General features: G+C 44.4%; 3 protein-coding genes and 1 non-coding gene across 5 annotated transcripts in view; 2 read left to right on the forward strand and 2 right to left on the reverse strand.

Moving 5' to 3' along the window:
• Nucleotides 1-3263: 3263 nt before the first annotated feature.
• On the reverse strand, nt 3264-23308 carry Il17d (interleukin 17D). The gene is made up of 3 exons (XM_052733106.1): nt 21331-23308; nt 20657-20952; nt 3264-4360 (listed from the first exon to the last, which is right to left on the reverse strand). Exons 1-3 carry the CDS (start codon nt 21343-21345, stop codon nt 4042-4044), a joined length of 630 nt encoding a protein of 209 aa, XP_052589066.1. The 5' UTR covers nt 21346-23308; the 3' UTR covers nt 3264-4041.
• A 2265-nt stretch (nt 23309-25573) lies between these two features.
• Nucleotides 25574-135505, reverse strand: Ift88 (intraflagellar transport 88). Of its 2 annotated transcripts, XM_052733105.1 has the most exons (26): nt 135374-135505; nt 128788-128883; nt 124803-124865; nt 122014-122070; nt 120750-120803; nt 119552-119615; nt 118701-118770; nt 114636-114726; nt 111634-111738; nt 110034-110136; nt 108709-108823; nt 106560-106791; nt 104114-104184; nt 101407-101493; nt 87549-87648; nt 84094-84180; nt 82367-82553; nt 79874-79982; nt 77359-77509; nt 76825-76940; nt 71303-71355; nt 69674-69739; nt 57295-57401; nt 45991-46057; nt 29009-29119; nt 25574-28777 (listed from the first exon to the last, which is right to left on the reverse strand). In XM_052733105.1, the coding sequence occupies exons 2-26, from the start codon at nt 128875-128877 to the stop codon at nt 28656-28658; spliced, it is 2478 nt and encodes an 825-aa protein (XP_052589065.1). In that variant the 5' UTR covers nt 128878-128883; nt 135374-135505; the 3' UTR covers nt 25574-28655. The 2 variants fall into 2 exon arrangements, with proteins under 2 accessions (XP_052589065.1, XP_052589064.1); XM_052733104.1 differs by lacking the exon at nt 29009-29119 and having other exon boundaries at nt 135374-135477.
• Nucleotides 135506-162659: 27154 nt separating this feature from the next.
• Cryl1 (crystallin lambda 1) overlaps nt 162660-232661 on the forward strand; it is a 121245-nt gene continuing 51243 nt past the window's right edge. The window contains exons 1-3 of the mRNA XM_052733108.1: nt 162660-162787; nt 174375-174482; nt 187766-187892. Of these exons, the coding sequence (XP_052589068.1) occupies nt 162747-162787; nt 174375-174482; nt 187766-187892 (276 nt within the window). The 5' untranslated portion in view covers nt 162660-162746. The remainder of the gene's footprint in view (nt 162788-174374; nt 174483-187765; nt 187893-232661) is intronic.
• LOC128108094 (small nucleolar RNA SNORA26) lies at nt 220259-220370 on the forward strand. Its single transcript, XR_008217308.1, has one exon. It is a non-coding gene; the product is annotated as a small nucleolar RNA SNORA26 (small nucleolar RNA).

Here is a 232661-nt window from a genome sequence, read left to right on the forward strand (position 1 = left end):
TAATATTCTGACCCGCCCCTTGGGGCCACCCTGTGTCCCGATGTAGAAGCCTATTCTTAAGGGAAAACTCCGTTCCTTCTCTCTCTTCTGCTTTCCTCCCACGAGGGTGCGCACCCCTGGAACCCCTTGCTCTTCTGTCTCTCTCTCTCTCTGTCTCCCTCCCTCCCTCTTTCTCTCCCCCATCTCTTCCCTCCACCAAATAAAACTCTTCACTGAGCTCTGTCTGCATGGCATCTCTTCCTATCACCCGCCGTGGGGCACCTTGGCTCTACCCGCCAGGACCTGCCACATACAGTGTCATAACACCCCATTTAAAAATATACGAAATAGGGTCTCTTCATTTTGCCTGTTAACTAGACTAAAATGATCCTCCTGCCTCAGTTTCCCAAGTAGCTGTGACGGGGGGGGGGGGGCGTGCCACCACACTGACTTAAAGGCATTATGTTTTCCCTCCAGTTTTTTGAGACACTGTTTCTCTATAAGCCAATCTGGCCTCAAACTCACAGCAGTCCTCTTGCCTCAGCTTGCTGCATGGTGGAATTATAGCTGTATGTGCCACCACATTACCTTCAGGGCCATTATTAAGTAAAATAAAGTCACTTGAATACAAGTAGTGTGACATCATGACAGGTGACCTGAGAAAACAAGATCTTTTATCACGAAGTGACTCACAAATGGGTAGCATATACAGAACGGAAACACTGGGCAGATGGATGACTCACATCCTAGCAAGACGCAGCATTTCAGATTTCATCAATGTGGAGAATGATGAGCAATTCCAAACCTAAGAATTACTTCTGGAGTTTTTCATTTACTATTTTTAGCTCTCTGTTGACCATAACCAACACAAAGGGCAAAGAGGAACTGCTGTCCCACCAGATGGTTATAAAACGATCTTCGGGCCGGACGGTGGTGGCGCACGCCTTTAATCCCAGCATTCGGGAGGCAGAGGCAGGCGGATCTTTGTGAGTTTGGGGCCAGCCTGGTCTACATAGCGAGATCCAGGAAAGGCACAAAGCTACATAGAGAAACCCTGTCTCGAAAAACAAAACAAAACAAAACAAAAAGATGAAAACGATCTTCGGTGACCTGCAGAATACCTCCATGCCAAGCAGTGCCACAGAGTCCTCAAGACAGTAGCACCTCTTTGGTGGAAACATGCACCGGGGACATTTTCTGGGGCCAGAGGAGGCAGGGATGGTGTTTACAGTCTCAGGCACTGCTCTACCACAAAGCCTAGGAGCAAACCTCCCTGGCAGACCTGTGCAGCCATGTTCACTGGGGGCAGTAAGGCGCAGAGTGGAACTGAGAGGAAGAAAGGCCACTGGACTCCAGCTGCTGTGCATCCCCTATTTGAACAATTGTCAAAACAATTCCTATAGTGGGTGGGTGGTTGTGCACCGCCCCAGTGAGGCAGCAGGTAGCTGCTAGACGCCTGACCCTTGGGCGTGGCCTCGAGGGACCCTTAAGACCTGGGATGCATGTACATGTGCTCTCTTCTCTTCACTACCTTGCGATCTTGGATGCTGGTGTGGATCAAAGCAGAGCTCTCTTGAGAACGGCGTTGGACCTGCCCCACCCCTCCACGATTCTGTGACCAACTCCTTCATTCTGGTTGTGAGTTAACCTCAAATAAATTCCTTTGACCATCAAATAGACTCCATGGATTTATCCCACTAAATTCCCATCTCCAGCTCATTCCCACTCCCAGTTAGTTTGACAAGAAAACAAAATTCCATCATTACTCACTGAAACATCATGACCCATCTGGGCAGTGGTGGTGCACACCTTTAATCCCAGCACTCGGGAGGCAGAGGCGGGTAGATCTCTGTGAGTTCAAGGCCAGCCTAGTCTACAGAGTGAGTTCCAGGACAGGAAGGGCTACATAGAGAAACTTTATCTTGAAAAGTTAAAAGAAAAAAAAAAGAAAGAAAAGAAAAGAAAAGAAACATCAGGCTGGAGAGATGGCTCAGCAGTTAAGAGCTCTGACTGCTCTTCCAGAGGACCCTGGTTTAATTCCCAGCACCCACATGGCAGCTCACAACTGTCTGAATACAGGTCCAGGAGATCTGTACATGAAGGCAAAAACATGAATGCATATAAAATAAAAATAAAAATTTTTTTTAAAAAAGGAGCAAATACTGAAGAAGAAGAAGAAGAAGAAGAAGAAGAAGAAGAAGAAGAAGAAGAAGAAGAAGAAGAAGAAGAAGAAGAAGAAGAAGAAAAGGAAAAGAAACATCATGTCCCCAGGTCACCTTGCTGTCTAATCAGTGGTACCCGGTGAAAGTCATTTCATTTAAAGTTACACAGAAAGTAAAGCCACTTTGGACAAACACCTGCTAAAGGAGGCTTACCGTGGTGCTTCTTTCAAACGTGGGTTCCAGGTGGTCAGGGCCAATGTGGAGCTACCGCTAGGGCGCGCTGCTGCTGAATGCCCGCCCCAAGCCTGGGCCAGTGTGTTTTAACGCTGGGACCCTTGCTGGGTACTTTACAAATAGTGTTTAGTCCTCACAGTAACTGTGAGGCGGTTGCTTGTTATGGTTTGGATCGTGACTGTGTCCCCAAAGCCTGTGTGTGAAAAGCTTGGTCTCTGTGGGATGCTGCTATTAGGAGATGGTGGACCTGAGGAGGGGCCGGTGGGAGGGAGGGAGACACCAGGGGCATGCCTTTGAAGAGGATTTGGAGACTCTGCCCCCCCCCCCCCGCCCCCCATCTCTGTCTGCTTCCAGGTCACCATGAGGTGAGCCCCTCTGTTCCACCTGCTTGCAGCCATGGCGTCCCTTGCCAGAGGCCCACAACAACAGGGCCCAGCAAACCCTAGGCTGACGTTGAAGCCCTGAGCTCGTTTTGCTGAGGTATTTTAACACAGTGACAGAATGATAGCTCACACGATGCTGTAACATTTCCCAGATGAGGAAAGCACCCCAAAAGAGACCTGCCGCGGCAGCCCAGTTCCCCTCTGGCAGCTCGAGATTGTGCTTTGTCCACAGGGGCTGAGCATGTGCTGGAGAGACACTGTGTTAGCTTCCTATTGCTGTAGCACAGTGCCTGAGATCATTAGTAGGGAAAAGGTGTCCTCAGGCCCACAGTTCTGAAGGTTCCAACTTAAGGCCTATTTTCTTCTAAAAGTGAGTCAGAGAGGGTGTGGCTCACTGGTTGAGATCCTATTTAGAATATTCAAGGACCTGGGCTTCCTCCCAACATTCTAAACAAGTTCACCTAAGCAAAATCTGGAAAGAAATGAAACGCACAGAGCCAGCAGATCCGTCAGCTACCATTGTTTTAGTGATTGAAAAAGAACCTTTACAAATGTGTTCAGGGGCAGACTTCATACTCAGACATAATACCCAGAGGGAGGCCCCCACACTCTGGAGACCCGGCCCTCCTTCCTCCGCAGGCTTGGCTGATCCAAAAGCCCATAAAACTAAGCCCATGTGTACTTGGAGCTCCCTGAGAACTGGCTAAGAAGCCACATTCCACCTCCTGCCATAAATTGAGGCCAGTGGCTTTTAAAAGTGGAAGAAAAACACCAAAAAAAACTAAGTTGTCATAAAGTTGAGGCCATCCATATGCTAAAGAACAAAAGAGAGTTTGGTTTCCGGAACCCGGAGCCCCTCAAATCCCTCTCTCTCCGTGGACCTGAGAGGCCTCGGGGCACAGATTCGGAGCATCTGTGTGATGCTCTCTTTCTTGGTGAGCTCAGGGAGAGGACACAGTGTCAGCTAACAGAAGTTCATCTGAGCACCACAATTATGCGCTCAAGAATCCTATTAGAGGAAAACGGATGTTTATAATTTGCTTGTATGTCAAGGAAGTTTTAAAAATAACATGCTTGCTCTAAATTACTAATACGAAAATAGTTTCTGCCTCTATTCAAAATAGCCTTAGGTATGTAGTGTCTACTTTGAAAAATACAAATATATTTAAAGCTTATGTAGTTGTCCCTTCGGAAAAAGTGGGCAGCGGCGGGGGTGGGGTAGGGCCTGGGTTGGGGAAACAGATGCACGAAGGAAGCTGGGTGGTGGCGGCCAGTCCCTGGCATCAGTGCCCTGCTGGCCTGTCGCCGGGTCCGAGCAGCAGCCTGGCTCCTGGCTTGTCCATGCTGGAGTTGGCGTTGTCCGAGGCCTTGTCGGGCTCGGGCACGCAGGTGCAGCCCACCGGGATGGTGACGTAGTGTTCAGCGTACACTGAGCGGCCGCCCGCGCAGGCCGCGGTGCGGCGGAGCACTACGGCCGGGGAGTAGACAGGAGCGCTGCGGAAGCGGAAGTCCTCCTCACCAAAGAGCCCGGTCAGGCAGCCACGGCACAGGCAGTAGGCCTCAGGCAGGTACCTCGGGAAGCGAGCTGGGTCGTAGGAAATCCTGCCAACAGAGCGAGTGAGTGAGGGCTGCGGCAGGAGCATCACTGCCAGTTCAAGGCCAGCTTGGGCTACACAGCAAGCTAGGCCAAATGAGGAAGACCTGAGCGAGGCCGGGCCCGAGGATGCATCCACAGTTAGCACCCTGGTAGGGCCTACCTGGAGCAGACAGTTACACCACTATGCGGTGAGCCCCGACCTGGAAGAGTGCTCTACCATGGCATTTGACCTCTATCATATTTGGGATGCTGGATGCAGCATGGACCACTATCCTTGAGTGCCTATAAAACTACCCTGTGTTGGGGCTAGAGAGAGAGCTCAGCAGTTAAGAGCACTGACTGCTCTTCCAGAGGTCCTGGGTTCAATTCCCAGCACCCACATGGTGGCTGACAACTGTCTGTAACTCCAGTTCCAGGGGACCCGACACCTTGACACCCTCATCCAGACATATGACACCTTGACACCCTCATCCAGACATATCCCCAGGTAAAACATCATGCAGGTGGTGGTGGTGGTGGTGGTTCATGCCTTGAGGTACAGGAAGATCTCTGTGAAGCTAGCCTGGTCTACAGAGTGAGTTCCAAGCCAGCCACACAAAGAAACTCTGTCTTAAAAAAGCAAACATACAACTCCCCCCAAAAACCCAAACCACTAATTATATAAAAATAAATTATTTTTAAAAACAAACAAACAAAACAAAAACCCCTACCCTTCGTCAAGGTCACTGGCACCACACGCGGGTGGTCACTGTACCAGGACAAACCATCCTCCCGGGCTGCCCTGTCAACCCTGAGGAGCCATCTTTGTGATTCCAAGCCCAGGCCTGCCAAGCTCTGCAGCTTTGGGGAGGTAGGCTGATAGCAATTCCTACAGATAGCCACGCCTGTGCAGAAGGCCATGTGTGCGTTCTCTAAGGGGCTAAAGCAGCAGCAGACACAGCAGGGTGGCAGGGTGGCAGGAGGGCTGGCCGGCCAGGGGTACTTGAAAAGTGAAAATAATCTTGAATTCCATCACTTTGATTTACCTCCAAGTCTTCCAAGTTTCAATTCAGATGCCAAATGTAAAGCCCTCTAGGACAGCCTGTGGCCAAATCCTAGGGGAGGCTATAGGTCAGCTACAACAGGTGACTGACTCACTTGGAGACAAAGCAACCCCAGGACAGAGCCTGCTCTCACAGCGGCCACCTACACAGCTGCAGAAACCCAGAGGGCTATGGGAAGGAACCCAGAACCCTTCTTGAATGTCCCCTTGCTGAAGGAAGCATTACCCCATTGCTCATGAGACTTCTGTGTGCCTACATCATGTCCATCTATCTGTGCATCTAGAACACTGGCAATCCCTTATGGGTCTGCTCTTTCTAGAGACACTCAAATTGATCATCTATGAGCCTTAACCTTACTAACCTGTCCAGCAGTGGACACATCTGAAGATCTACTATGTGCCCGCATGGGAAGCACCAAACAGTAACCTGAATCTAGTGAAGAAAACAGAGGAGAGATGGAGAGAGGGAGAGGGATGGACTTGGAGATCTTTCTGTTCCTTGGGGGGTGGGAGATGGGCATTGGCCACACCATCTCTGCAGAGTATGGTGCCAATCCAAGGCAATGCTTTCTCCTTCATCCTTAATACTAATGAGGACACTTGCCAACAAAAATACCCCCCTTTGAAAGTACATTCAGAGCACCCATGCCAGGAGGGACCTGGTCTGCAGAGAGAAGGTCCTGGAAATGATGGTGCTGGCTGAGGAGTGGGGTCTAGGGTCAGGAAGGCCTCCGGGCATGGAACCTTTCAACTCCCTTCTCACACTGTTCCAGGGACCAGAGATGTGGCCTGGGGGAAAGCTCCTAACTTGGGTCGAGGGATCAATGCAGATACCTCTAAAACAATCCCACACTGATTTTGCCTATTTGTGCTTCCCACCAACACAAAGTAGGTGAACAATCTGCTTTTAAAGTTTGTTTCAGGGCTGGAGAGATGGCTCAGTAGTTAAGAGCCCTGACTGCTCTTCCAGAGGACCTGGATTCAATTCCTAATACCCACATGGCAGTTCACAACTGTCTGCAACTCCAAGATTTGACACCCTCACACAGCCATACCCACAGGCAGAACACCAATGCACAACAAAAGTCTATTGTCACTGTTTGCTCAGTTCTGCCCCCAGGGCTTTGGGAGCAGAATGGATCCATCTCCTGCCCTCCTGACATTCCCTTTCACTGAACATTTTTGAAGGGAAAGGAAGTCCTAAATAGCTAGATGCATAATGTCTCCAGTCTTTTTTTCAACATTTAACTAACTCCTATCTGAGTCCTGTGTCAGGCAGTTGGGATTCGGGCAGAACACCTCTGTACACCAAAGACATGCACTGGGAAAGAGCACAAATGCACAGGAGCACGTACCCAGAGCAAGAGGGTCCAAGTCAGAACCGGGGAGTGTGTCACAGGAGGAAAGTACAAGGTGAGAGGCCACAGAGTGGAGAGAGATGCCCCAACACCCCAACTTCATAGTAGAAGCCTGCCTGGGACAAAGGGGGAGATCTTGGTCCAGGATGGGGACTGCATTTTGGGATCTGGTTTGTATTAAATGTGACAGTTCATGGAAGTGTGTGGAGGAGATTGGCAGCAGCAGGGGACCCTGAAGTCTGAGGATAGACTGGGTCCGCAGGCTGAGGAAGGCACAGCCTAGAGATCGGGCTGCTCAAAAGCTTCAGTGGGGATGGGCCAGCTCATCAGACATACAGACATAGAAGATGTTTCAGTCTACCTGCTGCAGCTACAACATACTACTCGAGACTGGGTAATTTATAAAGACTAGACATTTACTTGGGTATGGTGGTACTTCTCAGCACTGGGGACGCTGAGGCAGGAAGATCATGAGTTCAAGGCCAGAGCGGACTACATAGAATGACCTGGTTTCAGCCACTCTCCAAAAAAGAGATTTATCTGGCATTTAGCTCAGTTGATTCCGGAGTCTGGGAAGCTCGAGAGCAAGGCCTTCTCGAAGCATCTCGCATGGTGGCGCATATCAAACGGCAAGACAGACTGGTCTTCCCAGCTCAAATCTCTCATTATAAAGCCATTCATGCCAGCATAGAGGTGCCATGACCTACTCACTTCCCAAGGTCCACCTCTGAACACCACCAACACACCAGCATCCTGGGTGTCCTTCAGGAACAGCTGGCACTCAGGTGCCACTCTGGTTAGTTTTGTTGGTGAAAGATGTTAGGATCCTGCTCTCCCCCTGGTACCAGGGAAGTTTGGGGTCTAGTGTCTTACGTCATCGGGGGGGGGGGGGTGCCGCTGGCGACTACCTACCCGCCATACCCGCCTTAAAAAGCCAGACACGACTCCCATGCTCTCTCTCTGCGCTCTCTCCCTGCTTTCTCTCTGCTCCCTCCATCTTCCTTTCTGTCCAGGCCTGGCTTCTTTCTAATAAAGCTCTTTGTAACTCTGGTAGTTGTGGCCATGGCCCCTGACTTTTCACCCGTAACCAGCGCCACCCACTAGTGCCATTTTACTATCAAAAGTGTTACTGCTTGGGTGCCTGATGGCTAAAGTCTCATTCAACTAAAAATATTCATCCCAGCACTCCAGTTGGTCCCAGACCAAACGTTTCCACTTCACTTGAACCCTTTGGACTAGGTTGGTGACAAGACACCCGTATGCCCCACCTCTACCTGCCACCTGGGGTAGAATGAAGGAATGAACATGGGGTCTTTCAAAAAGTGTCTTTGAGACTTGGATTGTTCCCGTGCTCCACATGGAGACCAGATGTGCCATCCATGGCAGTGGCACACACTCAGAGTAACCAGCACCTCAGAATCACAACCACAAGTGGATGCCCAGTTTGTGGATGCCCAGCTTCTTGCCTAATCTGTAGAAATCACCAGTTTCATGGGAAAGGAAGAGCGAGGCCTCCATAGGGACCCCTTCTCTTCCAAACATGGAAATGTAGCCCAGCAGAAACCCTGCCTGGCCTCCCTGGCCAGTCCCCCGCTGTCTCTGCTGAACGCTGCTCTGTGCGAACTTGGCGCGGGACCTGCTTGAAACTCAACAAGTTTTCCCCACTGACGAATCTCAGGAGCGGCCCTGGCCCTGTGTGAAGTTTGGCTAGGGTGAGTGACAGCTGGTGGGGCTTAATCCAAGAACAAAGGACAAGTCCTCCAGGGATGATTAGAGGTGATGGAAGCTGAGCTCTCGGAGGCATGTAAGTGACAGCAGAGACAGAAAAAGAGCTCTGTCCCGGGGCTTGGACACGTAGGAAACAATTCTAAGCGGTTCCGGAGGCAGGGCTCAGGGAACAATGAACGCATTCTCTGGAGGAATCTGCCACCTGATGTGTGCATCTGATAGCTGGGCAGCCACCAGCATAGTTTGCCACTTTACAAAACATATTTCCATTTCAAAGCAGCAGGGCCCAAGGATGACTGATTCTCCCCAGGGCAACCCAAACATCCCCAACCCCAGGCACCAAGCTAAGGGGTCCTGGGAAGTCCAGGGACAAAATGGCCTCAGCAGCCTGAGTCAGCAGCACTGAGGGCCAGTGAGTTCAGCCCAGCAGACTTTCTAGAAAAGGCAGGGAACTGTCTATATCTATGGGTCCTGGAAAGAAAACGTTGGTCCAGTCTAGTGTCCAACCAGTGACCCAGAGCAGATCATTACTGCTGCCAGTTGAATAAGGTTTGACAGGAAGGCCACTTCGCCAGCTTCCTGAGGCCTTTAGACCAGACTTGAGTTTTGGAAAGGTCTTGGAAAATTCCCTCAAGCAAGTGTAATTCTTTTAGTCTATAACATCAGCACATCTCTAACCAAAATCCCAGCTTAGAACTTGGCAAACGGATCCTATAACTCACAGGGAAGGAGAGGCCCAGGAACTGTCAGGACACATTCCAGGGAGAAGAAGGGGGTGGACGCTCCACCAGACTGGAAGTGATTAAAAGACAATGAGAAGGCCAAGATGGTGGCTAATCCCCAGGGACCTCTAGGGATAAGCAGCTTCCCTCAGGAAAAGCTGAGGCTCCTCGGAGAAGGCCCTGTCGTCAGAACCAAGTGTGGCTCTTGTTTAAAATGAAGGTTCTGGCAGAATGTGGTGTATGACACACACATGTCAGTGTAGCACTCAGAAGGCTGAGGCGGGAGGACTGTAAGCTGCAGGCCAGCCTGGGCTACACCAAGTATAGGACCCTGTTTCCTGAGAGACGCGCCGCCGATCACCCTGACTTGTTCATTATATAATGCACTCATGTATTGAAACCTTACATGGTGCCTCATGAATCTGCATAATCATTATGCTAATAAAAATTAACATATCTTAGAAGAACAGAATTATAATTTCCAGTCTTCTTGTCTGTTGTGGAATATGACTTTAACTATGTAAAGGTGTGTTACGTTTGCTTATGGTGCATTTGTTTAACGATGTAAAGGTGTGTTGCTTTGCCTGCCTTAGGCACCTGATTAGTCTAATGAAAGGCTGAAGGGCCACTAGCTAGCTAGTACAGGGATATGCGGGGCTGGCAGACAGAGACAATGAGTAGGAGGAGGAATCTAGGCTCAGGACAGCAGAGAAGGAAAGAACAGGGACCGAGGGAGGGAGACGCCTGAGGCCAGCCAACCAGGCAGCTGCCAGCCAGTCCGACACGGAGTAGGACATACAGAAAGAAAGAAAGATACAAAGTCCTGAGGCCAAACATAGATGAAAAGAAACAGGTTAACTTAAGTTATAAGAGCTAGTGGGACAAGCATGAGATAAAGCCGAGCATTCATAATTAATATTTGGGGGCTGGTGGTCCAAGAAAGCCCGACACATTTGTCCACGTTCTGAGCATGCAGCTCTATGCTCACTCGAAGTCCAACGATCTGCTCTGCTCACTTAAACCGGGCAGCTTGAAGATGAGTCCACTTAAATACGGCTGCACCGAGCAGCAGTGTCTGGCCACAGCTGCACTGGATGGCTAGCCATTGTTACCACGGACATAGTGATAGCAGCTGGCAGCCAACAACTAGATGACACATTTTCCCAGTGCCTTTTCTGTATGACCAAACCAGCCCCAGACTACCCTCCATGCTAACAGTAGTTCATACAGAAGGTCATTATAACCCAAGAGTTGGCACTACCATGGAATGGCAATGGGACTTAGTTGTGCTTCTCTGGAGGTACATAAGTGAGATTTTTAAAAATAGTAATGCTCTTTCCTCACCCCTAGAGATTCTGAATTAATTGCTCTGGAATGGGGCCAAGATGTTGCTATTTTTTAAAGAGCTTCCCATATAATTCTCACAATAGCCCTGTTCAGGCTCTTTGGTCTCCACATTTAAGAAAAGTAACGAAGCCAGACCTGATGACACACACTTGTAATCCTAGCATTTGGGAGGCTGAGGCAGGAGGATTGCCCCAATTCTGAGGGCAGCCTGGGCTATGTAACAAGACTCTGCCTTAAAACAAAAAGAAGTTGGGCTGGAGAGATGGCTCGGTGGTTAAGAGCATTGGCTGCTCTTCCAGAGGACCCGGGTTCAATTCTTAGCACCCACATGGCAGTTCACAACTGTCTGTAACTCAAGTTCCAGTGGATCCGACTCCCTCACAAGGACATACAGGTCAAACACCAATTCATATATTTAAAAAAAAAAAAAAGAAGAAGAAGAAGAAGAAATAATGAGTCAATGAGGGTTTGAGGTCTGGGTGCCTCACCATGGCACAGTGACGACCTCATATGAGAGAAGCTTTAGGCTCCATTCCCAGCATTGGGGGTTTAAAAAAGGGGGAATTTGTAACCTTCTAATCTTCTGCTTCCCTTTGGAGCTAGCTCTCCCTGCAGCTGGAGTGGGCAGGAGTCACCACACTATAGGAAAAATCTCCCTGTCTATAAACTACTGTCCAGGGCTCCAGGACCTGAAACAGTGGGCTCCGCGGGGTAAGAGGGGGTAACTGGGGACACTGGAGGCTACAAGCAGCTTCCCTCTCGGGGGAGCTGTGGTCAGCAGGCCCATCAGCTCCACCCTCCTTCCATTTGCTAAGGCTCCCGGGAGCCAAAGGGCTGCGGTGTCCGTTGCCAAGAAGCACTGAAAAACCCTTCTCTGGCCCCTGGGAGAAAACACTGTGCATTTCTCATGAAAGAGCACATGGAAAGTTCGGCGGCGGCGGCGGCGATTGCAGCAGTCCTGACCAGGACAGAGATCCCCATGGGCTTCACCTGGTCAAGGACAGTTAGAGGTCCGTCCTGCTCTAGCGGCTGCCATCTGAACTTGGCAGAGCCGAGGCCGAGCCTGAGGCAGCTCCAGGGCAAATGTGGCTCTTCTGCCAGTAAGCAAACTCAGGGCTCCTGGCAGCCGGAAGGCTCACCTGCCCACTTTCCCTCCCTCATTCGGGGAAATGGAGGTACTGGCACCTGGCCACCTTCCCTCTCACACGCATGGGGAAAGGGCAGCGTGGTCTGTGGATACTTAGCATCCAGTCCCACACCTGCACATAGTGATGTTCCAACCTGGGGATCCATTTATTCTGCATAAAACCTATTCACGTGGCCAAGCGCGAGGACAGAGCACTAGGAAAGAATTTGGAAGATCATGGTGGTGGCGGTGGGTCACGCACAAGAAGGTGGAAATGGATGAGAATGACGGCCCAGATTTCTCGAAGGCTTTCATTCTTTTGTCATGGCAAATGTGACACTCGGAGCAGCTGGGTAGCATCTCTTCAAAGGAAAAACTCACTCATGCCCACAGGACTGCTCGGCTCTCCAGGGGAAGCTGTAGAATGTGGGTCCAGAGCCATCTTTGATGTTCCCGACCTTGGAACAATGCGGGAGGCGTCTGGGTGTGCGAGGGAGGAGCCCACCTGGTCCAGCCAGCCAGCTGTCACCATGGACGGGCAGTTCACATACACTAGCCTGGCCTCTTCAACTCTGAGAGTTCCTGGTATTCTCTCCTTGACAACTTAGTGATTTGGGGAGATGTGTCCTCTCTCTATCACCTTCTCTGTGGAGGACAGAGATCAGAAGGAATGTCACTTCGTGGCCTGTGTGGGACTGCCTGTATTTGCCCAAATCCTTCTGTTGGCACGGGCACACACATTTTATTCAGGTGAAGAGCGTTGAAAGAGGTGTCCAGAGAGTGAAATATTGTCATCCATCCTGGCAGCACTCTGCATGCTAAAGTAAAGCCCCAGCCCTGGGGAGCAACCAACCATCAAAGCTGATGGTAATCCGGGAACAATGCTCCATGACAATGATTTTATTTTTATTCCTTGACAGGTGATATCTGGCTGTATTCTGAGAAGCCCACTGGGGGGAAGTCAGCTTTGTACTTGAGCAAAGTCAAGGTTACTTGTCTATGTATTGTGTACGTATATATATGGAAAACACCAACATCTCTTAGTTAAACTGCTTGGGAAGAACAAAAATGTGTGCCTCCTTTTCTACAGTGACCGGTAGGGATGGACAATATAGTGGAGACTCCCAGCCAGACCACAGCATTCTTTCTGCTCGGGCGTCTGTCCCTTTCCCCAAACCACCCCCTTTTTTCTTAACAGAACATTATCCTGATAAGGTAGTCTGGAAAGGTCATAGTGCCTGTGCTACTGTGTCTCATCCAGTACATTAGATAAAGCAATCCAGAGTTTGTGATGTTGCTGTTAGGTCATCTGGAGTAACCCACAGGTATGAGGAAGACATAGGAAAGAGCAAACTTCCTAAGGAAAAACTTAATTAGGAAAGGACCGCCACCCCAAATTCCAAAGAGATGAGAGTCCCTGGGTCACCATCAGGCAGGATGCTTGCCCTGTGCTGCCCCCTGTTGGCCAGAGTCGCCTCTGCAAGGAAGGATGGGTCCCTGCGCCTGAGACTCGGACAGTCTGCAGAACTCTTTGTACCGGAGCCTTGGCACAAATTTGAAAGTGCATAAAGGTGGGAGGGTGTGTTTTTAAAAGGCAAATAGGAATGTTTTTAAAGGATAACTGTTGTGGGCATGGATTCCTCTAACATTAAACTGTAGACTCTCTCCTAACCCTTATCCAGTAGATACCTTCCTAGAAATTGTGCCTCTCCATGTCTGAAACTTCAGATAGCATATTGCTTATAAATTGAAGTTTAATTTATAAATTTGGTACTCAGCTGGGTGGTGGTGGCACACACCTTTAATTCCAGCACTCAGGAGGCAGAGGTAGGTGGGGCTATGCAAGTCCAAGGCCAGCCTGGTCTACGTAGTGAGTTCTAGGACAGCCAAGGAAGGCTACACAGAGAAACCCTGTCTCGGAAAAACAAACAAACAAAACAACAATAACAAAATAAACGAACAAAAAGGATAAGTTTGGTACTCTAGCTAATACTATGATAAGAGTTATGGGAATCTCAAAACCTCATACCACCCTTCTCATGAGATGATCCACCGTCTACATGAGAGGGAATGAGCAAGGTGGCATGCATGGCATGTCACTGGGTGATTATGCAGGGCCACCCGCACACAGCATGGCGGTACCGCATGTCGCTATGATAATCAAGATGGCCAGTGAGTGGCTGCTGAGAGGGCAGCGTACACAGTGTGGATATGCTGAGCAAAAGGGCAGTTCATGTCTCAGCGAGGACAAGGCTTCATGACACTACTGAGAGTGTCTGCATTTTAAAACTTATCCGTTTCTGGAATTTTCCACTTACTATTTTCAATTCACTTTGGGTAACTGAAGTCACTGAAAAGGAAGTCAGGTATAAGGGAGGTGAAGGCAACGCTGTTCTTGATTTCTTTACCTTTCTCTAATGTTCATTTATTTGATATTTGAGACAGGGTAATGCTATGTAGTCCAAGAGCCTCAAAAACAAGAGCCTCCTGCCTCAGCCTCCTGAATGCTGGGGATGGCAGGTGTGTGCCACACCACCTTGCTGCCTCTGAGTTTCAATTTTTTTTTTTTTAAAGATTTGCTGGGCAGAACTTGGTGTGAATGGTACTTGTGCTCACAGCAGCACTCAGGGCCAGTGGCTCCCCTTGTTCCTGTGTGGGCTCTGTAAAGCTCTTGTTAATATTGATGATGTAAATATGACCTTAGGTTGTCATTTGGGGAAGATGGAATAACTGATGGACATCTCAGAGGGCAAAAGGTTGCTTAGATGAGCCATCCTTTCTATTAATCTGGCTTTTTCTCCTAAGCCTTCATAAATGCAGCACCCACAGAGAGCAGGCCACAGTTTGTCAGAGCCTAAGATCACTCTGAATGCCCAGGCCATCACTGGGCAGGGGTAGCCTTGTCTGCTCACTAGTATAATAATTGGAGACCACATGAGCTGCACTGGTACATTTAGAGAGTAGAAGGTTCTCCATACACTGAGACTATGCCACACATCTGTGGGTAGATGCTGAGGTGGTCCCTTAATCAAACATCCTGGTGGCCTGTGGGTCTGGTTTTGTTTGTTTGTTTGTTTGTTTTTGTTTTTGTTTGAGACAGGGTTTCTCTATGTACTGGAACTCAATCTGTAGAGTAGGCTGGTCTTGAACTCAGAGATCCACCTGCCTCTGCCTCCCAAGAACTAGGATTAAAGGCGTGCGCCACCACCGCCCGGCCCTGTGTGTCTGTTTTAAAGTCACGTCTCATCCCCAACCTTTGCTCTCAGTCCTGTTCCACCAGGATGTTTGAAGAGGTGGCAAGGCCACCCCCAGCAGGCTGGCATGGGGCAGCGAGGGTACCAGGACAGGGTGGGCTATGGAGAGTCCTCACAGCACAGGTGCTGGCTGAAGTAAGTGAGATTTCTTCCTGTGGAGACCTCTGGAGGGCAGAACTATGAACTTGAAGTTGCCTTAGGAAAAGGGAAAATCAAGGACATATGGACTCGCCCCGGGAGGTTGTCAGAAAGGCGCACAGACGACAGAACATTAGAAAGGGATTAAAGGGCCGCCTCAGCATTGGCCCACAGGCCTGGGGGACACTCACGTGCTGTTGGTCACAAGAGCCAACAAATCTTTGCTGTGAAATAAATTTAGCTGTTGGCTCTTAGAGTCTCTGGGGAAAAGTTATACAAAAAAACAAAAAACAAATAAAGCCTAAAAATAAACTATTTTGCATTATTCATATCCTAGAGAAATTTTTTTTTTTTTTTTTAGCCTACTACTAGAAAAATAAACCAGCTAAAATTGCTTAGAGCACTGGCAGGTGTTTATCTTTGGGGTGTCATCAGACAAGCTGGTGTGTCTTTAAACTGTAATAAACCCCAATGTCGCAGCAGTAGATTTCTGAATATATTGATCTGCTGTTTAAACATCTTCCTGAGCAATCAAGTTGATTTATTTTTGGCATTTTGTTTTTTAAGCAAAGGAAAACCAAACCTATAACGTCACAAGGTAAGTGAGAAAATATTTTTATGCTCTGCGAGACGAATGCTGCTTTCCTAAGGACACACTGGATCCTGACGATGAAGTCAGTGGTGTCCAGTATCCTGGGTCTAATGTTTTGGGTTTGTCACCTAGCAACAATCTCTTAATGTCCAAGCTGTGACGTCTTCAGAGCTCAGCCTGGCCATGGAGTCACGGGCTCTGAAAACCCTACCTCAATGTCCACAGCACTCCTTCCGTGAGCCCCCAGACTTTACGAGCAAATAAGCCCCCCCCCCCCCCCCCCCCCCCCCCCCCCCCCCGCCAAGGCTCTGTGTGTGTCTCAGAAGCCATCTGCAGCTTCTGCCTTTTCCTCATGGTTGGGAGACTTCCTTTCTCTCCATTTAACAAAGAAAACATCTTCAGCAGGCACAGTAGCACAGGTCTGTTGTCCCAGAAAGCTGAGAAGCTGAGGCAGGAGGATCACTTGAGCTCAAAAGTTTGAGACCAGTCTGAACAATATAGTGAGACCCATCTCTTAAAAAAAAATGTAGCTAGGTGTGGTCATATGAACCTTTAGTTCCAGCATTTTATGAGTTCCAGGCCAGCTGGGGCTGCATACTGAGACCCTGACTCAAAGAAAGAAGGACAAAGTCTCATTATGTATGGATTATGTCAATTTCTCTTTCCACACAAAGGTGACTGCATGCTACTTGTACCTTTTCCCTTAAGGAACGCCCATGGATCTACTTATGTGATCTAACCCTCTTCATAGCTCTGCTCTATGCAACTCCCTGTCTATTGGTGGACACTGTGAGGCCTTCCAACCCTTGTTGCTACAGCAACGACTAATATCCTTACTCAACAGTCATTTGGTATGTGGATACATGGGTCTGCAGGAGAAATACTGATAAGTCGAATCATTGGGTCAAGTGTATATAAAGTTTGATACTGAGACAGGCACAGGTGTGCACCTGCAACCACTGATGAGGTAGAGGCAGGAGGTCACTTGAGCCTAGAGCTTGAAGTCAGCATGGGTAGCAGCAGCAAGACTCCCTCTGATGACATCTTTTTGATAATCACAATCACCATTTCCTCCTTTCCCAGGATCCGAATGCCTCCACTGTACCAGATCGGCTTCCGCCTTCCCCCGCCTTTATCAAGGCGGCCTGAGGACGGTTGCAAAAACCAAGTTTCTCACTATGGTTTCTACATGTGTTTTGCTCCCTTGATTGCAGTATTCAGCTCTTCACGTAGGGAGAGCTGGATCATGTGGTTTCCCTTCCCTGCACATGCTCTGACCTTGGCCCATCTTCTCTTGATGGTGTGTGGCAGCTCTTTGGGAAAGGAGCCCTTTGTGACATGGGTTGCCAATATTTCTCCCCCTGGCTTGCCCTGTACTCCAGCCTATTTGCCAAGACGACACAGCATGTAATTATATAACTGAATTTCTTAATCTCATCTTTTATGATGTCTGGGGCTGTGAGCTGCTAAACAAGCCTCCTCCACACCAAGATTATAAATAAAATTGCTCGTGTTTTTCTTCCTCTTTGTGGCCTTATTTTTTTACACTTAAATCTTCGGATCATCTGGAATTTGTTGTCACACAGGAGTGAGATCCAACCATATTTTCTTCCAGCTGGAGACCCAGCTGTCCTGAAACCATGATCGTCATTCCCCAGACACAGGAGCCTGCTGAGAGTTCAGTGCCTGCTTGGAAACCTGCATGCCACCTACAGTGATCCTCCCTGGGCTGTGGTATTTCTAACTCTGTTTTCCTACCCATCTTCCTTAGCATTCTGCTTTGCCTATAGCAGCATGGTCATTTCAGTCCTGATCCCCTAGAGAAGAGCTCTGGGAATGGAGGAGAAAAGCACGCTCCCCAGACACTCAGATCCCATAGATACAATGATGTCGAATTTGCATAGAACCTACGCATCCTCTCCTGTAGACTTCAGCCATCTCTACGTGCCTAACACAGTGATGCTCTGTACACTGCGGCTTAGGGAGTAACACTGAGGAAGACTGCATGCATATTCGGCACAGACGCAAGCTCTCTCGCATCCTCTTGATCTGCAACTGGCTGGCTCTGTGGATGTGGCATCTGCAGATCTGAGGAAGGTTGAGTGCGCCACTCCTGCACCTGAGCTGGTGGGATTTAGGGGGTATTTCCATTCAGGCCACCAGAGCTCTCAGAAGTCCCTTCCCAGTCCTCTCACAGGTGAGGTTCTGTACTTCCTGGATTGCACTTTTTCTGTCCTCCTCCTTAGCTCAGGGGGTGGTGACAATGGAGGAGTACCCAGAGAGGCAAGGGAAGAGGGCCAGCGTCAACTGTCCGCACCTGAGACAATGGCTCCACATGGTCCCCTAAAGCCTAGCTTCCTTCAGGGTAAGCTGCCCAAAGGGTGGATGGGATGACTACAAGGACAGTTCATCGGTGTGCTAGATACTGTGGAAGAGGGGAACCAGGAGCCTGAAGCTATCTGACCTGGCCAGTGGCAGAGGGGAGAGCCCCACCAGACCCAGTCACTCCAAGTATGGGGGCTCACCAACCAGTTCCCTCCCTGCCCTTTCCTGCTTTCCGATGTGGTCACAGAAGACACAAGTGTAGGCCCGCAGCAGGAACAGCATAGCCTGACTTTCCATGGAGAATGCCAGAGTGGAGAACTCCCAACTGGCCCTCCAGCTTTGCTCTTTCCTGTCCCTGTCATCTCAAGGCAGTAACACTCAACAGGCACAAGATCTGACTCCACGCTTCCTCTTCAAGCACTTATTAAGACTATGCCCTGCAGCCTTGGCCAGAGCCACAGGAGACGTGACTACAGAGGACTTGAGACTTGCTGTGTGTTACCCGTGTGTGTTTGAGCTTGGAGTGGCCTCTAGGCCTGCCTCGACTCCAGCATGGTTTCCCCGAAGAGCTAGGATGTGTCACAGAGGATGCCCCCGTGTGGGCCCACTTCCACATGGGTGGAGCTGTGAAAAGGGATGGACCACGAGTGAACATAGCCTGAAGAGCAGCCAAGTCAAGGGAGGGTCTAAACTTCACACTAGGGCACCTGAGGGGCGGGGTAACTGGGAGGCGGGTGCAGTTCAAGAGAACGGACAAATCAGCCCCAGGTGACCCAGGACACAGTCCTCCTCCTTCTCTACTACTCCTCAAGCACATGCCCACCCAGCTCTTTCTTTTCATTAGCATCTTTCCTGATCCCTCTCTTCCACTGCGCTGCCTCAGCTGAGGCCTTCCCTGTCAGCCACTGCAGCGCGCCTGCCGGGCACCACACCGCTCACTGGAACCCGCTACAGTGTGCACCTTAAGTGTCCTCCCCCTGGCAGAGGCTAGCTCCTCAGGGTGCCGCCATGGTGGGGCCCTGCCGGAGGCCTTGAGGTCACTCAAGTGTGCTCCTGAAGGACTGTGGGGCTCTGATCCCTTCCCTTTTCTAAACTCTTTTGCTGCCTAGTAATGGGGTTTTCCTCTGCCACGTGCCCCTGAACCACTGCCATCTGGAACCCGACTAGAGCCTAAAAGCAATAGGTCTGCCTGATCACAGACTGAAACCTCTAAAACTGAGCCAACTCTTTTTTCTTTTAAGTTCATTATCTCAGGTATTTGTTTGTTTTTATTTACTTATTTTGTGTATGATGTGGTAATCTTGTATATGGAGGCCAGGGGACGTTTGCTGGGGTCTAGTCTCTCTTTCTGCTGTGTGGGTTCTGGGGATCAAACTGGGGTCCTTAGGCTTGTCCGAAAGCACCTTAATCTGCTGAGCCAACTTGTCGGCCCAGGGATTTGTTACAGGAAGGGCAAACTGACTAATAATATCCTCGCTGGAATACAAGAGTGGGTGGCCATATAGTCTTCGTAATCAAGAAACATGTAATTCCAGCATTCAGGAGGATCTTCGTGAGTTTGAGACCAGCCTGGTCTATGAAGAGAGCTCCGGGACAGCCAGGGCTACATAGAGAACAGAACAAAACCATGAGACTGGGATGGGGTGCAGCCCAGTGGCGGGACGCTTTCCCACCTCCAGCATGACAAGGCAAACACATATAAAAGCCTTGCTGGTAGTTTTCTGTAGGTGCCACATTCTTTCTCTCTCCTGGCCACAACTGTCCTTCCCTAGAGTCCAGCCCACCCTCAACAGGCTCTCGTCTATTATAAAACCTTTCTCATCTTCAGGGTAGTGTGAGGGCTCCCTCCTCTGCTTTCTGACACGAGCTCAAGGAACAGTTACCACTGTCTGCCCAGGTCACTGTGGCCACGCTTCTCGCTGTACAGCCACACTTCCCTTTGACCTGCTCTTCTTTTGACACAGTCCCTGGATTAGGCCATCCTCAGAATCTTGTCTATCCTCCATGCGTCTTGAATCGCTTTCACTCTCAAAAAGATGTTCTCTCCCTCCCTCAACTTCAAGCTACCACACACTGGAAGCTTTGCTTGTCACCTCATGTTCTGTCCCCACATCACAGTTTTTCCCCAGACATCCTCTCAGAGGGTGTGTCTCCTAGCTCTCAGTGCCCAGCACCTCCAGCTCACACTCTCACAGGCCTTCTGTGCAAAATCCCTTAAGAATTAATAAAGGGTCATTTGGCTTGGTCCCTCGTGATGTTATCTGGTGAAGAAGAGGTGCTCAATTGGTATTTATTGCCTAACAAATGCAGGAAGATCGGGCAAGAGGGAACAGCATTTCTTCAAAGAACGTGACAGACCTCTGTAGAAACCAATCGCTCCCAATTTAGTTTTCTCATCTGCCTCTCCGGGCTCCTCCCGGAGCCCACCGACCAGCGGACACCCGCCCTACCTGGCCTGCTTCCGCGGCTCATCCCAGTAGTCCCACCCTGCCCCACCCATCAGGTCCGCCCCGCCCACCTGTCCCTCAGACCCCGCCCCTCAGGCTCCAGACGGCCCCGCCCCATCCCGCTAGTCCCACCCGGCCCCCGCCAGGCCCCGCCCCCAGCGACTCCACCCTGCCCCACCCACCTGTCCTGCAGGCCCCGCCCCGCCCCTCCGGCCCGCTCACCTGTACGCCCAGGGCGAGACGCTGCGCAGGTTGGTGGGCGGCCGGAAGCGGCGGTCGGCGGGCCTGCCCCCGGCCGGGCAGCTGGCGTTGCGCGCCTGCTCGCGCGGCCCGAGCTGCAGCGTGTGGTGGAAGGCGCTGAGCACCCCGGCCGCCAGCCGCCCGTACAGCTGCTCCAGGAGCTCCTCGGGTCGGTCGGCGCAGTCCCGCGGCCGCGCCGGACGCCTCCCGGTCCTCAGCGCGCCCGCCGCGCGGCCCGGCGCCAGGGCCAGCAGGAAGCCGACCGCGAGCATCCAGACCTGCGGGACAGGCCGCGCTCAGCGTCGCGGGACCCGCCCGCCGCTCCGCACACCGTGAGGCCCTACCCGAGCATGGGCGCCGCGCGGGCCGGCCCCCGAGCGCCGTCCCCGCCCGCCCGCCGCCCTCGCGGCCCCCGGGGCCCGGCCCGCCGCCGGCCCGCACGCCCCCGGCCCCCGCCGCCGCCGCCGCCCAGAGCCGGAGCCTGCGCGGGGGGCGGGTGCGGGGCGCGCGTGCACGTGTGCGTGTGCCTGCCGGGCTGCTGCGCGGCGGGCTGCGAGTGCCCGTGAGACGGCCTCTCCCGGCCGGTCCCCTCCCCTGTCCCTCAGCCCCAGCCCGGCCTCTGCCATGCCCTCGCCGGTACCCCCGAGGGCGCTCACCAGTGTCCCCAACATCGCGTCACCGAAATGCTTTCCAGACTTGTTAGGAGGGGGGCTGATGGCTCTTGAGCGAAGTAAATAAAGGCGCCGCACGCGCGGGGCGTGTGGCCTGCGGGCTGGGTGTCGCCCCCACAGAAGTGGACTGGCGCGGTCCGCCTGGCTGGAGGAGGAGGAGGAGGAGGTGGTGACTGGCCTCGACGTCTCGGCACCGACCAGTGGGGCGGCGGGGATGCAGTCGGGAGGCCGACTTTGGCTCAGAGGAAGCGGATTTCTCTAGGTCTTAAAGCGGTCCAGGAGCTGGACGGGCCACTTGGAAATGAATGAACTCAAACCTAGAAGGACTCTCTCCTCCTTGGGACCACGTCTTCTGGGATTTCATAGTTCGAAGAATTATATTAGAGATTAAAAAAAACCAAAGTTATGTTCTGTGAGGCGAGAGGAAACTGTTTTCCCCTAAATACTCATAAAATGACTCCGTGCCTCTTATTCAGCTAAAGGCAGAGTAATAAATACCCTCCCCCACCTGACACATGGCTGTAAGTGGGCATCTCTCTAGTTTTACAGTGTTGGAGAACTCAACCATGATATTAATTGTGTGAGCAGACATGTAAAATGAGCCTAAAGTTCTGTGAATTAATTAAGGGAAATCAGCTCAAATGAAGGACTATATTGTATCTCAAGATCTCAAGAGAGCTTGCTCACTTACTTGTTCATTCTACAAATATGTCTTGCTTGCCAGGCATCCAGCTAATGAATACGATTCCTTTTGAGCACTTACGCTTTGAAAATAAAAACAAATGGTTGAGACAAGCTGAAAGCTTTTTGAAAGTGTGCAAAATAATTTTTGATTCCTTAAAATGGCTTGCAGCTTTGGGTTTTAACCAAATTGTAAACCAGTGGTTAAACTGCATTTCAGTTTTGCTGTGCAATAAAACACTTGCCTTCGATGTTTTAAAACCAAAATGCTTTGTAACTGCTTTACTGCTGAAAGTTCCTCCAAACCTTACAGCTTAAACAACTTCCAGTTCTTAGTAAACACATCTGGGTTTATGAAACACTTTCCGACAGCACATAAATTGTTAACATTGTCTCCTTTCTAGTAAAATGGGAATAAAGGCAGCGCTCAATACTGCTTATTTTCTGTTTGAAAAACAGTGTAGGAGTATTTCCTGGGTGAGCTTGCCATTACCAGCGTTCCATGGAACTACTCACCACGTTCTGTGCAGCATCCTTTCATGCCCATAGTGGCACAGGGCCAGTGTCTCGCCACTGGACAACTTCTCATCTCTTCCAGATCAACTTTAACAGTTTTCAGTTTGTGGAAGGTCCCAGATGCCGAAAACATTAAATAGTGGAGCAAAGCTTACCAACAGGTGCAGATGAAAACAAGAAGAGTTCTTCCCAGATCTCAGCGTTTTGTGAGGAGACATGTTAATAATTAGTCCAGACTTGGGCTGAGGAGATGGCTCAGTGGGTAAATGGGCTTACCGTGCAACACTGGTGTGCCAAGGTCTATCCCTGGAACTCAAACTCCACAAAGCTGTCCTCTGCCACCTCATACACATCATTTCACACGCACAGTAATTTCAAAAATATTTTAAAGACTAATCCAGTTAAGAGCACTGTCTGCTTTTGCAGAGGACTTGTGTTTGGTTCCTACCCAAATGTGGCTCACAGCCATCTGCAACTCCAATTCCATGGGATTGACACCCTCTCCTGACCTCTGAGGACACCTGGTGTACACACGATGATGCACAGACACACAGGCAGACAAAATATACATAAACATGAAAATAGGGCTGGAGAGATGGCTCAGCAGTTAAGAGCACTGGCTGTTCTTCTAGAGGACCTGGGTTCAATTCCCAGCACCCACATGGCAGCTCACAACTGTCTGTAACTCCAGCTACAGGGGATCCAACACCCATACACAGACACACATGCAGACAAGACACCAATGCCCATAAAATAAAAATAAATCTTAAAAATAAACATGAAAATAAATAAAAATTAAAAAATTTAAGTCTAGATTTAATATATGCTGTGATGGGGTTAGAGGTGCAAACTATAGTTTTGTTTTTTGGTTTTCCGAGACAGGGTTTCTCTGTGTACTTTTGCACCTTTCCTGGATCTCGCTCTGTAGACCAGGCTGGCCTCGAACTCACAGAGATCCACCTGCCTCTGTGAGAGAGACAATTAGGAAGCTGTTTTTAGCTCCGTTTTAGAATCTTTTTTTTTTTTTTTAGGTTTTAGGTGGAAACTCTTGCCCCACGTTGGACGCCATTTGTTGCTAGAGTTTTTCTGCCTGGCCCACAGTCAGGGCAAATCTCTCTCACCCGCCAGTCCCAAGCCGCTCAAACCTCTTGAAATTGCTTCTCCTACCCACGTATCATCATGCTCATGAGCTTCAACACTAACCGTGTCTCTAATCCAATCTTCCAAAGGTGCAGATCTTGCCTTTAACGGCCTGATTATTGTTTTGCATGCTGCATTCGCATTCTCAAAGGCCAAAGACTCAATTATTATCTTACTAGCTTCTGAATCCGGGACCATTCTCTTTACTGCTGAAGCCAGTCTTTGTAAAAAATCTGTGAAAGATTCTTTTGGGCCTAGTACAACCTTTGTAAATGACTCAGTTTTTTTTCCTGGTTCCTCAACTCTGTCCCATGCATTCAAGGCTGCAGTTCAAAGCAATAGGCTCAAGCTAATATAAAAAAATAAGCCACGTAAAGATGGCTACCACACAGAGAATCTGGATTATGTTCTCTTTGATATTCGTAACTGAAGAAAAACTTTTGATTACAAAAGCTGTTGAGTTATGCCAAAATGTATATTTTAAAGGTACCTTGACTTCAAAATTTAGATATAAGGATATGTTACTTTGGAAAGGAGACTCTGCTTTTGTTTCCACAGAAAGCCAGAGGCTATGGATTTGTTCCAGATTAAGATACATCAGGTTTGACCAGCCAAGACCACCTGAAAGGTCTCCGATGACACCATGGCCCAGATGATCCAACATCCAGAACCGTTTCAAGGCAACTGGCTCAGATGATACAGCCTCACGGACTACTCCATGATCCTAAAATTTTCTTTGTTTCCCCAGAAGATACAGCGCCCCCCTCCAGCAGGAAGTAGTAAGAGAAGCTACGCCCAAATTCCCAAATATACCAAGCTGACTTTGGAGATGTGTAAAGGTTAAAACCTTCCTTTTTAAGAAAAGAAAAGGGGAGGTGCTGTGGGATGGTCTGTATGTCAAATGTGTTGCTGATTGGTCAATGAATAAATCATTGATTGGCAGTGGCCAGGCAGGAAGTATAGGCGGGACTAACAGAGAGGAAAATTGAGAGAACAGGAAGCTGGGTGAGGGAGACACTGCCAGCCGCCATCAGGACAAGGAAGATGTAAAGTACCGGTAAGCCACAAGCCACGTGGCAAGGTATAGATTAATAGAAATGGATTAATTTAAGCTGTAAGAACAGTTAGCAAGAAGCCTGCCACGGCCATACAGTTTGTAACCAATATAAGTCTCTGTGTTTACTTGATCGGGTTTGAGCGGCTTGGGACTGGCGGGTGAGAGAGATTTGCCCTGACTGTGGGCCAGGCAGAAAAACTCTAGCAACACCTCTGCCTCCCGAGTGCTGGGATTAAAGGCGTGCGTCACCACCGCCCGGCCGGGGTGCAAACTATAGTTAATCTCACTTTACCCTCAGGTAATGTTGCATGTTTGGCATGCTGTACTGACTATGTCTCTACTAGTGTAGTTGTGTGGACTTAGTCTGATATTTTCCCTTTCATCCCTTGCTTCACTCAGCTGTCCCAAGTCCAGCAAAGCACCAAGACAGCAAGGACCAACCTTGAGGTACCCACAGAGGCTAGAAGAGAGAGCATCATGTCTCCTGGAACTGGTGTCACAGGTGGGTTGTAGTGGCCTAATATGGGTGCTGGGAACTGAACCTTGATCCTCAGCAAGAATGGTGGACACTGTTAAGTGCTGGGAGAGAGTTATTATTTGGCACTGTAACTTCCAAAGTCAATGTGTGATTGGCTACTTCCATGCTGACCTTGGATTCTGAGTAAGGTGCATATACAAAAGTATTCTCTTCTCAGATGCTGCCTCAGGGAGCTCCTCCTTTTATTCACGGGTGAATCAAGCACCTGGATCTTGCATTGTTTTTGCTGCTCAATCCTGCACCATCAGCCTGCACAATAAGACCTGGTCCTGAGTGCCCATTTCAATTTTTGTCTCCTTCACCCTCCACCCCCACCCCGGCTTTGTCTGATCTCAGGCTATCAAATTGTGTGGCCGTATCCAAGGTCTCCTCCTCAGGAATGGCTGACCACATCCCAATGTCTGATTCCAGCACCCATGTATGTTCTGTTCTGCACTTCTCAGACTTATCTGTCTTCAGATCATGGTATTCAATGACAGTTCACTCTTTAATCCCTATTTCTCTTGTCTAGCCCAGCTTCCTAGCTCATCTTTATCATCACATTCTTACAATCCCTTGGTGTGCTTTTCTTCTGCAGTACTTGTCTGCACTAATCCAACTCTTAAAATTGCCGGGTGGTGGCACATGCCTTTAATCCTAGCACTGGGAAGGCAGAGGCAGGCAAATCTCTATGTGTTTGAGGTCAGCCTGGTCTACAGAGCGAGTTCCAGGATAGCCAAAGCAACTTTAGGGGAGTTTTGGCTCAGTTTGAGAGAGTACAATCCATGACAGGAAAGGCATGGTGGCGGGAGGTTCTGTGATGGCAGGCGTGTGGCAGGCAGCTGCTTGCTCAGAGCTCAGTGGACCAGGAGATAAAGCAGCGTAATCATCAGTGACTCACTTCCTCCCACAAGGTGACACCTCCCTAAACATCACCAGCTGGGGACCGGATGTTCAGACACATGAGCCAGTGCCAAACACATTGACAATAACACTGACTAACACAGCAGTCAATACAAATATCCTATTAAGTTTTCTGCCTCCATTCCCTTTTCCAAGGTCACTGATGTAGATCTGTTCTCACCAGATCTCTCATTTTCTTCCATAGACACGTATGAGAGCAGCTGCCACCGCCAGACCAACACTGACTCGCTTGCATTCAAGCTTATACACGCTGGATCTTCCGTGATGCATGCTATGAGCCTTCTTGACCCCAGACATTAACTAGCCACCATCTCTTCTCTGCTTTGACAGCAGCAAAGTGCTCGGGCTTGTCTTTGTTCTCTGGTTCTAAAAGTCTCACTTCCTGTTTGCTCAATGTACTCCAGCTGAGAACTCTTCCCACTAGTTCATTGCAATGACTTTGACAAGGTCAGAAGATGATATAATAATAATGCATAATATATAATTATTGCCAAAGTCAAATATTGTTATGAGGTTTTCTGTGTAAAAGGTTGACTTCTCCTTTATTCCTTTGGTTGGATTGAGCTTTTCCTACCTTTCTGTTTCAACATATCTATACACTCATATATATATATATATTTTTTTTTTAATTTTTTGAGAACTTCATACATCTATATCACCTTCCTTCTTCCCCTCCCTCATCCCATGTCCCCCTCTCAAATTCATGATCTCTTTATTATTGCTGTATGTATATACTTAATATATTAAGCATGTAAATACACACATGTATACATAACCTACTGAGTCCATTTAATTTTGTTTATATGTACATGTCCAGCCAGGGCTCACTTGTGGGACTGGATAACCTATGCAGGAAGAGTTTATCCCTGGAGGAGACTGATTCTCCCTCTCAGAGGCCATTGTAGCTTCTCATCTAGAGGTGGGACCCTGTGGAATCGACCCTGTTCACAATGGCATGTCAGCCAGTGATGTCCTTGTGCTACTCTTGTTCAGGTGGCTATGTTTTTGAGATTGTTGAGAACTCACATGTGATCTTTCTCCATCTTGTATAGGAGATCCTCCCTCACAGCAGATGTTCTAGTCTTCTGGCTCTTACACTCATCCCCCCCTCCATGATTTTCCCTGAACCTTGGGTGCAGGGATTGCATTGGGAATATATTAGTCAGTGTTGGGCACCCCACAATATCTTCATATTTTAAAATGTTTCTGGGTGACATTTGCTTACAGTCTTAGCTACTCAAGAGCCTGAGGCAGGATCATTTGAGCCCACAAGTTCAGTACCAACCACTCTGGACAAGTAAGGTGGAGCAGCCAGTTCTTCAGACAGTCTAGCCCCTCATAGACATGTCTAAAGGAACACACAAGCCATCCTGCCCCAGACGCGTGCTCTAAGCAAGGAGTGGGCCAACCAGTCTTGAGACATTGCTTCACTGTGCACACGGCAGTGGGAACCATTAAAAAGAGCAAGGTTACAGTTTGTTGTTTTCTCTATTTCTGTTGTTATGCTGCCTTCAAAAGAGAACTGTCCTAATAGCGAGACAAGCTTTCCAAAGACTCCAGTCAAGCAGCTTGAATAAAGATCACACATGTATCTTAGTAATTTTAAAGCTCTCTACTGGAACTTTATATATAGTAATAAAGGTAAATTTTGTCACTATATACACAAGCTTTCTTGTGAGTGGGCAGATACTGTGTTGTTCTAAAACACCGACTTCTCACTGTGGGTTGGTGTTACTAGAAAGGCAAGGAAGTCATTGGCCTAAGGTAGTAGAGTAGCTTCATGGGTTTTATTCCATAAAAATGACAGCACAGATCCATCTTCAGAGAACAGAATACACTCTTTTTTTTTTTTTTTTTTGGTTTTTTCGAGACAGGGTTTCTCTGTGTAGCTTTGCGCCTTTCCTGGAACTCGCTTTGGAGACCAGGCTGGCCTCGAACTCACAGAGATCCGCCTGGCTCTGCCTCCCGAGTGCTGGGATTAAAGGCGTGCGCCACCACCGCCCGGCCAGAATACACTCTTTAAAGTTTCAACAGTGTACAAAGTTAAAGTTTGGATGTCTGATCTCAGGGTTAACAAGAGTATTATCTTATAAGGCAATTTCTTCCCTTCAGTCAATGACTTACGGGGACAGGGAGAGCACAGTGGGAAAGTGCTTGCCACACAAGCCCGAGGACCTGAGTTCAGACCCCAGAGCCCCTTTACAGAAAGCTGGGTGTGGTGGCAAGTGCTTATAACCGCAGCACCAGGGAAGAGGGAGTGGAGACAGGCAGGATCCCTGGAGGTTGCTGGCCACTGCCCACACGGCATGTTCAGGCCAGATAGGGACCCTGTCACAAAAATGGTGGATGGACGGATGGTGCCTGGGGAACAGCATCCAAGGCTGTCTTCTGTCTTACACACATGTACACACACACACACACACACACACACACACACACACACACACACACACACACACAGTATTAAAGTTTGTATTATTCTGGAAGCAAGTCATCTCCTAACTCTTCATCAGCAAAATCATCCTCGTCGATTCTCTTTTTGGCTGCAGTTTTTGGTCTTTCTATTTGAGGGCCCAGTGGATCCACATAGGAGGCATCTAGGTTTCAAAAGAGATTGTGCCATTAAAACAATAGAAAAAATAAGAAACATGAAAACAATCTAGACTCAGTCCAAACCCAATGACTCTGAGTGAACAGAAAGGCTCTTCCAAGTCTGTGACCAGTCTGCACATGCCAAATTCTCAGCAGTTCCCCAGGACACACTCGCCACCTCGGGCTCTTCTGTAGCCCAGCTGTGCTGGAGGAGCTGGGCGGGGACCAGCACTTGCCTATTTCTTTGTTACCGCTACTTTCATAAGGTTCATCTGTCCCAGGCAAAGCTCTGAGCTTGGCACTCAGTCGTTCACTTTTACTACTGGCACTATTGTTCTGGCCACTGTCTGAAAACAAAAATAAAAATGCATTTGTTTAATAAGCTGAGGAATCATGACATCACATTGCACATCTCAAATCATATGTGTTTGCCAAGAAATACGTAGTCTGTTTCATCAGAAGCCGACTTCTGGGGAATGGAATTCATGTTTGAAAGAAACCTCTTGTTGGAAATCCGAACACATAAAATACTACTTGAGCATCTGCGACCTGCAAATGTGTGCTTACTTACAGGTTTCCGTTTTATTTTTACATGTATTTATTGTGTATGTGTCTGTGTGCACTTGCCAGGCAGACATGTGGAGGTCAGAAGACAACTTGTGGGAGCAGGTTCTCTCCTACTGGACTTTGGGGATTGTTGAACTCAGGTCATCAGGCTTGGTGACAAGTGCTTTTCTGTAGTGGGTGGTTGTTTATACCCTTCCCTGAGGCCCGGCCCCAGTGAAGCAGCAGGTAGCTGCTAGGTACCTGCCCCTTGGGTGTGGCCGCCAGGAACCCTTAAGACCTGGGATGCACTTAGGTGTTCTCTCCACCTCATGGAGTTTGGATGCTGAGACGGACCAGGGCAGAACTCACTAGAGAACAGCTTGGCCCTTGCCTCACCCTTCCAGGATCCTGCTACAGTCCCTTATTTCTGTCTTGTGAGTTAACCCCCAAGTGAATCCCTTTGCTCACTAAGCTGATTCGTGGACTGATAGTGATTTAATTGCATTCCCTTTCCCTCCCTGCGCCACCTTGCTGCCCCTAGGTTTCAGTTTTAGAGAAGCCATAAGAAGCTGACTGGTTGCCCTGAAGATTACTCCTGGGAAGAAAGTATCTGAAGGAAGGACAAACAGACGGTGCAAAGCAGCCTCATCTCCAGGCTGGCGAGGTGCCTTGAAGGGCAGCACTAGGCTGTTGTTCACTTTGTTTCTGAGACAGGATCTCATGTATCCTGGGCTCAGGCTGCCCTTGAACTCACTCAGTAGCTGAGAGGTTTACCTTCAGTTTCTTATCTTCCTGTCCTCACCTCCCAGGTGCTGGGACTGTGTGTGCATGCCACCACACTGGCTTGTTAGCATCTGGAAACTACTGCAGGCTGCCATCTGAAGCCAGGGTGGGCAAGAAGACCTGTGCCATACAAGCACAGTCTTCAAACATCTGAAGAGGGGTGATTTCCTCTGGGTAGTGAGAAAGATTTTAGCTCACCACCAGGCAAAACTTATAAAGAATTGTGGCTGCCAAAAGACAGCACCTATTTGGTGAAAACACTATGTCAGTCAAGATTTTCAGAGACATCAGGCAGTGGTGGTGCATACCTTTAATCCCAGGACTCCAGAGGCAGAGACAGGCAGATCTCTAAATTTGAGGCCGGCCTGGTCTATAGAGTGATACACAGAGCTACACAGAGAAACACTGTCTGCGGGCTGTGGGCAGATTTTCCGAGAGTCTTAATACTAACAGTGGGAGGAAATATCTGTATTTTTTTCTTTTTACCCCCCCTTCCCTTCCTCCCTCCTTTCTTTCTTCTTTCTTTCTTTTCTTTCTTTCTTTCTTTCTTTCTTTCTTTCTTTCTTTCTTTCTTTCTTTCTTTCTTTCTTTCTTTCTTTCTTTCTTTCTTTCTTTCTTTCTTTCTTCTCTCTCTCTCTCTCTTTCTTTCTTTCTTTCTTTCTTTTTCTTTCTTTCTTTCTTTCTTTCTTTCTTCCTTTCTTCCTTTCTTCCTTTCTTTTCCTTCCTTCCTTCCTTCCTTCCTTCCTTCCTTCCTTCCTTCCTTCCTTCCTTCCTTCCTTCCTTCCTTTCTTTCTTCCTTTTCCCCCAAGACAGAATTTCTCTGTGTAGCCCTGGAATGCTCTATAGACCAGGCTGGCTTCAAACTCGGATCGCCTGCCTCTGCCTCGAGTGCTGGGATTAAAGGCGTGCGCTCCAACATATTCGCCTTGCTCTAGGCAGTTTTGTTTTGTTTTTGTTTTGAGACAGGGACTCATAGCATGACCCTGACTGGCCTAAACTCATTTTTCATCAAGGCTGTCCTTGAACTCACAGAGGTCTTCCTGCCTCTGGGAGAGAGTATTGGGATCAAAGGTAATTCCTAATCATAGAAGATTCAAATCCTGTGAAGAAAAGAAACCTTGAAGGAAATGAAACCTCAGCTGGGTGTAGTGGTACATGCCTAAAGTTCCAGCTAGGAGTTGAAGATCATACTCAGCTACATAATGAGTTCAAGGTCAGCTTGGACACATGAAACCTTGTCTCAAAAACAAAAAATTACTAACCAAGCAATCAAACCCTTGACATCCTTTGATAAACTTAATTTGTCCATTTGAAAATGTGGCTGGTGTGGTGGTGCCCCCGTCACTGCCAGCACTCCACAGGCAAAGGCAGGTAGATCTGCGTGAGGTCCAGGCTAGACAGAGTTACCCAGTGAGACACTGTCTCAAACAAACAAACACATAAATAAATAAACGTCACTGCCAGCACTCCATAGTCAGAGGCAGGTTGATCTGCGTGAGGTCCATGAGTTACACAGTGAGACACTGTCTCAAATAAATAAATAAATAACAAAAAGGAAAAATGACATAAGTCTCACTGTATTGCTTGGAGTAGTCTCACACTTCTTCTTCTTTTTTTTTTTTTTTGGTTTCTCGAAACAGGGTTTCTCTGTGTAGTTTTGGAGCCTGTCCTGGATCTCACTCTGTAGATCAGGCTGGCCTCGAATTCAGAGATCCGCCTGCCTCTGCCTCCTGAGTGCTGGGATTAAAGGCGTGCGCCACCACCGCCCGGCTGGTCTCACACTTCTGTGGGGTCAAATTAACCCCCTGCTTCAGCCTCCTGAGTAGCTTGGGCTAGGGCAGATCACCATGCTTGGCTCATTCTACAGTCAGAGGGTATGCTATGAATACCATGGGGTGCAAATAGATTACTAAGCATGAATAAGTCTGGGTGGCTTTTGTGCTTAAATAATGAAAGCGGAGGAGATGGCGGCTCAGTTGGTAAAGTTGTTGGCATTCAGGCATCTGTTCTGGCCTGCCCTTAGGGTCCTGACAGGATACACCCTCAGCTGCAGCCACCAAGAGCAGCCCCTGTGTGCATCTGTTCCCTTATAAAAGGCGGACCCTGCCTGGCTCTGTCTCTTTCTCTTCTCTTCACTCTCATCCCCAGGGACTGGTCTCTGCCCCCTCCTCTCCACTCCCTCAATAAACCTCGAACGTGGGCCTGTTGTACGGTGTGACTCCTTCCTGCCGTTTTTAAAACACAACAAAAGTGCTTGCCATGTAGTCATGAGTGCTGACTCCATTCCCTAGAATCCACATTTAAAAAGCCATGGTGTGGTCTCACATGTCTTTAGTCTCAGCAGTGGGGAGACAGAGGCAGGCGGATCTCTGAGTTTGAGGCCAGCCTGGTCTACAGAGTGAGTTCTAGGACAGCCAGGGCTATACAGAGAGACCCTGTCTCTAAAATTAAAAAAAAAAATGAAGAAAAAAGAAAGAAAAGAAAAGAAAAGCCAATAGTTAGTAGGCCCAGGCCTGTGATCCCAGCAGTGGGGAGGCAGGGGCAGAAGGATCTCTGGGGCTCAAGGGCAGCCAGCCTCGCCTAGTTGGCAGACTCCAGGCCGATGAAAGATCATGTCTCAAAAACCAAGATGGATAGCTTCTGAAGACAATGCCTAAACTGGAGCTCTGGTCTCTGCATATGTGTACACACAGAGGTGTACATACATGCATGCACACAAATAATAAAATTAAATCACTTGCAATTATATACTCATTTCACTATATCAAAAACCAGTAACTAGTATTTCTGAGGGAAATTATAAGTTCAGGAAGCAGCCCTTCCTTTCTGTGGCCATGGCTGGAGAGGCAGAACCTCTGGACGGAAGATAGATGCAACACTCTCACCTTACCCCTAACACCAGATCCTCCACCAACCTGTCGTCTGACTACCTGGCTTGTGCATGGGACCAACAGGCAGAGAACCTCTGACATCTGTCCCATTGTTCACCCCGTCAGTCCTGCACCTTGCTTCCATGGCCTCCACGGTCCTGCGTGTCCACTTTTGCAGTTGACCTAAACTTGCGTTTTGTTTCTGCAGAGGAAGAGTTTCGGGAAGCTTCTCCAACAGGGTTCTTTATCTACCCTGCCTCTCCCCACAGACTCTTTGCATCTCTACAGCCTTCTGCCTCTGTCTCTAGGAAAGCCTCTCTGAACTCTGTTGTAACCTCCTTAACTCTTTTGTGGTCATCCTGTAACCTACATATACATACATGTAGACATGATTACTGTGTGACATGCAACTGTGACCTGAGAGTTAATGTTAGTGCGTCCATCTATGTTTCTTTCATAGTGTACCCATGAGAGTAACTCCGAAATCCAGGCTTCCTGCATGCCACCCCCGGATTCATGCAGCATATAGTAATAGCTGTCTGGCTGAGAGAAGGGTACAGCATGGCACGTGGACCTTCTTTATATGCACATCCCCAGCTTCTGCAGTTCCAGCTCAATAGTCTGCTGGACTCTACAAAACGTGGCTGTCTCGGTAACAGTAGCTGAGCATTTGGACAAACTAAACATGCTGCAAAATGTGGCTGTCTCAGTGACAGGAGCTGAACATATGGACAAACTAAACATGCACACTCTTTCTCCGAACTCAACCCAGCTCCAACTCTGGAACAGCACTGGCTTCCTGGCCCTTACGGGCAAGGCTACTGTCTTGGGAATGCTCACAGAAGCTCACAGCAGTTCTTGGTACGGACTCCATCCTGTCCTGGTGACCAATTGTAACATTTTAATGTTATTGTTTTTACATATGCACTCTTTTTTCCCCGTGACAAGGTGATCCTTAAAACCATTTCTTAGATTATTTAATATTAGGCACATGAGTGTTTTGCCTGTGTGTATGTATGTGCACTTCATGAATGCCTGATGTCTGTGAAGTGCTGTGGGATGTCCTGTATGCTGTGAATATATGTTGCTATGATTGATTGATAAATAAAATGCTGATTGGCCAGTAGCCAGGCAGGAGGGATAGTGTAGGCAGGACAAGCAGAGAGGAGAAGGCTGGGTGAAAGAAGGCTGAGTGAGGAGACGCTGCTAGCGCCCCAATGAGGAACAGGATGTAAGCCACGAGCCACGTGGTAAGGTACAGATTTATAGAAATGGGTTAATTTAAGATATAAGAACAGAGAGCAAGAAGCCTGCCATGGCCATACAAATCGGGTAAGAGAGATTTGTCCTGACTGTGGGCCAGGCAGGACCAGGAAAACTCTAGCAACAGTGAAGGTCAGTAGAAGGCATCTGATCTCCTGAAACCGGAGTTACAGATGGTTGTGAACCACCATGTGGGAGCTGGGAATTGAACCTGGATCCTCTGCAAGAACAAGTGTTTTTAACTCCTGAGGAATCTCTCTAGTACCCATGACAAAGTGATCTTTTCAATATAAGGTCTACTCACTAAACCAAGTAAGGTTAAGAGGCCTAACTATATAGACTTCCACCACATGTTTTCTTCAAATAAAAAATGAATTCAATTCCCAACAAGTCAGTCTTTGCTTATTTAGAAAGAGTATGCTTCCTAATAAGGCAGGCAATCATAGAGAATAGCTTGGGCTGTGCATATAACCATCTCTGAACAATGTACCTAGCAACCTGTTAGCAACCTAGGACCCTAACCTTCACAGAGCTGTATATAGACTCACGCTAAACAAGAATAATAAATTACTCTCCTGAGCAGCCCTTTGATACTCCTTGGTTTCAAGTGAACATATCCTAGAGTACCATCTGGGAACTACAGGCAATGGGCCAATCCGCCCTAGACTGGTTTTGGGGACATGTGCAAGTAGGCAAACTGTGTCCTCAAAGTGAACTTTTAAAGAAAATTCTCTACTTCCATCTTATGCCTGTGTATAATTTGGGCATACGTAATTTGGGCATACCTATGATTAAAATCAGATGCATTGTGGGAAGGGACATGCACAGTGAGCAAGGGCTGATGTAAATCCACACCTTCCAGGCAGAAGAGAGAACCACCTAAATTGCACCCATACGAACCAAACTCCCTCTACAGTTAAACTCTGGAAAAGGAAGCCCCAAAGCAATCATTGGAGCCAGCCCTGAGTACCCTCAGTTGGGTGGCCTGTTCTTAGTCTGGACAGTGTTCATCTCCAGTTCTAGTTCTTGGCTTTGATAAGGTTCCTTGCTATTCTGCAATCTACACGGGCTTTAATTTCATTCTTAAGTAAGAGGCCAAGAACCTAGAACACCTGGCCCAGTCCCTGCCCACTGACAACACAGAATGAAAATTATTTATAGTGGTTGATAAACTCAAAGCAGGAAAAAAAAATTGGTAAAGAGAACATGCAATGTATGTGATTCATTTTTGTTAATTTTCTAAATGGTTAGAATAAGATAAAGGTTGTTTTGCTGTTGCTTTTGAGATAGGGTTTCTCTGTGTCACCCTGGCTGTCCTGGAACCCACTCTGTACACCAGGCTGGACTTGAACTCATAGAGATCTTCCTGCCTCTGCCTCCTAAATGCTGGGGTTAAAGGCGTATGTTTCCCGACAAGGTTGCGGTTTTAAAATCAGATTCAAATGCAATGATTTGCCCAAACTGAGTACATATTACCTTTATATGAGTAATGAAAACAAGAACAACTCCTGGACATCCTTCTTCAGTACCAGTGATGGTTTGGAATTTTGTGAGTATTAACGACTCTGATGCACTTTCATCAAGAGGAAAGGATACAGCACTTTCACTGGGCACCTGATAGCCTGAAGGTGGCTTTTATCTTAAATATTTCCATGAAATCACATCCATAAAACACTTTAAACAACCAATAACATTCCTTGCATTTTTCTCATTTTATTGATTTCTGGGCACTTTCTAGTGAACATTAATACTGTACTCTGGCTGCACCCCTGGAAATTGTGATATTAAGGCATCCAAGTCTTAGGGCTCCGAAAGGCAAAATCCTCTCTCTTAAATAGAGCTAGGAAGCCTGCTAGCAGATTCTGTCCAGGGTAGGTAGCAGGGGCCTGCAGGAACTGTCACAGGCCAAAGCAGAGAAGAATTATATTTGGGGCTATATCTAGTTCACACTTCATTTATCCTTAGTGTTTTCTACCACAAATAATGTGATAAATGTGTGTGTGTGTGTGTGTGTGTGTGTGTGTGTGTGTGTGTGTGTGTGTGTAACTCTGTCTGCATCTGGGTCTCTGTCTTTGTGTGTGTGCTTTGTGTGCACGCATGTGCGTGTAGATATGCGTGGGGACATGTGCACATTTGCACGGAGGCCAGAGGATGACCTCAGATGTCATTCTTTATCATGTGCCTTGGACCTTGTTTTTTTTTTTTTTTTAAGAAACAATCTCTTACTGGCCTGGTAGTCACTGATTAGCACAGGCTAGCCCACTGGCACAGCTTCAGGGAGGGAGCCTTCTGTCTCCACCTCCCCAGTACTGAGATCACAAGCAGGTGCCACTACACACAGCTCTTTATGTGGGTTCTGGGGATCAGATCTGAGACCTCTTGTGCTTGCATGGTAGGTACTTTACAGACTGAGCTATTATCTCTCCAGCCCTGATTATCTTTTAAGAAATAAGACCCCCAAATTTAGTTGAATAGGAATTCTACTTCTATTTTTATAGTGGCAGTATTTTGCCCATGGTGGTGAGAAAGATAAAAAAAACAGGAAAAAGAAACCATTTGTTATTGACTTGAAGACAGATTGGTGGAAAGGGGTGGAAATCACAATTCTCCCCCGCCCCCCCATACAGGGTTTCTCTGTGTAACAGCTCTCTCTGGCTGCCCTGGAACTCACTTTGCAGACCAGGCTGTCCTTGATCTCACGGAGATCCACCTGCCTCTGCCTCTCAAGTGCTAGGATTAAAGGCATACACCACCACTGCCTGGCCCTGATTATCTTTTAAAAATAAGTTCCATTAAGGACATGGACATTTGATTTATTATTTTATGCATATGGATGTTTTGCCTGCACGTATATCTATGCACCACCTGTATGCCTGGTACCTACAGAGAGACCAGAAGAGAGCACTGGATCCCTTGGAACTGGAGTTATAAATGGTTGTGAGCTGCCACGAAAGTGCTGGGAATTGAACCCGGGTCCTCTGCAAGAGCAGCCAGTGCTCTTTACTGAGCCACTTCTCCAGCCCTGAGGGGCACAGGCCTTTTAAGGTCTTGGTGAACATTCCCAACCATCCCCAGCAGGGTGGAACACTTTAGACAGCAGGTCTTCAGTTCATAAAGACTTCACGTCTTGATGGGCACAGTGTCATAGACCTACAACCCCAGTGCTGGTGAGGCAGAGGCTGGAGGATTGCTGGAAGTTTAGACCAAATTTGGGCCACATAGCAAGTTCTATGATAGGCAGGGCATGGTACACAGGGAGACATTGTCTCAAGAAAGCAAACAAAAATAAACCCACTCAGCAGAAACAAAGCCAAGGAAACCAAACCCCTGCCCATCTCACTGCAGCTGGATGCCCTTTTTAAGACAGTGCTGATTTTCTGAGTTAGCTGGCCTGTCCTCCGTGTCCAGTGAGGCTGCATGTGTCACTCCCATGCACATGAGGACAGTGTTTCTTCTCTCCCTGCAACCCACTGACTCCTTGGATCACTAGGCGTTGTCACTGCCTGAAACTGCTCTCTCCAGGGCTCTACTGGCCCTTCAGTTATCAAGGACCAACCGATCCATCCATACCCAGTAATTCTTCAACCTTCCTTTCTCTGAAGCTAAGAAACCCTTCAAATGTCACCTATCAGCTTCCTGATTTTGAAAGAAAGTACCTCCTAAAACAAAGCTTTTCAAAATAACAAAAAAGCCCACCATTTATCAGAATATGTCATCAGCACAGTGGCTATGATCCTTCCAAATGTGTTATTCAAGGATTTGCCTTTGTGAGCTATAACTCTGGTTTCCTAATTCATTAAGCATTTTAAAAGTTATTTTTGGTCTTTCTTCCACCCCCCAAGATGATACTGATATAAAAGTAACTGAGAAGACACAGTCTCACAGTGTGAGGAACTATTGGTATCTAGAAATGCTGAGAAAAACGGACACTCATCTTTACACATCTTTACATAGCTGTCTAGCTATGGTTCCCACCATCTCTCCGCTGTGATCTAAACACACTGTACACAATCAGCTGACACAGGGAGACTTTGGAGAAGCTGACCCTGCCAGCCATAGTCACTTGATTCCTCATGAGAGGAGAGGGAGCCTATGCAGGGATTCAATAAAGACACAAGCAAAGAAACACTGATTTAATATTTTGTCTTTTTGTTTGTTTGTTTTCGAGACAGGGTTTCTCTGTGTAGCTTTGGAGCCTGTCCTGGAACTCACTTTGTAGACCAGGCTGGCTTCGAACTCACAGAGATCCGCCTGCCTCTCCTCCCAAGTGCTGGGATTAAAGGCATGTGACACCACTGCCTGGGGATTTAATATATTTTTAAATCATATTTTGAATTTTAAATGCTTAAATAGCTGACATGTAAAGTGAATCGGGAGGGAAAGGCAGAAAGACAGTGGCATTTACTGAGTACCTACTATGTTAGGAACTGGATATGACTTATTTGTTGGTAGAGAGGTGCACTGGGGCATGGTGGGACACACCAGAAACCCCAGCACTTGGGAGGCTGAGGCAGGAGGACTGAACACTGAAGGACAGCTTGGATTACATAGCAAGGTCTTTTCTTTCTCTTCTCCCTCCCTTCCTTCCTCCCTCCCTCCCTCCTTTCTTCCTTTCTGTCTCTGTCTCTGTCTCTTTCTTGAGACAGCGTTTCTCTGTGTAGTCCTGGAACTTGCTCTGTAGACTAGGATGGCCTTGAATCCCCCTGCCTCTGCCTCCTGAGTACTGGGACTAAAGGCGTGCACCACCACACCTGGCTCAAGAAGACCTATTTCAAAACAGAAAGAAAAATGAAGCGAGGAAGATCAGAAGGAAAACAAGGGAATAACAGATAAAATAAGTTTGTGTGTTGCTGGGCAGTGGTGGCATATGCCTTTAATCCTAGCATTTGGGAGACAGAGGCAGAGGGATCTCTGTGAGTTTGAGGCCAGCCTGGTCTGTAGACCAAGTTCCAAGATAGCCAAGGCTACACAGAGAAACCTTGTCTTGAAAAACCAAAATAAGTTTGTGTGTATGCATATGCATACAATAGATATACATAAAATTCACATGTGAGGCTGGGAAGATGGCTCAGCAGGTGGATGCTTGCCACTAAGCCTAACAACCCGAGTTTGATCCCTGGGACCTATGTGGTGGAAGGTGAGAACTGACCTCCACAAGCACAGCATGTCCATTCATGTATGCCACCCACAAATAAATAAATGTGATAATAAAAATGAAAATGAAATACACATAAATAAATGTGTGTGTATATATTTATATCTGTAAATTAAAAATACTATTGTGTATGTGGGCACACACACCACAGCATGTGTGTGGAGGTCACAGACAACTGTGGAGTCGGTTCTCTCCTACCTTTACCTGGGTCCTGGTGATTGAAGTCAGGTCACCTGATGTTCATGGCAAGTGCCTTTACTCTCTGAGTTACCTTACCAGCTGTGACAGTTAACTGTTAACTCAACACCTGGGAGGCAAGTCTCTGGGTACCCCTGTGAGAAGCTGTCTAGATTAAGGTTAGCTTCTGAGAATGTGTTAAGGGACCGAGTTCGAGTTCCAGAATCCACGGAAAGTATAAGAGAGAACCAACTCTACCAAGTTGTCCTGTGGCCGCCACACACATTTTACAACACAGGTGTGCCCTTCTGTCATACGTAAGCACACACAGTAAAGAAACAACAGAAAAGAATATGGATGCAGTACTAGGGCGGACAGCAGCATCTCCAGTTCTGCTGAGTGAGGTCTGGGCACCACTGGCCCTTACCCAGGGTATGCCCTTACCCAGGGTATGCCCTTACCCAGGGGATACCCATGCCCAGGGGATACCCACTACCCAGGGGATGCCCATGCCCAGTGGATGTCCACTACCCAGTGGATGCCCTTACTCAGTGGATGCCCACTACCCAGTGGGTGCCCTTACTCAGTGGATGCCTTTACCCAGGGGATGCCCACATCAGACATTATTTTAAAAGCTCTCCCTGTGTGAACTCACTTCTTCCTCTTGGCAGCTCCATGCAGGGGTCCTAGTCTCCTCTCATGTTACTGACAGGGAGCTATGACAAAGAGCTTGATTTGACAAAGGGGTTCATAGACACCGAGTGAGTTCAGGGGACTAACCATAGTGATCTTAAACTCAGCACAAGCTAAGGGCCGGAGGAAAGGCATATGTTCTCCTGAAAACCAGAAGTGGGCCACAAAACCACACAGCTGTTAAGGAGCTGAGGCATAACTAACATCTTAGGAGAAGGGCATGAACACAGAATCTCACAGCCCAGGAAGTATATTTGCTCAGATCACTGTAAACTGGCACTTAGACCACAAGGACAGTACTACCTGTCACGACCATCATGGCCAGCTTAGCCTTAGCCTGCGCAGGGTCTGGCACACTACAGACCTGAGTCTTTTCGTACGTACAGCAAGCTAAGGAAAGGTTACACATTTTCAGTGGTTACAAAAGGCAAAGAAGAATATATTGGAACATTTAAATATCATGGTCTTCAAATCCTTATGTCTGATAATTTAGTCTGATGCCCATTCATTTATATAAGGTGTGTAGATGCTTTCATAATTCAATGGCAGAATGGAATCATATCACTGACATGTGGTCTGTAATCCTAGATTATCCATGCATGGTCTGGTTTGGTTTACAGATTACTAAACCAAATGGAACACCCCACAGAGCAGCTTAACAGTGGGAACTAACATGTGCAGAGTTCTGGATTCTAACACTGAGGAGTTTTGGCACGGCATGTCCCTCCATCCTCCAATGCTTATCCCTAAGAAGGCATACGTGCTGCAGAGTGGTCAGAAACTAGGGTGTCCAGCAAAACCATCACCTTGATCTCTGGAGTGAAGGGCTGCTCTAGGTGCAATTGTCATGTCAGACATGACAGTCCCCAGCCTGGCCTTCAGGGCTTGCTTCTCCACAAGAGTGGGCCACTCCCTCCCTCCAGGTGACTCAGGTATGGTACCTCCACTCCAGGACACAGTCTGGGAGTCTCTCCTGGAGGCATAGGAGTGTGGCCTTTTCACTCTCTGCTTGCAATACCACAAAACCCCAGAAAAACTATGGAAAGGGGTTTTCTAAACAAAAACAAAAACAACAAAAAACTGCCTGCTTTGGGACTATAATCTCCAAATCAAATTTGGACTTTTACAAAACTAAAATGTCCTTCAGAAAGTTGACTGAAAAGTGAATTTCTGTTCACTGAGCCATAGTGCTTTTCATTATAAAATCAGTTGGAGCATAAAACAGATATATTTTCACTGGAGGAGTTCACAACCAGAACATGGTCAAAATCACATGAGAAACACAGCAAGCCACTAAAATTCCACAGAGCAAATGAAAAAGAGCAATTTAAAACAAAACCGTAATAACAAAGCACTCAGACGAATCCACGAAGCCATGGTGGGGCAGTGAATGCTTTACCAGGAAGCATCCTTGAGACTAGAGGACAGGCACACAGGAGAAGGACAGGCAGACATGTGCAGATGGTTCCCTGGCTCTTCAATGGAGCCAGCACACCAGGTGAGAACAGGAATGCTGGGACTACTCTGAAACTGTGAGTATGTGCTTCTGATTTTGATGATGCTGACATTCTTGATGTAGTGTTTTTGCATGTCTACCAATCGATGCTAAACCTCGCCCCCAACCTCTGCTTAAAATGCATTTTTACCTCAAGCAGTTACAAATATTTAAGCTCACTTAACTTTAGTTAATTCTGTAAAAATAAAGTTCTGAAAACTCTGGGCATGCCTGTGGCCTCATACATGGGAGCTGAAGCAGGAGTACGGCTGGGAGTTTCAAGGGAAACCTGGGCCACCACAGCAAGTGTGTCTCCTTGTGAGACACCTACAGCAATTGGTATATACTGGAGGATAAATGTGTCCCAGGCAGTGTGGAGGCCAGCTCCACGGTTGTGCACATAATTCCTACACCATGGGAAGGAGCACCTCAGGGTGACACCTTGTAGTGACAGGGACAGGGTGAGACCTGAGGCAGATGAGCACACTGGCACGCCCTGGGGACTGACTGTGGTAACAGCAGGAATGACCTTTCCTGTAACTGTGTCACACTCAGTTTGGGCATTAACTCAGAGTGAAGCCGTGGTTCTTCCAGCACGGGCTGGGGTGCCACAGCGGGGCAGCAGGGCCGGGAGCTCCTCAGACTCGGTAGTGAAACCCTGCGAGTAGCTTCAGCAGTCTGACAAGCCTTCTCGATGACTCTGAGTCTGCAGCTACTGTGGGGAAGGAGGGACCATCTAGTGTGATCCATAAGCACAAACCAGAGCTCTCAGAGGTGAACCCTGCAGACAGCTACGCTGTACAACTGGTAACCCTGACACATCCAAGTTCCTTGTACTCTTCTCCTAGACAAGACTTCAAAGCCAGCTGAGGCCCTGCATCTTTGTTTGCTTTGTTTTGACACAGGGTCTCACTACACAGCCCTGACTATCCCAGAACTCACTCTGTAGCCCAGGCTGGCCTCAAACTAACAGAGACCTGCCTGCCTCTGCCTCCCAAGTGCTGGGACTAAAGGCGTGCACCAGGCCTGGCTCCTGCATTTGTTTTTAACATATTGTACTTGCTTAAGGCAGGCTTTGTGCAGATCCCTATTGAAAGCCTTTCTTTCCCATCTGATCCATGGATGTATGGAAGCTGAGTTCTGCCATGCTGCAAAGACCGCCAGGAATCCCAGGTTCGCCATGGAGGTGTGGAGAAGGGGCTCTTTTGTCCGGGGGTAGGGGCAGGACCTCCCAAGTCAAGACAGAAGGCGGCAGCCACAGCCTGGTTATTCTGACTGCAGGGTGGGTGCTGACAGAGGTGCTCACATCCAACAGCAGGATGAAGGGAGGACGTCGGGAATGACGTGTGTGAGGTGTCAGAAAAGAAGGGACAAAAAGGCCAGTGCTAGGAGAAGCCGCAGCCCCCGGGGAAGGTCCTGGGGAGCCCTTTAAACTGGTGCCAAGCAAACCAAGTGACATGAGGCCCTGCTTGGAAAGTGCCACCAGGGCCAAGTTTCTCCTTGGAACAGCTTTTTGTGAGCATAAAGCTCACTTGTGTGTTAGCAGTATTTGTTTTGGCCTGAAGTGGACTGGATGGGAAAAAGCAAACCTGATTAAAACTGGCAGTGGAGCAGTGGGAGGCAGGGCTGGGGCAGCCTCCCCTGACACACAGAGTGCCTTCTCTCACTCAGCCCTGGCTGTGCAGGAGGAGTTCAGGGCAGTTTGGAAGAGCTGCTGGGGGCTGGGCAGTCTTCCCGTAGACTTGTAGACTTTCCCAACTACCTCTCAGCTCTCCCTTTGGCTGCAGCATCCTTCACAGACCTGGGGGCTCTAAGGCAGGCTTTCAGAGTGGAAACCCAGGAGGCTCAGGCTTCCAGAGGGATTTCACAGGCTTCCAAATGAACAAGCAGCTCTGAACACTGAGTGTAGGCTGGTTAGCATTAGGAACAGGCTAGTCTTTATTCTGAAAACTCAAGGTTTTCAGAGGTGCTGTCCCCAGGGCTACTAGAATGTCTTCTTTTTCTTTCTTTCTTTCTTTCTTTCTTTCTTTCTTTCTTTCTTTCTTTCTTTCTTTCTTTCTTTCTTTCTTTCTTTCTTTCTTTCTTTCTTTCTTTTCCTTCCTTCCTTCCTTCCTTCCTTCCTTCCTTCCTTCCTTCCTTCCTTCCTTCCTTCCTTCCTTCCTTCCTTCCTCTCTTTCGTTTAGTTTTTTGAGACAGGGTCTCCTTCTGTAGCCCGGGCAGACCTGGAACCCACTATTTAGCACAAGCTAGCTTCAAATGTGTGGTGGCAATCCTCCTGTGTCAGCCTCCCAGGTGTGGGGCTTACAGGGGGAACCATCTCACCCAGTTTGGTCCTAGAATTTTAATGCACGATGACTACTCTCCTAAAGGTTAGCTATGAAAGGGATACTCGATTTTAAAAGAGCCTAGGTCACAGATCTTCCCAATGCTATAATCAAGCACTATCAGTTTCGTCTGGGGAACCTTCTAAGCTTCTTTTGTTGGGGGGAAGGCGGGGATGATAGGGTCTTGGTTTGTAGCCCACACTGGCCTGGAACTCCAGCTCCTCTTCCCAGGGCTGAGGTCACAGGTGGGCACCATCTGGCCTGGCTCAGGAATTTCTTTTAATGGGTGCATAGTACTTGCCACCCAATACTTGGCTAATACCATCTTTTGATAGAGATCCTCAGTCTCTCACCTCCAGTTAAAAAATCCACAAGCTGTGAAGGCCAGCTCTCCAGGTGGCCATATGTGAACTTTCTGGATATAAAACATGGTTAGAGGCCTTATTCTCTTTAGAGGGGCTATTCATATGTGACACTGGATGAAGAACACCATGCTTGACTGTGAAGTGTTACACACAGCTTTCAGGAGACGTGATTAATACTCCACACTAACTTCTGGGTTCACAACCTGCTCAGCTCAGAACTTCTGGACAGGGGCATATAGACTTTATAGTTGCCTCCAGCTAATGAAGGAGTGGTGGCCTAGATCTTTCAGACTCAAGACTCAGTTCAGTCTCCCTGAAGGTCAAGTGGATTCTATGAAGTAGGAGGTGGGGAGGTGTCCGGGAGATGGGGACAATAAGAAGACAGTGGTGTCCATCAGGCCCGTGGGATGCTGACAGGAAGGACCACTGCTTTGACACAGCACACATCTTTGATACTCCTGAGACTTAGGCTCAACACTGCTCCTCTGTACTTCTCAAACTGTGTCATGGCTCCTGTGGCCTAAGGAGAAACAGGCCAGGAGGTAGAGGTCTAGCTAAGAACACATGCCACCAATAACAACAACTGCCTAAACATAGCAAAATAGAGCTCCGGATTCATGGTAGAATCTGTCTCAGCTGCAGTTTTCAATCCACAGGAAAGTCAGAAACCCATGTGCTTCTCTCCCCAAGCAGCCCCGGCAGTGGCCCCGAAGCCTGTCTTTCTAACTAGATGTCAAGAGCCTCGCCTGCAGGGACCACATCCTGTTCACCTCCTCTTCTCACCGCTGTGCTCCTGGATTAGAACACTACAGGGCAACACTGTTGGTTCGTTAGCCAGAGCAAGGTCGTGTGTAGGACAGTGCTGAGTGGGGAATGAAAGAATGTAGGAAAAGCCAAACCTCAATCTTAATTTAGCATTTTAAAAGTTAGCTTCTTTAAAATGACCACATTTCTACTGTCACTACCACTACCTGACAGAAGCTGAGACAAAAGAATAGAAAATGTACTATAATGTTTTATCAACAAATGATGCCACAAGGAGCCAAGATGAAGGAATTGAAAACATGTCAAGAACTTCAAAAGCATGTCAAGTATTTATGGCTGACTCACAAGCAGAAGTACGCTGTCAAGATCAAGATGGTGACCCCTATCTCCTTGTCAGACTGGTGCTGCCACCGAGGTCAGACTAAAGACCTGGGCTGTCAGCATCCCCAAGACCACACTACTACTCATGCTGAGTTCTTTAAATGGGAATTCTGAAATTTTAACAGCAAACCTCATTCATGGGCAATAGCATATGCCCATCTATGCTCTTCCCTGACCAGTGGGCAGAAACAGGCATGCAATTTGAGAACTAAAATATGGTAACATTTACAAACACTCACATACCTAGCAGAACCACTTGCCAAGTCAGAATAAGGGAGGTATCACTGTGTACATAAATCAACAGACGAAGAACATAAAACATAGAGAGGACCTTTCTGGATGACTTCAGTGTTTCTAGAAACCCATCGAAGCCAGCGTTCTAGAGCACAGGAGACACTCACCACTGCCAGAACTCCCCTCTCGTTTGCTGCGAGAGCCTCCGCCGCTGTCTCTGCCCGATTTTATGCGCTAAAGCAATGGGAAGACAAGTAGAGAAGAATTAGTGACATTCTTTCGGAACCACACACAGTGAAAGAGTGAGTATAAAACTAGCATTAGCACATGACCCTCAGGACTAATTCATCACCACCCAAGAGCCGAGTCTACAGGAAAAAGAATCTTTTGTTTTGCTTTTTCAAGACAGGGTTTTATTGTGTAGCCTTGGCTGTCCTGGAACTCGATCTGTAGATCAGGCTGGCCTCGAACTCACCTGGATCTGCCTGCCTTTGCTGAGACTAAACACATGTACCATCACACCTGGCTGGACAGAATCCATTTGAAAGTAAAGTCTGACCTCCCAGGATCTACAGAGTAAACCAATGGCATTTTTACTCAACAACAACCTTTGCACAGCAAAGCAATTAAAAAATTAAACAGCATTTTCTTGATGAGAAGATTTAGGACTCAAACATAGTAACAGTTTGAGAAAAAAGTGGAAGAGGAGAAAAACATGTATCAAAGGCCATTTACTACCCTATTCCTAAACTGTAACAGTTGACCCAGTTCATTGGAGAGTTAAAAAAAAAAAAGCATCCTGGCTGCTGTGGGATGTTCTGTATGGCAAATGTGTTGCTGATTAGTCAATAAATAAAACACTGATTGGCCATTGGCTAGGCACAAAGTATAGGCGGGACAAGGAGGAGAATAAAGCTGGGAACTGGAAGGCTGAGTCGGAGAGACACTGCCAGCCGCCACGATGAGAAACAGCATGAGAAGATTCCAGTAAGCCACGAGCCACGTGGCAAGGTATAGACTTATAGAAATGGTTAATTTAAGCTGTAAGAACAGTTAGCAAGAAGCCTGCCACGGCCATACAGATTGTAACCAATATAAGTCTCTTGTGTTTACTTGGTTGGGTCTGAGAGGCTGTGGGACTGGCAGGTGAGAGAGATTTGTCCTGACTGTGGGCCAGGCAGGAAAACTCAAGCTACACCTGGCTTTTGACATTAAACTTCTAAATAAAAGCATTATTAAAATCTCACATATAGTTATGGTTTGTCCAACAGTTACTTGTTTGAATCCTCAGAAGCATTTAAATAGGCATCCTTGGGCTGTGATAGTGCCATGTGAGCAAGTGAGTGTATATGTGTATGTTTGTGGTACGCATGTGCACATGTATTGAGAGGTCTGAGGTTGATGGTGAATGTCTTTTTAGCTCTTTATCTTAATTTTTGAGACAGGCTCTCCAAACCTGGAAGTCAGGGATTTGGCTACACTGGCTAGCTGGCAAGTTCCAGGGATCCTCTTGTCTCTGTTCTTCTGTGCTGAGATTACAGATGTGTGCCATGCTCAGCCTTTTATATGGGTACTGGGTATCAAACTCAGGTCCTCCAGTTTGCTTGGAAAGCTGTGATAGTCTTTAAATTTCCTTCCATAATATATGGTTGTTTTGTGTTTTGTCTAAGTGTCAAGCTTTTTATTTAGAGCTGGTTTTTTTTTTGTTTTGTTTTGTTTTGTTTTGTTTTTTTGAGACAGGGTTTCTCTGGGTAATTTTGGTGCCTGTCCTTGAACTTGCTCTGTAGACCAGGCTGGCCTCTGACTCATAGAGGTATGCCTGCCTCTGCCTCCTGAGTGCTGGGATTAAAGGTGTGCATCACTACCACCCAGTTAGAGCTGTTTTTTAATTAAGTATTTTATTTAATATTCATACATGCATAAAATGTATTAGTGCCCAACCCAACAATTCATCAAAAAATGTAATAATTGTAAATGTTGGAGTTCCTGGTTTCATAAAAATAAACATAGGAAGGTCAGGTAGGTCCTGAAACAATAATAATAACTGACTTCAGCATTCCATTTTTCTCTTAGATGGGTCATCCATGCTAAAAAATTCAATAAACTGCAGAGTTCAATTACACTATAGATTAAATAGACTTAACATATCTACAGAATATTCCATCCAATGGATATGGGATACACATTCTTCTCAGCAGCCCATGGAATAGTCTCTAAAATAGGTTACATGCTAGGCTACAAAGCAAATCTTAACAGCAACAAACAAAATAATGCCTTACACCTTATCAGCTAGCAGTTGAATAAAACTAGAAGTCAACAGCAGGAAGAAACAGAAAATACAGAGTTGGAGACTGAACAATACACTTTGAGTGACCAGCAGGTTGTTAAAGAAATCAGGAGAAATTTAAAAATTCCTAGGATCAGATGAGATCACTCTTCATCAGAACCTTTGGAATATAGCTGAGGCAGTTGTAGGAGGAAAGTTGATGGCTATGAGCATGCACATTAAACATTAAAGGCCAGTGGGATAGCTCAGGGGGTGAAAGTACTTGCCCAGCAAGTCTCGTGACCTGAACTTGATCCCCAGAACCCACTCTAAAGGTGGAAGAAGAGAACCAAGTCTACAGAGTTGTCCCCTGACTTCCACATGTGCACTGTTGCAGGCATGCCCCACCCCAATCACGCACACACTCGCAATAATACTGTTTTTAGTTTAAGAAAGCTGAAATAAATAACCTAATGATGCACCTCAAGGTCTTAGAAAAACAAAACTAGGATGAATTCCAAAATAGTAGATGGCAACAAATAATACAATCCATTAGTGAAATGGAGGCTAAGAGGACAACACATTCTATTCAACCAAGGGTTGGTTCTTTGAAAAACACAAAGATTGAAAATCCCTAGCCAATTTAACCAAACTGAGGAGAAAAAAGATTCATATTAATAATATTAGAGATGAAAAAGTGAGATTACTACAGAGTCCAGTGAAATCCAGAGGTTACTACAGAATACTCTGAAAACTTACATTTCAAAAGACTGGAAAATTTAGAAGAAATAGATAAATTCCTAGACACATACAAATGACCAGAATTGAATCAAGAAGATAAAAATAACTTAAACAGATCTATAACTAGCAATGACGTTGAAAGTGTAATAAAGAGTCTAACAATGCCCAGGACCGGCTGGATTCACTGTCAAACTCCACCATTCATTGGAAGAGCTAACACCACTGTTCCTCAAATTGTTCTATAAAACAGAAGGAGAAAGAACACTATTCCAAATTCATCCTATAAATCTGGCATACCTAATACCAAAACTGGGTAAGGACAGGACAAAAAAATTGAGAACACTCTGAAACAATTTCACTGATAAACAAAGGCATAAAAATTATCAGTAAGATATTTGCCCAAGAACACATTAAAAAGGCCCATACATCCTAACCACAATGACTCCAGTACAAGGCTGTAGAACAGTTTCACAGATGCAGATTAACAAAGGGAATACAGCGCACAGGCAGACCTAAGTACAGAAATCATGATGACCTCCATGCACGCAGAAAAGGCCATCAACAATGTTCAACATCTCCACGATAAAAGCCTTGAAGACCCTATGAACAGAGCTAAAGATTCCAAGTAGTCAAAGCCATCCTACACAGAAAGAGCAGCGCTGCAAGTGTCCTAACACCCAGCTTCAGAGCCACCCATCAAATGTGAAGACGGCTCCTGCATCCTGCCCAGGTGGCCCTAGGTGGGAACAGGACACTTAGGAAGGTAAGCTGAGCTTCCACAGCCACCAACTTAGTTTATCCACCATGCTGCCCCGCCCTCAGCTACAACCTTCTACCCCGTTTGATCCCTGGTTCCCTAACAACCATTTAAACCTCTGCGTTCTGTCCATCCAGACCCCTGGCCCACCTTGGTCAGCCCTGTCTGACTCATTTCTCTGGCTCACTCACCAAGAGAAACATAAGCCTTGGCTGCTTCTGTGACTCGCCTCTTTCCCAGGACACTGGGAAATGGCTAAGCATGCCAATGGACACCACAGGGCACCAACGGTATACTCAGCATCTCAACCCATGCCCATAAAACTCCATTCTCTCTCCTCTTCACCTGTGGCTAGTAAGGTCCTGCCTGCTGTATGGACTAGAGGTGAGAGCACCCCATTAGTCCTCTAAGTCTTCCTCCAGCTCTTCTACTCAGAGATGCCCTGTGTGTCCCTGGTGGCTTCCCTCTTGTCTCTGCTGGCTCAAGGTTTTCGCAAACATCCTGTGTGTGTAGAACGGTATTTATCCTTACTTCCAGCTCAACATCCATGTGCACTCAAATCCAACAAATAACGGCCATGCGGCTCAGTGGGAAAAAGCATTTGCTGTGCAAGCCTGATCACTGAGTTCTACCCCTGAACACACAGTGGAAACAATGAGCCAACTCTTGACAGTTGTCTTCTGACCTTCACTCTGTGACACACGCAAGTTCTGTATCTCTTCATAGCTCTCTCTCTCTTTCTCTCTTCTCACATACATATTAAATTTACAAAATTAAAAAAAAATCAACAAGTCCCACCGGGAGGGAATTTAACGGGCCAACCACTGTTAACAGCCATGACAAAGATTTTGTACAGACGTCACCAAGATGACACTGGGGTTCAAAGAATAGGAACCGTGAAGCAGTAATCAGCCGTTCACTTCCGACACCACGTACACGGGAGAAGTCTGACCAACAGTACCTCAGGCGATGGCATGCTTCCTCAGCAGATGCAGAGGAAAACCCCTAGGGACAGAGCCATGCCAACAGCAATCCCAGCAGGCCATGGGTCTGACTCTTGCATGCTCTCCAGGGATTCCAGAACTCGCTGGAAGTTGGTCTTGCCCTGTCAGTGTGGAGTGAGAGGTAAAGAAGCCTAGGCAGAGGCAAGAAGAAATAGAAGGAACTCAGGAGGGCCAGCTACAGAGCTACCTAACAGCTCCTGCTAGGCGAGGCATGGGAAGAAAGTCCCAGGCACAGGGCATAACACAAATGGGGTAGCCAGCAGGGTGAGTGGACAGAGCTGAGGCACCCATGATGAGAAAATAAAGGCCAAGGGCGTAGTGTATTAAGATAATGATGGAATGGATCTAGAATTTGTAATCAGACGCTGAGATTGGAGAAGGCTTCTGGGCGAGCATTAACTATGAAAATCATAGAGGTACAAACATACAATTCATGCATGAAGGGTAAATGCAAACGGGAGGCTGCAGCTAAGTTTTGTGGCTCCACAGTGCCAGCCTGGCCATGGGGTCCTGTGTAGCTCCCCGGGTTCCATTCTTAGACTGATATATCTGATCCATCCAAGGACCAGGTCCATTTCAGGGATACAGCAGCGGCTTGTTAACAGCATCAGGCTGATGTTCTCGCCACATGGGAGATGCAGGTTTTGTTACTAAAACTCACAGGGTCCCACTCATTTCAGGTGGGGGGGGGGGATGCAGACACAGAAGGAGGCATTGGTGCCACGCCAACGACGGCTCTCAGTTCCTCAGTGCTTAAGTGAGAAACAGCCGTGTAACGGAATAAAGAGCAAAAACATTGGCTGGCAATGCCAGCTGCCCATGTTATTGGCTAAGTAGAAGTTAAAAGTTGTACGGTAGTGTTTTTGTAAAAGTCACTCCCTTTAAGAATATACGTACGCCTTTACCCCAGCACTCGGTAGGCAGAGGCAAATAGATCACTGAGTTCAAGGCCAGCCTGGTCTACAGAGCGAGTTCCAGGACAGCCAGAGCTACACAGAGAAACCCTCCCTTGAAAAACTAACAAAAGAAAAAAAAAGAATATACATATTATGCATGTTTATATACATTTGTGAAAATGCCTGGGAGCATAACATGTTGATAAATCTCCACTAGTGGCATGAGTGATATCACCTTTTTCTTCATACATTTTATTTGAATAAAAGTTATTTAGATTGGGTCACAGTGGCCATGACTACAGTGTCAGCAGTTGGAACTCAGAGGCAGGAGGACTTTGAGCTTGAGATCACCTTGGGAAACTTTTGAGACCCTTTCTCAGTAAACCAAACTTATTTACAAAAGGAATCTGCCTGAATTTTCCCCCATGGTACTGGGATTGAACATAGGGCTACGTATATACCATGCAAGTGCTCAACAGTGAGTTTTATCTCTAGTCCTCTTTTAATTATTGGAGACACGTCTTGCTGAGTTGCTCAGGTTGGCCACAGATTTGCCAATCTTCTGCCTCAGCCTTCTGAGCAGCTAGGACTAGCCCCCAGGTCCAGCTCCGAATTTTTAAAAGAATATTTATTGTTTGAAACAGGAAAAAGAGACAGCACTCTTATTTTGAAAAAAAAAAAAAGCCAATCCCACTTAGTACGGGGGGGGGGGGGGGGGGGGAGGAGAGGAGAAGGGAGTGAGAAAGCGAGCGAGCTCGAGCACATGACCTGGAACAAGTTCTGTAACCGCTGTGGGTCTATGCTTTCTCATCCAAGAAATGTCAATAGTGACCCTTCTCCAGCATCACAAGATCAGTGAGATCGGTTGATGGTTAACCCAGGTTAAGTGCTTAGACAGTGTCTGCCTCTAGAATACATTCGATAAATATAAGCTGTTTTTGTTTCTTTTCATCTGCAGTGCTAGGGATGGAACCCAGGCTGTCCCACACACTCAGCAGGCACTTCAGCTCTGAGCTACACCCCCAGTCTCCATGGGTATAATTAATGTCTAGTGAAGTTAATGTACTAAAGTTAATTAAAGGGAAAGCTGCTACTAGAAACATGGAGAAGACTGCTAGGGTCACTCAAGAGCAGGTCACTCAAGCTCTTTGATTTGGCTCTCCTTCCTGTTGCCAACCCCTGTGTTACAGAAGGAAGATGAATGGTCCCTCCTTCCTCCTTCCCTTTCTGAGCACAGGGTTAGTTAGTTCTGGATTCTCCAGCAGTTCCAGGTAAAAGCTAGGTGTGATCAAAGTAGTCTTGATTTCAATCACATGGCCATTGCACAGAATGTCTCTGGTCAACTTCTCTTGCAGGAAGAGCTCACAAATAAAATTATAGGGGCCAAGAACTACAGCAAAAACAAACAAACAAAAAAAAAACCAAAAACAAACAAGCAAACAAAACCCTGAAAATCTGACTGGTCATAGAACATTGTCAGTATTAAAAAGACATTTGAGGGCTGGAGAAATGGCTCAGTGGTTAAGAGCAATCACTGCTCTTCCAGAGGTTCCAGGTTCAATTCCCAGCATCCACATTGCAGCTCACAACTGTCTGTAACTCCAGTTCCAGGGTTTCTGACACCCTCACACAGACATACATGCAGGTAAAACACCAATGAACATTTTAAAAAAAGACATTTGAGTACATAGCAATGTGGAAATGTTTCAATAAATCAAAATATGCCGGGCGGTGGTGGCGCACGCCTTTAATCCCAGCACTCGGGAGGCAGAGCCAGGCGGATCTCTGTGAGTTCGAGGCCAGCCTGGTCTACAAAGCGAGTTCCAGGAGAGGCGCAAAACTACACAGAGAAACCCTGTCTCAAAAAACCAAAAAAAAAAAAATCAAAATATATCTATATAGGCGTTAACAATGATGTCTCTGAAGAAATTTAAATTACATAGGAAAAACCCCTAAGGACTGATTCTAAACAAGAAATGCAGAGATAACAAGCTTCAAATTCAACATTAGAAGAGAACATCCTTAACTCAGAAGTTTATTATATTTTCTTGCATAACTAATAATGCCAGGAAACAGAGACCTGCCCCATAGGCTTACACTCTAAGAACAACCAACTGAAATGGGACCCCCAACAATTACGAGAAGCTTTTGGCCTTTACTCCTACAACCTTCCTCTGACATTGATCCTCTCCACTCCATGTTGATAAGCCAAACTTAGGTGAGAACACCCGGAAAATGTTTCTTTGATGTATGATGCAAAGAGAAAAACTGAAGAACAAAGAAAACAATGTTTGTTGGTTTGTTTGTTTGTTTTTGGTGTTTTCAAGACAGGGCTTCTCTGTGTAGCCCTGGATGTCCTGGAACTCGTTCTGTAGGTAGACCAGGCTGGCCCGGAACTCACAGAGATCTATCTGCCTCCTGAGTGCTGGGATTAAAGGCAGGGGCCAAAACAGGATGCTCTTATGCAAATAGCATCATGGGTAGAGGGGAGAAAAGAAAACCAGCCAGGGAGCACAGAGCCTGTGGAAGCCGAAGGTTCTGAGGAACCTGAAGGTGTGAAGTGTTCTTTTGACACTTCACGGATGTGGATATAAAGACTTTAGATATCAAGAGACCGAGGTGTGTCAATGGCAGAGTATGAACTAAAGGCAAAGCTGTAATGACAGAAGATGTCTAAGTGACAGTGGGCTTCACAGGTGACACTGAGGCCAGTGATGAAGTATCTGAAGAGGCCCTGAAAGGGCACGAAGCTGTTGATGTGGGTGATGAATGAGAAGAACATGGGAGAGTCTGAGTGAGCCACCCAGGCATAAGAATTAACTGCAGATAAAAAATCGATTATTTGTTAAAAAGATTTCTCTAATCCCTTAGGGTTCCTGACAAATGGTTTGTTCCTCTGATGTTCAAGTATTCTTCCTGATGTACAGTTGACATGATCAGGTGCATCCTTCCAATGACAACAAGGCTTGTCAAATACTGGTCTAATCCCCTTCAAGATACATCCTCAGAAGAAACCATTCATTTTCACCATAAAAAGGTAGCTTTATTTTGTCAAAGTACAATGAGTATGAAATAGCATGAAGAAGCCTGTGGAAGAAACAAGTAAAAGCTACTCAATAAACATACAAATATTTTGACGCAGAGGAATGAAAAGGCTGAGCGGTAACTGGAAGGCAGAGCAGTTTCAGTGATGTTACTCTAGTCATTTAAATTTAGTAAAGTTCTTTAGTCCTTGTGACTGTTAGTCCAAAGATGTCAGCCAGATTTTAAGAAGGGTCCCACTACTGTTGAGACTGCAAGAAGGCAAAGAGGGCAAGAGAAGATACAAGGGCCGAGGGTGGCAGAGAGCAGAGGCAACGTGATTCTCAGAGAAATGAAGAGTGAACGGTAACTACATTGATTCAACCCAGTTCAGAGTTAAGATGGGAGTAAATTAGCGGCAAACTGAAAATACTGTGAGAAAAGTAATTCTAAGTATACTTAATTCCTAAATTACATTGCCCAGGAATTCTTTGTAATCAATGTTTCCTAAAGCTTATGCTTGGAATTATACCTATAACTCCAGCAGGCCGAGGAAAAAGGACTGCCATCAGTTTGAGGCTAACTTGAGCTGCACAGAGAATTCCATGTAACCTATAAGGATGGGTTACATAGTGAGACCCTGTCTCCAAAACAAAACAAAAGTTGCTTATGAATTACCCGCAAGTTCTAAGAAGCCAAGAGGCTACTCTTCCTAGAAGTCTAGGAAGCCAGGCCCCAGAGCCAGAGGCTACAGAATTGACTGTAGAAACTTGGGCTCATTGCAAACTATAAACTCGGAACTGAGGCACACGCTTGTTTAGTATATGTACCCATGGTTCTGTATGAGGGGCCCCAGCAATGAATTCAATTCCCAACTGTGCTTCATTTAAATGCATACTTTGATTCTTATTAACTACATAATTACAATCACAATCATTTGAACTTCTACTTAAAGCAGTTCATGTGTCACAAGCTATCATGCAGTTATCTAATTTTATTAGTATTTGGTACAGTGCATAGATTGGACATTACCACACATTTTATGGTGCCGCCTAGCTTGGCAAATAAATATCAACTTGATGTTTTATAGGACTTTTAAAGCAAAACTAGTTTGCTCATAATATTTTTATAAGAGATTAGATCACATCTAAGAAGTGAAGACAGTCAGCCACATTCTGCAAGCATGTGAGAATTAGATCCTCTCTACAGGCAGGATAATTGCATAAACATCATTTGCCACTACATTATTCCTCACTTAGAATTTTATTTCTAGGGCTGGAGAGATGGCTCAATGGTTAAGAGCACTGGCTGCTCTTCCAGAGGACCCAGGTTCAATTCCCAGCACCCACATGGCAGCTCAAAACTGTCTTTAACTATAGTACCATGGGAGCCAATGAACTCTTCTAGTGTACAGACATAGAAGCGGACAAATCGCCCATACACAATAAATAAATAAATCTTTAAAAAAAGAATTTTATTTCTAGCTGGATGTACTGGTGCACACCTTTAAACCCAGCACTAGGAAGGCAGAGGCAGGAGGATCTCTGTGAGTTCGAGGCCAGCCTGGTCCACATAGTGAGTTCCAGGACAGTCAGCCCTACACAGTAAACTCAAACAAACAAACAAAAGGAGAGTTTTAATTTTAATATATCAGCGTTAGCTTGAAGACCGTATTTATTCTTGGTAAAAGGCAACTATTCAAAACTCACACACAACCTAAGTGTTCTAGGCTCAAATGTAGGAGAGGAAGTGGAGGTGGGAACCCCGCCATTCCATCTGCTGCAGAAATGCATTAACAATGGTATTCTAGGTACTACACTCTGCCACACAGGGACACCTCGGGAACAAAGTACTGATGCCACAGCAAGTGACAGGCTTTCATGGGACACAGATCTGTCTCACCAATAAAAATCAAGTTTCCAAATTAATCTCTGTTACTTCATCTTCTGGAACACCAAAATTATTTATCTATTAGTATAGTAGCTCTCTACTAAGGACTCCATAGAAGCCACTGGGATTCCTCACGTAGAGGCTGCTCTACTCAGATCAGATTCAGTCCCAGACTGGGATTGAAGTGACAGTTCCTAGTCCAGTCGAGCAGAAAAAGCAGTTCAACTTGGCCTCTTCGTTCCTTGCTCAACTCTGCTCCAAACATTGTTTTTCATTTTTGCATTATTTTCTAGGGGGAACAGCTATCATTTAAACACTAAACATGCAATGGTTTCAATGGGAATGTCTGCTCAAGTGACTGCAAATGTACACGCCATTCTCAGATTGTAGTAGGCCAAGTAAAGTTAGTTCTGTATTGACTTCTAAGATCTTTCTCCTTTTCTCGTTTTGAAAATTGGCATACACAGTAGAGAATCATCACAGCATTTTGAGCAGGATGGGTTTTAGTAGATTCTCCTTCCCATCAACTCTCCCACCCCCTGCCACCCTTGGTCCTCCTCTCGTGCCCCCCTTTCCTCTTTCATGTTTCATGTGTCCTTATGCTCACTCATCCTTACACACCACACACACACACACACACACACACACATACACACTCGCGTTGGGATGCATATATGAAAGAGAACACGTGGTTTCTGTCTTACTGAGCTTGAGTTTCCTCACTTAATATTGTACTTTCCAGATCCATTCATTTTCCAGAAAATTTCATTTTTTGTTACCATTGAGTAAAATTCCAGCTCTCCTCTGAGGCAAGCTCCTAGCCCCGTGCATTTCTGCTACAGCAGGCTGACATTTTGAAAATTAACAGACAGTAGTTTTCGGCCCATATGAGATACCTGTTCCCTCATTTCTTTCATTTTTTCCAACCTCTTGAGTTTTGTGGCATATTCTTGAACTTCTTTTAATCCAATATCTGTGCAGAGACGAACCAAGAAACGCAAACCTAAATTAAAACAAAACGAAACAAAACAAGAAATATTTAGGAAAGGAAAGATGTACAGAGCAGTTTCAACCCAACAATGAAAGCCTGACCTTTTGGCAGAGGCTGGATGCAGACAGCATTCTATTTTCTCTTAAAACATAATTATAGCCTGGCAGTGGTGGTGCACGCCTTTAATCCCAGCACAAGGAAGGCAGAGGCATGTGGATCTCTGTGAGTTAGAGGCCAGCCTGTTCTACAGAGTTCTACAGAGGGAGTTCCAGGACAGCCAGGGCTACATGTGAGAGCTTGTCTCACGCGCCCCCCCCCCCCCCCCCCCCCCCCCCCCCCCCCCCCCCCCCCCGCAAACTCATTACACCTTGCAATCTCAGACCTGGGAGAACTGACTTCCTTGTTGGTGACCTGCCATGTCCTCATGTCACCAGATCACAGAAAGAGCACAGCACAAGGGACTCAATGGATGAGAACTCAGAGCTGCAATATCTGTTAATGTGCCAATGACAGATACACACACATAAAGATTCGTAAGGGAGACTGGGCTACAAAATGGAGAGTGTACAGAGGAGGAGGAGGAGGAGGAGGAGGAGGAGGAGGAGGAGGAGGAGGAGGAGGAGGAGGAGGAGGAGGAGGAGGAGGAGGAGATTACCGGTAAATGTTCTTTTTACTGTTGGTAAATTCATTCTTTTAATCAACATTATTTGCATTAACAGAAACATACACTTTATAGTTGGGTTTGAAGCCAACATCAAATATGTATAATTACAAGAGAGGGTGGATGTGTACACTTGAGTTGATACCCAGGTGAGGAACTAGAGTAGGTCTACACTCTGCCTCTGCCTATCCCCATCCATCCCACACTTCCACTCCTGGAATGTCTGTGTGTATGGTCATCATGTCACTGCATAAAACAGTACTAAATACTTAAATACATCACTTAAATACATTTCACTCAACATATTTAGTTGGGCTTACACAAATGATTTGTTTATTTAGAGACAAGGTCCATGTACTCTAGGCTGGCCTCAAACTTTCTAGGCAGCTGAGAATGACCTTCAACCCACATCTGTCCTGCCAGCAAGATGTGCTGGGGCAATGGTGGCTCAGAGCTTGTGGGAGTGGCCAACCAATGACTGGTCTAACTTGAGGCCCACTCCATGAGAGGGAGCCCATGCTTGACATTGCCTGGATGACCAGGAACCAGAAGCTGGACAGCCCAGAGACCTAGGGTAGAACCAAATATGACTGACAAAAAAAAAAAGTCAATGAAACGATTCCTAATGATATTCTGTTATACTCACAGATCAGTGCCTAGAACAACAGCCATCAGAGAGGCTTCCTCTGGCAACTGATGGGAGCAGATGCAGACACCCACAGCCAAACATTAGGCAGAGCTCAGGGAAACTCAAGGAACGGAAGTGGGGGGGGGAGATTGTAGGAGCCAGAGGGGTGGAAGACACCAGGAGAACACACTGATAGAATCCACTAAGCAGCGCCCACAGGGGCTCAGAGACTGAAGTGACAATCAAGAGCAGCCAGCATGGGTCTGCACCAGGTCCTCTGTATATATGCTGAGGTTGTTTAGCTTGGGGTTTCTGTTGGAGTTGGGGTGACTCTGACTCTTTTTGCCTGCTCTCGGGACTGTTTTCCTCCTACTGGGTGGCCTTGTCAAGCCTTGATATGAAAGTTTGTGCCTAGTCTTATCGTGTCTTGTTATAGTGTGTTCGAATGATGTCCCTGGAAGGCCTGCTCTGAAAGGAAACAGAGGAGCCGGGGGTCTGGGGGAGAGGGTATGCGAGTGTGGAACTGGGAGGAGTGGAGTGGAGAGGCTGTGGTTGAGATGTATTGTATAAGAGAAGAATAAATAAAAAGAAAAATGAAAAAAATAACCAGCTAGTTGTGGGGTTTTTTTGTTTTTGTTTTTTGTTTTTTGTTTTTGGAGACAGGGTGTCATGCATGTGGACCAGAGTGGCCTACAACTAATTATGTAGCTGGAGCTAGCCTATGACTTCTAACCCTTCTGTCTCTTACCTCCCAGACAAGCAACACCATACCAAGCTTCAGCAACACTGGGGATCAAACTTAGGGCTCCTGGGTTACTGAGTAAGTGCTCTACCAACTACATTATATTTTAACCCCTAAAAATAAGTTTCTAATACCTGAAAAATATTTATGATGTGCTGAAATTGTATTGATTTAATTGAAAAAGTAGTTCCAAAATGTGTATTTCCAAAGCAGAAGACCCCACAAATCCAAACTTCCAAACACTCAGAGGCTCATGAGAGCTAACTCCTCCAGCTTCCAGGGAGCCTGTACTGGCTTCCACTGGCAGGGCACATGGGTTTCTGAGTCATTTCTGTAGGAGCGGGGCGCTGCTCACACAGTAGGTGTGCTGGTACTGCAATGTCTAACAGAATCAGCTCGGCACTCTTCTCCTGCTCTCACTGTGCTGCCCAGGCTGTTTGCCTAGCTTCCTGCAGTACTGCTGGGCGGCAGGCACCTACCATCTGGCCAGGCTTAAACCATACTTCTTAACGGCCTTAGAGTAAGGAGGCATACAGCATAATCCACAACTATCATCAAAATTATACTTTATAATTGCTAGCTAGATGTTAAAAACTAGTTTCTTTTCTTTCTTTCCTTTTTTTTTTTGTTTTTTGCTTTTTGTTTTTCTGAGACAGGATTTCTCTGTGTAACAGCTCCAGCTGTTCTGGAACTCACTCTGTAGGCCAGGCTGGCCTCAAATCCACAGAGATCCACCTGCCTCTGTCTCCCTCCCAAGTGCTGGGATTAAAAGCGTGCACCACAACTGCCTGGCTTAGTTTCTATCCTCACTTGATTGAACAAAGGAAAAAAAAAAACAAAACCCGTTTGGGCTCTAAAGTTTGCCTCAGCTTTCTAGTGAACTTCCAAATTAAGTTTCAAGCCAGGCTTTTACTTCTCCAGGAAGTGAGATGAGCACAGTTGCTAGGCCAAGTTTCTAAGACTATGGCTCTGCCGTGTGCACGGCACTGCTGACAACCACCTGGTCTGGCTCTCTTTGCAGATGAGGAGATGGGTTCTTTTTCTGTTCTGGAATGTTTTCTTCTACTATATCTCTGATTTCTGCTTTCATTACCATTATCCATAGTCTTTGGCAACACCTTCAATCCTGAGATTGTCTCTCTTGCTTGTCTTTTTTGTCTCAATTGAACATTTGTACTTAACTTTAAAATTATTATTATTATTGTGTGTGTTGAGAGTCAGTTTTCTCTTTTCACCGTGTGTTAGGGTGCAGGGGGTGGGATGGGTAAACTCAGGTCATCAGGCTCAGGCGTTACCCTCTGAGCCTTCTCTTCAGCCCTCTCTTGTCTTCTTTATCAAATTCTTTCTTCTCTTACTTTGGTTTTCTCTGTAAAAACCTCCCAGTTTTCCAAACACTTGACTTTAATTCTACCACATGCTTTCAGTTTCCCAAAGAGCCTTCTCTGTGAGCACACCTGCCAACACACTTCTTCTGTGTTGTCCTCTGGTCTTTTTATTTTGGTCTATAACTTTCTGTTTCTGAGACTGAAGGGGCTAAATATTTCTCTACATTCTCTTCTGGTTCCTATAACAATTTTAATAAATTATTATGAAAACAATAAGTTAATAAATTATCAATAAATTAATAATACCACTTTATTATTAATGATTACTAATATGCTATATTAGCAATATAACTATTAACTTATATTGTGATCAAATTCTAAAAAGTTGTTTATATTTCCTGGTAAATTGTACTTCCCATCATTCCAAGCTGGCTTTCTCCCCTTTCTGTGGCTCAGACGAGGAGAGCTTTATCCAGACTCCGTATTTGCCAACAGAGAAGAGTGCAGCCTTCTCTTGGTCCTGGTCCTTCTCTACAAGCACTCTGGCACGATGTCCTCTTTGTTCAGACAGTTGACTCCTCTCTTCCATATGCAGTGTTCCAGTACTTCTCAGGATTAACCCATCCACTCTCCACGGATGACTCCATCCCACAGTCGTCCCTGTTCCAGTACTTCTCAGGATTAACCCATCCACTCTCCACGGATGACTCCATCCCACAGACGTCCTTGTTCCAGTGCTTCTCAGGATTAACCCATCCACTCTCCACGGATGACTCCATCCCACAGACGTCCTTGTTCCAGTGCTTCTCAGGATTAACCCATCCACTCTCCACGGATGACTCCATCCCACAGTTGTCCTTGCTCCAGTACTTCTCAGGATTAACCCATCCACTCTCCACGGATGACTCCATCCCACAGTTGTCCTTGCTCCAGTGCTTCTCAGGATTAACCCATCCACTCTCTACGGATGACTCCATCCCACAGACGTCCTTCCTCATTGCTATGCTCCCTGGCACTTCAGTTTCTCCTTTTCTACTCCCCTGTTACCTGCAGCCAACAAATGGCCACTCTTCATCCTTACGGAGAAGCTTCCCTAGACCACTCCTTATGCCCACCTCTCATTTCACACCCGATGCTCTTCTGTTTCTGCCTCTACTTCCCCAATGACTTTCCAAAATCAGGGGCTTCGGGTCGCTAACGTCTACGATTTTTTCTCAGTGCTGCATATGAAATCCAGGGCATCCGGATATAATGCAAGCGCTGCCACTGAGTGACAGTCGCAGCCCCGAGCTTCACAAGCCATTGTGTCTTCCTCAAGTCCATCTCCCTGTCTTCGGGGCACCGTTCTTGCTTGCTCTTCTGACCTCCCTTCTCTACCCATGTTTCCTCTACTTCCTTCTATCCATGTTTCGTCTACTTGGACGTCACTGCTCTGCAGGTCCACTCCAGCCTATTAATTTATGATCCGTCCTGGGGTGTCTCACCCCTTTATCAGCCTCAGCCAAGCTACATTTTAATAATTAAAGATGCACATTCCTCCTCAGTGTTTACCACAGTCTACATATCACTGTGACTTTGGCAGAGGAGTTCGGATAGCTCAACCAAATCATAAGACCCAAGAACACCTGCCCCACGCTGACATCACCACCCCCAACTCTTCCTCCTACGTTTTCTCTACATAAATACTTGAGTTATGCTTCTCTGTCGCCTCTGTCGCCTACTTTCACAATTACTCATTTTGACTGTTAAATATCTTGTTTGAGTATGTGCATGTGATATATGCATGTGTACATGTTCATGTGTGTATGAGTGTGCATGTATTTATGTGGGTGTCAGGTGTGATGTATACATGCTCACATGTTCACATGTATATGAATGTGCATGTATTTATGTAGGTGCCATGTGTGATGTATGCATGTGTACACGTTCGTGTATATGGGTGTACCAGTATTTATGTGGGTGCCAGGTGTGATATATGGATGTGTACATGTTCACGTGTGTATAGGGTGCATGTATTTATGTGGGTGCCAGATGTTCCTCAATTGCTCTCCACTTTGTTTTTTGAGACAGGGTCTCTCAGTGGACCTGGAGCTTGCTGATTTGGCTAGACTGGCTGGTCAGCGAGCTCCAGGGATCTTGCAACATCTGCTGCACCAGACTAGGGTCACAAGCTTGTGCCACCATGTTAGGCTTTTTCCATGGGTGGTGGGGATCCAAACGCAGGTGCTTTCGCTTGTAGGGAAGGCACTCTACTGAGTCATCTCCCAGCTCTGACTCTGTTAAATATGTTTTAAAAAATATTGTTATTTTATGCGTATGGGTGCTTTGCCTGCCATGTCTGTCTGCAGACAGTTGTGAGACCATGTGGATGCTAGGAAGAGCAGCCACCCTCTCCTCACCCTGATCCATCTCCCCAGCACCTCTGTCAAATACCTTTTAAGTGTTTCTCTCACGTTCCCTGGCAGCCTCATCTCATTCTGCCTGGACTCCAGGGGGATGTGGAACCCTGTCACTCCTCCACATACTCACGGCCAGCACCCCCTCCCTCTCCTGATGCCTCTGGTCCTGGGGTTCACTGGGGCAGTGTCATAAACAGCTTTGCTTTTATTGGCTGCTCTGCTACCTATGCCCCCCACGAGTTTTGTCTAAAATGATAAAAGTAAACTATATCTTTGTCCTTGTAGGGTCATGATTTTTAGATAGCCATTTTTTTGTCTCTGTGTAAGAAAACATATGTTCCTCCTTCTATATATACTTGTTTCAGAATAGTTCTATTTGAAATAGAGTGTGTCCCTGCATTCCTGTTCTTTTGGATGCTGCTCTACTGCCTGGATACCTGGTTTCGCCTTCCCTGTCTGGTAGAGCTGTGCTGCCTCCCTCGTGGGCCACAACCAGTGTCATTCCCGGCAGTTCAGAGCTCTCTCCTTTCACAGCACTTTGAACATTTAAAGCAGTATCACTTACTATACTGTATCAGTAGACTGATTACTAGAGTCTCAGAAAAAAACACTGTTGTATCTTCCAGCACACAGGAAACAGTTGATAAAAGTTCTGCAAATGTGTTAGGAATGAGCAATTAGCATTAAGCTAACAAACACCTAATTAAAAATTATTTGTAATACATATTCTAACAGAAGAAAACAAACATGCATTGAGATAAATTTATATGTTAGTGATCCCCAACTTTTCTGTGCACAATGAACACAGCCTCTTAGATACCCAGAGGAAGACATCACAAGCAAGTTGGATCCTCTTCTCTACTTTTCTTTCCAGTTTCCCATATCTCAGAGAGCAGTGAGTGCTCAATCCTTCTGGATGGATCCACTTCAATCTATTTCATATCCAAACTCACATAGACTGTCACTAATGCACTCCAAATGTATTCAGAATTACCGTCACCATTTCTACTCCTATCACTCAAGTCCATGCTGGCACTGTTACTGTTACAAGTCCTTTGCCTGTCTCTGTTACTTTCCAGAGAACGGTGAGCTTTTAGAAATACTTATTGGGGTGTGTGTGTCTGTGCGTGTGCTCACGTGCCATGCTGGCTCTCTCCTTCCACCTTTCTGTGGATTCTGAGCATTGAACTCATTTTGACAGGCTTGTGTGGCAAGTGCTTTACCTACAGAGCCATGTTGCAGGTGGACTGCAGTTACAGAAGTGTGAGTATACCTTATTCTGGTAGTGTTCTGAAAATGTGTGTCAAATCTTATTCTTTGCTTAAAATCCTCCAGTGGCTCGGCCTCATCTCTGTGAAGCGCCCTGTGAAGCCTTGCTCCAAGGTCCTGAGTCTGAGCTGCAGGACTTCTTGGCCCCCTGCCCTCCAGGTCTCACATCACATGGTCACTGTGCCTGACTGACTGACTCCATGTCTTCATCACTGTTTTCCTCGATTCTTCCAGGTACCTGTTTAAATGCCACCTCAAAGGCCCAGCACCGGTGGCCTAAGGCCCCAGTCCCTCCACGCTCTCAACATCAAACTTGCTACTACTGATACGCGCTGCACTTGTTACTAACTTTCTCTTCCTTGTAGGATATCAGATCCACAACACCCAGGATTTGGGTCTATGCTACATTCAGTGTTGAATGGTGTCTGGGATATAGTCATCATTCATAAAAATGTGTACAAAAATAGCTAGTTTCTGATCAGTAAAACACTGAAAATTTTAGCAGTCCTAAAATAATTTGAAGTGTCATAATTACTATATAAGTCTTCTATGTACACATTTATCTTAGTAATCCACAATGAAAAGGGAGTTTATGCTCTGGGAGTAATAGACCATTGTTTCTCTCTTTTGCCTTCCCTCAGAAGAGCAGCTTAGCGGCCATTTATAGAAGATAAAAATGACTAGTTCCAAGGCCAACCTGAGTTACACAGTAAGTTCTCACCTCACATGGGCTACATGAGACCCTACTTAGATAAACAAACCCTAAACCATTTTGGCAGCTGTTCTATGAAATGTAGAGTATCCTTTGTAAGGGTGTAAAATGGGCCAATTTTTAAACTTAAGTTTTCTGGTGCGTATGGGTGTTTTGCCTGCATAAATGTCTCTCCACCACATGCATGCCGTTCCCACAGAATCTTGATGGGTTCACCAGAAAATGATCCTGCTTCAGATAACATTCCACAAATTTCCCCACTACAGCTCCAGTTATTATAGTCAATTGATTACACTTGTTTTGAAAATTATGTAGGCCCAAGTCATCTTAGATATTCCTTATAGTGTACACAATCATTCATGTACTTTTTAGGGTAACTCTTAAAACACTCTATAAAGGAAAAAAATGTGGCCTTGCTGGCCCTGCACCAAGGCATTGTGGCTACTCCAGTGGTTTTCATTAGGAAGCAATTTTTACCCTCTAAGGGACATTTTGCCAAGCCTGGAGACTTCAGGTTTCAGCAAATGGGGCAGGGGTGGGGGTGGGAGGGAGTGCCATTAACATCTAATAGGTGGAGGCTGAGGATGCTGCTTACAAACCTGCTGGATGGCCCACATATTCTAGGATCAACTACTGGGGGCCCAAAGACCAGCACCCACAGACCAGCAGGGAAACTAGGAATGGGAGACGCAACGGGTTATCTTCTCAGTGGTCCTGTTTTCCTGCCCAGAAGGCTGGGAGTGGATTTTGTTAATGACCTGGTGACCTCTTTGTACCTGTAGAGAAAGAAAGTGGGTGTGGCAGACCTCACCCACCTTTTGCTATAGAGACAGACTTCACACAAATTCCCCAGAATGATTATCTACACTCCTCTTTCCCCTAGACTGTTATGGAGTCACATCTTAAGCTTTATTGTGCACCCGGAATTGGACTGATTGCAGTCTGGAAAGATTTTCCCAAACTGTACTGTTTTAAATATGCTGACAATGAATAGCCTGGCATTAGACTCCCAGAAGTCTTTGATCCTGGTTGATGAAGTCAATCTGCACCAGGTTTTTCTTCTCGTCTCTTTCTCGATACCTGCAGGGACCCCTCAATCACCTAACCCCAGGTGCAGGCAGGCAGGTTCCACTTACATACATCATCATCCCTGGACCTCTAGCTCCGGAATGGTCTCTAATGTGACTGAGACTAAGAACCACACAGAAAGTTTCTTTTTAAAAAGAAACAGAGAAAATAGATGCCTGGGTCTACTGCGAACCTAAACAGCCTCTGAAGGAAGAGCTACAAGTGACGCCCTGTAGACCGTTTCCTCACTGGTGTCTGTACTGTGGCTGTGAGGCGATGGACCTGCTTCTTGGTCCTGGACTTCTCAGCCCTCCGCAGCAACTCCAGGAGCCAGGCCGAGACTCTACCTACTCCTTGGATCAGGCTGCATCGTCAGAACCTGGGCTCAGGAGAGATGTGTTTTTACTGTAATGTGTCACGTGGTTACTGTTTTTAAGAACAAAATGAAAAAGACTTTTCAAAGACGTTCTCTTCGCTGCCGCGCTGTTGTCAACACCTCCCACACCTCTCAATGACTATCCTTACCATGAATGAGGAGATTTCTTCTCAAGCAATTGCTTTTTGTTTGTTAACAAAAATGGTAAAAATTCTAAACTGACTTTGACTTTTTTCTTTTTGTTTTTTTGAGACAGGGTTTCTCTGTGTAGCCCTAGCTGTCCTGGAACTTGCTCTGTAGTACAGGCTGACCTTGAACTCAGAGATCCACCTGTCTCTGCTTCCTGAGTGCTAGGATTAAAGGTGCAAGCACCACCGCCCAGCTAACTTTCCTCTTTGACTACAAGGACAAAATTGACAGGTTAGTGGCAATATGCAGTGAATGAAGGTGGTTATTTTCTGTTTTTCTCAGAGCAGATTTTGCGGTTCCTGCTGTAATACTTTTCCTTATCACTATGAAAGGCTTCAAATCCACAGTGCAACAAGAGAGGCAGTACATGGGTGCTTCTGCAAAGCTCACCTCACAATGTACAAGCAAGTACCATCTCAAGACAGCATTTTAAAACTCGGGGTGGGAACGATCAGTCAGTAAAGCGCTCGCTGTGCAGACACTAAGGTCTGAGTTTGGGTCCCCGGAACACACACTGGAACACTAGGCACGATGGCACAGAGCTTCAGTCTCAGTGCTGGGAAGACAGGGACAGGCGGGTCTCTGGAGCTCAATGGTAAACCAGTCTAGCCAAACTGGCAAGCTCCAGGACAGTGAGAGACCCTACCTCAAAAAATAAGGTGGAGAGCAACTGAGGAAGACACCGGATATTGACCTCTAGCAGACATATGTATGTCTCTGTACATAGTAACCACACACACACACAAACACATTAAAGTCCCACTAAAAAAATTACCTGCAATATTATTCATGTTTTGTTTTCAAAAATAGTAAAAGTATCTTTTTTTTCAACCTGAATACATTATACACTAAAATGGACAGTTAAAAATGCTTCTCCCAGGACTAAAGAAATGGCTCAGTGGTTAAAAGCGCTTGCTGCTCTTGTAGAGGACATGGGTTTAATTCCTAGTACCTACCTCAGGCAGCTCCCAACTACTTGTGACTCCAGTTTCAGGGAACCTGACACCCTCTGGCCTTTGTGGTCCCCAACACACATGTGGTGCATATGAATTCACACAGGCACACACACATAAACATTAAAAGAATATTAAAAACAAGCTGGTCTTTTTGTCTTTCACATCATGCATCCCAATGCCACCCATCTCCTGTCCCCTCGAATATGCCCTCTGCCCCTGCAACCTCCCCTCCAATAAAACAAAATAAAATTCAAGATAAAAAAGGAAAAAAAGGAAGAAAGGGAAAATCTCGTCGTGGAAGCTGCAGTGTGACACAGTGAGTCTTGCAGCAAACCCCTTTATCCACACATCTTTACATGCAGGCGTTCGTCGCAAAGAATCATTGGTTTGTTGCAGGCCCCAGGTTTCTGCTACACTACTGACACTGAGCCCTCATTGGGACTCTCCCTGGACATCCTGTTGCTGCCCTGTGTCGTAGAGATCCTGTAGCCCTGGGCCCGCAGAAACCCCCCTCCCCATCTGTGCTCCCCCAGGTCACAGGTGGGGTGGAAGTTGGGGTGGGCCAATACTTAACCCTGGTTCTGGGCCTGGGAAGTTGGTCAGCCAGCCCACCTGCTCTCCCTTGCCCTCACCACCAACACTGCCCTGGTTAGTTCACCTCTTGTAGCCATGAGCAAGGGGCGGGGCCTTCCTCCTGCTTTCCTGTCCTCAGGGTTGGTTCTCCCACACCTATCTCTCCCTACCCCATGCTGTCACATGACACATGAGGAATGCGGACAGAGAGCTCTCCCACCTGCCTCAGGTGTCAATGGGGAGAAATCTCTCCCCTACCCATGCCAGTGGTACATGTCTTTAATCACAGCACTCAGGAGGCAGAGGCAGGCAGATATCTGAGCTCGAGGCCAGCCTGGTCTACAAGTGGAGTTCCAGGACAGCCAGGCCTACACAGAGAAACACTGTCTTGAGAAAATAAAATAAAACAAAACCTTAAAAAAAAAAAAAAAAAAAGAGTTAAAAAGTGCTTCTCTTGGACTGGCAAGATGGTTCATCAGGTAAAGGCAGTTTCCATGCAAACCTTGTAACTTAAATTCAATCCCCAAAACCCATGTAAAAGTGGACAGAGAGAACCTACCCCACAAAGTTGTCCTCTGGTCTACACAGGCACACTGGGGCACACATGTGTACCTACCCACACATTACATATACACACACTGGGGCACACGTGTCCCTACCCACACATTACATATACACACACTCCAATACAAATCCTACAAACGCCTGTCCTATAAAACATCACTGTTTAATGAACTCGTGTAACTGAGGATAACCTTAACTCTGGGCCTCTAACCCTCCTGCCTTCACCTCCACAGCACTGGACCACATCTGGATCTAGCTGGTGTGGGGACCAAAGCAGGACTTTGTTCATGTCAGGCAAGCATTCTACCAACAGTGCTACAGCTGCTTTCCCCAAAATTTGTTCTTAAACTTTTTCATAAAAGCTTGAGATGCAGATTTGTTTAATTATAAGTAGAATGTGGTATTATACTTAAACCTATCAACAACTAAGTTCTATAAAAATGCATACTTATGGAGTCAAATTTTATTATTGCATAAAAACGCATTTATTTATTTATTTATTCATTCATTTATTTATTTATTTATTTATTTTTGGTTTTTCCGAGACAGGGTTTCTCTGTGTTGTTTTGGTGCCTGTCCTAGATCTCGTTCTTTAGACCAGGCTGGCCTTGAACTCACAGACATCTGCCTGGCTCTGCCTCCCAAGTGCTGGGATTAAAGGCATGTGCCACCACCGCCCGGCTTGCATAAAAACTTTTAAAGCTATGTACCACAATTGAGGCTTCATTTATGCATATTATTACTGCAGCAAATTTAACTATCTATTAGAACACAGAATATGGTGTCTTTGCCTTTAAAGTTATAAAATACAAGGTCACTTACATTCAACATTCTCTGGAAATTTCCTGTGGATCTCTTTGTAAGTATCTAATGCCTTTTGGTAGTTACCTGTAAGTAAAGAGAGAGGAAAATGTAATAATAGCTAGCTATATAAAGTTATAGAAATCTTACCAAATTTAATAAAAATTTTGATTGTAATCCAAAGCATTGGCATACTTTAATGGTTTAGTAGAAAACATTCATGTTTGCACAAGCAAATATGTATTATTCTTGAGTAATTTCTGGGAAGAAAATATATATATATATAATGTGGGTGTGGTGTTTCATGCCTGTACCCTCAGCACTCTGGAAGCAGAGGAAGGGACCACTGTTGAGTAGAGACCAGCCCGACTACACAAAGAGTTTCAGGCCACACAGTAAGACTGGGCTTCAAAAACAAAACAAAAACTAAATGAATAAACAAAATTGAAAAAAGGTTAGAGTGGAAGGAAATGGTTGAAATTCAGTTTTCACTTCTCAGCAGAAATAATTCAGTGGCTAATGTTTAGATCCACTCAGAGCTTGGGGTGTGACTTGTGGTCTGTGCAAATGAATGTGCACCTCTCAGTCAAACTGTCCATTTGACAGGGCCACGGTAGTGGTAAAGAGTGAGCCCTCCAGTAGTTTAGGACCAGACTAAGTTTGTAATGTATGTCCCAGCCATTCTGAAGACACTGACAGCTATCAGGAAACCTCCCATTCAAGCAGGTGAACACGGACCACCTCAGCTTGTGCTTCTTGTGGGGTCAGGACTGTCTTTTCCTGGGCATTTTATGGTCTAAGGAGGGTTTATAAACTTGTTAATGTAGTGGGTAGCCATTCCAGCTTTGATCTGGAAGTTCTAACCCCCATTGAGGCTTCGGCAACTGTCATGCCTACAAGGCAGGGCCAAGGGAGGCGCCAGGAGACCCGAGATCTGGATGAACAGCTCTCTCTGTTCCTGGACCCTGGACAGTGGAGGTGGACCAAGCAGAGTTCCAGAGAACACTGCTGGACTGCGATACACCTTCCCCATACCCCGAGACCTACCTATCCCTTCATTTGTAAGTTACCCACTAAATAAATCTTCCTTTTAACTATGTGGAGTAGCCTTAATAATTTCATCAATATGTTAACACTGACCTCCTAGGTGACTCACCAGCAGTTAAGCTGCAGGCACTCCTTAGGACAGAAGTGCACATCTCTCTACCTAGTAACCTTTGTTGTAAATAATATGGTTCCCAGTGTCACAGTTTTGAATTAAGAATCACTCGGGCAAAATATGGAAATAGAAACTAATATAAAAAGAATTTTTTGTGGTTAACATGTAATGATTTCATGTCAACTTTGAGAAACAACCCGTTTTTAGGAGAGTTACTGGAATATCTTGCAGGCTAGGGTGTACTCAGCAGTGGAGTGTTTGCTCTTAAATTCAAAGCCAGTGCTAAACCCCCGCCCTTGCCTCAAACAAAAACAAAACACCTCTGCTTGGTAAGCATGACCTTTTCTGCATGTAGTAATTATTATGTTTTTTAGATGATATGCTTCAATTATGTGTAGTTATTTAGAAAGCCAATGTTTAATAAACACTCAACTGGAGCACATTTATATGCATAACTACTAAATAAGAATGAATAAAGTCCAAACATTTACCGCTTCTTCTAAAACAGCTAGCTACCATCAGCTGCCATTTCACTTGTGTGGGTCTAGAAAAGAAAGAAATTAGAGACGAAACAAAAATAATGAGACAGTGAAATGGATTCATTAAGCTTTCTACCTCTATTTCCTTTTAAGACCTCAGACCTTTTGTTTATTTAACCTTTATTAGCAATATACAGGCTCACAAATTTAGAACACAAAAATATTTGATCTTGTGTTAGAACAAGCAGGCTTTAATCAAAAGAGAAGGAAAGAGAACTCTATTTACGCCCCTCACCTTTAACAAGAAATCACATTCTTTTCTAAAGTAATAATCATAACCAAGACCTCTAGAGACTAACCCTGCAAACATCCAAGACACGGGGTGCATGCTTGTACTCTCAGCATGCACAGGAGGCTGAGGCAGGATTGCTGATTTTGAAGCCACCCTTGGCTATGTAGTGAGTTCTGGGCTGGTCTGGGTCACAGTGGGAAAACCTGTCTCCACCCCCAGATCTGAGTCAGGAACAGCCCAGGGAACTGTTTAATGCTCCCTGCCCTCAAATCTCCCGTGCGCTTCTTCCCCAGGGGCTTCCAGACGGCCTTCCAACTCTAAGCTAGTTTGATGGCAAGCCTACCAGCTCTGGGGTTGGACACATCTGGGCTTCGATCTCAGCACTGCTATGTGTCCAGTTCTTAATTTTAAGCCCACTGCCATACACCTACCTGCTGCAATCTAAATAAAATACATAGTTAACTGTATTACTTTCCCCCTGGAAACCAGTCACCGACTCCACCCACATGTTACACTCAGGGTCCTAACCCAGTTTACCCACCGTCCAGTCCCTGTCTGCCTCTCCAGTCCTCTTCGACAGGCCTTGTTGAGGCTTCAGCTTCAGCAATCCAGGCAGGAGCATGGCTCCACGGCTAGACTCCAGGTCACATGCACGCCCTCTGTGAGAAGGCCCAGGCCAGCCTCTGCCATCCTATACAACCGCAGTCTACTGTTGTGAGAAGGCCCAGGCCAGCCTCTGCCATCCTACACAACCGCAGTCTACTGTTGTGTGCCAGCTCCTGGCACCGCTCTCTCAGCACTGCACTACCAGGGTTGCTGCTTTTGTCTCTGAATACCACTGTCACCCTCCTCTTCACACGTGACCACTACCCGACTTCCCAGGCTGTTAGCTGAAGGGATAGGATACGGCCCACTTTCACTCCTCTCCACGCCTGTCTAGGAGCAGCGCTGCTGGGTCCTACGGTGACTCTAAGTGTCCCTTTTTGATGATGAACTGCAAACCATGCACACAAGACAGCACTGTATTTTCTCACTAGCAATGTGCAAAAGCTCCTGTTTTCCACATCCTCCTCAACACTTGGTTATCCAACCCCCAAGTTATACTTTGCCTTTTTGATTTACTTTTTTGTTTTTCAGCCCAGCCTAAAAAATTATTTTTAAAAATTTATTCTTTGAGCCAGGCATGGTGGCATACATCTTTAATCCCAACACCAGGGAGGCAGAGGCTGGCAGATCTCTGATTTTGAGGCCAGCCTGGTCTACATTCTGAGTTTCAGGACAGCCAGGGCAACATAGTAAGACTATCTTTTTATTCTTTGAGAATTTCATACATGTATACCATGAAATATGATGATACTGACCCCCAATTTCCCCCTCCACTGTCCCAGGGCACCCCTTTAACAATCCCACTCCTAGTTCCTATCTTCTTCTTTCAAATAACTCACGAAGTCCAATTCTGCTGCCCATGTGTGCATGTGTGCGACTCGCTCTCCCCAACGCCGGATGTGGCCAAGCATGTGTTTATCAGTAGTCCACACCATCTTAAAAATAATGTGCTCAAAATCTTCGCTCATTTTTGTTACTGTCAAGTTGCAGTGGCTCTTTATACATTTTCAGTAATGACCTACTCTGAGGCTTCCTTCTGTACTCTTCTGTGTTAAGCAGAAGACTGAAAACTTGATTAAGTCTAATTGTCTATTTCGGTGTTCTGGTGTCATTTCTAAGAGGTTTTGCCACATTCAATGGTATGAACAATTTCCACCAAGGGTTTTTATGAGTGTTTTTTTATTTTTTATTTTATGTACATTGGTGTTTTGCCTGCATGTATGTCTGTGTGAGGGTATAGGATCCCCTGGAACAGGAGGTACAGACAGTTGTGAGCTGCCATGTGGGTTCGGGGAATTGAACTTGGTTTCTCTGGAAGAGCAGTCAGTGCTCTTAACTGCTAAGCCATCTCTCCAGCCCTCTCTTGTGGGTGTTTTATAGTTTTTAGTCTTACATTTATTTGGGTCTTTAATCCACTTTAAGTGAATTTTTGTATATGGGGTAAACTAAGGGTTCAATTTTCTGTGGTGGTTGTTTTTGAGATGGAGGACTGATTTGTAACCCAGATTGTCCTTGAACTCTCAATCTTCCTGCCTTAGCTACAGAGTAACTGGGATTACTGGTGTGTACCATCGGTTGGTTTCAAAGTTTATTTTTCTGCCATGTAAATATCTAGTTTGTCAAACAGTTTTAGTTGAAGACTGTCCTTCCTCCATTGAATGGTTTTGTTACCTTTGTAGGAAATCAACCTCCATGTATGAGAAGGGTTACTCTGGGGTGCTAGCGGCTGTTCTCACATCTGTCTTCCTAGCCCCTTTTAGTGCCACACTATTTTGATTATTATGTAAGCACATTCTGAAAATAGGAGTTCTGAATTTTCCAACTTCATTCCTTTTTGGGTAGAGATTCTATATGATTATTAGGTGGATTTTCTATGTCTGTAAAAAATACGATGGAGATTTTGATAGGGAGAGCCTTGACCTTAAGGTCACTCTGCTTGGTACTGCTAACAACCCTAGTCTTCTAATCCATGTACTTGGTGTCTTTCCATTTGTTTATGTACTTAATCTCTTTCAGGAGTGAGTCATGGCTTTAAGCACATGCTTTTTAGCTAATACAATTAAATGAATTCTTAGTTACCTTATTCTTTTTAATGCTGTTATAAATGATACTTTTTTTATTAATTTCATAGTTATCCTTTTTGGATTGTTTATTGCAAGTCTACATAAATACAAAAAGATTTTATGTGACTTTACATCCTGCAATTTTACTAAATTCTTTTATTATATTTCAATTTTGTGCATATATTCCTCAGAGATTTTGGTTATCTTTACAATCAGAGATTTCAGGACTTTATATATACCATCTACTTACTGTCTTCTGGACTTCAAGGTTTCTGCTGAGGACTCTGCTTAATCTTATCCAGCACCCCTTGTATGTGAGGACACTTCCTTTTGATGCTCTAAAGACTTTCTCAACAGTGTGGCTAAAGTGTCTCATGGGGTCCCTTGGGTTTTTCCCACTTGGAGTTCACTGAGCTCTGCAGACTCACAGATCTACAACCTTCCTCAACTGTGGGAAATGCTGGCCACAGTGAGTTTCAGCAGTTTCTCTGCTCCGTTCTCTTCCTCTCCTGGAGCTCCCACAGTGCATACACTGGTCCTCAGATGGCGTTTTATGATAGTAATCATAATGAACATATTAAATAACATTCTCCAAAACTGCTAAACAATAGAAGTGCATTGAATAATGGACCAATAGGAGTAGAATTTCTTTTCTTTTCCTTTTTCCTTCATTCCTTCTCTTTCTTTCCTTTTTTGAAACAGGTTTTCACACTGTATCCCAAGAGGTTGGCTTTGAACTTGTGGAAAATCTCCTGCCTCAGCTCTCAAGCACTGGGATTACAGATGTGAGTGACTATAATCAGTTGGGGCTAGTATTTCTTAATACTTTAAGATGTAATTTATAGATATACAGAAAATATAAAACAAAAGTATAGGCTTAAACAAGTAAGAAACACTAGATCACTAAGAACCACAAAAATATAGGTGATACAACCAGGAGAGACGTTTCCATCATAGGTGTCACAAGAAGAAATTAAATTGAATTAAACCATTTGCCAGTTCTCTGTAATATATAAGCAGTTATATGACAGAAGAATGAACATTCCCACTCCTTAAGAGCTTATGTTCTTATGATAGAGGCAGACTTTATACAGCAATAAACTTGGCACATAGTATCTTCAATAATTATGTATCAGTTGAAAATAAGGGTTTTTTTTGTTTTGGTATTTTTGAGACAGGGTTTCTCTGTGTAGCCTTGGCTGTCCTGGAACTCGCTTTGTAGACCAGGCTGGCCTCGAACTCAGAGATCCACCTGCCTCTGCCTCCTGAGTGCTTGGATTAAAGGCCTGTGCCATAAGGCCTGGCAAAAATAAAAATGTATTTTAGAGCAGGGCGTTGGTGGCGCACGCCTTTAATCCCAGAATTTGGGAGGCAGAGCCAGGCAGATCTCTGTGAGTTCGAAGCCAGCCTGGACTACGGAGTGAGTTCCAGGAAAGGTGCAAAAGCTACACAGAGAAACCCTGTCTCGAAAAACCAAAAAAAAAAAAAAAAAAAAGTATTTTAAAAATGATTTAACATACCAGAAAAGAAATTACAGTGTACAGTACAGTGAATACATGATAAAAAATATAGAGGAAATGTAATTAATGTATACTGAATGCCTCTGCCACTAAAAACACATAAGACCAGAAGCAAATGAAGGTAGAGAGAGAAAAGCAGGGAGAGAAGTGCAGAGGGACTTCACATGAAAGACACCCATTTTCAGGGAAACTCAAGTGTAAAACAAGGAGAGGAGCTGAAGAGCCTGAGAAGGCTGAGGAGACAAGGAAGCACTGGAGACTAAGGAGCAGTGCTGGTCTGACAGACTTATATGACAGCATCCATTTACCAGGTCACATCGTTTAAACATCTGCACAGCTGTTCCCAATAAATGGCTGCATTAACCCAAGAACAAAACTTTGGGAGAGCAGACGGGCCAGCAAAACAAGAGAGAAAATGGAACTGAGGAACCAGCAAGAAACGGAATAGATATGACCAAGCAGGCATTCCAGAAAGGCCATGATCAGAACTGAAGCCAGGAGGAGGCTGAGATGAAAAGAGAGAAAACGAGTAAGGTTCAATATACAGCAACTGTAAACTGAAACCAATACGACTTCCTTCTGTGAAGACTCTTCCAGCAATAAAATTGTCCTAAGACTTAGAAAGTCAGCCGGGCAGTGGTGGCGCACGCCTTTAATTCCAGCACTCGGGAGGCAGAGCCAAGCGGATCTCTGTGAGTTCGAGGCCAGCCTGGGCTACCAAGTGAGTTCCAGGAAAAAGGCGCAAAGCTACACAGAGAAACCCTGTCTCGAAAAACCAAAAAAAAAAAAAAAAAAGACTTAGAAAGTCACTTTCTGATTTGTAAAGGTTCAGGTGAGGAAAACAAAGTACATCATAAAAGGTATTTAAAGTTCTCATGCAAAGGAAAATATATCTGTCACAATAGAGACAAAGTAAAATGAAAAAAATATAAGAAAATGAAAACAACTCATCAAAATATTTTCATGAATTTATTAGGCTTATCAAATACTAATTTTTTAGGGATAAAAAAGTCTCAATGCAAGACATTAACTAAATATAAAACAGTTACTTACTGTATAAGAGATGCTCTTTCAAAGTACTGAATAGCTTTTTCACAGAACTGGGTATCAATGTAATAAGCTCCAAGCCACTCAATGACCTCAATATTAGAAGGGAAATACCTGTATGACTAGAGAAAACACAGAAGGTGACAACATAACTTCAGCAGCAATACAGAATACACCTGATTACTTTACCTGTTGAATGGATTTATTTATAAAAAGTATGAAGTATCAAGATAACTTTGCAAGTTCTCAAACGATACAAGACCTAGAAAATGTAGGTATACTTGACAGTTTTCAGTTATATATGATCTGAGTTATATTAAATATTTAAAAGAATCAGGAGATGCAAATTATGGTTTAAGAAAAATGAGTTAGTATTTTTCATTTTAATTAAAATGAATCAAAACTATAGCTTAATAATGTTTTATTTTAACAAATCATTATTAGATTTAAACCAATAAGCCTTTCTAGAATTCTAGGGCCTGTTTCCTTGAAATCCACAAACGGTCAGGAACTAGAAGGAGACTGAGACCGCACACCCACCTCGTAGTAATACTGGAACGCTTGGGACTTGTCCCCCTCACTGTCGTACAGTTCTCCCAGTTTAGACAGAGCTTGGGAGTCAGTCGGCACCACGCTGATCAACTGCATCAGCCACTCAATGGCTTGATTGGGATCTTCCATTAGCTCGTATCTTGGGCAATGTTAGTTAAGATTCAGTCACCGATAAGCAAACTTGGAAATATTATAATGATAATGCTTCCTCAGGAACACGTTGTCTGCACTGTAATTCTAGCCCTCTCCAGGAGGAGGGAAATGGGGCAGTGCTGCCCATGTACACCTGGATTCTCTCTAGTCTACTCCCCTTTAGCTTTTCTTCAGCTGTCTCCCCCCCACTCAGACAAGCAGACATGTGTTAATGTTTTAATGCTCCTCACTGTATTGGAAAAGAAGCACCTTGACTTCTCTCATTTTAATAAACGTTGACTACAACATTGGAGGAGAGCTAAAGTGTAGGTAGGTTTTCATATACTGTCACCTTGATATGTTCCATGTCAATGTTTAGGAAAAGGATAGGTATACCATTAATAACTTGAAGTACTATCTATTCTAGATGCAGATTTAAATTTTTTTCCACAAAATTTTGGAGCAGAAAGCAGCATAGTTATTTTATATATTTATTATTACAATGTTTTTGCAGAGCTGGAAATGGAACCAGGACCAAATGTCTAGCAGAATCACTCAAAGCACTGCCCAGGATGCCAGAACATTTGCTCAGTGACCCCAGCTCTCTTAAACTCAGCACAGTAAAGAAACTGGCTTCCTGCATTTTTCTTATGTGTTTTCCCTAATTATAGTACAAGCTGAAGGACAGGGCACTTTCCCTCTGTAGTTTCCTGTAGTACCTAGTAAGTCCTCTGCATATACAGAAGCACTCTGTTTGTATCAACATTTGTTGACTATTACCTACTTATAGCTGATGTGGAATGGAATGAACATCCCCCAAGCCCAGGTCTGCTTAGCAAGAAGTCGCCTGTGCTTTTTAGTTTGGTTTGTGCTTTTGGTGGTTGTTTGTGAGATGAGGTCAGCTGCACTGTTGCCAAGCAGGCCTTGCTCTCCAGATGCTCCTGCCTCAGCCTCCCAGTAGCTAGGGTTATGGGTATTGCTACCACTCAGCTTGGTGCCTTGCTTTGAGTATGACAAAGCAAATGTGATACCACAAGAAAGAAAACAAGGAAGTTTATGAGTCTCAAATTCATCAACTAACTACTGCCCAGTCACTAACTAGGCACCAGCAGAGTCATGCTGTTTAGTTTCAGGAAAAATGGATAAAATTATACCTTCTGGGGTGCAGCTCAATAATAGAGCATTTACCCAGCAAGAGCAAGGCCCCATGTTCCATCTTCAGCACTGCTTGAAACACAATAATAAACACAAAGAATAAAAGGAATAACTATAATGCTATCAGCTCTAAAAATTTATGAAAAAAATTAAGATATACCTATCCAAAGGAGATTGGATAGTACTTAGTTTAATAACATGCCTCACCTTTCTCTAACTATATTACCTGAAACATATCAGGGTAACAGTATATGAAAACCTAAACATTAGCTCTTCCCAATGGTGTGGTCAAAGTTCATCAAAATGAGAGAAGTCAAAGTACTTTCCAATCAGTGAGAGGCATTAAAACATTCACAGGTCTGCTTTTCTAACCGTGAGAAGGAAAACAAAGGGACCTCAGTGTCGCAGAAGCTGACATGGCAGCAATACCTTATAGTGCTGCATGCAGAGATCCAAACACAGGATCTAACCCTGCACACACAGCACACACCAGCATATGCAGAGATCCAAACACAGGATCTAACCCTGCACACACAGCACACACCAGCATGAGTGCTGATGAGTGCTGCATGCAGAGATCCAAACACAAGATCTAACCCTGCACACACAGCACACACCAGCATGAGTGCTGCATGCAGAGATCCAAACACAGGATCTAACCCTGCACACACAGCACACACCAGCATGAGTGCTGATGAGTGCTGCATGCAGAGATCCAAACACAGGATCTAACCCTGCACACACAGCACACACCGGCATGGGCGCTGATGAACAAGGCCACACAGTACTGAAGACTTCTGAGGATTACAGTTTTCAGAAAGCTAGCTTCACTCTATCTACACACCAGCTAAAATCAATTCATTACCTAAACTCAACAGTACTAATTAGTCACACATTTTCAATATCCTACATGAACTTTCTAAACAAAATCAGAATTAGTAGAATGATCTAAAGTATCTAACTTTCACTCAAAGATTATGTGTATTCAAAATATCCTCAATCCTTCAATTAGTTTTTTTAAAATAAAAATTAACAACTATTTTAAACTAATTCTTCTTAGGATGCAAATGATCTTTTACCAACTGAACTATTTTCACCAGGTTAATCTGTTATATTATCCTCATCAATTATCTCCATGGTTAATATTATTTAATAATTAACATTCAATTTCCAATTGAGGGGATTAATAATGTTCTTAAGTTTTTAAGTGAGATACACATTTGCTATCTGGCAAAGAACTTGAGCGCTGTTCCGAAGGATTGCATGCAGTTTCAGGAAGGAGTCCAAGGCTTCATCCAGACGGTTTAGCTTCTTATAGGTGAGGCCTTGAGAAGAAAGAAAGTGCATCACAGGCATCATTGTACTAAAGGCAATGGATAACTATTTAAATCTATGTGAAATCATCCAGAGAAGAAAATGACAATGAACTGAGCAGTTTTAAAAAACAATAGGGGCTGGGATTTCTCCAAGCAGACATTAGACATGCTACAGACAGCTCCAGTGATTTTTAAAGTGTGTGATTTTTACAGTGTGTGTGTGTGTGGGGGGGGGGCAGGACGTCAAGGACAGCAGACAGAAACCAACAAATAGACTCAAAGGATGGGATAAACACTTCAGATATGGATCCAGCTGTAAAATTTAATAGACATTTAAAGTCAGTGGAGATGAAGGGATAAATGTGATGAACTGTGCTGGGACTGCTTGATTGTACATGCAAGGGACAAGGGTAGTTCCTTAGTTCATCATAAAACATTCAGAGGACAGGAGTGGAAGGGGGTCAGCAGGAGTGTGGACACAAGAGGGCAATGGGCAGAGGAAGTAAACATGATAAAAATACATTATGTTCATGCAAATGTCACAATAAAACCCATTATTATGTATGATTAATACTTGCTAATAAAATGTTTTAAAAATTCAAAATTCACTTTTAAATTACAGAGGAAAAATAAAGCGGTAAGAGTCTGAAAAAAATCTCAAATTTATAGAGTAAAAAAAGCCTCTAAGTAGGCGATTAAGCTACCCTAGGACGGACTGTGCCCTTCTCTTCCCTATGCTATAAAACCCTTTCCAGATCTTAAACGTCACATCCTCAGTCCCTTCCTGCCATTTCTCAGTGACTTGCCTCAACCCCCTACCTCTTAGTCCCACACCTCATCTCCAGGGTTGGCAGTGAGTCTTTCTCCTTTTATCAGGCAGACAACTGACTGACAGGCCAGTCTTAACTAAACAGACCAGGCCAGATTGGCTGCTTATGTAAAGCACAGGTCACCATTCTCACTAACGAACACAGATCCTATTAATCTTTTCCTTGTTCTGTGATATGTACATGTATGTGTGCATGCACATGCGTACACATACATGTTGAGGCCAGAGATCCATGCTGGGTATCTTCCTCAAGTACTCTCTACCTTATTTTTTTGAGGCAGGGTCTCCTACTGAACCTGGAACTCACCAATACATCTAGACTAGTTGGCCAGACAATCCCCAGGTCATCTGCCTTTCTTTGCCTACCAAGCGATGGGATTACAGGCATGTGTTGCCTTGCCTGGCTTTTTAAGTGAGTGCTGTGGATCAAAACTCAGGTTCTCTTGCTTGTGTGGCAAGGACTTTACCAACAGCCATCTCCTCAGCCCTCCAACTCAACTTTTATCTGCAACTTGCTAAACACCAGGAAATAGTCTAAGAGCATCAGACAGGCAAGGAAAGGGAAACAATGAGAAAAAGACACGACAAGAAACCCAAAAATACAAACAAAATTCATAATCAAACAACACATGCAAAGAGAAGCATATTTTAAAAGAAACATCAATAACCAAAGAAACCAGCCCCAGTATTAAAGACATGTATGTGTTTTGCAACACCTTGGAAGCAACAGTGCCCATATCAGGCAACCTGTGAGGATAGGAAGGGGATGAGATGGTGATGAGCCTTCATGTTTTATAACAGTACAAATAATACAACCAAAATCTGAGGGGCTGGAGAGATGGCTCTGTGGTCAGGAGCACTGGCTGCTCTTTCGGATGACCTAGGTTTGGATCCTAGTACCCACATGGTGGCCACAACCACCTGTAACTCCAGTTCCAAGGGATCTGACACCCTGTTCTGGTCTCTGTGTGTTCCAGCCACATAAGGGTTGCACAGATAGGCATGCAGGCAAAACACCCACACACATAAAATAAAAATAGAAAATATTAAAATTTCTGAAGCATATTTGGCAAAACATTAAAATGTGTCAAACTGTGGCACTAAACACCCTCTAAGTACTTTTTGTATATTTGACACTTTTCATAATTAAAAAGGAAAATCAGTGTTTTTTTTCCTATTTGGGAAACATTTAAAAATATCATCTCATGTCATCAAACACTTGGGGACACAGTCTTTTAACTGTGGTAGATACAGATATTAGAAAAGTCGAGCAACATAACAATGCTGATCCAAATTTTATATAGCATGGCTTTTGAATCATTAACTCCACTAAGAATAACTGGTTATTCATTAATTTTTCTTTTAGGTTTTTTGAGACAGGGTTACTCTGTGCAGCTTTTGGAACTTACTCTGTAGGCCAGGCTGGCCTTGAACTTACAAAGATCCACCTGCCTCTGCCTCCCAAGTGCTGAGATTAAAGGCATGCACCACCACTGCCCAGTAATTGGTTATTTTTTTAAAGATGTCGACAATTCCTTAATGTAATTTGCCGTGTTGAACTTACCAATGTTATAAAGTGCTTCAGTACAAGAAGAATCATTTCTTAGGGCCTCTTTATAGAATTCAGCTGCCTTCTCATAATCACCATTTGCAAAAACCGTGTTCCCTTTATTAGTGAGAGCTGATGGGTTGTATCTATCCGAGTTCACAGCTAAGTCTGCATAGCTGCTGGCCTGGGCAAATTCATTTTCCTACAGTATGAAAGATACACAAACTTCAAGTCTAAATTTCGAGTCTCTTCAGAGTGTTCTGAGATTACAGAAACGATAAACAGACTTCCTGAGATTATACACGAAGATGAACAGAGACAAATAGTTTACATTTCTTGGTTTTGACAGGCTATTTGTAGCTGTCAAGCTCAAGCAGCCAAGTTCCTATGGCTGGCTCCTCTCGTCTCCTGGCTTGATAACAAGAGTATTTGTACGTAGGCGGTTCCACGTTCACCGCCCAGGCCCCGTGTCCTCATTTGCTGTGCGCTGCCACCTTCCCACCTGAAGCACGGAAATAGCTGGAGGGCCTCAGCCGTCCCCTGCTCTGCACCTGGCTGCGGCACTCACGAGGCGTTGGCACTGCTGCCCGTGTACTGCTTTCTCTTCCTCTCTCAGCCAATGTGAACAGGCCATGTGAACAGGCCCTTGTCATCGTTCACATGAGGCCCGTGGACCCCTTTATTTCATTGGGTCAGGCCAGCTCAGTGAGACTGAGAACCCTGTAAAATGCCCAACTCAGTGGCAAACATTCCACGATTGCCCCATTCCAGGGTACTTTTCTTCCCTCAACAGAAGCCCCGTGCCCATCAGCAGCCACGCTCTACCTTCTCTTCTCTCAGTCTCTGGAAACCTGTATTCTACTTTCTATTTCCCTTCCTAGTCTGGACACTGGATATTAAGCGGGACCTTTGTGTCTGGCTTCCTGCTCTTGGGGTTTGTAAGGTCTCTGTACCATGTATCAGTGGTCTGTGCTTTCAATGGCTGACTAACGTCCACGTATGGACACCACCCAGGTTAATCCCTGTGTCGCCGACACATATTTATGCTGCTTTCATTCACCTTTTGGTTGGTATGAATAATGCTGCTGTGAGCATCCATGTGCGAGTCTTTGTGTGAACTCTGAACTACAGCTTATATAAAAACTGGTCCCAAGAAGTGGAGAGCAGCTGTGAAGAGCTAACACGTGGACAACAAACAGAACTTAGGAAAGCTGTGAGGCTGCTTTGGAGGACTGCACAGGAGGGAACTCCGTGGAACCTGCAGAGGTGGGAGGGAGCTGCTCTCTGCGGCTGACGAAAGGGCAAATCAAGTTTGTAGTTGGAAGGCAACTGGCATAAGTGGCGCCCACCTACTTCCAGGAGTCCCAGTGATTGGCACCTAGTAGGCACTCAATGCATGCTTGTTACAGATGGTGCTCTGCAACCCCGTCTAAGTCATTTCACCTGAGATACCACTTTCTCCATCACTAACACGATGGGTTAAAGGGCTGGCTCAGCATGGTCTTGCAGCTGTCAGTCCAGAATTCTGTTTTCCTCCCTCACCTCTTAGAGCCAGGCTTCTTACTCACATCTGCAAACTCAGCCCTGGCAGCACCGGTCGCAGTCGGTCCTCAGCGTACTGCATTCCACTTACACCGTGCACCAGTCTTCTCTGGAGCCTTTCCTTAGCTGCGTGCTTAGGCAGAAATTTGGCAATGCAAAACTATCCCATAAACAACTCAGTGTAAAAAAGCAAAACCTACCAGGTAATACAGGAAGGAGAGGTTGGTTGCAGCTGCACTTTTCACTCTACTGTCCTTCTTTTCAAACATTTTCAAGGTGTCTACAGCCTAGAAACAGAATGTCTGAAATGACTACCACTGCCATACAGCAGTATCCAAAGGTATGAGTGGGGAAGGGGCTGTGTGGAGCGGGAGACCGAGGGTACAGGACGGAGCAGCTGTAAGTTCAAGACGACAGTTGGCAGGATGAGAATTTCATTCAAGAAAAGAATTCATCAAACAGAAAAAGACAAGCATGACAAATAAGACATAACAACTGAATTTAAGAGCATATAGAGGGATTTAAAAGTTGATAGGACAGAGCTGAAGAAGGACTGAGGCCCCAGCAAGGGTCACTGTGAATGCCGAGCCTCGTGAGTCAGAGAAGCATCCTCTTCACCCTGCATCATGCTGGGACAAGGACCTCAAAACTTTTCCCCAACTCAGTCCAACTTCTTCTTGACAGAATGTTCTAGGGCTTCTGGTTACAGCTATTTCAGACTAATCTATGGGCCATTTTCCAACAGAGAACAACCCGAAAAGTTATATAAACGCTATAACAACTTGGAAGGCACTGGAGAGCTACTGAGGTAACCAGAACTTGAAGACCAAGATCTCACAAAAGGTTCTGAATAAAGTACTGAAAAAGGATGAATATATTTTAAGAAAAATGTTCTTTAAAGAGGACACAAGACAGAGGCAAGCACAGGAAAAGGGCTTTTATAAATGTAACTGGGATGCTCAGAGGAGGAGGAAAGTGGATGGCCAAACAGTTCGAAATCAATCATAGAAAACAATTCTGGGAATGTTACCAAAATATTATCTAAAGTAGGTAAATATAACCCCATCTTCAAGTCCTGAAATATGGAAGTACATGTTTAGCCACCTGCCAAGTCTGATATAATGCTATCTAAACAGTATATAGAACAGTTAGACACCCTATATGAACAGTGCATGGTTATCCAACCTAGAAATTATTTGATAGGAGAAGGAAAGGTGAAAAGGGATAGTGGGGTTTATTTTCTTCCTTTTTAAAAAAATACATTTATGCTTGACATCTTGGTGTCTCAACTTTATGGCATCACTTGTGTCCAAGGAAAAATCCACCATCTGCTAAACCGACTGCAACTAACCAGAGGAATGTACTACACGAGGCTGGAGTCCAAGGTCGTACCAGCAAGCCTGATGATCAGTTTGGTTAGAATGAGAGTTTTTAAAATACTGGATTCCAAGGCTACCGGTGTGGCCCAGAGGTACAGTGCCTATCTAGAATGTATAAAGGCTTGGTTTGATGTCTCACATCACAAAACAAACACACTAAATCTCGAAATGTTGGTTCCCATATAAGTATGCTAGTACCCTTTTAAAGGGTTTTCAATGACCTTAAAAAACTGTTGGTAATTTCTAGGATAGTCTAACACCAAAAAAGAAACATCCTAACACCACATCTTGCCTTTTCAAACTGAGGAAGGAGAATCCACAGTGAGTTCGAGGCCAGAGTGGGCTTCACAGCAACACTGTCTCAAAAACAAAGCAACCACACACACACACCAAACAAACAACCCTCCCCACTCAAACCAAACCAAAAAACAACAAAAAACAAGCAAGCAAGCAAACAAACAAACAGGAAAAAAAAAGGAGATAACAAGATCTGGGCTAATTTTAACCAAAAAAGTTAAGAGTCTCTTAACTGCTGAGTCAGCTCTCCAGCACCAAGAGTGCTTAGTTTTGGATGGACAGTTCTAAAACATGAACTATGGGAATGCACTATTAACCTGTTCTTAAAAAAAAACAACGGCCGGGCAGTGGTGGCGCACACCTTTAATCCCAGCACTCGGGAGGCAGAGCCAGGCGGATCTCTGTGAGTTCGAGGCCAGCCTGGGCTACAGAGTGAGTTCCAGGAGAGGCGCAAAGCTACACAGAGAAACCCTGTCTCGAAAAACCAAAAAAAAAAAAAAAAAAACAACTTAGAGATAAATAAAATTTTCTCCACTGTGTCATCTATAACAGTATACTTAAATATTCATAAATTATTTTTCAGGTCCCAAGATCACTTCAGCAAGGTAACAGAGACCAGTTTGTGTCACATCATATGATTCTACTGCAACGGGGGTTGCAGTGGTTGTTTGTTTGATACAGGGTCTCATGGCACTCAGTTGACCTCAGACTTACCAATAGCTGAGGATGACCTTGAACTTCTGATCCTCCTGTCTCCACCTCCCCAGTGCTGGGATTATAGGCATGAGCCACTGAGGCTGACAGTGGCATTAAAAAAAAGACCTATTTTGATTATTTTTCTAATTTTGTGTATGTGTGTCCTTGTGTGGTTATGCACATCTGAGTGCAGGTGGCCTAGGAGTCCAGAGGAGAGTCAGGTCCCCAGGAGCTGGATTTACGGGCAGCTGTGAGCCTCCAGATGTGGGTGCTGGGAGCCGAACTCAGAACTTCTGCAGAAGTATGTGCTCTTACCCTCTGAGCTGTCTCTCCAGACCCCGGTGTGACGATAAAGTGACAGGACAGATGTGAGGACTCTCAGTAAGTCTTCAGTGCTTTGTAAACACTAAGAGACTTAAGGATGGCGAATGGATCCACACAATTAGCCACCTCCTGGTACTGCAGCCTATCGACTATTTAACTACTACATGAACACAGGATTGCTTCACTCTGTTCTCATGCTCTGAGGGAAGGGTGTTCTCCCCAGTCTCTGCAGTTACTCCTTTCTCCTGTCTTCCAGACAAGAGGAGGGTCCTTCAGTGAGGAAGAAAAGAGGAAGCACAGGCTTGGACAGTGTGGAAAAGACGCTGTGGCTTCCCCTGAACCTTGCTGTCTGGATCGAATGAAGTTTTGAGTTGCAGGTACATAGGACACCCATCATCAGCTTATGAACTAGGAAACCATGGCCATTCTGCCTGCTCTCTTTTGGTATCCCCTCTTCTTCTTAAAACTCTGCAATCCTCTGCTTCTGTCTCAGCTCTGCTCTACTTGAGCGAGCACCGAAAGGAACAAAATACTCCACCCCACCCCTAGACAACAAGATAGCAGCCTGCCAGTGAGGGAAGCCAGGGTTCCAAGCCAGTGTCTATCACAGGGAAACACTCGAAACAGCCTCTAAGAAAGCTGCTCAGAGAGGACAAGACAAGACCATCAGACTGCTATTTGGGCTCCCTGCACACACCAGCTTCTACATGCCTTAGCTCTCTGCAGAGCAGTCTGGGAATTTCAAGGCTTCAACCAGCACAAGGTTTGGTAATTTAAGAATATGCTATATATGGAAAGTATTTACATTTTAAGAAACAGAACCAACATATTAAAAACTTGTCAGAGTTTATGGGTGGGGGTAGAGCTCAAGGGTAGGGTACTTCAATAACATTCTAGAAAGGAGTTTCCCTGTATTCACTGCCTGGACCAATGGACCTGAGAAATGCCACTGCACTTACTTGGTTAAAGTCCTTTTGTCTCAAGTATGTAATTGCTTTGTTAATCTCCAGATCGTTGGCCAGCTCCACGTACTGAGAAGCCTTCACCACTTCCACACACCTATGAGAAAGGTGAAACAAAGAGGGACTTGCTTTCATTTCACTATCAATGTTGTTGACCCCGCTCCTCTCTCTCCAAGTGTGTGTGTGTGTGTGTGTGTGTGTGTGTGTGTGTGTGTGTGCGCACAATGTATGCACCCATCTGTTGGGTGCACACATGTACATGTGTGTGCGCACATATGGAGACCGGAGGTCAAGGTCAGCTGCCATCCTCCATCATTCTCCACCATGACCTTGGCAACTCTTACGAGAGAAAGCATTTAACTGGGGCCTGGCTTACAGCTTCAGAGACGCAGTCCATTATCATCATGGCAGGCTGGTTGGCAGCAGGCACGGCAGGCGTGGTGCTGGAGAAGTAGGTGAGAGCTACATCCTGTTCTGCAGGCAGAGAGAGCCTGGGCCTGGCATGGGCTTTTGAAACCTCAAAGCCCACCCCCAGTGACACACCTCCTCCAATAAGGCCACATTTTTCCTATTCTTTCTAATAGTGCCACTCCATGGTGACTAAACATTCAAATATAAGAGCCTATGAGGCCATTCTTATTCAAACAAAAACACTTGTCAATTTAAAAAAAGAATTAGCTGGGCACTTTTAATCTCAGCACTCAGGAGACAGAGGCACGTGGATTTCTATGAGTTCGAGAGCAGCCTGGTCTACAGAGCAAGATTCAGGACAGCCAGGGCCACAGAGAGAAACCCTGTCTCAAAAAATAAAATAAATAAAACAATTAGCCAGGCAGTGGTGGCATACACCTTTAATCCTAGCACTAGGGAGGCAGAGGCAGGTGGATTTCTGTGAGTTCAAGCCCAGCTTGGCCTACAAAGTAAGTTCCAGGATAGCAAATGCTGTTACACAGAGAAACCCTGTTTTGAAAAACAAAACAAAACAAACAAACAAACAAACAAAAACCCAAAAAGAAGAAAAACAACACAGGAAACAGATTGTTTCATTACACCTGCTTCAGTGAATAAAGCAAAAGAGCCAGGCGAGGTGGCGCATGCCTTTAATCCCAGCACTCAAGAGGCAGAGCCAAGCAGATCTCTGTGAGTTTGAGGCTAGCCTGGTCTACAGAGTGAGTTCCAGGATAGGCACCAAAACTATATAGAGAAACCCTGTTTTGAAAAACCAAATAAAATAAAGCAAAATAATATTTGTCATTAAGGGTATGGTTCAGTGGCCTAGACCATAATTCAAAACAAGGAATCCCTTTCTTTCATAGAACCTTTTCCTGAAAAGCCTCATATATAAAAGAGTCTGTCTGCCTGAAACAGGGACAGAGGACTTGAGGCCCTTTCTGCACTATACCCCATCTGGAGACAAGGCTCATGAAATTTGAGTTCCAAAAGAATAATCTGGAAACCCAGGTATACACAGCAAATATTTATTAAAATTCTACTACACGTCAGACATTATTTTTGGTACAGGGGCTGCAAGAGTGAAGACAATACTGTCCCTCCCCTGTGAGGAAAGAACAGTAAAGCAAGCTCTGTACAAAGGAATTCCACAGATACTGCAGCTCCGTTTGGAGGACAAACAAGCATGAATGACTTGAGAAAAGAAAAGGTATCCTAGGATGGATAAACAACACATCTAAAGATGGAGAGGACCAGCAAGCCGGACCTACTGAAGAGACTCAATTGCTACATGGGGCAGAAAGCACTCAGGAAGTGGAAAGAGAGATGGCCTGAGAAGCAGGTGGAAGCCACATCCTTCAGAGCCTCTGGAGAACGAGACAAGAATGCTCACTGTACTCTCAAAGTCCCAGACAAGGATTGAGGACAGTAAGAAATTGAGTGTCGGTGCAAGTTCTACACTCAGAAAAATTACTCTAACCGTCAGATGATAGGTAGACAGGATGAATGCATTCTGAACAAAGAGGTTTGAACTTATACAGCACATAGAAGAGGATACAGGTCATTCCGAGAGAAAAGGAGGCAGAATTGATGTGTGGCTGCTGAGATAAAGGCCATGGAGCTAAGTTTAGATTTCTGGCTTAGACAGTTGGTTAATTAGTGGTATCATTGCCTCAGATGGACAATTCAGGATGGGACATGTAAATACACGTTAACATAGGTTAAAAGAGAAGATATGCTTGGGACTACAAAGTCTGAACTATACAGAACATTGAGAAGACAGGCTGAGCTGGCAGCTGATCAAGTGAGCCTGCAACACAACACTGAGTTTTAGAAAAAGTTTTTGGGATTTGACAGCTATAAGGGACAGTAAGAGGTAGAAATGCTGAACCGAAAACTTTTCTACTCACATGTCCAACACAGACTGTCTAGAGGCTTCTACACAAAGCAAGTTTCTGTTTCTCTTAGCACAAAAACTAGCTGTCTTACATTTAACTCAATCCTGTGACCGACTTGATGGGCACAAAGCTGTCGGACATTTCAGACTCTGTTGTGAGGCGTGTCCAGGTTCACACTGCACCCTGAATGCAGCAGCAGGGAGGAGGCTCTCTCAAGCTCCTCGGGTCCCACTACTTGCTGTCACAGCACACAGAATTGGACCAGCTCATCACAAAGAACAGTCTGAAGGACACAGATAAAGAATGTGGCGATGGCTCAGTGAGATGGCTCAGTGGTTAAAGCTCTTGCTGCACGAGCCCGACAACCTGAGTCTGACTTCGAGACCCAACCTAAAGGAAGGGGAACGGACTTCACAAAGTGTCCTCCGACTTCTCTGTGCACACCATGACACCCACACCCACACACAATGGGTGAGATCAAAAGGGTCCTCAGCTAACTGGAGGAGTCTGGGGTCTTCCACTTTAAGATCGAAGTATTTTGAGCTATATATGTGTGAAGGGCTGCAGGCATCTGGAACACTGAGACTACTCTTGCTTCTCCTTAGAATTTTCTCCTTCCCTCCACATCTATCTGTACTAATTCTTCAGTTCTCAACCCAGATATCAATACAAGATTTCTGTGGCCCCAGTTTATAAATTAGGCACTCCGACTAAGTTCGAGCAGAGTGCCCTAGAAAGTGTTACTTTATGTCAGGGCAATAATCACTTAGATTTCTTTGTTATAATTGGTGTAATTATTTGTCAACTTAGTTCAACTGTAAACTTCTTGAATGAAAGAAACTGAAAAAATTTTGACTTATCACTAGCCTCAATAAACAAGTATTTGTTTTTGTTGTGGCTGTTGGCTTTCTAAGTATGATACTAAATCATAAATGACAAGGAAGACTGATTAAACTCTTCCTAGAAAATAATTTATAGCAATTCCTTGTTAGAGTAAAACTTTTTCAGAATGAAGACACCTGACAGAAATAACACCAAGGGTAAGAGGTTAGAGACAATCAGTCATGGTTTTGTTGATCACTATTACCGACGAAGCTGTCATGGGAACCACCTGTATTGTACCCCTAAGTGAGCATCATGTTTTCCCCGTGTGGTTTTGCAGCATGTGACAGGCAATTCCATTAGTGTGATATATGTATGGAACTTTAAAAGCAGACCCTAGAGCCAGGAATTGACCTCATTCTTTACTATCTGCTTAACTGAAACCAGTTACAACCCGGCTTCAAAGAAGGTACTTTTGTCTTGACCATTTTATAAATTCCAAATTTCTCACTCAAATCATGCGATTTTGCAACCACCTCAGACCATGCTTCTCTCAGGAAGTACACCATCCCCGGAAAGGGTACTCTGTGCAATCCTTGAAGATCTGTTGGTCTCTCTTGGTCTTACAGTATACTGGACCCAGTTCTCTTGTACTGGGGTCAGGTTGTTTGGGATACATATACATACAGTCAAATGGTGTAGGTGAGGGTGTCAAAACCAGCAGTTTCTCAACCAACAGTGTCGGGAACACTAGCACTTTACAAACAAAACAATGAGGCTGGGTCCAACCTTGACTTAATTCAGTTACGAAAGTTAACTTAAAAGTGATCAAAGACCTAACTGTAAGACCTAAAACCACATAACTCTTGGAAAAAAACATAAGGCAAAAGTCTTAAGACAGGGCTGGTGAGACGGCTCTGCAGGTAAAGGCATGTGCTGCCAAGCCTCCCAACCTGAGTTCTATCCTGGGAATCCACATGGTGGAAAGAGAAAACTGACTCCCACAAGTCTGACCCCCACGTGCACACTGTGGCATGCTCATGCCCCTCCCCTCAAATAAATATGAAAAAAAATCAAGACATTTGGCTGGCAATTATATCTTGGATATGCCACCAGAAGCACAGTCAATAAAAGAAAAAACAGATAAATTAGAGCTTGTGCAAAAATGCAATCCACAAAATGTGAGAAACTATTTGTGAATCACAGCTGGTATTAATATCTAGATCCAGAGAATTCCTAAAACTCAACAACAACATGACAACACGATTCTAAAATAGCAAGACTTGAAGAGACAGGTCTCTAAAGAAGACATACAATGTCTGATAGGCTCATAAAAATATGCTGAACAATACAAGCCATTAGTGATTATCTCAAAACGACAACGAGGTAATATGCCCCCACCTATTAGGATGGCATACTGTTGAAAGCTTTACCCTCTGAGACCAGAAACAAGACAAAAGCATCTACATCACCACTTCTCCTCACCACTGAAATGGATGGATGCCCTTCTAGGACAAAGAAGCTCTGCCGAGCATGGTGGCAGAGGCAGGAGGACTGTAAGTTTGAGGCCAGCCTAGGATACACGGGAAAACTGTCTCAAAAACCAACAAACAGAGCAGGGAGATGATGGCACAGTGGGTAAAGTGCTTGCCACCAAAACATGAGTTCAAATCCCTAGAAGCCAGAAGGGCAGTGCGAGCATCTGCGACTCCAGCACCCCTCTGAGAACACCGGAGGAAGACACAAGAGAGGACCAGCTAACCCGACAAACGCAGTGGGGAGGAAAACAAGAGAGACCCTGTCTCAAACAGGTTCAGAGGGTGAGGTCCAACATCCAAGGTTGTCTCCTGACTCCTGCAGTACACACACACACATACACACACACACACACATACACACACACACACACACACACACACACACACACACACACACACACACACATACACACACATCCCCCACAAGCAAAGCATAAAGGTCAACAAGAAAAATGAAACAGTGATTATCTGTAGATGGCATAAGTGTAGATATTCAAAGAGCATTTAGAGATAGCTACTCAAGTTAATAAACTAATTGTTGGGGGCTGGACAGATAGCTCAGGGGTTAAGAGAATATACTACTTTTTCAGAGGACCTGAGTTCTATTCCCAGCACACATATTGGGCAGTTTACAGCCCTTAACTCTAGCTCCAGGGAATTCTGGCCTCCATGGGCAGCAGCACCAGCATGTGCATATACACACATATACATGCACATACTTCTTAAAAACAGTGAAAAAGAGCTGGGCAGTGGTGGTGCACACCTTTAATCCCAGCACTTGGAGGCAGAGCCAGGCAGATCTCTGTGAATTTGAGTCCAGCCTGGTCTACAGAGCGAGATCCAGGACAGGCACCAAAACTACATGGAAAAACCCTGTCTTGAAACAAAACAAAACAAAACAAAACAACCCAAAAAACAAAAAAACAAACAAACAAACAAAAAAACCCAAAAAAGTAAGATAATTTGTTAAGGTCAATGGGTAAAAGAAAAATACATTAAAAATTGTATGACTATGTATCAGCAAAACAAGTAAAAAATTCAATTTAAAAACTGAGATATTTACAACAAAAATAATACCAAATGGGACAAATGTAATAAATGATATACTAGACTTAAAACTAAAATGTGTTACTGAAAGAAATTTAAATAAATGGAGGCATATATCATGTTCATGGGTTGGAATGCTCACAATACAAGGGTGTTGCCTCTCCCTCTCCTCATCTGCTGACTGCAGTGGCATTCTAAGCACATCCCCTCCCAGGTCAAAAGAGTGAGAAGAAAATCTACAGAGTGAGAAAAAATAGTTGGGAAGCACTTACTTGATACAGGACTAAAACAAAAAATATGTAAAGGACTCCTGAAACCAAACAATAATAAACAAAACCCATAAAACTGGCCTGGACAGGATGGTGTGCTCCTGAAACCCTAGGATGCAGAAGGAGGCAGGAGGACTCAAAGTTCCAGGGTAGCCTGGGCTACATAGTGGGTTCGAGACCAGCCTGAATCACACGGGGACTCAAAGAAAAAAAAAAGAGAAAATCCAAGGGCTGGTGATGGCTCATTTAACCTGCATAAGGTCCTGGGCTCCATCCCCAGTACAGCCAATAAATAATTATAAAAGTGAAATTTAGCAAAGAACTGATCATATAAAATGACCACTGAGCAAATAAGAAAGCCTTAGAAAAGATGCTTGATTTCACTAGGAAATTACAAATTACAGTGCCAGTGAGATACTACTCCACATGGAGTGGAAAAGACAACACTCAAGACACCACCACCAAACTCTGGCAAGGCTGTAGAGCAACACTGCTCGGGGGAATTCAGAGTAGTGCAGATGCTCTGGAAGACAGTGGGCAGTGCCTGACAACATGACCTGGATGTCACATTCCTTGGTGTTTACTCAAGAGTTGAAAACTTATGTTCAAACAGAAACCTACTCATGGATGTTTTTAACAGTGTTATTCACAGCTGCCAAAATTTAGAAGCAACCAAGGTGTCCTTGAATGGTCAACGAGTAGATACTTAAAATGAAACATTACTAAGAATTAAAATATAGCAAACCTCAAAAATACGTGGAAGAAACTTACAGACATGCTAGCTACTACATGTCAGAGCTAACACGAGAAAGCTACATAATATATGAATTCAACACTATGACAGTCAGGAAAAGAAAAAATTGTGGAAGCAAAATACAGTTCCAGGTAGCCAAGGTTGTGAGTTGATGGAGGAATGAACAGGGGAGATACTCTGGTGATACATCAAAGACACACACGTCATGTTTCATAGCACAAAGGGAAGTCTGAACCACAGGCCTGGGGTAATGACGGTGTGTCTATATAGGCTTATCAACACAATACAGTATGGAATGTTGTTGGTAAGGGAGTCTTCATTGTGCACCTGGAATTGCAATGACTGTAGCCTGGGAACTCTTTTCCAAATTGTACTGTGTTTAAATAGGCCTACAATAAATCTCCTGGCATCAGATTCCCGAAGTTTGATCTAGCCTGACCAAGTTGAACTAAACCAAGTTTACTTCACATGGATCACTTCCCTGTCAGCAGGAGAGCTTGCAGGGATCCCCCTTGCTTAGTTCCACATCCGCATAGTTCAGATTTCAATGGGCTAAAATGTTTCACAGCAAAACTAGTTAACCACTTAAAAACCACTTAAAATACAACCCCATGGCTACCATTGAAAAATCTTTTAAGTGGAAATGAGCTTCAGAAAGCTGGTTTGAATGAACCTCAAAACTGCTTCCCTTTAACTGAATAATTTTAAACATACAAACACAGAACTGCCCAAGAAGCTAAATTAAATGGAAGACTTGATTGGCATCTTTCTTAGGAATGTCAGTTTAAAATGATATATAAACAGAACAGATATCAAATAGCTTAATTGAAATGTTTTATTTAATTCCAAGTCTTCAAAGTTCTCCAAACACTGAACAGCTGTCATGTCTTGAAAAGACTGTGGCTTAATCATAGCAGTTAGTGAGGAGCAGGAAAGGAGCAAAAGGCAGAAAGCCTAACACTGACGGTCATGTGGAATGTTTCCCCGCATACACATGACTCAGAGTCCCGCCTGTTTGCAGCCTTACTTCACTCTCACCCACCCCTCAGCCCCCGTGGTAATTCCCACTTGCCCTTTCTCTCTCGTTCCATTTCTTTATATTAAGTGTACAAATAATGTCGTCGTTGGATACCCCACCTCTCCTCTTTCACATGTGAAGTAGGAACCTTTTCTGCCTCTAGCCACTTTAAGGATGCAGACATGGTCTACTGTTCTGAGCAGGAGTACAGGTTAGGAAAGGGTTCCAATGCATGTGCTCAAATCTGGCCACTTTGCCCTGAGTCACCGCAGTAGAATCTCCATAGGTTTTCTTGGGCAAACCATCTTCTTCCCAAAGTAGGAGATAATTTCCCCCAAATTCTTCCTTTAATTCTCTTATGCTTTACACATCTCACTCACCTCCTGGACCCAGGTATTTTCTAGAAGGCTGTGGACTAAGACTTCTGATATATTTCACAGCCCAAATTCACACTCCAACTTGGAGAACAACTTAGGTTTGGCTATGCAGTGCCCCAAGGACACCAGACTGTGTGGTCATTCTGCATCACACCCCTCAGAGGGTCCTCAAAGACTAACTAGCTCCATCTCTGCCTCCTGGATACCCAGTGATCTCCCTGTGGTTCTCTTCACAACAGCATATCACAGGGTGACAGAGGATGCTCAGAGCCTCCCAGACTTCCTGAATTCAGATGGAATATGGCAACAGATCCCAAGATGGTGGGAAAATGGCAGGTTCAGAGACAGAGGCCTGAGATAGTCTTTATCTCAATCATAAACTCTAAGGTTGTTTCCAAAGAGTAATGCCCACTAAGTTCTCTCTATCTGCAAGTATATTTATGTACATATAAAAGCCGTATGGACAAATATAGCTTATATGTGTATATTATAACATGGATATAAGATATTCACCTATAAACACACACACACACACACACACACACACACACACACATACACACACACACACACACACACACACATATATGTACATGTCAATCACTGCCAAATCCTGCAAGGTTTGAGTCCTGGAACCCTGACTGTAGGTGGTGAGGACAGGAAAGACAGACACACATTTATGAGGTACAGTACAGCATATGGGGTTGGCTAGTCTTGGTAGGAAGTCTCTGTGGGTGATCAGTCTCAGGCAGTAAGCACTGGAGAAGGAAATTGCAGTTGCTTGTCTTTGCACACGCTGACCAATCACTTAGACTCCCCAGGAAAGCTTTGCCACCCCCCTTCAGCCTGGCCCATAGAGGCTGTTACCAACAGGACAATATGTCAACAGTCCCCTAGGTCGAAGGCCTTGGAGTCCTCAGTATGTGCCCAGGTGAACAATGCACATTCCTCCAGGTCTTCCTTTGCTCCCTACAAATTATAATTTTTAAAGATTATATAAGGTAATTTTATGAATCTATATATATATATATTTTCAAGCTACTAAAATCAAATTTGCACTTGACTTTCCTGTTATCTGAGAACTAGCAAAAAAAAAAAAAAAAAAAAGGGTGGGGGAAGCTTTTGGCTTTTGAGATAGGGTCTCATGTAGCCCAGACTGGCCACAAACTTGGTATATAGTTAAGGATGGCCTTGAATTCCTGATCTCCACCTCCCATATTCTGGGATTATAGGTAGAATTTTTGGTTTTTCAAGACAGGATTTCTCTGTGTAGCCCTGGCTATCCTGGAACTTGCTCTGTAGACCAGGCTGGCCTTGAACTAAGAGATTCACCTGTCTCTGTCTCCTGAGTGCTGGGATTAAAGGACTGAGCCACCACCTCCCAGCATTTTTGTTTTGTTTTGTTTTTCGAGACAGGGTTTCTCTGTCTAGTTTTGGTGTCTGTCCTTGAACTTGCTCTGTAGACCAGGCTGGCCTCAAACTCACAGAGATCTGCCTGTCTCTGCCTCCTGAGTGCTGGGATTAAAGGCGTGTGCCATCGCTGCCTGGCGCATTTTTTTTTTTTAATCAGAAGGTCTCATATAAAGGAATGGGTGCCTATCTAGATAACAAATAGGAAAATAAGACACATTTTAGGTTGCAAAGGAAATCTTGAAAGTTCCTTCATGATAAGAACTATAGTAAGGGACTGATGGCTCTGGTTAAAAGCACTCCTTAACCTCTTAAGAGAACCTGGGTTTGATTCTCAACAACTACATGGTGGCTCAGTTATGTAACTCCAGATTTAGGGGATCTGATGTCCTCTTCTGGCCTCTGAGAGCACCAGGCACACACATAGTGCACAGACATACACGCAGGCAAAACACCATATATATAAAATAAAATAATAATTAAAAAATTTAAGAAAGAAAAATAGTAGGAGACTATGCTCTTTGATTAAAACAAACTAACATTCATATTTAAAAATGTTAAGTCAAGATTAAAAACTCCATGAGGGTGAATCTGGAGCTCACATGACAGGACTTGTTGACTAAATGCTCTGCCTCGATCCCTCCTATTAGGTCAGTCTACAGCACACATGGACGGAGGTGAATCTCTGGATGGACTCCATTTCTTATGTCACAGCTATCTGACAACATGGCCTAAGCAAGCCTATCTTTCTGTTAAACGGAAGGCTACCATTTCACCACAGAAATACACTCAAGCAAGAATATTCACCGTGGCCTAAAGCAAGGTGAAAGGAACACCTGGCTTGAGTGATTTGGAAGATTAGAGATGACACATGGGAGTGGGATACACGTCCCCTATGTTTGTGATCCTAGCACTTGGGAGGCTGAGGTAGAAGGAGCAAGTGAGTTCCAGGCTGGACCACTGTGACGTTCTCCTGCTTGTCAACTTGACAAGCCCACGATGAACTAAAACACAAGCTGCTGGGCATGACTATGGGAGAGTTGCTTGACTGGATTATTTGAGATGGGAAGACTCCCACTAAATCTGGGCCACACCTTCTAGTGGCAGCCCACATTAAAGGACCAGGGAGAAGGAAGCTTTTGCTTTTTGCCTGATTTGCCCTCACTCTCTCTGGCAAATTCATCTCTGAAGCAATGCTGCGCCTGTATTAGAAGTAACTTTGAGATCCCAACGTATACTGAAGATCAGCAGCTCTGCAGAAATCCTCAGGATTCTAATGTCTGTGGTGGTATTGTGTTCCCCAAAATATTGTGTACCTTAATAAACTTATCTGGGGTCAGAGAACAGAAAAGCCACAAGATACTTAGGCTAGAAAATGTTAGCACACACCTTTAATCCTAGCATTCCAGAGACAGAAATCCCTCTGGATCTCTGTGAGTTCAAGGCCGCATTGGAAACAGCCAGGCATGGTGACTCACGCCTTTAATCCCAGAAAGCAGCCTTTAATTCCAGGGAGTGGTGGTAGAAAGCAGAAAGGTTTATAAGGCGTGAGGACCAGAAACTAGAAGTATTTTGGCTGGTTAAGCATTTGGCCTGGTTAAGCATTTTGGCTGGTTAAGCATTCAGGCTTCTAGCAGCAGTTCAACTGAGAGTCATTGGAATGAGGACACAGAAGCTTCCAGTCTGAGGAAACAGGACCAGCTGAGGAATTGGCAAGGTGCGATAGCTGTGGCTTGTTCTGGTACTCTGACCTTCCAGCATTTACCCCAATAACTGGCCTCAGGTTGGATTTTATTAATAAGAACTGTTAAGATTCATGCTACAAATGTCAGATTGGGACTGTGAGATATCCAGCCCTGTAGACCGAACAACTACTGAATTCTCATCTTTCAGACCTGAGACAGCCATTGTTGACGACTCGACCACAGCCTGTAAGTCACTCTAATAAAGCCCCTCCATATATATATATATACACACACACACACACACACACACACACACACACACACACACACATATACACATACACACATATACTTTTTGTGTATAGATGTGTGTATACATATTTTAAAGATTTATTTATCTGTATTATTTTATCTTATTATTATTATTTTTTTAGCTTTCCTTTGGGGAAGGTATTACAAGAGGGAGAAGTGAATATGGGGGGTGGGGTACTGGGAGATGAGTAGGTTGGGGTGAATGATGTAAAATTCCCAAAGAATCAATTAAAAAAAAAAAAGTAAAATCTGAAACTTTCATTTAGAGGAAAATTTCAGACACACTAGTTGTGAGCTTCATAAATCTTCAGTATGTCACTTGTAAACTAGCAGCAAAAATGCTAAGACAACTACTATAATAATCTTCTAAAAAGATAAAATACTGAAGATTGCTCCTCATCCTCCATAATCCACCCCCATCCCGGTCAAAACAAAAACAAAAAGAAAAGAACAACAATAACAAAAAACAACAGAAAAATGGTGCTCTTGGAAAAATAAAAGCACATAAAAAAATGAAGTTTGGGTGAGAAATCCAAGGAAGTCTCAGAAATCAAAGAAACATGAGAGCTAGGAAATACCAAATCAGAGAAGGAAAGTAACATAGAAGTCTAAAGTCTGATGGAAATCAATAACAAGATGTGAAGGGAGCAAATCATCAAAGAATTTATATGTCTCCCTAAGTTGAGCAGAAACAAGACTAAAAATAAAAAGACAAATTTAAACACATGGTTATAGAATTTCAGAGAAATAAAACTGAAACCTTTAGAAAAAAATGCAAGTCACCTACAGATAACAGACAAGTAGCAATAGCCTTCTAGTCACCAGCAAAGCCAGTCAGCAAGGGACACAAGTGCCCGGAGCTCAGACCAAAGGGACAGCCTAGGACCTTAAACCTGACACAGTGACCAGTCAACGTTGGACACACGAGGGCCCACCTGTGGTCCCACCACTCAGGAAACCGAGGGAGCTCAGAGGCCAACCGAGGCAACACTCTTGAGAACCCTGCCTCAAACAGTGAGAAAGAATGAGGATATCTCAGGGAGACCCACACAGACAGATATTAAGATATAATCAAGAGAAAAATGAAGCTACTGCTTGTTAAACAAAAGGGTTCAAACTGGGAAAGAAGTCCAAGCAAACCCCAAGATGGCCTTCAGCCCCAGGTCACAACAGTAACCTTTCCAGAAACAGAAGCAAAGACAGAGGGATTCAGTGAAGGAGGGTGAGGAAAGCTGAACCACAAAGGAATAAAGATGCCAGGTCAGAGCCAGGCAGGGCGGCTCTGCAATCCCTGCTGAGGGAGGATGCTGTGAGTTCACTAGACCTGTCTAAAGAAAGGAAGGAAAGGAGAATGGAAGAGAGGGAGGAAGAAAGGAAGGACAAACAGACAGAAAGAAAGGTAAGCAGGCAACCGGAAAACACAAAAACAAAAAAAACGTCATGGGCCAAACTGAAGCCTCCAGCACAAATTTAAAAGTTGACTCCTAGCGCTAACCACACTGAAAGACTTTCAATAAGAGGCTACTTGTTCTTTCTCACAGTAAGAAATGAGAAACGATCGGAAAATCAAGCCTGGGATGCGTCCAGGCTTCCTTTACCTTTTAGAAACCATGTGTGTACTTCAGGTTTTAAAGATTCTGGTAAGGTGCTATGTTTGTTTAAAAGTTCAAAATAAGAATTCTATAAAAGTCAGATCTGTATTCAATACAAGAAAGAATTTTTAACTCCTTACAGATATTTAAACAAAATCAAGTCAATAAAAAGTAGATTCTGAGCAGGAACTAAATGATCTCCTATCAGAGACACTATCAGAGAGAACCCCATGCTGGGTGTAAGAACAGGAAACAATTCAATCCCTGCTCATGTAACAAATGTTCTGGGATTTACCTATCCTAAAATGCTTTACTTCTTTCTAGGAAACAGAGTATATATGGAGACAATGGCCTCTTTAGAGCCATTACTCAGGATAGAAAGTTTAATACTAATGCCAAAACTAAGGCAGAAAAAAAGGAGAAAAGAGAAAAATTTAAAAAAAGCACAGATTGGAATTTCTACAACAAAAGAACATAACAGTGGCAGCACACTGGCCTTAACCACATGAGCAATAAGAAAACTACCCTACGAGAACTTTCACAATGGTCAACATTAACCTTAACATATAAGATAATTGGCATGGAAAGCACACACAGGTCCTAACCAACCTGTATTCACTTTTCTGATGCCAATACAAATGACGAAAACAGCACACTCACAGAGTGTTACTGACTCCCCTTACCAGTTGTAACCCACAGCAAAGGATGCTTCGATCACAGGAGCGATGAGTTTTGCAGCTGTCATGATGTATTTTTCTGCCATGGCTTTCCTATACACACAAACAAAAAGTTATATTTAGATGTGACATGAAAGTAATTTATATTTAGTTCTCAAGATACAAGTATAAAGATTATCTATCAAAACTAACATACCACAGAAGCTTACTAGAGGACAGACAGCCACATAAGAAATGTGTTTCTAAAGCCTAGGAGTGAGCAGGCAAGCCTCCTGCCACCTACGAGGCAAATAAAGGCAGGTGGATCTCTGAGTTCAAGACTAGGCCTGGTCTACATAGCACGTTCCAGGACAGTCTGAACTATATTGAGAGACCACACCTCTAAAAACAAAAACAATAACAAAAAGCACCCCAAAACAAAAACTAAAATGAAACAAATTACTCATGTAATTTTTCCATCTGGAAAATGCCTTAACAAAAAAAGGCTAGGAGTGGCTGTATATCTAATTCTAGCACAAGGGAGGTAGAGGCAGGAGGATCATGAGTTTGAGGCCAGCCAGTCACAAGCTACTCTGGATTACACATTAATACCCTGTCCCCCAAAACAAGGGTTTGAGATCAGCTCAAGTGTTACAGCGCTGGCCCAGCATGACTAAGTCTGGTTCAGTCCCAGCACTGCCACTCCCAGTACAGAGAAACATGTTTGTAAGTCTGACTAAAAACGACTAGCAAACATGACTAGCAATGTGAGTGCCTCCTGATACCAGTGGGTCTTTCTTTTCCTGCCTGATGATGCCTTCTGACAAGGTAAAGAAATAATGAAACACAGACAAAGCTCTGCAGCTAAATTACATAACCTCCCTACAGACAGGAAAGTGAGGCCTAAACAGTCATTAAAGAAATGGCGTGTGGGATTGGGAAGACGCCTTATGGGTTCCCTAGCACTCATGTAAGAAGCCAGGTGCATGTGCCTGTAATCTCAGCACTGGGATGCAGAGAGATGAGGACCCTGGGGTTCACTGAACAGTCACTCCAGCCACTGGTTGAGCTCCAGGTTCCGTGAGCAAAGGTGGAGAGTGATAGAGAAGGAAATGCAACATTGACCTCTGGCCTCTACACTTGTACATCCAGGCACACACATGCACACGCAGACACATAAACCACACATGCATACAACCCACGAAAAGCAACTGTGTGTTATTAAAACAGAGTCATAACATATTGCCTGTGTTGGTTTTTGAGACAGGGTTTCACTCTGCAGTCCTAGCTGGCCTGGAACTTGCTCTGTACACCAGGCTGATCTCAGTCTCACAGAGATCCACGTGCAGATGTGGACTGGGTCACCATGCCCAGGTGTATGTTACTTTTGAAAGTATGTAAGTATGTGTATATATGCACCATATTTATGTACTACAAAACGCCCACTGTCACCATCTGGAAAATGCCGTTGTATTCCAAAGTGGATACACCAATTTACAGTGATAGATTACATTTATCTTTGTTTATCTTCCTTGGATTTATAAACATAGCAGTTTTAAAAATGGACTCAAGGGGCGAGAGAAGTGGCTGAGTGGTTAAAGAACACTAGTTGCCTTCCAGAGGACTTGGGTTCAATTCCCAGCACCTACATGGTGGCTCATTACTGCCTGTAACTCCAGTTCCAGGGGATCCGATGCTCTTTTCTGACATCCATTGGCACGGGGCATGCATGTGGTATACACATATGCATGTAGGTAAACACTGATCCACATAAAATAAAAATAAATCTTAAAAAGAAAACCAGCATATAATTCCATTTATATAAGGCAAATTACAGAGTCTAAGGAGAGTTGGTAAAAACCTGTCTCATAGGAAGTCAGAACAGAAGGCCTCTGCTTATGGCTCTGGATTGTACTGGGGGATGAAGAGGCTGTGGGACTGAGCCCTTAACCTGTGGGGTCTGCATCAAAAGTGAACTGCTGGACACCTACTTGATGTCCAGAGAGCTGAACAATCATGGTGTGGAAAAGTCCCATATATTTGGTGTTAGAAGTAGAAATGGTACACACACACACACACACACACACACACACACACACACACACACACATTACATGATAGTGGGGGGGGTTAATATAATCAAAATTCATTAAACACATTGAAAAATAAAAATAAAGGAGAGAAAACAACTGTGGTCCATATTAGAGAGAGGAAATAATAAAATAAATATGTATTTTTCTTCAGGCTTGATATTTAATTGGCAGTTAAGACAAACATACATAAGACAATTAAAAAAAATAAAGGTAACTAAATTGCAATATAGTACCAAATGTGGGAAAAGGGAATTACAGAGAAATGGTTAAGAATTGCTGAATAAGACCAGGCCTGGTAAAGTAGGCTTCTAATCCCAGTTTGAGACAAGAGGATCACAAATTCAAAGCCAGCCTGGGTGACTGAGTAAACTCAGGGTAGGCCAGGTAACTTAGTGAGCCTGCCTCAAAATAAAAAGCAAGGAAAGGGCTAGAGACACAGGCAGTGGTGGAGCAGGGGCCTGGCCATAGCCCCAGCCCCAGTTAGACACACACCCTAATAGAGAAGACTAGGTCAGCAGGGGGACCGGGAATGAGGAGGAGAAAGCATCCTTAAGGAGAGGATGCTGTGACCGCTCAGCTTGGGAAACAGGCACAACTGACAAGTTCTGTAAGGATCAACGAGAAGGCAGTCGTTTTGTTACCTTTCACGTTCCATCTGCCTGAGATGGTCATTTTTTATAGCCTCAATCAGTAAGTTAGTATGGGGATCATCCTAGGAAAAGAAATTGAAAAGAAGTCAGAAATAAAAATTAAAAACTTAAGATTTCTAACCCAAACTCCAGCAACTAGTTTTATAAAATGGTGCGTAAATTAATCTAATCTACTTACATTGAGCAGAACTTGGTTTTGTTTTGTTTTTATGATTGCCTATCACTCTCCATGGAACTAATATATATTCTAAGCAGCAGATAAAGGGTTAAGACAGAAAGAATAAAACCGAATACACAAAAGCTATGGTTGCTTGTAGAAATATGTGATACTCTAGACTGTAAACTCAAATCCAAATGTGTTCATGGTTATCCACTGCCTATTGCAATCCACGTAACTCCTGTTGAGAACGCAGACAAGGCTGGGCTGAGACAGTGACACGGTACCAACCTGAGCATGGAAGGCTTGGCTTTAATTGCCAGCACCACCGAAACAAACACCGATTTATTTTAAAACAACACACACCATTTTTCTCAGTAAGTAATGTATAATAATCCATATTTATCCAGCACTGTGTTCCAAGTCTACTTTCAACAGTTTACATACATTGATCATTTAACCCTCACAATCTTGTAAGGCAGGTTATTGTAACTGTCCCATTTTATATATAAAGGAACTGAGCTGCGAGAGGAGTAAGTCATGAGTGGCAGGCCAGGCATCAGGCTCCATAGCCCAAACTCTCTCTTTACTAGGATCAATAATACCCTTACATTCTATCAAGAAAAATCTACTGCCAGGAAAGAGGGAGGGAAAGACAGACAGACAGACCAAAAGACAGAGAGAGACAGAGGCAGACAGGTATGCACACACACACATACACACAGAGATAGAGATGAGAGAGAGGGGGAGGGGGAGGGGGAGGGGAGAGAAAGAGAGAGAATGAATATGAAAATTCTGTTGAATATGGTGAGCTATGCTTGCAATCCCAGCACTGGAGAGGTTGAGGCAGGAGGATTCAGAGTTTTGAGGCTAGCCTGGGTTACTGGATGAGTTCCAGGCCAGCCAGATTTAAGAGATCCTCTAAAAACAAACAATGAAGTTCAACTCTATTAAGCTAAAAAAAATACCACTTTGATCTATGAAAATAGATCTACCTATCTAAATATAGGCAATTTCATATAGTTTGACTTAATGTATCAGAATGCTAATAATTTATGCATAAAAATATGGGAAATGTTTTCAAAACATTAAGAAAGAAGAATAAGAGGAGCAAGAGGAGGAAAAAACAACATTAACTGCCCAGAAACTGCTGTTTCTATTTTGATATATTTTCTCCCAGTTTTTCATGTGTAAAATATGAACCTATACCTCTTTACTTAACATTATATAATATCTCCTCAGGTCTTTAAAAATAAGACTTTTCAGAGGATGTAGAGGATGTAGCTCAGTTGGTGGAATGTTTGTCTGTGATCCATGAAGGCCTGAGTTCAATCCCAGGGCTGTAAGACTGGGTACAGTGGCACATGCCTGGAATCCCAGCATTCAGGAGGTAAAGGCAGGAGCTCCAGAAGTTCAAAATCATCCTTAGCTACATAGCAAATTTGAGGCCAGCCTGGGCTAGTGAGATCCTATGTCAAACAAAACAAAAACAAGACAGAATTTAGGTTCCACGGTAGATGGACAGGGGTATAGCCCAGTGGTGGAGCCCAGTGGTAGAGCATGTGCAAGCCTTAGGTTCAATCCTCAGTACTACTGTTCCAGTTTGTTTCTTACTGCTCTGACTAAACCAGCTTATGGTAAGGGAAGCTCTATTTAGCTTGCAGGTTTCATCATCGAGGGGTGGACTGGCCACAGTGATCTGAGTCTTCCACACCAAACCTTAATCAAGAAAATGCCCCACAGACCCAGCCACAGGCCAAGCTGATGGAAGCAATTCCTTAGTTGAGGGTCCTTCTTCCCAGGTGTCCCTAGTTGTGTCAAGGTGACAAAAACTAACCAGAAAAAAAAAGTTCCACGGTCACATGGTCAAGGTACAGTCAAATCTTACTTTTAATGATTCCTTTTTTAAAGCTTTGACTACAACTGTGCAGTCTAGTTTTTTGTTTGTTTGTTTGTTTGTTTTTTAGAGACAGGGTTTCTCTGTGTAGTTTTGGTGCCTGTCCTGGAACTCATTCTGTAGCCCAGGCTGGCTCAAACTCAGAGATCCGCCTGCCTCTGCCTCCCGAGTGCTGGGATTAAAGGCGTGCGCCACCATTGCAGTCTGTTTTAACCATAATCTCTAACCCCAGGTCAAGAGATCCATACTCAACTCAGTTTAAATAGCAAATGAAATGTATCAATTGCCTGTTGAGAAATTCAAGAAATTACAATTTGCTCATTTCCAGAAATAGAAAGACAGACAAGCAGGAGACGCCACATAACTGTCATTTTCATACTCACACTTGGGGAGATATATTTATCATCTTCATCAATTTCTAACGGAACAGCAATTAATTTCTGGAATGCCTTCTTCATTTTCTCTCGATCTCCAATGGCAAAACAACTGAGAATGAGGTTGAAGCCTGCCTTCAGATTCGGGGCCATACTCATGATGTGCTCGAATGAGTTAATGGCATCTGAATATTGACCAGTTTTTATAAATGTAATTCCAATGTTCTGCATTATTTTAATCCTAAACAAAGAGAAACAGGTTAGCCTGAAAAGTCTGAACTCCTAATATGACATTCAAGTTGCTGCACTTTCCTTTCTCATTTTACTTCCTAAGTTTAAGTTTTAATAGTACAACAGACAGGTCACAACATTTAATGTTACTGCCATATTTACACTCGTGGGACAGTACCCACATATTTAAGTCATTTCTATTACCTGAAGAGGAAACCTGTGCCTATTAACAGTTGTTCCCCATCCTCACAGTCACTACAGAGCCATTAATCTACTTTCTGTCTCTCTGCCTTTTCTAGTTATTGTCTATAAATAAAACTATGAAATGTCAGGCTCCACCCCCTTGACACAATCCTGAGGTTCCTCTACACTGTGGTATCAATGCCTCATCCCTTAAAAAAATCACTACATAGTATTCTATGGCATAGATATATTATATTACATTATTTTATTTTTTTGAGACAGAGTCTCACTGTGCAGCTCTGGCTGGCTTGGTGGATTGGAACTTTCTACATATACCAGGCTGGCCTCAAACTCAAAGAGATCTGCCTGCCTCTGCTTCCAGAGTACTGGGATTAAAGATGTGTGCCACAACACCTGGCCTTGCCATACTTTCTAATCTACTGCCTACTTGCTGGAAATTTGGGTTACTTCCACTTTTTTGATACTATGATTAATGCTACTATGAACATTCACATACAAGTCTTTGAAATAATGTAAATTTTCATTTCTTCTAGGTATATACCGAGGAATAGAATTGTTGGCCATATGGTAAATGTTTACCTTTTAAGACACTGCCTGTCTTGAAAGTAGCTGTAGTATTTCACATACACAATGCATGAGATTTCTAATGTAACAGCATCTGTGTCAATACCTGTCACTGTCAGTCCTTTTCAGCCATTCTAGTGGATATGATTCTGCCTCATTTCCAAGTATATCTGAACATGATCCCAGTGTTTATTCATAACTAGCTGGCTGGATCAGGATCATTCATTCTATGATGTTCTTTTTGTCTACAATGTAACCTACCTCAAGTCCTTGGTAGCTACTGCCTCGGCTAAATTACTATAGTACCCACTGCCTCAGTTATTATTAAGCATGTAATATATGCCCCTAAATTAAATTTTCCAGAAATGCTCAAATTCTTTGTTTTACCTGCGTTAAAGATGCTCCTAGAGCAGCAGTTCTCAACACGTGAGTTGTGACCCCTACAGGAATCACATATCAGATATCCTGCATATCAGATATTTACATTATGATTCATAAGAGCAAAATCATAGCTATAAAGTATCAACTAAATAATTTAATAGTTGGGGGTCACCACAACATGAGAAACTATATTAAAGGGTTGCAGCATTAGGAAGGTTGAGAACCACTGTTGTATTCTGTAAGTTATGTGACACTTGATAAAAAGTAGCATCTACAAATAAGGGACCATAACATATGATTTCATATGGTCCCTATGCCTAGGGACCATTAAGCCCATAAATATACTATTTCTGTTCTTGAATATTGGAGGAGTAGAAGATACCCTGCCTTCTCCCCTCTTCTATTCCACAGTAATCTCTTTTAGCCTTACTTTCAAAACAGTAGAGCGTGCACTGTAGTCTGCTCTGCTGTCACGACTGCTGTATGGCTGTGCTGGCATTAAGCTGTATGATGTTACGAACAGCCTACATGCTCAGCTTAGTTTTATTTTTATTTTTTGATCATATACTATTCCTTTAACCTTTATTTTGCCAATATGTGATATATATTACATATATATGTTACAAGTAAACAGAGCAAAACACCACATCTGAAACATGAATCTAATACCTCCCATCTACAAACACTTCAAAATGTTCAGCCCAATGACAGCAAACCACAAGTCATCTTGTTTCTGAAAAGACACTTAAACTTTATAGTCACCAGGTTCCACACTTACCTCATTTCTTTATGGACACTCGGGATCTGATCTAAGGCCATTCGGTAGAACTTAATGGCTTTGGAATAATTCCTCTGCTTTAAATAAATATTTCCCATATTCACTTTCAGTCTTCCTAATTAAAAAGATGAGTGTAAAACATTCTCATGTTTGTACTTTTCCTATGATATCTTAGATAATCTTAGTTTATATTCTCTAAAGCTTATTTTTCAAGTTAGGAGCTTTAAATGTTTTAAATTTTTATCGTGTGTGTATGCGTACAGGTACAAGTGCCACGGCACACATGTGAGGTCAGAGGAAAACTCATGGGAGTTGGTTCTCTCCTGCCACTTTCTAAGATCTGGATACGAAACTCAGGTCAGTAGCCATAGGTACAAGTGTGTGGACCCTTTGATCAATTACACTGGCCCAGTTACAAGTTTTAGACCTAAAATTCTAACATCAAAACAGTACACCATTGTCATATGGTCACACACTTCTCTATGGAGAAATGGAACTTCTTGAAAATATGGCTAGACAACTGTTTTTATTACAAAACTGAAGTGCATTATGCTAAGAAAAACAGGAGACAATGGTAAAAGTTCTTGCTGTGCAAGTCTGAGGAGCCGATTCCCTCTTGGAATGTGTAGTGGAAGAAAAGAACAGAATCCTGAGAGCTGTCCTCTGGCTCCACACATACACCATAACATTCATGCATTTACATTTATACACATACATATACACACACCATATACATTTAAAAAAGGGATATAAGACATTTGTAAATTACTCCATAATGGTACATAATTTTAATATTATTAAAGGAAACAATACTCACTATAATAAATCTTAATATTACAACAAAAACTATGTAATATAAATATACATTTCTCTCTTGGGAACACAGTCACATAATGAAAGAAATGTTCCATATGGTTGGCATGGCTCCTTCTTCCTATGATGAAATAATACTTTTTTTTTTTTTTGAGACAGAGTCTCACTATGTAGTCCTGGCTGTTCTGGAGCTCCCTATGTAGACCAGGTGGCCTTGAACTCAAGAGATCCACCTGCCTTGTGTCCAGTACTGGGATTAAAAGCATGCATCACCTCGCCCAACTTGGAATATATCTTCTGTTTGGTATTAGGCAGTTTATTTCATGCCAACTGCATTTATTCCTATATATGTATTTTTTTCACACACAGTATGTTTAAGCAGGACACCACATCATAAATATAAATTCACTTAAAGCATAGATCATTTTAATATAAGAAAACAAAGTGAGGAAATATAATTAACAAAACAAAAGAACTACATATCTGCGTGAATATTCATTATATACACCTACCTGCATTGCTAAACATCTTATTTTTCACTATAACTTGGTATGTATTTAGTGCTTCTGCATACATTTCATTAGCTGAATACTGACTGGCCAAGTTGAAGAGAACCTAGGAAAGAAACATTATAAGAAGCCACATAATAACCACTCTAGGCCCCATTCACTTGCAGTCATTCTGGAGGTTAAAACGCTTGAACAACGCTATGTCTCAAGATAGCCAGCCAATCATGCAAACCTACCTTGCATTACAAGTGAATAGAGTGCAGATGATGGAGGGCTGTCCTCTAAACTTCACTTAATTTTCTTTGTATTCTTTTTTTAATTTGAGTACTACGTAAGGAATTTTAGGAAGACTCACAAAGAATAAATGTGCTTTGCTAATGCTATTGGTAGAAAAATAAGAAAAGGACTATTGAGTTCTCCTTACAAGTGGAAATGAAATATTATATAGAAATATCTTAAACCATAAAGCATATCAGAGAAGGCTTTGTATAACAACAGCTTTTTCTGAGACAAGGTCTCACTATGTAGCCCAGGCTGGCCTGGAACTCTCTATGTAGACCAGGCTGGTCTCCAGCTCACAGAGATCTGCCTGCCTCTGCCTCCTGAGTGCTGGGATTAAAGGTGTGCGCCACCACTGCTCTGCCATATTTGCATTCTTGGTCCACAAATGGTGGAATTGTTTAGGAAGGATTTGGAGGTGTGGCTTTGTTGAAGGAGGTGTGTCACTGGGGTGGGTTTTGAGGTTTAAAAAGCTCACATCATTCAGTCAGCTTGTTCTCTCTGTGCCTTATGGTTTGCTGCCCCAAACTTGCAGCGACTTCTCCAGCTCCATGCCTACCTGTCTGTTGCCAAGCTCCCTGTCACGATGGTCATGAACTCACCCTCTGAAACTGCGAGCCCTCAGTTAAATGCTTTCTCTTATAAGCTGCCTTGGTCATGGTGTTTTGCCATGGCAATAGAAAAGTAAGATAGTATCCCATAAGTCTGAACAAACTTTATGATTTGGTGAAAAAATCTTTTCCTAAATGCTACAAGAGGGCTAGGGATGTATGTGACAGAGTACTTCACTGGCATATACAACGTCCTGGGTTTGATCCTTATCACTGGAGAAAGAAATGAAAACCAAAACAGACAAAAATGGAGAGCCTTGGGATGGAGAGGTGCTGGCAAGCACCCAGTACTCATCAGGTGTAGCTAGAGTTTTCCTGCCTGGCCCACAGTCAGGGCAAATCTCTCTCACCTGCCAGTCCCACAGCCACTCAGACCCGACCAAGTAAACACAGAGACTTATATTGGTTACAAACTGTATGGCCGTGGCAGGCTTCTTGCTAACTGTTCTTACAGCTTAAATTAATCCATTTCCATTAATCTATACCTTGCCACATGGCTCGTGGCTTACCGGCATCTTCACATGCTGTTTGTCATCATGGCGGCTGGCAGTGTCTCTCTGCCTCAGCCTTCCACTTCCTAGCTTTATTCTCCTCCTTGTCCTGCCTACACTTCCTGCCTAGCCAATGGCCAATCAGTGTTTTATTTATTGACTAATCAGCAACACATTTGCCATACAGAACATCCCACAGCAATCAGGCACAGCAACACTTACGGAGTACGTTAAGTCCAAGTTGATATTTTCTGGAGTCGTAACTTGCTCTCGCTGTCTCACCAGGACTCTCTCTTTTCTTCCTGCATCTTTTGCCTTTTCTAAGGCCTGAAATCAGATTTATACTTGGTTAAGACAGGCTCAAGCATTCCCCAATATTTATGCATCTCTATGATGTGTGACTGAATTAGTCTTCCACCTCAGATTTCTCTGAATGCCCCTTTGCAGGCTCATACAAAATTCCCAGAATATTGTTAAAATGGTGCTCTGTAATAAACAACTGTTTTCCTGGAAACGGGTGTATTTACTGCAAGTTAACATTGTACCACCCTTCCTGCCACCTTTTGGATTTGATTATGTGCTGTCGAATAATTCTTCTGTACACTGTGAATATATATTGATCTCATTAATTAATAAAAAGCTGACAGGCCCATAGCCAGGCAGGAAGTATAGGCGGGACAGCCAGACACAGAGGACACTGGGAAGAGAAAGGGAGGAGTCAAAGGAGTCACCAGCCAGACACAGAGGGAGCAGGAGACCAATGTAGCATGCTGAGAAAGGTACCACCACATGGCCAAGCGTGAATAAAGAATATGGGTTAACTTAAAATATAAGAGCTTGTTAGTAATAAGCCTGAGCTAACAGCCAAGCATTTATAAGTAATATTAAGTCTCCAAGTGATTATTTGGAAGTGGCTGCAGGTTGGGGCAAGACACAGAAACTCCATTTACAATTATGCTTATGTTATCTTTTTTCCTCCCAATTCCTAAGTATTTGATTATTTTAATTCAATCTTAAAAGGTAGGATTTAGATGGATTTTGTTTGGCTTTGAGGATACTCAAAATTCAATAAGCTAAAAGATAACAATTGTCTAATATTACGAGAAATGTTTAGCTTGGGCCCTAGAATACTCAAATATCATGGATCTTTTGTTGATTTCTACAAAAAAGCATAATAAGAGACTTAGCTTTTTAAGTCATGAAAAGTTGTAATTGCAAGGACTGAGAACTAAAGTAATATAACAAACCAAACTGAAAGTAAAGATTTAGCAGCCAGGTGGTATGACCTTTAATCACAATACTACAGAGGCAGAGGCTGGAAGATCTCTGTGAGTTTGAGGCCAGCCTGATCTACATAGTGAGTTCCAAAACAGCTAGGGCCATGTAGAGAGACCCTGACTAAAAAATCCAAAACCAAACAACAACAACAAAAAAGAAGCAGAAGCAGAAGCAGCAAGCAAGAAAAGAGCTAGGCCTGGTGGCATCACAGCTGTGTGGGAGGCTGAAGCAGGAAGATTACAAGTTCAAGGCCAACCTAGGTAACTAAGACTGTCTCAAAATAAAGAATGCTGTGGATATAGCTCCATGGTAGAGGGCTTACCTAACATGCACAAGGCCCAGGAAGGAAGGAAGGAAGGAAGGAGGGAGGGAGGGAGGGAGGAAGGGAGGAAGGAAGGAAGGAAGGAAGGAAGGAAGGAAGGAAGGAAGGAAGGGAAAATTTTATGTTAAAATGTGGTGATGCAATATTCTGAAAATATCCCTTACAGCCTAAGAGACTGGAACTTTTGCTGGACCTCACAGCCAGAGTTAATGATACACCTTGAAGTCATTTAAGACTTGAAACTGCTATCCTACTGTGTGCTCAAACTGCTTGTTGAAGAACCTGCCTTTAAGAGAACAATATAACAACCAACCTTTCTTGCCTTGGGCTTCCCATGTCATCAACTTTTACAACCTAAGCTAATGCATAGCTGCAATCTTAAATTATGTTCTCTTCCATGCCCCTGAACCAGATAATGCATGTGTATCATGTGCTGAAAGGAACAAATATGGAAATTGAAAGCAACTTCCTAAAATCTATAATAAGGTTGAAAGCAATCATTATGGACACTGGTTGATAAACAATGGTATTTATATTATGTTGTTGTCTGGGTCAGTTAGGATCATTTGCAGCCAGTGACTTAATCCTGTAAAAAACTCTGCTAAAGATTTCTGTAAGAATTCCATGCCTTCCCCAGGTGATGCTTTCTGTGCTGTCCAGTACACACAGAGTGAACCCTTTGTGAGGGACGGACACACAGACGGACACACAGGGACAGCCATGAATACAGATGCAGGCACAGATTCAGACTCATGCAGCAGACAGAGGACATGGACAAAGACACAGGGAGTATGAAGCAGAGAATTCCATCTGAACTCGCTCTTGGTTAAATGACTCTAGGGGGAAGTGATTTTATTTCTTTCCTTAATGCATGATTGGCAACTTGGGAGTTAATCACTAACGCATTACATGTGCGCATTAAAAAGCAGAGTTGAAATCCTGAAAGGCCAGTGAGGTTTCGATGAGGAAACAGAACTTAGGAAGCTGGGCATGGTAGCACATGCCTATTGCCCCAGCATGCAGAGGGTGAAAACGTACAGGCAGGAGGAGCATGATTCCCAGGCCACTCTCAGCTATAGTAAGACCCTGGCTCAGTAAAAAGGGAAAATAGTGCTCTATAGCACAGTGTGCTTCATGAGTCATGGTGCTGGGTTTTGGAAATACTACACGGAATTGTTTCCATATTAAAAAGACCAGTGTTAATGTTGGGCCTAGAAAGATGGCTCAGGGGTTAAGAATACTTGCTGCTCTTGCAGAGGACTAGGGTTTGGTTCCCAGCAACCACAGGGCAGCTCAAACGGTCTGTAACTCGTGTTCCAGGGGATCCAACACCCTTTTCTGGCCTCCATAGGCACATGTGATTTACATACACACATATAGGCAAAACATTCATACACACAAAATACACATAAATCTTTGGAAAAAAAACAATGTCAAAAATTGTAAGATTGCCCAATTGTGGTATCAGAATTTGTAAAGCAAAATTCTCAAAATAATTGTCTTAGTCAAAGCCTAAGGCCAGACAACAGCAGAAGAAAATGTGCACATGTATGTGTATGTTTAAAAGTAGATACAGACATCAACACACATCTCAGAATCTGATTTTCCATGTTTATGAACTTACCAGCTTTAAGTCTCCACAGCTGTTGGCAATACAGCTTTCTTCTACCAATTCGTTTACTTTCTTCTCCAACTGTCTGATCTTTTCCTCTGGACTGTTGAAAAACCAGTGGGTGTAGATTAAATCACTCAACCATGAAAATCTATACCACCAGTTACTTTGGGATATTGCCTATTAAATGCCATTAAGCTTTAAAATTAGATTTCAAATGAGGATATACATGGAATTGCAAAACAAAACAACCACTACTGTGCTTAATAATTACATTAGTCATATATTAATAAACATTAGTGAATTAGTCATAATAAATAAACATTAAAATAAAATGAATATTTATTTAGAGCCAAGTGTAATAATCACACACTGAACAGAATGTGCCACCCTAACAACTTCAATTACTTCTCATAAAACACTTGACGTGAGAACTGTAACTGCATTTTAATGAAAACTAAACAGGTTTAGAAAGTTTTGCCCAGGATCACAAAGCTAGCAAGGGAGAGAGCAGGATCTAGACCAGGCAGGCACACTGGGCCCCTGCAACTGGAGTCACTACTCCAGCAAGGTTTGGCTGGTTTTTAAATCTATGAAAAATGAAAACTTCCCCTATGGCTAGGAAAACTAAAGCTCATAAAAGAGATTTAAAGTTACTTATGAACACAAGAATGTTATAAAGAAAATTTCTAACGAGAGTAAACAGTTTAAAAATCTTGGCTCTTGCCGGGCGGTGGTGGCGCACGCCTTTAATCCCAGCACTCGGGAGGCAGAGCCAGGCGGATCTCTGTGAGTTCGAGGCCAGCCTGGGCTACCAAGTGAGTCCCAGGACAGGCACAAAGCTACACAGAGAAACCCTGTCTCGAAAAACCAAAAAAAAAAAAAAAAAAAAAAAAAGGTATTAAGTTGTTGAAAGGTGGTTTAGGAGTGTATCTAAGAGGAACTGGTGGAGGAGTGAGGAAGTACATATGATCAGAATACACTGTATGCATGTATAAAATTCAGAAAGAATAAAAATACTGTATGAATTAAAAAAAACTTCGACTTTTTTTTTTTTTTTTTTTTTTTTTGGTTTTTCGAGACAGGGTTTCTCTGTGTAGCTTTGCGCCTTTCCTGGAACTTACTCTGTAGCCCAGGCTGGCCTCAAACTCACAGAGATCTGCCTGGCTCTACCTCCTGAAATTAATCCCTGGGATTAATCTGTAACTTTAAATCTCTTTTATGAGCTTTAGTTTTCCTAGCCATAGGGGATTAAAGGATTAAAGGCGTGTGCCACCACCGCCCAGCCTAAAAAAAAAAACAAAAAAAAAACTTTGACTTTATTAAGAGCAAATTATCCTGGACCTGTAGATACAGCTCAGTTGTAGAACAATTGCTGGGCATATGCAAGGCCCTATTCAATTTCTAGCAACACACACACACAAATTAATAAACAATTGCCAAAGCAGTCACATTTGAAAATAATGTTAATGTTGATTTGCTACCACTTTCTTCCAGGAAAATAGTGTAACTCTCTATATATGCACTGATTCCTTAAGAAAATCCCAATGAAGTTACGTCTAAGTATTGTGAGATATTTGATTACACTGTGTAAAGATATGTCACTGATCAGTTTAATAAAAAGCTAAATGGCGAATAGCTAGGCAGGAGGTATAGCAGGGACTTCTGGGAAGAAGAAAGGCAGAATCACCAGCCAGACACAGAGGGGGCAAGACATGCAGGAGGAGAGGTAAAAGCCATGAGTCACATGGCAACATGTAGATGAATAGTAATGGGTTAATTTAAGTTTTCAGATCTAGTGGGACAAGCCTAAGCTATAGGTTGAGCTTTTATAATTAATAATAAGTCTCTGTGTCATTTTTTTTGTGAGCTGGTGGCCCAAAGAAAAATCTACCTACATCCAAGTAGATAGCTCTCTTAATTCACTACAAACGTACTTTTTAAAAGAATTCAGGAATAAATATACAGTAGTTTTATCTATAACCTCTTATTCTATGGGAGACTAAAAATATGTATTCTAGTGGTCAATAAAGAGCTTTAAAATTCAAACTGAGCAATGGCATAACAAATGGAAATTTTTATTTAAAAAAAGTGTTTGGAGAGATGGTTCAGTGGTTAAGAGTACTAACTGCTCTTCCAGAAGACCAGGATTCAATTCCCAGCAGCCACATGGTGGCTTACAACCATCTGTAATTCCAGTTCTAGGGGATCTGATGTCCTTATATGGTCTCTGTGGGTACCAGGCATGCATGTGATACACAGACATATATGTAGACAAAACACTCATATACATAAAATAAAATAAACAGAAATTTAAAATTTTATAGTGAAGTTTAAATATACTCAACTTGCCAGTTCAAGCTGGCCTCGAACTCAAAGATCCACCTGCCTCTGCCTCCTGAGTGCTGGAATTAAAGGTGTGGCTACTACCATCCAGCTTCAATAAAAGTCTTTAAATGTTACTTACAGATTGCTAGTAAACCAAAAACATTAATATAAAATATATATATACATAATGCCCTAATCAATTCCAATAAGATAAAATTGGTCTGCAGACACTGCTAGGTGTCTGACAAGAGCCTGCTAGCCAGTGCAGACACCAAGCTGGAGTAGAGCACCTCACTCTCCTCTCAGCAGTGGACTCGGCCCTAAGCCTCTGATGCATTCGAGGTCAATGAGAAATAAGGGCACATGGGTTTGTGGTAGAGAGAGCTGCAAAGGTCTCTGCTTTGTTGAAAGGGACTGGAATCCTGGAGCTTTCAGCCACTCAACTCTTCAGTTACATGTTATTCTGAACTCTCACCACTCTCTGGGCACCAAAAGGGTAGAGGAGAAGCCAAACAAGGGCTGATGCTATTGAGCAGTAAAATCAGCCACACCAGAACTGCCCTTCCTTCAGAACTCACGCTGTGTAACACAATAAATGCTCTAATTATGTGTGCATGTTTCCAGATTTCTCTTCTTCGTGAGCAGTAAAAAGAACCTAAATTACATTAATACTTAAATAACACCCTTCCCCCCACTAGCTTGGGTACAAAATAAACTGGTCATCTATAGAGGTTCCTTGTTAGTCAAAAGGGAACTTATATAATATACATAATAGCCCCAAGTACTGTGATTAAGAATTACAATTTTAAACATAGGAGGGACTGGGGATGCAGTGTAGTAGTACAGTGCTTGCTGGCATGTATCAGGCTCTGGGTATCACAAAACCAACCAATCAGCCAAACCCCCCCCCCCCACACACACACTCTCACTTGCACACTCGCGCACACTCGCACACACAGTACCTAACAACATGCAGCCTGGAACTTGCCAAACTGAGTTTGCATCTCAGCCACGCCCTTTATCAGCCTCAGCAAGTGAAGTCCCTGGGCTTCCTTCCATTCCTTCTCTCAACTGGTGATAGTAATAGCTCCATTTTCATGTGTAAAGCTCTTAAGTGCCTGCACTCAGGAAACTCACTAACTGCCAGCTAGCTGCTCTTTATGTACAATGTGTGCACCAAGGGCCATAGGCAGCCTGAATGCACACAGCTGTGAACCCTGAAGCTTTTAGGTTTATGTCTAGACAACTGTAAAGAGTTAATTCTCTAGAAAATGAATTGCTCAGGCTAAGGCTGTAGCTTGGTGATAAAGTATATATATGTATAGCAAATTCAAGGTCCTGGGTTGAACCCAGCACCACACACACACACACACACACACACACACACACACACACACACACACACACACAATTAAACTGGTCAATAAATAATATGGCAAACTAACTTGCTATTTTTCTCTTAAACTTTTTCTTTGAAAAACACCCTTTTAAAATAACATACCATTTATAATCCTGTTTGGCCTTCTAGAGAATTCCTACTCATGAAACTTAGCCCACAACTGCAGTCAACTTACAGTCCAATGAGATGGCACAACTTCACATGACTATTCCTAGATTTTTTTTTCTTCACTAAGTTCAAGAATGGGGATGAAGTTTCATCAGCATGCTGCTCACACAGCTTAACTTATCTATCTAGAGAAAAAAAAATCATGCAGCAGCAGCAACACAGCAGCGTAAGGCCTTGCGTACCTATCTTCGTTTTTGGCTTCCAAAGGAGGAGCAGGGCCCTTGGACTGGCCGAGGGGGTCAAACGCAGAGCCTGAGACACAATTTAAGACTTTAAGTTTATGATCCAGCAAAGTTGAAGAGAACTTTGTACATAAGTACATACATAAGTTACCATTTATAATATGGTGTAAGTTCAATAGGCAAAACACTATCACACATAAGTATTTCATGGAAATTGTTAAGATTTTTAACACACATGAAACTATAAACAAAACTTACAGACTAACAAATAAAAACAAAAATAAATTATTCCCTAAGTATTTACTTTTTTCCTTCATAGGTCTGTATTTCTAGTTTGAACTCTAAGTTATCAAACATGTAAGGTATAACCTGGGATTAGCTTTCTAATTTTTCTTATTGGTATAATAAACAATTTTTTATTTTTAATAATTTAACTTATGTATTTAAAGAATATTTTCACCTTTCATTTTAAAGATCAAATTCTAACTTATACAAACAACATTTCACATTTCAGGTGCGTACTTGAACACATTTCCACAAACTCCACACTGGTGTGACTACCGCCCCAAGTGAGTTACAGCACAGTCTCACCAGCCTCTCCTTCCCTCTTACTCTCCATTTGAGCAGGCTCTCCATATGGAGCCTGCTAGAAAACATGTGGCACAACTTTCTCAGCCTCCCCAGTGCTGGGGTTACAGGTACGAACCACCAGAGCCAGCTTACCCCGTTCCTTTCTTAATGGTACCTAAAATCATGGTGCATCTTGTAATCAATGGCTGGTTTGATTTTATTTTAAATGGAAATGATACGCACATACAACAATGGGGGTGGGTGCTAGGGAATGAACCCACCTCGTAAAGCTGCCTTGGAAAAGCCAGCTGCTCTCACTGCTGTCATGGGTCGAGCAACTCCATCCTTCAAAGAACAAGAATCATTTAAAACTTATTCTTGAATAAGAACTATACCTATTGACAATTCTGCACATAACACACATCCTACTTTAGTCCTGATTTTTTAAAAACGATTTACTAATTTTATTTTTTTCTGTAAATTGTTGCTTTGCTTACACATATATCTGTGTGAGGGTGTTGGATCCCCTGGAACTGAAGTTACAGACATTTGTGAGCTGCCCTCTGGGTGCTGGGAATTGAATCTGGGTCCTCTGGAAGAGCGTCTAGTGCTCTTACCCACTAAGCCATCTCTCCAGCCCATTTAGCCCTGATTTTTAATAGCCATTTCCTCATGCCTTACTTCTTCATCCTCATGCAGCAACCCTGTCTCTCTTTCCCCTCTAAAATTTAAATGCCTTGATCCAACTCTTCTTTTCTTGGTTATAAAAGAACAAACTAGTGCTGTGGAACAATCTTTGTACACTGTAAATATGTATTGCTCTCATTGTTAACAAAAAGCTCATTGGCCAATGGCTAGGCAGGATTTTGGGGGCAGAGAGAATGCTGGAAGGAGGGCAGAGTCAGAGAAGTCACCAGCCAGATGGAAAGGAAGCAGGAGGGGTAAAAGCCATAAGCCTCAGGGAAGCACATAGATTAATAGAAATGGGTTAATTTAAGTTGTAAGAGCTAGTTAGTAATAAGCCTGAGCTATTGGCCCAGCATTTATAATTAATAATAAGTCTCTGAATGGTTATTGAATGGTTATTTGAGAGCTGGCGGTCTTAACAAAAAACTCTGCCTACAAACCAGCTTATTTGTCAGCTACTCCTGGCTGGTCTCCCATATGCTACAAGAGAATCCACAGAAACTGCTATAAAAAGTAGCACAGGAGAATGAGTTCCAGCTACTTCAGAAGAACAAAGCATCAGTCTATGTCAGTTCCAACAGGATCTCACTTGAGACTGGAGCATACAAATCCAAAGAAAGCATGCTTCTGAAGATTCAAAGCAGCCCAAATGTTACCCCACAAGGTAAAGGTGTTACTATACAAGTAATATCTTTGTTAGAATTGTTAAAGTATGAGAAGAGGAAAACCTTTGGTAATAAAGTCTAAAGCTACTAAAGATAGTCTAAAGATAAACCACAGGAGCAGACATACCTGGATAGTCCCTGTCATTGGTCTTCCCATTGATGACGTCAGGGATGTCTTAGACTAATAAGCAGAAAAGCAAGTTAAACCAATTCCTAAAACAGCTGCCTGTAACTTTACAAATCAAACTATAGGCACTTCTCCTAATTTTTCTTCACTCTATCTACCCATAACAAACAAATTTTTTCATTCGTCACTTAATAGTGTGGGATCAATTTGCAAACCTATTAAACAGGGGTCAGCACACACCACCATCTGCGCTGTAAGTATGGTTTGCTGGACTACAGCAAAACCCCACCCATTTACACCCCGCCTGTGGCTGCTTTTGTATTACAAACACCACTGCATAGATACTTGTAACAAAGACCATTTGATCTGCAAAACTGAAAATCTCTGTCCCTTCACCTCCTCTTACTGTGAAGCAAGACCAAACGTAAATCCATCCTCAGGCTTCCTGTAGGAGGCTATTCTCCTTACTCATGTAAAGGACTGCTGTAAAGGCTAATGCTCTGGGCCTCTGGGCTGTGAAGCCATTTTGCTGGCCCTAGAGTACATGATCATAAAGATGAAAAAAAGCTACTCCACTTCAGTCTTCTATTTTTCTACCATTCTTTCTTATTTTATGTAAGCCAAAAATACTTATGTAAGTTAAGTAAAAGGATTATTACTCCTAGGGAATTTAGAGACTATTTCCCCCAAAGGGTAGATAAGATAAAACCCAGACATACATCTCTGAAACATTTTCTTCAATTTCATATTTTCACTGGTTAAGTTCTTATAAACACAATTGTGCTTATGTAACATCTAACTTCATGTGGAACTCATGAATGGAATGCACACAAGAGTTGGTTATATTAGGCAGGAAACAGAAATCAATCAGCAAACAAGAAGGTCTTCAAATAGAAAAGGATAATAAAATATAGTTGTGCATAAATCAAACTTACTAAAATGTTCAAAGCTATTACTCAAATTAGACTTTTTAATACCTATAACTATATATCTGGGTCATGACTTGACAAAGCCTAAATTATTTAGAACTGCCTTATATGAACTTACACATATTTTAAGAAACATCTTAATATTTTCCACTTAATAGAACTTACCCCAGCCGGGACACCTTTAATCCCAGCATGCAGGAGGCAGAGGCAGGAGGATCTCTGTGAGTTCGAGGCCAGCCTGGGCTACAGAGTGAGTTCCAGGAAAGGCGCAAAGCTACACAGAGAAACCCTGTCTTGAAAAAACCAACACCCCCCACCCCCAAAACAGAACTTACCCCGTATCCAGTGGCTATGGGTCTGCTGACTGCTGTGCTTGGTATTTTAGCTGTTACCTTGGGAAGGAAAAGGAGCATAGTTAGCAATATTCAGATCAGGCTAAAAAACAGAAAATGCAGAGAGACTCAATGGTGAAGAAATGTTGTATTTGGTGGTCCTGCCCAGGGAAGAGCACACCAATTGGTTGTCTGATGCCAAATTGTTATACATGCAAATAACATTATACAGACTGAGCAAGCTATATTTAGGAATGTGTGTGTGTGTGTGTGTGTGTGTGTGTGTGTGTGTGTGTGTGTGTGTGTGTGTGTGTGTGTACATACATGCATGCAATAACAATGAAAAAAAGATCCCATGAATTTGAAGGAGAGTGAGGAGGGGTAAATGGAAAGGTTTGAAGGGAAGGGAAGAGAGAAATGTTGTGATTATATTATAATCTCAAAAAGGGGGAAATGTCATACTTAGAATGATTGCTTAAATACTAGGGAGTTCAGTTATTGAAAGTGCTGAGAAGAAGCCTCAGTTTGAAATTGATTTTAAAGGAAAGGGACTTGGGAATGATCTTAGACCCTAATAAGCCCAGGTTTTATGCTTGCATCCACCATTTATTCAACACATGCTGCATCCTTGGTGCTACAGCCACAGACCCCACAAACAGAAACAGCTTTGGAGGCTACGGGATTTGAATCCCAGTTCTCCCTCAACGATATTTAATATCTTTGAGTCCAAATTTCTTCAACTTTTAAGTAAAAAGGATTCTGAGTGCAAAGGATACAAAGAACACATCATACAATTGGAGCTAGACTCAAAAGGGACCATGTGAAAGTGACCTCACATGCTAGCTGCTGGGAATAACTGAGTATCATTCAAAAAGGAATTCTTCTTGCTATACTGGACTGTTTTACCACTACTAAAAAGGCTGACACAAAAATGTTTGTTAAAAAACAAGTTTGGAATGGGTAGTGGTGGCACACACCTTTAATCCCAGCACTCAGGAGGCAGAGGCAGGTGAACCTCTGAATTCGAGGCCAGCTTGATCTACAGAGAGTTTCAGGACACCCAGGGCTACACAGAGAAACCCAGTCTTGAAAACCAAACCAAACCAAACCAAAAATCCAGTCTGGGTTGGTCAGATGGCCCATTGTATAAAAGCACTTGTCAGGCAAACCATCAGACTTGGTTTGGTGTAAGGAGAAAACCAACTCCAAAAAGTTGTCCTCTGACCAAATGATACACACACACTGTACCCACACACACTCAGATATCACACACACACACACACACACACACACACACACACACACACACACTCTCTAAAAATCTGTTTGAATGCACTGTAGAACTACTAAAGTAAGACATAAAGTCTTAAGATAGGAAGAAAAGGAGTCTTCGCTGGGGCAGGTTTTTGTTTTTCTTTTTTTATCCATTTATTTTTATTTTATGTGCACCAGTATTTTGCCTACATGCATGTCTGTGTGAGGGTGTCAGATCACGTAGAATTAGAGTTACAGACAGTTGTGAACTGCCATGGGAGTGTTAGGAATTGACCTGGATCCTCTGGAAGAGCAGTCATCTCTCCAGCCCCAGGAAAGTTTTCTGTCCTCAAGGCATCTTTCCATTCCACAGGCAAGGCTGAGAAGCTGAGCAAAGCCCTGACATTCAAACTGAGGTAATATGTGCTGGAAGAGAGGGTCTGCCAGGGAGACAGCCCTGGTAATCACTCAGGCTTTAGTGGGTCATCTCAAAGGGCTCTACACTGAGGCCAGAAGGCAAGCAGAGAGACAAACAAATAGAGAGCTATCCAGAAGGCACACATACAGTGCAAACACCAGACACGCACCGCCACGCTGAGTGAGTGCCAGGAGTCAGGTCACAAGGCCAGCAGTTTCAGCAGAAAACTGAGAACAGTGAAAAAGGAATGAGCCAACGTGGTGCTGCACACCTGCGATCCTGCGAATACAGGAGCAAGTTCAAAGCCAGGCTGGCCTACATGGTGAGACTCTGTCTCCAAAAGAAAACCAAAAAACAGGAATAGATGGCAATTACAGTTCCGAAAACAATGCAAAATTCTGCTGTTGTTAGGAACTGGGAAAACTATTTATGTGAGCATTCATAAATTAAAATAGACCAAGAAAGAAAGAATGCCTTTTCAACATTCAAAAGGAAGAAGTTGACTTTTTATCTTACACCACTCACATAAAATTAATTCAAAATATATTAAAGACCAAAAACTACAAATTTCCTGAGAGAAAATAGTAGCAGAAAGGCTCACAGCCTTAGCCTTAGCAATGATTTCTAGGACACACCACCAAAAGAATAAGCAGTAAGACAGACAAACAGGACTGCATCGATCCAAAAACTTTTGTGTACCAGAGACTATAATCAAGAACATGAAAGTAGCCCACAGAATGGGAGGAAAGCCTTTGCAAACCACGGCTCTGAAAGAGGACAACAAAGATTATAACGATGGACTAGAGAACATGTACTAAGTAAAATGAAGGGCTGGCTGGACCCAACACGCAAATACTGCAGGATTCCACCATGTGAGAGGTCTCGTAGTCAAAGGTGCAGAAATGGAAATCTGGGCGGTAGCTACTGGAGTGTTGGGGAAGGAAAAGCTGGGGGAGGGGCTGGTATTTAATGGGCAAGAGTTTTCAATCTGCAAGAGGAGGTCACTCTGAAGCTCTGCTTCACAACAATGTACTTAGCACTACTGGGTTGGACACCTAAACATGACTATGATGGCAAATTTTATCAATGATTCCTACAATTTCATTTTCAATTTGCTTACCGGAGGTCTTCTGCCATGACTGGTTCTCACCGCTTGCTGAAAACCTGTGTCATTCTCCAACTCCTAAAATAAAAAGGCAAAATTAACATTCAAATGTGAATAAATGTGACAAACTTTAAACTCTCCTGGTTCATATTCAAGACCTTCTATAATTCATCTTACCCTAAAGACAGACTCCTGTCTTCAAGTTCTACACCCCTGATCCCCCAAATATCAAGGCTCCTTCTACCCCCTGGAATCTTGGGAAACATCTTTTTGCAAAGAGCTTGGCCAAAGTAGAAGAATAATTAATTATGCTGGTGGGTGCCATTGACTGCACATGTCCCAGGAAAGTCCTCAGTGTTTATGACTGAGAACTGTGTACTTACTCACCATTTAAAATAACCAAAACCCCTAGAAGAGGGTGGAGCCATCACCTGGCTAACTGTCAAATACTCAGACACGTCCTTTCCTCCTCCTCCCTCCATGGTGGCTGGAGGAATGAGATTCAAATCTTTCTCCTTCCCTCTCTCCTCTTCCCCTTTTCTCTTCATCCTCCCCTTCCCCTCCTTCCTCACCCTTCCCCTCTCCTGTCTCTTCCTCTTATATTCCAGGATCACACTACAGTCCCTACCTAAGGAAACTGCAGGATGGAAAGGGCCATATTCTCTACAAGCAAGAAGGCAAATAATTTCTCTTGTTCCTTTTCTGTGTGTCCATGTGACAAGTGGAAACCTGCACTGCAGGTGGGAACCAATGTCTCCACTGAAATAAACTTTCTGACTCTTGACCTGTACTTAATTTCCCCAAGGAAGTCTGAGGAAAGGCCTGTGGGGTATACATGTTCCTGAGTTATGTGGAATCCTGTCTTACCAAGTGCCCGTCTTCTGAACGGCTCTCACTTCCTACTTCTGGACTAACTTCAGATACACTGAACACAACCTCACACCTGCCTTTGATGTACTTTGGGCTGCTTCCTAAAAAGCACACTTGGTGCTGTAGTTTGGATGTGGCTTCTGCCTCCAGGGATTAAGGATAGAGGCTCAGCCCTCAATGTGGTGGTGTAGACAGTGTGGCTCTTCACGAGGTTGGGCCAAGCAGTGAGATTATTGCAGCTGCTGAGCTAAGACATGACTAATACCGTTCCTGAGCGAATGGGGTGTTGTAAGGTAAGATGCCCCTCTCCACTATGGCTGTCTGTCTCACCTGTGATCTGTCTTTCCTGTAGACACTTCATCATGATGCCACTTACCATACTAATGGTAATACAGCCAAGTAATATTTATATTACTAAGAATGGTAATTAAATGTGATACTGACGAGGATGAATTGATACAACTGTCCCATCTTGAATGTTCAGCCTCAAAACTGTGGCTTAAGTGTTTTGCTTTTCTACATGGTTCCCAGACTCAGGTATTTTGTTATAAAACACTTGAAAAATAAATATAGCCAATGCCTGTAAAATAGTCACTATCAATTAACTAGGGAAAAAAAACTCTAAATGGATAATCAAAACTGAATATCTACATAACCATGATGTTAGTCAAATAAATTTTAAAACATGATTTTTATCACATACAAGTTATATGTGATAATAGTATATATACATACAACATACATATACATCACATACATATATATCACACACAATATATATGCTTCATACTTATAACTTCATATCAAACTTACAAAATTAAATGTATACACAACTCTTAGTCATAAAAACTAGGAACTTTTATGTGAGTCTAAAATCAAAGGCAGCCACCACCATAACTGATATCTTTACTTTGGCAGATCTTTGACAAAAAGATGTCTCTTAAGATCTATCTCTAAACTAGTAGTAAAAATTGGGCAATGGCCGAGCGGTGGTGGTGCACGCCTTTAATCCCAGCACTTGGGAGGCAGAGCCAGGCAGATCTCTGTGAGTTCGAGGCCAGCATGGTCTACAGAGTGAGATCCAGGAAAGGCACAGAGCTACACAGAGAAACCCTGTCTCAAAAAACCAAAAAAACAAAACAAACAAAACAAAATTGGGCAACTTAACTAACAACAAGTTTAAAAAGATGGCCAATCAACGCTTCAATTACAAACAATAAATGCCACTCTTAACTTTTTTTCTGTACCTTAATTATCAACTTGCACATGAACATCTTAAGCAAATTTCAAATGATTCAGTTATCTACTGAAATATTTCTCCTTTTTTTTTTTTTTTTGGTTTTGGTTTTTTGAGAAGCCCTGGCTGTCCTGGAACTCACTCTGCAGACCAGGCTGTCCTGGAACTCACAAAGATCCACCTGCCTCTGCCTCCTGAGTGCTGAATCTGTTCTTTTATTATTTATAACTATTTTACTGCTATTTGTTAGATTTTTATTATTAATTTTCTCCAATTCTCTAAATTTTGCTGCTTTTCTGTGGAGTGCTCAGGTTACAGGCATGTGCTGCCACCCCCAGTTGCTGTCCTCACGTTCTGTAATGATCAGTAAGTACCACACAGATTTCCACCATCCCTATTTCCCTTCTTGCTTCCTCTCTACAAGTCACATTCACACAGAGCCACTTTACTCCAAAGTAAAACCTCCAGAAAGCCGTGTGAAAAATTCTAGAACAGAATGAGAATGTCTAAAGTCCACATGCACTAGTATTTTATTCTTATACATTTGCAAATAAATTAACAAGCACATCTTTCTTGTCTTTTCTTTTTTTTTTTTGAGACGGAGTCTCACTATGCAGCTCTTGCTGGTTTGGAGCCCACTACAAAAACCAGGCTAGACTCAAACTCATGGAGCTCTGCCTGCTTCTGCCTCTCAGGTGTTGGCATTAAAGGTGTGTGCACCACTATGCCAGATGCTTTCATTCTTTTACCCATACTCGGTTAAGATAACTTTTATAAGGTTTTCTGTTTTGTTTTGTTGTTACAAAATTCTGAAACTGTAACTTTTATAAGAGATGTAAATAGGTGAAAATATCCAAATTCGTCTTAGTAGTAATTTCATCTTTGTAATTATTATAAAATTAAATATTAAACAAACAGATTAACTGACATAAAGGAATACCAATACACAGCATGATCCCATATTATCAAAACATATATAGATACACATTATGTTGGCATAAGGAAAAATCTGGTAAGATAAGCCCTGTAAGTTAGTCTGCAGAGTAACAGTTTCTATGTCTGTAATTTCTCCTCTATATTCATTTTGATTTGTTAATTTCTCTATAAAATACATACATAACAAGAGAAAATCACTACATGGCATTGAGAAACTAGAGCACCACAAAGGTGGTCTCTACTCTAAGGTTCTTGAGGATGATGCTGGAGACTGAACCCAGGACCTTGTGCATGCAGGAAAGCACTCTATCCTCTGAGCTGCATTCCCAGCCTACGATCCCTGGGGACCATAACAGGATCTCATATGTCAACACATCCCAAATTAGAAGAGAGTGGAGACTGGAAAAGCCAAACAAACTGAGGCTGGAGAGATGGCTCAGGGATTAAGAGCACTTGCTGCTTTTGTAGAGGACCTGGGTTTGCTTCCTAGAACCGTGGCTCACAACTGTCTATAGCTCCAGTTCCAGAGGATCTGATGCCCTCTTCTGACCTTTGTAAGCACCAGGCATACACACGGTGCACATAAATACATGCAGGCAAAATACTCATACACATAAAACAAAAAATTTTAAATCTTTAAAGAACTTTTTAAATAAACAAAACCCAAACTAATCGTAGGTATCTCCAGGTTATCCAAGCCTTTACTTATGTCGACAGCTAAAGCGGAAGAGTATAAGTGCACAGCTATCCTGGTTCAGTCACATGAGCTTCCTCATGATCCTCCCTTCTGCTGTGGCCACTGTCACTGGTAGAAATGAGGTTCTTCATTAAGTACTTGCCTACTTTTTAATACTGCACTTGATCTGAAGCACATAAAAAGCAAAGCACAATTAAACCCAAAGTCTTCATAAATCAGCTGAACTGGTTAACAAAAGAACAATGTAAAAATGTTTTTACCTCAGTATCATAGGCTGGATTGTAGTCATTAAAACCAGAATAAAGATCGTCTTCATCTGTTTCTGGTGCCAGGTGCACATTTTCCATCATTTGTACCTATTAAAAAATCAGCAACATAAAAATGTTCCTGGTATAAGAATTCATTTTTCTGATGCTAGAAACTGAACCCAGAGCCTCATGCATGCTAAGCATGCTGCAAGCCACATCCAGAACTACGAAATAATTCTTAGTTCAAACAAGTAACAGTGACATTCATTCATATTTTCCAAATTCCCCAAACTGTCAAAACACACCTCCACTACCCTCACTTCGTGTTTGCTCCACATCTTCTACATAAGTGGCAGGCAATGAGAGGGGAAGTTGATTACCCTGATTTTCACAGAGGTTAATATTAAGTACAGAAAAAATGCAATAATCAATTAAAATGTAAGGCAAAAACCATTATACCCCTGGCATTAGTGCTAATTATAAAGAGCAACAACTCACAAGGTCAGCAAGGACAGAGGGCAACCAGAATACCTAGCTATCATTAGTGAGAGCATAAAATGTTACAACTGCAAAAAATCTGCTGCTTCATACTATTAGCCTTTTATGACCTAGAATTCTACTCTAGAGTATTTTTGTAACAGAAATGAAAACATATGTGTACCAAAATATTAATGCAAGAACATTTATAGCAATGCTATTCCCAACAGCCCCAAATGGTCAGACCAGGTTCCCTACAACAGAACGGATGAGCATAACATGGCATACTTATGCAGGGAGTACTAGTCACAACTAGAAAATGCACAGCGACAAGTAACATGGAGTAGACACTGTGCAGAAAGAGGCCTTACAGAAAATAACACACTGGGCATTGTTTTACTTCTGTAAGTTCTAGAACAGACAAAACAAATCTGGAGGAGAAAATAGTCAGGACAATGGCTACTTCTTGGGGCTGGGTAGTGGAGAGTGAATAAAAAGAGGCATGAGAGAATTTTCTGGAATGACGATAAACGTTCTCTATTTTGACAAGGATTTGGGTCACACTGGCATACAACGTGAAAACTCAGCAAAGGGACTGGGAGTGTAACACCATGGTAGAGCATTTGCCTAGAAAATCCAGCAAACATGTTCTTAGTTCAGTTCTTTGCAAATTTTACATCAAAAGAAAAAAATCTATATAAATGTCCAAACGTAAGCCACATATGGTGTATTCAGGGGGAAATTTACTTTGAAAAGTACAAAAAGAATATATATAGATAGATAGATAGAGAGGTGGATATATAATAAGGAAGTATAGAAAATGATGGGAGGCACCAGGTAGCAAGCAGAGTCACTGTAAAAAAGCTGCACAGTTGGAAGTCTTCCTAATAAATGCTGAGAAAGATGGAAGGTAGGCAGAAAACCATGGCAATACAAAGTGGCCTTGAAGGAGAGCTGTGTGGTTACTGCGCTCGTACACTCTAACTGTACTAACTACATGAGCATCTGGGAAGGGCCCAAAATTCGGCTGAAATCAAGTCAGTATTTTAGGAAGACTGGGAGTGGTGTTGAGGAAGGTAGTCAAGAAATATAGCACTGAACTGCAATATCTAGCTAACTTGTGTCTTAGGTGTGCTAGTAAATGCCAAAGAAAATTCCATATACTCTCTATTGTGTGGCACACTACCAAGTTTATGTGGCTTCTTAGAACTTTTTGAATACTAAAATACTCTTTTGGGATTCATATACTATGAATCCCCCCACCCCATTTTAAACCGTATTTGCTTTCACTTTCTGCAGATTTCTCCTGTCTGTAAGTTTCTGTTTCATTGGTTTCTCCTGGGATCTTTCTCCAGTGGAGTTTCCTCTGCTAGCCGAGGAATAGCCTGTTTCTTTTTAGTGAAGATCACCTCAATGTGGCAGGGGAGCTTAGGCATGGGTTAACCCAACCATGAACTCCAAAAGTGCAGCAATGCACCTTGGGGGCTTACTTGTAGATGTTCAATAACCAGAGAATCTATATTTACATGCTTCAGTTCAGAGGCCAGAAAAATGGCTTAGCAGATAAAGGTGCTTGCTAGAGAAGCATGGAGACCTGAGTTCCATCCCCAGAACCCACATCAAGGTAAATAGGGAACAGACTTCATATAACTGTCCTCTGACCACCACAGGTGGACTTGGCATGTACTCATCCTTCACCCTCATCATGCACACATAATAATAAACAAACCAACCTTTGGTTCCTTATTATTTGCATTCTTTAACATATGAACCAAAACTTCAGCCCTCGTTTTGGGCCACTGACCTTGGGCCAAGCCCACTGTTTTGCCTAGGCACACCTACCAACTCCACCACTATATCCCCAGAGTGGTGCGAACTGTTTCTTTACACTGACATCTTTCAAATACTTGTGGCTTTTGTTTGATATGCCTACCTTTGATGACCTGGCCAGTTTCCCAAGTGTTTTTTGTTTTACTGTATTGTTTGTTGGGGGGGGGGGGGGGGGCGGCGCGGCGTTGGTGGGTTTCTGTTTGTTTTGTTTTGTTTTTTTGAGACAGAACCCTGGCTGGCCTAGAACTAATTATATATACCAGGCTGGCCTCAAACTCAAGATCTGCCTGGTTCTGCCTCTCAAGTGCTATGATTAAAGATGTGTCACCACGCCCAATAGAACACTCAAATGTGAACTTCTTGGTTTGCATGGTTGTGTAGCATTTTTTGGAGCAATGTAATAGTGAACCATGTTCACTCTTTACTTCAGCTCTCTTAAAAGATCAGGACTCTCCCTTTTAGACTACCACGAAGGGCATGGTGGCAGTCTAAGGAAGTAGATGCTGAAGGCTCACAAATTCAAGGTCAGCCTCAGCTACACAGCAAGTTAGAGGCCAGCTTAGATCTCAATAAATAAAGTATACTACTCATTGGGTTTCAGTATATTTGAAAGATGTACAACCATCACTGCTATCCAATTCCAGAACATTTTCTTTATTGCATAAAAACAAAAACCTGAGGCTCTTAGGCAATTATTTCCCATCCTTCCTTTTCCCCCAGGTCCTGAAAGTCACTAAACAACTTCCTATCCTTATAGATGAGCCAATTCCAGACATTTCATATGCATGAAACCACAGCATGTAGCATTTATGTCTAGCTCCTTTCATTTAGCATGTTTTCAGGGTTCATGATGCAGTTTCATTCTTTTTCATGGCTCAGTAATAATTACAACATTTGGCTTCTCTAGTCATTAGTAAAAGAACATTGGGTTAGCTCTGCTTTGGAGCTTTTATGAATAACCCTGTTATGAATGTTTATATACAAATTTTACATGAATATGCCTTCTTTTTTAAATGTATGTGTCTGTGTTGGGAGTTGGCCAACATGGGTGCTGGAAACTGAATTCAAGTCCTCTGGAAAAGCAACAAGTGCGTATAACTACTGAGCTATCTCTCTAGCAGTGTATGCTCAATTCTACTGGGCATATACTAAGGTATGGGATTGCTGGGCCATACAGGAAGCTTCTGGAATAGCTGCCCATTTTCTGAGCAGAGTAATAAAATATTACACCACCCTAATCACTGCCACTTGGGATTTAATCATTCCCTTTCCATTGTATACACACTGTATAGGCTACCTGCTCATTAGTCACATAGCAGCTATCTCAGTTACCAGGTTAATTGTTCTGGTATTGCAGTCCTTGTTATTTTCCTTACCATTGGTCCCAAAGCACAAGATCAGAGGTGTTGGCAATTCAAACATGCCAAAGAGAAGTTGGAAAGTATTTTCTATTTAAGTACCAACTCACTTTATTAAAGAAAGTGAATATAGAACAGCAAAAAACAAAAAGAGAGAGAAAAACAGAACATATTATTGCTGTTAATCTCTTACAGTGCCTAATTTTTTTTTTCTGGGCTTTGATCAGAAGGACTTGGGCTCCCCATGAGCAGCGCCGGGGAGTGGGTCTTCAGTACACCACATTTCCCACGACGCGCCACGCAGCGGGGATTCGGTGCTGGGCTCTTTACAGTGCCTAATTTATAATTTAAATTTTATCACAGGTATATATGTATATGAAAAAACAAAAACAGCAAGGCCAGGCATGGTGGCACACAACTTTGATCCCAGCATTCAGAAGGCAAAGGCAGTGGATCTCTGTGAGTTCAAGGCCAGCCTGGTCTATAAAGCAAGTTCCAGGACAGCCAGGGCTACACAGACAAACCTTATCCTGACCCTTCACCCCCCCAAAACTGTATGAAGGGTTCAGTGTGATATGAGGGTCTTTGATTGTATGCCCTACAGATAAGATGGAACACTATGCTAAACCAGTGGCTCTCAAACCTGAGCATGCATCATAAGCTTAAAGGTTTGTTCATTTCAGACAGCTGCTCCCCAGCCATCTATGCTTCTGATTCAGGAAATCTTCAGTGAAGGAGATACTTTGATCTCTCAGAACGTAAATTTATAGGAATTTCTTTGGAGGGGGTATGTTTTTGTCTCCGAGACAGGGTCTTATGTAGCCTAGGCTGGCCTTGAACTCATTACATAGCCAAACTAGCCTTGAACTCTGCTTCTACCTCCCAAGATCTGGGGTGGGAGATATGAGTCATTCTGCCCAGCCAGAATGTGAATTTCTTTGTGTGGGTATGGTTGCTCCTGCATGTGTGTAGACACATTGTATGCATATGTATGTGGAGGCGAGAGGTCACACTGGGGTGTCATTCTGTTTAGGCACTGCCTACCTTGTTTTTGAGACAAGATCTCTCACTGGGACCTGGAACTCAGATTCAGCCAAGCTAGCCGACCAGTGAGCAGCACAAATCCCTTGACTTCACTTCTGCGAAGTTGAGAGTACAAGTGTGTACCAGCCACTACACTCTATTTTTTAAGGGCATGCTGGGGATCAAGGTTCTCAGGCTTTTGCAGCAAGCACTTTACCCACTGAGCCATCTCCCCAACCCTAGATTCCAAACAAGTTCCCAAGCGTGGTTCCAGGGACCACACTTTCAGAATCACATGCTGAAGAACTTCCTGATTACAAACCTTTCTGATGTCAATTTAATTTATCCATAAGGTATTAAAACAATGAGCTTTTAAAACTAGACCTCCTTCCTTCCGGGTTACAACCAGATTTAAACACACACACACACACACACACACACACACACACACACACACACACACCCCTGGGAAACATCATAGATAGCTGAGCAGACCAATAGTGGAATACACTAATTTTAAAGATGTGGAAAGCAAGGATAGCGAAGATTAAGTGATTAACTATCCTTACTAACAGCCACAAGTGGCTAACAAATAGTACAACCCAGGGCTTCTGGATTCTCAAAGGTGTTTCGAAAATAATTTGGGATACTGTCAGCTCAATATTGCCCCCAAAAACCATTTTGCATGGGAAAGTTCTATATACTTCTACTATGATACAGTTCACACTCAAAATGTCAGTGGTAGTTTCTCCAAAGCTCATAACCAGAATAAAGAATAAAAAAGTCTATAAAAAGCAAAAGTAGTGCCAGGTGGTGGTGGCGCACGCCTTTAATTCCAGCACTTGGGAGGCAGAGGCAGGGGGATCTCTGTGAGTTTGAGGCCAGCCTGGTCTACAGAAGGAGTTCCAGGATAGCCCCAGAGAAAACCTGTCTTGAAAGAAAAAGAAAGAAGAAAGAAGGGAAAGAAAAAAAAGAAAGGAGAAAGACAGAGAGAGGGAGAGAGAGAAAGTAAGAAAAAAGGGAGGGGGGAGGGAGGGAGGGAGGGAAGAAAAAAAGAGAGAGAAAGAGAGAAAGAAAGAAAGGAAAGAAAGAAAGGAAAGAAAGAAAGAAAGAAAGAAGAGAAAGAAAGAAAGAAAGAAAGAAAGAAAGAAAGAAAGAAAGAAAGAAAGAAAGAAAGAAAGAAAGAAAGAAAGAAAAGGAAAAAGTGGAATTTTAGGCTTAGAAAGACTCTTGGGGAAAACAGTAGTCAGCCATTCTTATCTGTGCATCCTTGGATTCAACAACTGTAAACTGAAAATATTTGGGAAAAATATTATATTTACGGAACATACATTTTTTTTCCTTTTCCCTGAAAAATTAAGCATAACGATTATTTATGTAGCAATGAATAGTCTACGATGACTAAATGGGAAAATGGCTTAGCTACAATGCAAATATCATACCACCTTGTATATGTGAATGAGCATCTGGGAAGTTTGGTATCCCGGGAAAGTGGGTGTCCTAGAACCGAACCCTAGGGGATATGTTTTTATCTTTATGAGACTGTGCTTTATGCATTCTTTTCTGTACTTCTTCACTCCTGATTAGTAGGCAATTTCAAAGGTTGACTTGACGAAAGTATTAGAAATACTCGCTGTTACCCACGGTGAAACTCTGAAAGTTTCAGTTAGTGCCATGGCATCGCCAAGCCGTGTCACTTTGGCCCGAGTCGCCATGCGAGCTGGAGCAGGGATATCCACTCGCTGAGGGGGAGCATTAACAAAGCGTTAGCTACGGAAGCGCATTCGCCAGAGCCGGGCTTTGGGCGCCACCAGCCCGCCTGCCCTTGCGACCCCGCTGGCCGCTCACGCACCGGGCTGGTAACAGGGCAGCAGGGCGGGCGGCCACGAGGGCCCGGGCCCTTCTCCTACCTCGTGCCGAGGGGAGCGGGCTGACCACGAGTGGGCCGGAGGAAGACGCGACGCCTGAGGCTCCGCAGGCCAGAGCTGGACGCCCAGCCGTTGCCAGGCGCGAATCCAAGGAAGCCTTTCCCACAGTCCCCCGCGCCGCCGGGGCGAGGCCGGAAGCTCGGAACCGGAAGTGCAGGGCTGCAGGGAACTGCGGACCGCAGAGTCGGCCGAGCTATTGCGGGGTGTTACCGGCTCTTACTGCTGTCCGGGAGTTGCCGCTTGCGCCAGGGATAATCACAGAAGGAATTAGCAAGGTCGTGTGAACCCCGAAGCAACAGTCCCGAGAGCAGGCGACCGGAGCGTGATGGCCGAGTGAATGAAACGTGTCCCGGAGCCATCACACAGGGCTTGGGAACCTTGGAAAGCTGTTTTCCGTGGGACATTGCGTAGAAATTGTATTCATCACACGATAAATGGTCAGATGATCCTGTCGGGATCCTTTCTAAATAAATTTAATCCGAAAAATTAAAAAGTAAAGGGAATGTAATGCTAGGTGTGATGACGCACGCCTGTGATCCCATCACTTGGGAGGTCGACTGGACGATCGGGAATACAAGGCCACCTGGGCCACGAAAGACCCTGTCTTAATAGCAAAATAATGCTTCCCTCCGGAACAAAAGCTGGGCATGTTGACTTGAAGTCTATTATAAAACACTGAGGTTTACTAACCTTGAATTGCTCAGTTGTATCAGAAAGGCATTGCATATGTAGCATCCATCTTACCTACCACGGAACATATGGAAGTGGGTGTAGGGGCAAACTATTAGGTTGATCAGGCTCGTGCTACTTTGAAGGTTAAAGCACTTTGTCTCTGATACGGGTGTTTTGTACCAGCATTCAGAAGGTAATAGTGTTAAGCTAATGTATTAGCTTGCAAGTGGGATAAATTCTACAATTATTGACAGTATCTGGCTACCGTGCATCACTCAGAGCACAATCAATAAATACTTGTTGAGTTAGTGAACACTATAGAGCCTTTCTTTCAAAGGCTTCGATACAGAAAGATAAAAAAAAAATTAGACTCACTGAACCTTTTTGTTTGTTTTGTTTTTTTCAAGACAGGGTTTCTCTGTGTAACCCTGGCTGTCCTGGAACTTGCTCTGTAGACTAGGCTGGCCTCGAACTCACAGAGATCTGCCTGCCTCTGCCTCCTGAGTGCTGGGATTAAAGGCCTGCCCTCCCTACCCCCAGCACTGAATTTTTTTTAATGATTGCACATCAGGGTGCCCAGGCCTTGTCTGAGAAGAAGACATTATTATGTTTTGTTAAAATAAAAGTTCCTCAGGCAACAGATATTTTTGACTTGTTCACTCACTAATTATTGAATGAATTGTCAAGGTTTGTCGTTAGTTACATATAGAGTGGGATGAGTGAGAAGCAAACAAGCGTGAGTCCCATGACTCGAGTAACTGAGTAAAAGTTCCATATGTGAATATGGAGAACACTAGAGGAGAAGCAGGTTTGAGAGGGAAATGAGTTTAGTCTAGGTGCCTGTAGAATACCCAAGAAAAGATGTTGAGTAAGCAGTTGTGTATAAAGATATAAAACTCAGAGAAGAGGGCCCGGCATGTAGCTCAGTGTTAGAACATTTGCTTGGCATGTACAAAGCCCTGATTTGGATTCCCAATCACAATAAACAAGCTCAGAAAAGAGACTCCCATCTAGAGATACATACTTGGGATTCAGTAATTCCTGAAAAGGATGGTTTGGAAGCCTGTGAGTGAGATTTTTTTTAGGATAAGGTCATGTAGAAAGTCAAAAAAGAAAGGACGAGAAGGTAATGAGGGTGGGTAAACAGGATCAAAACATTATATGAATGTATGGAAATGTTATAACATTTCTTAAAAAATCCTAGAACTGAGCCTTGATATTTAGATTTTATAGAAGAGGAGCCCTTAATGACTCTTCAGTGGTCAGACATGGAGGCAAAAATCAGACAGAGAAAGCATTGGAAGACCAGGAAGCCAGTGTGTTAAACAGGAGGGAATTGTACATATTGGAAGGAATGTGGTTGAGAGATTAAGTTTAAGCAAAGGATGTTTTACTATATTTAAGTAACTTGAATGTCACCTTTGATTTATCAGGAACTCTTGATGGATAGTGGAATAGAAGCCTGATTCTATAGGGTTAGCTGGTTATTGGGGATTGTATTAGTCTATTTCATGTTACTACAATGAAATCCCTGAGGTGAATTAACTTTGTTTGGAAAACAAATTTATTTTGCACATGCTTTTGGAGGATGAGTCAGGCTCTGACAAGGGTCCCATAACAAATAGCAGTGTGTGTCTGAGAAGTGATCACAACACCAGGTAGGAAGCCACTGCTGGCTGCGGCCTGACTTAGCCCTGTTTTGTTCTGTTCTTGCTGTTTTGATTTTGTTTTTGGTGAGTATCTTAGTTAGGGTTACATTACTATTGCTATGATGAAACACCATGGCTAAAGGCAACTTAGGGAGGCAAGGGTTTATTTGGATTACATTTCTACAGCATTCATCATCAAAGGAAGTTGGGGCAGGAACTCAGACAGGTCAGGGACCTGGAGGCAGAAGCTGATGCAAAGGCTATGGAGGGATGCTGCTTACTGGCTTGCTCCTCTTGGCTTGTCATAATAAAACCCATTATTGGGGCCAGAGAGAGGGCTCAGTGATTAAGAGCACTTGTTGCTCTTGCAGGATCCAGATTCAGTTCCCAGAACCCATATAGTTATCATGCACATAAAAATAAATCCTGCCGGGCGGTGGTGGCGCACGCCTTTAATCCCAGCACTCGGGAGGCAGAGCCAGGCGGATCTCTGTGAGTTCGAGGCCAGCCTGGTCTCCAAAGCGAGTTCCAGGAAAGGCGCAAAGCTACACAGAGAAACCCTGTCTCGAAAAAAACCAAAAAAAAAATTAAATAAATAAATAAATAAATAAATAAATAAATCTTAATGAATTTCATTATTATGTATAAAAAATTTATTCTAATAAAAATTGCAAAAGAAAGTTTAAATAATACCAGACAGACAAAACAAAATAAAAACTAAAGATTGAAAAAGCAGAAGGTGGTAACCTAAGTTTTCAGTAGAGAGAGGTACAAAACAAAGGAAAGCAGTGGCTCGCTGTGAGAATCATGAATGGAGGCCACTGTAGAGACATGAATGGAGCCCACTGTAGAGACATGAATGGAGGCCACTGTAGAGACATGAATGGAACCCACTGTAGAGACATGAATGGAGCCCACTGTAGAGACATGAATGGAGCCCACTGTAGAGACATGAATGGAGGCCATTGTAGAGACATGAATGGAGCCCACTGTAGAGACATGGATGGAGGCCACTGTAGAGACATGAATGGAGCCCACTGTAGAGACATGAATGGAGGCCACTGTAGAGACATGAATGGAGGCCACTGTAGAGACATGAATGGAGGCCACTGTAGAGACATGAATGGCCACTGTGGTGTCAGAGACATGGGAGCATCTGCTTTGCATCATTTGGCTGAGCTGTGAACATCTGTGCCTTCCAGTTTCATCACTGTGAAGTTGAGAAAGAAAGAAATTGACACTAGAATGCATGTCACTTTTATGTAGTATAATAAAGTTTTTTTAATGTGTTTTTTGGTGGATTTTTTTGAAGAAAATATTTGCTTATTTTGGTCTTGGGATGGAGTGCCCAACCTGGCATGAGGTTAGGCACAGGCTCTATCATTGATTTACACTCTCAGCCCAAGAATGTCTTTAAACCATCACAGACCATAGCCTGGGTTACTTAGAGACCCCAAATCCCCATCTTAAGCATAAGCTTAGCAAGGTTCTAAGATGAGCTTTTTTAATCTATACATCAGAAAGAAATTAGCAGCTAATGAGATTTTTAAAAATTCAATTTAGTTGAGAAAAGGAAATTTTTATGCAGAGAGAGATTGAGAGTTTACAAAGGGGTCCTATGTAACTCAGGCTGGCCTCAAGCTCATGATCCTCCTGCCTCAGCCTCCCAGGGTATGTGCCACCACCACCAACTGAGGAAGGTTTTTTTTTTTTCGGTTTTTTTTTTTTTTTTTTTTTTTTTTTTTCCGAGACAGGGTTTCTCTGTGTAGCTTTGCGCCTTTCCTGGGACTCGCTTGGTAGCCCAGGCTGGCCTCGAACTCACAGAGATCCACCTGGCTCTGCCTCCCGAGTGCTGGGATTAAAGGCGTGCGCCACCACCGCCCGGCCGAGGAAGGTTTTTAACAAAGACTTCTCAAAACTGTGTTAGGCTTGGAGGGGGGCTGGGCCTGGACCCAGAGAGGTAAGTATGTTGGAAAGCGTGTTTAAGTCAGGGTTTCTGGTTCTGCCATCAGCATTACTATTTCAGCACTGTGCATCTTTGGCCCAGTCCTTTCTTGTTCCAGAATCATCTTTTCACCTGTGAAAGGGAGGGGTCAGACTTGACCTGACACCCTGTTGGCTTTTGGGTCTTTGATCTCATCTGTCTCTTATTTACCTGTCAGGAAAGCAGTTTGACCCTGGCACTTCACTGCCTCATTGTTTACAAGGAAAGGAAGTTCTGTAGTTGTCAAAGGGAGCTTAGGTCAGGTTCAACACCAAGATTCCTCTAAACACATTTCTCACTGTAAGAACCAGGAGAATGTTCTAGGCTTAAGGTGACCACTCTGTATTCAGTGTAAAGGAGATTGCTGATTAAAACTGAGGGGAATGTTGCAAACAAGGGGAAAAAGACATACGGAAAAGTATTAAATGTTCAAGTTGCTTTTATAGATGGAAAATGGTTAAAAGGGAGTCTGGTGCCCTTTAATTGCTGCCTATGAGACCCTGAGTGTGCTTGGAGCGAAGTGAAGCCTGATGAAGAGCCCACACTTGTAGTGGATTGCTGTTCTAGTTATGACCTTGAAGCACCGCCCCTAGTGAGGCAGCAGGTAACTGCTGCACCTGCCTATGACCTTAAAGCACATGCCTCTGGGGCATGGCTGCTTGGGACCCTTAAGACCTGGGATGCACTTATGCAGCACTCTCTTCTCTCCCTCATGGTTTGGATGCTGGGACTGACCAGACAGATCTTGGAAGAAGATCAGTGTGGGACATAGCTTGGCTTTCCCAGACCCTACGATAAATATCTATGCTGTAGTGAGTTACCCCCTAATAAATTACCTTGCTCATTAAATAGACTCCATGGATTTCTCACATTATCTGAAGCCCAATGTGGGGCATGAATCTCATGCTCTATCAACTTGGACCAATGAATGCAGATCAACAATAGATATACAAGGCAATCCTTTACCGGTCTCTCACAGGCCCCCAAATTGAATGTGGTCCAAACATTGTGAGCCACTGTGGAGGAAATTCCTCTCCAAGACAATTAAATAACCCAGTGTCTAATGTGAAGAATGATACTGCACTGGATGATAGAACATATCTGATAGATGGATCAAAAATTCCAAAAAACATCATAAAATGAATATTTTGACAGACTTCCATAAGTGAAAAAAGACCAAAGTTTAGAGTATGAATTAATGGCAAGTGTGGATGTTACTATAATTATATCAAAATCACGGCATCTGAATTGGCCCCTTCAAGGGGTAGATGTCTAATTTCTAGGAATTGGAACCCTATCTCAAGTAAAACAAAGTTCGAGATGGGTTGAATGCATAGGGCCAGAAGGTCAGAGAGGTAGGCTGGAGCCATATGTGCCAAATGTAACAATGAATCTTTGGGGCAGAGGTCTGTTACAGCAGTGGAATATCCAAATTAAAATTCCTCCAATCTCAGAAGTGGAATACAGACCAATTCGTGTTTCTGGGAATAATAGTATAAGATACTATAAAAAAAGAAAAAAAAAACAGCCACCAACCATTCATGCTGTACAGAAACAGAGCACAACTGCCATTAAACTCTCTAAAGTACCAACAGTCCTACCTTTAAAATGGCTAACTGATGAATCTGTCTGGGTTGGACAATGGCCTATGACACAAGAGAAAATACAAGCTTTAGAACAGCTGGTTCAAGAGCAGTTAAATGCTCAACACATTGAAGAAACTACCAGCCCTTGGAATTCTCCTGTATTTGTTATTAAAAAAAAAAAAAGTCTGGTAAATGGAGAATGCTGATGGATCTGAGAGCAATTAATAAAATAATTCCGCCTATGGGCTCCCTACAGAATGGGACACCCTTGCCCTCTCTGTTACCCAAAGGATGGCCTATTACAGTTATTAACTAAAAAGACTGTTTCTTCACCATACTTTTATAAGAAAATGATAGAAAAAATTTACCTTCACAGTACCTACTTATAACAATTACCAGCCAGTCAAGAGATACTAATGGAAGATCCTCCCACTGGAATAAATAGCCCCACCCTGTGCCAATACTTTGTGCAAAACCCATTGGAAACAATTCATGTGAAATTTCTACAATCCATAATTTATCATTATATGGATTATATCTTATTAGCTGATCCAAAGTTAGGTACCTTAGAAAGTATGTTTGAAGAAGAAAGTTTTCCCTCACTGGAGACTACAAATTGCTTCTGAAAAGATACAAAGAGGAAATTCTATTAATTACTTAGGATATAAGATAGATATCCAAAAAATTAGATCCAAAAAGGTACGACTCAGGAGAGATCTATTGCAGACTCTCAATGATTTTCAAAAATTGTTAGGAAGCATTTCCAACTTACAGGTTATCATTGGAATACTTAAAGATGGACTAGTGAATTTGACTAACACCCTAAAAGGGGACAAGGACTTAAATAGTCCAAGAGAATTATCAGCTGAAGCTGAGAAGGAATTGGCTCTAGTAGAAAATAAAATAAAAGAAGCACATGTAGATCATGTGAATCCAGAACTTAACTGCATTCTAGTCGTATTCCCCTGTAGACACACCCACACAGAGATTTTGATGCAGAGGGAAGATATATATTGGAATAGATATCTCTACCATGTAAACCGAGTAAGAAATTAAAAATTTATGTGGAAAAGATCTCTGATTTGATTCTAAAAAGAAAATTAAGACTTTGTCAATTGACAGGAGTGGACCCAGCAGAAATTGTAATACCCTAAACTAATGAGATTTCCTCTTTATGGGAAGATAATGAATACCAGCAAAGAACCTGCAGTAACTTTTTTTTTTTTTTTTTTTTTTTTTTTGGTTTTTCGAGACAGGGTTTCTCTGTGTAGCTTTGCGCCTTTTCTGGAACTCACTTGGTAGCCCAGGCTGGCCTTGAACTCACAGAGATCCACCTGCCTCTGCCTTCCAAGTGCCGGGATTAAAGGCGTGCACCACCACTGCCCGGCTGCAGTAACTTTTTGGGAGAGATTAACAATTGTTATCCCAAAGGCAAGAGAATAGAATTCATAAAAAGAACTGAATGGGTCCTTCCTCATATTATATGATAAAAAACAATCTCTGGAGTCCCCACATTCTATATGGATGCAAATAAATCAGGAAAGACAGGATATAAATCAGGAGACTCAAGTAAAGTGGTTCAAAGCCCCTACAATTCTGTAAAAAAGTCAGAACTGTATGCCATTCTTATGATACTAATGGACTTTATGGAACCCTTCAATATTGTCACTGACTCTCAATATGCAGAGAAAGTTGTTTTACATATTGAAACTGCTGAATTTATTCCTGATAACACATAATTAACTTCACTATTTATACAATTACAGGAAATCAGAAATAGGGAACATCCTATATGTATAAAACACACATCAGATCCCATACGGGTCTGCCAGGTCCTCTAGCACAAGGTAATGATGAGATTGATCAGCTATTAATAGGTACTGTGCTAGAAGTCTCAGAATTTCATAAGAAACACCATGTAAATAGCAAGGGTTTGAAGAAGGATTGTTTCATCACTTGGTAACAAGCCAAGGAAACTGTAAAAAAAAAGTCCTACTTTTTCCTTCTATAACCAAACTCCATTACCTGCAGGAAGTAATCCTAAGGTATACAAAGAAATGAAATTTGACAGATGGATGTGTTTCATTTTGCAGAATTTGAAAGGTTAAAATATGTACACAATATCATTGACACCTATTCAGGATTTCATTGGGCAACTCCTATGAGTTATGAAAAGGCTGATTCTGTAATGACACACCTATTGGAAGTTATGGCCATCATGGAAATAACTGTACAAACTAAGACTGACAATTCTCCAGCATATGTCTCCAGTAAAATGAGACAGTTTTTTTGCTTATTTCAATATAAAGCATGTTACAGGTATACCACACAATCCCACGGGCCACAGATCATACAAAGATCTAATCAAACTTTAAAGGATATGCCGAATAAACAGAAAGAGGTAACAATAACCCCTAGAAATAGATTACATAATGCTTTATTAACCTTGAATTTTCTCAGTGCTGATGAAAAAGGAACAACAGCTGCAGAGAGACATTGGACAACAGAAAAAACTCCTGAGCTTAACCAACAGGTTTACTTCAAAGATGTGTTGACCATGGAATGGAAACCAGGATACGTCCTACATTGGGGAAGGAGTTTTGCTTTTGTTTCTACAAGAGAAAAAAAGCTATGGATACCAACAAAATTAATAAAAATTAGATTTGAACAGATTAAACCTTGATGAAGAGAAGCAATAGCTCATCCACCGATTTGACAACTCTACAAGTTGTAAGAAAGCCTCAACAAACAAGGGTGGGGCAGAGTTCCGGGTTTTTTTTTGTTGTTGTTGTTGTTTTTAAAGGATAATAGGAATACCTATCTTCAAGAAATCATAAGGCCTTGGACACCCAGACGTCTATAGCAGAAGGGAAAGACCTATTGGTACCACTATACTCTACAGGGTAATAGCTCGCTGCCTAACATCAGTATCTCTTTAACTCTAGAATAGTTGTGGTCTTGATTCATTTATAAATCAAGCTGGCTTTGGAGTTGGAATGTGGATCTCTCCTTCTCTAAACCCAAGTGTATTGATAAAAGAAAAATTAGGGGATTCTGCCTCATATTGGAAGAGCCAAGTGGTGTGAGACAGAAGAAAACCAATAATCTAGGGATCATTGTTATCAAGATCCTATTTCTTTCCATGCTTGTCCTTGCTTTTGGAGAATCCTTTCTCTAGCCAAAATAAATCCAAAATTTCCATTTTGATATTAATAATGTTCAAGTTTTCCACAGTAAAAAATAAGTCTTCCCAATAGCAATCTCTGAAGTCTCCAGAAGGAAGACAGTGCCCCACAACGATGACTCTACCCAGTCCAGAATGATGCCATGGTACCCATGAACATTACTCAATGATCAACTTTGGATTGAAAATGCTCCAGGACAGTTCCAAGATGAGATGGTCCATCATACTACACTTCTAGCCAGAATCTCAGACAACCTTACCCACTACTCCAAGACTAGCTGCAGAATCTACAACTAGTCCTATTGAGATCTAACTATCTGAGCTTTCTTACAGGACCTCACAGAGATACCATCGCCCCCTAAACATCAGAAAACAATTCTAAGAAAACAGTGCCCCCTCTCCCAAAGGTTTAATTTTTCTCAGGGTTATAGATGATGGTTATAGGGTTAGGGGTGAAACAATAAAAATTAGACTCAGTATTCTCCTTAAGAAAAGAAAAAGGGGAATGGATAAGTATAAGATATTGAGGTAGATTATTGTATATACTAGTAAACTAATTTAGTAAAATATCAGCCTTAGATACTTTGCACTATTATGGATTCTTGTATATTGATACAAATGTAAACTATTTTTATATTCCTATTTAAGATAATTTGTATATTGATACAAATACAAAACTGTATTTGCTATATTGTACATATATTTCTACTCCTATTTGAAATATCTTGTATATTGATACAAATGTAAAATTACATTTGTCATACTGTATATATGTTCTACCTCTGTTTAACATATTTTGTATATTGATACATATTTAGGATTGTTGTCATATTGCATGTTGCACTATACATTTCTACCTCTGTTTAAGATATTTTGTGTATTGTCACAAGTTTGAGGTCATTGTCCTTTTTTTGTTTTGTTTTTGTTTTTTGTTTTTCGAGACGGGATTTCTCTGTGTAGCTTTGGCGCCTTTCCTGGAACTCACTCTGTAGCCCAGGCTGACCTCGAACTCATAGAGATCCACCTGCCTCTGCCTCCTGAATGCTGGGATTAAAGGCATGTGCCACCACTGCTCAGCGAGGTCATTGTCCTTTTACTGTGCATTTGTTTACAGACTGTTTACCTTATTTATATGAAGCCTTAGTCCTTAGGTTATTTAGGTAGATAAGACTTACAGATTTATAGTCACCCATGCTTGCCATTCCTATAGTTATGTTAGTTATGTTGTCTGGATTTATAGATACGTAGGTCAGATGGATAGGTAATCTTCAAACACTTCATAGACCTAGAAAATATGGCATTTAAATGTTTTGATAACTTAGAATTCTGTTGACGTGAGACATGATTGCTCCTGGCAGCACCAATCTGATCCTGAGAAAATGTTGGGCTTCTAAGATACTCCATATGGACATTTGTCATCTTCTTGGTGCAAAATGGCCTGCTGGGAAAAAAACTGCCCTTGCCTCAACTTCTAACAGTACAAATACTGTCCTTTCTGGATGAGCAGGACACAAGGAAAAGCAACTATTGAACTCTGCCAAGACAGGATAAGATGGTCTTTCAAAATTCCTGCTTCTGAAAACGGTCTGTCAGATATTCTAGGCCTGCAGCCAAATTGGATGCCCCAATGGTGCTAAGACACTTTAGGTGACTGTCCAGGCTGATAGCTGTCTCTCTCTATTCTCACAAGATATTGGAAAATTGCTTGTGTGCATTTCCTGTTTTCTCAGAAATTGTTATATTCCTTCTCATATCTTTGATGGGGTTGAAGACTAACAGTTACAGTTACAATCTTCTCTTATCTTAGCTAGAACATATTAAGTACTAGATTCAGATTCTTCAGGATAGGATAACTTTTGGAATAATCTCTATAACATGCCATTTACCTTTGTTCTGGACATCTCTGGATTTTAGTATGTGTCTCTTATTTGACATTATTCTTGTTTGTTGTAGATTTATTTTTTTTAATTTTTTAAATTTTATTTTATTTTTTTTGGTTTTCCGAGACAGGGTTTCTCTGTGTAGTTTTGCGCCTTTCCTGGATCTCGCTTTGAAGACCAGGCTGGCCTCGAACTCACAGAGATTCGCCTGCCTCTGCCTCCCAAGTGCTGGGATTAAAGGCGTGCGCCACCACCGCCCGGCTGTTGTAGATTTATTTTTGTTTAGGTCATTACCCTTTATTTCTCCTGGACAATACTTGATAATCATTTCTATTGTATTTAGTTTGTATTAGGTTAGAACTTTCTTATTTAGACAAAAGGGGGAGATGTAGTGGGTAGCTGTTCTAGCTATGACCTTGAAGCACCACCCCTAGTGAGGCAGCAGGTAACTGCTACACTTGCCTATGATCTTGAAATACATGCCCCTGGGGCATGGACACTTGGGACTCTTAAGACCTGGGATGCACTTCACAGCACTCTCCTTACTCCCTCATGATTTGGATGCTGGGACTGACCAGACAGATCTTGGAAGAAGATCAGTGTGGGACATAGCTCAGCTTTCCTGGACCCACGATAAATACCTATGCTGTAGTGAGTTGCCCCCTAATAAATTCCCTTGCTCATTAAATAGACTCCGTGGATTTCTCGCATTACACACTAGGGCCCTTTCATGGGCTCTACACACTGCTTGCTTGTTGCAGTCCAGGCTTCCATGCTGTCTGAAGCCAATGAAAGGATGGTCTGTGTATCTTATGTGCAAAGTAAATTTTTACCCTTGGGCGTTCCCTTTTTCTGTTTCAAATGTGCTTGCCTATAAAAAGGCTTATTCTCTAGTATAACATGTCCTTTTTTTTTCCTGCTTGCCTGCGTCAGTAATGGAACTGATTTCATGATAATAGAGTAAATTCTGCTTTCACTTTGAAGTAGGATCGGTGAAGGCTAGAGTGTGGTTTGGAAAGAAACAGATATGTCCTTTCCGACCCAAAGTAAACTCCCCCTTGTTCAGCCTCCAAAATCACCAACAAATGAGAACCCTAGAATCTCCAAAGGAATATTATACAAAGATATTGATGATAAACAGTGAGACTGGACTGGGGATATAGCTCAGTGATTGAGTACTTGTCTACCATGCACAAAACCCTGCGTCCCAGCTTCCATTTAGTTCCACAAAACAAACAAAAATGAAACCAACCAGACAGACTCACAGAAAAATTACATGTATGCTACTTCTGGCATTAGTGGTCTGTTACTGAAGGCCTAAGAGAAATTGTCACTCTTCACTCATCCATTTGTTTATGGGGAATCCACACGTGTCAGTCAGTGCCAATCCTGGCAGATGGAAGAGCGTGTAGAAACTGTGCTGCCCAACCCAGAGCCACTAGCCACTGGTGGCTACTTCAAACTAAATTTAATGTGGTTCAAAGTAAATCGCTTTAAATGTTTGTTGGAATATGGTCCAAGAATGGAGTCATGTGGGGAGAACTTTGAGTGCTTGTGAGAAAACTCCAAGAAAACAAACAAGAGTCTTGTGACCTTAGTTTTTTCAAAAGCACACAATTGTTCTTGGACTGTGTTTTTGTGCCCCTCACAGGTATAGAGGATAGGAGTGAGATTGCTTCAGATTATTCATTACAGCTGGCTATTGCTATTTGTTTATGTGCATCTATGGAAAAACATGTTTCTGCCATGTGCAGCTTGTCTGTCACGTGAGACTTGCCCTTGTGATTGGACACTTTGCTCAGGTGACTCCTCTTAATCCTCAGAGTATAAACTGTCTGACACTCTGAATAAAGTTGGCCATTGCATGGGGCTTTAGTCTGCCTCATTTATTGGTTCCAGTTTTCCAGGACCCACCACCAACTAGAATGGTAAACAAATATTCAGTTCTTCTGTCTTTTCCCTGTTTCTCCAAGATGTGAAGCGATGAGTCCAGCTGCACAGGCCCACCACTGTGGAGCCTCCTGTCACCATGCCTTCCCCTCCTTCATAGACTGTTGCTCCTCAAACTGAAAGCCAAAATAAACTCTTCTTACCTGTCTTATTAGTGTTTCTATTGCTGTGAAGAGACACCATGACCACAGCAACTCTTATAAAGGAAAGCATTTAATTGGGGCTGGTTTACAGTTCAGAGGTTTAGTTTATTGTCATTATGGTGGGAAGCATGGCAGCACTCAGGCAGACATAGTGCTGGAGAAGGAGCTGAGAGTTCCACATTTGGATTGGCAGTAGCAGGGAGAGACAGTGAGTCACTGGGCCTGGCTTGAGCTTCTGAAACCTCAAAATCCACCCCCAGTGACACATTTCCTCCAAGAAGGCCAAACCTACTCCAACAAGGTCACACCTCCGAATAGTGCCACTCTCTGTGAGCCTATGGGGGTCATTTTCATCCAAACTACCACAAAGCCTTTCCTTCTGTAAAAAAAACAAAACAAAACAAACAAACAAACAAAAAAAAAAACAAAAGTCTCTCAGTCACACTAGCCTCATTCAACTGCTCAAGAGCCACATGGGGCTATAGGACACTATATTGGTGAGGACAAAACCAAACACTTCTATTGTTGTACACGTGTGGTAAAACCCCTAGAGACCACCAAGGAGCCGGTTTCCGATGCAAGCACATTAGAGTCTTTTTATTGTCAGGTTCGAACCTATGCCACCACTTGGCAGATGGAGGGAAATGCGGCAGCAGCAGTGGGCCCAGGGGGAGGAGAGTGTTTAAAGGGAAAAACCACGAGTCAGGAATTACATGCCTTGGCATCTTGGGATTGGGTAAAAGGGATATGGGGCAAGGTGATTTTTTTGAAATTATTGGTCTAGACTTTTGGCGCAAAACCACATTTGAAACTATTGGGTTAGAATTTTGGCGGGGAACCACAACCTGCTGACAGGATTATCTGGATATCTTCAAGGGCCCTAAACCGCAGACAGAATGTCTGCTGGAGCATCTGGATCTTGTTAAACTTTACTGCCGTGTATCTGTTGAGTTGTCATGGAACATTCCTGAGGTCCTTCCTGGAACTGAGTACAGCAGGTGGTCTAAGATGGTGGCCCTTCCTTCCCTAAGATGGAGTCTGTAAAGTCAAGTCTCGGCCTTCATATTGCCTTCACACTATCACACAGAAAGTTGTTCTGGATAGTGCTACGAGGATGGAAAGAATGTTAAAATCACCCCGTGTACAAACCGTTTTCCCCTCTCGCAGTCCTCAGGATTACGTGTGCTAGACAAGGGCTCTGTTGTGTTTGTTGCAAGCACACCATCTGGCTATACAAGTAGGTTGCTTGTTTGAGCTAGCTGGGAGTCACTCTGTTATGTCCCCCATTCCACACCAAGTGTTGCAGTGTTGGACCCAATAAGAACCTTCTCTTGATGGTCTGTTCTTGCTGCTTTTGATCTCTCACTATTTGGGTGGGACAAAGTGGAAACACAAAGAAAGAAGGGGACAGTGACAGAGGTAGGAGCTGCAGCACGGACAGAAGAGTGCTCCAATGGGAAAAAGGGCAAACTGTGGTCGCAGCAACAGCAATGAGAGGCCTTGGAAAGTTCTAGAGAGGGGTCAGGGCAGGGAGAATGAGGATGAGCAGAAGTGAAGAGGTGAAGAAGTATGGAAGGTTATGAAGACCCAGAGAAGAGAAATTACAGGCCTGGCCATTGAAAGTAGTCCAAAGGGCTGTGACAATAGAGGTCAAAGGTCTTGGATATTCCAGGCTCATGAGCTGTAGTAACACTAACCGTGTCAAGGCTGGGGAATCCTGGCTCCCTAGATCTTCAGGACAGCTGTAAGCTAGAGGTGCTACTTACTGCTGCTCACAGCTGTGGAAATCACCTACTGTGTGACACCTCTGCTCACAGCTGTGGAAGCCACCCGCTGTGTGCCACCTCTGCTCACAGCTGTGGAAGCCACCTACTGTGTGCCACCTCTGCTCACAGCTGTGGAAGCCACCTACTGTGTGACACCTCTGCTCACAGCTGTGGAAGCCACCTACTGTGTGACACCTCTGCTCACAGCTGTGGAAGCCACCTACTGTGTGACACCTCTGCTCACTGCTGTGGAAGCCACCTACTGTGTGCCACCTCTGCTCACAGCTGTGGAAGCCACCCACTGTGTGCCACCTCTGTTCACAGCTGTGGAAGCCACCCACTGTGTGCCACCTCTGCTCACAGCTGTGGAAGCCACCTACTGTGTGCCACCTCTGCTCACAGCTGTGGAAGCCACCTACTGTGTGCCACCTCTGCTCACAGCTGTGGAAATCACCTACTGTGTGCCACCTCTACTCACAGCTGTGGAAATCACCTGCTGTGTGCCACCTCTGCTCACAGCTGTGGAAATCACCTACTGTGTGTCACCTGTGCTCACTGCTGTGGAAATCACCTGTGTGCCACCTCTGCTCACAGCTGTGGAAGCCACCTACTGTGTGCCACCTCTGCTCACTGCTGCTGGAAGCCACCTACTATGTTCCACCTCTGCTCACTGCTGTGGAAATCACCTGCTGTGTGCCACCTCTGCTCACAGCTGTGGAAGCCACCTACTGTGTGCCACCTCTGCTCACTGCTGTGGAAGCTACCCACTGTGTGCCACCTCTGCTCACAGCTGTGGAAGCCACCTACTGTGTGCCACCTCTGCTCACTGCTGTGGAAACCACCCACTGTGTGCCACCTCTGCTCACAGCTGTGGAAGCCACCTACTGTGTGTCACCTCTGCTCACAGCTGTGGAAGCCACCTACTGTGTGCCACCTCTGCTCACAGCTGTTGAAATCACCCACTGTGTGCCACCTCTGCTCACTGCTGCTGGAAATAAAGGCCATAAAAGCTGCCCAAGCACCAACACTGCAAGAGCTTTTCCTCTATTACCCGTGAGTACTGTCTGGATCAACAGTAAAAGAATCCCAGCTGGCTGATTGTAACACACTACCAGGTACTGTATAGTGTATAAAAATAGAAGTTTATCAGGCTCTTGATTCCGGTAACTGGGAAATCCAAGATCAAGGCCTCCATCCAGTAGGGTCTTCGGGCTGTGTCATTCTACAGTAGAAAGTGGAAGGGCCGATGGAGGTGGGGGGAAGAGGGCTGAACTCTTGCTCTTATCAGGACCCCACTCCTGAAATGTTGGCATCTCTCCAGTTCTGAAGTGTCGCTGTTTGTCGCGGCACCGGTGTGTGGGTTTATGCGGATCTGTGGAAAGAAGACTCAGAGGCATCTTAAGAATGAGTTTAGCCTTTTGTAGCTGTAGGGGGGGGGGGGTCCAGCCTCAAAGGACTGAAGCATGTTCCCTTTGCCTAGGGCAGTTTGATTTTCTCTCTATTTACAGTTTAGTCAGTTAATTTCCCAAAGCAACCTGAAAAGACTCCCAAAGATAAAATGTCAAGTGCAAATTCTTTGATTTCTCAGGTACCATGGTTTTCTGAACCAAGTTTTGCATAGGCCTTTGATCCTTGGGAGACTCTCAGACAAGATTCACATAGGGTGTTAAGAGAAACAAAAGGTATAAGAGAAGCAAAAGGTGTCGGTTAAAGGAAGGATGGATTAGGGCTAGGGGCTACTCTCTGGAGCCAGGTCAGGAGTAGCTCGGCAGGAAAGCAGCCACATGGAGGGCTCTGCTCTTGTGGCCTCGCAAACATTTAAAGGTCCCACCGATGTTACTGTTGCACTGGGAAGTGTTTTCTACAATGCGTTAATCCTGGAGGACAGGACATATACAGATCATAGCTGGATTCTTCGTCTCTTTAGGTGACTCTTTTGCTTCAGAAACCTTTGTTTCTCTGTATTTGATTTGTTCTGTTTTTGAGACAAGGCCTTGCTCTGTAGCTGTGGCTGACCAGGCATTCACTACGTAGACCAGACCGTCCTTGAACTCAGATCCTCCTGCTTTAGCCTTCTGAGTGCTTGGATTAAAAATGTGCACCACCACATCTGACTGGTCTCTATTTTTTATAGAGAAGGTAATGGAGCACACGGAACAGGAAAAGCCAACAGGGCCTGACTAGGGGGAGAACCAGCTGGAATGAGGAATGAGGCACAGAGAACACCAGTCGGGGAGGGGACAAGTGAACACAAAGTTTAGTGACACTCGTGTATGAAGATGCCACGATGAAATCCATTATTTTGTATGTTGACATAAAATTTCAATAATAAAGAATCCTTGTCCTCTATTTTCAAATTTAAGGTAGATATATGTGTATGTGTGTGTCAGGGGTGGGGTGGGGGGGAAGGGTTGTAGAACTGTGAGAAAAAAACAAAGAAATCCTTGTCACTACAAGTACATCTTTACCCACTAACAGCTCTGAAGGGGCACCTAAGTCTGTCCTCTGAAATCCCAGGAAAGGAAGTCAAGGGAGGCTGCGGGCAGCTCAACAGTAGACTGATTGCTTAGAATTCTCTAAGCCTAGCTTCCATTTCTAGCACAAACAACAACCCTCAAAAGTCACCCTGAGCCATGACGTAATCATTCCATTTCCTCAACCAAGACTGTGCTTGTTGAATGAGCTTCTCGCCTTTGGATAGATTTCACATTCAGGATGTCCATCACTTGCTGACAACTCACCTGCCCCTCAGAGTATTCACATTTAGAATGTATGTGATGTCATCTCGTAGCAAATTCAGTGGTTATTCGGAAAGAAGTCATGGTAATTATACATGGTTATTAGAAACAGGACTTTCAGGTGAATAGTCACCATCTGTCTGAGTATAGTTACATTCAAGCTTATCAAGTTCCCTAAAGAATATATTATGATTGTCACAGCTCTTGTTATGCATGGGGACAGAACTACCTAAGGTGGTCCTATTTATATCATGGGCATCACAGATCTGATACTTATAATGATAGTAATAGTAAAAACAAAAAAACACAATCTTCCAGAAGATGGCAGTAAAGTATCTTGGTTTGGTTTGGTTTAAAAACAAAACAAAACTTTGATGTTGGGAGATGGCTCGGTAGGAGAAGTGCTTGTCACATAAGCTTGAGGACCGGTTTGGGTCCCCAGGAACCATAAAAACAGCCAGTTCAGGGGTGTGTGTATATGAGCCTGGTGCCTGGGAGGTGAAGACAGGCAAATCCTTGTAGCACACTGGGGAAAATAAGGTGGAGAGCAAGTGGGGAAAACACCTCTGATCTCTACACTCAGGCACACAGATGTGCACTCAAACGCACACCCACATACGTATATGAATATGTACGCACAAAAAATTGTGACAACTTTGTGCTGATCAGGATTTATGTCTTTTTTTAAACCAAATGTTATTGCAAAGAAAACATATGAATCAAAATTAGCCAGACTCAAAGTCTATCTCTCTCAATGAGCCTCTATACAGCTAGAACAGCTATTCTGAATGTGCAGGGTTTCACACTGGAGTTTACACTCGTGGGTCCAGTATAACTAGTAGAAGGGAGAATAAGAAAGGGTAAATAGGCCTGTCGGTGATGTCGCACGACTTGAATCCCAGCACTCGAGAGGCAGGGTCAGGTGGATCTCTGTGAGTTAGAGGCTAGCCTGGTCTACAGAGCAAGATCTAGGACAGGCACCAAAACTACACAGAGAAACCCTGTCTAGAAAACAAACAAACAAACAAACAAACAAACAAACAAACCAAAAAGGGTAAGTATTAGGTGATGAGGAAGAACAGAATGCAGGTAAAGGACACAGAGGCATGATAGAGGATATATAAAGCTGGCTGTTTTTTCTAGTTGTTTTAAGACTTTGCATGGATTTAGGAGTGGTGATAGATCAGTGTGCAAATACCCAAATCCATAGATGCACAAGGCTCTTAAATAAAATGATGTAGTATTTACATAGAACCTGTGTACATTCTTCAGATGACTTACAGTGACCACAACAATGCCAACAGTATGAAAATAGTCATTACATGGAATGTTGAGGGAATAATTAGAAAAGTCTGTATGTGTTCCTTACAAATGTAGTACTTTTTTAAGAAATGTATTTCTCCTGTGGTTGGTTGAATCTGAAAGTGTGAAGTGCTGATATAGGGTGGAATTTGAGCTTGATGACCACTCAGAGAACTGTGATTTGGGACACGGATTGATGCGTTAATATTTGACTTCAAAAAATCTAAAAAGCAGAAATACCAAAGAGAAAAAAAAAGGTGTGTGTGTGGGTTAAATTCTTGCTCAGCAAATGCAGGAAATGTTGCTAGGTTGAGATCAGCAAAACTCTGAGTTTTTTAAGTGAACACAGATGAGGAAGCACATGGGAGACTCCTGGGACCATGTGACTCCAGAAAAAGAGGACAGGTTCACCTGTGTGAGCAAGACTCCCACAGGAGAGTGGGGCAAAGCAGGCCACCAGGAAATCTGAGGGAGGGAAGACAGACAAAGGAGCAAAGGGCTCTTCCCAGTCACAGGAGTTAGTTTAAATGACCCAGAGGGTCCCTCTAGAGGTCCAGTCCATCCAAGCAGCCAAGAGACACTACCTGTCTTGATTATCTGCCAGAACCAGACCTCACTAAGCATCCTTAAGAGAAGCAGTGAGCAGTGAGGATCTCATGCCCTCTGTCACCAGCTCCTTCCTGTCATCCAACTGGACCCAGGAAGAACAAAGCAGCAGTGAAGGGGACAGAGGTGACTGAGAAACAGTCTGATTTTACCTGACTCTCTTTTCTTCCCTCCTTGCAACTTTGGCCAGTGGGGACCGGAAATTTAACTCTCCAACTGAGGCTGCCTTTACAACGGAGTTCCCTTTAGGCTTCATTTTATGTATATGAGTGTTGTATTGGCATGCCAGGAGAGAATATCAGATCTCATTATAGATGGTTGTGAGCCACCATGTGGGTGTGGGGAATTGAACTCAAGACCTCTGGGTGAGCAGCCTGTGCTCTTAACTGTTGAGCCATCTCTCCAGCCCCTAGGCTTCTTTTCTGTTCTCCAGTGTGGCAGGCCAATCAGGACCCACTCAATCTTTCCTTAATTAAAGTCAAGGGAATCAATTCCTCCATTCACTTTTGAAAATGGGGAGACAAATATTAGAATTGGATCTTGATTGCCTGTCTTTCAAAGCATGATGAATGTGTTATGCAGAGTTCTTCAGATCATACCCCCCAGTTAATGTTGACAAATGAGGTCTATAGTTCTCTATCTCTCTCTCTCTCTCTCTCACTCCCTCTCTCTCTCTCTCTCTCTCTCTCTCTCTCTCTCTGTTTTCAAGACAGGATATCTCTGTGTGTATCCCTGGCTGTCCTGGGACTTGCTCTGTAGACCAGGCTGGCCCAGAACTCTGTGATTTACCTGCCTCTGCCTCTTGAGTGCTGGGAGTAGTGTGCCACTACCTCCTGGCTATAGTTTAAACTCTCTGAAGTAATTTTTTTATTGTTTATGAAACAGGTATTTACAAGGCTTGAAAAAAACTTTTGAGATTTATTTATTTTTTATTTTATATTTAATGGGTGTTTTGTCCACATGTATGTCTGTGTACCACGGATGTGCCCAGTGTCCATGGAGGACAGGAGAGGGCACTGGATCCCTTAGTACTGGAGTTACGTATAGCTTGAGCTGACATGTGGGTGCTGGGAATCAAACCTGGGTCCTCAGAGAAAGTAGTCAGTACTCTTAACTGCTGAGCCATCCCTTGAAAAAAATCTTACCGTGTATCCCTAAAGCTAACTTTTGTCTGATTTTTTCTAATAATTTTAATAATACTATGATACATTAAAATGTTGTCATATTTTGCTAATGTATTCTATTTTTTTTTTCTTTTTTTCCGGAGCTGAGGATCAAACCCAGGGCCTTGTGCTTGCTAGGCAAGCACTCTACCACTGAGCTAAATCCCCCAACTCCTGTATTCTATTTTTTTAAGGGTCCCTGTCTCTTCCAGCAGGAGCATATTCTTCTCCCTTCCTTCCTTCTTTCCTGCTCTCCACTCTGCCCTCTCCAGGGTCCCACTCTATAGCCCAGGCTGGCCTAGAACTGAAGTGCTAGGAACAGTTTTATTTTTCCTATTTAAGGCTTGTGTGTGTGTGTGTGTGTGTGTGTCTCTGGGATAGGGCCTTTCTACATAGTCCTGAACTTACTTTGTAGACCAGGCTGGCATTGAACTTACAGAGATCTGCCTGCCTCTGCCTCCTGAGTAATGGAATTAAAGGTGTACACCACCACCCCGCCAGGCCCTATTTAAGGCTTTAAAATAAACGTTTGTTCTTCTTTTGAGTCTGAGTCCTAATGTGTTGCTCGGGCTGATCTGGAACTCCTGGGCTTAAGCGATTCTCCTGCCTCAGCGTCCTGACCAGGCTGCCATTACAGACCAGCTGCCATGACAGTCATGTACCAATGCTCCTGGCTTGCCTATTTTGAATTTTATTTCACCTCAATTTGTTTGGAAAGTAATGTTGTTTATCTGCTCTGGGGCTCACTACTCTGGGGCTCACTGCTTTGATTTGTTATTCTGAGTGCAGCAGTCACTTAAAGCCTGGCAGATTCCATTGGCATGGATGTCCTCACCTGCACAGTGTCACTGTCAAACCGGAAAAGGAAACAAAGCAGGAGAATGCTTTGTTCCCTCCCTGGGGTTTGGAAATAAGTGAGAGAAAGCTTTCAGGAGCATCATTAAAGATTAAACCTATTATGTGCTTAGTAAGGAAAAAAACCGAGACGTTTATAATTTAGTAGAAGACTAAACATTAAGCATTTGTTAACCAACTGGTTTGCATAGTTAAAAAGAAATTGCGTGAATGAATAACCACAACTTGAGAGCTGCACTGTGCAGTGCTGGTGATCAGTATCCTAGGAGCTCAGAGAAAAGAGCAGACATCATGGATGCAGTTGTCAGAGCTGCCAAGGGGAAGTGGAGTGGGCTCCTTAGAAAGAGAGGGAGTTTCAGATAATTTCTGGTGAAAACAGTCTTGGATTTGGAGAGGCTGTAGATCAGTAGAGCTCTTTCAACACCCCAAATCTCAGGCTGAAGATATAGCTCAGTGATAGAATGCTTGCCTATGCACTAGGCCCAAGGATCAATCTGTACATCCTCTCTGGCCAAAGTGAACAGAAAACAAAAACAAACAAACAAACAAAAAAATCTAGAAAAAACCTATCAGACATCGTTCAGCGCTTCAAATCTCACCTTCCCAAAGAGGCCTTTGCTAACCATTGATTCCAAAACCATATATACTGTGCTTATTTGTCTCCGTTTAGTTTCTGTATCTTTACTTAGAAGACACTTCATGAAACTAAACGTCTTCTTTATTGGTCTTGGTTACCATTGTTCTCAATGCCTAGAATTGAGCTATCTAATACTGGATAAGCACGGCCATTTACTGAAAGCAGAATTAACTGAAATGAAATAAATTTCCTTGGCTACTTCAGTCAGAGTTAAAGTAGCAGTCAATACATGTGGCTGGTGGCTGCCTTATTAAAAAAAAAAAAAGCGCTAGTCAACTTTCAGTCACTTCGACAAAATGTCTGAGATGATCAAATTAAAGAAGGGATAGCTTTATTCTGTCTCATGATCTCTCAGAGGATCACTTGGCCCCATTGCTTTGGGCCCGGGCCAGTAAAGTTCATCACGGAGGCAGCAAGGACAAAGAATATCTGTTTACCTCATGGTGGCCAGGAAGCGAAAGAAAAGAGGACAAAGGCTGGGGTCTCAGTATGCCACTCAAGGTTGTTATTTTTTTTTATATTCAACGTGCTAACTTCCTCTAAGTCCCACCTCCTAAAGATTCTGTCACCTCTCAAAAGTGCCACAGGTTGCAGACCAAGCCTTCAACACGTGGGCATGTGAGAAACTCTGAGGATCCAAACTCAAGGGCAGGGAGAGTTGCATGGTGTCAGAGGTGAGCTTAGTGTGTGTGAGTACACCGATTTAACAGTTAATTCCTTAGTATCATGAAAATAAAAATACAGAAGAGGAAACCAGGTGGTGGTGGCGCACGCCTTTAATCCCAGCACTCAGGAGTCAGAGGCAGGCAGATCTCCGTGAGATCAAGGCCAGCCTGGTCTACAGAGTGAGATCCAGGACAGCCAGGGCAACACAGAGAAACCCTGTCTTGAAAAACAAACACACAAACAAAAATCTTCAGGTTAAAAAAATTTAAGCACCATTACAGTATTTAGTTTTTAGATGCCCTTGGGAACTCAAACCAATAACTGGTAATCTTGTATTCATGGAGCCAGCACACTTTTCTTCCAGAGTCCTCTCTTTCCCACCATAGGCATCAAAGCTCGACTGCAACACACACACACACACACACACACACACACACACACACACACACACACACACACACGGGGGAATTTCTCAAGAGCATTCATCCATCAGCTTGTGCATACGACAACTCTCACTAGGACTTAGGCCGTACAGGGAGTCAGAGAAAGAGAATGATCACCAGGCTGAATTCTTCCTCTTTTTCTATTTTCATTTGTTTTGTTTTGTTTTTGAGGCAGGGTTTCTCTGTGTAGCTCTGGCTGTTCTGGAACTCACTCTGTAGATCAGGCTGACCTCAAACTCACAGAGATTCCCCTTGCCTCTGCCTCCCAAATGCTGGAATTCAAGGTATGTGCTACCACTGCTGGGCCGGCCAGGCTGAATCTTGATGTCTCTACTTGTTTTAACTCAAGAGGCCTCACTCAAACCTCCTTGATGTTTCCTTTGGGCTATATAAATTATTCACAGACATTGGTATCTATAGGCTACGGTCCCAGTCACCTCACCAGACAGTCCAATGATGGGCTTTAGTAACAGCTCATGTCGCTGGGATGATGCTGAGCTGCCTCCACACACTCTGACGGCCAGAGGTTGGGAGGTGGTCTGGCTCTGGCTCAGGGTCTCCATTGTGCTACTAGGACCTGACTCTGGTCTAACCTTTTCTAGCTCTTTCCTTCAGGATACTCATCTGAGTTGGACACAGCACTTCTTCTTCTTTTTTTTTTTTTCTTTAAGCAGTTTATGACCCAGAAGTTTCCAGTTATCTTTACCTCAAAGGCAACTCCCAAGTGTGACGGCTGTTCTTGGTTGTTGACTTGACTACATCTGCAATTAACTAAAACTCAAATGGCTGGCCACATTTGTGAAGGATTTATTTTTTTTTCCTTAATTAAATTGTTTGAAGTGGGAAGACCTACTTTTAATCCAGATCTTTTGAGGTGGGAAAATAGACCTTTAATCCGGATCTTTGGAGATGGGAAGCTCTACCTCTAATCTGAGCCACACCTTCAGGTGGCAGCCTATAGAAAGGACATGGAAGAAGGAAGATGGTATTCTCTTTGCCTGCTTGCTCTCTCTTGCTAGCAAGTCCACTCCTTCACTGGCATTAGAGCCTGCTTCTTCAGGATTCCAGTGTATACAGAAGACCAGCTGAGACACCCAGACTTGTGGACCTAACAACTACTGGATTCTTGGACTTTCCATTGGGAGACAGGCATTGTTGGACTAGCTGGACTAAGTCATTCTGAATAATCATATATATATGTATATATTCTATAAGTTCTCTTCCTCTAAGGAGCCCTGGAAAATATACCCAGGGCTTGAGGTTTTATCTGCAGGGCTAGTTTTGCACCCTTGATTGGAGTGTGGGGTTGTCTGAGTATATATAGAGAAGGCAGTTTGACCACATGTCCATTTGCAAAAACATCATTAACAAATTTCCCTTTAGGGCCTGTGACCTCTCCAGTCACAAGCTTTTGGCCCTTCTGTGGGGCCTCAAATCTAATTAGAAAGTAGTTGGTAGTTGGGCAGTGGTGGCGCATACCTTTAATCCCAGCACTCAGGAGACAGAGGCAGGTGGATCTCTGTGAATTTGAGAGCAGCCTCGTCTACAGAGAGAGATCCAGGACAGCAACAGAACAGTAAGAAACAAAGCAGTTGCACGGAGAAGTGTGTTAGTGAGTTAGTCTTATTTATAATAACTCACACTTGTGAGAACTACGATCTCCCAAGAGCTACGTTAATTTGAGGACTATGTGGCCAGTGACCTAACCACGTCTCTCCTTCTCCTTGGAACCCCTTCCCTTGCCTCTTTTTCTTTTGTCTCCTGTCAATGTTTGACTAAGAATGATCTTGGGTTGGTACTTTTGACCGTGCTGCCTCAAGTGCTGGCATTACAGACACAGTCACTGTTTCCACTTAATGTGGTGTTGGGGATCAGGGATCAAACTAGGGCTTTGTGCACTCCGGGCAAACTCTACCAACTGAGCTACCCTGAAAGCCACCCAGACTGAATTTGGTTCAGTGTCTGAGACCACTGTATTCTCTACTTGGGGAGGTCCTCCTGTTTTTTTTTTTTTAGGTGCTTAGATGCTGAATTCCGTCCTTGTTCCTCTAACTTCACCGGAAGCAGATATTCTCTGAAAATCGAACCATCTTTAAAACCATCTTCAACTGGCGAATATTCATTTAAAAACCACGCTGAAATAAACTATTTTCTCCGTATCCCTGTCTCTCTATATTTTTGTAAAATAGAGTCTGGAATTGGAATTAAGCCAAAAGGATTATACAGGTTGGGGGTGGGGTGGGGTGGGTAGCTCTGCGGCACAGCACTGGCCTAACAGGTACAAGGCCCTGGGTTTGAGCTTCAGCATGGGAAAAACAAAACAAAATAGCACTTACATTTTCAATTCTGTAATGTATTAATAACTGTGAGGGTCTAAGATTTTCACCAGCTGCTAGTCAACAAATGAACTTGGTATTGTTTTGTTGACAAAAGACCTACAGGTTTTTACTCTCTTAGACTGAGAGTAAAAATAAGCCAGTGTTAGGCTATTTGCAAGGGGTTCATTTTAATTTTTTTTTTAAATTTCGATTGATTAATTAGAGAGAGGTTCTTGACTAGTTGTCTAGGTTGGCCTTGAACTTTCGAGATCAATCTGTCCTCTTGCCTCAGCATACCGTCTGAGATTAGCAGCGAGCAACACCAGGCACAGCTTTTTAGAGGCTTCTTGAAGCTCTATACCCCAGAGCCATGCACAAGAAGGGCCTGCAGCAGGGAAAGACCTGGAACTTTTGTTTGCCCAAACATTAAACCTTGCAGTAGGCACCCTCCCCAGCAGTGGGCAGTGCAGAGTCCTCACTTTGTCGCCCAGACCCATGTAACCTTTAGTGTCTGTTTCAGGAACTGTTGACATCAGAGGATGGAGGCTTTGAAGTCTGAGCTGTGGCAGATGCTTTCCCAGTGACTTACTGTGACCTTGAGATGATCCCCAAGAGATAGCTACTGACAACCACGCTAATTAAGCCAACAGAAAGTATATTAGTTCTTTATTAATGGCCGGACCCACAGTAGGCTCATGCCTCCAAAATGTTTCTTGGGGTACAATGTTTTTAAAGACAAAAACCATAATTGCATTAGTGAGGAATTTTGGGTGGCCTAGTAACATCTGTTTTCTTGGAAAACTCAGCAGTATTTTTCAGACACTCCACGACAATTCTTTTTTATTTACACTTCCTCTAATTTTAGTTTTAGCTCGCACAAACATGAATTATTTTGGCTTATATGTCTGGACCATGGTCCGGGTCACAGAGAAAAAAAGCATTGCTAAGGCAGATACGGCTTTTAGGGGTTGAAGGCTGAGGAGTGCTAGGCGGACACAAAACGAAGTTAGGACAAGATGGCATTACCTTAGTCCTTTTGACCTCTCCTCCAGAAAGGAAGAGCAGTTGAAAGCTGCCTTAGGTCTTGTAAAAAAAAAAGAGCAGGGGCGGTGCATGCCCCGCTTGGCTTTTTTTTTTTTTTTTTTTTTTAAAACACAAATGGTACTGCACGCCTCTGGAAGGAGGAAGTAAGGCACACAGTGGCTGTGGCACGTTACAAGGAATTCAAACGCGTCCTTCCGTTTCGTGGAGTGACATATCCGGAGTTTTCCTTCGTTGCTGTCCCTAAGTACCCGGGCCTCAGTTCACAACAGTGAAGCCAGGCGGCAGGTATCTCGCCAGACCTGCATCTCCTGTGTAGAGTCGAATGTAAACAGTGAAACAAACTGCCGGGTATGTCTTAAATGTCTTTAAAGGAACATTTTTTCTTCAAAGTGTCTCTAGGGTAAAGCTTTGTGCCAACCTGGCAGCATCCGCTCCTAGGGACACTGGTTTAATGATTTCCTGTCAGAAACTGAAAAGTGAAAATTGCTCAGCTCAGAAGTGTCTGGTTTTCCGGGTTTCTTTCACGTTCCCACTTTCCCACGTTCCCGGTGCTAGAGCCTAGTGACCCACCAGGCGCCTAGCCCCGCCCTCCTGCGCCTCGGCCCCGCCCCGGAGCTTGGCAGCCAATGGGCGCGGCTGCACGAGGCCCGGGCACGCCCACCCTGGCGCCCAGCCCCACCCTGGCGCCCAGCCCCATACCAGTTCACAGCGGCTTTGCTCTGCCTGCTCCCTCCGCTAGCGCAGCTGTGCTGCCAGGCCCGGATCTGCCATGGCGTCCCCCGCAGCGGGAGGGGTGGTGATCGTAGGCAGGTAAAGGTCTCAGTGGCGCTGCGCTGCAGTGGCTGGCGCCCCGGCAGCGTTCGGAACGTGGGGCCTCGCTCGGGCGGCCGTGGGTGCCTCGGGTGGGCATCAGGCTGTACCTCGCTCCTCCAGGCGCTTTCGCACTTGCACTCCGGAGCTGGCTTGGCAGGAGACACGGTGGCGGCTGAGGCTTGGCGGAGCCCTGAGGAGAGCTAATGTGTTCCTTAAGTCGGTGTGGGGTCGCCCCGAGGTTTCCACCCTGGTCAGTGCAGGCTGGACAGCTCAGTGGTGCGGGGCTCCTCAGAGGTGTCTGGCATCAAGTACTAGCGATGATCCTGCGAAGACTGTGTTCTAATGTTTTGAGCCGGGAGTCTCATGTAGCTCAGGCTGGCCTCAAAGTCTCTAAATAGCTGAGGCTGTTCTTGAACTCCTGATCCTCCTGCCTCTACCTCCCAATTACAGGGACTGCTAGTGCGTGCCACCACACCCAGCTTGAAAACAGTGCCCTTAGTTTTTTTTTTTTTTTTTTGAAGAACACAGACAAGTGATTGACCCAGGATGATAGTAATTGGTAGAGGTTGGCCTGGGGCATTAAGAAGGTTCATGTGCACCCCGGGGCTAGGCTGGTAAGTCTCTGGAGGCAGAGCCCTTGTCAGTCAAAACATCTGGCTTTCATCACTCTTGTGTATGTGTGTCCCAAGGAGGGAGGCTGAGTCACTTTACAACCCAAGTTCATCCATACTGATTTCTCTTCTCACACCTCCCTTTTTTCCTTCATTGCTATTTTTTTTTTCAATAAGGAGGGGGCGTTTAGGTGTACTTTTCTTTGGCTAGATGTCTATAATTCTATCGACATGTAGCAACACATAGTAACTCGCATTGGTTGATAGCTGTTTGAGGAGTGACTCCAGGTCTCCGTGTATGCTTTTGACCACCTGTTGCTCTACCTGCAGACCAATCCCAAGTTCACGGTTTTCCTTTAGAACCCTTTGGAGGAAGGGGTCAGGATGCCTCCGGCCACTTTCTCTCTCACAGAACTGTGGAATTCACTGCACCTTTGTCCTTTCCGGTGGATGCTTGTGGTTGAATGGTCAAGGAATATCAAAAAGTGCACTTTGCCCCTGTGGTGAATTGTGCTGCCTCGCCTTCTGTGATAGGCCAGGGTCAAGGGCTGGGGTTTTTTTTTGGATCTCGTGTTGGGAGTGAAGTAGTGCTCTGCCTGAGCCTAACAGGTGTGTCAGGTGGAGGAGCTACTCAGTTATCTGAGCTCATGGACGGGGAACTTAGAAGAGGCTTGGGGCATCTTAAGCACCACAGGATGACCTGGGGCCATTGCATGTTACTTTGTCTTCTAATGAGAAAGTTCTGCCTGTCTTTTGTTTACAACACCCTTATGAACACAAAGTTGCCTCCCCTCACCCTTCCCCACCCTCCTTTCTCATCTGTCTATCCAGCTATCAGTCAATCATCCACCAGTCTATATAGTATCTATTACCAATCTTCTACCGTGTGTCTCATCTCTATTAACTTTATTTCTGTCTTCTCTATCACTCTCCATCTCCATCTTTCAGGGCCCCATAGGTGATTCAAGGGCCCATCCGTTTAACAGGTGGTGCCCAGAATGTAAATCAATTCCTTCAGCCTGGATGAAGAGCTTGGCAAGGCCGCACACCTGCACACCTGTAATCCTAAGGAGGCGGAGACGTGAGGCTCTCAAATTCCAGGCCAACCTGGGCAAGAGTCTCAAACAAAAGCAACAGCAAAACAGACCTGGCTGGGCTTCACTTTTTGTTTTTTAAAGCAGTTACACAAGTTTAAAAATAATTATTTATTATTATTGTGTGTGTAAGTGTGTGTGTGTGTGTGTGTGTGTGTGTGTGTGTGTGTGTGTGTGTGTGTGTATGTGACAGTATGAGTAGAGGTCAGGAGACAACTTTGTGGAGTTGATTTGGTCCATGCCCTCATGTGGGGTCTGGGGATCAAACTCTGATGAGGCTGCCAGATTTGCATGGCAAGTGACTTACACCCTGGCCCTCTCTTTGGCCTGCCCTCCCTCCTCCCTCCCCCGCCCTCTTCCCTCTTTCCTTTCATTTCCTTGCAGTGCTGGGGATTGGACTGGACCCTGCAAATGCTGGGTAAGTTCCTTGCTGAGCTGTACCCTAGGTCATTTTCACTCCTTCTGATATAGGACCTTACTATGTAGCCTAGGCGGGCCTTGATCTCATGTTCTCCTGCCTCAGCCTTTCAAGTGTGAGAACTGTGAACATATATATGTAAGATCACTGGCTCTGAAGTTCATCAGAGAGAGAGAGAGAGAGAGAGAGAGAGAGAGAGAGGTATTATGTGGACCAAGCTGGACTCAAACCCTCTGTGTTGCTGAGAATGACCTTAACCTTCTGGTCCTTCTGCCTCAGTCTCTCCCCGTAGCCTTCTTAGTGCTGGGATTACGGGCCACACCCATCTAGAAATTTGGCCTTGATTTAATTATTTTCTATTGCTATTTCTACCAGGGCTACCCTTCCTTAGGACCATTTATTTAACCCTATGAGCTTCTGGGGCAGGCTGTTTCAAAACGGTAGGGAAGAGTAGATTTGAGAGCATTAAGGATGAAGAAAAATCAAAACCAAAACATGGTGTGAGGCTGTGCTGTGAGCCACAGAAATATGATGTAGGAATTCAGCTGATTATGCTAGAGCATTTACCTGGAAGAGTCAAAGGCTTTTGCAGAGGAAGTCAAGACTCAAGGAAGTATTGGTGCATTGGCTCTTGAATATATCACATATATTTGAATATAGCAAGATTTCATGTGTGTTATTGCAGCTTTCCCATTTGATTCTTCTAACAGTGTGATTGTCATTCTTTGGGCACAGTTCTTCTCTATGCAATTAAGGTATTTGGATAACTTCTCCCAACTGTGCTTACAACCGTGACACAGGGGAGACTTCCTTTTTCCAGGCTGTCTTTTTTCTTCACCTTTTTAGCATTAGAATCAGATGTCTGCCTTCTGTAATTATCTCCTTTAGCAAGCATCCAAGGCCAGGGCCATCTCTGGACAAAAGCATTTTGTCTGAGATACCTGTCATACAGACAGAATAAGCATTCCAGACAGTCTCCTGAATTAAGGTAAATATCCATACAGAGACACCACCTAGGCCAGGCAGACGTTAGGTATATAGTTTTGTTTCTTGTGCAAAGTAAGGTTAGACCCTCCATTCTTCCACAGCTCAAGGGGCACCTCTAGACTTCCCCTCTAACAATACTCAGAAAAAGGGCCTTTTCACACCAGATATATCAAGCTGTGTGACAGGCTTCCTAGCTACTGAGCAGACTTGCCCCGCCTAAGCCGATAGTGGTGAAGCCAGAGAATTGTGGATTGTATGTGTGTTTAAACTGGAACTGGGAGAGAGGAGGGGAAGAAACAAAGATGGAAGGAACTTAGAACAATGAGAGGACAGGAGAGGAAGGGACAGAGAGGAGCTAAGTATGAGAACAGAATTGAAGTTGTGCAGAGAGATTTTGACTTAGAAGAATAAAGTGAATGGACTAAAGAGCTCGGTGCACATAGATTCATTCTAGTATCCCTCAGATTAATCTACTGCTGGTAGAGTCTCTTCTGGAACCCTGGGAGAAGACTATAGAAGGGCTGAACCCCAATAGTCTTCGATAAGGCTGTGGGAGCAAAAGAGGCGAAATCAGGAAATGACAGCTTTAGTGACTGGAATAGAGATGAGTATGGATGGGCATTTGAGTTGTGTTCCCAGGCTTTCACTCTGTTGGAGTGCTGTGTTCATTCACACACTGTTCTGTGTTGGTAGACCTATTCTAGACATGAGCTTGTTTGAGATAGAAACCTGTCTGGGGTGGTTGTGGGCATGTGTGTTGGGGGTTGCTAAGGGGTAGGCACTGTGCATGTCCTGCTGGAGCTGACTTTTCTCTCACCCTCTTTTTGTCAGACATAGTGTTTAGCACTCAGCTCAGGGATAGTCTTCTCTCAGATAGATTTGGTCTCTGGAAACTCCCCCTAGGAGCTGATACTGTGTTGCCCATACTTGCATTTTAATCCATATCTAGTCTTGTGCACAGATGTTTGAATGTTTCCAATAACTATCACCCAGGCCCCACACTATGAAGGCCCTGGAGAACATTGTTTGATATTTGTCTTAGTTAGGGTTACTACTGCTATGATGAAACACAGTGACCAAGGCAACTTGGGGAGGAAAGGGTTTATTTCAGTTTATACTTCCAGGTGACAGTCCACCACTGAGGGAAGTCAAGGCAGGAACTCAAACAGGGCAGGAACCTGGAAGCAGGAGCTGATACAGAGGCCATGGAGAGGTGCTGCTTACTGGCTTGCTCCTCATGGCTCCCTCAGCCTGTTTTTTTTTTATACAACCCAAGACCACCAGCCCAGGGATGGCCCCGTCCATAATGGACTGTGCCCTCCCCTATTGATCACTAATTGAGAAAATGACTTACAGCTGGGTCTCATGGAGTCATTTCTTCAATTGAGGCTTCTTCCTCTCTGATGACTCTAGCCTGTGTCAAGTTGACACAAAACCAGCCAATACAATATTAAGAGATTTATACTCTAGAATCTTCTTCATTAGTAAGTGCCCATAATTTTACTTTGGGGCAATTGTAATTTTAATAGAATATTTTTATGAATTATTTGAGAATTTCATACAATGCATTTTGGTAATATTCACCCTCAACACCTACCTCTCCACACCCTCCCAATGTTGTGGGTTTTTTGTTGTTGTTGTTTAAAACATTCCAATTTGTGTTGCCCATATACTCATAGGTGTGGAGCCATTCATGAGTGGTTGGTTAACTTACTAGGGGCCACACCCCTAAATAAAACTGACCCTCCCTCCCCCAGAAGCCATCAACTGTCAATAGATCCTCAGTTAGGGGTGGGGCTCTTAAGCTGCATTTTTTTTAACATAAGAAACTTTCTGAGATAGATATTTCTTCCAAGTGCTGCCCTAAGGACTTCCTGAAAAAATATCTATTAATTTTTCCCACACACAGAGAACCAACCATAGATATACTAGTTGCCTCTGAGTCAACAACAGCACTGATGTGCCCCTCCTAGGAAACATTTAATACTAACCAACTTTATATAGCTCACTTAAATCAAGAGATCAGAGGCAGCTTTACTTCAACTCGTTCTCATAAAGAGGTAGCTGTAGACAGCTAATTTTAAGAGTAGCTAGAGTCAGGCTTGGTGGTGCCTGTAATCCTAGCACCCAAGAGACTGAGGTCAAGGGATTGCTGTAGGTTTGAGACCATCCATGGCTACGTAACAAGTCTGCACATATGTAGAAGGGTGTGATCTCTCCAGAAAATGTCACATAAAAAATATATTTTACATGTGGGAGTAAGGCTGTATATGATTAGACCTCAAGTATGACTCATTGCTGTTTTAGCATTCTTACTTAAGAAGCCTCTGTGTAAAAGGAATACTGTCTTTAGGCAAGCAAGCTTTACAGCAAATGTTAGTTGTTATGGAATTCCTTACTTGTAGCTGGTGAGAGACTTAAGCTAGATTCTCGATAAGAAGCCCATTCCCATCCCATATCTCCTTAATTTCCCCATCTTTATACCTCACCTAGTATAGTGTAAGTGCCATGTAATAGTTGTTTATTGTTTAGGGAGTAATGGCCAGGAAAAGTCAGCATGTTCAAAACAGATGCAAGTTCTCCCAGTGTCTGACCTGTGGATATGGAAAGATATCTTGGCCCTTGCTGTCCAACCTGGTAGCCACTGTGACATGTGGACATGGACTACTTGAGCTGTGTTCAGTTCTGCTCATTGACTGAACTTTAACATTTACTTGACTGTAATTTAAATTTTAGTAGCTATCCATGGCTAAAGTCTACCATATTGATCAGTGCACATCTAGAGCTCTAAGGGTTTCATTAAAATTGTGTGTGTGTGTGTGTGTGTGTGTGTGTGTGTGTGTGTGTGTGTGTGTGTGTATCACATTAATTACAGAAGATTTTGATATTGCAGAACATGGAGTCAAATCTCCCAGTTGAGACACTGCCAAATATATTAGCATGCCCACCTATCCCTTCTGCTCCTGAGAGACTGGTAGTTAATATCCAGAGGCCCTTTTTGCCTAGCCCCTCCCCAGGCAGGCTCTTCTTGACACTGGACTCCCTAGACTGCTCTTACCTTGATCCGCATTCCTATTTATCCAGCTAAATGACTTGAGTGTCAGTCCAATCTGAACCTGATCGATGAACACAGATGGGTGCTCTCTTCTCCTTGGTTTCTCTGCCCCCCCAATCCTTCCCACCTTCTCATTCGGTTGTCATCTGTCTACCTACCTACCTACTCACCCACCCACCCACCCACCCATCCATCCACCCATCTATCTATCCATCATCTATATATCTGTTATCTATCTACCTACTATCTACCTTCTATCTATCTATCTCTCTATCTCTCTATCTATCTATCTATCTTCTATCTATCTATCTATCTATCTATCTATCTATCTATCTATCTATTATCATCACACTTGCTCATGATGCAGGGCATGTGTGGAGGTCAAAGGACAATTCTCAACAGTTAGTTCTCTTGCCACTTTGTGGGATCTAGGATTGAACTCAGTGGGCAGTCGTGTACGCACCCCCTTGAACTTTCTTGAATCACCTGGCCAGCACTGCACTTCCCCACTAGAGTTGGAACATCCTCCTGGTTATATAACCAGTTCCAGGCCAGCCAGGACTACATGCTGAGACCCTATCTCAAAGAAAGAAAAAGTTGGACTGTCCCAAAGACCAACCGTTTGACTTCTATATCAACCTTCACCTCCTTGGAGATCTCATTCTTGCAAATGCCCACATTGACATCTCAGGCCAGGCCTTGACTCTGAACCCAGTTCTTATCCAGTTGTGTGCTAGACCCATACCTCTTTAATGTCGGCTTCCTACTTAAAAATGCCCTGCACTGAACTCCTGATTGTCTCTCCCAGTGTCTTCCTCAATAGAGCTAGTGACGTCTCACTCTTTCCTGTTCTTGGAACATAATTTGGCATCATCCTTGATTCTCCCACCCCCCACATCATATGGACCACCAGCAATTATTTTTGAAGAAGATATGCACCTAGAACCCAGCTGACCACTTCTCATCATCCTTTGCTTCCGTCCTGGTCCACTCTACCACCACATCTTGAAACAGCCTCAGGACATCTGAACTCCTTACTCCCCTGTTTGCTCAAGTACAGACTTTTCTTGACTTGTGATGGGATTGTGTTGGTAAATACATCTTAAGGTGAACATACCAGAAGTGGAAAATGCCTAAATCCAACCACCCATCTACACATCCCAGTTTAGCGCCACAGCAACTGGAGTCTGTAGTTTACTTAGTGATCTCAGGACTGACTGGAAGCTACAGTTGCTGCTGATGCCCAGCATCTTGAGGTGTGGTGTGTGTCTCTCTGTGTGTGTGCACCTATGTGTGTGTCTGTGTGTTGCAGGGTCTTGCTGTATAGCCCAGAATAGCTTTAAACTCAAAGTTCACTTGATTCGGCCTCCTGAGTACTGGTGTGCACAGCTCCTTTTAAACTTTTAAAACAAGTCAGTTCACATCTGTAATCTAAAACTTTTCATCACGCCCAGCTTAAAAACGCAAATCCTGCCATGGCCTCTGAGGCGCTATGTATGCAATGAGATCACCCCTCTGACCTCCCTTCTCTGACCTCATCCTCTGCCACCCTTTCCTGCCACCTCCGAGCTAGTGATGCCATCCTGTTCGTTCATCTGGACCTGCAAACACACCCCAGCTCTGCCAGGAACCATTCTTCCAGGTACCTCCCCTCACCTCCTGCAGTGCCCAGGTGAGATAGTCCCTGGTGGTGCTTTCAGATTTCTGCTGCCTCCCAGTCCCCACTTCCTACTCAAGGCCCTTCTTCCTGCTACTTCCTCTTTCCCAGCACTTCCATTAGTGGGCTGTATTCTGCCCACTGTAAACTCCATCTGATCTGGAGCTAGAGTGGTGCCTGGCATACTGCACATCTCCAGCCACCTGCTGTGGCGCTTGTATTCACCCCATAGGAAGCACCGCTGACCTTTACCTGGAGTTTGTCAGTAGCATATGTCAGCTTTTTTGGTAGTCAACAGCTAACACTTATCAGGCTCTACAGCGTGCCAAGATTACAAAGGTTCCCAGAGCGTGAAGTTCATCCTGTCAAGTGCAAACAGTGCACTGCTGCTGATCAGCACTGCTTCTCCCACTTCCCTGCAAACAACGGACGTCCATCCACATGCTGAGATACACCAGCAAGACCTGGGTTAGCATCTAGTGACCCTCCCAGGCCTTGGGATGAAGACAGAAGCAGGGTCTTGCTTGGTTTTGTCCTTTGCTCCCATGCACTCTCAGCCACTCCATGCCGGCCTGCACATAGGAGATGATGGTCCAGCAATGGAGTTGGCTTGGAAAAAGTCCCAGGGGGAGACTCTCTTCACACTTCTGTGTCCTTGGGCTCCATAGCTGCGGATTTAACCAAACGTGGCCTGAAAAATAGTTGACAGAAAAGTGCCTGACTTCATGTGTGCAGACTTTTCCTGTCATTATCCTCTAAACCAGCAGTTCTTCAACCCTTTGGGGCTTGAAGGACCCTTTCCACAGGGGTCGCCTAAGACCATTGGAAAACACAGGTATTTACATTATGATTCATAACAGTAGAAAAATTACAATTATGAAGTAGCAATGAAATAATTTTATGGTTGGGGGGCGTGTCACCACAACATGAGGAACTGTATTAAAGGGTCTCAGCATTAGGAAGGTTGAGAACCACTGCTTTAAACAATGTAGTATGAGAGTCATGTATAATAGCATTTTTGTTGTGTAAGTCATTTTCAGATGATCAAGGCAGGATCTACAGATATGGGACGATGGATATAGGTTCTGTGCCAATGCTGTGTCATGCAAGGAACATGGCCACCTCCTGGGACGGGAGCAGGAGGGCCCTGGAGCTAATCCCTCACTGATGCAAAGGGCCACTTCATTTGCTGTTTCTGTATCAGTGCCTCTAGATTGTGACAATTTCTTAGACTTTCCTTGTTCTTGGTGACCTTGACAGTTTCGAAGAACACCAGGCAAGAAGTTGAATTCTGTTTGTTCTCCTAATATTTTGCTCCTGATTAGACAGGCTGTTGGGGGGAAGGGCTTAGAGGTCAAGGGCCATTCTCATCTCGGCACATCCTGGGAGTGAACAGTCAGTATGACTCACCGTTATTGATAGTAACCTTGAACAACCTGGCTAAGGTCCTGTTTGCCTGGCTTCTCCATGGCTGAGTTACTCTGTTTCCTTCCTTACTATACTTTTGAGAGTAGCTCTGCATACGTTACATTAGGGATGGATGGAAGGTGTATTCGGGGTCAGATCTGATAGAATGAATATATATGAATATATATATATATATATATTATCTATCATATAATTTATTAGAGTGTGGTATAATTTATAGACTGTGGTACAGCTAGTTCAACAGTGACTGTCTCCCAAAGGAACATCCAAGAATCTAGTAGTTGTTCAGTCCATGAGGTCTTTAGTGTATGCCAGAATCCCAAAGAAGGAGGCTCTAATCCCAGCAAAGGAATGGACTTGCCAGTGAGAGTGAGGGCAAGCAGGCAAAAAGCGAGAGCTTCCTCCTTCCACGTCCTTTATAGAGGCTGCTAGCAGAAGGTGGGGCCCAGATTAAAGGTGGGTCTTCCCACCTCTAAGATCCGGATTAAAGATGGGTGTTCCCACTTCAAATGATTCAGTTAAGAAAAACCCCTCACAGGTATTCTCAGCTGCTTGGATTTTAGTTATTTCAGATGTAGTCAAGTTGACAACCAAGAATAGCCATCACAGAGTATGACCTCATGTCCCTGAGGGTGGTGTAGCTGCCTGAATTATTAGAATTCTTCCACAAGGGTACTTTTATTTGTTTATTTGTTTTTATGTAATGAAAGCTGGATTTCATTGCCTTGGCCCCTGAGCACTCTCCTAATGGTTGTATGGTTCTCTTTGACACACTGGGCCAGCCAGGCATCTACCTTAGCACTTCCTGGCTTTCTGGTGTTGCTGACTGCTCCAGGGTCATCTTTGATCTTGCATGCTCAGTCCTAGAACTATTCATTTCTCCAAAGTGTCCTGCTTCCTTTGATTAAAGAATGGGATTAGAAGCCAATTTGGACCCTGGATGTGTTCTGGACTTTTTTTTTTTATGGATATATCTTACTGTGTAGCCCATGCTGGCCTTGAACTCAGGACTCTCTTGTCTTGACCTTCAAGTTCTGGGATAACAGGTATATTATATGTATACCATGCATCCAGCTGTGTTTTATAACATTGTTTTTAGTCCTTTGGAAATGGTGACTTTTTGTCCTTTTGATTTGCAGTGAGTCTGGAAGGGTGGATGGATTATAGAGTAAAGACTCTTGCTCAGGTCGTAGCTCATCTGCTTAGAGTGTAGTCTAGCACCGGAGAGGTTTGACTTTGGTCTTCAGCACTATGCAACTGGAATGGTGGCACATAAGCCTGGAATCACAGCACTCCAGAAGTGGGAGCAGAAGAATCAGGAGTTCAAGGTTTCCCTCAGCTCCCTGGCCAGCCTGGGCTGTTACGGAGACCTTGTCTGGAAGCAAGAAAAACAGAAATTAGACCTTGGGGGTGTTTCTTAGAGAAGCTCACACACATGCTGTCTGGTGTATCTTTCTTTCTTGGTGCCTTTCTCTCTCTCTTTAACATTTTAACCTTTTTAAAAAAATTATTTAAGTTTTATTTTATGTACATTGGTGTGAGGCTGTCAGATCTGGAACTGGAGTTGCAGATAGTTGTGAGCTGCCGTGTGGGTGCTGGGGAATTGAACCCGGGTCTTCTGGAAGAACAGTCAGTGCTCTTAAGTGCTGAACCATCTCTTTAGCCCCGCCTTTCTTTCTCTTAACCTGCATGCTTGGAATCTATATTAAAATTATCTTTTGATAAAAAATCCCTACTCTTCTTTATAAAAATAAAACAGAACCTAAAACAAAGAGTAAAGACTCTTGAGTCAATCTCCTGGCTTCATCTCCTAGTCACAGCACAAGCAGCCTGCCTGAGATTAATCCCTTAATGCCTTCCTTTCCTCAAGTATAAAAGAGAAACCGATAGCATCTACTTCTAGGGTATTGCAAAGATTAACAGAGGTGAGACCTGAAAAGTGTCTAATGGTGTCTGGCACCCATTCCGTGCTTGGATGTGGGGATAGTGGCAGTCATTATCTGGGGGCAGACGGTAGACAGGGAAAATGCAGCTGTCCCTCAGCACTCATGAGCGAGGGCTTCTGAGGTCCCCTCTGGGTATCAACATAGATGCTCAAGTCTCTTGTGTAAGTCGAAGTGGCAGTGTTGCAGAAGTGACACACACCTTCCCTTGAAATCCTTCTGGATTCCGTGTACACAATCCAACATAAAGTCTATGTAGGCTTTTCAGGTTATTTATTAAAGGTTGTAAGAGGGGGATGTTGTATAATTTTTATAGTTGCTTTATATGAGACACGAAAAGTGATTGGATCGATAAATGACTTGAATCCTTTTTATTGGCTTTTCTCCCCAGTGGACTCATTGGCCGGAGCTGGGCTATGCTGTTTGCCAGTGGAGGCTTCGAGGTGAAACTCTATGATGTTGAGCAACAGCAGATAACAAATACCCTGGAAAACATCAGGTAGGTGTAGCACGAATCTTAAATGGTCTTATTAATAAAACAAACCCAAGGCCAGTTATTGGGGTGAATGCTGGAAGATCAGAGAAGCAGAACCAGCCACAGCTTCCTCACCTCGCCAATTCCTCAGGTGATCCTGTTTCCTCCGACTGGAAGCCTCTGAGTTCTTATCCAAACAGATCTCAGCTGAACTGCTGCTCAAAGCCTAAAAGCTTAACCAGCCAAATGCTTCTAGTTTCTGGTCCTCACGCCTTATATATCTTTCCGCTTTCTGCCATCACTCCCTGGGATTAAAGGTTCACTTTCTGGGATTAAAGGTGTGAGTCACCATGCTTGGCTGTATCCTTGAAAACAGAGATTCAGGTAGATCTCTGCCTCTGGAATGCTAGGATTAAAGGCGTGTGCTACCACTGCCTCTATGTTTAATATTGTGGCTGTTTTGTTCTCTGACCCCAGATAAGTTTATTAGCGTGCACAATATTTCGGGGAACACAATACCACCACAGGTAGGTCCTGCTTGCACACCTGGAGGTCATCCGATGGCCCTGCTCCTCTCAATCCATCACTGATCAGGTCCTCCAGGCTATGACTTACCTGTAATTGCCCATTTTCATGAGATAGCTCTTGTAACCCTGAGAAGATAAAGGCCAGGTTTAAGGTTCACAGGAACAGCACATGAATCTAGACAGGCGAAGAGACTCCTATTATGAAGAAAGCTTTTACATTAGCAAATATGGGGGCGGGGGTGGAAGACCCAAATGTGATGTTACCCTTCAGTCCCATGTGGTGCCTCTGCAGCTATTTACATGTCCGTTAGGGTGACAGTTTTGCTGGCAGCTCTTGATTTAAGATCTAGAGAAGTTGTAGACTCATAGCAAAATTGAGAGGATGGTATAGCGATTCTCACATGCCTCCAACTTCTCAAATTCAATGTTTCCCACCTTCAACATTCCTCTCCCACTGGTCATTTGTTACAATAGATGAAGCTACCTTGATCCATCATTGTCTCCTAGAGCCCTTGGTTGACATTAGGGTTCTCTTCTGGTATTGCATTCTGTGGGTTGTCCTCATGTGTGCCCACGGTTATAGGATAATACTGAATAGTATTTTTACCTCCTGAAAAAATGCTCAGTGCTCTGCCTGTTCATACATCCCTCCCCAGGCCCTGGCAACCGCTGATATTTTTACTATCTCCATGATTTGTCTTTTTCGAGAGTGTTACATAGTTGGAATCTTTCATTTAGCAATGTGCATTTAAGCTTCCTTCATGTATTAATGACCTACCACACTTTAACACTGACTAATAGTCCATGGCCTGGACTATTCATTCACTTTCTGAAGAGCAGCCTTGGTTGCTTCCAAGTTTTAGAAATTATGAATAACGATGCTATAAATATTCATGTGCAGATTAGTGTGGACATGTTTCAACTCCTTTGAATAAATACTAAAGATCATGACTTCCTGGATTAAATGGCAAAAATATATTCCATTTTATAAAGAGCCTTCCAAAGTGGCTATACTGTTTTGTATTCTCACCAGCAATAAGTCGGAGTTCCTGGTGCTCTGTACCCCTGCCAGCATTAGGTGCAGCCAGTGTTCTGGGCGTTAGTGAGCCACAGTGTGTGTCTAACGGTGCCACCTTGTTTTTGATCTGCTGATGGCATGCGACATGCGTCAACTCTCCACATGACTTTTTGCCATCTGTATATTCCAGTCCTTTCTTCGGTGCTGAGGATCGAACCCAGGGTCTTGTATGTGTAAGCATGTGCTCTACCAAAAGTAGATCTAATTTCTTTCCTTCTTTCCATTAAAAACATGTTTCTGGCTAATGGGTGAGCCTTAAAGATTTTCATTTGCTGTGACTTCCTGGTGCAAGAGTAATTATTCTAACTCAGAATCCCATGTAAAGATTTTGTAAAGTGACTCCTCAGAAATTCTGGTCTACCATATTTCTGGGAGTAGAAGTTTTCAGAGATGATTTAAAGGAATTAGTCAAAGTATAGCAGTTGGATCCCTCACCAGAATCTACAGATGCCCAAGTTGCCTGTAGGAATGTGGCATAGCATCTATATTGAGCCTGCTCATCCCCGGTGTCTTTCCACCATCTCCAGGTGGCTCATTATTATATGGAAGTAGTTGTGCTGCATACTTTAAGGACAATGACAAGAAAACAGCCTGTGCATGTTCCATACAGATGAAAAACATTTCTTGATCATTATTTTCCACCTGCAGTTGGCTGAACCTGAGGATGCAGATCCTGAAGATGGGAGGAACAGTAATCCTTTGTGTCAAAGTCATCTTCTAGTCCCACATGAGTAGTTTATGTAAGAGCTTTGCAGACCTTGCTTTGGAAATGGTAGCTGGCCAAAGTATCCATTGCCATAGGTTTTAGGGTCAAAGCCTGGGCTCCGCTGCCTAACAAGCTAGGCTCAGTAACTTATTATAGCACACCAATTACAGACACAAGTTATAGTGGAAAGCAGAGGAAGGAGATTTATTCAATGTGGCCATATGGGGAAGAGAAACAAATAAAGTGTAGTGACCCCCAAGTCTGTTTTTTGGGATCCTTACACAAGATTTAGGTTTAAACCGAGGGCAAGTGTTATGCATAACTGAGCAGTCCTGGGCAAGGTGTGGTCCTGCCCATCACTGAGCCTTTATCATCTAGCTTCTGGTCCTACAAGGTGGCTTGGTGAGCTAGCAGAGTCACAAAGTCACTTCTGGGGAGCCAAGTTCCTCCTTGAGTTGGTACCAGGACTTCAGCCTTTGCTTTCCCTCAGCATGAGGTTCCCAGGGAAATTTCAATTTTTGGAGATCCATTGTCTCCAAGTCTGATTGCTGAGCGGAGAAGCACTTGTGTCTGTCTTACCGTATCTCCCTCCCTGACGGGGTGGTTACACGCCTTGGCATTGTACCCTTGGATGGTGACAGCTTTTCAGCAGGCCTAGACTTGTCACTGGTTTTCTGGGGTTTGTGGTTGGTGACCCTGGAGCTGAGTGACGTGAGCTTCAGAACTGTCCTAGTGTTGGCCTCAAGTCACCGAAGCTGCCAGAAGCTAATGCACGGGGATTGCTGCTGTGAAATGACAGATTAGGGTTCTCATGGCCCCCGGCATTTCCCTGCCAGTTTTGTGGGGAGTGCCCGCTGCTCTAGGCAGGGGCACTAGTAGGTTCGAGCTATGCATTTTGTTTTCAGTCATCTGAATGTCTCAGTGTCACACAAGCTCTGTGCCAGCCACTACAGATGACACGTCGTGTCTCAGAGCCTGGAATATAATTGGTTCTAGGTCTTAGTAAGTTTCAGTAGGACCTAAGACTCATCATGGTGTAGCTAGAGTTTTCCTGCCTGGCCCACAGTCAGGACAAATCTCTCTTACCCGCCAGTCCCACAGTCGCTCAGACCCAACCAAGTAAACACACAAAGACTTTTATATTGCTTGCAAACTGTGTGGCCGTGGCAGGCTTCTTGCTAACTGTTCTTATATCTTAAATTAACCCATTTCTATTAATCTATAAGTTGCCACGTGGCTTGTGGCTTACCGGTATCTTAACATGTTGCTTCTCATCACTGTGGCTGGCACTGTCTCTCTGCCTCAGCCTTCCACTTCCCAGAATTCTCTTCTCTGCTTGTCCTGCCTATACTTCCTGCCTGGCTACTGGCCAATCAGCATTTTATTTATACAGAGTGATATCCACAGCATCATGTAGCCCAGGCTTGCCTCAAACTTGGGACAGTTCTCCTCCTAAGATCCCTCACTCCCACTCCCCACTGCAGATGTAAGACAAGATGCCCAGCTTCTGAGATCCTCAAAAGAGAACTCTCCTGGTGATACTTACTTTCTTGCTTGCTTTTTGGGTTCTGATATTTTTCATAGATCTCCCTCCCTCAGTCATTTGTTTACTTACTTACTCCCCACATTCTGATTCTTTGTTTGTTTGTTGAGACAAGGGTCTCAGTAGCCCAGGCTGGCCCTGAATTCTATATGTAGCCATGGATGGCCTTGAACTTCTGATTTTCCTACCCCTGCTCTCCAGATGCTGGGATCACAGGAGTATGCCACTGGGCCTGGCTTTATTCTGAAAATTTTGTTCTTTATTCTTTATTCTTCTGAAAATTTTACAGCAGGAAACATCCTGGTGAGCTGGCTCGGTGGTTAAGAACACTTGCTACTCTTAAAGAATGCCTGTGTTGAGATCACCCATCTCAGACAGCTGACGACTGCATGTAACTATAGCTCAGGGCACACAACCCTCTTCTGGCCTCTTCAGGCACCAGCACTCACGGCACACACACACACACACACACACACACACACACACACACACACACACACAATCTATTTTAGACAGTCTTAGAAATCCCTTGTATGTTAGATTGACCCCTAGGCCAGTGCCCCTGAGCTACATGCCCCTCTGAGCTACATGCCCCTCTGTATTTTCAGAGATGTTGTCTGTTTATGTTTATCTGTTTATGGCCTTAAACTTGCTGTGTAGCCCAGGCTAGCCTAGAATTCACAACCTTCTTGTCTCTTCCCACAAAGTCCTGAGGTTACAGGTATGCACTGCCTTTCTTGGTACCTAATCTTAAATAGTAGAAATAGTTCACATTGATTTGGAAAATGTAAAAACAAATGTAGAATAGGAGAAGTTGAGTTTTTTTTTTAATATTATGACAGGAGCTAGGCATAATGAGTGACTCACATCTGTAATCCCAGAATTTGGAAGCTGAGGCAGGAGGATTATGGTAAATTCCAGGTTAGGCTGGGCCACAGAATGAAACCCTGGCTCAAAAAAAACAAAACAACAACAACAAAACCATTAAAAAAGTTGTTATCATAACTCATACCATGTGACAGCAGCTCTTAGTGCATGGGGAAAAAATGTCATCCAAGAGTGATCTTTTCCTAGCAGGGAGGCAAAGTGAGAAACTTGTCACCGTCTCAGGTGGAGGATATCTCACGGGGAGAGGCCTTGCCTGTGCCTGCCTGCTTCGCCTTTGTTCTGCTCTGAGCTCGGTAGGTGTTAGGTCTCCAGCTCTTCAGAGTGACAGCTCTAAGAACATGTTAAGAAGATAAACTGAAACCCAATAAACATAGTGCCAAACAAAGCCGCCTGTGGATCTGAATGCATTATTTCTCAGCTTGTTGCATTTCTCCAAGTCCTCAGGCCGTGGGTCATCATTTGACTGCCCACTGCTCCCCAGGTATGAACACGCTGTCTTGTGTGGCTCACGTCCTCGTCTGTGACCACTGTTTTTGGGTGACATCTCATTTGTCATCTGCCTTTTTCTACTCTCTGTGGTTGCTGGAACTCATTGCCCTCTGCAAATGTGTCAGCCTTTTACAGAGATCAGGAGTTAATAAACCACGGGAAGTGATCTCTGAAACAGGCAGCTGCCCTGTCCTTTGGCTCCTGACGTTGTTTCTGAACTCATGCCCTGGAGGTGACCCGATCCCTTGTTTTTAACTTTTCCAGCCTCCTTTCTGCCCGAGCCTAGACTTCATCTTAAACTGTTTCCACCTGGATTCCTCTGGATTCATCTGTTCTTCTGCTTGGGAACTTTTAGTTTTCCCACACACCTTAGGCTAGAACAGCTGGAATAATGGGTGAGGTGTGATGGTCCATGCCTGTAATCCTAGCACCTGGGAGGTGGAGGGAGGAGGATCAGGAGTTTGAGGTCATGAGACACTGTCACAAAACAAAATAAAACACCACCACCACCACCACAAACCACTCATTAGAATAGTGGACCACAAAATGGCCATAAATTATTGTCCTGTCTGTTGACACCCACCCCCCCAGGATTGAACCTAGGGGCTCATGCATGTGAGACAAACATCCTCTGTTGGCTCCTTTGCAATATAATTTTTGTTTTATTTTGAGGCACATACTCCTTGTGTAGCCCAGGGTGGTCTCTGCCTCCCAAGCCCTGGAATTACATGTATGTGTCAACCCAGCAGGCCCTGGGATTACAGATGTGTGCGTCAACCCAGCACCAGTGGCTTTCTACTCTGACCTTGGACTTGGGCCAGGCCATTCGATTGGCCAGTGGGACAGTACAAACGGTGACTCAGCAGAAGCCTGGAAGGCACTGTGCATCGAGATGCTGCCACTTTCGGTGGGGAAACCTTTCCTCACAGGTGTCCACTATGACATCCTAGCACTACCCCGTACCATCTGCTAGGCAGAGAAGGGGTGCAGCTTAGACCAGCAGCCTCCATGTTAGAGAGCCCCACCAAGATGGCAGACCCAGGGACCGTGACAGGACACGTGGGAACTAGTATGCCTGCCTTGACGGGGCTTCTGCAGTCAGCAACCACCATTGAGTTCAAGGCCTGGGGACTGGTGGCCTTGTTCTGCCAGGGGAACTTTCACTGCCCTAATCCGTGTCATACAGGGACATTCTGTAAACAAATGGTGTTGTGCAGAACATAGCCCCAGCCATTTGTTGCACAGTGTCTATTTTGGCATTCAGTCTGTTGCCCACATGCACCATATGCTGGCAAAGCCTCAAGTGCTACTTCCCAGTTAGGGGAGACGGGTCAGTTCAGAGAAGTGTGTTGAGACCACCGGGAAGTTGGTAGTTCTAGCATACTGTTGGTGAGTGTTTGGAAAGGAGAAATTTGAACATAGGCTTTGGAGGTAAAATCCCAAGGAAGCAGAGAAAAGATCATGTGGAAGAAAAAACTACTATATTTCTATAGATTGGCTACACACAGAAAACAAAATATATTATCAGAGAGCATAATAGGAGTAAATATAGTATAAAAGTATATATATATGTATGTCTTAAAAAGTATAAATATAAGACATCATAGATGTATTCATGAAGGGATGATATATCTAATTTTAGTGATGAATAAGTAAATAAAATATAAGTGGAGAGGCAGATGCGGTCTCATGACCCAGCAGGGCGCACAGGGTGCGGGCCCAGGAATAATCAGCCTGGTGGTTTCAGGTCCACAGTCTCGGGTTGTGGATTCAGCTGGGTCATTCCACCCCAGTTATCTGGGTGTTCACAGATTCTGTTCTTCCTTGGCTGCCATCGTGACAGTTCAGGCAATTGCTTCACTTCCTTTGTTTGTTTTTCTTCCCAAACAGCAATAGCCTTAGTTGATCTGATTTGCAGCAGTGACCTGTGAGGACTTGACATCTGAAAAGTTGGGGAGGAGTCTGAGGACTGTGACTTGCTGTCATCAGTGGGGCTGCGGGTGACGGCGCCTGAGCGTTCTGAGGCCAGCTGCTTCTGTTCCACGCTGTGTGCTTGGATAGGAGCATGCTGACAGGAGAAGAGGGCTGTGCACGCTTGTCGGCACTAAAGATGTGGGCTTGAGAATAGTGTGACTTGGGCCGGGCCTGATGGTGCACACCTTTAATCCCAGCACTTGGGAGGTAGAGGAAGGTAGATCTCTGAGTTTGAAGTTATCCTGGTATATATAACAAGTCCAGGACAGCCAGGGCTACATAGAAAGACACAGTCTCAAAAGAAAAAAAACAATTGTGACTTGGGGCCGGAGAGATGGATTGATGGTTAAGAGTGCTTGCTGCACGGTTGCCACAGCCTGACTTTGAATCTTAGCACCCATAGAACAAGCACCGAGAACATGTTCTTGCCCATGTCTGCTGCCTTAGCACCATGGTGGTATAGAGACAGAATTTCAGAGGCTTGCCAGCCTAGCTAAAAATGTGAGCTCCAGACCCTGCCTCAAAGAAATAAGGCAGAAAGAGAAAAGAGTGCCTGACACCTTCTCTGGCCTTCATACGGAGAGGCATGTACACACACACACACACACACACACACACACCCCTACCTCTGCATTCATGCACACACGAGAATGATGTGACGCTTGCCTCACCATTTTGATTCACATTGCTGTAACAAAATATTAGAGACTGCCTGTAAAGAGGAGAGACTTAGTATCTCACAGTTTTAGAGCTGAAGATCCGATGCTGGGCAGCTCCATTCAGGCTTTATCTGGGAAGGGCCTTTTGGCTGCATCACAAATGGCGTCACATAATGGGAAGACTTGGGTATGGTGTGTGTATGTGTGTGTGCCACTCAGAAAGACAGGAACCTGGGAGGAACAGACTTGTTCTTTTTGTAACAACATACTCTCCCACAAACTGGCTTCCTGCTGTGAAACCTGTACTCATCACTATATGCTTCTGACCTCACCTCCCAGTAGGCCATCCCACCACCTCTGAGCACTATTTAAATCTTCCAGCACATGGACCTTGGGGGACCCCTCCAAACTGTAGCAGCCTCCCTGTGTGTCTGACTGACGAGCAGGAAGCCACGGGGCCACTTTCGTGAGTGGGCTGGCACTTGATACTACACTGTAAATTTTGGTAAAATTGATTGTCCTAAGACTTAACTGGGCCTCTCTTTTTATTTTCCTGGCCTCCAAGTTCCAGAGTTGCCACCAGCCTCAGAGCCCAAGAAAGGAGAGGAGAGAAGGTGGGGGGAGGGGGCGCTCCTGCCAGTCAGACCTGTGGGCTTCCTGTGGACAGCTGGAGGCTCTTTTCTGTCTCTTTGCAGTCCATTCAAGCTTAGATGCCTCACAGAGAGGGTTTCAGATTCTCAGGACCGCTGGCTGGCTGGCTGGCTGGCTGGCTGGCTGGCTGGGTAGCAGATGTGACTACTCGGGGAAGGCCCTGGGCAAACTCCAGATAGTCTTTGGTTGAAGGCTCTCAAGGTTTTGAAAAGCACTGTGCTGTCAGAGGAAGTTTGGTGTGCCTCTTGCTTTTCATTTTCAAGGGATTGCCATGTCCATTGCAACTGTACCACATCTGTTCCTACTGATCAGCGGGCCAGGGCTCCAGTTCCCCTTTGTCCTCACCATTTAGACAGGTATTTTTGGCTGGTTTTTTGTTTGTTTTTGTTTTTGTTTTTTGAGAAAAGTGTCACCTTGTAGAGCAGGCTGGCTTAGACTCACAGAGATCTGCCCACCTCTGCCTTCTGAAGGCTGGTATTAAAGGCAAGAGCCATTAGGCTTAGTCCCTAGTTGCTGGATTTTTGTTGTTGTTGTTGTTTTTGTTTTTATTATTTTTTCTTCTGGTTTTTTTTTTTGTTTGTTTTGTTTTTTTTTTGAGACAAGATTTCTCTGTGTATCCCTGGCTGACCTGGAACTCACTCTGTAGCCCAGGCTGGCCTAGAACGCACAGAGATCCACCTGCCTCTGCCTCCCGAGTATAGGGATTAAAGGCTTGTGCCACCACCACCCGGTTCTAGTTGCTGATTTTTAATACAACATCTAAAATAGAAATAAGAGACTAGTGAAATGGCTGAGTGGGTAAAGGAGCAGGAGCCTGACCGCCTGAGTTTGATTCCCAGGACCCTCAGGGTGGAAGGAGGGCATTTCTGGAAGCTGTCTTCTGACCTGTATATGACCTGATGGGGCATACATGTGCTGTGGCACATATATGCTCTCACAAGTACATACAAATCCATATGTGCTAGTACACACGCAGACACACAGGCACACACACAAACTCCCCAAATGAATGAGTAAATAAATGTAAATTAAAAAATTTGTTTTTACAGTTTCAAAGAAAAAAAACACCCTTATTTTACCTTATAGGGATAATTGTTTGCATACTTTTTCCCTTCTAAGTTTTTATGTTTTGAGACAGAGTCTATTGTGCCCCAGACAGGCCTCAAATTTGCTATGCAGTTTGCTATGCTATGCATCTGAGGAAGATCCTTAACTTCTGATTCTCCTACCCTCACCTTCCAAGTGCTGGGCCCACACCCCAGGGTTGGCATCCAAGTGTTTTTATTCTGCATCATAACATTAGCCTGACATCTAGTGGTAGAGTAGGTATATTGCAGCCATTACCAGCACACTATTCATTGGTGGCAAGTGTGTTGATTTACCCCAGTTAGAGTACTGTTACAAACAAGCACTTTTTAATGGAAACAGCTTGACTCCCCCCCAAAGAAAATCTGTCATAGGATTTTGAGACCATTAAAACAGAGAAGAAAACAATGAGGAGAAAATGAGGCCAAAATTGGATGTGGTGGCATATGCCTGTGATCTTTAGCACTCAAGAGGTTGAGGCAGGAGGATCATGAGTTCAAGGCCAGTCTAAACCAAACAGGGAGGCCCTGAATTAAAAAAAAAAGTCCAATTCCCATGTCTGGTGACAATCTACTGGTACCCTTTTCTACCTGCACCAGAAGAGACCCATATACTGTCTGGCCCATGGCAATCTCACGGTTGTTTTCTGAAGTGTATTAGTGTATCTTTTTCTTGTTACTCTGATAAAATACTTGAAAAAGCAATCAGCTGGAAGGGTTTATTTGCCTTACAGTTTAAGAAAAGATACATAGCCAGGCAGCAGTGGTGCACTCCTGTAATCCCAGCACGTGGAGGCAGGTGGATCTCTGAGTTTGAGGTCAGCCTGGGCTACAGAGCGAGTTCCAGGACAGCCAGGGATATACAGAGGAACCCTGTCTTGAAAAGAAAAGATGCAGTGCACCATGATGGAAGGTAGGCAGCAGGGGCGTGAGACACTTGGCCACACGAGTCCCAGTCAGGAAGCGAGGAGAGATTATGCCTCCGGCCATCTTGTTTTCTCCTTCAGTCTGGCCCTCTAGCCCATGGGATGGCGCTGCCCAAATTTGGGTTTTCCCTCCTCGGTTAAACTTTTCCAGACACATGGTCATGGACCTGCCCAGAGGTGTGTCGACTGGGTGATTCTAAATCTTGTCAAGTTGACAAAGTAGATTCATCATCACATGGCAATTCTTTTGGTTAAAGATAATATGGAAGTTTATTTATATCTTGGCACACTTTTTTTTTTCCAGCCCCCATGCCATGAGACTATCTAGCACTCAGAACTGTGCCATGGTGCTCTACTCAAGGCCACCAGTCCAGCTCGTGTGGCAGATCAAGATAGAGCAAGGCTAACTGTGTCCAGTTACAGACAAGCAAGGTCACAGGGTGCCCTGAAGATAATGAGGGTCCCACAGATGCCCAGTGCCCCTCTGTTGGTGGGAAGGAGTGCCAGTTGCCCCTTTGCCCACACAGCTTTGACATAGGTCTGGCCATCCACATGTGAGATGTCAAGGAATCCGATCCTTAGATGTACCGCTTTCTGACGGCATCTTACATGGAGAGCCCACTTCCAGAGGCTCCCTCGGGATAGCCCAGGGAACGTGTGAACCCTGTGCTAGCTCTTGTCTGCCACCCTCTTCCTGAGATACGCATGCGACATGTGTCCCTCTCATTCTCAGAGACCCGGCTAGCTCCCCTGCAGTGTGCTCCTGCTGGCTTTGGGTTCAAGGTCATCAGCGGATCAAAGATAAACATGGTCGCAGAAGGAGGTGCCACATGTGACCTTGCACACATGTTGCGAGTAGAATGGTGCTTAACCAGAGTCTGGTGACGAGGGGGAGGAAGGGCAGGGGCAGGATGAGCAGTGGGGACCAAGGGGCAGTGAGAGGGGAGTAAGTGTCCCACGTGCTATATACACTATATTTTTCAAAAATCTAGAAGAGATTTTTGAGTGGTTGCAAAACGTGAGATGGACATATGCTGTGGTTTGACCTTAGACAACGTGTACGCATATCGAACATCACGTGGGACTCTAAAAACGTGCACCACTTTGATGTATTTGCTCTTCAGAAGGTAAAAACCATGATGTGAAATGAATGACAAGGTATTTGATTGCTGGTAAAGGTCTGCAGTGTATTTTGGGGGGCACAGGGGGTGCCTGGGCAGCTGGGTGTGGTTGTGTGTCCGTTCTGCCTGCTCAGTGCGTCCTGCATTGTGAACGGTGCTGGCAACGTAGTTTGTGAGACAAACGAGACCGTGGGCTTCCCACGCACCCAGCGCGCGCCCAGTGTGACGGCACAGGTTACACAGCATGACGCTGGCGGTGTCTCACTAAGTGATGTGGTCTGGTTTCATACACCCATGTTCCCCCTGCCTCAGCTTTCCAAGTGGTGGGGTCATAGGTTCACTACACCCGGCTAAGACGATGCTTTCAACGGACTCTTCCATGCCGGGGTACTGAGCCGGGAATGAGAATGAACCGTCGGTTATATCCACACCCCACCGTGGAGTTAGTTTCACCCTTTACTTTGAAGATAAAAAACTCAATTAAAAATGTCAAAATGTGACAAAAGACACGTCACAACATCTGTTATCTCACCATTTCAAGTGCAGTCAGTGCATGAGGCACGGGCTCTCCATCCTCCAGAGCAGACACTGCACCGTTAACCGCAAACTCCTCATTCTCCCGCACTCTCAGCCCTGGGAACTGCCCCCTGCTTTCTTTTCCCAGTTGACTGCTCTTGGTACCGTATCCAAGTGTGACCTGTCACAGAGATTGTCTTTTTGTGAATGGCTGATTTCACTTGGCATGAGGTCTTTAAGAACAGCCACACGGTGTGTGCCAGAGTTTCTTCCCTTTTAAAGGTTGAATGGTACTCCTTTTGGCTAGAGCACATTTTACTCATCTGTCCACCTCCTTAAGGATGAGTAATACTCTATCGTATGTACATGCTTCATTTGATTTTCTATTAATCAGCAGAGCCTTCCATTGCTTCCACAGCGCTGCTGTGAACACGACTGTGCAGAACCTCCTTAAGGTTGGATTCTGGGGCCCAAGAAGATAGTGATGTTTATAAAGTATTTGCTGTGTAAAGCATGAGGACCTGAGTTCAGTTCTCATGGGAAAATCCTGGCGTGGTGGTGCATGCTTGGAATCCCTAGGGCTTGATGCCGGGCAGCCTCGCTGAATCCATGAGCCTCGGGTCCCAGTGAGTGACCCTGTCTCCAAAAACAATAAATGGCTCCTGAGGAGCGGAATCCAAAGCTGGCCCCTGGCCTCCGCACACATTGCATACATGTATGTGAATGCCTCTCCATACACCAACACATGCACAAATTCGAACCTCTCCCCCCGCAGACACCAAAAAGAATGTTTCCAATTCTTTTGGTTGTTAGAAACAGCTGGATCACGTGCTTCAGTTTTTAAGGTTTTGAAACAACTCCACATAGCTGCGGCACTGTCTATTTTCCCAGAAGGGTTTGAGTCTCTCCACATTCACCATCACCATCACACCTCCCTCTCCCTCTCTCTCTCTCTCTGTCTCTCTCTGTCTGTCTCTCTGTCTCTCTCTCTCCTCCCCATCCTCCTTCCTCTTCCTTCCTTTTTGATAGTATCATCTAAAAGGTGTGACACTGTATCTCATTGTGACTTTGCACTGGGTCTGTCCAGCTTTGTCTTTGCATTTGTTTTTGGTTGCCATGGTGACCGTTCTCCGCCTCTTTGCAGGAAGGAGATGAAGCTGCTGGAGCAGTCCGGTTCTCTGAAAGGTTCCTTAAGTGCTGAGCAGCAGCTGTCTCTCATCAGCGGCTGCGGCAACCTAGCGGAAGCAGTAGAGGGCGCCATGCACATTCAGGTGAGTCAAAGCCCAGGCTCTCAGGTTGGAAGAGACCAGAGGTTGTCTTCTAGTTTTTTCTGGAAGCACTGGCAGGCAAGATTCCACCATGGAAGGTGCAGACACTTTGTACCTTCAAGGTCAGGATTTTGTTCGGTGTGACAGGAAACAGGGTCATCAAAACATGCGTCGTTCAGATGCTCATCAAACTACGGTGATGATGTCTTAGAATTGTCAGAATATTGAGGAAGAATAGGGTTTCTGGACTCCTAACACTATTTTATTTTGCTGTCACTCGGAGCTTGCTCTGTAGACCAGGCTAGCCTTGAACATACAGAGTTCGGTCATAGGAGTGCTGAATTTAAAGGTGAGTACCACCAGATCTGGCTTTGCATTCTTAAATGGACACATTTTTCACTCTAATAAGTAGAAAGTTGAAGGAAGTCACCTAAAAGAAAATCTTCCATTAGCATTTAGGATTTTAGATAATCTCACTAAAAGAAAAAAACAAAAAAAGAGTTCTCACGGGGCACTGTTTTCCATCTGTCTGGAGAATGGCAGTGGTTGCTCCAGCCTGCGTCTGGCATCTGGGTGATGGGACTGCAGCTTTCCAGGCCACTGTCCCCACAGCTCACGTGCCCACCCTGCCGCCAGTCCCTGCTCCTAAGTGCACCCGTCACTTTCTACTATAAGCTTGGAATGAATTTACTTAAAAATCAAAGGCTATTTCCTCGACTCCTCAGTGTTTGTGTTGCTCTAAGGGGACACACAGAATGTGGAGAAGCCAGTGAGGCCACTTGTCTTCCGTTGTGGACCCTGTCCCGAGAGGTTGGTTCCTTGTCTCTGTGGCTCTGAGTTCTCCACTTTCTCTACCAAACGTGTGGTGGGGTGGAGACCAGAGGACTGTTCTAAGCTCTTCTCTTTCTCGAATACAGCAGCGCGACTCACCACGGTCTCAGTTACCTGTGGTCAATAAGAGTCTAAAAATATCATTATCTCGAGGCCGCCGCCTCTGCCAGCACAGTCCTGTAACACTTTCTAGTGTGTTATGTGACTCTTTAGCATTAGTTATTGCCATTAGTCTCTCACTTAATAAACTGAACGGTATCACATATGTGCATGTTTAGGAAAGACAACATAGTGTTGGCACTATCCGTGGTTTGTGCATCCACAGCGGGGCTTGAGATATATACCCAGTGGATGGTGGGATCTCTTCCTCTCTCTTCCCTTTCTTCCTCTCTTTCCCTCTCTCTTCCCATCACCTGTCCCCCCCCCCCCCCATCTTCCTTTTTGAGACCAAGTCTGACTGTGTAGCCCAGGCTGACCTGGAACTTGCCTTGTAGCCCAGGATGGCTTTGAACTTGCAGCTGCCCATTTGCCCCAGTGTCCTGAATGGTAGGATTGCAGCATGTGTACCACCCTCAGTTGTGTGTTCCTCTCTGTCTCTTGGTATGGTATAGGCTGTATGAAATGCAGGGCCCCGTGAGGGGTCAGAGGGTGTCCGGGGGAGCTCGCAGGTGCCCTGTTTCCACATTAACTCCCTGGGCTTGCTTCTGGAGAACACAGAAGCCACCTGGGCCTGGTCTTGGGGGAGCAGCTTCTTTGTGTGGGTTTAACTTTGAAGCAAGTGTGCGCTTCCTCACTGGGATTGCAGGGTGGGGCCTGGGGGGAGGTGGGACTGGGGTAGAACAATTCAGGCAGGTGGGAGCCTTCCCTGCAGCCTGTGACTCAGAACACACTCAAGTCCCACAGGCCTGGGGACAGGCTAACATACAAGGGCTGGGGAGCTTTGGTATGTGCATTAACTTCTAAGCTCCACGTCCTCATTTGTTTGTTTTGTTTTTCGAGACAGGGTTTCTCTGTGTAGCTTTGCGCCTTTCCTGGATCTCGCTCTGTAGACCAGGCTGGGCCTCAACTCACAGAGATCCGCCTGCCTCTGCCTCCCGAGTGCTGGGATTAAAGGTGTGTGCCACCACCACCTGGCCACTTCCTCTTTTGTATGAGGATGATAATCTCACTCTGGAGCAGTGTGAGGATTCCCATCTGGGAGTCTGTCTAAGGTGACTCTCCTGGAAGGCAAGGCTCTACTTATTCAATGACGGGATTAAAAATCACCTCTTTGGGGGGTTGATTGATGTAAGAGCTACCCGCATCCCCAGGGCATCGGCCTAGGTCCATGTGGCTGTAAAATCCAAAGCTGAGCAGGTGCCATAAAAGTGGGGAGGGGCTTGGTTCTGCCTCAACTGAATGTACCAGGCTTTGCTGTCTCTCCCCCCACCATGGGAGAACTTACCCTTTTGGAGGAGGGGAGGAGGAGTGGGTGGGTGGGGGAGTTAGGCAGAGGAGGGGGAGAGGGAGAAGGGATGAGAAGGGGATCTGTGGTTGGTATGTAAAATGAATAAAAAAATTTTTTAATTTAAAAAATAAAACAGTGTCATCTTTGCATAGACCCTGTTTCCATCCTCCTGTGAACTTTACATAATCTCAATGACCTATCACACCTAACACAACAACCGTGCTGTGTAATAGTGGGTACGGTGTTCAGCTTAGGGGATAATGGTGAGAAAAGTCTACATATACTTAGAGGAGGCACACTTTTTTTCCCCCTTCACATTTTCAACCTGAAGCTGGTCGAATCCCTGGAACCTGCTGAAGCAGGCACAGCCACATCTACTTAAGTAGCAGAACTGCCACGTTATAATTCCATGTTCGTCTGATTTAGTTATAGAGTGAGATCTGAAATGTGGATATGTGGCCTCCGCTGTGATTTTCCAGCTTCTCACTCACAAAGCATTTTGTTCCTGTCTCCCATCAGGCATCTCTCATTCCAGCGTACTGTCACGTCTTGGGGTCTGTCTAGCCAGGTGCCCAGAGATGTTTTGCTTCTTCAGAGATGCTCATGACAGAGCTTTTGAATTCATCCATGAAATTTCACCCCCAGCCCGGTGTGGTCGTGTGTAGTATTCTCTGTACCTGAGAGGTGCGGGCAGGGGTAGGTCAAGGTTATTGTTGGATACGTCCACTTTCCCAGAAATAGAAATTTTTTTTTTTTTTGGTTTTTCGAGACAGGGTTTCTCTGTGTAGCTTTGCGCCTTCCCTGGATCTTGCGCTGTAGACCAGGCTGGCCTCGAACTCACAGAGATCCGCCTGGCTCTGCCTCCCGAGTGCTGGGATTAAAGGCGTGCGCCACCACCGCCCGGCCAGAAATAGAAATTTTATCCTATAGCCAGTGGGATAAAATTCTCCACACCGAGGCAGGCTACTTTCTCTTCTGTCACAGGACGTGTGGTTTTGCACTGAGACAGCCTACCATGTCGCTTCCTTTGAAGTTGCTTTTAGAAAACTTATTTACACATATCCCAGCACTAGTGGGTGTGAAGACATGCTCTAGGATAATGAGTATACCTGTGTTCAAGAACTTTCTTGCTGTGTTTTGCAGGCTGGCCTTCAATTTGTAGGCTCAAGGAATAGTCCTTGGCCTCAGCCTGCTGAGCACTGGGGTACAGGCAGGTACCACCATGCCTGTGGATTTCTTTGACTTCTCTCCTATAAAAAAAAAAACAAACAACAGTCTAGCAGATAATTATCATAACCATCTAATACATCGCATTGTGGGGACGGAGAGATGGCTCAGCAGTTAAGATCACTTGCTGCTCTTTTAGAGGATGTGAGTTCAATTCCTAGCACCCACATAATGGCTCACAACCATTGGTAACTCCAGGTGCAGGGAAGCAGACACCCTCTTCAGATTTACATACATACATGCAAGAAAAATACACATGTACATAAAATAAAATAAATACTTCTAAAATTTTTTTTTAAAAATAAAAATCTTCAATAGCATGAAGACATTGTGGTGTCTTAGATATAAAGTCAATCCTTTAAGGGATACTCTTTTTGTTTTGTTTTTTTGTTTTTCGAGACAAGGTTTCTCTGTGTAGCTTTGGTGCTTTTCCTGGAACTCACAGAGATCTGCCTGCCTCTGACTCCCGAGTGCTGGGACTAAAGGTGTGCGCCACCACCACCCAGCAATTAAGGGATAATCTTAAAGGGACGTATGCTACTGTATAAGGTCCTTGACCTAGGAAATGCTTCATAAGTGATAGTCATTTTAATAGCTTGTATATTGTATCATTTGGGTACAATTTTTGACAACAAATAAATGGTACAGAGCAAGAGACAGTGTTCCCTATGCAGCAGACACCATAACTAGGGCCCGCCTGTTTTCCAAGTAACGAATGTATCTATGTTGAGCTCTGTCTGTTATGTGGAGCAACCAGGGCTGGGAGAGGAGGGAAGGAGAATTGAGAGGAGTGATTCAGGTCTGTTAGGTTAAATTCCTGTAAGAGACTGCATTGAGAAACTGTCTCCAGGAATTCAGAGACAGGGAGAGAATGTGCGGGCCTGGGGAGGTTTCAGGCAGATAGGATTTGACAGGTGGAGTTTGGGAGAGTGGAAGGGGGTCATGGGGAGCCGAAGGGGGTCAGGGTAGGGACTGTGTTCAGAAAGAGATGAATGGAGGAGATGAGTGTGTATGTCCTGGAAGGTTAGTGTGACTGAGACACAGGTGCAGTACGGGGGAGAAAGCAGTTGAAGTAGGAGTGACTCAGGGTGGCTTTTAATGCCAGCTCAAGGGTTCCTCAGATGAGATGAGTTAACCTCTCTAACATGCCCAGGATAATAATATCAGCGGGACACTCTGTGTTTCCCCTTAGAAACAGAGTTTGGGCTGTAATTTCTATCCTGATAGAATCTTTCAGAGGATGGCCAGAAGAGGTGACTAATCAGAAGGGGAGGTGGGAAGGAAGTCACATGATGATCCCATTTGCTAGATGACCCCTTTTCTGACTCTGTAGTTCATTTCAGGTTAGCTTGGAATTCACTATGTGGCCCAGGCTGACCTTGAACCCAAGGACATCCTCCTGCCTCAGCCTCCCAAGAGCCAGGATTATAGGCATGCATCACTACACCTGTCTTGTAGTCTCTTTACACAATGATTTTAAAAATTCTTATTTCCTTGTGGTGTTGGGTATCAAACACCAGGGTGTTGCGTATGGTACTCAAGTTTTCCACGGCTGAGCCACAGGACACAAGTTCTCCATTGCTGAGCTACAGCTCAAGTCCTTGTTTAGACCAGGTCTTGCTATGTAGCAAAGGCTGTCCTTGAACTTGTGATCCTGCTGCCACCACAACAGGCAAATGATAATAACTCAGTGTCTATAATTAGTACCCCCCAATGTTTCAACCTTTGTTTACCAGGCAAAGGAATGAACAAAACCCCTGTAGAAAAACCATGTAATGGTATGCTACATGTTTTAAAGACTATGTTAATGTTTTTAATATCCAGGAATGTTAAATATACAACTTGGAGAAGGCTGGATGTGGTGAGTCACTCCTATAATTGTACCATTTAGGAGGCAGAGGCAAGGGGATCCATGCACACTTGAGGCCAGCAAGATCCCATTTCAAAAACAAGCATTTTTGTATTGTGTGTATATATACAGATACACACACACACACACACACACACACACACACACACATGCCACAGAGAACTAAGTGTTCTCTCAGGTCCATTATCCCAAAACAAATCCACTTCTTGCTATATTTAATTTCCTTAAGACTGTATCAGACAGAAGTACGGTGTTTGAGCTTAATTTTCCATCTATGAATATCAAGAAAGCTGGAGCTTCAAAAGTCTACTAGTGCCTGTCCACAGGGCCTCACACAACTAGGAAATAGCTCTGTCACTGAGGTGTACCCACAAACCTCCTGGACCTTCAGTTTTTGCTTCAAGACAGGATCTTATGTGGCCCAGGCTTGCCTCAAACATGCTATGTAGCTGAGGCTGACCTTGAACTCCTGGCCTTCCTGCCTCTTGCTCTAAGGAGCTGGCATCACAGGTGTGTGCTACACCTGTCCCTCCAGAGCCACCTCAGGAGCTGCACCCATTCTCACAACTCCCGTTTTCTTGTAGAAAAACGGGGTGCTAGCAGGCTGTTTTCTCAAAATTGTTATTCTGGAGAAATGTTCCGAAGTGGGAGGCAGAGCTTCAGGATAAGCAGATGCACCCAGGGAGCTTGCCTGCCCAAACTCCTCAACCCCAAACAGTCCCCTTGCAGGATTTGCTTAGTCCCTGCAGCCAAAGCCCCAGTGAGGTGTGCTCCATTCCTCCCCCAAGATAATCGTCTACCTGAATCCCAGAGGGCAGGAGTACTGGTGAGAAGGTTTCCTAGCACTCTTGAAATGTGGGAGCCTCCAAGAAAGAAACTTGAATTTCTAGAACTTAGTGCAGTTTTGAAACCAAATCTTGCCTGGCAAGAAAGTCTACTGGAAAATAAGCTGTGTCTCAAAAGCCGGTCTGAAAGCGTCACCCTCTGAAGAGCATTAAGGCTCATTAGCGACTGGAGGAGGCATAATCTGATCTCTGCCATTGAAGCCTGGGGATCAAGGTGGCTGGCCGGAGCCATGAGAGTGGCTTATTAACTCAGGAAGTTGAAATGGAGCTTGCTTCCAAACGCGGGACCATGGCTGAAATCTAGAAGCCCCAGTCACACGGTCCCTGCAGATGCTGGGAGTTTGCCCCTGAACCTCACCTTTCTTTACAGCTTGGAAAGGTACTGGTCTCATTTGGAAAGGTCTCCCAGACACGGGCGTCACTTACAGGAAGCCGCACTCCTAAGTAGGAGCGTTTTTGAAATGTCTGTGTTGGTTTAAAGAATAGCAGTTTACTGGACCTCTGGTCTTAGTCACTGAAGCTCACAATGGTCGCTTCAGTGGGGATGGAGGCAGTTGTGGGGAGTGGAGGCGGGGAGGGGGCAGCACAGGCTGCTGGGAGGGCAGCATTGAGCTGGCACAGGGGTGTGCCCTGAAATTGGAGTTCCAAGGTTCCTCTGCAGCATGTCACACTAGGCATGTGACACTTGTTTTATATGCTAAAATATATATATTTTTTTAATATAGTTTTTTGTTGTTTCATTGCTGCCCGGGGATTGAATCCAGAGTCTGGTGCCTACTAGGCAAGCGTTCCACCACTGAGTATAGCTTTAACTCTCTTAAACGTTTAAGAAAGGAAATCGAGTTTACTAAGGCTGTATTTATTATTTGTCTGTTTGTTTTGTGACAAGGTCTCATGTAGCCCAAGCTGGCCTGGAACTATCTATGTAGCTAGGGTTAGCCTTGAATGTCTGAGTCTCCTCCCGTCACCTAGCACTGGGATGACGGGTATGCATTACCACACACAGGCAAGATACCATTCACATATGATAAAATGTGCTTGTCTCAGTGTTCAGTACCATGTGCATGGGACAGATGCCTGCACAGCTGGCCTGTGAACGACACAGGCCCGAGGGGCTGGAACCCATGTTTAATCCGAGAACTTGAGTTTGGGGAGGGGCGCTTAGTACAGTTTTGTTGAATGTGTGTGTTCCACATCCATGGATCGAGCCAATCATGGACAGAAACTACTTAGAAGAAAAGACTATGGGGACTGATTCAGCAGGTGAAGGTGCTTGTGGCTGGCCACCATGCCTGACAGCCGTAGTTCAATCCCTGGGACCCACATGGTGGAAGGAGAGAAATGACTCCAGAAAGTTGTCCTCTCTCTCCACATATGCCAGGGTGTGCACTCACACACTAAATAAATAAATGTGATAAAAAAAAATACATCGGGCTGAAGAGGAGCTTAAGAGTTCCTGCTGTGCTTCCAGAGGACCTGAGCTTGGTTCCCAGCACCTTTGCCCAACAGCTCGCAACTGCCTATAACTCCAATTCCACAGGCACCATCGTCCTCTTCCGGCCTCCTGGGCACTGACACACATGTGGCATGCATTTAGACAAACACATGTGCACATAATAAAAAATATATAAAAAATTACCTCTACCCCCCAAAAAACCTCAAACAATACAGTTGGGTGTGGTGGGACACACCTATGATCCTAATATTTGGGGAGCTAAGACAGGGGGATTACTGTTAGTTCCAGCCAGCCTGGGGTACATACATAGACAGTTGGATCCCTGGAAACACCAGGGCCAATGAGCCTGGTCTATGTGGTGAAGTTCCAAGCCAGTGAGAGACCCTGCGTCAAACAAAAGGGGGAAGGCACTTGGCGACCCACACTTGAGGCTGTCCTCAGACCTTCATCAGAGAACTGTGTGTGCATATGTGTACCAGCACCTACACTCCTCCATTCCACCCCACAACCCATATAAAAAAAAAAAATAGGAAAGAAACCTCCCTGGAGTTCGAGTGACTATAGATTAGTATGAGGAACTGGCTCGCAACAAGATTGGGCCTTGGAATCCATGTACATGGTATACCCCTCTGTTTATTGAGTTTTTAAAAAATTCTCTCATGTGTTTTGTAGATTTTAATAGCAACTTTGCATGCATTTTGTCAGATATGTTTGTAAGTGCTTAGTGATAGCTCTGTCAAAAAGAATCCCTTCCAGTTGTTCTGTTCATTAGCCTTCATGTCCTGGGGTCTTGCTGAACTCACCCATTATCTCTAGCAGTATTTAGGTAGTGGTTTAGGATTTTCTGTTTAGGCAGACATGTGTCTGAATAGTTTTCCAATTGCTATGACTTTTATTGATGGAATTTTTGTGCCGATTACGCTGTCTCGTGTGGTATTGATCAGGAGTATAAGATCTGATACCCATGCCGCTGTATCTTGTTTTTTATTACGGGGGAAAGCGTTCTGTTTTTCATGACTAATTGTGTTGTTAGAGTTCCTTTGTTAATTTATTTTTGGTGCCTCTATCGGGTTGAGGAAATTCCCATTAATTCCAGTTTGTTGAGTATTGATAATGAATGGATGTTGAACTCTGAATTTTGTCAAATGCATGTTCTTGTTCACTAAGAGAACTGTGTGGTTTTCTTTTTAATATGTTATTACTGTATTTTCTTTCCTCCCTTCCCCTGTTTCTGGAGAACAAACCCAGGGCCTTGTGTATATGGTGAATTTTTATTGGATTATTTTAGAGTGTTGAACCAACCTTGCATGCCTAGAATAAACCCTACTTGGTTATGATATATTACGCTTTTTATGTTTTCTGGGTTCATTTGGTTAATATTTATTTATACCATAAATTCACACATACACATACACACACACACACACACACACATACACACGTACGCACATGTGCACATGCTCACATGCAGTTAGTTGTCTGCTTCTACCATGTGGTTTTCAGGATTGAACTCAGGTAATCAGGCTTGGCAGGAAGTGCTTTTAGCTGCAGAGTCATCTCAAGGGCCTCAATTGGTTGAGGGGGGGAAAAGGGTCCCAAGAGTAGACAAAAGAATCATAGACATCCTCCACTCTCACTGTTAGGAGTCTCACAAGAACACCAAGCTACACAACCATAACCTATATGCAGAGGACCTAGCTCAGACCCATGCAGGGTCCATGATTGTCATTTCAGTCTCTGTGAACCCCTAGGAGCCCTGCTTAGTTGATTCTGTGGGCCGTGTTCTCCTAGTGTCCTCGACCCCTCTGGCCCCTACAATCCTTCCTCCCCCTCTTCTCCTCACCCCCCAGCTCCACCTAATGCTTGGCTGTAGGTCTTGGCATCTACTCCCATCAGTTGGTTGTAAACTTTTAAACAATGGGCTTAGTTTCTTTAGCAGATGCAGGGTGGTGGGTTCCCTATTTCTGCTTGGATAACTTTGGAAGTTGTAGTCTCTTGAGGAATTTTCCCATGTCATCCAAAATTTTTAATTTATGGAAACATAGTTATTAGTACCATTCTTGTTGTCTTTTTAGTGTCTCAAGTTTGTGTTAATGTTTCTTCTCCATTCCTGATATCCATAGTTAGTCTCTCTCTCTTTTTTCCCCTCAAGTGGCTTATCAGTTTTACGAATCTTTTCAAAGAACTAGCTCCATTTTATTTTTTTTCTCTCTAGTGATTTTTCCTTAGAGTGGACTGAGTCTTCCGTCAACTATACTTCCTTCCTTTTGCTTGTTTTGAATTTGATTTGTTTTCCTTTTTCTAAGTGCTTAAGTTACAACTCTAGAAAACTGGCAAATTGGTTTGATCCTACATTTTCTCTTCCTCCCTCTATACCTCCCTCCTCTCTCTTCCTGTGATTTCTACCTCTTTTCACCCTTGTTGGCTCCTCATTTCTGTAGGGTCTGGTGGTGTGCCTGACTGTTACTTATTGCTGTGTACCCCATTAGCTGGAAGACTTTGTGCTGTCTTAGAGCAATGGTAAATGTATTTTACATCGGAGATACTTTGCAAAGTGCCTCTGGCTTTGTTCTCTCTTGATATTGATATCGGCCAGGGCTGCTGTCACCCAAGGTTTAGTCAGACCTGGGGGCATCATTTTCGAGATGGACCTCTCCTCTCTGCCAAGTTTGTGGATGGAGGTTGCAGCCCCTCCTCATGGACTCTGATTGGTCACTGACTGTCTCCAGGATAGATTAGCAGGTGAGTGATCTCACAGCAGGTGGCAAACACTGCAGTCTCCATGACTAAGTCTCAGAAGTCATGGGGCCAGTCCTCCCTCATTGTGTAGGTCACACAGGGCAGACCTATTCACTGTGACCAGGGACTGTACAAAGGCATGATTTCTGGAGACAGGCGTCACCGGTGTCCTTCTCAGAGACCAGCTGCCTTGCATCAAAGGCAGTTTCCTCTTTGTCATTTTTACCCAACATTGTACTACAGCATCCGTCTCTCTTCTGACATCCCAGTCTCCAGATTTTCATTGGATCCAGTTCCACTGACTGTTTTCTTTCTTTTTAGTGTGTTTTTCTGTAATTTTCCCACTGAATGCTGACACTGATTCTTCCCGTTAGATTGTTGGTTTGAGGAATGGAGCCCAGTCCATCTAGTTAAGAAGTCAACTGCAGGTGCATTTTCCTGTTTTCATGGTAATTTGCGGTCTGCCATGAGCTCCAAATGCCTCTGCACCTTTATGTCCCTAATTCACGAGTCCCCCAGAGCAGCAGCCATGTGGCTCCTGTACACTTTTGCAGTCAAGGAAAGCTCTGTCTGCCCTCCAGCTGCACCCAGACTTTCCTGGGAGCCCCCGGGGAAGAGCTTTCTGAGGTAAACATCACTCTGTGTCTGGAACATCACACTAGCACACATACTCTGTTTGTACTTAGTGTTGCTCATCTCTTGCTGTGCATTGTTTTCATAAGTTAAATTTTGTCATCAGTATGTGTCAAGAAAAAAGCTAAATTATGAAAGCTCTAGCTTTAACCCATCACAGATGAAGGTGTAGAAAACAGGAACACAGCATCCTTCTGCTGTAGCCGTCACGGACGATTTCCAAGACTTAGGATGGATGCTTGAATAACAAAGCCTGTGTGTTCTCCATACACATGCATACTGATGACAAAATGTAATTTATAAACTGCTTTCCACATCCCAGGTAGAAGTGGAACTCCAAGGTTTTACTTCATTTTATAAGCTGGATCAGAACACTAGTAATACTTAAAATAAGGAAAGTGGGCTGGATGTGGAGTCATATACCTGTAATTCTAGCCATTGGGAGGGCTGAGGCAGGAGTATTATTGTGAGTTTGAGGGTGCTTGGGCTACATTAGTGAGCCTGAAGGCAGCCTTGGTTATAGTGTGAGACTCTGTCTCAAGAATAAACAAACTAAACCCTCATTTATTCAGAATTTGAGAAGTGGGGCATGAGGCTGTCGCTCAGTTTGTGGAATAGCTAGCATTCACAGAGCCCAGGTCCTATCCCAGTGCTGTGTAAACTGATGTGGTAGTGCGTGCGCACCTATAATCCCAGCCCTTGGGACTTGGAGGCAGGGGGAACAGAAGTTGCAGATTGCCCTTGGTTACATACCAGGTTTGATGGCAGCCTGAAGACTGAACATTTGTACTTAATAATACAGTACATCCATGTCTTCCATGTCCTTATCATACTGACCTTCACAACGATGCATTTCTATGGGTTGGGAAATCGTTTGCACGCCTACCATTCAATCATTAACTGTGTTTTTACAGTGGAGCATTAATGCCCAGGAAACAATATAATTTAACATATTGAGGTTATCTTTATGGGTTAAAGACTAAAATAATTATTATCGCAAATGTGTTACTATTGATCGACTGCTAAAGGTTTGTGTCTAAAACAACCTAATGGGAGTTCACTGGGCTGCAGTGGCCCCTTGCCCCGGGCTTGTGTGAAAGCAACTTGGTCGTAGCCCATTACAAAGGGCCACTGAGCACTCCTGGGTAGCCAGGGACTTTCCACTGGACTGTCAAATGAGACCACTGCTCAGACTGTCACCAATCAGGGTGTCCAGTGCAAGCCTTCTCTGCCAACCCCAGTGACAGAGCCCAGACCCGCTTGGGTTTGCTGATGCCTACTTCAGGAATCACTGTTTGCTCAAATAAACTGTTAAAATTTTAATGGGCCTCAGTTTGCCTTTTCAAGTGCTAGTAAAGCTTACTCTGATGCAAGGCTCAGCAAACCTTCTCTTTAAGGTCTGGGCCATAAATATTTTAGGGTTTGAGTCCAGGTAGAGTCTCCATGGCATGTTTTTTTTTTTTTATTTGTTTTTGTTTGTGTTTTATAATCTTTCATTTGGAGCTTGGAGGGGTGCTGACCCAGGGCCTTGTTTGCTGATTCCTGCTGACTACACAGGAGGTGCTTGTCTTTGTACCCGGCCCCCTGGGCCCCTCCCCAATTCACCACTTATAGTGCAGGTTGGTCCTTAAAGCTGTAAATGCTGAGGTGACCTTGAGGTGGAAACTAGCTTCTCTGTCCTACCATCCTGTGTAAAATGGGAATAACAGTGGTGTGAGGATTATGCTTCCATTCACCAACAGTGTTCCTGGATTCTCCCTCTCCTTTCAAACTTCTCCAATCCTTCTGCCTCAGCTTCCCAAGTGTTGAAATTACTGGCCCCAGCCATTACTCTGGCCTAGTAAAAACATTCTTGAAGGCCATTCATAACTGTCCATCAGCATTTGTGGGAGACTGGCTCTAAGATCCTCTTATGATACCAAACTCTGAGACCCTTGTATGGCATGGGGTAGCATTTGCACAGACATTATGCACACCCTCCCGTATGTTTTAAGTCATCCCCAAATGATTTATAATAATTAATACAACATACTAAGAAAATAGTGGTTATAGTGTCTATTTTAGGGCATGATAGCAACAAAGGAAGTACATACATTCTCAGTAAAGACTTTTTTTTTAATGCTGGAAGTAGAATCCAGGCCTTGTGTAGCATTCTACCACTGAGCTATATCCTCAGACCATACGAATGGTTTTTTTCAGATAATACTAAGTATGGAATTGAGTTGACTTGTTACTACAAAGCAACAGAATGCCTTGTGCACTGCCCTTGTCAGTTTCTCTATGAAGAAGTTTGACTCTTGTGAAACTGTTTTGATTTCCAGGTAAAGTTCCCCAGCCATCGTTCCTCAGACATCTTTTGTTAACAAGAGGAAAAAGTCGCTACTTGCTGGACCTCTTCAGTTTTAAGAGTTAGTGGTACTGATGTCTGCAGGTTGGGTCCCAGGGGCCAGGAGTGCCCTGTCCGGCTTACAAAGTGTCAAAGCTGCAAAGAAACCACAGGAAATACTTTCAAGCAGAAAGAATTTGTTCAGGAGTGAGAAAAAAAGGTTGTAATCCAGACGCAAGCTATGGCAGGCCATAGGTGTGCCGAAAGGGAAGGGAAGCTTTGTCAGCAAAAGGGAGAGATTCAAGTAAGTCACTTCCATCCTGAGGCCCTGGGCCTTGGGGACTGACTGAGGCAGGGGTTGACATCAGCTGCCTGGAGGAGTGACTACCCGAAGAGCACCTCCCGAGTTGTGTGATACCTCACAGAATGTTCCAGAGAAACTTGGACATAGCAGTCTATACATACAGGGCAGGTGAGCATGTAACTGTGAAGGACGTTTTTGGTGGGGCATTCTAGAAAGTCTTGAGACAGTTCTTATCTTCTGCAAGCAAGGCCCTTCCGCCCCTTGCCTTCCTGGCTGTGGGTTTTGTCTGCTGCTGACAAAGAAGGACTTTATCTTGGTATCGGCAGTCTTCTGGACGCTGTAGAGCAGGTGGTGACAGGAAGAGATTGTGTGTGGACCGAGGCCCTGGGCAAGGTTTCTGAGGTGTGTCATGATGAAAACCACCTTTGGGGGAAGAAGGTTCACTTGGCTTTGTCACACATCAGAGGTCTGGTCGAAGGAAAGCGCTTGAATCTTAGCGGTAGCACCGAGTCGGGAGGACGGTGAAGGAGAGAGGGGCTTCCTGGACACTCTTGGCCACTTGGTTATCAGAGAAGTCTGTTGTATCTTAGAGTCCCCACGGTCCAGACCCTAAGGAGTGCAAGCCCCCTCCGCTCAAGGGTCATTCAGAAGAACACAGCTTCATTATTTGACTTGCAAAATGTGAAAAACATTCTGTCCATCTTTCTTCCTACCGGAACTCTCTTTTTTCTGATAGTTCTCTCTTGCCACATTCAAACAGTGTGCTTCCAGACCTAGGCAGGAGGTGGTTTGTTGCTGTATATTTGCATTTCCTCCATCCCTTCCTCCCCCTTTCTTTCCTTTTGGCCTCTTTATTGGGCCATGTTTAGCTTTCAAAGATACAATGTAATCAAGAAATAAAATGCGTTACCATATACGTACGAGGCAGGTTTTTCTCTGTAGTTCTGCACGGTCACATACTGCACGACCAGCTGATGGATCCCATAGACTGCTGCTGTAGGACCGAAAAGGTTATACGAGAGCTGAAGGACCTCTTTGCCCGTTGATGCCCTGATACCATATTGCAATGTGTCGATCGTACCTGTGGTGATGCTGTACAAACTGACCTACCAAGGTGAAAGTCTTATTATATTTAGTATATAATACTTAACCATCATAATAAATAACAATGATACTAGTATGTATGTTTAATGTAGTATACTTTTTGTTTATTATTATTTTACTGTATTTATTTATTTGAGATAGGATCTTACTGAGCCCAGGCTGACCTGGAATTTAACAGGTAGTCTAGCTTGGTCTCAAACTTGTAGTAATTCTCCTGTCTCAGCCTCCTTGTTATAATGGCTACAGGCCTGCACCACCACACCCAGCTTGTACTATGCTTTTAAATCATTATTTTAAAGTGTGGGTCCTGCACTTATTAAAAAAAAAATCTTTATGTAGATCTTAGTATGGTGGTTAATCCTGTAATCCCAGCACTTGGGATGCTGAGGTAGAAGGATCAAGAGTTTAAAGTCATCCTTAGTTGCGTGTATAGTTGGAGGCCACCTACGTTATGTGAGACCTTGTCATACACGCACCCCAAAAAACTTACTGCAAAACAACGCACGTGTGTGTGTGTGTGTGTGTGTGTGTGTGTGTGTGTGTGTGTGTGTGTGTGTATGTGTGTGATGCTGGCAGCAATCTTATACACCTCAAACTTACCATGTCTTGTTTTTACATGTGGTACTAGGGATGGATGGAATCCAGGCACACCAGGCCCTTTCTCTCCCACTGAGTCACTGCCTCAGCCCCCACCATGCCTCATGAGTGACCATGTGTAGCACCTGACCAGGACTAGCTAGCTTTGTGTAACTACAGCCTAGGATGGCCTCACAACCATACAATAACCTCCTCATGCTGTGCTCAGAAATATGTCTGCCATCAAGTAACACATGACTGTATTTAGGTTCTGTGACCAAATCAGGATTTGAGAAAGTGATTAGTCACGGTGTAAACAAAGGACAGTGAAGCCACAGGTGGGAAAGGCATGGCTTTGCATTCCACCTGATTGCAGGGAAGGCCTGAAAATGGCCAGCATGACTGGCCCTCCAGCGAGTGTTTACCTTACAAGCCCTCAGTGACGAAGCAGCTGGGGTATGACTTGTGTGTCTCAGACTGTGGTCTGCAAAATCAGTAGGAAACTAGTCCATGGCAATCTGCTCTTTCTGACCTTTGCCTTGCATAACTGAGAGTGAAGCCATGTCCTGGGCAGAATGGTAGAAGGCGGGGGATTCTGGTCCTAACCCGGTGAAGGTTAGCATAGGTCTGAATTTGACTTTACTCTGGCTTGCTTTCTTTCATCCAAGTTGCACATGGTGCCATGCGCTTTTAAGGATTCAGTGCCATCTTTTTTGACATCTGCACTCTGTGAGGCTGGGACCTGGCCGATTGAGATTTTTGTCCTAGGCTTCAGGGAGGATTGCAATGATGAGTGAATGTGTGACGTGGAGGGAGCGTGGCTTCAGAGTGCAGGGAGATGGAACTCCATCCAGGTGACAGACATACAGTGATGGCCTGAGGCTTGCTAGGGAGCTGCATGAGGATAGAAGATGAAGAAAGCTAGGGATGTGACATTAACTAGGGTTGGGCCCACGGTCAGCCCTAGCACTTTGATTGACATTCCTCAGGCTGGCCAGCCAGTGTCTGGAAGGAATTCCAGAGTACCCTAGTACACAAACCATCCCTTTAAAAAATGTTGGCAAGTCAGACTTGGGGTTACATGCCTGTAATCTCAGCAACTGGCCTTAGTAATCTTAGCAAGGTGGCCTAGACTACATAGTGACTTAAAGGCTAGACATATAGAGGCCCTGTGTCAGCAAACAAGAACAAACAAAAACATTGGGACTGTTACGAAGTCCAGGTGCTAGAAAGAAGGAAAGGTCTAATAAGTTACCCCTGAACTCTCGTTACATTTTTACTCATTTGCCCTGTTTCACTTCCTGTATTGTTTTTGCGTGAGTCACCACAGTGGGTCCTTATTTATATAGTTTTGGTGACTGCTTCTGTAACCAACGGTAACTCTGTTCTTAGAGCCTGTGTGGTTCTTCTAGGGTCTTTGTAGCAGTCTGCCGTGTAAATACATCAGCTCAATTAACTAATGAGTAGAAAGAAATGTTCTTTTTTTTTTAATTAAACTTTATTTTTTGTGTATGATTGTTTTGCCTGCATGTGTAAATGTGTACCATGTGAATGCAGCGCAGAGGCCAGAAGAGGGCACTAGATCTCCTGGGACAGGAGTTATAGACAGTTGTGACTTAGTGTATAGATGTTGGGAATCGAACCCAGGTCCGGTGGTAGAACAGTCAGGGCTCTTAACCACTGAGCCATGTATCCAGTCCTGAAAGTAATGTTCTTATGGCTACTTCAGTACCTGCTTTAGGGCTGGAGCTCAGAGGGGGAATGTTTGCCTGTTGTGGGTGACCCCACAGTTCCACTGATTCTTAACAACAACCTAACCAAAACCAGTGATGAGCTTTAACTAATCACACTGACTTGATTATCTCTCTACAGCATTCCTCCTGCTTTGGGTTACTGTTTAAAAGGAAGTTTCATAAAAAAATGGAATTTCTAGCCGAGGCGGTAGTGGCTCATGCCTTAATCCCAGCACTCGGGAGGCAGAGGCAGGCGGATCTCTGTGAGTTCGAGGCCAGCCTGGTCTACAGAGCGAGATCCAGGACAGGCACCAAAACTACACAGAGAAACTGTCTCAAAAATCCAAAAAAAAAAAAAAATGGAATTTCTGGATGAACACTCTTATCTGGCTGGCTCTTGATACATATTCCTGGGTGCTATATTATCTTCCTCTTCCCCTTTAAAAATTATTGTTATTATTATTATTGTTATTACTATTATTATTATTGTCATTATTATTTTGGTTTTTGAGACAGAGTTTCTCTGTGTAGCCTTGGTTGTCCTGGAACTCACTCTGTAGACCAGGCTGGCCTCCAACTCAGAGATCCGCCTGCTTCTGCCTCCTGAGTGCTGGGAATAAAGGCGTGCACCACCATGCCTGGTTTATTTATTTTTATTGTATGTGTATGTGTGCTTTGTCTGGATGTATGTATTCATACCACGTGTGTGCCTAGTGCTGAAGGAGGTCGGAAGAGAGCATCAGATCCCCTGGAACTGGAGTTACAGATGGCTGTGAACCACCATGTGGGTGCTGGCAAATGGACCAGGTTCTCTGCAAAAGCAACAGGTGCTCTTAACTGCTGTGCCAACTCTTGAGCCCAATTTTATTTTATTTTTTTGAGACAGGGTTTCTCTCTGTAGCCTTGCCTGTCCTGGAACTCACTCTATAGACCAGGCTGGCCTCAAATTCATAGACATCTACCTGTTGCTGCCTCCCGAGTGCTGGGATTAAAGGCATGCACCATCATGGCCTGGCCAGAGCCTAATTATTTACTGTTAAAGGTTTTATTTATTTTATGTGTATCAGTGTTTGCCTACATGTGTATCAGTGTACTGCATGCCTGCCTGGTGCCCTTGGAGGCCAGAAGAGGCACCAGATCCTCTGGAACTGACGCTGTGGATCATTGTGAGCTACCAAGTGTGTGCTGGGAACCCAACTTGAGCCCTCTGCAAGAGCAAGTGCTCTTAACTACTGGTCATCTCTCCCACTCCCTCCCTCCTTTTCAGAGGCAATCTGTTAGTGTGGCTTGATTTCAAATGTTGTGTGTATTGCTTTCTAAAAGGATTATATTGATAAAACATTGTCCAAACATTGATCTTCTTCCCATCCCCTCCCCTCCCTTTCTCTCCCTTCCCCTCTCCTCCTCTCCTCTCCTTTCCCTTCCCTTCTCCTTTCCTCCCTTCCCCTCCCCTCCCCTCCCTTTCCCTCTTCTTTCTCTTCCCTCCACTCCCCCCTCCCCTCCTCTCTTTTCTCTTCCAAGACAGAGTCTCATATAGTCCAGCTAGGCCTCAAACTTGTTATATAGTCAAGGCTGAACTTGAACTCCTGATCCTTGCATTTCTTCTTCCCAAGTGTTGGAATTACAGGTGTGTACCACCACACTCAACTCAGCATTGATATTCTTGCTTGTCAAATTTGCTTGCATACTTCTATAATCCCAGCACTTGGGAGGCTAAGGCTGGAGGTTCTCCAGTTTGAGGCGAGCCTGGTCTACATACATAGTAGGGCCTTGTCTCAAAAAATAAAAATAAAAATAGAAACAAGCCTAATGAACTTGCTGTCCTCTGAGTTTAAAACAGAAAGTCCAAATCCCTGAAGAGGACCCCACAGAACATTCTTAGGAGGATGGAACAATTAATTTCTGATATAGACTTTTGACGTTGTGCTAATTATATCATCAGTGTAGACAGAATCTAATTATCCAGTATGGTCTACAAATTGTAGGTTGTTCAGTTAATGCTCAAAGTAAAAATGAATATGTATCTAAATATTTTTATAAAAATATGTTAAATAGACTAGACAAGTTCAAGCTAGGAAAATAATTGTTTGATCTTATTATCAGGCCAGAAATACAGGATGCCACTAAGAGTGGCCATGCCACACACACACACCACACACACACACACCACACACACACACACACACACATACACTCACACACACACACACTTTCAGTGCTGGAGACCAACCATAGATAGGGCCTCATGCTTGCTGAGTAAGCCCCTCTCTGAAGGCACAGCCTACCTGGCACACATTGTTAAAGCTTCAGAAACATGGGGGGGGGGGTTAACAACTGTGATATATGCTTCCACTTATTTTCCCCTAAGTGTTTTCACTCATGGTTGTTGCTGTGTGGCCGCTGCTCTCCAAGTCCATTAGATCCCGTGTACTGTACCGAGCACACCAGGGACTCTGCCTGTTTAAAAGGCGGATGAGGAACTCTTTCCAGCAACTTAATATTGATAAGGAGCTCCTGGGGCAGACTTCCGGGCTGGGCCGAGACCACGAGACTCTGGCGTTTGGGTGGCTGCACGCAAAGTTGTCCGTTATTGTTTGTTTGGTTTTCCAGGGATTCGGGCTTCCTGCCACTCACCCTGTAGCTTCATTCCCTGGGGGACTTTTAGCTGCTGACTCTGCACTGCCTTAGTTGTTTATTTTCATTTGAACGTCAATGTCCAGAAACTGTGAGGCCCCGTGGGTGGGGTAGGATCGAAAGGCTCCTTTCAGTTGATGGCCTCCATTGTCCCAAGCAGAAGCCTTGCTTCTGTCACTCGGAAGCCATGGCAATTGGCATCAGTGAGTTGCCTACCCACTTGGGACATGGGTCATAGAGACTGTCACTTTGGTCCTCCAAAGGATGGGGTATGAGCCCTGCCTTCTCCTTGCCCAAGGTGGGCAATGCTGTGTGTGCAGGGAACTTCAGACAGATCTCTCTGCCCGTGGTGGAAGGTTGGAACGAACTTTGTCGGAGACAGCTTTAAGTTTTTCAATTCCATTAATTAATTTGGTTTCGTTAATTCAATGGACTCAGCATGTCAAGTCACTGTACTTTGGGTATCATTTTCTGAACTCGACAGTAGCCTTATCTGGAATTTCTGGGAACTGAATAGCAAAATTCCATCCGGGGTTGGGGGAACCGGGGTGGTGACTGGTGTATGAGAAGGGCCAGGAACACTTATTTTCTCCCAACTTTCCCTCTTATTCTTTCCTCAAGCGAAACCTTGAGATACATGTTTTGGTTGTGAAAAAATATCGCTAATTATAGTTATTTACCCAAATGAGGACACCGTGCATGGATGATGTGTGTTGTTACCAGGGCTGGGTCAAGTCATTTGTCGTTGTCCTCTGCTTTATTAGTTTGTTGTTTGTGGAACATGAACAATCTTCATAACTTAGCCATTGCAGAGGAGTTCACAGTTCACCTGCAGCAGGAGAAGCAGGGATGGTGGGCATCATGTGACTGCTGCTGGAACCTCAGGTGAGCGCTGAGTCACCGAGTGAGCGCTTTAATAGCTACAGTTATGGCAGAAAGTGGAATCATGAAAAATATACATTCAGTCCCTTAAAATTCTATTGAGCCAGGCATGGCAGTGTGTGCCTGTAAGCCTAGTACTCGGGAGGCTGAGGTGGAGGATCTCAAGATCAGTTATCATGGGCCATTATAGTAAGCTAGCCTGGGCTATACAGATCAAGATACTGTCTTAAAAAACAACCCCCCAAACAAACAAGCAAACAAGCCCCAAACTCTATTGTCTGTCTCATCCCGTAACTGGGACAGTTCCAGCAGCCACTGTCAGCATCCAGCTGTTGTCCTTAGTAGAGCTCAGGACCGTCTCCTGTGCTGTTCTCTTTGTGCTGGATGCTTTTGTTTGGCGGCTACTCTCTCCCCAGCCCGCAGGCAGGGGATCCCTTCCCTAGAGATTAAGAAACTCAGGGAAACCAGTGCCTTTCATTAATAACATTGTGAGTGAGCGGCAAGAGACTTCTCTTTTTCTTACAAACAATGAACTTGGTTGTGGTACTTTCCTGAGAAGACATTGGAATATGTGGGAGTCATTGTTTTGTTGTATAAACAATGATAAAATGAGGACTGAAGTATCAGTTACCCTGAGCCGGCTACCTCCCATGCCACCCTTTTATGCCTTTCCTCCTCCAGTCTCTGCATTATTTCCCCTGTGCTCCTCCTAGTAACACTGTGACCAGGATTTCTGGTGGCATGCTTGTTGCTTTGTCACAGAGACCTTGTTACTGTGTTGGGGAGGCAGGCCCGGGACCATGGCCTTGCCATCCAGATATGTTCTTAACTTCCCGATGGGCTTTGATTCCATCCTGCAGTGGGGGGAAAAAGTCATGTTTCTTGTCTGAATGATTCACTAGTGGTTCAAAGTCTAGAAATTTCCACATAAAGTGTATCAGCCTAGTGACTCCTTAAAATAAAATACTATGGCAGCAGAGAGCATGCTGACGGGCCACTGCGAGAGCTGACCTGTGTGCTGTGCCTGCTGACTCTTCAGTCCGTGGCCACGCATCACTAATTTCACACTATCTTCCTTCACATGATGAGAAAAGTGGAATATTTCCTTCCATACCTCGGTCAGTAGTGGGGAGATGTGAATCAGACTGAAGGTCATAATTTTGACTCAGCCTCTTTCTGTCCCAAACCCAATCCTACCAGCACATAAAGAAGCCCAGTAGGGAATATAGAGAGTATCCACCTCCCCAGTGCCAAGGGGCCAGCTGGCTCCCACTCCGGTTTGCAGCTCTGGCGCCTCTCACCTGCCTGGCCCCACTCAGAGTCCAGAGGTTCCCTGGGGGTTCTCATTCTTCTCAGCAACTCAGAACCCACACATTTCTCTGGCTGCTTGGGCCTAGGGTGCACAGAACATTCCAGTAGGGTGTCCTCTCCCCACTGGACATTTCTAAAAGGGTTGTTTTAGTGAGGCAGGAGTATGCTTGAGGACAGCTGCTCTGTCCTTAGCCTGCTGGACCACTTCTTTCTAGAGGTGCAGACGGTGCTGGAGAGAAAGGTCTGGGCACAGCTAGCCTCCCCTTTGCATGTGGAGGTAGAGATAATGCGGACTCCCCCTTACACTGCAGCAAGGAGGAAAGAACCGCTTGACGCATATGCAGGCTTAGAAATACGCAAGTGTGGTATCTATCTGCTGTCACTGTCATCAGAGACCGACTTCCTACAACATCTCGAGCATCTCCAGTCTGAAACTACAAAATTCATAATGCTCAGAATATGTGAGATTCAGGAGCATTTAGATTTGGAGATTTGTGAATTAGAGATGTTCAACCATCAAAGTCTATGCAAATGTTCTAAACCCAAGAAACTGAAATGCAGAACACTTCTTGCTCCAAGATTTTAGGACAGGAGATATACAACCTGAATAGTCATTACTATAGTTTTTTTTTTTTTTTGGTGTGTGTGTGTGTGTGTGTGTGTGTGTGTGTGTCTTTTTAATCTATGTGCATTTCTGGTATTTGTTTACAGTTTTATCAAAGTGAACAAATTATTGAATATGTATTCTTATTTGAAAAAAGTCTTGTTTGCTTCAAAAAGAGCTTATGTGGGGGCTGAAGAGAGTTAAGAGCAATTGTTGCATTTGCGAGGGCTGGGGTTTGGTTCCCAGAACCCACCCTGATTCTAGTTTCTGGGATCCAATGCCCTCTGACCTCCACAGGCACCAGACACACATGGTACACATACACACATGCTGGAACGTTCTGTGCATCCCAGGCCTGAGAGCACCAGACACACATGGTACTCTTACACACATGTTCTTAGAATGTGTGAGAGATGAGGGGACTGCCAATAGGGCAGATGGCTTAGCTCTGTACCAATGTTTTAGGCCCTTTCAGCCAATAGCCTTCTCTAGGGCCAGTAGGTATAAGACTGACCTCCAACCTAAACTTGTCCAGTGTGCTCTAAATGCTGAGGTCCTCTTGCTATGCTTTGAATATACATTGTCCCCGGAAACTCTCGTTGAAATTTAATCTTTATTTTGAGATAGTAAGAGGTGGGACCAGTGAGACCTTTCAAAAGCAACTAGGGCCCTCCCTTCATGAGTGGATCAATCTACCCATACAATGGATTGTCTCAATAGTCCTTAATAACCAGCTTGGATCAGATGTGGCAGTACATACCTGGAATCCCAGTATTCAGAGACTGGGACAGAGTGATCGTTGTAAGTTCAAGGCTAACCTGAGCTATATGGCAAGACTGTTTCAATAAACAAACAAGCCAGCATGGCCAGGCCTCTCTCTAAACACATAATACCCTCTGATACCTTCAACTCGGCCAGCAAGGAGGCCATCGCCACATGAGGCTCCTCAACCTATGGCAAGAACTGTGAGCTGCATCAAAACTTCTTTGCCTTCAGCTCTTCTGTGTCTGTGGTATTGTGTTGTTAGCCATAGGAGATGGACTGAGACACCCCTCAAGGCCCGTTTACATTGCGCTCAGACTCAGTTTGGTGTAATAAAGGCTGTAGGGATGAACCTGATCTGCTCTGCACCTGTGGGAGAACCCATGCCTTGCCAGCATGGCTTTCTGTCTCCTGGGAGGTCAGGCCTTGGTGCAAGGAGGAAAAGGGCCCCATCCAGATCTTGACAAGTTTCCTGCAGATAGATAGACAGACAGACAGACAGACACCACCCTCCCCCCCATGCTCCCCCCTCACGGTTTTGAGGGCAAGGAGTACTGTAGACATCTTACCTTTGGCCTCATGATGAGAGGATACAAGAAGGAAGGTGTAGCAGAGAGAAGCTGCAGCTGCTGTGGGACTTGCACCCCAAGTTTCCCCAGGTCTGGCCCTCCTGTGTGGTGAACCAGCTAATTTCTTCTTTGTTCCAGGCAGGTTGGATTAGGTGTTTGAGCGCTTGTAGCTGAAAGTACTTGACTGGTAACTACAGGAAATGGCATGTTGGCCCAGACTTGACCTTCTACAAGGCTTTCTGGTCGCTTTCAAAACCTGGTTGCAGGATTGGGGGGTGTGAAATATTGCTTGTTTGTCTTCAGGTGCATATAAAGAAGATTAAAGTAGTTGTTTTTATAAATCACTCTTGGGCTTGGATTTGAATGACATGGATGGATATACTGAAAAGAAAGCTCCTAAATTTGAACTTGTTTTTTCTATGTGATATGTGGTTTATTTCCTGAAGGAAATGCTGTTTATGCACTACGACTTCCACAGCCCCCCAAAAGCTCCAGAAAATAGGCTGTTGCTATGTCCCTGGCAGACACTGGGGACTAGGTGAGAAACCGGCCATGGACATGGGTTACAATAGCAATGCTGTCCATGGCAGACCTGGAAGTAAGCTCTCTCTGCATCCTGATTTCATATACAAGCTTCTGGAAGCCTCATATCTAGCTTTCTCACCCAGCACATTAGGAACCAGAGACAAGGCACAGGAAAGAAGGAGGCGTTTCTAGAAAGGAGCTTTGGAAGACAGCTTCTAGTATGTTCTGTGGATGGCCAGGGATGTGAATCCTGGCTCATGGGTCATGGGTTCATACCAAAGATGGTTGAATAGCTGAGGCATGGTTGCAACATGAAAAATAAATTCTGAGGAGATATGGGATCAAAAGAGGCTCACTGATTGCAAAACTGGAGAATTCCAGCAATTTAGCTTCTTCTGTGAAATTCAAGTGGTTAACGTGTTTTAACATAGATAAAGGGCGTCCCTGTCAAGGCAGTGATGTCTGTTTCTCCAAGTATGTTTAAGGTGGGGCCTGTGGCATTTTTAATGAAAGATTCTAGCCATACAAAACCATATAGAGTAACACAATGGTACCTCAGGGTTCAAAACCAAGGGAACAGCGCCGGCTGCTGAGACGGCTCAGCAGGAAAGGTGCTCGCTGCCAAGCCTGGCGATCTGCGTTGGATCCCTAGGGTTCACATGGTAGGAAGAGAGAACTGATTCCCACAGATTGTCCTCTAACTTCCACATGTGCATCATGGCGTGTTTGCATGCTTGGGAACACACACACACACACACACACACACACACACACACACACACACACACATACATACACACACACATATACACTAAAAGTGTTATTAAAGAATTAAAGACCCAACTTTACAAATATGGCTGCCTATTTTAGGTCTGTTTTGTCCTCGAAAGATCACTCCATGATGTTAAATAAAAGGTGGAGATTTAATAGGTTCAGCAGAAGGGAAGTGGAGACCAATCACCCTTCAGAAGAGCTTTGCTAGGACAGTTACAGCATCATTGCCACAGACAGCCCCATGGGGCCGTGGATGGGAAGGCAGGCTTTCGGGTGCAGAGACGGACGTCCTTAGACAGAGCTGCAGAAGCAGCAAGCCGGGGTCCTGAAGGGGACGGGCTTCAGTTCTGGAGGACAAAGGAGTTTCTTGTTCCTGGAGGTTTCAGGGGGAAGTTCACGTCATGTGACCTGGCCGACTCGCCAGGTGTCACAGGCACAAAGGCACTAGATAAAAGTAAAGTTTTAGTTTAAGCTGTCTTGGACCTGTGCATCAGGAAGCACTGGCTAGCCGCTGCTGGGGGACAGAGAGTGAGAGCCGCAAAAGTCCAGCTTCTCAGCTGTCCAGAGAGCAGCAGGGGGCAGTGCCTTGATTTCTGGGCTAGACAGCAGCAGATAGAGGGTCTTGGCCAGATGTGAAATTTCTCGTTTTGAGTATTTCTGCTTGTTTGTTTATGTTTTTAAGACAGGGTCTTACACCTGGGCTGGCCTGGAACTCACTATGTAGCCCATGTTGGCCTTGAACTTACAGCAGTCATCTTGCTTCAGACTCCTAAGTGTTGGGATGGCTGACGTGAGCCACAGTGGCTGCTTATAGTGTGTGTGTGTGTGTGTGTGTGTGTGTGTGTGTGTGTGTGTGTGTGTGGTGTGTGTGTGTGTGTGTGTGTGTGTGTGTGTGTGTGTGTGCGTGCACACGCTGTGGTTCACACCCAGAGTTGTGTTTATGCCCAGTGAGAACTCTGCACTGATGTTTACTCCCAGCCCCACTGTTTGCTTTTATTACAGGTAAATGCAGCCATAGTTCATATTGGGTGATTTTGGATTTTATATGAATGATTTCCTTCTGTGTTACTCCACAACTTGTCTTCATTCATTGCCATGCTTAAATATTGCACAATGTAGCTAATCTCTGTTGATAGGTGTCTAGAACTATTAGCTTATTGTAAGTTGAATTATAAAGAATGCCAAATGCCAGGCATGGTGGGATCTGCCTGTAATCCTATCACTCAGGAGGTAGGGGCAGGAGGATTGGAGGTTCAAGGCCGGCCTAGGCTACATGAGACCCTGTCTTAAAAAAAAATACATTTTATACATTTATGAAATTCTCAAAGAATTAATACAATACTATATTTAAATAATAAGAATACTTTAGTGAGTATTCACACACATACACATATGTATAAATGTTTGTATTTGTAGGAATAAGATACGGAGTAATTAAGTACATAGTGTACAACTTACACACACACACACACACACACACACACACACACACACACACACACACACACAATTTTCTGGAGTATACCAAAATTCATTTTCTCACCAGAGCTACCTGAGAGATATAAATGTTTGCCATTCTGGTGAGGGTCCTGTAATCTGTGCTTCCTTTATCTGAAAGACTGAGTATTTGAGCAGCTTTTTAAATCCTTCTCTGCCTGTGGTATAGAGCCTGTCTGGCCCATTTAAGGAAGATCCTCTAACAGTTCTTTAATGGATTCATGCTAACTGCTTTTGTATTTTATGCACTAAATCCTTTGTTTTAAGAGTGCCCTGCTGTGTTCTCGGTGTCCTTTTATGCACATAAATCATCATTTCTGATATGGCTGAATTTATCAACATTTTTCTTTGTCTCTTGTGCTTTTTAATGCTTGTTTAAAAGTTTCTTGTCGCCTCTGCCAGTAGGACAGCTGGGAGCCCTTGAGGTCCTGACTTCAGGAGGCACGAGGATCATGACTGCCACTATCTGGTAAGCTCATTATGGGCTGGTGCCAGGTCTGTGCTGAGAAGAGATGTCCAAAATAATGTACAAGAGGAGTGAAGTGAGCCCACCTGCTTGAGAGTGGCAAAACCACAGTGTGATCTGTGTCTGCCTTTTTTTCTGACTCTTGCTAAGGGCTGAATCGTCCCCTTGAAGGCCCGGGGTGTGTGTGTGTGTGTGTGTGTGTGTGTGTGTGTGTGTGTGTGTGTGTGTGTGTAAGGGAGCGGGGTCTCCAAATGCTTGCTAAGGGCTCTTTCCTTTCTTAAGGGAGAAAATGAAACTTAACCTCCCAGTTGTTCCAGAAGGGTCCTTAGGAACTCTTCACCCCGGCCCAGCCCCAGAAAACCTTGCACAGTGAAGTGTTTTGGTTCAATGCTGAACCGTGGTGTGTTTGTTTCTCTGAGGTTCAGGGGTCCCAAGAGGTTGAGTGACTTGCCTGAGTTCACACAGCGGGTCAGCAGGGTGGGGAGTAGTTGTGGAATTCTGTGACTCCTAGCTTAGTTTTTTGGCTCTGCTCAAGCTGTTCCCTGCTGTGACACTTTTGTTTATTCGTCCTTTAGCGGCTAAACTTGGTGAATAGTTGGGATGTTTAAAAGTCCGAATCCTTTAAATTGCGGCTATTGTCTGCCTTAGAATGTCTGGGAAGGGCTGGTAAAGAAATTATTTTGCCTTTCTATACAAACTGTTGTTGTTGGTACAAGTTGACCATCCCTAATCCAAAAATCTAAAATCCAGAATGTTCCCAAACTCCAAATTTCTTGAGTATGGACACGATGGCACAAATGGAAAAATTTTACAATAATTTCTTATAAAACTTTATTCCATTCATACGTATGCTTAATAATTCCGGGTATGTGCGGAAGGCGCATGTAAGTGAGCTTCTGTCACTGGGACAACATGCCTGAGACTGTCAGTATAGACAGAGGAGCGCTTAGTTTAAAACCTCAGTCTCCTGTTAGAGCTAATGATGTTATAGTGGTTCACAGAAAGGAGGAGGAAATGAAATTACCCTGTAGGTGAGCTTTAGTAGAGGAGGCTCATGGCCACAGGTAGGTAAGATCTGGCCTTGAAATGGGAGAGTATTTGGAGAGAGAGGTTGTGTGATGATTGATGGTCCTGAAAGGAAAGGGCTGTCACTTCCCAGGCCATTAGGATAGCTACAGTAGCACACCACAGGTAGCATGGTGGGGTCTTAAAGGAGAGAGAGCCTTCGATTCCTTCAGTTCTGTGGAGCAGGAAAGGTGTAGCATCGGATCATGCAGTGGGGTCCTTAAGAGGTGGGGACAGACCCTTCAGTTCTGATAGTTCCCTTTAGATCCCGGGGAGCACGGTACAGTTTCTTGCTCTTATAGGGCTTATTTTAAGGGGGGGGGGGGGGGGGCGTGTGTCTTTACACCACAGGCCTACTTAGAAGTCACGAGGCATCCATAAAAGTAAAGTTATAGGGGTATAGACATGGTCTGGAGGTTAGGTTACTCTTGTGAAGGACCCCAGTTTGGTTCCCAGAACCCACTATCAGGCAGCTCACAAGGTCCAGGAGATCTGATGCCCTCTTCTGGTCTCTGCACACACACACACACACACACACACACACACACACACACACACACACCCCGCACCACAGATAATTCAAGGTTATATTGAGTCTGAGCAGTGGCAGGAAGATGCTGTAGTTGCAAGGGAGGGTGAGAACACTACAAGACCTGCAGGGTCACAGAATGCTTCTCATCAGCTTTCCTTGGAGAGGGAGAGACTGAGCTTTGACAGAGAAGGGGACAGCTAGAGGGTCTAATGATGTAACAATGACCACTTGACTCTGCCGCTTTGGGTTTACTGCATCTCAGTCTGTCACTTCAAGAGTGTGTAGCAGAGATTTGTCACTCATGGCAGCCAGGAAGGTGGGGTGGTGGGGGAGGCGTGACGGAGTGCATCAGGGCTTTCATACCCTTTTGGGACGCGATCCCAGTGACTAACTTCCTAACAAGAATCCCATCACTTTAAGTGTTGTGTAGCTTTTTCTTCCCCAAACACAGCAGGCATCTTTGTATCTTCCCACAATTTCAGAATTTATCAAGTAACAATAAATTCACAAGGTACCTCTTACTGTCTGCAGTTTGCCAAGTAGTCTTGATATCCCTTGATAGCTGGCCAGTGGCAAACAGGTTCTTTTCTTCTAATCTTAATTGCTAGAATGAACTCTAAGATCACCTCACACAGTACTATCTATCTCCATATATATGGAGATTATAGAATGGCAACAAAGGGATTAAGAGGTCCGAAGAGTTCCAAGAAGGCCTTGCTGGGACAGAAGCAGAGAGTCATCGCAGGTACCTCAGTAAGAGAGAGGCATACTGCTTGGAGGGCTGCCAGAGTCCACAGAGCTAAGGTGTAAACAGTGGGAGGCAAGGTGTAAGACTGTAGGGACTGCACGGAGATGAAGCCCTGAGAACATGGGAGCTGTCTGCCTATCCTTACCTTGATGCACACATTGGTGGTCAGATAACAGGTTGGCTGGGGACATACCCATCACATTAGGTGGCTCGCTCTTGTAGGGTCCAGGTAAAGGCATGTGGTATGTGTGGTGAGTTCTTGGACCTGTCTCTCCAGATAGGGTTTTGATGCACCATGTGCCCATGTGTCTCCAATCTGTTTTGGTAAGGTTACTTGTCGGAATAAGCTGCTTATCACTCTGTGCCTCGTAGATGATGTTAAGTGCCCAATGTGATGCAGTCATCCCTCCTCTGCACTCAAAATGGAGCCAAATGCTGAGTGCAAAATGGGGTCCCAGGGCAAGACACAGCCTGAAAACTTCTATTTCACACAACATGAAGTCACTCAGAGCAGGGCACAGTCTGTCTCCACGCATTCCCTTTTTGGTGGTGGAGGTAGGAGGCACATAGATCATGCAACCCCCAAGACTCACAGAGTCTTTTTACCAACGTCATGTAAGTGGTAAACAGCTGCTGGGAGAGGGGATGCTCGAGTGGTAAACTGAGGCATCATCCATGTTGGGGTGGTTGGTGTGCCTGCAGAAAACCCCTGTAAACTTAGTAGTCCAGCAAACTGGACTTGGATGCTCTCCTTTCTTTGATCTGGGATCTTCGGGTACCCTCTCTATCTGGGGTGAACAGAAAGAGACTCCCTAGAGAAAGCCACACAGTGTAAAGGTTCTGTAGCCTCCAGTGGCTCCACAGGCTGGTGACCCTTCCATGGGTCTTTGGGGAGACATTCTAGATCTAGACCAGATCACAGTATATATGAAACAGTAACCCAGTTTCTCATTTAGACAGGCATGCCAGCACCGTGGTGTCTCATTATGTGTAAGTTAATGTTCCCAAATCTGAAAAATGCCCCAATCCCAAACACTTCTGGGTCCCACGTATTTCAGATATGGGGTTCTCAACGTCTCTGTCATTGAAAAATAAGAGCAAATTAAATATGAAATAAACATTTGAAAAAAATTTAATTGACTAAAGGATTTATCTGTAGGGACTTCTAGGCAGAAAGCATCATTGTCATTTGGAAAAGAGTCGTGAGTTTTTCTCTCAGGTGATGGTGAAGGCGGCCAACTATAGAGGTTTTTTTGTGTGTGTGTGAAATGTTTTATTATATTCTTGAAAGTTGTCTGGGATTTCCTGATGTGAAATGGAATCTAGAACAAATGTGACTAATCTATATCAGATTAAAAAACTTTCCAGACAGTGAATGGAGTTTTGGGAGAACATATATAATAGCAAAACACATTTCAAAAAAGGTAATGTAGCCAGGCACACACCAGCACTTGGGAGGCAAAGGCAGGGGGATCTCTGAGTTCAAGGCCAGCCTGGTCTACATAGAGAGACCTTGTCTCAAAAACAAAACAAAACAAACAAAAAGCTAATGCATAAAGAGCTTCTGTGGAACAAAGGTACTAGAAGTGCAATGTTAGGATGGCCAGATGTTGGCCGGGCGGTGGTGGCGCACGCCTTTAATCCCAGCACTTGAGAGGCAGAAGCAGGCAGATCTCTGAGTTCAAGGCCAGCCTGGTCTACAGAGTGAGTTCCAAGACAGCCAAGGCTACATAGGGAAACCCTGTCTCAAAAACCAACCAGCCAAACAAACAAATGAACAAGATGGCCAGATGTTATGAATGACTGATTCACATACAATACATAAGAGCTCAAATAAATCCATGGAAGTCTGAAGCATTTCTTCCTATCAAATTGGTAAAACTCAAAAGACTGTTGAAGCAGCCTTGGTGAGAGTGTGCCCCCATGCTCTTGGTGGTGGAGTGCCAGACTAGAGAGCTCCAGTGGATGCCCCCGTACCAGTGCCTTAGGCCCCCATGACAAACCACATGAGAAATGAGTTCTTTCCGTTCTGAAAGTCCAGCATTGGCACCAGCAGGTTGCTCCCTGCAGCAGATGTGAGCCAGCGTCACGCCTGTGCTTTCCCAGCTGCCTGGGAGATGGCCTTGGTGTCCTCAGATAGACAGCGCTCTGCGTCAGTCTGTGCCTCCATTCACATGTCCTGCTCCCAGTGCCCTGTGTGTCTCTTCTCCGACCCTTCCTCTCCTTCTCTTTAGGAAGATATCAGTCACTGGATTTAGAGCCTACTCTATTGTCTGTGATGCCACAAAAGACCCCATCTTAACTTGGTTCCATCCATAGAGGCCCTGTGTCTAAATAGGGTCCCATGTGTAGGTACTGGGGGTAAGGACTTCATTAGAATCCTTTCTGGCATGTCATCTTATGTGTTCTAAATGGGTGTACTTGGTCGTCTCAGGCCTAGGATTCCGCCCTTTAGAAGCAGTCCGCATTTGCACAAAAGCTTCTGTGCTGTGTGTTCATCACTACAGTGTTTGCAATGCTGAATGCTAAAAACAAAAGTTGAGTAGAGGGCCAGGGCGACGGCTCCGTGAGTAAAGTCACCTGTGGCCAGGCCTGACAACCCGAGCTCTATTCCTGGGACCCACGTGATGGAGGGAGGGAATTGATGCCTGCAAGCTGTCCTCTGGTCTCCACCTGCACGCTATGGCGTATGGGCACACACGCACGTACACACACACACAAATGCAGTGATGGCAATTTTTAAGAGGTGAGTAGAGCTGGTGTGGAGGCTCATGGCTGTAATTGTAGCACTTGGGAGCCTAGAGAGAAGATTACTGACTGTTTAAGCCTGAATGAAGAGAGAGGGCCAGGCAAGCCTGTCTTAAACAAACCGTGGCGGGTGGCAGGTGGCGGGTGGCGGGTGGCGATTTGCACTCTTTCTAGGTTGACACAATCCTGTAAGAGACGAACACACAGAAGGGTAAAGGAAGTTTCCCTAAAACCCAAAAAGAGACCGTAAACCTCTTCTTCGGACCCACAGCTAAAGCAGAAAGAAGAAATATCAATTAGATATAAAAATGATGTGTTTTTAGGAGTTTGTTAATATTCCCTAAAAACTAGCTTTTCATGAACTATGAGAAATTAAAAACAGAAAAGTCCAGCCAGTGATGCTGTTTATATTTGATGACAACCTTGAACCGACAAGCCAATGATTGTGCTTAGCTCCTGAATTGTCCCTTATTTCTTTTTTTTTTTTTTTTTTTGTCCCTTATTTCTTAACAGAAGACTAAAATGCCATTGAAGTGCTCCTTGGGCCCTTCCCTTCTCCTTGAAGGGCACCATCGCTTCAAATTCGATGGGTACTCTTCCTGTCTGTATTTTGATACTCATCGTACATATTTAAATTTGATTTAAATGTGGCATGTTGTATATATTTTTGAAATTGGTCTTCTGCTTTTTGAAGTCTGTTCTTACTGGCACATCACCTCCCCTTTGTTCTTTTGATGTCAGTTAATATGACCATATTATAGATTATACATCCTGTTTGGTAGGTATTAGGTTTTCTTACTTGCTTGCCTTATATACAGTGATGTCCCACAGAGCTGTGTGTAGCCTCTTTGTGGACATGTGATGGTGTTTGTTTCATGCTTTGTGTTCCTGTATCTGGCTCGAAGGACTTATGTATATCCAGCTCATGTTGTCTTATGTCATACCATGCTGTCAGAATATCCAAAATGTGGCATTTTACATATTTTCCAACTAAGGTAAGGGAATCCATCCACACCCTCTTCAGTACTTGGTTCGTTAGATTCTTGAGACTTTTCCAGGTGTGAAATGATAGACGTGGGCTTACTCTGTATTTCTGTGGTTAACACTAAAAAATAAAGACAAGAGCTATCTATTTATGTTTAAGGAGATGGCGAGAGCAGGTTCTTGGTTTAGCAAGTTCATGGTGACCTTTGCCTCTAACAAGCTCCTTTGGGAAACAATGGAGTGTGTGGTCCCTGTAACACCTGACTCAGAGAAGGGTGGTAAAACGTCTCCAGGCTGTTGGAAGCTGAAAGACAATGCTTCTGGGACGGAGTTACCAGCTGGATGCGGTTATGCACTCCTGCATTCCCAGCACCGAGGAGGTGGGGTGAGAGGAGTGCCATGTATTCAAGGCTGGCCTGGGCTACATGGCAGGTTCCAGGCCATCCATGGCTTCATAGCAAGACTCTGATTCAGAAAACATAATGAGACAGAGAGAGAGAGAGAGAGAGAGAGAGAGAGAGAGAGAGAGAGAGAGAGAGAGAGAGAGAAGGGGAGGGGAGGGGAGGGGAGGGGAGGGGAGAGAGGAGAGAGAGCCCTAGAAAGATATTAAGTCCCGATACTAATTGGCTCCCTTTAGAATGACGTACAAGGACAGTCTCATTTATTCATTTATTTTTTTTAAAGTAAAATCAAACACTGTGAGTTTGAACTAAACTTCATATGGAGAGAACATTCATCCTCAGTGACAGGAAAGTCACACATCACAGGCTGTGTGTAGGCTGACCTGCCCCCCAAACCCACAAATTACTACTCTTTTGGTATTGAGTGAGACTTGCCTAAATTCTTTGTAGTGATACAAAGAAATATTTAGTTTTTCTTTCTTTCTTTCTTTTTTTTTTTTTTTTATGAGATTGGTGTTTTGCCTGCATGAATGTCTGTGTGAGGGTGTCAGATCCCCTGGAACTGGAGTTACAGTTGTGAGCTGCCATGTGGGTGCTGGGAATTGAACCTGGGTCCTCTGGAAGAACAGCCAATGCTCTCAACCACTGAGCCATCTCAGCCCCAGAAATACTTAGTTTTTAAAAGAGGCTCACACACAGGTGTCTCTGGCAGTTATGAGTGACGTATGAGTCACTAAGAGCTGGCTTCCTGGATGGGAACCTGAGGTTGGTTGTCCTGTTCGAGCCTGGGGCCTGGACAGACTTGGCTTCAGGTCTCACTCCTGTTTGCTACTTAGCTCCATGAGTTCATGAAATGTTTCTCATTTGTAAAATATGAGAGAACCAAGAATATGATTGGTGTCCTCTCCATCACGGTCTCTTGGGCTTGGGATGAGGCAGCCCATCATGGTGGGAACACATGGTAGCCAGGGAGGAAAGGGGAAGAGGAGAGGACCTGTCATACAGTTCCCTTTAAGATCCTGCCCCTCCCACTTGGGGGCCCCAGTGACCTTTCACTAGGGTCTACCTCCTAAGAGTTCCCTCTCCCAATAGTGTCATAGGCTGGAGACGGCCTTTGTCACATGGGCCATTGGGGGTCATTTCAAATCCAGACTATAACGTGGTTACTCTGAAATTTCCTTATTTATTTTTGTGTGTATGCTTGTGTAGCGTGTGTGTGTGTGTGTGTGTGTGTGTGTGTGTGTGTGTGTGTGTGTATGTGTGTGTGTGTGTGAAGGCCAGAGGTTGACACTAGCTGTCTTCTTTTGCTGTCTACCTTAGTTTTTGAGACAGGCTCTCTCACTAGACTTGGACTTCACCGGGAGACTGGCTGGCTGGTGACGGCTGCCTCTGCTACCCCACAGCCCTGGGATGGGGTTATCGACACATGTGACCACTCTTGTCTTTTATGTGGGTACTGGGTCTATAATCTCAGGTCCTCCTGCCTTTGTTCGTACTGAGACATCTCCCCAGCCTCACTCTGGGGAATTAAATGAAAAGGCATATAAAATGCTTGCCATGTACCGGGTATCATTTGAAATGCTTGGAAATATTAGTGATGATAACAGATGCCAGCATTTCTCTGCTTTTTCACATTTGGCTGATTTTTGAGAAAAAGGCTGTGGGGAAGCACATTCCTGTAGGTATTAGAAGATAAGACGGTGTACCCATTACTTTAGGAAGGAGTAAACCTGGTTACCTCCCCTGTTGTTGGCCAGAATGAAATGAGCTGCCAGACTGGAGGCTCCCTTGTGATGGGAGCCTTGGATGTAGGCATAGCCACAGGCCTAGACAAGGCTGAGCTGATGAAACCTGTGATCTGTCCTTGAAAATATGGTGAAGAGTAGGGCGACTGCTTAGTTATTATTCTAAGTGTAGGCTGCTAAATGGCTTGTGCTGGTATGTAATGGCTTCTTAGGTGATGGAGGCTGCCAAGGAAATATTCACACTGGCAAGTCACTGAAAATCTCTGCCTGAGAGGTTGGAAGGCTTCCAGAACTTTCCTTAGGACAGTGCTCAAACCTGTCACAGTTTATTTTGTTGCCTTGTTTTCGTGCCACAGATTTGATCATTGCTTTTACTGTGTGAGTGTTGAAAGCATATCCATCCTAACATCCACCTACTCCAAGACAGTCATTTGTATCCTCAGCCTGGAGAGTTCTGTGGGCGCCTCCATCTGCCAGCTCACTGAGCCAGATGCCTGGCACATGTCCTCAGTTCCAGACCCCCCATGTCCACCCAAGCCCTAGGGAGTGACTCTGTTTCATGAATTCATTTCAGATGCGCTTCTTCTCTCTCTCCTCTGCCATTGTTTTAGATTTCCAGATGACCATTCTGATTGGTTCTCCATCATTTAAAACTCTCCTTTCGTTTCTGCTTGTTGATGGAATGCAGGGTGGGTTCCTTAGTGTGGTGCTCTGTCTAGCTCTCTATAAACTGTCCACTGAGTATCTCTTGTCCTCCACAGCAGTGCTGTGGCAATGTGAACATGGCTGTGTGCAAGAACCAGCTGAATGCATCCACCCCCATCTTCTAGAAGGGGCTTCCCGGCAAACATGCTTATTCAATATGGGCAAATGGTTTCTAAACATTCTCTACTTGAAAACAGAAACAGAGCTTGCTCTAGAGGATTGTGAATTCAAGGCTAGCATAGTTTTACATAGTGAGACCTGTAATGAAGGAAGGGAGAGGAAGAGAGAGAAGGAGGCAGGGAGGGAGTCCTGTAATTAGAAGTAAAAAGGGTGTCAAAAATGAGATACAGAAGTCTGGGGGGATGGCTCAGTGGTTAAGAACACTGGCTGCTCTTTCAGAGGACCTGGATTTGATTTTCAGCATCTACATGGTAACTCACAACTGTCTGTAACTCCTGTTTTAGGGGCTATGACACCCTTTTCTGGCCTCTGTGGGCACCAGGCACACATGTGGTACACAGACATATATGTAGGCAAAACATACATACATATAAAAAGTGAATAAATCTTTTGTAAAAGTGAGCTGTAGTTCTGGGAAGATGTTCCAGTCAGTAGACTGTTTGCTACACATACGTAAAGACCTGAGTCTGATCCCCAGATGCCCAGGAAAAATTCTTGCCATGGCTGTAAAGGTGGAGACAGGTGGACCCATGGGGCTCTATTATAGCTAGCCAGGCTACCACTTGGCAGACTCCAGGTCAAGTAGACCCTGTCTATGAAAAAGGTGGACTGTACCTGAGGGATGACACCTGAGGTTGACTTCTTCTGGCCTCCACGTGCATGGACCTTGACATGCACCTGCACTCACACAAACACAATTGAGTTATAAAACTCATAGACTTGGGAGCTGGAGAGATGATTCAGTGGCTAAGAGCAGAGAATTGAGTTTAACCCCCAGCACCCACATCACACCCTGATCTTCCATCTTCTTCTGACCTCCCATGGTATACAGTCACACACACATAAAACAAACAAAGCATTAAAAAAATGTCACGGCCCTAAAGAACCCATTCTGGGGCAGGGATGCAGCTTAGTAGATGAACGCTTGCCTAGCATGCATGAAGGCCTGGGTTTGAGCCTCAGCCCCTCAGAAACCAGGTGTGGTGGCACATACCTGTAAGCCTAGCATTTGAAAGACGGAGGTGAGGAGCTTAGAGTGTGTATCATTGAACTGTATAATCCCTCAGAATTATTTTGGCTCCCCTGGTCCCTTTGACTTTCCTTTTTCTAAGTTCAGACGTCTCTGTTTGCTTGTTGGTTTATTTTGTAGTACTGGGATAGACCCTGGAATGCTAGGCAAACGTTGCCACTGAACTGCAGCCCCGGCCTTTGGATTTTTGAGATGGGTTTTGCTGTGTAGCTCAGGCTGGTCTCAGACTTGCAGTGTTCCTATCTGTGCCTCTCCAGTTCAGTTTTTTTATTTATGTATGTATTTATTTATTTTTAACTTTTTAATTTATTCTTTATGTCTTTCATATCATGCATCTCCATCTCATTCATTTCTCTGTCCCTTCATATCCACCCTCTGCCCTTGAAATCTCCCCCCTCAAAATAAAATAAAATAAAATTTAAGAGAAAAAAAAAGAAAAATCAATTTCATCATGGAAGCTGTAGCGTGACACAGTGAGTCACACAGTAAACCCTTTTATCCATTTATCTTTACATGCAAGCGTTCATTGCAAAGAGCCATTGGTCTGGTTTCTGCCACGCTATCAATGCTGGTCCCTCACTGGGACTCCTCTTGGATATCCTGTTGTTGCCCTGTGTCATAGAGATCCTGCAGCTTTGGGTCTGCAGGACTGGCCCCTTCATGTGTTCCAGCAGATCACAGATGGGGTGGATGTTGGGGAGGGCCAACACATGACCCTGGTTCTGGGCCTGGGTAGTTGCAGGGTTGGTTGGCCCACCAACTCTCCCTTGTCCTCACCAGGAAGATGAGCTCTCCTGCATTGCCCTAGCTAGTTAACCCTTTGTAGCGATGAGCAATGGGTGGGGCCAGTTCCCCCACTTTCATGTCCTCAGGGTTGGTTCTCCCAGACCTACATCTGTAGGGCCAGCTCCACTGTGTTGCCCAGGCATGATGTAGGAGCCACTGATGAGGAGCAGGGACAGTTGTCCTATGGTGATATTGTGTCCCCTAATATATTGGGCACCCTAATAAACTTATCTGGGGTCAGAGAACAGAGAACAGAACAGCCACTAGATATAGAGGCCAGAAAATGGTGGCACTCACACCTTTAATCCTAGCATTCCGGAGGCAGAGATCTGTCTGGATCTCTGTGAGTTCAAAGCCATACTGGAAACAGCCAGGCATGGTGACACACACCTTTAATCCCAGGAAGTGATGGCAGGAAGCAGAAAGGTATATAAGGTGTGAGGACCAGGAACTAGAGCCTGGTTAAGCTTTTAGGCTTTTATCAGCAGTTCAGCTGAGATCCATTTGGGTGAGGACTCAGAGGCTTTCAGTCTGAGGAAACAGGATCAGCTGAGGAATTGCCAAGGTGAGGTTAGCTGTGGCCTGTTCTGTCTCTCTGATCTTTCAGTGTTCACCCCAATACCTGGCTCCAGGTTTGTTTTTATTAATAAGACCTTCTAAAACAAGCAAGAAAATAAAATTTCAGCAAACTAATTCCTAAAAGTCATATGAAAAGTAAAGCAGGTCTGTTGTGGGCCAGGAAGCATGCTCAACTGAGTTCAGTCTCTGGCATTGGGAAGTCTTAATGGTAATTGGACATTTCCTGTCCTGACTGCCTGGTCCCAAATAACTGATTCAGAGGATGAATAGGAATTATAAATGCTTGACCAATAGCTAAGGCTTATTACTAACTAGCTCTAATGTTTTAAGTTAACCCATATTCCTTATTTATGCTCTGTCACATCTCAGTACCTTTATTAGCATGGCACGTTCATCTCCTCCCTCTGCACCTTTCTAACGACTCCTCTCTCCGCCCTTCTCCTTTCTATCTTCCTTAGTTTGGTCACCCCGCCTATACTTCCCGACTGGCCACTGACCGATCAGCATTTTATTAAACCAATTCGAGTGGCAAATCTTTATAGTGTACAAGCGGATTATTCCACAGCACTTAATAATCACACAAATACTATAAGCAAAGGAGATATGTTGAACTTTAATACAAAACAACATTATGAAATCTATACATGTATCCAAACATTACACAACACCCTACACATAGGTATAATTTGTGTGGGGAGGTGTTGCAGGCATGGCGCTATGCAGATGCAGAGATGCATGTGCAGAGGCCAGAGAGGATTTTAGGTATCTTCCTCCATTGCTCTCAGCCTTGTTCTCTTGAGGCAGGGTCTCTCACTGAACCGGAAGCTTGCTATCTGGGGCTAGGCTAGCTGGCCAGTGCTCTCCCAGGATCCATCCTGGGAACCCCTGATGCTGGGGTTACAGGGCACACAGGGTACACAGGGTACCTCTACATGGGTGCTGGGGATTCAAACCTGGGTTCTCATGTTTGCATAGCACTGAGCCATCTCCCCAGCCTCATTTTTTTATTTTTATGTATCAATTAAAAAATACATTGAACTGGAGAGGAATGGATAGGGACACTGCAAGTCTGAGACCAGCTTGAGCTACACAGCAAAACCCTGTCTCAAAAATCCAAAAGCCTGGGCTGCAGTTCCATGGCAACATTTGCCTAGCATTTCAGGGTCTATCCCAGCACTACAAAATAAACCAACAAGCAAATAGAAAAGTTTAAACCTAGAAAAAGAAAAATCAAAGGGACCAAAGGAACCAAAATAATTTAATTATTTTTCTTCTTTCTTATCATACACATATAAGACTATAAACTGCCCTTTCAACTCTTCTTTAGTTGAAACTAGTTATTTTATGTGTTGTTTTCATTTTAATCAAATTAAAAATGTTCTAATTTCCAGTTAGGCTAGCGTAGACTGTGTGTGTGTGTGTGTGTGTGTGTGTGTGTGTGTGTAGTGAGTCCAGGCTAGTTTGGGATAGGGACTGAGACCTTGTCCCAACAAAACAATTCTAACTTTTCATGATAATTCTCCTTTCACTCTGGGTTATTAGGATCTGTGTTAACTAATTTCTAGATATTTGGATATCTCCCAATTATTCTTCTGTTGTGCATTTCTACTTTAATTCAGCTGTAATGCAAGAGCATGCCTGGATGATATCTTTCTTTCATGGCCAGAATATGCTCCATCTTTGTGACTGTCCCATATGTGCACTTGGGAAGAGTATGTAGTCGCCTGTTGGAGGAGTGGCCTTGGAATGGTCAAGCAGATAAGTTGGCTGATATGACTGACAGGTGCTGTAACAATGTTGCCTTTTCTGTCTGCTTGTCCTGAGAAATAATTACTGATGTCTCAAGTGGTCGCCACTTTTTGGTTCTTAGTTTTTACTTCCCATATATATTTAAATTTATAAAGAAATTAGTAATTAATATCTAAAATATGTTGTCTAATATATTTATTTTTTATTTGCGTAAAGTATTGGTTTGCCAGTAAAATTAAGGAGGTACAGTGATCGCTCATGACCATCCTACCACAGTAGCCAAAAGGACTCCTTTTCACCACTCACGTCACTAAATGCAGTTGGTAAACATTGAAACACGTCATTCGTCATCTGTAGTTCCAGTTGGGGTTCACCCTTAGTGGTTTATGTTCTGTGGGCTTGGCCAAGAGCACATTGACCTGTGTCTGTAACTATCGTACCAAGAGTCTTCTCAATATCCTAAATCCTCTCTTCTTCCCTACCCATTCTCCACCTCATGCTCTGTGAGAGGCCTTGCTGTTTAGGATTGCTCTATCTTCTTGGAACATTGCAATCATTTGCCCAGGATGTTTGCTCTTCTTTATCTGATACCGTTCTTTGTTCCAAGATCTCCTTTTCAGATATTAATATAGTTCCTTTAACTTTTATGTTTACAAGGATGTGTTTTGCATTTGTTTCCTATGCTATAACAAAATACCCAAAGTTGGGGGGCTTTATAAAGAAAAGCTATTTATCCTACCCACTAGACCATTGGGGCAGGGGAGAGAAAAGGTATTTGTTCAGCTCACAGTTTTGGAGGTTAAAAGTCTAAACACTGTTACACATTCTCTGATGAGGGCCCTTTTGTTCACATTACATGACCAGATGTGAGAAGGAGACAGAGAGGGTAGGCTTGCTCTTTTGTCACTATTGTCTCTCAAGAACTAACCAGGGTCCCATGAGAACTACATCATTTTGAAGGAAAGTACCCCAAATGACCTTGACCTAGATTATAGCTCTTACCATGGCTAGGATCCCCACACTGAACCCTTGGGAGATGCTGTATCCCAGACCATAGCGGTTTTCCCATTCTTTTCCCTTGCACTTACCTAGGTCTACACATTTACTTTTCAGGATCCAACCCCCAAACTCTGCCTTTTAATTGATATGTTTAGACCATTCACATGCAATGCAACTATTGATACAGACGGCTTAAATGTACAACTCACTTGTGTTTCTGTTTGTTACATCTATTCTTTCTTTCCCCTGAACATTTCCATCATTTTATTTTATTTCTATGATTCAGTCATTATTTATAATTATGAAAAAAACCTTTAATGTCATACTTGGCATAGTGGGGCACACCTTTAATCCCAGCACTTGGGAGACAGAGGCAGGATCTCTGTGAGTCTGAGACCAGCCTGGGCTACAGAGTGAGTTCCAGGTCAGCCAGGGCTACATAGAGAGTCTGTCTCCCCAAACCAAACAAACGGAACTTTGGAGTTTAGAGAATGTGTCTTCACTCTCGGAGGGTGCCCTGTGGGGCTCCTGTGCCACTCACACTCCCGCTCACACTCTCACTCACACTCTTTTTGTCTTGCCTTCACTTTCGCATGAGCATTGCTGTGGCTTCTGCTTTGGTCAGTTACATTATAGAGCAAACAGACAGCATGAAAACCTCCGGCGGACCTTCTGTGATCCCAGTTTCTCTTTGTGCAGGTCCAGGTTTCTTTCTGGGATTATCTCCCTTTACCTATGGACTTTCCTCTGACCTTGTAGATGCATTAGATAGGCCAAGAACAAATTTCCTAAGTTGTTGCTTTCCTCAGACATGTTTTTACCTCTTTGTTCTTGAAGAGTACTTGGTATGCAATGCTGGCTTGGCAAGGTTTTTCTTTTAGCACTTAAGGATGTAACTCTAGCCAGGCATGGTGGCACACACTAATCCCAGCATTCAGGAGACACGGAGATCTCTGTGAATTTGAGGCTAGTCTGGTCTGCATAATGAGTCTCAAGCCAGCCAAGGCTACATAGTTAGACCCTGTCTTAAAACAAACAAAATCTAGAAAATAATCCCCCCAGCTCCAAAACAAAGATCTAACTACATTGTTTACTATTTTGCATTGTTTCTACTAGAACCCCTTGTAACGCTTACTTTTGTTGTTTACATTCGCTTTTCCTGTCAGCTTTCCACATTCCTTTTTGTTTGCTGTTCTCAGTATTTTCAATATAGTGTATCTAGGTGCAAGAAGTATGGGAGGTTTTAAAAAACATACAGGGAGGGGCTGGAGAGATGGCCAGGGTTTCAGAGCACTGCTACTCTTCCAGAGGACCTGAGTTAAGTATTCCCACTTTGGGTGGCTCAGAGCCACCTGTAAGTCCAGCTCCAGAGGATCTTATTTTCTCTTGTGGCACCCATGGATGGGCACACACACACACACACACACACACACACAGAGAGAGAGAGAGAGAGAGAGAGAGAGAGAGAGAGAGAGAGAGAGAGAGAGAATCTTCTGACCTCCTTGGTGTAGCAGGAATCTTAAATGGTCTTATTAATAAAATCAAACCTGGTGCCAGTGGATGCTGGAAGATCAGAGAAGCAGAACAAGCCACAGCCACCTCACCTCGCCAATTCCTCAGCTGATCCTGTTTCTCCAGACTGGATGCCTCTAAGCTGAACTGTGCTGCTCAAAAGCCTAAAAGCTTAACCAGCTCTAATTCCTGGTTTTCACGCCTTATATACCTTTCTGCTTTCTGCCATCACTTCCTGGGATTAAAGGCTCACTTCCTGGGATTAAAGGCATGAGTCACCATGCCTGGCTGTTTCTAGTGTGGCTTTAAACTCACAGAGATCCATCTGTGTGTTTATGTTAGGATTAAAGATGTGAGTGCCACCATTTTCTGGCCTCTACATCTAGTGGCTGTTCTGTTCTCTGACTCCAGATAAGTTTATTAGGGTGCACAATATTTTGGGGAACACAATATCAACACACCTTGGATCTGTGTTTTAGTGGCTTTCATTATAAGTATAATATTCTTAGCCTTTAATGACTTACATTTCCCATCCTTCCCATTCTGTCTCACTTCCAATGCTCCCGGTTTCATATGTGTTTACTTGATATTGTTACTGGAGATCTTGGGTGCTCTGTTTGTTCTTGGCCTTTCTGCTCATTGTTTTGGATGATTTCTATGGACCAACCCAGTCTTTAAGGATGCAGACTCCTTTCTCATCTGAGTTGTGTCTACTGCTGTCTAGAGAAGCTGTCTAGAGACGTTCTTCATGGCTGGTTTTTTTGTTGTTTTCTTTCTAGCATTCTCTTGGGCACCTTCTCTTGGCTTCTGATTCTCTGCTGAAATAACACAAATGAATTTGGAATTTTCATTAGTGCCTTTAGCATATTAATCATAATTATTTATAATTACTGTCAGATCACCCCATGTCTGAGCCATATCTGAGTCTTCTGATGATCACTTTGTTTTCTGGGTATCTGATCTTTCTTGCCTTTTTGTATGCCTTGTGACTTTAAAATCTAGCCATCTCCAGCAGGACAGTGGATGCTGGTGTAAACAGTTTTTAACATCTGGCATGGGTACACCTTTCCTTCTACTTTCACTGGGGATTTGAGTTAATCTGACTCGAAGTTGGGTGAACTTTAAGGTTTGGAGTTGCTATGGTTACCCTAAGTGTACTAAAGGTTTCCAGTTCTGTCAGTAATACCATGTGTTTGAGATGAGGACTAGTTGGCCAGAGGCTCCTTCCTGTGTGATCCTCTCCATGTCTGCTCCACCCTCAGCTCTTCTCTTTGCATGTCATTCATGAAGCTCTGGTTCCATGCTCTCCTTCCCAAAGTGCCTGTCTCTTACTTGCGGCTTAAGACCGTTGAGCCTGGGGAAGATTCTGGCCATCATCCTGGGTATCGTGTCCCTGGGGTTTGGTGGCCTCAGCAGGGCACCTGGCTCTCCCTGGAGTGGGCAGTATCAGTTCTCATGCCCCCTCCAGGAATAAGGGTTTTCATTCAGTAATGAGAATTTCAGGGCTCCTGCTTTCAGACTCGTCAGTGAGACAAAAACATTCATATCACATTCCAAGGAATCCTTGATGTCACAGACCTCAGTTCTGCTTCTTTCCCTGTTTTTCCTGTGGATGTTCATACCTTGAGAAGCTGATAACTGCTGAGGGCTGTCATAAGTAGATTAGGAAGTCATTCTGCATTGCAGGATTTTCTGTCATTCTGTCCTGTGGCCCAGAGTAACTAACTTGTGTGTTTGTCCTCAGCACCAAAAGCTAAAGGTAGAGTAGAATGTTTTAGCTACTGATGGAGGTCTTGTCCTTACAAGGGCAGTTGCTTTTGATTGGTCCTGCCTGTGAGCTTGCTTCCTAGAGATCTTGAGCTAAAAATACCTGCTCAAAGTGAATACAATGTGA

The sequence above is a fragment of the Peromyscus californicus genome, unplaced genomic scaffold, assembly GCF_007827085.1.
Source record: "Peromyscus californicus insignis strain IS unplaced genomic scaffold, ASM782708v3 Scaffold_12__1_contigs__length_115047231, whole genome shotgun sequence".
Lineage (NCBI taxonomy): Eukaryota > Metazoa > Chordata > Mammalia > Rodentia > Cricetidae > Peromyscus > Peromyscus californicus.

Excerpts from the sequence above, each read along its gene's own strand:
- Il17d (XM_052733106.1), bottom strand. Across the intron at positions 4,361-20,656 it reads GTCTCGCCCTGGGCGTACAG|GATTTCCTACGACCCAGCTC; the intron begins GTGAGCGGGCCG and ends CTCTGTTGGCAG.
- Ift88 (XM_052733105.1), bottom strand. The coding sequence starts at position 128,877 with ATGATGGAAAATGTGCACCTGGCACCAGAAACAGATGAAGACGATCTT. Across the intron at positions 46,058-57,294 it reads TGAAAGAAATGAGGGAACAG|CGCATAAAATCGGGCAGAGA; the intron begins GTATCTCATATG and ends CCATTGCTTTAG. Across the intron at positions 29,120-45,990 it reads AGAGGGGAGTTCTGGCAGTG|ACAGTGGCCAGAACAATAGT; the intron begins GTGAGTGTCTCC and ends TTTTGTTTTCAG.